Below are 258,257 nucleotides of genomic sequence, written 5' to 3'. Positions count from 1 at the left end.
CGGTCCCAAATCCGTACCTTTCCCTTCCAAATCTGCTAAGTCTCATAGACGCAGCAAGCCCAGTCATTTTAATTACCGATCTGGAGTCTGGGGGCTCTCAACCTGTCCAAAAACGCCCGAAAACGACTCCGATAATCTCGCGCCTGCCCCCAGACGCTATTAGCTCTTCTGGTTCCGCCGGGATTTCGCCACACAGGTTACTTTCCTGTGGTACGATGTCTAAGCAACTCTGGGTAAGGCAAAACGAAAGAAATAAACAAAGACGCCCGGTTACTACCCAGGGTCTTGTAATTGTAAATCTAATGATCGCTTCCTCCTTCCAGTTCTACCTGGTGGAGGAGACGCAGGCTCGGCTCCCTCAAAGCAAGAGGCCGGCGGTGGGGCGCCCGGCTTACCGCGCGCTCCGCAGACTTATCCCGTCTGGGCCCGCACGCAGCAAACGCTCGCCTTCCCTTCCGCGTGGATGCTGATCTGAGCGTTGCCTGCTCGGGGCGCCTGTTCTGGAGAACCCACAGAGAAGGGGTGGGCAAGGGCAGCCAGTAACTTTGACAGCGGAAGAGCTTTTTCAGAATGCCCTTCAAATCTGATCACCTCGGGAACCCGGCTCTCCCCACTCGCTGATCCTCCTTCCACCCTTAAAAAAAAAAAATCTTTTAGGACAGAGCGGTCGTCAGGGATTTCTCTGGAACTTACAATCCCGCACTCTGGCCATTCTCATTTCCCACACCCCCTCCTGGGTCACGCTACTGGTCACAGGCCGCAGGAGACCGCGACCGCAGCCCAACGCAGAGCCAGTTCAGAGGGGCCGAGAAGTTGATCCTGCGAAGCAGGAAAAAAAAAGGTCCCGGATTTCGCGGACGACGGCCTAACCACAACCTGATCTTCCCATCCCAAAGCCCTGGTCGACACTCTTCCATACCCGCGCGAAGAGGCAGGAAAGAGCCAGCTCCCCGGGTGCCAGGGACAGACAGAGAAGCTCGGCAGACACGTCTCGCCGACAGCCAGGCCCTGAACAGGGTCAGCAAGCCTAGGGCAGAGGGGCCCACGGCCAGTCACAGGCCCCCCAAGAACAAGCGCCCATCTGCCCTTCCACCCTGTCGGGCCTCTGAAAGGCCACATTCGCCTCCCAACCGCAGGGTAAATCTAGTCCTCGATATTATAGTTGGAAGTTCTCCGGTGCTGGAGGCAACCGCTGAGTGTCATGAATGCACCTAGGGCCTCTTCAGAAGAAAGCAAAAAAGAACACTTTTGGAGCCCCCTCACACTGGGCATCAGCCAGACAGGAGGAAGCTAGTGGCGCAGCAAATGCAGAAAGAGTGATGGAAGCCACCGGTTGAGTGCGAGTCAGCCAGGCCTCTCTCAGGCTTGGAGATCCGGGAGCAGCACTCCAAGCACCCTGGGACATAGAAGTCGGCAACAAAGCCCCTCTGCGTCTCCCGCCTGGCTGCAGGGCAAACTCCAGGAGCCTGGGTGGCAAGGCGCAGGGTCTCCCACCTCAGTCACCACTTGGCGTGGCTGCCGGGAGCCGCGGCAGAAAGTGACAGCGCAATCACCACAATGGGGCCTCAGCAAAAGAGTTGGAGACAAGGGCAGGCCAGAAGCGCCCAGTCACCTTCTGCTGCGGCTTAGATCTCTTTCGGCTCCTGATTCTGGTGTCACTGCCGGGAACTGGGGCCTGTTGGGACCAGACCAAGTGGGATAGCAGTGATGGGGTCAGCCTCTCTTCCTTACCAACATTTTCCTCCTCCCCATTGCCTGTATCTCCCATCTCCCTCTGGCAGCCTCTTGCCTTGGCCTTCCTTCACAGACCTAGTTGGGATTGCAAGTAGATGCATCATAGGACATACACCCTCCCTAGGGCTGTGAAAGTTTCTCAAAAAGAGAACTTTTGGTTTACCCACATACCAAGATGCAGGTCCAGAAAGCCCGCACAATGTAGGTGACCATACACACAGGTTGGAGAGACATGCATAGAAAAGATAGCCCTGCCTTCAACAGCATGCATCTGCACCTCACCCCAAACATACACACTGCATAGAGTTCTCAGAGGAGCTCCTACACCCTTCCTTCAGTTCACACATAAGTTGCCCCCACCTCCATCCCATATACACATATATCTTAGAATTGTGGATTAGGCCATTAAACAAATCAGAGGGTCATGAAGCCAGGTTGCTTTGGATCAGTCATGAAAATAGGAGTTTTCCTCTAGGTAAATGGGATGGCCAGGGATATTTTCTTTTTGTGACTGTAGGGGTCAATCTAAATTTCCCCCACCCCCCCCCCAGGGGCCTGCATTCCTTGGTTTGCGACCCTATACTGATGGGAAGGGAGGTCTGGAGAAAGATTAAGCAGGATGGTTTAATGGCTGTGACTTAAGTGTATAATTTTATGTGATTGGGAGAAGAAGAAAAATGGGACTGGGGGATTCAATGTAGAAATCTGGGAGTGTGCTATGCATTTTCCTCCACTCATAGCAAAGAGTTTTCAAAATCTCATGACCCAGTTTCTCTTTCCTTTAACCTTTAGGAATAAAAGTGGGATGCCCAATGCATGAAGCTAATTCCTGAGGCAATCCCCAGATTTCCCAGCCACCAACCTTAGGTCTTGGGTGGAGTCTAAGGCCTGACTCCACCTCAGGCCTGACGCTGATGGAAAAGGAACAAGCTGGAGCCAGACCCCCCCCCCCATCCCGCCATGCCCCCCTGCAGGGTCCCAGAAAGGAAGAGAAGGTTATTAAGCACCTGAGAAGTCAGAGGGGATCAGGGGAAAGTGGAAGAGAGGACCCCACTGACTACCTGTAGGGACCTATGGAAAATGGATGACCAGTCCTAACCTTGACAGGAGGAACGCCCAGAAGCAAAGAGCAGCATAATGACTACTCACCTAAAACTCCAAATTTGGACTCCATGTCCAAATATTTTGATTTTTCAAAGGAACAACAGAGTTCTGCAGCATAAGGACGAAAGTCCTGGAAACACAAGCCCCTACATCCCCCACATACCAGTCTTCCTTCTGTTTCTCCACACTAAATACCACCACCACTGCTAATGCCTCAATACAAGGTGATCTACCAGATGCTGGGACTTTGCAGTTTTGAGTAATTGAAAACAAAGTTAAAAATCGTTGCCAGCAGGACACGTTAGTCTGCCCTTAAACACGTGGGCAGGACACCGGGTGGGGGTGAGGCAATTACAAAGAATTCAGCCTGTCTAGGCATTAGATATAAAACATTATGAGGCGACTATGGGGTGGGAGGTAACCCTCTGGACTCCAAGGCAGGTGAAGCCTAGCGAACAGGTCCCCTTCAGCATTTAACTGTGTGACCTTAGGCAAGTCAGTGCATGGCCTGTGCCTCAGTCTCCCCTCCAGCAGAGCAAAAGAGCCCTAAATACTTTACAACTAAGCAAAGCAGGCAAGATAATGGGTCGGAGGCGGAACAGACCTTAGGCTTTATTGTTGCTGTGATCGAATCTTCTGGGAATATGAGGCCAGGGTACCCACTTTTCACTTCTTCTTCCACATTGGCGCCCAGTTATGGGGTGGCAAAACTGGCCTGGAGCCCTCGGGTGGGCGTGGGGGGGAGCCGATTTCTGGAAACGCCCGCCCGATGCCAGCCCCGCGGAGACTGCGCAGGCCCACTCTGGCAGCCCGCATCTCGAGTCTCCGGGTTGGTTCAGGTTGCCGGGCGCTTCGCGACGCCGTGCGTCGTTGACTGTTCAACCACCCCCTCACACTTTTTAAAATAAATGTCCGTGGGGGCAAAAGGGTCTTTAATGATGTTTTTTTGTTTTCGCGAAATAAAATCTTTTGTTTTTATTTTAAACCAGCAGCGTGCCCACCTCTTGGTCCTTCCAGATGTTTGCAATAAAATCGCAGGTTTTGCCTTTGGGACTGGAAATAAAATTTAACGGCCTTCACCCTGTAATTATTCTCTTAGCTCGCCCTTCATAAATTTATCTGCTTTCTATCGGCGTTGGGGTAGGGGGCGAGCGAAAGGGGAGAAAGCCCCGATTTTATATTTGTGACTATAAAAAAGCGCCACCCGGTTGCTTCGCCTTCGGCGGCCGGGGTGTAACCCGGAGAGCCTGGCCCGGCGGGCGGCAACATTGCGCTATTGTTCGCTGCCCCCGTTCTGCGCGGGAGCTGGGCCCCTCCACAAAGGGGGCCTTGTGCGGCCATGCCCGGAGCGGCCGCGCCCAGGAGGCGAGGAAATCCTGTCCCCCCAGGCCCAGCGCCTCTTTTCCCTGAGCGTATCGTGCAAGCCGGCAGCCGGACCTTGGCCTTCAGTTTGCGCCCGCCGTGCACGCCGCCAGTTCCTACCTCGCCAGCTTTCGCAGGAAGCGAAACCTCGAGCCTGCGCGGAGCCCACGGAGGGGGAGGGAGGAGCCTGCCTCTGCATACCCAGGAGCTAGGAAAGGCGGGCACGAGGGCGTCAGGCTAGGGGGCTTTCTGCAAGGCCCTCCAGCCCCTTTCCTTCGCCTTGCTTGGCCTGGGCTGGAAGGTAAAATTCCGGCACCTTCCTGAGCTCAGGGTTGCTGGGCAACCCTAGGCAACCCAACCCAAAGTCAGCAGATTTTGAGGACACCAGCGTGTACCCCCAAATAAACGTGGCTACATCAGTAACTACTATGTACTTGTATAGGCAGCTTGTAAGTAAAAGGTTCATGCACCTATTTTGCATGACTGTACAAAGCCATGGTTGTATCTGTCTGGCAGTATACACAGGCATGCACACACCAAGTGCAGCTACATGCGTGTATGCACATGCCTTTCTAGAATCAAACATGCGTGTAGAAACAACCCAGGGTTGGGTACAAAGCATCAGGCACAGCCATATGGGGGAAGCATTCCCGCGGCACACTCAGCTAGCCCCAAAGTCTGCAGAAATCTACCGGAATTCCGCACGTTGCATCTCTCCCCCAACTCCACAGTTCTCTTGGGCTCTCCCTGGCCTCCAGAAGCTTAATCCATGTGGCTGTCCCACGACCTCTTCCTTCATCTGCGTGGAGCTTCATCCGTGGGCAAGGTCTCTTAGGTGACAAAAGAAGGGGAAAATGAAGAGCACCAACCCTCGAGGCTTTGTCCCTTGGGAGAGCTACCCCGTGCCTGGGTGAGACCAGGGCATTCTCCAAAGCCCTGGAGACCCAGCAGGGACTGAAAGACTGGGCAGTAAGAAATGACACCAAGCGGGAGCAGCAGGGTCTTGTCCTGTTCAGTTTTTAATCGCATGCAGCCCCTTCCACCCTCCGGCCAGCCTGCCTTGGGCCAGAATGCCAAACTCCAGGAGCCAGACAGAGCAGAGCATTCTTTTGAGTTCTTTCTGCCCCGCGGACTCCCAGCTCTTCCAAGTTTGCCCCTAAATGTGACTCCATCTCTCTTTTCCTGCTGGTTTTTGCAGGTGCTTGGTTAAGCGAAGTTAAGAGTTCCCTTTGGTTTTTCCACTGAGAGGAAGGATTATCTAAAGCTAATGGGGGTGAAGAAGGGGAGAAGTCCCAGGCTCCACAGTCTAACACAATGGGCCAAAGTCCTGGAACCTAAAGAGGATACTCAGGGGTTCCTGGGGCTTGGATGGGAGACTGAGGCTGGCAGCAGTGAGGCAGGGGAGGAGGGTACCTAGGGCACCGAAATGGGGCCGCCCGCAAAGACCAGCAGCTAAAAGCAAATGATTTGGCGCATTAGGGCCTTGATGTGATGGCTTTTTTGCCAGAATATTTGGATTTCACTTGTCACTAATAAAAATCGGCCACCCAAGAGCAAAATGTCCTTGGTAGAACTAGGAGAGCTGGCTGGGGCCTGAGCCGGCCACTGGCAAAAGCCGACCAAGTAGATTTTTACAGCCTCCTTATGGATCAATCTCTCCCTCTTCAGGAGTGAAGAACGAATTGTCCATTATACAAAGAGAGTGGAAAAACAGCTCTCTGACTGCACAGCTCCAAGGAGGGGCTGGGGAATTAAATCCTCAGGTGTTCAGAGGGGACAGATAGCTAGAGAGGGCAGACCTGTGCTTGCTTCTGCCCTCCACCTGGGGAAGGAGGAGCTGGGAAGAGGCGTGCGAGCTAGGTCACAGAAGGCTTTTCGTCAACTTTGGTCCATAATTCATAAGCCATTTCTTCCACCCTTCTTGAGCGAAACCAAATCAGTAGGGGTGGAAAAATATCCAGAACTCTCCGGTGATAGGCATCACATCCCCGGTGACAAGGAAATTAGCGGGCATAGGGATATTACCACAGAGGGACCCTTGCCGTCCTGGCAAATGAGCCCTCGAAATGTTTATATATATAAAACATTATTATACACATAAAACATACACCTATAATATAAAACCAATTACATATATATGCATATCTGTAGTTGTTTTCCAACACGGTGGGTGTTGGTGGAGAGGCTGACGTTGCCAGAGTTACAGGGCCTGCCGCTGGGAATGGGGGTGGCAGTCCCACGCTGGTGGGGCTCAAACAGCAGTGGGGAGGGGGGCATCGCACGTGCCCCAAGTACCCCAGGAAGCTAGGGGCAAAGAAAGCTATCTATCCCTAAGCAAGAAAAGTATTCACTTAACTTTACATACTTTCCAGAGACTTCATAGGACAGTCAACAAATCCAGGCAAATGAAGGCATTCCCAGGGCAGAACAATCCATGCGTCCATAGTCTCCCAATCCTCAATGGTGTCTGAAGCCCCAGAGGCCCAGGATGCTTGAGAATTCTGTGGGCCAAGAGCAATGGCACCAGGGTGGGCCACTGCACCACCAACACCTGCCCCCAGTATTGCTCTCCTTGATTGCTTTCATGGGAAATGAGAATTTCTGACCCAGCTCGGAAAAAGAGCAGAGGCATTACCATCCAGAGGCCCCGCTTCTAGGAAAATCAGAGAGGAAAGTTAAGAAGCATGTATTTCCACAGCTTGTCTCTCATGCGGCCGAATCTCATTCCAGATCTCCTCTCTTTCTAGTCTGCACCACTAATGAAGAGCTCATATTCATTCAGCCTTTTACTTTGTGCCAGGCCCTGTACTAAGTGCTTTGTGTAAACTGACTCATCCACCCACTTCAAGGTCTGTGAACCAAGAACCAGTGCTACCAGCCCCATTTTACAGAGGAGATAACTGAAGTACCAAGGGGTTATGTAACTTGGCATGGGTCTCAAAGCTTTTAGTGCAGGCATTATAGCTCTACAACCAGAATTCTTATTCCCCATACCGGCAGCCTCTCTGCGTGCAAATGCACTAACATGTAATTTACACACCTAGGTTGTCTCTGCCTTTAAGTGATTCCAGCAAAGGGGGCGGGCTGGGGAGGAACTGATGGAATTGTCTCACACAGGCTGAAAAAAGCCCACCCCATCTGAAGTACACCCCGAAGGTCTTCCCTGAGTGAGGGAGGAGATAAAAGGGCAGGAGCTCCTTCCCGTCTTTCCGCAGGGTGGAGCCCCACAGGTGCTGAACAGAAAAGATAGAACACCACCAGCCACAGGGGAAGGGAACCGAGGGTGGAGGGGGGGCTGCCATCTCTGGCGGGGCTCAGTCAACTGAGATCAAGCTGCTAAGCTCTGGTTGGCTCCCATGGCTCTTCCCCGGTACCGGCCTCAAGCTGGCCTCTACCCGCAGACTTGCCAGCCCAGGATCTTCCCTCCTGGCCCAGCGGTCCAGGGGGCCAGGGCTGCTCTGCTTCAGAAGCATGGGCTTTACATGGCTCGGATCCTTTATTGATTCAACCCCAAAACCACCTATTCCCTGAGGCTTCTTGTCTGTACATCACCCATCCCCTCCCCCAGGCACAGATCTTCCCCAAAACACTTCCAGGCTGGTAACTGAGCAGTTAGGAGGCAACTGAGCCCCACCCCACCCCAGCTCAGTTCAAAGCACCTGTCCAGCCCCAGTGGCATTTGTCCACCCCGTGGTGGATGGTAGCCAGTGGGAGGCAGACCACCACCTCTGCCCTCAGATTGGGAGTTTCCTGAGAACAGAGCCTGTTGATCTAGCATTGGAGCCATAACTCCAAGGTCACTAGGGAGATGCTGCTCCCTATGGTGGACCCTCAAATGTTTTTAAAGTGAGTTCTCCTCCTGCCTCCTTTTTCCTCCCACCTCCTTCCCCCTCCAAACTGTACACATATTCACAGGGCTCAACTTTGAGGTCCATAGTATATTTTAGTCCTCATTCCTCCAGCTCAGATCTGTTTGAAATGCAAATAAGGAACAGGTCTTGTGGCCCCAGCACTGATTGGTATCAGCGGTTTATTCCTCAAAATAGCTGAGGCCCCAGACACCAGATTTGTCGCATAAAAAGGAACAGAGAGGGAAAACTCTTAGGGCTTTGGGGCCCAGCATAAGGGAAAACTTTGGAGTTTGGAAGAAATACCTTGGCTTGGGAGGAATAGCTTTTTGGTTTAATTTGGTGGGAAAGGAGAGAAAAGCAGAGGTCCCTGGTGCCCAAGGAGGTCTCACTGTGGAGCCACAGACCAGCCAGGCGTAGGCAAGAGACAGACTCATCATCGGAGTCCTCATCCCTCAAAGGTGCACCTCAGCAGGGATGCCCCGAAGTCCCAGGAAACCTTCAGGCTCTGTGGGACTCAGAGTCCAGTCCTGTTGCGTGCCCAGGGGACTGCAGCCTCCTCCCTCCACCCAAGTCACAGGCCTAGTTCTTTCCTCCTACACCCAGTGAAGGCAGGCAGGCGTGGGGAGTTGGGGCTGTGAGTGTGAAGGGAGCTTTTCAGATGGAGAACAGTCCCTGGGATGGCCCCGGGCACTGGCCCCAGCCAGCCACTTCCTGCAGGATCCAGAAAGAGGGAAGAGGGTGAAACTCAAGCAGACCATCCCTTCTCTTTTTTCCCTTTTCCCGACTTTGGTTTCTTGGTGGAATGTTGGCAGCCTCTCTTCTTGGGCTATTTTTTCTCTCCCCCTGATGGCAAATCCAGTCCCCTGGCTGACTTGCTCTGAGCAAACACTGCGTGAAAACTCCTGTCGAGGCAATGTAGTGATGTGCCAGAGTCCTTGGGGTGGCTGTTTCCCCAGGCGGGAGCTCCGTGCTGCTCTCCAGCCTCCCTTGTGCTCTCACTGGTAATATCTGCCCCTGTCTCTCTGGCCAGGGAGCTTCCCTCAGTGCCACAGATGCATTTTTCCACCCAACCAGCTGACCCAGTCCACTTTTCTACCTGCCCGGGACTCCCACTTGTCTCCTTTCCATCTATTTTTCCTGAATTTTTACATTGAAACTGGAAGCGGAGCTCACACGTGTCCTGTGGGGTGGAGAGCGAGGTGAGTGAGTGGGGGTGTTAGGGCAAAGGAGAGGAAAAGAATGTGCAGGGGGAGCCAGTCCCTGTCCTGGGCCTTCACCTCAGGCCCTGAGAGGCCCTTGACCACTCTAAGACGGTCAGCTTCTGTTTTGCTGCCAGTTCCCCAGGCTTCCCATAGGTTCTATCTCAGATCTAGTAGTGCCGATGGGCAGTGACAGTGGCCTCCTCAGAGCCTGAGAAACATGATTGGGACTTTTAGGGCTGAGGCTACAGAAAATAAAAGCCAGAGAAACCTAAGAGGGAAAGGAAGGATCCAAGGACAAGACAAAACTTAAGGAAGAAAGAAAGAAAGAAAAGAAAGAAAAGAAAAGGAAAGAAGAGGGAAAAAGAAAAAGAGAAAAATCAAAGGAAAGAAGACAGGACTGCTTCACCTCCTAAAACCTTAACCCTGGCTTGGGCATAAAATCAGGGTCCCCCACTCTGATCCATCTTCCCAAAGTAGGATTTAGGGTGAGTCAGGACAGAGGATTGGGGACCAGGCCTGGAATGGGTCTTCATCAGGCAGAGCAGAGAGAGCCCCTGTAGCCAACCACCTAGCCTAGGGTTCTTAGTACAAACCAGACTCCTACAGAGACCCCAGTGGCCTAGTAAGACCCGCCTGCAGACTGAAGATGGGCGAGGCTCCAGCACGGCTTCCTCAAGCTGTGACTTGCTGGATACACAGTCCCCAGGTCTCAGAGAGAGAAAAGATTTGAATTAGACAATAGAAAGTAATGGGGCGAAAGGGCTGGTGGGCTGAAGACCCCAGGGAATCCAAGACTCCAAGCGGGCTCTGGAACAGTGGGAGTTCGGCGGGGTCTGCCTCCTCAGAAAAGGGAGGGCCTCTCCGCTGGGTGTGCGGGTGGGAGAAGTCGGTGTTTGGAGCTGTACGGAGTTTAATATTCTCGAGAACCTAATCCAATTTGAGGCTATTAGGCAAAGTGCCAGAAAAGGTTGCACGTCGGTTTTATTTCAGTAAATCCCTGTGGCGGGAAAGACCGATAGAACAGGTTTATACTGGACCTCCACCCACCGAATCTGCAGCTGCCCCATTCCCGGCTAGGAATACGGTGGCGGGTACCGAGTTTGTCGCAGGAAGGCGGGAGGGTCTTTTACTCTCTGAGCTCCTCCACCCCTCTCTTCCAATTCAATTCACAAAACGTGAAGCCAGAGTCGGAGCTGTTCCTACCGCACCTTCCCCTCCGCCCCACCCCCCGGGCCCCGCCCTGGCCAACCTCTCCACACCTCTCCTAGCATCTCTAAGTCAAAGACAAATAAAGCACAGCTTCCTGCCTGGGGTGAATCACGCGGTCCGGTCCGCTGGGAAGGAAGAAGAAAAAACCCTGGCGAAGAGGAATGCGAAGCAAACCGGGGCCGAACAGATGTGCCTGGCATCCTGGGCCCAGCCCTGGTCCGGCCCAGAAAGCCGCTCCTCAGCCCCGCGCCCATGGAATTGCATTATGTTCTCCCCGGCCCAATCATCTTTTTACAGAAAAAAAAATTTTTTTAAGAAATAGAAATTACTGCTTTGCAAGATCAAAGTGCCGCTTTCTGGTGCATCTGGCTGAGCGGGGAGATGGGGGAGATGGGGGAGGGAGTAGGGCAGAGTGGCGCAGTCCTAGTTACCCAGCTTCAAAGTGTTCTCAAGAATGAATTTTGGCTAGTGTATTTTAAATTTTCTTTCTCCTCCAACTTCGCCGGGTGCGCAGCGGGGAAGCGCGTAACTGCGCTGGTTCTGGGCGCGTGGAGAAACTGCCTTCACCAACTCCACTCGCACTAGATTCAGAGCCCTGAGGCTCCAGCCAAAAACACTGACTCCGGGACTGCGCAGGGGCGTGGTGAGCTGGAGGGCGAGGGTGGCTAATCACGGACCATGGGGTCACCAAATACCCAAATAAACCGCGGAGACGCCACCAAATCGCCAAGCTCCTACCAGGTAACTGCCAGGGGATCCTTGTCAGCCTCCTCTGCGCTCTGGCAGGCAAGTCACTTTTGCTCTGCCGGAAGAACTGGGGAGAACTAGGTTAGGATTCGAATTATTCGGGGGGACTCGGGCCAGTCCCAGGCTTTCCAGGCAGAAGGTAGCGAAGATCTTGATTGTGGACTTGTTTCTACATGACAGGTCAACTATTCAGAGAGGGCGACTATTCAGGCCTGGTCAATTAGGCCAGAGCTCCCCTGAGCCCCCTCGCGCTTTCCAAGCGCAGGGCTTGGCATCTGCCACGCCAAAATCTCGCAAGGGTGGTCGGGGTGCCAGCGGCGGAAACCGCGAGAGGTGCGCGGCGAGTTTGCAGGGCTTGGGAATTTTTGCGGCCAAAGAGGCTGAATCCAGGTTGGGTTGAATCCCGGGGAGGGGCCGGCCGCCTCTTGGCGTTCGCCGCCAGGTTATCGCGGAGCCAGGCGGCAGAGATGAGGGCTTTTCCTCGCGCGTCTGCTGAACCCACCTCCCGAACAAGGCGCGTAGGAGGACCACCATGTCCCCACTGGGCTCCCCAAGCCCTTCGGGGCCGGCCCGGGGGCAAGCCGGAAGACTCGGCTGCTCCCAAACCGCGGCGGTCTTTCCTTTCCTGGAAAGACCAAGTGCGCAATAGCACCTCGATTGTACTTGATCTGCGTTATCCCTGCGTGGCCGTTTCTGATGTTTTAAATTTCAGATTTTCCTGCCAGAGCAGAATGGGTTAAAACCACGGAGAGCGCGGCTGCTTTTTTTCCTGCCCTGGGTTCCGCTTCTCCCCAGCCGCCTTGGGGACTGCATCTCGGACCAGAGAGCTGTCACTCCCCTGGGGCGTGGGGACAGCATGCTGTTATTCTCGATTCTAGATAAGAGAACTAGAATCTCTAGATAAGAGATTCTAGATAAGGTCCCTAAAACTTCGTTGACTGCTCCGAAGTTATTGTGAGGCAAAATTACGTAGGACCTTTCACCCAGGTCGCCTAAAAATTCTTATTCTTCCCACTCCCTGATGGGTGATTCCCCCCGCTTCGCACTCCCTTCTCCCGCCCATCACTCGAGGACGTCGCCGCGGCCGCTCCGGCAGCTGGGCGCGGGCCTGTGCGCACCGCCCTCAACGCGCGCGCCGGGCATCTCACCTCAGCCAGGCAGGTGCAGAGGTGGCGGGCGCGGCAGCCGTGGGTCGTCCGGCCGAAGGGCAGGAGAAGGCTGGCCGCCTCCTTCTGCTGCCCGGTGGCTGAGGGGGCAGGGCGGGAGGTGGGGTGGGGGGGGAAACGGGGCTGGGGAAACCGCCGTCAGCGGGTCCCGGCCCCGCCTCCCGAACACAACATCCAGGAAACCTCGTAACTTTCCATTGTCTTAGGAGCTTCACTGAACAAATTGTCTCTATAGCTCTGGAGGTACTTAGGAGAGCGGCTAACTGGGGGATCGAGTTGAAGAGCCGGCCCGGGCAGGCCCTGGAGGAGCCCCGTGCCCGCAGCCTGCCCGCCGGGGAGTGTGACCACCGGAAGCCCTCAACCGCCCGGGCACCGCGAGGAGGGAAGAGCGCAGCGCCTGTGCTTCCCGGCGCCTCAGTCTGGGAGCTGCGCTGCGGGCGTCTAGGCCCCAGGAGGAGGGGGTGTCCAGGCCTGGACTCCTGGGTTCCGGATGGGCAAGGGGCTGGCTCCTGGGAGAGTGCTTGTTCCTTGGAAGACCTGGTGCCGGAATACCGAGCCCAAGAGCCAGGTTTCCCGGATGTTGAATTTGTAGAGATCCCCACCCTAGATGGTGGCGGGTGGTGAAGCTCCCCCTTCCTTGTCTGCACAGAAGTTACACCCCTCCACCCCTAGACATTGTCTTCCTGTCTCTGCAAGGCACGCGCCTTCCTGCTACGTGCACTACCCTCAACCCCACCCCGCCCTCAGAGGTGGATTCCCAGGAGGCCCACGGACTCTCTGAACGCCAATCCCCAGTTCTTCTCACTGCATGGGGTAAAAAAATCGGCTGCCCTTTCTTGGGAAGTAGATGCGTGTGGGCGTGGACCCGACTCCCTGGGCCACCGAGTCGCGAACTAACCTTGCACAAGTCTCTTGATCACCAAGCTCACATTTATTTGTAAAATCAGGGCGATTAAAGCAGCCGAAACGGGCTTTACGGTTCCTGGGGACCGTCAACTGTGGCACGGATTCCAAGCACATCGGACACGTGTGCACAACTACATTGGAATCCCTCCACCTGAGACCCTCAAACACCAGTGCACAGACCTACACTGTCTTTCTGTCCCTCTAGCCACTTTTCCTGCTTGCTGGGCTGGTTTCTGCTGGGTGATTAACGACCCCAGATAGTGTAAGGAATTCGGCTTCTCAAGCTCAGCATTTTCAAATTCTTTAATTTGTCCCTTGGTGACCATTAGCGATCGCGGCTGTAGATCCCATCGGGGGCGGGTCAGGTAGAGCGAGCAGCTGATTCAACACTGTTGAGTTGGATTTGATTTCGTTTTTTAAAGGCGACTCAGAAAGCAGCCCCCGGAGAACTTCAAGAAGGCAGCAGGCGGCAAGCTGCCCAGGTCCCTGAGCTAGACTAGCCTTTTGGGTTGTCACCGCTCTCATTCTTTATAAACTGTAAAGCGCCAGCAAATCGCAAAGCCCCTCTGGGCCTTAGCCTCTGACGTGGGTGGGGCAGACAGGTGAGGAAACAGAGGATCACAAGTGTCCTGACCCAAATCCAAAGCCTCACTGGGAGAACTATGCTCTGGGTCAGGCCTGTTTCTGGAACCTGCTCACCACCGGGCAGCTCCAGAGGCAACCACAGCTTGACATTTTTCTAGCTGTTCCAGTTAGAAACAAGTTGCACTCCCCTCCACCTCCACAGTCTGTTTGCGGGCAGACCCCTTTTCCCCAACCCCTGAGTCCTGATCACTGTTCATCTCATTTAAAGAGGAGATATTATCCTTCCTGTGGGGCTGGCGGTGCCGTCTGAAACATTCTAGGTTGTCCTCCAAAGAGCTGCCGCTGGTTTTTTGTTTGTTTGTTTGTTTGTGTGTGTTTTGTTATTTTTTTCCGTTTGGCTTTAGTGGAGTTTTCAAATACTCCCTTCTTGCCCCTGCCCCCACTCTCCTCCCTGATGAAGGAGGCAGCAACCCTGGGGGCAGAGCCTTTGGAGACAGCTCCCCTCCTGGACCTCCTGGACTTCCAAATGCTAGGGGGCCTGTGAGGGAAGAGATGAGAGGTGAGGACGGGGAGAGCAGAGGGTTTCGAAAGGGAAGAGTCTTTGCCCTTGTTTTCCTGGGTCTCTCAAACTCAGGCAGACTCTGTTCAGAGAGAACAGAAATTAGCCGGGCTCCTGCCCTGTGGTGACTAGGACACTGGTTTGGCTGCTCCTTCCAGCTTGCTCCTCTTCGGAAAGGGTATGGAGGCAACAGGAGGAAGAAGGTACCTCATCCTCTAGGTGGCAGCAGGATAGCTGGGGCACAGAAGAGGATCTTCCCACTCCCTCAGAGGAATGATGACTTGGGGTCTACTGGATAGTAGTAGTGAAACCCACTGGGCTCAAAGGTCCTGGCACTGCACTCTCTTCTCTGAAGCACCAGATTTGTAATTTCTAAGTCACACAGAATTGTGATTAAATGCACATTTTTGTAATACAAACCTAGAGCATGAGACTAGTCTCAGCCAGATTGGGAACCGTGGCTTCTATCCTTCCCGGAACTGGCAATCCTTTCCCATATTAAGACCCAAAGCTTCCTGGGAACTTTGGCCACTCTATGAAAATGCTGACTGAGGCTGGGTCTGTTAACAGAGGCGACCTGCCTGTTCCCAGGCCTGTGAAACCCAAGCACTATACCACCTATAGAGAGTATAAAGGAATGTGGGGGTGTGCAGGATGAAATTAGCCGAAGAACCTTTATAGAAACATGAGTGTGATCTGTGAGGGAAGTAAGGACGTGACCAAAGCAATGCATTTGCTTTTACTGGCTGACTGACAACCTTTGGTGGGGGACGGATAAGTTTACCAACTAGTTGCAGAGACCTGTGCCTCAGGCAGGGATTTGGGGGAGGGGATTGCTGGGGGGTGGGGGCTGGAAAGCAAAAAGGGACAGATACAAAAATTCCCCTATATTCTGGGCACACAATTCTTTGTTACATAGATGTTACATATGCATATGCAAGCTTATTTAGTTTAAAAATTGCCTTGGAAAGAATAAATATACATGAGTTCATTCATTCACTTAACAAATAATCATTTATTGAATGTCTACCACGTGTAGGGCATTTTACTAAGCTGTCCTTTGTAAAAATGTGTGTGTGCGTGTCTGAGTACAAATTCATCCAGCAAGCTCTGATTTGGCTTCATGGCAGGTTTGTGAGACTTGCAGCTCTGAACCATCAGAGCGATGGGGCTCAGATACACACACACTTTGGGTCATTGCCAGAGGTGGTAACGAGTCTGCTGGAGCCCTAGGAGTTCACACTTTTCCTCCTGTGCCATTGTGGAAGTGGGGGAGGGAAAGCCTTGAGCTCCAACTTCCAGTCCTACTACCTTTGGGGGAAATGCTGAGAAGCAGAGTGTGCTAAATCCCTTTTAAATAATGCTTTCCATTCCTAAAGCCTGTTCCCCTTCCAGGAGCAGTCTAAGGAGGTTGGGAACCATAAAGCCTGCAACCAAAGAATTTCTTTTCAATGTATATGCCAGAGAGAAGGAGAGACAGGTTTAGGGCAATTTCCATAGGTGCGCACTTCAATATCACCCTCTCACACACAAACACATGTGCACACAAATACATACATTGTAACATTACTATACAGTGTCATTTGCACACAGTGTAATCACACCTACAAAAAAAGCAGAATGGGAGAAAAGTTTTTCCTACTTTCCAAATTCAGAAGCTCTGCAAGTAAGCTCAAAATACCACTTAGTTGTTTTTTGTTGTTGTTGTTTTGGGTTTTTTTGCAATCATGCAATCATTTTCTTGCATCTTTACTAACTTATCTGCTTTATCAGTGCGTGACCTATCCTGGACCTGAAGCAGCAAATGAACCAATGGCCTGTGGCTTCGGTTAAAATCCAATCTGCACTCCCTGGTGTTGAATGCTCAGACCCTCTGAGACGTATGAGAGCCTGAACAAGGCTCAGCAGGCTTAGGGTAGGCATTTGCATGTACAAGCATATTCCTGGGTAGTGACTTCGAATTCTACAATTTAGGCCAAGCAAAGAGGTACTAATATGGGCATTCGGTCTGGAAGTGCCCCCTCCTTTGTTTTTGGTCAACTAGGGTAGGGTGTGACAAAGGAGTAGGGAGGAAGGTAAAACGTCCCAAAAGACAGAAAAGCCGACTACAAAATGCCACGGAAAATAATGCCGCTGGAGCGAAGGGGGGCAAAGGCAGGGGTGGGGGTTGAACGTCAGCCGAACTCGTCCAGATGTGGCTGCGCTCAAGCACACTCTACGCCAACGGCCGAGGCGGGTACAATTCTCTCAACGCGAAGGCAGTGACGAGAGGGCACTGCGAACGGGGAGCCTTTCCTTGTACGGATTCAGAGGAAGTGTAAATAAACTTCACGCGACCTCCCTAATTGCCCATTCGCCTTAGCTATATCTAGTGAAGCAGACAACAGAGAAAATCATCCAGCTGTATCAAGCGGCAAACATTTTCACTTTCACCTTAAACAAGTGAAGCAAACGGCTTTTCCTTTTCTGAACATCGCTCTTATTTCTGCAACTAGTTTTTGGAAATGTAGCCTCGGACTTAAACGCGCGCAGTCATTTTCACTGCACCTGCACAGGTGAGAGACGCTCACACCCCTGCGGCGTTGGATCGCTAAATTACAAAGCCAGGCGGCTACCACCCAGGGGTGACCGCGAGCTTCCCTCCCCGGCCCGGGTTCTTCGGCAGGGCCCAAAGTGGTACGGGCCGGTGGGAGAGGCAGCGAGGCTGCTTGAGGACCCCAGCCGCCCACCAGCGCTGCAGCTTGGCTGGAAAAGGGAGTCCGGCCACCGGCCGCTCTAGCGCAGGAAGCGGACGGTGCCAAACGCACCCTTCGCACCTCTGCGCTTTCCACTCATCGAGGAGGAGAGCAGAGGCTTCTAGGTCAGGCTCGGTCCCCAACCTGCGCAGCGCAGGAGCTCCTTGTGCGATTCGGGCACGTCCGCGATATTCAGACGGAGACCTGGCCGCTACGCCTGCCTTTGTCCCAGGCGGGAAGCGCCGTGCGGAGCTCGGGTGGGGCTGCAACAGGCAAAAAAGGAAAAGGGTGGGGGAGCCGGGAGCGGCGCGGCCGAGCGCCTGGCCAGGGCCCTCTAGGAAGCCAGCTCTGCGTCCAAATACGCGGATTTCACACCCACAGGGACACCCAAGAGCCTTCGACCCCGGCCCCCCGGCGCCCCGTGCCGCCTCGCGAGGTTTCCGAGCAGAGGCTCTTTCCCACGCAACCCACAGCGCTAATGCCCCACGTGGGTGGGCCGCGCGGGGGGCTACGGCAGCGGCGAGGGGGCAAAAAGGCGCCCTCGCCTTATTTCTAAGGGCTCGAGATGAAGAAGGACTGAGGCGCCTTGTTCACCCTAACCCAGAGATACCTCTTCCATATCTTTTGGATGGGGGGGGGAGCCGTCTTGAGTTTTCACTTTTTTTTTTTTTTTTTTTAGATTTTGAAAAGCTACGGCCTCGCCCTCCTTGCCACTAAGGGCCTACCCCTCTGGGCACAACTTCCGGAGAAAGGGGTCCGCGCCGCGAGCTCCGTGGAGCCTGCGGGCTGTGCCCTGGGGCTCGGATCGCCCCCTCGCGCCGCGCAAACCGGCGTGTGGTCCTGGGCCCGAGGAGGCCTCCGGAGCTGGCTCCAGGTTAAAGCGGAGGCCAGTCCTCCAGGAAGCTTCCCCTCTTCCTCACTTTTGCGGGTGCCCCCTTCTTCTGCCTGCACGGTGGGCCCGTGGGGAGAGGTAAAGCCTTGAGGAAGTCCTCCCTCATAAACCCAGGCTCCCCGCCCCTGTTTTGTGGAGCGAGGATCTGGCTTTGTTTCGGGCTCGGGGCTCTTAGGTTTTGCTCTACACTCTCACGGCTCGCACGCCCGACTGCACGGGCGCTCAGCCGCCTCCCGGGCTGCACCAACACATGCACGCCGAGGGACAGAACCGTCTAGGCCCCGTGCTCCCGCCGGCCGGCTGGCTGAGGCTGCGGTCCGCTTCCCTTGCACCGACTTTAGCTTCTAGCACAGGAAGGTCTTAGGAGCTCTTAATTAATGCCAAGACATGATCCCCGTCGGCAACAGCATGCAGGGCTCGGACAGTCTCGCGCCCTGACTGCCAAGGGTGCGGCCAGTAAGCCCCAATCGCGCCTCGCTGCAACGCGTCTCCCCCGCCGGCCGTGGAGGGAGGCGGGCGGCCTGGGCCAGCTCTGCGCCCTGGGGGTGGGCTGTGGGTGCCCGGGTGCGGGCCGGGAAGCTCCTGCGGAGCGGACCGAGGAGCGCACTAGCTTGTGAGGGAGGGATTGTAACACTTGCGGCGGCCGCCAGATAGGGGCAGGCCTGGCTGCCGCCGCCAGAGTGTCCACGTTGGCCAGTGAGCACCCCGCGGGGTCCACGCCCCCCTCCTCCCTTTGCTAACTATTCCCTGCGCGGTCGTGGGCTGGAGCCAGGGCGTCTCCGAACCCGCGGGGCAGGCCCGGCGCGGTGGGGTAGGGAGGCGGGGACGTGTGTGTGTGTGTGTGTGTGTACGTGTGTGCGTGTGTGCGTGTGTGTGTGTGTGTGTCCGGGTCGGGGTTGGGGGTCTCCGTAAATTCCCGGAATCTCGGGAATCCCGGGCCTCTGGCTCTTGCCATCCGCGCCGAGGTCGTTAGTATCCCAGGACCCGCTGTCTGCGGGCCCCCACCCCGCCGCCTCCTCGGCTTCTGAGGCTTTCCATTTCAAAGACCCAAAGGAAAACCTTTGTGACTGTTTACAACCTCTGGCACAGTCCCGTGCTATCGCCTCCCGCCGGACTGAGAAGGGCGTGAGGCTTAGTTCCTGAGCGTCCTTCCCCTTTGCCCTTTTTTTTTCTCACTCCTCAACCTCAGATAAAGAAGCTGAGCCCATCGAGAAAAAAAGTAGTGAAATCCGTGCGAGAACAAGGCCGAGGAAACTTAACAGTCACAAGACTGCCCCCCGGTGATGGTTTACAGCAATAACTTTTCTGGGTAACTTCAGGTCGCTTTATCTCTCTTTTGAACTAATGTCATCTGTGGTAGAAAAGTTACTGAATCCAAACGTTTACGTTAATCCCCCAAGAAAAGAAGAAATGGCCTTGAGAAACCTCCTTTCCACAGACGCTGAGAAATTGTTCAATTTGTCTTTCTAGCCTCACTACATTGACATTTGATAATGGCACCTTCTAAATCAAACTCTCCCCTCCTGGAGGGGCAGACCTGCTCCCACCCAACCCCTTTTCTCCCTCCCCTTCCTCCTTGTTTTCTCTTTCTGAAACAATAGCACAGGCTGCTGGAGTCAGTCTGATGATATAATCCTTAAGGCATTCACGGGCAGACCAAGGGCCAAGCTATCAAAGGGTTCAGCTTCTTCTTTTTTTAAGCTGTTTACTATTCAGGAAATTTGGTAATTATTTTTTTTCTCCATGTAGTGGTATTACCCTCTTCCTTTTGATATTAGATCCTCTATGAGCCCCTAGCTTCATGCTGTAGAGAAAGGAGAAAGATGAAGGGGCTGAATTCTGCATCAGAATGTAATTTTCCTTTATGTCATCATTGCTGCTAAAGACCAGCTGAGGGCTTCCAAAAGAACAGGAACCCCCAGAGCAGGCAAAGTCCTCATGTTTCTAAGAGCAAATGGAGTGCCAATTTCATTTATTCTTTTACACTGCAAACTTGTTTTTTTTCGTACTTCACTGCACCAAAATATTTTCAGTACTTTTATAGTAGGATTGAAAGGGTACATCGGGAGGGGCAAGGGAAGATAATAACCAAATTGTATTTTTTTTTAAGATTTTTTATTTATTTATGAGAGAGAGAGGAAGAACACACGCTAGACAGAGCACAAGTAGGGGGAGCTGCAGAGGGAGAGGGAGAAGCAGGCTCCCCGTTGCACAGGGAGCCAGGAAGCGGGGGCTGGATCCCAGGACCCAGGGATCACAACCTGAGCCGAAGGCGCTTAACTGACTGAGCCACCAGGTGCCCTGATAAGAACCACATTTAAAAAAATCATTCGTTTAGAGTGCTTCACAGTGAATCATTTTTAGGGGGTTTTATTGATCAGTGTTAATATCCTTGATACGTTATCAAGGTTTTCTCTGTGCCCAGCATAGTGCCTTGCTCATAACAGGAGGCATTCAATAAGTATTTGTTGAATGAATGGACAAACTGAGAAGTATAAAACAAAAGGGATTAGATATTTAACTACATTCGGTTAAAAACTCCTCCAAGACACATTACTTGAGTGTGTCATACAAAGCAAAACCAATTTTGCTAGATTGTCAGGGACTGACCATGTTTAATGGGTTTACTTTTTTTTTGGTCTGCCAGACTGTAACATACTGAGATGAGAGACTCAAAGTTAATACTTTGATTAAATACAACATCTTATATCTTGCTGGGTATATTGGTTAATTATCTTAGAGTAAGGTGAAGGAGGAAGACTCAGTTATTTAAGATGGAAAATGTTAAGAGACATTTAATGTTCAGACATCCCTTTAGGCAGTGCCAGGTATCCTGAGGGACAATATACCAATATACAGTAGTCCAGGGGTATTGAAGTTTCTATTCAGATTTCTTCTTTAATTGGGTCAGATCTCTTCCTGCCCCAGTTCTCTCCAGAACCAACATCCTCTCCTCCCTTATCTTCCCACATTAGGCTATGAAACATAGAGAAGGGGATGAGTTAAGCTGAAGATGACTCTTCTGTGTTATTTCCTCCAATCGCCCAGCCATAACTTTTTTTTGGTTCCTCCATTGTAAGCTGTGATGACTGGTTAGTGGTTGTGTGGGTACTAATGAGGTCATCCCAAAGGTTCCATCCACTTGGGCATTAGTTGATTTGGTCCTATTCCAAGTATGTCCTTTTTTTTTTTTTTTTTAAGATTTCATTTATTCATTTGAGGCACAGAGATCGAGAGAGAGCATGAGCAGGGGGAGAGACAGAGGGAGAGGGAGAAGCAGGTTTCCCGCTGAGCCAAGAGCCCTATGTGGGGCTCGATCCAGGACCCTGGGATCACGACCTGAGCCAAAGGCAGACGCTTAACCATCTGAGCCACCCAGGTGCCCCCCAAGTATGTCCTTGATAGCCTTTTCTGTAAATGTGTGCTGTCTGGTTAAAGGGAACTGGGAAAGAGCCACGCTTAATATATCCTCAAGGGAGGTTATATTTTTGGAAAAGGTGTACCAATCAATTGGATTTACCAATGGAGCCAACTTATCACATAGGCTTATGTGCTGTGTCAGACTATGTAATAAAAAAATATGTAAAACCCACTTTCAAGGAGCTTTCTGTTTACCACCTCTTTTTGTATTTTTCATTTAAAATTTCCCTATGGCAAACATAGGCACTCAAGGTCAAATTGTTGGTCATTCCTTGCGGCTTTCCAAATAGAAAGACTTTCTGCTTTCTTAAGGAGTAATCTCATTAATACCCTGTACCTAGATGTAAAGCATAAGGCACAGATGGCCTTCCTAATAATGAATAGCTCCTTCTTTGATTCCTCACTATGTTTCTGCCTTAGCATGTTCAAAAGTCTCAAATATTTGAATTGGATGTTGGCTAAATTAGAAAGTGAACAGTGTTGAGTTTGATCCTAACTCCACCAAATCAGAAGTATTTTCTATCTCAGCCACATTCCTGCCTGTTATGATGGTGAAGAGCAACTGTCACTAAGGACTCTTTCCTTTGATCAGTTAAATTTTTTTAAAAGGATTAAAGGATGGAAAGCTGACTAGAAAGCAATGGGGCTGATAGATATTTTTAAACACCAGAATTTATTTATTCAAATTGGAGTTGTCCTTCAAAGAAGATACCCTGGGATTCTCTATCTTATTCAAATGCTTGTTCAAAACATTTTTGGAATGCCTCTTTTGGAAATGTCTTTAAGAATAGCTTACCAGCCACATGAAAGACTGCATCATCACTGACTCCAGCATTCTTTTCCTCTTAGCCAGCTAATATGGGTACACATCTAGAAATCAAAGCTGCTCATACTGAGGCAGTAACTCTAAAAACTAGGAGTGTCAGGTGCAAAGCAACATCTTTGCCCAGAGAAAGTATGTCACCTCAATGGTGTCCCTGTGACGGAACACTTAGCAACCAATGCAGTGCCCTAGAACAACCGTGTGTCAGTCCCACCTTCATCCAGGGGCTCCAGAGCTCCAGAACAAAGCAGCCCCAGGTAATCAGAGCAGATTCCTAGAGAGGGTGTGCCTGCCTGGAGAGTCCCGGGTATTCTGAGTCTCTTTATTCGAGAGAGGGCTTGTTCCAGGAAACCCTCCCACAACCCATGTGGAAGTGTCTGAGATATTGTAAAACAGTCTCAGAGGAGGGGTGCCTGGGTGGCTCAGTTGGTGAAGCAGCTCAAGTCATGATCTCACTATTGTGAGATCGAGCGCCGTGTAGGGCTCTGCGCTGGGCGTGGAGCCTGCTTAAGATTCTCTCTCTCCATCTCTGTCTCCCCCTACCCCACACTTGCCTTTCTCTCCCCATCTCTAAAAAAAAAAAAAAAAAAAAAGAGAAAGAAAAGAAAAGAAAGGTCTCAGAGGAATTGGATAATTTAGCTGCTAGGCCCCTCACCTTCCTAACCCCTCTAAACAAAATAAACAAAACAATAAAAACAAGTGCTTTAGACTAAGTGTCAGACTAGCAGGGCCAAACAGTGAAATTATAAAAGTTTGCCGATGGCTTAACTGATGATGGATCATCTATAGGTTAAGAAATAACAACCCAATGGCCAACCGCATGTTTCTCATGCCCTCCCCACCCTGTAATCTTCCAAAGTGCAGACCAAGGAAAAACTACCTTGCTCACTACCCATGGTCACTACCCAGCCCAAGCCTGCTACCAGGGGATGCTGGAAATGTGGGGGATCTCATGCTCCAGCCTATACATAATACTGGCAGCTGGAGGTGGAGGATGTGTCCCTTTTGCTCCTCATTGTTATTTCCAGATCATTATCCCTCATTCCTCCCTAAAACCCCTGGCTTGGGAACTTGGGCCATCAGCCTACAGCCTCCCAAGACCACTCCCCTTCATTTCTTGAAGATTTTCTTCCTGGCCCTCTCTCACTGCCTCCAGCGCCTCTCTGGGCAAAGTCTTTGTGGTTGCACATTGAAGTCAATGATCTTTACAATTACCCTAGCTTCTTCGACTTTCTCTTCTCCTGAGATCATCCTTTCCAACCCATATATACAATCATTCCTCAGGCCATCCCTCACACTTGATTATCAGTACCGAGCATTACCTGCCCATAAGCTTGAATTCTCAGATTGACATCTCCTTCAATTCTTGGACACCCCTGGGACCTTCAATCAACTGATCTTGCCATCCTTCACTGTTTCCCCACCCCTCAGAGCCTCACTTCCCCCCTCGCCTGGTTTGGATGCCATGGCCCATTGTTAAACCCACTTAGATCCTTTGCCCACTTTGACCTTTTGTTGCAATTACCCAGTAAAGCCCAGCTCTAGGTTAAATCCAACTCTTAACTACAGGAACAAACTGAGGGTTGCTGGAGGGGAGGGAGGTGAGGGGATAGAGGGATGGGCATGAAGGAGGGCACTTGATATAATGAGCACTGGGCGTTGTATGCAACTGATGAATCACTGAATTCTCCCTCTGAAACTAATAATACAGTATATTAATTAAATTGAATTTAAATAAAAAATTTTAAAAAGAAAATCCAACTTTTCCTGTACTTGTGCCTACACTCACACAGTGCAATGTGGCTGGGCAAAATAATCAACTACCTTGATTGCCCTCATAAATTCATGTTCCGTAGCCTCAAGAGAGCCCGTAAATGCTGCCTGCCAGTACCATTTCATTTCCCTGGTACATTCCCTTTCCTTTTCCCCACGACTGTCCCCTCCTCCTCAAACCTCCATGTCCTTCCTTGTCTTAATTCTCTGCCGTGGACCTTGATTCCTATTTCACTAGGAAAATTAAGGCAACGAAGAGACTTTCTACCACTTGCTTTTCTACCACACGTAAAAATCCATCTGCATCTGCGTCCATCGACTCTTCCTCCACTTCTGTGCTCTCCCATCTAACGCCACCCTGTTCGCAGGTGCTCTGGATCCTATCCCTTCTTACTCAAGAACGTTCCTTCAGCAATTGTCCTCTCTCTCTCTCCTGCATCACCACATTTTCATTCTCTACAGGATTATTCTCATCAGCATACAAACATGCAATTATCCGTCCCCCCTCTTGATTCCATATCACTATACTCCTGTCCCATTTCTCTGCTTCTCTTTACAGCATTACTCCTGCAAGGGTTGTCAAGGTCACTGTCTTTCATTTCCCTTTTCCCATTTCCTCTTAAACGTATTCAACTTTTGACCCTTCCATCCACCCAAACTGCTTTGATCAAGGTCACCAATGACCCCCACGTCGCTAAATCCAATGGTCCTTTTCAGCCTTCACTTTACTTGACACAGATTTGTCCTTTTCTGGGAAACAGCTTTTTCATGTCTTCCAGGGTAACACTCTCTTCTGGTTTTTCTTCTGTCATATTGGCCTTTCTTTCTCAGGCTCCTTGCTGCATATTTTCTCATTTCCTTCTACCTTGAAATAGGATCAGTCCTTGGACCTCCTCTTTTCTCTGTCCACACTCATACATGCAGAGATTTCTTCAAGACTCCTGGCTTTAAGTGCTGTCTCTATCTTGATGACTCCCAAATTAATATCTCTAGCCTGGACCTCTCCCTGACCTCTAATTTTAAATATCCAACTGCCTGCTAAACATCTCCACATGTCAAAACCAAACTCCCGAACTTTCCAGATTTCCTTCCCCTACAGTCTTTCCCATTTCAGTAAACAGCTACTCCATGCTTCTAATTTCTCAGGTCAAAAACCTTGAAGATAGAACCTTGACTTCTTTTTTTCTCTCAAATATCACAACCAATCTATCAGCAAACCCCATTAGCTCTCCTTTCACAAATGTATCCCAAATTTGACCACGTCTTACCACTTCCATCACTGTGATCCTACTCCAAGGCTTCCCTCTTCTATGGATGATTAAAATAATCCCCTAACTAGTCTTCCCACGTCCACGTCTGACCTCTATAATCTATTTCCCAACATAATAGCCAGCATGAACCTTGTCCAACTTAAGCCTACAATGGCCTTCCAGTTCCATTGCCCTAAAGTAAAAGCCAATATCCTACAATGACCTGTCAGGCCCTGGCTGCACTAGATTTCCATCCTCATCTTACACTTCCCTTCTCATTCACCCGACTCTACCCCCAAAGGTTTTCTTGCTGCTCTTTCAACAAGTCATGCACACTCCTGCTTTTGCGTTTGATGTCTTCTCTGGACTGGTCTCACCCCAGATGTTACCTTGCTGTCTTCCTCACCTCATTCAGTTTTCTGCTTAAATTTAACCTCAGCAAAACCATCCTTTATAAGCCTATTTAAAACAAGCACTCTGTATGAGTTGGGTAGGGCTTCCATAACAAGATGCTGCCGACTATTAAACAGGAAAACGTGTGGAGGTTGGAAGTCCTAGATCAAGATGTCAGCCTCTTTGGTTTCTTCTGAGGCCTCTCTCCTTGGCCTGCAGATGGCCACCTTCTTGTTATGTCTTCACATGGTCTTTTCTCTGGCAAGAGCACCTCTGATGTCTTTCTGGATGTCCTAATCTCTTCTTATAAAGATACCAGTCAGATTGCACTAGGGCCTACTCTAGCTGCTCATTTTAAGTTAATTACCCTTTTAAAGGCCCTGTCTCCCAATAAAGGCACATTCCCAGGGTGCTGGGGGTTGGGGGTTCAACATATGAATTTTCGAGGGTGGGAGGAACCACAATTCAGTTCACAGCACACTCTATCCCATTTTCTTTGTATTTCTACATCACTCATCACCTTATGCCTAACCATTTACTTTCCTAGTTCATTTATTGTCTGTCTCTCTCCACTACAATATCAATTCAAAGAGGGCAGGGATTTTTGTCTTTTTTTTTTTAAGATTTTATTTATTTATTTGACAGAGAGAGACACAGCGAGAGAGGGAACACAAGCAGAGGGAATGGGAGAGGGAGAAGCAGGCTTCCCGCTGAGCAGGGAGCCCGATGCGGGGCTCGATCCCAGGACCCTGGGATCATGACCTGAGCCGAAGGCAGACGCTCAACGACTGAGCCACCCAGGTGCCCTTGTCTGTTTTGTTCACCACAGTATCCCTGGTGTCTAGAGCAGTGCCTGGCACATAATAAGTGCTGAATAAATATCTGTGAAGTTATTTAATGAATTCACATAGTTACCTGTCTTGTGAAGCCATTTGTATTTGCAATGCCCTCAAAGGCACTTACAAACACGTACACACACAATAAATGAATAGTAATTTATGGTGCAAATTTCAAGGGCAGTAAATAGGTTAATGAGTGCCAAAGTACACATGGAATACTTAACTGTAAAATGGGGATAACAATTCCTATGCTCTATACGGGTTCGTGAAGATATAACATGGTTATTGTTTGCCAAATATTTCTCTGTGTGTTAAATTAGGAAAAGATTAGAAAGTCACAAGAAGAAAGACAGAGACTTCTGGGTGCCACATAAGCTCTCTCATGGAAGGTTCTTGAAGATTGACAGGAGTTAACCTGCCTGGAACACCCAGGGGCCTGTTAGGCCTGGTCAGCCAACATAAGCAGATCACAATGATGTAATCCTTGTAACATGAATCCTTGCTGGGGTGCAATGGTGGGGCATGCTGGAGCCTCACAGAGGGGTCCCTCTCTAGCCTGCCCACACAGTTCAATTTGCTCCCAATAAAAATGCAATAAAAAGCTCACTTGCCTCCAGACTGTTGAATGCTTTTGATTCCAAATTATTTGGAATAGAAATGCTGACTGAGAGTATTTTGGGGAAGACGATGGATGAAATATCCTTAAAGGGAAAATGAGGGAAAGAAGGAAAAAAATTGGTTGTATCTTACCAAACTGGACGATAGTTTCAAGACCCTGCAAGATTTTAAAAATATGTAAGCCAGGGCTGAAGTGATTTCTAGCAGCAAATGACTTTGTTCCTAACAGTGGGGTGGGGAAATTAAACCCTTTCTTCTAAAGATGCACAGAGCTTTGAGCAACACTAACTGCTACGTCTTCATCATCACAAAGAGTCTAGCATTCCTAAGTTTGGCAGTTTGGGGATGTACTAAAACTTATTTTAAATTTTTTAAAAAAGACTGTATTTATTTATTTGAGGTAGAGAGAGCAAGCAAGCAAGAGGCAGAGGGAGAGGGAGAAGCAGACTCCAAGATGATCAGGGAGCCTGATGTGGGGCTCAATGTGGGGCTCAATCCCAGGACCCTGGGATCATGACTCGAGCCGAAGGCAGACGCTTAACTGACTGAGCCAGCCAGGCGCCCCTAACACTTATTTTATATGTTAGCACTATCTAAAGTGTTTAGCTCTGATGCCAAAGGCATAAGAACAGTTTGCTATGTTTAGTAATAATATTTTATGTAGCTTTTAGATTTTCTACAGATTTCAATGATCTGACTCGTCTCTTCTCTTATTAAGAAGAAGAATGGCAAACTGATTTTAATCTGAAATAACAAATTCTTTTACAAATTGCATCCATTGTCTCCTTTATTTCCTCTACCTTTACTTAAGCCCATTAAATCTGAAGGGTGTACAGGTTTTATACAAAACACACTAAGTCCAAGAGTCTTTAGTCTTGGGCATTCTCCTTTCTAGCCCATCGCCGATACCACATTGGTCTAGCCCAGTCTAGCCTAGAATTCTGAACACTGAAGATTATGATGATAAGGGTGGTGACAGCAAGGACGATACTTACCTTTTATGATACTGATGTCAGATACTTTCAGAATAACTTGAACGTTCCTAACTTGTGTTTAATGTAATTTTATGACTTTCTCACCCATGACTTTAATCCATGCTCAACTGTTTTTATTTCTAGACCATATAATTCTTTATAGGGTAATAAGTACTGTACTTTTACTACCCATGGTATAAAATAACTCCCTCTGCTTATTTGTCTTTCTTGGCTTCAGGAGATGCTCATCAATTCTAATATTGATGATCAAATCTGTTTATCCTATTACAAATGTAGCTTTAGTTATTTCCCCCTTTAGGATTTGCATAGACCCACATGACCTAAATTTTTAGGCTGTCTATAAACAATCACATTTGTAAACAAAAACAATCTAAGCTATATTCTTTTGAGTTAATCTGACAAAAAAAGAGAAGCAGACAGGAAAATAGACAGTCAAGGCAATAATTATGTTTGTATGACTGATTACCTATTTGCACCCTTTTCCCTCAAATGTAAATTCCTTGACAGAGGCCTGTTTTTATTCCTTTTTTTATCCCCCAGTACAGTGGCTCTAAAGCATTAACATTCATCCAGATCACCTGAAGGGCTTGTTAAACCCAACCGCTGAGCTCTACCCCAGAGTTTCTCATTCAGTAAGTCTGGGGTAGACTTTGTGGATTTCTATACCTAACAAGTCCCCAGGTGAAGATGATGCCCCTGGTCTGGGACCCATAATTTGAAAAACAATGCCTCACCACATAGAAGGTTCTCACAAAATGTTGGTTGGATTGAACTGAAATAACCCAACTGGAAGGAAGACATCAGACAAAGAGTCTAGTAAGATTTGTGTATTGGTTGGGATAATAGCTAAGGTACTGTAACAAAGAGATCTCAAGATAAAGTGGCTTAAATATAATAAAAGTTTATTTTTCACAGAACAGTCCGGAGTTAAGTAGGGCAATCCAGGGCAAAAAGACAGCATTGCTTACTGAGCCCAGGGGACCCAGGCTGAGGGGTTAAGTCCCCCCATCTTTCTCTTGTGGCTTCCATCAATGGGCCCAACAGGCTGTTCCAGTAAGGGTGTGTGTGTGTGTGTGTGTGTGTGTGTGTAAGCAATTTCCTTTACAAGGATGTGTCTTGGAAATCACATATCGCTTTTGCCCATATCCCATTGGCTAGAACAAATTCACAGAACCATCCGTTGCTGAAGGGTAGGCTTGCAAATGTGGTCCCTACCTGGCACTATGTTCTCTGCTAAAACTAAGGAAGAGGATTCCATCACTAAAAAGGAAGGAGAGACGACATACTGGGGCATGGTGAGGAGTCTCTGCCACAGCAGCTTGATGGCAAGTGATGTAAAATCTGAACCACAAGTACAGTAAGGGTTCTTTGTGTATCTGTACGTATTGTTTTCTGGGGGTGGGGGATGGGAGGTGGGGAAGCATTTATGCTTAATACAGAGGTTGTTACTTTGGGATTTAAATGGATCAAGAGGCAAAAACTCTTCTGTATACCTTGACATGTTCACATGCCAGGACATCAAAGGGGCATCAGAATGTGCTCTCCTCAAAAGAACATGAAGCCATAGAGGGCGTGAGAATGGCATGGAAGTGATGTGGCTGATGCAGGAAGGACAATGCAAGAACCAGCAACTTCGGGAAGTCCACTCTTTGTTAATTCCCAGGAGGAGAATCCATCATAAAACAATTCTGTGGCTCTGAATTCCCATGAGGTCTCATCTCTCCTTCTGGTATAAGAACTTTCTTCTGGAATCCTGCTAAGGAATAACACCCTTCTTGCTCACTGGCTCTCTGGCTCTAGGTGGGAACACCTCTCCCCAGGTCTGGTTCCTGTGGTCGTGTCTGAACTAGCCACACAATGTTTGGTTTTTTAAAAAATTATTATAGGAGGGGCACCTGGGTGGCTCAGTCGGTTAAGTGTCTGCCTTTGGCTCTGGTCATGATCCTGGGGTCCTGGGATCCAGCCCCACATCTGGCTTCCCGCTCAGTGGGGAGTCTGCTTCTCCCTCTGCCCCCCCACCTCTGGCTTGTGCTCTCTCTCTCGCTCACTCTCTCTCTCAAATGAATAAATAAAATCTTTAAAAAAATTATTATAGGAGTTCTTTTTTGGGGGGGGGAGGTGGGAAGGCTGCTACAAACTGAGGGAACTCTCCGGATAATCTATTTATTTGAACTGACAGTTGCTCCCAGTGGGATTCTCTGTGGACAGGCTAGCATGGGGTGATCTGGTGGTAAATGCCAGGCACACATACTTCTTCATCCTGCATTCACAGATAAAAGAGGGGATGTGGCTTCCTTCCCAGGAAGCCTGTATTGTAAAATCTTATTTGAAAAAGGGATTAAGTGGATGGAACTGGAGGGTGTTATGCTGAGCGAAATAAGTCAATCAGAGAAAGACAGGTATCATATGACCTCATTGATATGAGGAATTCTTAATCTCAGGAAACTGAGGGTTGTTGGAGTGGTGTGGGGTGGGAGGGATGGGGTGGCTGGTGAGCGCTGTGAAATGTGCAAGACTGTTGAATCACAGACCTGTACCTCTGAAACAAATAATACATTATATGTTAAAAAAAAAAAAAAAAGAAGAACATAGCAGGAGGGGAAGAATGAAGGGGGGAAATCGGAGGGGGAGACGAACCATGAGAGACGATGGACTCTGAAAAACAAACTCAGGGTTCTAGAGGGGAGGCGGGTGGGGGGATGGGTTAGCCTGGTGATGGGTATTAAAGAGGGCACACTCTGCATGGAGCACTGGGTGTTATACGCAAACAATGAATCATGGAACACTACATCAAAAACTAATGATGTAATGTATGGTGATTAACATAACATAATAAAAAAATGAAAAAGGGATTAAGGTGGCTATGATAAGACAGTGACTATGTAAAATCACATCAGTTTATTCTAAATAGAGTCATTTAAAGTCACATCATGTGCTTTTCAGAAACTTTAGGAAATGATGACTGTCAGCCTGGTTTACCATGTGTCTGTGTGGGTAGGGATGGGGAGGGGGCATAAAAAAAAAAAGAATTTGCATTCCATAGAGCCAACATGGCTATATCAAATACTAATTATTCTGTTCCTTTCAGAGCCACCAAGCAAGTGTGACATTCAGAAGCCATATTTCAAATAAACAAGAGCTAATGCCATAGTCAATGGCATGTATCCGAGAGAGGTACAAGACCCAGAAGACTTTGCTTCTAGTTCCTATTCTACCTCTCACTGGCTTTCCATGTGCATCTCCAACAGACATCTCTTGAGACTGTGTCTCATTTCTAATTCTTGGTGTTTTGATGGTACCTGTAAGACAAGAGCTTGACAAAATGCTTGTTCGCTGGATAGATCAGGTTGATCCACACTGAACTACCAGGAAGTTATTTTTTTGGAAAAAAAATAACAATCAAATATTGACAATTTCAACCTAGTATTTCCATTCTCGTTTTACCACATACTGTGTGGATTGGCTCTTCCCTAAATGCTTTCATGCCCCTGTGTCCTAGTTTCTTACTGGAAAGTCCTTTCTCCCGTCATGTATCTATTTTATTCCTTCCCTAAACATCTTGGATGATCTTTTGTTGCCATGCTCACTCAGCATTTGCCACCTAGTACCTCTGTGTGTCCTCCTCTAACCTACTGGCATATCGTCTTTCCCCTGTACCTTCCACAAAGGAGGCCCTACATAGACATTTGTCACAATGCTGAATTACGTATCTGAGGATAAGTCACCAGCCCACTGAACCGGTTTCCTTCCTGGAGAAAGAACAGAATCCCTGCCTAGCCAATGGAACAGAATTACTGGAAATGAACGTCTGAGAACTTAAAATGATTAACAGTAAAGCCTCCGGGTCATTCGGCCAATGGAGGTACTTGGAAAAATGACATGAGAGTCAGGGGCATTCTGTTTTCAGCTCAATTTCAGGGAGGAATGGTCTCTTCCCAGCCAAAGAAATTTCAAAAGACCCCCTCTGGTTGACAGTGAAAAGGGAATGTTGATCACACAGGGAGAACACAGAGTCAATGAGAACAGAGTTGTCATTTTTTTAAAAAGATTTTATTTATGTGTCAGAGAGAGAGAGAGAGCATAAGTAGGGGGGAGCTGCAGGCAGAGGGAGAAGCAGGCTCCCCGCTGAGCAGGGAGCCCGATGCGGGGCTCAATCCCAGGACCCTGGGATCATGACCTGAGCCCAAGGCAGACGCTTAACCAACTGAGCCACCCAGGCACCCCAGAGTTGTCATGTTAAAGAGAAAGAGACCAAGAGCCACCACATGGCACAGTCACCCCCTTTCACTAGTGACATAGGCACACAGCCCTTGACCGCATGAACTGGAGGAAAATAAAGGTTGCAGGAGAAAGCCAACTAGACTGTGCCATGGGCGCAAACAAAGAACTTTTGGGGATAACTGCAGGAGCATTGAAACAAGAAGCACAGGTAGGAGGAAGGGAGGCAGGGAGGGAGAAGCGAGGGCTAAGGTCACGGGACACACAGGAGAGGCTCACAAGTGCTGAGAGAAGAATCTAGACTGGTCAAGAAGGGGCAGACCATTCCCTTGGGCACACCAGTTAAGGGGTATCAGTGGGTTCCTAACTCGGAGATACTAGAGAGTAATAATCAATGTGTGACTTTATGCAAGTGGCCGAATCTTGTTTATTTACTTGAAAGAGCAGCACTAATCGTTCCTATGTTATAGCCTGACAGAAATATGAAATGAGATAGCACATATAAACACACAAAGTGCCCCACAGAGAGCAAGTGCTGATAGGATCTGACCTGTATGTGTTTGAGCTACCACAAGCAAAATCAGCAAGCTGAATGTTTTCACCCGGCAGTGTCCAATGGACATTTCTGTGATGATGGAAATATTCTCTAGCCACGCTGTCCAACATGCTAGCCATTAGTCCCTGAGGCTAGTGAGCATGTACTGAGCACTCCCGTGCCTCGGTCTCATTCTTAGTAATACAAGACTGATACTAGGATTGGGTTTTGAGAATTAAATGAGAGAATACATATAAAGCAGTAGTTCTCGAAGTTAATTATGATCAGAATCACCTGGAAGGTTGTTAAAACACAGATCGCTGGGTTCATCTCCCACATTTCTGATTCAGTAGGTCTGGGGTAGAGCCAGGGAAGTTGCCCAGTCGTGTTCATGCCGCAGGGCAGGGAACCACATGTGGGAAACATGGTTCTAAGACATTCGGTAGGGTGCCTGATACATGTGACAACTCAGTAGTGTTATTTAGTGTTTGAGGATCAGCATCTCTAAGGTTTCTGAAAAAAGCAAGCAACCCACACTTTAATAGAAACCTCTAGCCCATTTTCGGACACTATTTTGAGAAACATTTATGAGGTACCTACATAGGACAAGATACCCCCATGTGTTCCAAGTGACAGTCTGTCAAACTGGGTTTGAAATGGGGTTTGTCAGAACACCAAGTTACCTGCCCATTGTTACTGCCATGTGAAATATCTTTCATCATTTTAACTCTCTACAAAACATATGGGAAATGACAATTAAAATCACCTTTTGAGGTGGGCCACAAGTTAGATGTCTCTCCGATTCTTCATCTCGATGAAAAGATTGTGCTGAGGCCTGTAAATGGTAGGTGGAAAGGAGGGAAAAGACGTCTAGGTTCTCAACTTGGCTCATTTATCAACTTCCTGAGATCATTGGCACGTCTCTCAGCCATGGCTGCAGATTTTGGACTTGATGAGTCCTCAGGTCACTTGCAAAGGTAACCAGAGCAGGATGGTCACAAGCCCACCCTCACCTGTGAGGTGAGGTGGTCACCACCCACCCACTTGCTCCTTGGAAGTTATCACAAGTCCCCTAGTTTTTCTCCTCAGAGATTCTTTCCATGGCACCTTTAGTTCTGTGGATGAAAGGTGTGGCAAGCGGATTAAAAAAAAAAAACACAGATACAAACAATTGGTTTGATAGATCCACCTTTAATTTTGTTATTTTCCAGTATTTATACTTTGGTTTCTTTTAAAGAAAAAAAAAAAAAGAGCCTTGGAGGAAAATGCCCGAAGAGGCTCTAGGACTATAGCTACCACATTCCAAGATCCCAAAAAGGATTTGGACCTGGGGTGGATTCCGGGATGCAGTGTTTTGTGTACTTATATCTGTTCTGATAAAAGGACTACTCTACTTCCTCCCCTTAAGAAACATGAACAAAAACTCTTTGCAGGGCACCTGGGTGGCTCAGTCAGTTAAGCATCGGACTCTTGATTTCAGCTCAGGTCATGATCTCAGGGTCATGGGATCGAGCCCTGTGTCAGGCTCTGCACTCAGAGGGGAGCCTGCTTGAGATTCTCTCCTTCTCCCTCTCCCTCTGACCTTCCCCCTGCTCTCTCTCTCTCTCTTCAAAATAAATAAATAAATGAATCTTTAAAAAAATTCTTTGTCCAACATACTAGTCCCTTATGTATAAAAGGTGATCACGGTACCCACTGACAAAAAAACTTATAAGCAATTTCTCTTACAAAATCAAGCTTGCTAACAGGTCCTGGTGTGGTAAGCCAGGACTGTCATTTCCATATTCAGAAAGTGCAGAGAAGCTAGGTTTTAGAATGACTCGTTATTACTCAGAAAGGCTGAGGTAGAGGAGAGGGGAGAAGCTTCCACTCATCAGGGAAATCTGATCTCTCAGGACTCACTACTATGGTAGTCTGGCAGAATATACTTTGAAGTGTCTCTGCCTTAAGCATAGGAGACAGAACTTTGGACCTGCCTTGGGGATTCTGAGAAGCAAACATGATCAAGGTTGGCGGAATCCAGATTTAAAGCAGGTGGCTATTGGCTGAGTTACTGATTTAAACAGTGTCCACAGTTCAGGTCTTATATTTCGAGTATTCACCTTCAAAATAAGAATGCTTGGAGTTCATAGATCCTGCCTTTCATGGTTCTGTGCTGATGGAAAAAACACTACTCTTTAAGGAGTGAAGGTTTTAATCTTGGACTTGCTTCTTACTGAGTGATCCTGCACAAGCTAATGCACTCTCTGAGCCTCGCTTTCCTTGGGGGTAAAATGGCAATCCCCCTGGTGTATTTCCCAGGGGGCTGGTGATGTTGAACTAGAAGTGAAGGCAAAGAAGTACTTAACTACAAACAGAATCCAGAAACCTGGGTTCTTGTGAATCAATCAAGTTGAAATAATGCAACCTTCTCAGAAGATTGTATCATGTATTTCTGAATTAAACAAAACACAACAATATTTACTGGGACAGTCAGTGTGGTTTCATTGGGAACAAGTTAAGCAACTTAAATACATTTAGGCAGGTACTATCTTAGTGACAAATGAACTCTAATAATCAACTTATTAATATAAGATCTCAATACAAATTGGTCCAAATGGCATCCCAAGGATTATAAGTCTAAGAATCTACATACTACTTTTTAAAAGGGTTGGGACAGAGGGACACCTGGCTGGCTCAGTCAGCGGGGCATGTGACTCTTGAATTCTGGGGGGTGAGTTTGAGCCCCACGTTGGGCGTAGAGATTACTTCAAAACAAAACAAAACAAAAACATTTAAAAGGGCTGGGACACATAAAATGAGCACCCGTAATAGGATGTACTCCAGTGAGAGAGACAAATGATACCCTCATTTGCCAAATCACTGCTCACCTCAGTCACATTCAGGTACCTAAATTCAGAGTAAGGCGTGTGCCTCAAATAATTGAGGATTCAGAGAGTTATGCCTTCTTTCTTTCTTGGCCACAGCATTTTGCCGAAGGGTTTTAGAACACTGCTCGATTTGAAAGTTACAAATTCTTTTTTTTTTTTTTAAGATTTTATTTATTTATTTGAGAGTGAGAGGGAACATGAGCAGGGGGAAGAGGCAGATGGAGAGGGAGAAGCAGACTCCCGACTGAGCAGAGAGCTGGATGGGGGACTTGATCCCAGGACTCTGGGATCATGACCTGAGCAGAAGGCAGATGCTCAACCCACTGAGCCACCCGGGTGCCCCTGAAAGTTACAAATTCTTATTGACGAATGAAGCCGATAATCATGTGTACCAAAATTAGGTGTCCCCAAGCCATTATTTTTCATTTGTGAGGAAAGCTGCCTTTATTAATAGGAGTGCACAGGCCACAAGACATAAAAGGTTTTCTGCCACGCAGGGAAGCTTCCTATAGAAACCCCACCAATTTCTTCACCTCCTGGCACACGGGATGGGCTAATTCTTTGGCTTTGGCTGAGCCCACCTGGAGAACCTTCTCTAAGTGGCCCCTGTCGGTCTTCAGTTTTTCAATCTCCCTCTGAATTGGAGCAAACCTCTGAATCACGGCGTCGGCCACCAGGAGCTTGTAGCGAGCGGTGTCCACGCCCGCGCTGTGCTGCAGCGCTTCCTCCACGGGGAGGCCGGCCACCGCCGCGTGAATGGCCACCAGGTTGGAGACCCCGGGGCGGCGCGCTGGCTCGTAGGTCACCTCCGACGTGAAGTCCGTCACAGCCTTGCGGAATTTCTGCACGATCTCCTCCGGGCTGTCTGTTATCCTGACTGTGGCCAGTTTATCAGGGTCCGATTTGGACATTTTGGCAGAAGGATCACGGAGGGATTTCACCTTCTTCAGCGATGCTAGGGAACAATGCCAACATGCGCACACCGAAACCAAAACCGGAAGACAGTTAACAGGATAAGAAAACATCACACCAGGAATGTCAGTGTCTAGATCTTAAAAAGTGCCAAGGGTACCAAATGACTTTACTATTATTATAAATGAGTAGGGCTGACACACCATGTTACCCCAATGTCAGTGTACAACACAGTGATTTGACAAATTGATATATTACGCTATGTTCGCCACACGTGTCCCTACCATCTGTCACCTACACGCTATTACCATAACTGACTCTATTCCTTATGCTGTGCCTTTTATTCCTGTGACTTATTCATTCGTAACTGGAAGCTTGTACTTTCCTCTCCCCTTCACCCATCTTGTCTATCCCCCTTCTTCCCCTCTGGCAACCATCAGTTTGTTCTCTGTGGTTATAGGTCTGATTCTGCTTTTTGTTTGTTTATTCTTTTTTTTTTTTTTAAGATTCCGCTTATGAAGGAGATACGGTATTTGTCTTTCTCAGTCTGACTCACCTCACTTAGCATTATACCATCTAGGTCCACCCATGTTGTCTCAAATGGCACAATCTCGTCCTTTTTTATGGTTCAGCATGTGTATAAATACCACATCTCCCTTATCCATCACCTAATGATGGACACTTAGGTTGCTTCCATATCTTGGCTATTGTAAATAATGCTGCAATAAACATAGGGGTGCATATATATTTTTGAGTCAGTGTTTTCATTTTCTTTTTTTTTTTTTTTTTTTTAAAGATTTTATTTATTTATTTGACAGAGAGACACAGCGAGAGAAGGAACACAAGCAGGGGGAGTGGGGGAGGGAGAAGCAGGCTTCCCGCAGAGCAGGGAGCCAGACGTGGGGCTCGATCCCAGGACCCTGGGATCATGACCTGAGCCGAAGGCAGACGCTTAACGACTGAGCCACCCAGGCGCCCGTGTTTTCATTTTCTTTGGGTAAGTACCCAATAGTGGAATTACTGGATCATAGGGTAGTTCTATTTTTAACTTTTTGAGGACCCTCCATCCTGTTTTCCTCAGTGGCTGCATCAGTTTACGTTCCCACCAACAGTGCACGAGGGTTCCTTTTTCTCATCCTCGCCTACACCTGTTGTTTCTTACCATATGACCTTATTATTTTTATCTGATTATAAAAATAGCGAATACCCATTGTGAAAAATTCAAGCCATTTATATAAGCATGAAAATAAAGATCACCTGAAACGTAATAAAACTGTTAACATTTGGTTGATATTTTCATGCATCTTTTAATGCATATATACACATAAAATGTATAATCTTAGACAAATGAAATTGTATCAATCATACTGCTTTGCCGTGCATACCCTTTTAAAAAGTCTGGTCTATTTCTTTCCTCTCCTTCTCTCTTTTCCTCTCTGCTCATCCCTATTAGTTAATCCCCCTCTGCCCATAACCACTGCCCTTCCTGCCCCCAACAAATTTTAACAATCTGTGGCAATCCTTTCATTTCTTTACCACAGTTATATCAATATCAGTATATACCAACACACACACACACACACACACACACACACACGAATGACTTGGTTATTGCTCTGATAGAATCAAGATGTTAAGCTGTGCTTTATAAACCAGTGTTATTAATAATTGCCTATGTTATGGCTATTGCAGAAACACATCAATTTGAAATAGGTAAATTTAATAACAGGCAAAAACATTAAAATATTACTTATTGCTAAAGGAAGCTTGATTTCAATGCATGGTAGGCCCGTTTTTTGTTTGTGTGAACCACTGGAATAGCTTAGAAATTTATACCTGCCTTATGCTTCTGAACTGATACTGGGTCCATGTTATACTCTATAAAATGCTGTCAGCTTAATAAAGATGGACAGAGCTTGGGCTCAGTGATCTCTGCCCCTGCCACAAATCTACATCACTACCAAAATGTTATAGAGAGGCACAGCTTCTTTCCTCAAGATTCCAAACTAGCATAGCCTCACAGCTGCTGGTGGGGTTTCAGATCCAGTGGGGGGATTATACATTCCATCAATGTGCATTTAAGAAAGGAGAGTGTGAGAATGATCAATTCCCTCTAGTTTTATCTAGCTGATGATTCAGCAGTTCTCCTTCTTATGGCTTTGTTTTCTTGTGAATAGGGAAGGCAGGGCCCAATGGCTTTGGAATCAGAAGAGCTTTGTCACTAGCTCGAAATATGACTTGGATGCAAAACTCCTTGCCAAGCCTTAGTTTCCCCATCCATAAAATAGGGAAGGATATATGTACGTATTATATATAATTCCTTATAAAGTATTAAATATGTTACTATATTAATATATAATAATGTTAATACATTAATTTATTAATATCTATTCAATATAATGTATGATATAATTTATTAAATATATATAATTGGTAAATTATATAGTGCTTTATAATGAAAATGATTATTTTTCATTTTTAGTCTTTCCCACATATACTTTTCAATATAAAGTATTATATAATTTACCAAATATGTGTATATATATATGTATTACATAATTTAATGAATTTGATTATTTTTCATTTTTAGTGTTTCCCATGTTTTTCAAACTTTTTTGGCTATTTTATTCAATAATCTAATGAGGTCTGCCCATCCCACAGGACAGAAAAAGATGGGGATTCTAGTTCCAAATCCTGAAGCCTGTCCCAAGGAAATTCCAAGCCTCAGTCCATTATCCAATCCTGTCTTGGAAACCAGGCCTGATCTAACAGTCATGTGTCTGTTACTTACTTAGAATGGACCTGGGCACCGGGAAGAACTCCCCATACTTCTTGTTAAACTCTCGTGCTAGATCCTGAACGAGCTCCATGTGCTGGACTTGATCCTCCCCGACAGGAACGTGTGTGGACCTTTAATAAAAGACAGAAAAACTCAGCAAGGCTCCTGCTTATCCTGAAATGATATTGCAAGCAGCTGCATTTCCTGTGCCTATTTCACTGTTGGTGTTCAACAAATGTTCACCAACTCCAGAGGGGAATGTTGAGACCCAAGTCTTTATGTATCGGACAAATGCCAAAGAGACATTTGTCTACTCTAGTTCTGTTTCTTCCATAGTAGAAGAATACAGCCATCAACACCAGTGTGACAGGATCTTGCTGGGAGGGAGGAATGGCATCCTAAAGAGCATATGCTCTAAGCATAACTGTATTTTAAAACCACTCCTCGTCCCCTCACCCAGTCAGCACACATTATCCTAGCCTTGAGCAGATGCTTTTTACTTCAGAGCTGTGCTCACACTTGAAAGCCACTCCACCCCACCCTTCAAATCAAAGATGGCAGAAAGCTCTTCAGGCAAGAGGTTTTCCTCCCTGTCATACGGGGAGTAACAAGATCTTTCTAGAATATGCTCCTTCGTTTTCCAGTAAACTGCAATCACAGCACAATTAATATGCCACCGGGAACTTAAAATAAATGAACAAATCTATCAGTACAATGTAGACAGATCGCAAAAACAATGTTGAATGAAAAAAGTCAAGTTGTAGGAGACATGGAGAGTACACTGACACGTAAATCTTAGACCTGAATTTTATCCTGTAATATTTTATTAAAAAATAAAGATGCGAGACAAAAATACTAGAATAGAGCAGCTTTATTTATAGTTATTTTAATCCCACATATAAAATTTGCGGTGTTGGATCACGATGAGGTATATCAAACAAGGGAAGAATTAACCATTACAGAGAAGTCTTAACAGGGAAAACTTTCTCCTGAAGTATTCCTGGGGAAAGAAGAGATTTTAAGTCTTTAATGCTTGGCTGGGGAGTTTACATTTGATAATACAGGTAATAAATTGCTGTCATTTTTTGATCAAAAGAGTTTGATGTTCCTCCTGTGAAAGCGAACTTGAATATTTACATGATAATTGCACATTCTGAATGGAAAAATAACAGCTTTCCAAAATGGCCTCAGGAAAGGAAAATTATTCTCCTTTGTTATGGAGAGGAAAACCTCTTATCCCCGTGGTTAAGGAGTGGTTCCCAAAAAACTGGCAGAGATCTTCTTATTTCCTTTGTGAGTTACTGTCCACAGGCTACTGGTCCACTTAATAAAGCTGTCTAGCACACAGACTAGCTACTTTAATATGGTAAAACACTGGAGAACATTTTGAAAAAATCTGAAAGATCCCACATTATTTTGCAATTATTTTTCTTTTTGCAAATTACTTTCCAGTCTTTGTTCTTGTCTATGTGGATGCATATTTTTACATAACTGCAGTATAATATGCACACCATCTTTTATGTTAACATAGTTGATATTTCCCATGTTTCTATGTGGTCTTCATTAATAGAATTTTTTAATAGCTGCATAAGAACATTCCTGTACTATAGTTACAGAACCATAAGTAATTTATATGATTTTGTAGCAGATTCTTTTGAATATTCACATAGGGGGAAATTTTGATTCAAGTGAAAAAAATTATCTTTTACAATAACCCAAAAGTCCTGTGGAGACATTCAGTACTTTCTGACCAAAAGCAAGTTATGATTGTTAGTTAATGAGACTAATATTTGTTTGTGTCATAAAATAATTCTGTATATATGTCCTAAGAAATGCTGATAAATGTTTTGAAATTTAGAATAAGCAATAGGTTTGAAAGCAACTCTGACATTTCTTTTGCATGGAAGTAACACATTTTATTTATTAAAAAATATCTCTGAACATTAGTTATGTTTTCATATAGCCCCTCAAATACTCATGTAGTTGGGCTATATGTGTGTGTGTGTGGAGGGGGGGTTCAGTATAGCACTCATTTAAGAGTGCAGGCTTTGGGGATAGGCCAGCTTTAAATCCTGACTGACACTCTCATTTTGTGTGACTTTGGGTAAATCATAGGATTTCTATCATAGGCAACTTTCTTTCTTTCTTTTTTTTTTTTAAACTTTATTTATTTATTTGACAGAGATAGCAAGAGTGGGAACACAAGCAGGGGGAGTGGGAGAGGGAGAAGCAGGCCTCCTGCTGAGCAGGGAGCCCAACGCGGGGCTCAATCCCAGGACCCTGGGATCACGACCTGAGCCGAAGGCTGACCCTCAACGACTGAGCCACCCAGGCGCCCCATAGGCAACTTACTTGGAATTATTAACAAAAGACTCCAATATTTCTGCTAAGTGAGAGAGAAACAGACAATGGCCCATAAGATATGACCACAAAACCTGATCAAACCTCTGGAGCCGCCAGTCCAGGAAGCCAACTCCAACCTATGTAGCAGCTGGCCCAGAATGGTCTAGACCGTTAATGATGGCCAACGCCCTGACTGTGTCAGCTTCCTCCAAGTTTGCACCAGCCAGGGAAAGTCAAATATACTCCCCAAACTAATCACGTAAGAGGCCCCCTTCTAGCTGGCCAGCCTCCAGCCTCCCTGTGGTAACAACCTCAAATCAGAGCACACCCGAATCTTCCTTTTTGCCACTACAAAGCCTCTCTGCTCCCCTGCCTGCCTTGGGTCTCTGTGAAACACAAAAGCCAAGGCATGGTGGAGGTTTCCCTTGCTGTAGCAAGCTCTGAATAAATAGCCTCTATTTGTTCTCAGTGGGTGGTCTTTGTTTAAAGAGGATCATTACTGGAATTAAACATAGAAAGCACACCTTCCGAATCACTGGAATAGGTAAAAGGAAAGAACGCTCAATCTATATAGCAAGAGACAGAAAACAAGGAATCAAGAAAAACAGTCAATATTTAATGATGCGGAAAAACAGAAGACAAAATCAGCAGGCTATAAATTTTGGGGGAAATACATATAACCTGCACTCACGCCGAGGAGAAGCCAGAGTGGTTAGAGTGGAGACTCGTGTCAGGCAGTTCTGGGGTCAGGTTCCTGCTCTGCCACTGATCAGCTCATGTGCCTGGGAAAGTTACTTAACCTCCTTATGCTTGTTTTTTTTTTTTTTTTCATTTTAAAACAACTGCGTACTCCTGGAGTTGTGTGAAGAGAGAATATAATAATGCACGCAAAACTTGTAGCCTAGAGCCTGTACATGGAATGCAAATAAGAGATACTAGCTTAAAAAACTGATTTGAAGGAAATGCACTAAGATGTTAATAAGATCAGAAATAGTATCAGCAATTTTTAATTTTTTCCTGCTGAACGTAAGAAAGAACATCTAAACTACACTAGAACATTGAAATGAACTGGTGAGAAACTGTTGACTCTCCCACTGCTAGACTATAAAGATAGTGAAATCATGTATCCTGGAGAGCTTACAGGTCAGACAAGGCTGGTAGTTGCGTCTGTTGAAGACACCGTTCCTCTAGTCTACTAGAATGTTCCTCCCATAGCTCCTGCACCCTGGCTCCTTTATTTTGGGTCTAAGCTTAAATACCACCTCCTCAGAGAAGCCTTCCCCAAGCATACTCTCCAAAGTTGGTTTCTCCCTCTTATTCTTTCCTTTTTTTTTTTTTTTAAAGATTTTATTTATTTATTTGACACAGAGAGGGAGAGAAAGAGAGAGCACAAGCAGGGGGAGCAGCAGAGAGAGAAGAAGCAGGGTCCCCGCTAAGCAGGGAGCCCGATGTGGGGCTCAATCCCAAGACCCTAGGATCATGACCTGAGTCGAAGGCAGACGCTTAACCCACTGAGCCACCCAGGTGCCCCCACCGTTTATTTTTGAACTTTTTTTTTCCTAAGAAATCTCTACCCCCAACGTGGGGCTTGAACTCACAACCCCAAGATCAAGAATCGCATACTCTTCTGACTGAGCCAGCCAGGCGCCCCTCCCTTTTATTCTTTCCCATATATCCTATTTATTTTCTTTCTAGTATTATTCCTAATCTAATTATTTTATTTCATTTGTTATTTAATTGTATGTTGTTTTCTCTCCTGCTTAAAAAAAAGTTTTTTGAGAGCTTGTCTGTTTTGTTTTTCAATCTATTTCTAATCCCTACTAGACTTGCCTGGCATGCGTAAGGATCATGACTTGAGCCAAAGGCAGACACTTAATGACTGACTCATCCAGGCACCCCTAAGTAATTGTTTCTTGACCTTTTGGCTAAGATTAAGTGTAAATATTTACTGAATAAGGGAATGATCTGAAGAAGAGGGCACTATGACCTAGATAGTTTTATTTTTATTTATTTTTATTTATTTATTTGACAGAGAGACACAGCAAGAGAGGGAACACAAGCAGGGGGAGTGGGAGAGGGAGAAGCAGGCTTCCCGTTGAGCAGGGAGCCCAATGCGGGGCTCGATCCCAGGACCCCGGGATCATGACCCGAGCCGAAGGCAGACGCTTAACTGAGCCACCCAGGCACCCTGACCTAGTTTTATAGCGCCCTGACCTAGATAGTTTTATAGCAAGAGAAAAATCATAATGAAATCAGTTTGTCATCAGTATAGAGGATCACAGCATGGACTCAGGAGTCAAGACTACCTGAGTTTTTGTCACAGCTCCACCACCTACGAGGGGAGTCACCATAGCCCAGCTTCATACTTTTCCGAGCCTCTGTCTGGAATTGGGGGTCATAATGGTGCTTACCTCATAGGATTGTTTGGAGGATTAAATGAGATAACCAAGCATAGTACTTGGCAGCAGAGCTCAATAAACACTAGCTATTGATATAATATATATTCATTAACATCTGAACTGATGAAGGACAAAATGGTGAAAGACTGATCCTATCAGGGACCTCGGTGTGAGGTCCATTGTGACTTTTTCTTCAAACCAGGATCATTTTCCTTTTTTGATAGGTGATTTATACCACAAACATAAATACTAACATATAATCTCAGGGACAGTCACAGATCTGGGCAGCGATCCTGATACAGATAGGAAACATATTTGATAGTTCACCGATCTGATTAGGCAGTCCCCAAATATTAATAGCGTGTTATAGGGATTCTGAGAACCCCTTTAATTTAAGGAAAACAGAGATAGAATAATGAATGGAAAGGCAAAGCATAGGGGCGCCTGAGTGGCTCAGTCAGTTAAGTGTCTGACTCTGGCTCAGGTCATAATCTCAGGGTCCTGGGATGGAGCCCCGCATCGGGCTCCCTGCTCAGTGGGGAGTCCGCTTGTCCCTCGCCCTCTGCCCCTCCCCCTGCTTGCATTCGTTCTCTCTCTCTCTCAAATAAATAAAATCTTAAAAAAAAAAAAAAAAAAAGAAAGCCAAAGCATAGGGACCATGACAATAGATCAGGAAGTGGTTTCTCTTCTAAGGTCATACATGAATTTAGGAAATACAACATAATGATCGTTAGGGCTTTGTCCATTGCTCTCTTCCACACAGCCTGGATCAGAAGAAAGTCACTGGCTTCATAAGTGGTAAAACCAAAACCAAAATGTTCCTTTTTATGCTTCCCTTAGTGCCCAGCAGCCCGCATGCGCTCCTCTCGAGGTACAGGCACACAGCCCCACCTTTCTAAGTCTCCCCTCTTTGACTGGACTCTGTTACTCCTGCCTTGTGACTCCAGTGAGGCTGAGGTGCAGCGGTCACTCCGACTCCCCCACACCAAATTAACTAACAGGGCAGGTTAAAAAGCAATTACAGTAGCCCGTAGGAAATCACAATGGACTGCAGCTAACACAGAGAAAACAATTACCATAATCAATACACTTTAGGCACATCAAAATGAATATTTCCACATGTCAAAATGGTTCCAGATCCACAAAGCAACCAAACTAAACAGAAAACACATTTAGTTTTCATAATGACTCTGCATGTGTCTTTGCTTTCTGTGAGATCCTTGCCTCTTTTCTTACAATTCTGTGAGCTTTTGCTTTTTTTTTAAAAAAAAGGGGGGATTAAAAAATTTTAATTTTTTTCACCTGGTCCTATTGCTCCACTTGGCTTTTTCATCTGATTTTAGTTTGTTTGTTTCTAGTCTTTCCTCCCTCTGCTCCTACTGCTGTTTTCACCTCCTATAATTTATCTTGGCTCCTACTTCTCATCCATTGAGTTTACACTTTACGTGAATTCAGCCTGTCTTTGATTCTGCTCACTTATGGGGCTTATTCCCTTCACATTTTCAACCTTTCTCCTCATTGTCTTCCTTGCACTTCAAATAATTTAGAGCTGCTCTTTTAAAATTTATACCCTACGTAATGATATCCATATTAATGCCTTCTCTTTTTCCCCATTTCTTTTCTTTTCTCTCCTTTTCCCTTTCTTTCTTTTTCTTTCTTTTTTCCCTCTTCTTATCTTTTTTCTTTTCTTTTCTTTCTTTCTTTTTTTTTTTTCTTATCCTGACTGTGCTTCTTCTTTGGACACAACATAAAACAAAAGCTTTTCATAATTTTGATTGTTATAACTTCTGTCACTTAATGCGTCTGATCTTCTTTGGTGACTAACTCCTTTTTTTCTTCCACTCTGTTCCTTGTCATATTCACGTTTACTTGGGATCCACCCCACCCTCCGGCAGAATTAGAGTCCAGATGAATAATCACTGCCTACATATATCTGCTCACAGAGATTAGGTCTCTTATTATTATTTTTTTTCCTACTTTGGCTGTGTTTGTGAGTTTTCAGTGCTGCTGCCTTTAAGCAGCCTGGGTGGGGTGGAGTTTGGCGCTGTTTCTCGTTTCGTGAAGGATGAACTCCCGATCACCAAGAGCTTGTTGGATATGCCGTAATGACTCTCTAATTTAGGAATTATTTCCTGAACACCTATGATGTGCATGGCTTGGTGCTGGGCCCTGTGAGAGATACAGTGAAGGTTTTTACCCTCTAGGGAGTTACAGCCTCCAGGAGGAGAGAAAACACCACACGAAGCTATAAATTCTGCCTAGTCCTCTTTCAGTGTTCCCGATCTCCATGAATGGCAACACCATCAATCCAACCGCCTAAGTCAGAAATGTGGGGTCAGCTGAGACCTCCTTCTCATACCCATCCAATCCATTATGAAACTCTATCCATTTTATCTCCTAAAGTCTCCTACATTTGCCTACTGCCTTTATCTTCACTGACACTGTCATGGTCCAAACAGACTAGTGAAAGAGCCTCTGAATAGACTGCCCCAGGTGCTCTTGTCCCCCTGCAGGTCATTCTCTATATTTTAATCAGTTCATTTCTAAACGTATACATCAGATCATCTCACTCTGTCCTGAAAATCACAAAGAGCTTCCCAATGCTTTCAGGAGGGTGTCTTGGATAATCTGCAGTCATCTCAGCACCACCCTCTCCCTTCTATGCTATTTGTCGATTTCCAGGGGCTTGCGGCCTGGAAACTACATGTCCATAGGCTTCCGGTTTACCATACGCACTTGCCCCAGAGCTGGAAAGTGAAAGAGAAAGAGAAGACACACTACTGCTTGGCAGTTGTGGGTGAGTATATGGATGGCTGGAATGAAGTTTGGCTGGCAGGCTTCAGGATCTCATAAAAATTCGGGGCAGTCTGGCCTCACAGAGAAAGGATGTAATTCAAGAACCGGAGGTCTCCAAAGCAGTTTTAGGAATGAATTATCTCGATTGTCCTCAAGGGCAGTGATCTGATCCTCAGACGTTACGGTCGACTCACCTCTTCTCTGGAATTACCAAGTGTGAAGCTTCTGACCAGTCATCATACTCTCTATGCTTTGTTTTTGGTTGGCTTTGGTTCTGCTTACTCACAGCTCATTTTCTTATGTCATGTCAGCTTTTGCTTTCACTATCATCTTATCCCCTTCCCATAGTTCTCCGTTTGTGTTCTCGAAAAGAGACACTGGTTAGCCCAGGTAATCGCTCTCATCTCTGTTTGAGCAGACTTAGTAGTAACTCTCTAAAACTTCCTTTCTTTATCTGTAAACTGGGGATACTATCCTTTCCTATCTTGCAGAGCTGCTCTGAGAATCTGAATAGATAACGTGTGTGTAACACCTGACAATGAATGCTCACCTCATGTTAATTCCTTCCTTCCCTTCACTCAAGTCCATGCAGAATGCCTTTCTCTGGATTAGCAGCATTGCAGGTACTTAACATGTATTTGCTGCATGTTAATAAAAACTGTGTGTGTGTGTGTGTGTGTGGAGAGAGAGAGAGAAAGAAAGGGAGAAACATTTACTTAATATATAGCCAGTTATTTGAAATTGGATATTCAGAAAAAGAATACAGACACAAAATAAAAACTTGGAGCAAATGCTTTGTTGAGTATTTTGTCTTCTCTTCAAATATCTGCTATTTTATGATACTCTCAAACTTAAGATGGTCTCAGCTTTCCATTCCTGGGTTTCATACCAAGTTCTACCAAAACAATGAAATAAATCTTTCATACACTTATCTGGAAGGCCCCCCTTTCATTCCCTCCCCTCATGTCTATTCTCTGGCCCACCATGTCCCACTTATTCCAATGCTGATTTTGACAAAAGCAAACACGAAAGCTACACACGCTCCGCATCAACATTTCGTGAAGAGGCCACATAGAATTTGCTCGAGGGAGAAGATACAAATGTTTTTTGAATCCATCTAACTTGCTTGTTTGTAACTATCTATCTATATTTATGACATAAATATTCATAGACATTCTGGCTATGACCGGTTTCAAAATCCAGGCTTATCTGAAATAAAACCAAACAAAGAATACCCCAAGTGCTTGAGCTATGTTACAGGGAAAACAACAGTACAGGCTAAAAATCAGACCTGGGCTTGAGTCCTGCCGCTGCTCCATATTAGGAAGCAGTTAGGCATTTCTAAGCTTGGAGGAAGCATAATGAAACAGATGAGAAATGTACGTTAAAATGCTGCAGTAAACCAGAACTGATTTTACTGTACTTGTTTGCATGCTTTGGAGGGGTCCAAATGACACACATGCCCAGGAAATGTGGGATACGTGTGTGTGGCAACGGCACCCACAGGGCCAGTCTGAAGGAGGAGGGCAGAAGAAAAGAGCCCAAAGGCCCAGAGCCGACGAGCTGGAGCATGTGTGGCCAGAGGCAGGAGGTCTGGCCTGAGACCAAATGTAGGGCTTTCTCTTAAGCAAAGGAGCATGCAGTTTTCCGTCCCATGCCCAGGATCTAATTATGGCATTGCAGGTAGACTAGTTGCTAGGCTAAGGTGGGAGGCAGTCGTCTTGAACGTAGGTAATTACCTGGTTTTAATACTTTAAATACTTTTCTCTGTTTAATCAATTATATGTAAAATATCAGAAACCTGATGGAAATACATAACGATCTGCTACCATAGTCCTCCTTTCAGAAAATAGGAAAAAGAAAGGTATTTCATGGCATTCATGGTATTTCATGGTATTTCATTTCATGGCATAGTATATATGCTAACCACCAAATGGATCAGTAAGAGTTAAAGAAGGAATATTTATAGTATGGGAATTTCTTTGCTTCCCAGGAGTTGGCTGGAGGGTAACTGAGGCTGGAAGTTACCTGGGGGGTAACTTATCCTTGGAAGCATTAACCAACTGTGAGAACCTGCTGATGTCAGGGCAGAGAGAGACAGGAAGCTGCCGAAAGCTTGAGTTTACCAGCCACATCTGAAATAATTACTGCTTTCTGTAAGAGAAGAAGACATTCACAACCTCAGGCCTGGCTTGAAAACAGGTAGAGTATGTGTCAGATTTGGGGATCTGGAGCTACTTTTTGCCAATGTCAACCTTTTAAAATGTTGCTTGTTGTTTGTACTGAGCATATGCTAGGTGGTAACAATTCATACATAAGTTATTTAATAACCCCTTGAGCTATGTCTCATTTGCCCCTACTTTATAGATGAAAGAAACTGTAGGATTTTATCATTCTGCTAATTGTATTTTGGGCAATGGGTTAAAAATTAATTCATCATCACTTTAGTATGTATGGTCTTGTATTGCCCTGGTTGTTTACGTGATGATCTCGCCCCTGAACATAACTACTGGCTCCTTAAGGAAGGTCAGCACCAGGCCTCAGGAGACCATAACCAGGCTCAGATGTGCCACTGTCCACTGAATGGCTGTGCAGCTTTGGGTAAATTGCTTACCCTCACTGGGCTGTGTTTATAAAGCTAGGGAACTGAAGCAGAGCCTCAGCAAAGTTCCTCCCCACTCTGTGCTCCATGGTATCACAAAGGGGACAATCACTCTTGCTCAAGTTTACTCTTTTTCACAGCTCTGAGCTTAGAGGACTCTCCTACGACAGCTCTTGAACTGTTAAGGAAATCTACCGTGCTCGTATGCTTCCATATCCTGGTGCTTACAAACCTCAGCCTTTGCTTCTATAAAGAAGTCCCCCAGGGTGCCTGGGTGGCTCAGTCAGTTAAGCGTCCGACTCTTATTTCGGCTCAGGTCATGACCTCAGGGTCATGAAGTCGAGCCCCGTGTCAGGTTTCACACTGGGTGTGGAGCCTGCTTAAGATTCCCTCTCTTCCTCTCCCTCTGCCCCTGCCCCCACCCCTCTCTCTTTCTTAAAAAAAAAAAAAAAATTTAAAAGTTTTAAAAAATTAAAAAAAAAAGTCCCCGTTGAAAGTGAAATTTGACAGAAGACTATGATCATTAGAGACAATCATCACGACAGCTCCCAGTCACAGCACTGCCTGGCCCATATTTCATTTTAATCTTTGACTAATCCTGTGCAGGATAATTAGTATTCCCATTTTACAGGTGAGAAAACACACTACTTTGTTGGGAAATGTATTAGACCTTTATTAGACTTTCATTTGCTACTCCTGGAGGAAAGTGTTGTAGATTTCCCAGGATAAGCCAAAAGTTACTTACTATAAGTAATAAATGCTGTTAGGAATCCAGCATTCAAATTAATACAACAAACAACACACAATCCTTACATATATGTTTTAATCAGAGTTAAAGATAGCCTGCATGTATTAAAGGACATTCCTGATTTGTGAAGCTAAGCAGCTATTCTTCTAGCTGTTTCCATCATAATGGCACAAGGGCTCTGGGGTCATGCTACAAGGTGCATATACTGTCATCTCCATGCTATTATCGTATTTACATGCAAAGAATTCTAGTTTTCCTAGGGAAGAATCACTTTTGCAGGGTCAAGACTTTAGGGGAAAAACCGATTGACAGAGTTTCTCCTTTTCCTCAGAAGCAAGGCTTGGCTATGCGTGCACGCTGATTGGGAAGCTTTATCTCTAGAAGGCCAAATGGGGGGCCAGGGAGGTGATGTGGGGATGGCAGGCAAGGACTGGGAGAGGGATGGGGTCAGAAGTACAGAGAGGGCAGGCCTCAGCATCCTCTGGTTATAGGGTTTGGGGCCTGTAAAGGACAGCATTGACTGACTAGAGGGATTATGGGTCCAGGAAAAGTAGGGTACCCTACAACGTGTTGAAAAACTGGCTCTCAACTGCTGATCTAATACAGTAGCCACCAGACATAGGTGGCTATTTCCATTTAAATTACTAAAATTAAATAAAATTTAAAATTCAGTTCTTCTGTCAACATGTCCTGTGGCTAGCAGCTAAGGTCTTGGAAAGCACAGATTCATTTCCATAATTGCAGGCAAGTTCTATTACACAGCATTGCTTTAGCATCTAGATTGTATGAGAAATCAACACTGAAAACTCTTGAAGCTTAATTATTACCAGGGAAGTATATATTACATAGTGGTTAAGAGCACAACAACCCTTTACCCAAACTTTCTACGCTCAAATCCTGGGTCCAAGCTTTGCTAGCTACATGACTTTGGGCAAGGGACTAAGCACTCCGTGCCTTAATTTCCTCACCTATAAAATGGGGATGATAGTCGTGCAACTTTCACAAGGTGGTTGTGAAGATTAACTGGGTGAATGTCTGCCAGGCACTTATAACAGTTTCCAACACATAGTAAGTGCTGTGTAAGTGTTAGCCCTGTTACTAGTTTCACAGTAAAACATAACTTCTATCATGTTGTACCTATTACTGGGAATAGAGGCACACTGATTCGCACAATCCTTTCCATATCCCCCTTCCCCGTGAGCCAAATCTTCCTGGGATAGGCTCAAACACTCTCTTGTCAGTATGCCTAAGACCAGGGGTGCACTCTGTTCCTTACTTGTACAACAGGATGTCGGCTGCCTGGAGCACCGGGTACGTGAGCAGGCCCACAGTCCCGCCATGCTTCTGCGTGGCAATCTTCACCTGTCCAGTGAAAAGAAAGGAGGCAAAGAAATCGGATGTGAACCTAATGATACCGCTAAATTAAGCAATCTTTAAAGCAAGCCAAGGGTAGTCTGAAGCTACTGTACTACCATTATATCTCAGTTCCTTTTAGCAACACTAAAAGCCAGGGGGCTGCCTTGGCTCCCTGCTTTAGGCTCAGGCAGGAATAAGGGAAAGCCGCTTCACCACTGCCCCCATATTGGGTCCCACACTGCCACTATTTTGGGTGCATTTAATTAAAGCCAGGGGAGAAGAGTCTCTAGGTTCCAAATCAGATAAACTCCATTATTAATTAATTTGACAAGTTAACATCAAAAGCCATATTGTTATATCCGCGGAAACTTCCCAGAAAGTCCCCCACTGCGCTACTGACAAAAAATAATGTAATGGCATCCCCAAATCACACTTAAAAAACCAAAACACCAAAAGTCACGGCATTTAAAAAATGAAACGAAGAGAAATTTTAATCGAACCAGTTATGAACCTGTCTTGACCTGTAGGTACTGACAACAAAGGGATAAAGCGATTCCAGTGAACAGGACAAGCCGTAGAGGCTAAAATACTTCCTTAATGGGGAAGCTGATAGTAACACCAGAGGTGACACTAGAAGGATTTAATTAATGGATGCCAACTATAAGCTACGAGTATGTACCCACTCAACAGAAGCCCCTCGTGATGCCAATTCCCTGCTACAGCTGAGCATTGCTAACAGGTACTTTGGCTCTCTGGGTAGAACTACCAATTGGGGAAGACCGTGTGATGTTTACTGGTCATTGCTTCCAAGGCCTAAGCCTATCATCTCTTGTAAAATGATAAATGGTGATTTTGGTGTGTAGATATTATTCATTTAGTTAATATGAATCACCTCCCTGAGGCCTGATTATTTCTAAATGAACTCAACTGAATATATAAACTTGCATGATTCTGAGGACCAAGTTCATGGGCTCCCAGCTCGGGCTGCCCCAGCCAACACACCCTTTGAGTCTGGCTCTGAAAAGCATCAGCTTCTCTCTTTACCCATCTTAATGTCAATGTTCCACCATTTAGGTATAAATTTAACTCTTCTGGTTACTTCAAGTAGTTTCTGGCTTCTAGCAACAAATGCTAAAGGAAATTTAGAAGTTTGAATATATAATTCCTTCAGTACATCTCTTTATTGCAGTGTCCATGATAAAGCCCAGTTTGCAACGATCGCAGGATAAAGATAATAAAAGTTTAATTTGGCAATGAGCAAATGGGAAAAGAACTCAATTTTTAAAAATTGCTACTGCATTAGATTTATAGTCTTTTTTTTCTCCCCCACCCCCCTCTTCTCTAGAACCTTCAGTTTGTTTTTCAGAGTCCATCATCTTTCGTGGTTCGTCTCCCCCTCCAATTTCCCCCCCTCATTCTTCCCCTCCTGATATCTTCTTCTTCTTCTTTTTAAACATATAATGTATTATTTGTTTCAGAGGTACAGATCTGTGATTCAACAGTCTTACACAATTCACAGCGCTCACCATAGCACATACCCTCCCCAGTGTCTATCACCCAGCCACCCCATCCCTCCCACCCCCCACCACTCCAGCAACCCTCAGTTTGTTTCCTGAGATTAAGAATTCCTCATATCAGTGAGGTCATATGATACATGTCTTTCTCTGATTGACTTATTTCGCTCAGCATAATACCCTCCAGTTCCATCCACGTCGTTGCAAATGGCAAGATTTCATTCCTTTTGATGGCTGCATAATATTCCATTGTATATATATATATATACCACTTCTTCTTTATCCATTCATCTGTTGATGGACATCTTGGCTCTTTCCACAGTTTGGCTATTGTGGACATTGCTGCCATAAACATCAGGGTGCATGTACCCCTTTGGATCCCTACATTTGTATCTTTGGGGTAAATACCCAGTAGTGCAATTGTGGGATCGTATGGTAGTTCTATTTTCAACTTTTTGAGGAACCTCCATACTGTATTCCAGAGTGGCTACACCAGCTTGCATTCCCACCAACAGTGTAGGAGGGTTCCCAGAGATTTATAGTCTTTTTATATTAGAATACTGGGTCTTGAGGGCGCCTGGGTGGCTCAGTTGGTTAAGTGACTGCCTTCGGCTCAGGTCATGATCCTGGAGTCCCTGGATCGAGTCCCGCATCGGGCTCCCTGCTCGGCAGGGAGTCTGCTTCTCCCTCTGACCCTCCTCCCTCTCATGCTCTCTGTCTCTCATTCTCTGTCTCTCAAATAAATAAATAAAATCTTAAAAAAAAAAAAAAGAATACTGGGTCTTGAAATTACAAAGGAAGAGGGGAGATGTGGAGAGCATTAATATTTACTGAGTGCCTATTATGTGCCCCAGATGCCTCCCATCTGTGTTACCCCCTGTGGAATCCTCCAAATAACCGTGACCTCAGCAGCCCTGACCCCACCTTTCTACCCTACTATTCCCCCCTAATCAAAACCAAGCTAGGTGCTCTTAGATCCTCCTCCAGTACTGGGACCCCTCCCTCTGATCACTTTTCACACTTCTTGACTGCTTGTGCAACTGTCTCTGCCCAAAGAGACTACAAGCCTCATGAAAGTGGGTGTGTCCGTCTGTCCTGCTGACTGCTGTACCTCCAGCCCCTCGTGTGGTCTGAGAGTTGCAGAAGGCACCGCCAGTATTTGCTAAGGAAGGAATGACCTGAGAAGGCAGTAACATGCTCTAGGATAAGGCTGGCATTTGAAATCCACGTTTTTTCCCACAAATAAAATATCACAGTGGGTGCCTGGTGGCTCAGTCAGTTGAGCGACCCACTCCTGGTTTCGGCTCAGGTCATGACCTCAGGAGTGAGATGGAGCCCTGCTTTGCCTCTGTGCTCAGTGGGGAGTCTGCTTCTCTGTCTCTCCACCCCTCTGCCCCTCCCCCTGCTCACGCTCTTTCTCTCTCTCTAAAAAAAAATAAATAGTCCTTTAAAAAAAAAAAAAATCACAGCCTGGTGGGAAGGCTTCTCCAGAATATAGGTTTCCCCTGCTCCCTGAAACTTCTCATTATGCCACTTTGCTTTTCCGAAAGACATGTATTAGTGCCTGCTTTCGGTAACTGAAAGAAACCAGAAGAGGATTTTCGCCTTTATGAAATGGTACTTGTTTCTTGGCTCTGCTCCATTTTGGTTTATGAACGGTTTCATTGGGATGCTCTAATTTTGAATAGTGGGGGAAACCTGAGTTAGTGCATTCTCTAGTCATGTGTTATCAGTAGGTCCTCAGACACGATTTTAAAGTGGGAACATTTCCCATTAAATTAGTATTCAGTTCTGAAAAGGATCTCAGTATTCAACTTAGAGTATTTTGATAAAATGAGAAAGTCTTGGCTGAAACCAAAATATGGTAGAGAACATTACAAAATTTTGTTTCTAATCCCTGGCAGGTAATGATTCTGCAGCATTACCACTTAACCTCTTATTTCGGCACGGTCACTTAAGAAGCTCTGTTTCTCTCTGCGACAGATCTGGAGGCTTCTGAACCAGCTTTTGAAGAAACCAGCGGCCCTAAAAATATGCTGGAAAGAAGCCTGAAACTGAAATTTAGTGTTGACGCACTTCGGGGCTACCTACCCTCAGGTTATCCAATTGCAAAAATAAATGGAAATGAAGTACTATGAATTATCCAATTTATCTTTCTCAGTTGAACTTCCTAGAAGAAGTACAACCTCAATTTTGCTGTGGGTTTGAACTGTTGCCTGGACTCAACTTGTTTAAATGTTAAATAAAATATGTTGTTCCTTCTCCGCACACTGAAAACATTCCAGACTTACTGCTGGCTAATTACATGGCGATGGCAGGCAACTTTGGGGTCCAGTAATCCAGAAATTGCAATTGTTTGTTAATTATAATGTGGTAGGTCCAAAGTCATTACCAAATCTATCCAAAGATCACTCTGATTCGACCTACAGGTAAAATCAAACAGTTAATAATGTGGATATTTTTACCCTGTTTTTAAGTTGGAATCCTGGAGAACCCTCTTACTTTCCATTTAATACCCCGAGGCGGAGAAGTTAAGATGCTGTTCGGGCCACTAGTGAGTAACAGACCAGGGAGGCCACTAAACTCAGGATTCCCAGAGCAGAACACAAAAATAAACAGGGGAAGAAAAAAATAGTCATAACGGGGACTTTGAACTCCTTTTTGTTTATTAATCAGATCACTGGCATTTACCTTCCACTGGTGTAAATGCTGTAACCGGGGTAATCTGACCATGCAGGTGAGGATCCAACTTAATTGTGTGTGTTCAGACACCTAAAGAAATAAAACAGGACATTAGTGAAGGCAGTCAATGGTTTCTTGCAAATAAGGCAAAACTAAACAGACAACAGGTATTACCTCAAGTGGCTGGAAATACCCCAAATCAAGGTAATTTAAAAAATGACAGGCAAAGGGGACTGATTCATAATGCATGGGATTTTAGATGAAGAAGAAAAATTTAAAACTACAATTATTCTAGTGCTTAAATCTTCTTCACAACATCCCTAGCAAGTGGCTGAGCAGACTCTGCTTCAACATCTTCAGGGAGAGGGTCTCATTGTGCCCTGAGGCATCTATTCCAGCTTTAAAAAGCCAAGGTAATTAACACACACACACACACACACACATACACACACACATACACACACACACATACACACACACACATTCAAATCCTCTCTAAATAACGTCTAAATATACGAAAGCCACTCTAATACCTTACATGTAAATAGTACAGAAAGGTACTGGCCTTAAAATTAATGATTGAATCTTTTAGACCTGCAGTAATTTCAAATTTAAGAATCACTTTATCATCCCAAAGGGTAGTTTTTTTTTTACAGTTTCAATTCTTCTCTTTCTTTTTTTCTTTCTTCCTCATCTCCCCCTCTTCTTCCTCCTCAATTTCCTCCTCCTCCTTCTTCCTCTTCTTCTTTTTAAAAAAGAGGTTTAGTGAACAAGAAAATATAACCTTTTCTCAATTTGCTTTAACCAAATTTAATCAAGTAACCAAACCTGGCAACAGATGGGATATTCTTGGGTCCAGGCCAGGTTCGAACTGATGACCTAGAATTTAAGGCCTATGTATCCGTTTCTGGACTCTGGGGATCCCGAGCCCTTCATCCATTGTGGCTTTTTTGTGTGTGTGTCCATATGATTTCCTTAAAACGCAGAGACTGTTGCCAACTCTGAAAAGTGGCCCCAAATGTGTTCTTTGTGGGTTTTGCAAAGGGAACATAAAGGGATGGAGCCGAGTCAGCCCAGGCCTATTTTACTAGCAAGGAATCACCATCTGGTGTAAGATAGTTTCTCATTTTTTTCCTTAAGTTGTGGAGAGAGAAGAGTTGTTTTTCACATGTTTGACAAGGAATTGTTTTTAAAATTTTGCAAGTTGCTGGGCTGAATCCGTCTTCTTTCTTCCAAGAGGCATTTGGGTTTCATTCAGAGCAGCGCTGTCCATACAAATTGCTAACTTGTGCTGTAAACAAACAGCTATCAGACAAAAACAGTTACCCTGGATGGAAGCAAGAGGATTATGGTTGCTTCCAATCATCAAGCAAAACACATTCCCATTAGAACTAATGAAACAAGAGTTGTTTTTTTGGCATGAAGAAGTAGGAGAAATTTTTTTCTTCTTTACTGAATTAGGGAAAGGAATGAAAATACAGAAAACAACCATGCATATGTGGAAGGAGACAAGATGACTCCTTCCCTTCGACTCAGGCTTAAGTAGTCAGTTTTGGTGATATGCAAGAAGCTACCATGATGTCTTCATGAAATCAAGTATTTTCCTCAGAGTAGCTTTTTATTTGAACATATAGAATGAAACTTATTTAATATTCTGTAGAGATCTTCCTGGTATTTCCAAATAAGGGGGCATAAAATTAAACTAAATTATTCTTATACAGAAAAAGGCAGGAAAAAGGCAAAGGCGATTTTCATAATCTATCATTAATAATTATATAAGAAGGGGTAGTATAGTTCAGGATTTGGCTCTCTTAATTTATCCATATTCATGACAACTGCTCAGAAAGGTTCAGATTTCTATCCGGGGAAAAGTGAAAATGGTATCTAAATATAGTAATTCTGACTACATGTTGCAAAACAAATAAAAATAACCATATGATCTGTTTTAGCCATGGGCGGGGGGAAAAAAAACATGGAACACAGAAGGTGGCTTGTTGACCACCCACAAACAAGTCAGCAGTGACCGAAGATTCTGACTCCCTAACTGTACCAAGTAAAGACATACACATCCTTCAGCTGCAGGCAGCTTTGCCTGGTTGGTTCACTGCCGTCAAACAGTCTGGCACACTGTGCTCCATAAATATTTACTGAATGTATGAACAATATCAAAGGCTGCAGGAAGAAAGGTAAGGACCAAAAAAGAACCCATTTGATTTAGCAACAGACATTTTTTTTAAAGATTTTATTTATTTATTTGAGAGAGAGAGCTCAAATGGGGGGGGGTGGAGGTGGGGAGGGGCAGAGGGAGAGGGAGAAGCAGACTCCCCGCTGAGCAGGGAGCCCGATGCAGGGCTCGATCCCAGGACCCCAGGATCACAACCTGAATTGAAGGCAGACACTTAACTGACTGAGCCACCTAGGCGCCCCTAGCAACAGACTTATTGGTGATCCAGGCAAAGCAGAGTCAGGGGAGTGACTGGGAGAGAAGCTAAATTATAGAGGGGTGGGCTGAAGTGTGACAGGATACGAAGACAGTTACACAAGAAGTAGAGCAGAGCATCTCAGAGCTCCGCCTTTGGAATGAGGCTGCCTGGATCTGACTGCTAACTCTGCCAGCTATGAGCTGGGTGACCCTGTAAAGCGGCTTCACGCTGTGCCCCAGCTTTCTCATTTATAACATGAGGTTAACAATAGTAACCACCTGTCAGTGCTTAGAACAGTACCTAGCCCACAGCAAGAACTCAATAAATGGTGGTTATTATTACAGATAACTTTTAGAAAGACTTCTGTTTTAACTTCCTATTTTGAGATAATTGTAGATTCATGTATAGCTGTAAGAAATAATACAGTGCAACCCAATATACCTTCACCTAGTTTCCCCCAATGGCAACATCTTGCATAACTATACTATACTATACTATATATCACATATATACTATACTATATATAGATATATATACTATACTATACTATAATATCACAACCAGGAAATTGAATTGGATACAATCCATCTGCCCTAGTTAGATTTCACCAGTATTACATGCATTCATTGTGTGGGTATATTTAGTTCCATGCAATTTTATCAAATATGTAAGATATTTCTTTTTTCAGGAAGGAGAGAGATGGGAATAGCTAGCACGGGTTAGAGAATAAAAAAAAATTATTTATTTTTTTAAGGTGGGATAGACCTACTTTCTATAAAATGTCTTCCACTGAAGCAGGGGGAGGGGAATTAAATACAGACGAGGATCTATCTTATGAGATAGGAGTGGAGAGCAGAAAGTTAGAGAACTTCACATCTAATTAGTTAGGCTCTGTTATCTCTGAAAATAGAGCAGATGGGTGAGTAGGAACAAATGGGATGAGAAATATACTCAATGGAATTGCTGGGTTTGATAGGACAGAACAAAAAATCTTCTGGAATGGAGTTATATAAGGCTTGATGTTTGGTGGATGCTTTTGTAAATGAAAGAGGAGAGTTGTTCAAAAAATATACTCTTGGGAAAGCACTGCTGTTCTTCAAGGGAGTCTAAAATGTTCTGCATAAATCATAGGATTTTTCAAAAAAAATTTACAGGAAAAAAATTAAATCGGTTGATTGCATTTGATTTCCTTGAGTCAGTACAAAATCTTAACGGGAAAGAAAAAGTACTAAACATAAAGCAAAAAATATTGATAAATAAAATTACATTGAATTTAATAACTTCTCTTTATCAAACACCACCATTTAAAGAGGAAAAAGGCAAGTCACAGAGTGGAAGGAAATATTTGTAAACCCATACAGAATATATTGGTATACAGGATATGTAAAGAATTCCTACAAATTGGGGTGCCTGGGTGGCTCAGTCGGTTAAGGGTCTGACTTTAGCTCAGGTCATGATCTTGGGGTCCTGGGATCGAGCCCGGCATTGAGTCCACGTGGAGCCCCTTGTCAGGCTCCGTGCTCAGTGAGGAGTCTGCTTGTCCCTCTCCCTCTCCCTCTACACAGCTCATGCTCTCTTTCTCTCTCTCTCTCATAAATAAAATTTTTAAGGAAAAAAAAGAATTCCTACAAATTGATTAGAAAAAAGCAGATAACACTATGAAAATGGGCCAAATGCATTATGTTCAAATTAAAGTCATAATGTGATACCACACATACTCAGCAGAATGATTAAAATGAAAAAGTCAAATAATACCAAGTATGGCAAGGATATTGAGTAAATATAATACTTACACACTACTGTGAGAATGTAAATTGGTATACCAACATTGAAAACTGACTGTATCCACAAACATTTAACATTCATATAACAAATGACCCAGGTGTTCCATTTCTAGGTATATATCTAACAAAAATGTACACATATATACAAAGATACATGTGCAAGAATGCATTGTAACAACTCTAAATTGTAAGCGATCCAAATGTCCACCCAAGAAGAATAGATAAATTGTGGCATATTCATACAATGGAATATTAGAGCAATGAGGATGAATGGACAATTGCATCTGACAACATGAATGAATTTCATAAACATAATGTTGAGTGAAAGAAGCCAGACACAAAAAAATATATACTAAATCAAATTATACCAAGTTTAAAAACAGGTTATCCTGGAGGAGGGATACTTAGTGACTGGAAAGGGGCATGAAGAACATTCTGGGTACAAGTTCACAGGTGTGTTCAGTTTGTGAAAACAGATAAAAGGCTAGTAAAATCTAACTATATTTGGTCTCGAATAAGATAAAAATTAAAATGTTTGGGGTGTTTAAAACAAGGTGGAGGGCCTTCTGGAATGGCAGAGTAACAAGCTCTGAAAATTGGCTCCTCCATAAAAGCAACGAGAACAGTAGCAAAAATTGTCAAAGTCAATTTTTACAGAACTCTGGAAAATTAACCAAAGGCCTACAATAATGTGAAGAGTACTTATTTAAGAAAAACATCTGAATCTCAGTAGCACCAGCGTTTTGTGGCATTTTAACTCACCCTATTCCCATCATCCTTGCCCCATGTCTGTGGTAGCTATGAAAACCAGTAGCCTAGCAGCCACTGGAAAGAGAAGACTGGGTTTGGAGCTTCTCAAAAAGACCATTCTCATCCGCAGAGAACTGTCACTACTTGAGCTGACAGCTCCATGGAAAAACCCCACTTGCAGGGCGTGTTGTTATCTGACCTCACTTAGAGCTCACTCAGTGGGAAAAACCCTATCCATAGGACATTTTCCAGAAATAATCAGCAGCAATGATTTAATATTGCAGCTGCCTGAGGTGCTGATACCAGGAGGGGAAGATCAGGGACTAGCCAAAAACTTAAAGAAATGATATGCCCATCGGGTGTTTTGGAAAAACCTGACATATTCGTGGGCCATCTAAGAGGACACATACATGTCCAGGGCTATGCACATGTCCAGGACAGACCTGAGAAGACCCTAATCTTTCACCTCTGGCTCACCTTGAGGCCCTATGTAAACCCCTCAGCAAAGGGTCAAAAATATAGGATCGAGGGGTGCCTGGGTGGCTCAGTCGGTTAAGCATCTGCCTTTGGCTTAGGTCATGATCCCAGGGTCCTGGGATCGAGCCCCACATTGGGCTCCCTGTTCAGCAGGGGGGTCTGCTTCTCCCTCTCCCTCTGCCCCTTCTCCCTGCTTGTGATCTCTCTCTCTCTCTCAAATAAATAAAATCTAAAAAAAAATTTAAAAATACGGGATCCAGGCATTTGGAAATGTCTGTTCAATTGTTACCTGAATACTAAGCTAACCCAACAGACCGCAGTGGCCAGACATGACAATGGAGACAGACTTTACATAATTGCTGCAGAAAAGTCACTAAACAATCAGCAATGAGAAAAAGGAACGCTAAGTGTGTGGAGGGTTAGTGAATTCTAACAAACATTTAAAAAATAAATACCAATTCTTCCTAATCTCTTCCAGAAAATTAAAAAAAAAAAAAAAGGAGGGCATGTTTCCCTACTCATTTTAAGAGGCCAGTATTACCTTGATACCAAAGCCAGGCAAAGGCATCACAACAAAAGACAACTACAGACCAATACCCTTTATGAACAGAGATGCAAAAATCCTTAACAAAATACTAATAAACCAAATGCAGTAACATATACAAAGAATTACACAACATGATCAAATGGGATTTATTCCAGAAATGCAAGCTTGGTTTAACAGCCAACTATCAGTCAGTGTAATACTATAGTAATCTAATGATGCACTATTGGTATAAGGATAGAATATGTAGATCAATAGAATAGAACTGAGAGTCCAGAAATAAATCCATACCTCTACAGTCAATCCATTTTCACCAAAGGTGCTAACACAGTTCAATGGAGGAAGGGTCAATCTTTCAACAAATGGTGGTGAAATAAGTGAATATCTACACGCACATATTTACATGCAGAAGAATGATGTTGGACCGGACCCCAACCTCTCACCATTTATAACAAGTTACTCAAAATGCATCACAGACATAAATAGCCAAAACTATAAAATGCTTACAAAAAAACAGAGGAGTAAATTTCCATGACCTTGGGTTAAGCAATGGTTTGTTAAATATGACACCAAAAGCACAAGCAATAAAAGAAAAAAAAAATTGGACTTCATCAAAATGAAAAACTTTTGTGTTTCAAAGAACACCATCAAGAAAGTGAAAGTCAATACAAAATGGGAGAAGATATTTGCAAATCCTACATCTCATAAGGGAATTGTATCCTGAATATAAAAAAAAAACTTTTATAACTCAACAATTAAAGAGAAATAAAGCCAATTAAAAATGAGCAAAGGATTAGAAAAGACGTTTCTCCAAAGAAGGTATCAAATAGCCAATAAGCCTATGAAAAGACTCAACATCATTAGTCATTAGGAAAATATAAATCAAAACCACATTGAGATCCCATTTCACTCTCACCAGAATAGCTAAAATAAAAAAAGACAGACAATAACAAGTTTTGGGAAGGGAAGGGAGAACTTGGAATCCCTATACATTGGTGGTGAAACCCTCATACAAAGTGACATGGCCACTTTCAAAACAGTTTAGCAGTCCCTCAAAATGGTAAATACAGAGTTACCATATGACCCAGCAATTTTACTCCTGGTGTATACCAAGATAACTGAAAACATACAAAAAACATTATGCAAATGTTCACGGTGGCATCATTCATAATAGCTAAAATCAGAAACAACCCAAATGTCTGTTGACTGGAATGAACAAAATGTGGTATATCCATACAACAGAATATTATTTAACAATAAAAACGAATGAAGTACTGATAATACTAAAACATGGATAAACACTGAACACATTATGCTAAATGAAAGAAGCCAATCACAAAAGAAAGATGCTATTTGATTCCATTTGTATGAAATGTTCAGAAAAGGCAAATCCACAGGGGACAAAGTAGATTAGTGCTTGCCAGGGAGTGGGTAGAGGGGGCAATGGACACAGGGTTTCTTTTTGGAGCGATGGAAGTGTTCTAAAATTGGTTGTGATGATTGATGGATGCACCACTCTGTGAAAATACTAAAAACCAGTAAATTTACACTTTAAATGAGTGAATTGTATGATGTATCTCAGTAAACAGTTTCAATAACTATCCCGGTGCAGTTCATCACAACTATCCCTTGAGGCATCCGCAATTAATTATCCTGTGGCTATAAAGGTAACATCGTTACAGGAATCCAGATTTTCTGATCTTTAGCATGATCTCTCTTTTCCTCCATACGGGAATACGTGGTCCTCAAGGCAAAGTCAACTCCAGATCTTTCAACATGGTGAGTGGGGAGAATGGGTTCTCATCAATGAAGAAAGATAAAGATACGAGAGCTGCCACTTCCTTCTCACTTCAGCCCATCCCAGTCAGGGTTTCACCTCTACCACCCCACTACAACCACACACCACTGTTAGTAAGGGTAGTGGCTAGGATAAACCATTAACATTATATTGATATTAATTAATACATTAAAAATATTGTCTTAATACTACAGACATCCAGGTTTTTGTCCTTGATTTCTTACTTCTATTCTTTTCTCCACTCACTCTTTCTGCAATTTCATCTCCTATCATGGCTTTAGATACAATCATGGTTTTAACTATAATCCGAATAACTGATGACTTTTAAATTTATAACTCCAGCCAGACCTCTTTGCTCAACTCCAGACTCATATATCTAACTATCTATTGAGCATCTTTACGTGGAGACCTAGTGGACACCTCAAACTCAATACCTCCAAAACTGAACTCCCACTCCTCCATCCTGAACCTGCTCTGTCCACGGTTGTCCTCTCTGTTGGTGGCAACTCCATCCTTGCAGTTACTTAGACAAAAACCTTGGAGACATTCACACACCTCTTTCTCTCTCACACTCCATGTCTAATCCATTTGCAAATCTTGTTAATTTTACCTTCAAAACATATTCAGAATCTTACCGCTTTTTACCACTTCCCCCAGTGTGCTGGCCCAGCTACCAACAACCCTCAGCTGGGCTACTGTAATAACTTGCTAACTAGGCTCCCTGCTTCCACTGACTTCTCATACAATCTATTCTCAACATAGTAGCAGAAGCAACCCTTTAAAGATGTAGATCATGTGACTTCTCTGGTCAAAACCCTGCACTTCTCAGGGCACCTGGTGGCTCAGTCGTTAAGCGTCTGCCTTTGGCTCAGGTCATGGTCCCAGGGTCCTGGGATCAAGCCCCACATCGGGCTCCCTGCTCCTCCAGAAGCCTGCTTCTCCCTCTCCCACTCCCCCTGCTTGTGTTCCCTCTCTCGCTGTTTCTCTCTCTCTGTCAAATAAATAAATAAAATCTTTAAAAAAAAAAAAAACCCAAGAAACAAAAAAAAAAAAACAACCCTGCACTTCTCATTTCCTCTGAGTAAAAGCCGAAGTCCTCCCAATGGCCTATCAGACCAGGCACGATCATCTCCTCCCATTCAACCCTGTAATGTCTGTGGTTCCAATCCTCCACCCCTCCCCCTTTGCTCCCTCTCCTCCAGCCATGCAGGCCTCCTTGTGTTCTCTGAACACACTAGCATGTTCCCACCTTAGGGGCTTTGCACTGGCTCTTTTCTGTGATTGGGATTCTCCTCCCCCAGATATCCACGTGGCTAACTCCTTCTCCTTGTCTTTGCTCAAATACCATCTTATTAAGGGGGCTTACCCAGACCGCACTGTTTAAAATAACAATCTGTTTCCCTCAACGGCACTCCTAATATCCCTTAATTTTTTTTCTGTATAACCTATCACCTTCTAATATACCTTATGTTTGGCTAATTTATTATACTTATTATTTATATTGTACACCCCAACAGAATGTAAGTACCATGGTGGCAAAGATTTTTGTCTATTTCTTCACTGATACAACATGAGTACCTAGAAGAGTATCCAAGACAGAGAAAATGCTCAATAAATATTTGTTAAATGAATGCATGAATGAAATTAAAGATTTATTAATAGGGAAATGTCTAAATAAAGTGTGGCATATTTATATAATAGCATATTATACAATACATAAAAGAAACAAACTAGATTTATATGCATAAACATGAGATCACAAAAACACACTGTTGTATGAAAAAAGAAAATTGCTAAAAGGTACTCCAATATGGCATCACTTATACAATTTTTTAAAACCACACAAATAAAAATATTATATATTGTTCATGAAATTATACGTGAAAACAGGTATCACAAATTGCCTAGATTGATACATGCCGAATCCACGATTTTGGTTGCCTGGGGAGAGAGAAAAGGGACGCACAGAGGAGGGGTACAGGGAGTAGGCAAGGGGAAGGATTAAAGGGGCCTTCACCTTCATAATTATTTTTTATTATATTTATTTTAATATAAGAAAGTCAAGCAAATATGACAAAATGTTAACAATATTCACCCTTGCTGTTGGAAACATGAATGTTTATTACATTGTTCTCTGTATTTTGCCGCATTTAAAATTTTTTTTCAAAAATATATAATTAACAAAAAGAGTATGGAATACCACGATTCCCAAAGCTATAGCTGCTAGATATCAATCAAACCCACTCAAGCAATGAGCTGGTTCAGTAAATACTGGATCAAATGTCTAAGATACCGTCAGTGTCCCTTACAATTTTACTATTTCCCATATAAACATTATCTTCCCAGGAATCAGGTCCTATAAATTTTGGTTAGAACACGTGGAAGACTATTCAGACTCACAAGTTCCCATTTATCATATCCTCTCGAAATGAGCAATTTCATGCTGAGTTATTTTTATTGGATGCTTATCATCCCCATGACAAATCCCCTTTAAAGAACCTTGTTTGGGGATCTGATTTTAATTAAAAGAATTATGTTATCAATAATAAACTCTCACCCACTCTCTTCTACTGTCAGTATTTATGTTTGCAATGAACATCTCTATGTACACATTTGGATTGTTCTATACTTTTTCTTAGTCCAATACTTCCAAAGCTAAATAAATAGCTTCTATAAGCCTGCTGTTGAGTTAAAAAAGCCATCTAAATTCTATTGCTGATTGTGTATATGTGTATTTGTGTATATATGTTTTTAAAAAATCTATTGCATTATATTAGTCAGCTATTTCTAAACTATGCTGAGTAACAAATAATCCCAAATATAAATGGCTTACAGTAATGGTTTCTTTCTCATACACATTACATATTGGTAGCTGTAGGCTGGCTATAACTTTGCTTTATACACCTTTTCATTCCAAGACCCAAACTGAAGGAGTACTCCCTACCTGGAACATGCCATTCTTAGGATAGAGGAAAAGAGCAGCAGAGTTAGAACAAACATGGAATTGCTTTTAAACATTCTGCTTAGACATCATGTACAAAATGCCCACTCACTTTCAAGTGGCTAAATCAAGTCATATGGATGAGCCCAACATCAGTGGGGTATGGAGAGACACTTCTCTTATAGGATGCACTCATAGTCACATGGTAATGGATGAGGACATATAATCCTCATACATGGGGCTTAGCAAACTACTGTGGCCTGTGGATTATTTTCATTCAGTCCAGGTTTTTTACATTTTTAAAGGGTAGTCAAATAAAAGAGAGAGAGAGAGAAGGAGAAGGCAAAAGAGGAAGAGTTAAAGGAGAAGAGGTGGTGGTGATGGAGACTGCATGTGGCCTGCAAAGCCTAAAATATTTACTATCTATGCCTTTCCACAAAAAGTTGGTTGATCTCTGTTCTTTCAGGAAATGAACATGAATAATTAAAACAATCACAATCTACCACAAGCAACTCCCAAAATTACCTACATTGAGGCAGGATAAGACAGCTACCTTGTACAGAATTTGATGGCAGACAGTTTATTTATTTTTGGTAAAATCTATTTTTTTAGTAAGCTTCTATTTTAAATTTCTATGTGGGTATATCTGAAAGCCCTGGGAATTTAGATCCAATAAAACAATGGAGAGTTTTTGGACTACATGAAAATTAAAACCTTTTTTTCATCAAGAACACAATCAAAGTGCAAAGGCAACCTACAAAACAGGAGAAAATAACTCCTACACCTCAACAAACAAACAAACAATCTGATTTTAAAAATGGGTAAAGGACTTGAATAGACATTTCTCCAATGAAGATACTCAAATGGCCAACAAATATATTAAAAGATGCTCAACAACACTAATGATTACAGAAATGCAAATTAAAACCACAATGAGATATCATCTCACATCCATTAGGATGGCTGCTATCAAAAACAAATAAAAAAAATACAGAAAATAACAAGTGTTGGAGAGACAGAGAAATTGGAACCCTTGTACACTGTTGGTAGGAATGCACAATGGTCCACCTGCTATGGAAAACAGTAAGGTGGTCCTCAAAAAATTACAAATAGAATTACCATATGATCCAGCAAAAAAGAATTCAAATCAGGGTCTCAAAAGATATTTGTACACCCATATTCACTGCAGCATTGTTCACAATAGCCAAAAGGTAGAAGCAACTGAAATGTCCTTTGACAGATAGATGGATAAACAAAATGTGGTATATACATATGATGGAATATTATTCAGCCTTAAAAACAAAAGCAATTCTGACACATGCTACAACATAGATGAACCTTGAGGACATTATACTAAGTGAAATAAGCCAGTCACAAAAGACAAATACTATATGATTTTATTCGTATGAATTACCTGGAGTAAACTCATAGAAACAGAGAGTAGAAAGGTGGTGGCCAGGGGCTTGGTGGGGGGGGGGGGGGGCGAGCGGGTATGGGAATAGGAAGTTGTTTAATGGGTATACAGCTTTAGTTTTATTTTTTTAATTTTTATTTTTTAATTAACATATAATGTATTATTTGTTTCAGAGGTACAGGTCTGTGATTCATCAGTCTTACATGACACCCAGCGCTAACCACAACACATACCTTCCCCAGTGTCCATCACCCAGCCACCCTATCTCCCCACCCTCTCCCCTCCAGCAACCCTCAGTTGTTTCCTAAGATTAAGAGCCTCTTATGGTTTGTCTCCCTCTCTGGTTTCATCTTGTTTCATTTTTTCCTCTCTAGAGGGTATTATGTTAAGCGAAGTAAGTCAATCAGAGAAAGACAATTACCACATGATCTCACTGATATGTGAAGTTTAAGAAACAAGACAGAGGATCACAAGGGAAGAGAGCTTTAGTTTTCTAAGATGAAAAGTTCTGGAGATTGGTTGCACAACAATGGGAATATATTTAGCACTTTTGAATGGTACACTTAAAAATGGTTAGGATGGTAAATTTTACATGATGTGTATTTTACCAGAATTTTTTTAAAGGCTATGTAAAGAAAAAAATATAGATCAAAACTATTTCTCAAGGTAGGAAAAAATGGCTAATTTTATGTTATGTGAATCTCACCTCAAATTATTTTAAAAAATTAGGTGGAGGTGCTGGTCAGAGGTAAAAAGGAAAGTTCTGGCTTCAGATATGTTAAAGTTGAGAGTTGGAAAAGATATCCAGATAGAGATGTCTCGAAGGTAGCTAGAAGTGCAAGTCTAGAATTAAGGAAAAAGGTCGGGGCTAGCAACAAAGGTCGGAAGAGAAAATGGCTGGACGTTATGGAAGGAGGTAAGACTTCAGGAAGGTGGAATACATATATAGAGATTTTTATCTCAGGACAGAACTTCTGGGGAATTAAAGAAGAAGAGTCAATAAAGGAAACAAATGAACTCTCAGAGAAGTAGAAGAAAAATATGTCACTGCCGTATCATTGGAGTCAAGAGAAAACCCTAAAAGGAAGAAGTGGTCAATATATTAATGCATCAGAGAAGTAAAGATGTTTAAGAATTAAGAAAAGAACTAAGCCCAGATAAGAGGTCACATGGCGCTTCATTAAAAACACAAACACTGAGCTGTGTTCTTAATCCTGTGATATAATACAAAGAAGTAGAAAATATGTTTGTAGAGGTGCCTGGCTTGCTCAGTCCATGGAGCCCGTGCCTCTTGATCTCGGGGTTGTAAGTTCAAGTCCCACACTGGGTGTACAGGTTACTTAAAAATAAAATCTTAAAAGAAAAAAAGAAAATGCGTTTGTAACAGATGGGCTCTCGCTAGGTATTTTTTGTTTTGATTTGGATAAATAATGTTTAGACAAGGAAAGACATCAATTTCAAAACAAACAAAAATAATGAAAATCTTACATTATAAGATGGTTTTCAAATTCTTATTTTAAGCTCTTTTTAGTTCTTGACTAAAATTTCCTGATATTCTTGGCAGTTAAAATCCCTTCAATCTAATTCGCACTGTCCTAAACAAACTGCTCTCTTTCATACTTTCCTTGGAGTGAGGTCAACGGTTACACTTGGTTTCACAGTGTTTCTGGCTGGTTTAAAATCTATAACGTTTGGGGCGCCTGGGTGGCTCAGTCGTTAAGCATCTGCCTTCGGCTCAGGTCATGATCCCAGGGTCCTGGGATCGAGCCCCACATCAGGCTCCCTGCTCTGCGGGAAGCCTGCTTCTCCCTCTCCCACTCCCCCTGCTTGTGTTCTGTCTTTTGCTGTGTCTCTCTCTGTCAAATAAAATCTTAAAAAAATAAAAAATAAATAAAATAAAATCTGTAACGTTTGAAGAAGCATAGGGAACATGCTATATCAACAAATCAAATAATTAGTTTACTTACTAAATTTGTGAGCAGTTTGCTTCTTGGTTTCACTGTGAATGGATGGCTCAAAGATCATATGAAATTTTCATGCCATATCTATTTTGCCTGTGTCATTGTAAGTGTCTGAATGACAGCTACATTGAAATGTCTGTAGTGTTCCTACACAATTCCATGGGCTTCTCTCTTTTTTTCTACTTGATATAACAACTTATTTAAAAATTTTTAAAAATATTAGATCAACTTCGGTGAGGCATAATTTACATACAGTAAGATGGACCTATTTAGCTGTTCAGTCCAATGAATTTTGACAAATCTACACACATGTGTAACCACACATGGTTACACATGTAACCACACCAATCAAGACACAGAACATTTCAATGTCCCCCAAAAGTTCCCTCATGCCCCTTTGCAGTCAATCCCACACCCCTGCTCCTGGAGACCACTGATCTGTTTTCTGTTATTATGGATTAATTCTGCCCGTTGTAGAATATCATATAAATGGAATTATATAATATGAACTCTTCTGTCCTTGGCTTCTATCAACATAATACTTCTGAGACTCCTCTGTGTTGTTACAAACTTCTTTTTCATTATTGAATAGTATTCCAGTGACTGAATATTCTATAATTGTTTATCTACTCACCAGTTGATGGATGTTTGGGTTTTTTTTTTTTTTTTTTGGCTATTATAACTAAAATACTATGAACATTTGTGTACAAGTCATTTTGTAGACAATGTCTTAATTTCTCATGGATAAATACCTAGGCCTGTTATTACTGGGTCATGTGGTAAGTATATGTTTAATTTTGTAAGAAATTGCCATTTTATACTCTTGCCAGCAATGAGAGTTCGAGCTGCTTCATATCCTTACCAAAACTTAGTATTGACAGTATTTTTAATTTTAGTCATTCATGTGGGTGAAGTGGTTTAACCCTATGGTTTTATTTTGCATTTCTCTGATGACCATGATGTTGAACTTTTCATGTGCTTACTTCTTCATTTGTGAAATGTCTGTTCAAATATAGTGACCAATTACAAAATCAGGCGTCTTATTACATTATCGGGATAAGAGTTCTATATACATTTGGACACAAAGCTTTGTCAGATGTTATGTGTTACACATATTTTCTCTTTATGGCTCACCTTTTCATTTTCTTAATGGTGTCTTTTAAAAAATAGAAGCTTTATCTTTTCATGAAGTCAAATGTATCAACATTTTCTTTTAAGTTAAATGCTTTTTGGGTACTTTCTGAGAAATCTTTGCCTACCCTCAAGGTCTGGAAGATCTTCCCCCATGAATTCCTCTAGAAGTTTTATAGTTTTCACTTTTACATTTAGATCTATGGTAGTTTTCAGTTGATTTGTTATGAATGGTGTGAGGGAAGAGCCAAGGTTCATTCCCTCCCCCCATATAGATATCCAGTTGGATACCTAACACCATTCGCTGAAAAGACTATCCTTCCCCCACTGTAATGGTTTGACACTTTTGTTGAAAACATTTGGCTTCTGGATGTGGGTATACTTCTGGATTCCTTATTCCTTTCCATTGATCTATTAGTCTGTTCTTATATCAAGACCACACCCTCTTGATTACTGTAGCTTGACAGTAAGTCTTGAAGAAAGGTGGTCTAAGTCCTCCAACTGTGTTTTCTTTTTCAAAATTGTTTTGGGTATTTTAAGTACTCTCTGTATTGCCATATGCATTTGAGATTCAATTTGTCAGTGTCTACAACATTTTAATTGGGATTGTAACGAATCTGTGGATCAAACTGGAGGAAACCGACATATTAACAATATTGAATTTCCTATCCAAGAACAAGCCTTCCACCTATGGTAATGGCTGAGTAGCTCTGTATTAATCTGCTAGGGCTGCCATAACGAGTGGGTGGCTTAAGCAACAGAAATTTATTGTCTCGCAATTTTGGAGGCTAGAAGTCTGAACTCAGGGTGCCAGGGGGGTCAGGTTCTGGTGAGAACTCTTTTCCTGGTGTGCAGACAACTGCCTTTCCACTGTGTGCTCACATGGTAGACAAGGAGTAATGTCTCTCTTCCTCTTCTATTGGTGGGAATGTAAATTAGATACCAATTTGGAGAGCAATCTGGCAATATCCAGTAAGGCTGATGATGTATATGTCACATATCCTTATGACTCCACTTCAGGTATGTATAGCTAGAAAAGTCTTTCACGTGTCCACAAAAAGCATATACAAGTATGCTCACTACAGTATTGTTTACAATAACAAAAAATCGGAGAAAAGAATCTAAATATTCTTTGCTGGGAAAATGGATAAATTGTGATAGAGCCAGACAATGGAATACTGTAGAGCAGTCAAAATGAACAAATCTCAGCCAAGTAATGCTGAACACAAAAATACAGATGTAGGAAGCTATGTGCATGATACCACTTATATAAAGTTTTAAAACATGCAAAATTAATAATATGGACTGTTACAGCCAAATCCTATGCAAAAAAATATAAACATATACATTGGAGGGGTGCCTGGGTGGCTCAGTCAGTTAAGTGTCAGATTTCAGCTCAGGTCATGATCTCAGGGTCCCGGGATCGAGCCCTGTGTCCAGCTCCACACTCAGCGAGAAGTCTGCTAGTCTCTCTGCCCCTCCACCCCCACCCCCCGCTCTTGCACTCTCTCTCTCTCTCTAATAAATAAATAAAACCTTTTAAAAGAATAAACACATACATTGGGATGATGAGTATCAAATTCAATACAGTGGTTACCTCTGGGGAGGCAGCAAGTGGAAATTCGGAAAGAAATACATGAGGAGCTTGGTTGTATAATGATTTTCCTAACTTCTCTTTATTATTTCTACCATGGGCCATTCAGATCCTTTGTCTCTCCTGAGAAACTGTGGAGGAAATGCCAATTTTACAAATTGATTCCTCAAGTCCATTAATCCATGCAGACATTTGTTTGCGTCCTTTCTTCACAATTTTTTTAATTTATTTTTTAAGTAATCTCTACACCCAATGTGGGGCTCAAACTCACAAACCTGAGATCAAGAGGCCCGTGCTCTACCGACTAAGCCAGCCAGGGGCCCCTTCTTCCTTTCTATTATGAGTTGTATGTTGCACCTGTTGTTGGTAGCCTAGCAACTTTGAGAGTCCAACAAATATAAATCTGTACTCAAAGAGGCTTCCAAAATTACTAGGATAAGTGAAAACATGATACTGTCCATCTAAGTTTAGGTACTGCTGGTCTCACATCTCTTAAGATATGGGACATGGGTCAGGTACAACTTTTGTTTGTATACAGTGAGCCAGGATTCATGTGAGAGCTTGCTTATTATTTATTATTAGCCATTATTATCATTATTACCATTGATTTGAGTTTCCTGGAAAACAAAACATAACTCTAACTAGAGAATGAAGCCACCTTCCAAGGCTGCGGATTCCATTCTCCTCCCTCAACTCTTCTGTGGACAGTTCTGGATGCTCTGTAACATGATGTCTGCTGGTCAAAACTGTCCTTTTCTCTTAGCCTTGGCACAAAGCCAGCGCCCAAAGCTACGAACTCCAGCTTTTATCTTCCATCTGCACGGTGATTAGTTCACAAGGAAAGTAACAACTAAAGAAGTGGAGACGTGCACCTCAGAGACAGCTGTGGGAATCAGACTGGATATGCACTCAGGCCTGCTGGAAATAAAAGACCATTGACTTTGGCATTGGGATGGAAACCTCTGCCAAACACACACACAGGCAGGCGCGCGCTCTAGCTCTCTCTTTCTCAATCACCCTCTCTCTCTCTCTCCCTCTCAAACACACACACACACACACACACACACACACACACGCGCGCACATACACACACCTTTCAGAGGAGAGGCTCTGTAAAATTCCCCACATATGGCAAACATATTTTAGGGGAAGCACCATGACTAGAGGCCAGTGGGAGAGAAAGAAAAAGAAAATAATGAGAAAAATCTTCAATAAGTCTAAATTGTTTCAGTCAGACTGCTGAGAAAGAATGCAAAGGATTGGAGATGAAAATCATTGGTAAAATAAGCATTATAACACAGCTGAATTCTTTCCCTACTTCAAATGATTGCTAGAACTTACTCCCCAGTACAACAATAGCACCTGGGGGAACTAGTTTTTATATTTAGCTCCAAGTACTTTGCTTAACACAATGGATACACATGAAAAGAGCACATTATATAATATAAAAAAATAGTTTTCTCTAACTCGCAATTTCAAAAATTCTGAATTTCACTTGTAAATAAGTATGTGGGGGGGCATGGAATGCAGGTGTATCTAATTTTAGCTGGCACTGGCTCACAACACTTTAAGGATAGGAATATCCTCTCGGTTACATATTTAATGATCAATTAAATGCTAACGTGCATCACAAAACTCCCAGAAGAAAGGAACTAACAAAAAACCATGTTAAAATGTAGACAACTGATCTCTAAGCTATCCACTTTATAAGAACTGATTTATCATATTTTCTCAAAATAAAACCAGAACCACCCCCCAACTCTTGCTTTAAAGAGTTATCAGTAAAAGTTAATCAGATCATCTGAACAAAAATAACCTGATGACTAAAAAGTGATGGAGTGGAAACAACACTGGCCTGATGTTCTCATTTCTCAGGGGCGTCATTCTTTTTTTAATTTTTAAATTTTAATTCTAGTATAGTTATATTAGTTTCAGGTGTACAATATAGCAATTAAACACATACAACACCCAGTGCTCATCACAACAAGGGTCCTCCTTAATCCCCATCACCTGTTTCACCCATCCCCCCCACGGTCCTCCCCTCTGGTAACCATCAGTGTGTTCTCTAGAGTTAAGAGTCTGTTTCTTGGAGACACCTGCGTGGCTCAGCCAGTTATGCGTCTGCCTTCGGCTCAGGTCATGATCCCAGGATCCTGGGATCGGGCTCCCTGCTCAGCAGGGAAACCTGCTTCTCCCTCTGCCTGCCACTCCCCCTGTTTGCGCGCTCTCTCTCTCTCTCTGACAAATAAATAAATAAAAATTTTTTAAAAAGTCTATTTCTTGGTTTGTCTTTTTTTACTTTGCTTGTTTGTTTTGTTTCTTAAATTCCACACAAGTGAAATCATATGCCATTTGTCTTTCAATGACTTCTTTCACTTGGCATTATACTTTCTAGTTCCATCCATGTTGTTGCAAGTTGCAAGATTTCATTCTTTTTTATGGCTGAGTAATATTCCATCGTATCTATCTGTCTATCTATATCAGGGGCCTCATTCTTGAAGGGATTTCTAGAAACTGAGCTTAGATTTTTACCCTGAGGGTAAGGAGAGAGGTGCTGAGGTATCTGAGGTCAAAAGATGAGCATGGCTACAGTGTGGGGGATGGGCTGCTGCCACGAGAGCCTGAGGCAGGAGTGAAGGGGGTAAGAGGAGTGTCCAGGCAAGAAATAATGAGGACCTTGGGGTCAGCTCGGCTCTCCACTGCCTCTCTGCCATCAGCTACTGAAGCAAAGACATGGGGGCGGGGTGCGCAGCATAAGGTTCTCTCCCATGAGAACACCTTCTAAAAGCGGTGTTTTAGGAAGAAAATAAAAAAAAGAGTCCTGGATTTGTCACCTGGATGACCTCTGGTTAAATTAAGAAGATATATTTGTTAAGCATTTACTAAGTACCAGGCACCATTCAGAGATGGTTTTAAGGATATTTTATAATTTACTCAATCTTTTCATACCTTAATTTATTCATCTGTGAAAGAATAGTAATGCCTAACTCATGTGCTCTTTCGAGGATTAAAAGTGAGTTCATATACATGAAAGGCTTCTTAGATCTTACACACTGAAAAATATTAGTTTTCTAATAAACATGACTTCTCATTTTTTTTTTCTAAATCTGACAATGCTATGAGTATTTTCTTTTCAGTCTCCATCTATTAGAGACTCCACAGACTGACAAAGGCAGTTGTTAACTACTGTATGATAAGACACAAAACACAGACACCACGAGGCTTCTTCCACCTACTAGAACACTGCAAATATGGGGCCAGCTGTCTAGAATAATCACTGTTTCAGGGACACTAGCTTATCCGATTATACTCCTACTTGAGAGTGGTTCTAAGAAGCAAATCCAGTACATGCCTTCATACTTTCAAGATATAGCATGAGGAAGACCTTCCCACCATCCTCCTTGAACAAACAGAAGCCTCACGGCTGCTTTGAAGGGACTGATGTCCAGGCATTCTATGGGCACTAGGCAAGCAGAGTTTCTATTCAAACTATCAAAAATGGTGATGAGCAACTATGTGAATGGTAGTTTATAGCCACTAACCATCAGCCAATATACATCAGCACAAAGAGAAAGCAACAAAAAATTATAAGGTTTATTTTTGTGTTCAAAAGAGCTAATTTTATACTAAATAAAAGGAAACCCGATTAACATATCAAAGGCATGAAAAAAGTGGGAGTATAAAAATCTAAGTTTTTTTTTTAAGATTTTATTTCTTTATTTGAGAGAGAGAGTGGGAGAGAACAGCAGAGGGAGAGGGAGAAGCTCCCTGTTCAGCAGGGAGCCCCGATGTGGGGCTTGATCCCAGGACCCTGGGATCATGACCTGAGCTGAAGGCAGACGCTTAACCCACTGAGCCACCCAGGCGCCCCCTAAAAATCTAAGTTTTTAATTCTTTTAAATGCAGGATCAACTTTATGGGAAATAAAAATAAAACTTCAGCAACAAATAAAAAGATATGAAAAAAATGTAGTGTGTGGACCTTCATTGGATCATTATTTAAACAAGCCAGATGTAAAAGACATTTTGGGAGAATCAGTGTAACTTGAATATGGACTGGATATTAGATGATCATATGGAATTTTCATAGCTTTGTTAGGTGTGATGACAGTATGGTGGTTATGTAAGAAAATTTCCTCAGTTTATGGAGAGGCACACTGAAATATTTAGGGACAGAAATGCCATGATGTGTGTTATCTGTTTTAAAATACTTAAACCACAACCAGGGCACCTGGGTAGTACAGGCAGTTAAGCATCCAACTCTTGGTTTTGACTCAGAGTCGTGATCTCAGGGTTGTGGGATTGAGCCCCATGACAAGTACCCCCTTTAAGCCCTGCACTGGGCTCCACGCTCAGCGCAGAGTCTGCTTAAGACTTTCTCTCCCTCTCCCTCTGCCCCTCCCTCTCACGTGCACACTCTCTCTCTTTCTCTTTCAAATAAATAAATAAATCTTAAAAAAAAAAAAGACTTCAACAACAACAAACAACAACACAGATGAGACAAATCACAAAACGCTAGTAAGTGATGGGGTGTATAGTACACTATTCTCCCTACTCTTCTATACGTATTTAAATTTTTCTTTATTAAATATTTAAAAAAGGAAAGAAAACCTGATAAAATATCCAGTCTATCCACTGAGTTGTATTAAGGTTGGTTGCCTTAGTTAAAAAAGGGAATGGCCCAGACCAAATATGTCTTGAGGTCAGAAAGACACCTGAGGAAGTCTTGCATACTGTCTTTGTGGGACAAAGTGTAGACTGTGGGCAGATGAGTACTTCCCTCACATTTTCCTGGCAGGCTACCCAAACTCCCTGGAGGGGACCTGTGAGACAGGGTGGAGCTGCATGAGGCCACTGAGGAAACAGGCAACACCAGCGACCTGCCCTCTCTGACCTAGACCCACAACCACTACGGGAACCAAGGAGCTCATTGCATAACATAAAAAAAAACAAAAGGAAGGTGACTTTCATGATCCCTCATCTATGAGGGAATTCTTACAAAGTCTCCCACACTGTGGGCGACCCTTTCAATTGCTGTTTTGAACAACAAAGTACCATGTTGAAGAAGAGACCTCAATTATTGCAAATTTTAGATGCCTGCAGAAGTCACTGCCAAAAATTATAACGTGGTGATCATTCCTGGGGGTACGAGCTCAAAGCGCAAGCATTGGATGTGGCTGAAACGAGCCTTTAATTTTAAACATCACTTAACAAAGCAGTCTGGCAACTGGTTACTTTGTGGAGATGTAGATATTTTCGCCTTCCAGAAGTATGGAAATAGGCACTGGGAATACACGATTTTTAGAAATGGTATCACATAAGGATCAAAAGGGAGCTTGTATCAAAAACAGCTTAGATGAAGTGAAAATGTATCAGGTAACCTACAAAGTGGTTCTAATGATGATCAGTATTATGATGTCGGAGACAGACTTAAAGAGTGTGAATAAACACTGTTTCATGAAATAGGGACAGGCACATTTCTTTCAAACAGATGGCGAGAGAGCTCCTGAGGTGGGACAACTAGCTTGAGGAAGGTAAGACCTATGGGGTAAGGACCTGTCGGGTAAAGCTAGTATGTAACAAATGTCTCTGAGTATTTAAAGAGTAGTCATGTGGAAGACACAGTTGATTTACTATGCATTCTTAGAGAGCATAAGTAAAATGAGTGGATGGAAATTATAGGGAGACATGTATCTGCTCAACATAAACAAGTATATCTATATATTTAAAACAATTAGATCAGTCCAAGATTGAATTTGAAAAGTTATGTGTACGTAAAGGCTCTCTGACTGAATGTGAGGAAGGAAATGGAGGTAAATTGCCTTTATGGACATTTTAATGGTCAGATTCTATTATCACATTATTTCCAAGCTGGAAACAAGTTTTAAGTTGATAAATATATTTATTTTTAAAGATATTCATCTCTTACATATTTTTTTTAAAGGGTCACTCTCTGTGAATCATTATACTAAGTTCTGTGGGTGATAACACATACATAAAAACGGCGATTGTCAGAAGTTTATGATCAAGGGGCGCCTGGGTGGCTCAGTCCTTAAGCGTCTGCCTTCGGCTCAGGTCATGATCCCAGGGTCCTGGGATCGAGCCCCGCATCGGGCTCCCTGCTCAGCAGGGAGTCTGCTTCTCCCTCTCTCACTCCCCCTGCTTGGGTTCCCTCTCTCGCTGTGTCTCTCTCTGTCAAATAAATAAATAAAATCTTTAAAAAAAAAAATAAAAAAAAAAAAAAAAAAGAAGTTTATGATCAAGGCAGGAGATACACACATGGATAACCCATACCACACATGCATACATGTTAACATGTAGCAAACATGTATAACATACTGTTCCTGGGCTGTGGCTTTGTCACAAGGTTCAAGCGGATATGCAATGAGGGCATGATCCAGTTAAATTTTTCATCTTCCTTGCTATAGAGTCTCTTAAGTGCCCTGTCTGGTCCAGGCTGTCTGTGCGTCCAAGAGTAAACTGATTCATCCATAGTGATGATATCAGTCAAATATTTTGGCTTTGTTCTGAAGCCTTTCTTGGCTTGGACTCAAGAGACTGGACATTGTCTTCCAATTTCCCAACTAGTTCTCTCAAGTCTTCTCAAAAGCTATTATACAAAGAAGGAACAATGGGAATTATCCAATAGGCCTTCCAAATGCAATACCCAGTAAAGCAACATTGAAGTTATGCAAAACCACTGGTTGCTAAATTCTATCCTTGATCACCAGGAGATTAGTCAACAGTATGAATTCAGCAGTTTGGATGCAACCAAGTAGAGAAAAACAATTTCAGACTTACAAGTACTAATGAGATGCAACATTTTGGTATATGGAGCAAGAATAGTGGAGGAAAAGGTGAAAAATACTATTTGCATTATGATGACATTTAAAGATATGAATATAGGGTAAACATGAAGATGAAATCATAGCAGCTGATGAAGTCACTCTTGAACAATTTTAAAAAGGATCACAAACAGGAGCTATATAAACTTTCCTTCAAAGTTTTCCTCAAATACTTTGAAAATACAAGTTTTCTTGGTTCTAATGTGAGAAGCTGACCTGAGATTGTTGGAAAAGGATGGTCTTCTCTGGGTTTATGCCACAGGCGAGAAGAATAGCAGTCATGTCCAAGATGCTCTGCCGAAGGACGGCCGGGTCCTGGGGGACAGTGATGGAGTGTAGGTCAACGATGCTGTACAGCACCGAGCCATGCTCTTCCTGCAACCTCACCCAGGTCTCAATGGCTCCCAGGTAATTGCCGAGGTGGGGGATTCCTGTAGGCTGAATGCCAGAGAATACTCGCTTCACAGCATCTTTCTGGAACAGACGAAAAACAAGCATTTGCTTTCAAGGCAGAATCCATGAATCCTACGCCCATGTTACTGTAGCAATGGTGACTAGTTCTATTTCTTACAACTGCAATCTGACAGTCATTATCCTTATGCATTTATTTTGTGCCTGTGCAAAGCACTATATTAGGGGCTATTAGGGACAGAAAATGAAATTTAAAATGTGGTTGGATTTTTTCTTTTTGTTACGTTCAGTTAGCCTGCATATAGTACATCATTAGTTTTTGTTGTAGTGTTCAATGTTTCATTAGTTGCATATAACACCCAGTGCTCATCACCACATGTGTCCTCCTTAATACCCATCACCCGGTTACCCCATCTCCCCACCCCCCTCCCTTCTGTAGCCCTCAGTTTGGTTCCCGGAGTCCAGAGTCTCTCATGGTTTGTTTCCCTCCCTGAGTTCTGGATTTTTTTTTTTTTTTCACTCAAAAACGTATAAATACAAAGGCACATAAGAAAGTCTGCAACCCCAAGCAGTGCAATCTAATTGGAGATAGAGGATAGGTTTACGAAGAGATATGTAACAGTACAGCGTGACAACATGATCATAAGCAGTTTGCAAACATAAACAGTGGGGTACAGGCAGAGTTCCCAAGAGGAAAAGATGACTGTGGATCTGGGGGTCAGTGAGAAAGACTTCAGACACAGAATCAAATTTCACTGGAGATTAAAGGGGCCTGGAGGGTTTTACATGTGATTTCATTCATTTTGTAGTTAAGGCAAGGAAGTCACAGCATTAGGGCTGAAGGCTACTGCTATTTACTTAATTCAGTTTTCTTTAGAAATAATTGCTGATATTACAACTTAGTGTGTAGGATCTTGGGCTAGAAATTAGAAACCTTATACTCTATTTCTAATACTGCTTCTTGATCAAGTTATTTAACTTTTTTGTGCTTCAGTTTCCTTTTACTTTTGTTAAATCATACTTTTATTTCTTCAAAGGGAGTTTTTTAATTCTGTATAATTTTTTTAAATTATAAAAACATTTTTGTTAAGGGCATGTTTTCCTACTGGTTTGTACTTTCTAATATTGAAGTTGTAATAGGAAAATGAGAAGGAAAAAAGTAATACAGGATGAAAAAAATGCTATTTTTCTCTTGAATCATTTTGCATTCTGTAGTGAAACATGAAAAATGAGTATGTATCAGTAAATGTGCTGTCATTAAGAGGTTCTGAGGAAATAAAATGAGCCATCATTTTTAACAGCAACAAAATATTAATAATGGCAGCCATAATTTGCTGGACAACTTGTTGCAGGCATTTATGCTCACGGCCTGGTATACATTAATGTGTTTAATCCTTACAATACCCAATATGGTAGGCATTTTATTACCTCTGATTTACAGATGAGATAACTGAGGCTCGCTGATCTTTAGAGACCGCCCATGGTCACACAGCTAGTAAGTGGTGAAGTTGGGATATCAAGCCAATTTCACTTACTTCAAAGCCCATGTATGTTCTTTCCACTAGCTACCATCCAGTAAGGCTTTATGAAATTCATTGTATTAATTTTGCAACTTTTCTGTAGGCTTGCCAATTTCTAAAAATAACTTACGGAGAGAAAAAAAAGAACATTTTTATACATGTATCTTTGTGTTCTGTGCACCAACTTTCTCTAGTGTATATACCTAATTGCTGGGTCCTAAGGTATGCATTATGTATCTTCAAGTGTACTACCGTGTGCTAAACCCTTCCAAAATATGGAACATATTGCAATTTCTACCATCAATTTCTGTTGCTCCTCATCCTCATCAACACTGCCAGTATTTTTATTTTGAGCTAATATGGTGGATACGAGGTGGAATCTCATGATGGTTTAATTGCATTTCTTTGATTATTAAAGAAGTTGAGAACTCTTATGGTTATTGGCCATTTTTATTTCCTCTTTTGTGGAGAGCCTACTTAAGTTATTTTGCCTATTTTTCTCAGATTGGATTGTCTTTTTATTGATTTAGGTATTTTTATATACCCTGGATACTGATAGTTTATCAATTACATGTATGGCCAACATATTCTCTCATTGTGTAGCTATTTGTCTTCTTTATGTTATCTTTTAATGAAGAGATATCCTTAATTTTACCAAATATATAATTTTTGACTAGAGACTTTTATGGCATACAAGAACTCTTTCAATACCTTGAGGTCATGAACATAAAAGTGTTTATACATATATACATATACAAAGCATATATAAAGCATATGTATATGCATGTGTGAGTATGCTTTAAAGTTTTATCTTTGACATTTAAGTCTGTATCCATTTGGAGTTTTTTGCATATGATGTAAGGTAGGCATCCAATTCCTTTTCTTTCTTTCCCCCCATATGGAGATATCAGGTTGTTCCAGTGCCATTTATGGAAAAGGCTGGCTTTGACCATTACTCTTAAACATCACTTCTGTCATAAATCAAGCATCTCTTTATGCTTGTGTCCGTATCTGGTCTTTCTATTCTGTCCCATCGGTCTGTGTGTCTATCTCTGATCAGTACCACAGTGCCTTTTTAGTAAGTCTTGGGAGCAAATTTTTTTACTTTCATCTTTAAGAATTAGCTTACCCATCCTTGGCTTTTTATATTTCCCTATACATTTTATTTCTTAAAAGATTTTATTTATTTATTTATTTATTATCAGAGAGAGAGAGAGCACAAGCAGGGGGAGTGGCAGAGGGAGAAGCGGGGTCCCAGCTGAGCAGGGAGCCAGACGCGGGGCTCGATCCCAAGACCCTGGGATCATGACCTGAGGCGAAGGCAGACGCTTAACCAACTGGGCCACCCAGGCATCCCTTCCCTATGCATTTTAGAATCACCTTGTCAAGTTCCAAGAGGAAAAAAAACAAAACAAAAAACTGTTAGGATTTTTGATTGAGATTGCATTGAGTCTATAGATTGCTTTGGGTGTTTTTATAATATTAGGTCCCCCAATCCAGGAAGCCATATAGCATATGAGGATCTGAGGTAAAACATGGTGATTATAGTTAATAACACTGTATTGTATAAGTAGAATTTGCTAAGAGAGTAGAACTTAAATATTCTCACCCAAAACAAACAAGTAAGTGAAGATAAACACGTAAGGTGATGGTGTGTTAATTAACCAGGCGGAGGGAGCCCTTTCACATATGTATATCAAATCACTGTGATGTACACTTTAAATATCTTACAATTTCTTTTTTCTTTATTTTTTTATTTTTTAATTTAAATTCAGTTGATTAACATATAATGTATTACTGGTTTCAGAGGTAGAGGTCAGTGATTCATCAGTCTTATATAATACCCAGTATTCATTACATCACGTGCCCTCCTTAATGTCTATTACCCTATTACCCCATCCCCCTGCCCCTTCTATCCTCCAGCAACACTCAGTTTGTTTCCTATGATTAAGAGTCTTTTGGGACCTGGGTGGCTCAGTCGTTAAGCATCTGCCTTCGGCTCAGGTCATGATCCCAGGGTCCTGGGATCGAGGCCCTCATTGGGCTCCCTGCTCGGCGGGAAGCCTGCTTCTCCCTCTGCCACTCCCCCTACTTGTGTTCCCTCTCTCACTGTCTCTTTCTCTGTCAAATAAATAAATAAAATCTTAAAAAAAAAGTCTCTTATGATTTGTCTCCCTCTCTGATTTCGTCTTGTTTTATTTTCTTCTCCCTTCCCTTATGATCCTCTGTTTTGTTTCTTAAATTCCACATATCAGTGAGATCATATGATAAAAGCCACCAAAAAAATGAGATCTTGCCATTTGCAACGATGTAGATGGAACCAGAGGGTATTATCCTAAGCAAAATAAGTCTTAACAATTCCATTTGTCAATTATAACTCAATATAATTGAGATATAAAAAAAAAGAAAGTGACATAATAAAAAGTCTATATACCTAACACTAGCTTCTAAGAGCTAATCTTCTTTAGGTACGTGCGGGCCAAGGCTATTTAAATTTTGCCTTTCCCTTTCCCCAAGAATCCTAAATCCTACAAATACAGTCTGTTTTCCCCATATCTGCTTATTTTCCTCTTTACTTCTGAGATGACAGCTCTAAAACAGAATGCTACATTCTACTGATGCATCATAGCTCCATGGTCCAAATTATACTCAATCCAAGCACTCAGGAGACCTGAAAGATTTGTGGCTCCAAGGATATGAAAAATATCTTTTAAGTAACTGAGAACAAATATAATCTTACCACTTAAAACCACATGCGTGCACACACACACACACACACACACACACAGCCTTGCGATGACTAATATGACTAATTCCCCAAATCATAATTTAGAAATATTTTTGTAGAAAACAGTTTGTGGTTGTGAACTGAGGCTGGGGGTGGGGGATGAGAGAGATAGAGAGGACAGAATAAGCACATATCAGTGAGGCTTCTTTGGGACCTCAACCAGCCCTGGGTTCCTGATATGGGAATAAGCAAAGAAGCTTTCAGCGAGGTAAAAAAAATGATTAATGGGCTTTAGGGACTGATTGATGAAGAGAGAAAGCAAAGCAGAAAAACAAGCTCTGAACTTAATAAATGGAAGAGAAAAAAAAAATACCATCCAGAAATACTTGACTTAGGATGAAGAGGGGCTGTTCATGCTAATGTAAAGGGTTATGAAGAGTAGGACTATCAGGCTGGAAAAAAAAAGACTATGGATATTTGCACATACATTCCTCCATGGTCAAACTAAGGAATTATTCCCCAGGAGAAATGGAAAAACTAATTCTTGAGAAAGCACTACAGAGTACAGAGTGTGGGAAAAAAAAGAACTGTAACCACTGGGAACAGCCTAGACATGATCTAATATATCTTTTCCATTCTCTAGTTTCTGTGATTCTATACATCCATGCAGAGGGAATGATGTTATCAAGAAATAAGAGCAACAAGAAATGTTTTGTTCAATTTTCAAGGAGCTATTAAAAAAAAATACAGCCTCTAAATGAGAACTGGATTCCTGGTCTTAAAAATATACAGAGAGCATCCTGCTCTTCTGCAGCGAGTTTATGTTCCCATCTGGTCCCCCTGTACGAGTCAGCAGGCAGCCTGCCGGCATGGCAGGGGAGCTCTGCCTGGTACCGTGAAATCACGGGGCTGGAATGTGGAGTTTGGGTGGTGGGAGGATGGGGGTTCTGTGTTCAAAAGCACTAGAGCTAGAAAAGAATGAAAATGAGAGGAGCATGGGCTTCCCAGTGGACAGGAGGCGAGCCACAAAGAAAAGAGCCTCAGGACTAGCCCACAGGCACTCACTCGTAGGGGCATCTGGAGCATCAACCTCCAATCCCATCCCAGTGCAGAGGATAAAAAAGGAGTATTTTACAAAATAGGGCTCCGTTTTGACTTCAGGCGCTATTTCCTGGACAAATGCCACTTCAGTCAACATATTCATTGGCTCATTTTGTAACTGAAACAGCATTACCAAGGGGCAACACCAGCCCCCGGGGATTTGATCTCTTCCAGAAGAGAGGGTGGGTGTGCAAATCAAAGGGACAACAGACTTAGCAATCTGACAGACTAACACCAGTCCTGTCTTAAGGTACGAAGCAGATCCAAAATTCATGATTACCTTCATTTTAATTACTGCACCCAAAAGCAACTGAAAAATAGGAAGCTGCTAATTCTAGCAAAAGATAGTTTTTGTGATTAGCTAGAAAGAGCTTCTGTCTGGGACGCCTGGGTGGCTCAGTCGGTTAAGCGTCTGCCTTTGGCTCAGGTCATGATCCCAGGGTCCTGGGATCGAGTCCCACATCGGGCTTCCTGCTCCTTGGGAAGCCTGCTTCTCCCTCTCCCTCTCCTTCTGCTTGTGTTCCCTCTCTCGCTGTGTCTCTCTCTGTCAAATAAATAAATAAAATCTTTAAAAAAAAAAAGAAAGAGCTTCTGTCTTTAATTCCAAGTGAATAAAATACATCAAAAGGAGGCTGCCTACTAGCTTTGAGACACTTTCAGCTTGGGTACGGTGTTGGGAACCAAAGGTTTCAAGTACAAATTTCAAGACTCTTCTTACCAAGGCCGCCTGTAGCCCGCTGTAACATCAACTGGGCATTCAGCTCACCTGTTTTAACTACAGTCAACGGTGCACCAAAGCCTTGGCTGAACAACCACTGTGTCTAACTGGTTCCATAAAGGGCATGTTCTCACAGAGTATGATTAAAAAAAAAAAAGCAACCACCATTATTAACTAATGGGGCCGAAAATCTCTTTCTGTAAGTCTATTTATTCTTCTAATTGTATATAAGTAAAAATACATCTTCAGATTCTCACTCCTTAGCTGTGTTTCCCAATTCTATCATATATGTCACCCTACTATTTCAATCCTAGGCTCTTTGAACATTTCAATGTTTTTGTTTTTGTTGTTGTTGTTGTTGTTTTAAATGCCTCTCCTACCAATTAGTGATTTATGAGCTGAAACAGAGGAGACTCAGCATAAAAAAACAGCACCTCAGCCCTGGCTGGGAGGAGCCAGGTGCTGCTCCTCTGAAGCTTTCTTTGGCAACGGCTCAGCATTGTTCCACCACAGTCAGCTCTTTCTTCCAGAAAGTTCCAGAGCCCTGGGTCTGGGGAGAAAATGCTGACTCAGCACCAAGAAAAATGGGTTCATTTCTGCTTAGAAATGAAACCAGATGCTCAGACCTGGGAATCAGTATAGTAAATATTAATTCAATATAAGAAAAAGTCAGTCTTATATCACCCCCAAACAAGAGGCAATATGTAAGCTGATAATTAAAACTGAAGGGAAAAAATTATTTTAAAAAGAAAAAATTAGAAAGTGACGAACCCAGTCATCTGTGAGTCCCTTAAGGGCACAGATGATAAACACTTAATATTGTTAGGCTGTGCAAGAGTTGAAAAGGAATAAACTTGACTTTTAAAAAGTTTCCTGGGGGTGCCTGGGTGGCTCAGTCGTTAAGTGTCGGCCTTCGGCTCAGGTCATGGTCCCAGGGTCCTGGGATCGAGCCCCACATCAGGCTCCCTGCTCAGCGGGAAGCGTGCTTCTCCCCCTCCCACTCCCCCTGCTTGTGTTGCCTCTCTCGCTGTGTCTCTCTCTGTCAAATAAATAAATAAATAAAAATTTTTTTAAAAATTAAAAAAAAAAGTTTCCTACAGACTTATTTAAGCCTCTTCCACATTTCAAGAGCTGTGCGTCTATTTGTCCTGTGTGCTCTGTGTGGTCCTCCCACCCTGTGATGCAAGGAAGGCTCATGCACATTTATTTTCCTTCCTGGCATGGACTGCGGCAATCGGAAACACTCCTGGGCACTTGCACGTACCTTACCTTGCTTGACGGACTTGGAGTTCCTGGCCTTACCTTCTAAGGAAGGATACTGCCCGGGGAAATCACAGGCAGGGGGTCAGACCCAGAGCTGAGCTCTTGCTGCTGACTCCCGCTCGCTCCCTTCCTCCACACTGGGCTGCAGCCCAAGTAGAACGTCTTCACCTCGAGGTTGGCCTGGCCTTTAAGCACCCTCAGCCCACCAACACCTCCCCTCCCCACACAGGCTTCTCAGAAGGACAAAGTGTGTCCCAGAGATTGTTTACCAAAAGGCCAAGGGCACACAGCTGCTGGTACAGCTGGGACCAGAATCCAGAACCCAAAGCTCTGCCACAGACCACAGAACGCTCTTCCCGAGGTTGGGACGTTGACCATGGTCTTTTCTTCTGTAGCTATTTCGTTTGTACCTCAACATATCTCTGGGCTTATATTCTTCGGGTCTTCTTTGTTTCTTTTCCCTACATGTTGAATGGCAACTCAGTAGATGTCTCCCCATCAGACAGAAATGATACACAATACAAAGTCTGGGGACTTTGGCTCCCAGGAAAGATTGCATTGTCACTGTCACCTCAGGGTGGCTAAGCTATATTTAAATGCAAAGGTTATACGTATGTACAGAATAAACTGGCCAGTCTCTTAAGTTTTCATTGGAAAGGTGATTAAAACTAAATTAGCATATTATCTGAAGATGACAAATACTTATACATAATGTGATATGTGGTAAGAAATATTTTTAATTCCTAATGATAACTCCACTTGCTAAACCAAATCAGCAAGGGGAAAAAAAATAAAAATAAACAAACCAAAGCAGCAAGGGTCAAATTTTTGACATAAACATCCTAACCACCACAGCACATTGTATTTTTATTTTGAATGGAGCAGGAAACACTGGCAAGAGATCAAGAAGTACTAAACTTTTAAAAGTGTAAAGAATAACCTGAAATGCTTAAGAAAAGATCAGTTTTTCCTCATAAGAAAATGCAAACGTCGATCTTAAAGTATGAGATCATCCTGGGGAGAAATGAGTTTCTCATTACCTCTTGCGGCCAACTGAAGGCTTACCTCCTAACCACTGTCACTGGTCACCCAGCCACATCAGTGCCTGCCTGATGTCCCATCTGCAGCTGATTGTCCAAGAACATTATCTTTTCGCTCTCAATGGAGAGATTTGGCTATGCACATCAGAGTCCTCAGACTATTAGGAAATGTGTGAGGAGTAGATTACGGTGATTTTAAAGCCTTTCTTTTTAAGTTATGTACCCTTTTTCAAATGTACTATTCTTTTTTTTTTTTAAAGATTTTATTTATTTATATGTGTGTGTGTGAGAGAGAGAGAGAGAGCACAAGGTGGTGAGGGGCAGAGGGCGAAGGAGACTCCCCACTGAGCAGGGAGCCGGATGTGGGGCTCGATCCCAGGACCCCGGGATCATGACCTGAGCCGAAGGCAGATGCTTAACCAACTGAGCCACCCAGGCGCCCCTCAAATGTAATATTCTCCCTAGATGTGCCCAACATGTAAAGCAGCCCAAAGAAAAGCTGCGTAAAGCAGGTGGCTAACGGGAAGGAGGGAGGGTGGCCCTGTCGGCTCTTCTGCCCTCACCCAGCCAGCCTCTGAGGGGGCTTCCCAGAGCACAGGTTTGAACACCACTGGATTCAAGACATTTTCTAAGTATTAATATTTTGTTGAAAATAAGAAGTTGTCTGTTTCTCAGGATAGTGGGAAAGATAGAGGAGAAGAAAGTTCTTTTAAAAAGAAAGTCTGAGATAACAATGCAGTCTTCTCCCTTCTTCTGCGTTAAGGTTCAAACTTGGTGTGGCCAGAAATGCCCTTCCCAGTCATCCTCCATCATCCTACGTGAGGAGCTGACCTGGTTACTTGCCAGTCCTTTAGAGCTCATCACCAATGTGCATTCAGACAGTTCCATCACCCTGGATGCCCTTCACCCCCTTCTCTGCTGGGCAAATCCCCTGGGTCTTCAAGGTCTAACAATCTATCCCCGATTCTAAACCTCTTAAACACGTCTTCTCTTCACACACACACACACACACACACACACACACAGAGTCAGCCCCCCCCCCCCCTCCCCCCTTCTCTTCCTCTCTCTCCCTCTCTCTCCTTCCCTCCCCCTCTCCTCCTACCTCTCTCTCCCTCTCTCCTTCTGCCCCTCCCATTGTCTGTCTCCCCCTATCCCCAGGGCAGAACAGACCCCTCCTTCATTCATTCATTCTTCATTATGGCACATATCACACTGGCAACTTGGTAAATATTTTCTTATTTGCTTAGAAAATATTTTCCCACCTAGAATACGAGCTCCTCTAGGGCAGGGGCTGTCTTTTTCATCTCTATATCCCCGTATACAGCAGTGCCAAGTACATTGTGAGCACCTAATAAATGTTAGTAGAATGAATGATAAGTCTTCCCCCGCCCCACTTTGGCTCCAAAATGGAAAGGGCAAAATAACTATAAACAAAATGAACCAAATGTTCCAGTTACAGTTAGTTCCTAAACAAGTTACGTTCTAAGGGTTCATTTGAAAATTGGTTTTCTGAAACTCAGAAAACTCAATTCTTTAAGTGCTGGTTAAGTTCCTGGAAGGCAGTCCATTGAAGCCTTACTGAACCCACAGTATTCCTGACAAATGGTTTTAACATCACCACTTCAACTCTACCTAAACACCATTCATAAAATTGTTTCTGTGGGAAAGCAAAATCAAAGACCCACTTTGCGACACCAAAACCCCATCCAGTGGTGCGTCTGATTTTGATGTACAAGGGGCTTAAGGTGAGTGATCTGGAATAAGGAGGAGGTTGCATTTGCATGAGGAGTGGACTTTTAAAAAATTAGATTGCAAGAGGACTTGGAGGTGGGGCAGTATGCTAAAGCTTGCTCAAGCATCCATTTCCTAAGGTGAATATTGACAGTGTGGGCTGCCCTGGAGGTAGGTGCCCTGGCCGCCACTGCTGGGAAAGAGAAGAGCAGAGGGAAGGTGGAAGGAAGATACTAGAGCGGATGTTGTCACCGTGTGTTCTCTGGTACCAGCAACATCACTGTAACAGGGAACCTGTCATAAATGCAAACTCCTGGGTCCCCACCCAGACCTCCTAACTCAGAAATGCTAAGAGTGGACTTATCCCAGAAGAAATAATAAGCGATCTGGGCTTCGATAAGCCTTCCAAGTGATTCTGGTGATTGTTCCAGTTTGAGAGGCTTTTGGGGGCACCAATATCAGGTCTAAATGAAGTACAGATGAAAACGCTATGGACAAAAAAAAAAAAAGAAAGAAAGAAGATAACTTCTAAGCCAACAGTTCCCAATCTTGGCCTCACAGTCATCACCTGGGAGCTTTAGAAAATACTGATGCCTGGTCCCATCCTCAGAGATTCGGATTTAATCAGCTTGGGATTTGGCGTGAGCGCTGGGAGGTTTAAAAGCTCCCCAGGTGAGTCTACGGTGTGGCCAAGATTGAAAAAACACTGTTCGGAGCCAACTACTACATAATTATTCTCCAAAGCTGCCAACCTGCTAGGAAACACACACACACACACACACACACACACACACACACACACTGTAAAAATGTGAAAAATAAGTTCATTTGCTTATAATTTACATTTTGAGGTAATAAAACCCTTTAGATGGTTATGTATTAATTCCTGGTCAAAGGCCATTTGGGCATCAGGCAGTCCTGATCTCACATCTGGTAGCCAGGAAGCCTAGCAGAGCATGAAGGTGTGGTTAGAGCCTCTATGTTGGTGAGAAAAGACACCTGTAACAAGTAAGCACACCATCTTTGATGCCTAGGTAGACTTACTTGGCAATGTCGGGGTCCATAAATCCGTACGGCTCAGGGATTCAGGAAGCATATGCAGCCTGGCCTTTACCAAGAAAATAATCCCACTTAAGAAGGTGTTGACATCAGAATTGTAATGGATAGAAGAAAAAGTGATCTCTGCCTCGAATGCTCTTTTCTACCCATTTTCCTGCCTGGAAAACTCTAACTCCTTCTGATCCCTATGAGAGAGTCTGAATTCAACACTCAAGCATTGTTGGTAAGTCTTATGGGGACTCAGCTGACCAAAACCTGGACAAGCAACAGGTGGTGTTGGCTACATGACGTGGAAATGCCAGAAATTCTTAGACCCAGTGTAGGAAATAACTCCATGACTAACTCAAGTGTTCTGAACTGTTGGGAGAGACAGAGTGTGAATTTCTTACAAGGGGTCACACTACCAATGGAGAATAAAAAATTTCTAAGTTTATTTCCCTGGCATAAAGATAGTCCTTTCCAAAAAAGAGTCTCTTTGGCTGTCCTGACCACTACCAAGAGAAAGATGTCTCCCTTTCCAGCCACCCATGGCTCCCTTTTCTCTTCATCCAACCTGTCGACTGACACAATCCCGGGGTTGTTTCAAACACACTGGCTTCAGTTCAGACCCTTCTGTCAGCCCAGAGAGTTATATCGACTTTAGAATAAATTAGAAAAATGACAATGTCAAGCAGTAAAATGGGACTATGATGACTTGGTTGGTTATTAACCATGGTAACAAGCAGGCTTGCACCAGGTTGCCTGGGGTTAAAGTCCTAGCCCTACTACTTATATGGCCTTGAGTGTCTATAAAATGGGTGACTGGGGGGAGGGGAGTGTGGTATGTTTATTAGTGTAAAGTGCTCAGTGCCTGGCATGTAGTAAGCTCTCCATAAGTTATCTGGCCATTTATGGAGGTCAAAATTTAAGTGTTTATATATTTTGACGTAACCATTCAATGAATAGAAACCTGTCCTAAAGAAATACTTATACAAGACCGTAAGGATACCTGCCATTCCCTCCATTATTTAATAACGAGAGAGCCACAAGCAACTAAATGTCCATCAGTAGGAGGAATATTAAATAGGTCACAGTTGTATTTTTATGAGATGGAATCCTGTGGAAGAGATACGAATATAAGTACTGAGAGTCCAGAGTAGGTGAAGGGCCTGACCTGAGCCAGATGCTGAGTTCAAGGCCAGCTCTGCAGCTCAGTAGGTGTGTCTCCTCGTGCAAGTCACAGAACCTCCCCATCGGTAACAAGGGAATAGTAATAGCAGCCCCCTGGAGGTAGGAGAACAAGGTTGGCCCAGCAGGGTTCTATATAAACGTTTGTTAAGTAAATGAATTCTGACAAGGAAGAAGAATACACACTTAAACAATAGTGATTGTGACCCCAGGCCATGGGCGTAATGACCTCCTTTTTGCTACTTTTGCATTGTCTAACTTTTTAAGGGCAAGAACATTTTCTGTAGCCAAATTTTTAAGAGTTTTTGTGCATACAACCTGATGATATTAATCAACAGGTAATTATAAGAGGCTTGTCCTAACAGGAATGTCTGTTAATACCATTCTCATTTTACCTGATGGGAAATAAAGACATAAAGTCAAGTGATTTATTAAGCTTGCACATGAGTTATTTTTTAAGATGGAACTGGATGGAAACAATGTAGTCAAACAGAAAGGGCACAAATTTGGGGGGTGGAGCAATGCCAGGTTCAAATCCCTTCTGTGCCTCCTATGACTTGCACTAATTATTTAATCTCTCTGAACCTCAGTTTTATTATTTGAATGATGAAGTAAACAATGATAATTAACGGCTAACATGTATTGATTGAGTGCTCATAATGTGCAAAGTACTATAGCAAGAGCTATGAATGTATTATCTCATTTAATCCTCACAAAAAGCCCTATGAGGTAGGTAGTATTATCATCTCTGTTTTACAGATGAAGAAACTGAGGTACAGAGGGGTTCAGTGAATAGGGCATACTTAGTGAAGAGTGGACTTGAACCTAGCTAGATCAACCTCAGCTGTATACACTTAGAGGGAGACTCTGAAAATACAGCAAGGCACCAAAAACTGTTTGCTTTTACCCCTCGGATCCCATAAATGATGCTACCTTTAGAATGTATGACCCCAAATCTGCTTGAATTTTAGGCTTTAAAGAACTTCTAAGGGGATGTGTGATTCTCTCTCCTGCACTGTTCACAATATAAAGAGAATTGCCCTATGTACTCCTTGTTTTCATTCAGAAGTGGTGGCCCGTACCAGGGCAGGTGACAGGGACAGTGGTTCTTATTCATCTGGGCAACAGCTTCAATGCTAATTCTAAACACAGGTGGTGAGAGAGACAGCCAACAGGAAGGGGGAAGGAGTCACTGCTGACATGTGCAACTGGGAAGATTGATGGTTTCCCTCCCTCTTTTTCCCCAATGCGTCGGCCTGGGGGCAGAAACTCAGGCGCTGCTGAGCTAGGGACAGTAAAATACACAGCACAACGTCTACCTTGCTGCAGTGCTGATTAATGAGACTGAAATGACATAGAAAACAGGCGGTGCTTCGCAAAGAGAATTCACAGGCCTTTCTTTCTTTCACGATCTCAACAAAAGCAGTTCCCGTAAACCTCTGGGTTTGAACTGGAATACCCCGCGGTTAGAGCAAGGCAAGGGGCATATTTGGCGGAATGCTGGAGCAAAGGGTGGGAGCGGGAGGGGAGTTGGTAAGGAAGGAAATCTCATGATAGATCGGGTGGGTACAAATAATTCACGAATGCCTCTCCTCTTTCCACTTGGCTGAAAAATGTCACAAAGTTGTAGGCAGGATAGTCATTTACCTTCCTAACTTAATGTAAAGAGGACTACGTGAGGAGACGCTATCACAAAGAATTTCACCCTGTTAAAAGTACTACTCTTCCTTTTGTAGGAGCTGGGAGACTGGATCACTGATTTTTCCCTATCTTTTACTACAGCTGCGTACCGTATACATTAAAACAGTATTTTCAAAAAGAAAATCGCTTGAACACATTTAAAAGATTGATTTTAACAAATATTGGTCGAGTACTTACTACAACTATCTATTGGACATATCCATTTGGATTTCCCACCCGCAGCGATTCCAACTTAATATTACATCCAAAACCAAATGTACTGACTCACAACCTTCCAGTCAAAATTCCCTACCCCACCCGGCCCCAGACCTGCTACGTTTCTGTATCTCAGTCCTGGCTAATGACACAACCTTCTACTCAGTCTCCCAATCTCAAGAGTCACCCCTGATTCCTTCTTTTGGCTCACCAGATTCTGTGGATTAAAATCCTGGCTCCTCCCACTACTAGGTAGGTGATCTTTGACAAGAAGTTGTGCCTCAGTTCCGTCATGTGAAATCAAAATTTTAATAGCACTACTTCATAGGATTATTGCAATAATTAAATAAACTGGTACACAAAAAGTGCTTACAATGGTACTTGACACATAGAAAATGCTCACTAAATATTACCTGTGATTGATCTTAAATATTCTCAGCACACACAAAAAGTTATAATGATGTGAGGTGACGGATGTCTTAACTAACCTTCTTGTGGTTATCTTTTCTCAGTGTTTACACATATCAAATCATCATGTTGTACACCTTCAACTTACACAATGTTATATGTCAATTATATCTTAATAAAGCTGGAAAAAATTAGCTATTATTATTAACATCATCTAATCAATTACTAAGTCATCAGGATGTTACCCAATACATTTTACTTCCCCACCCCCATCAATGTGGTCTAAACCCCACTCATCTCATCTGTTCAGTAGCTTTGATCTGACCACCTGAAATATCTTTTTGAAATAGTGCATCTCCACTGGTTTTTCCTTTCCTACAGGGTCAAATCCAAACACCTGAATTTAGTGTATAAAATCCTTCATAATTGGACTTCACACACATGTAAATTACTTAGACAGGGTAGGGGCACATATCTCCATGAATGAGCCTTAATTAAGTATGTGAGAAATCCTATGAGAAATTTTGGGTTAATGTTTAAATTTAACATTTTATGACATGTTATTTTTCACTAATTATTCTAGCACTAGAGCCAATATCACATTCAACTGAAACCACAAGAGAAATCTTTAGTATGTATAATTTAAAGCCCAAAATGCAAAAAAAAAAAAAAGTATGTGACAATTGACATTATTCGAGATACAATTAAATGTACAGTATTTCCATTGCTTGGTGTCATAGGTTGAATATATCTCCCTAAAACTCATGTCCACTTGAACCTCAGAATGTGACCTTATTTGGAAATGGACCTCTGCAGATATAGTCAATTAAGAAGAAGTCATACTGGATTAGAGTAGGCCCTAAATCCAATGACTGGTGTCCTTATAAGAAGAGGAGAGAAACAGAGGGGAAAAGGCTATGTGACATGGGAGGCAGAGACTGGAGGGATGTAGCTACAAGTCAAGGAATGCCAAGGATTGCAGGGAGCCACCAGAAGCTGGAAGAGTCAAGGAAGGATCCTTCCCTAGAGACTTCAGAGGGAGCGTGGCCCTGCTGACACCTTGATTTCACACTCCTAGCTACCAGAGCTGTGAGAGAATGAATTTCTGTTGTTTTAAACTATCCGGCGTGTGGCACTTTGTTATGGCGGCAGTGCAGTGAACTGATCCCCGGTGAGTCTTTCAGCATCTGTAATCTGCTGGGGTAAGGCAGAGAAGAATACAAGCATTCCCCATTGGCTATTGAGACTGATCAGACCCCAGCGACACGTGCATAGGTAGTGGTGCTGAGCTGCAGGCAGCATTTTTGCATAGATCATGACCAATGAGTAGATGAAGTCGCTGTTACTCTGTTCTGGGAAAACTGAAGTTCTAGGATCATACTTGCATTGATTTTTTCTTTTAAAGATTTTATTTATTTATTTGAGAGAGAGAGAATGAGAGAGAGCGAGCACATGAGAGGGGGGAGGGTCAGAGGGAGAAGCAGACTCCCTGACGAGCAGGGAGCCCAATGCGGGACTCGATCCAGGGACTCCAGGATCATGACCTGAGCCGAAGGCAGTCGCTTAACCAACTGAGCCACCCAGGCGCCCCTTGCATTGATTTTGTACAATTATTGCACATGGTTAGCTCTGCTCCATTTATTTCTTACAGTTGAACAGTAGCTCTGAAATTTTCACTATGCTGTAATCACTCCAAAAAATGCAAATTTAAGCTTAGCACATACTATTTTCTTTGGTAAAAATATTGTGTACCATTTATCTGATTAAGTAGTATGACATGTGCTATTGAGCTGCTATGATCTGCTGTTCTCCTCTGAAAGACTTTTTTTTCCCCCCTTTGAAATCTTATCAGATTGTTTTTGGGCATAATTACCCAAATGGTTTTGAGATATAGATTTTCTTACATCATAAGCAATGAACTATTTCTTTTACTTTTAAGGACAAAGTGAACAGGTCCATAATTTCTCTTTGAAGCTCTTTAGCTTCTTTTAGAAAAAAAATCTTAAAATGCTTTGAATGTAATAAATAAACATGGGGGAAAAGAGGGAAAAATTCACATTTGGAAGTCAGTGTCAGCCAATCATTAATTCACTATCCCTCTTTACGTTTGAAAGATTGTATGGATAATCTCTGGAAGCCCTTGATGACAGCCCGTAATGTGAGAGAACAAATAGTCCAACATATTTTTGACATCCCACATAGCTTCCTGAATGTCACAGCTTTCAGCCTCTTAAAGAAGTTTTATTTTTGAAAGATTTCATTAAGTAATCTCTGTACCCGAAGTGGGGCTCAAACTCACAACCCCAAGATCAAGAATCGCATGCTCCACCGACTGAGCCAGCCCGGTGCCCCTTCTCTTAAACAAGTTTTGAAAAAATTGGTAATCTCTATGGAGATGCAAAGGACTGTGGGGTCAAAGAGGTGTCAGTACTGGGGGCATTTCAGAGTTTTCAATTCCTCACACTCACCATTAAACCTTAGAATTTTACACAATCAAGTACTTAGCTCTTCCTCTAAAACTTTGCCACCACATTTAATTTTCTACTCATGTTTAGTGGCCCAATCATTGTTCTGATTTGCATTTACTCTGTGCTTGTGTATGTATAAAATAACTCCATTCCTTAGTCAGTTGTCTCCTTATGCCTATTAAATTCAAGAATATTTCTTTAATCAAGATAGCCTTTCTTTTCCTGATTGTTTATACAAATTGATGACATTGTTTTCATTCTGTTATTAAATTGTCTCATCATGTGTTATTGCATAAGCTGAAGAAACATGTATCTCATTTATACAACAATGCAGCTAACTGCAACAAAATGCAGTTTTATTTCCAAGTCCAATGATTTCATTTGGAATTTGTGCATTCTTAAAGTAATCAAGTTGTAAATGTATAAACCAAAATAATTATTCTCTTTTATATTTTAACTTCATTTCCAACAACTCCAAAAACCTGCCTTTATTCATCAATGAGTATTGATCATGTCTCTTCTGCAGTGAACACTGTTTTCCAATAAACTTTTAACTCTTCTTTTTATATATTTTTCTGTATTTTTACATGTTTTATATTTTTATATGAGTATATTTTACTTTTGTAAATATGCTTTGAGTCAAAATGATAGTTTTCAACAGCTTCACCACAAAATCAGTACTCATCCTCAATCTCTAATGATTTTAAATGCAATTTACTTCTGAATTTTTGAGACTCCTCTCCTCTCTCCTGTGGGGAATTTTTTCTGTTGTACATAGTTCTCCTCTATGACTAAATTCTCCTAGGTAAAATAATGTGTAAATAATAGAATATTACTCTAATTTTCAATAATTTCAGTCACATGGTTTGAAAGTGTACTTTGAAGTGTACTTTTTCCCATCTATTTACATAACCAATTACTGTATACTGAGCAATTATTAATGATAAAATACTTGGTATCACAAGTGACATGACTACTTGCCAAAATTGGTAAACTCTTTGACATTTTTGTGAAAAATAACACTGACTTTTGTTTTGATATTACCATCAAAAAATCATAGTTACTGAGAAAGTAACTGCAAATATTCATGTGTGAACCATCAATTAGGGAAGAAGAGTGAGAAATGTATGTATCAAGAGGAAGGGGGAGCTGTTTTGTGTAGACAGGAAGAACCCCCCACTGCTTAAGATGATGCTGTTGAAATGTCATCAGTGAGTTACACGAAAGGGATTTTGTTTATTTTCCATCTGGATGAGAATTAAAAAAGAGAAAAACAGTGTTGCAGAAAAAATTGCCCAGGTACCTATCAGACGATTTATGTAACAAACTCAAGGTATTTTTGCAAGTTTTCTCATGTTTCCAGCAATTTTACCTTTTTTGCTGGCCCCTACCCCACCAGCACTCTGAGTTGGTAAGACCCAGGTCTATGTTGTGAGCTTTTTCCTTCCACTGTTCCATTCCATGAGTTGCAGACGCCTCTCACTGCCCTGAAGAAGCCATACTCTTTCTAAACGCCAAGTCTTTGTACATTCAGTTCTCTCTGCCTGCTGTGCCTTCCTCCACCTGACACATTTCAATTTCTCTTTTAAGACCCAGTTCAGATATCACATTTGTGAAGTGTTCTCCACTTTCCCAAGGCAAGGCGAGTTACTTGCCCCCTATAAGTGCTTATAATTCTTGTTCCCCCTCTGTTATAGCTCATGGTTGTATGTAATTTACTTTTCCTACAAGTCTATTCCCCTCGCCAGCCAGTGAAATCCTCAAGGGCGAGAACCATGTTTTTATTCCCAGCAGCAAGGGTGGCAGTTCAATACATGCATTTGAATGAAGTAGAAGTGAACCCTAACTATATGAACCTTATAGAATGCAGGAGCTGAATCTGTACCTCTGAAACAAATAATGCAATATATGTTAAGAAAAAAAAAAAGAAGAAGAAGAAGAAGATAGTAGGAGGGGAAGAATGAAGGGGGGGAAATCGGAGGGGGAGAAGAACCATGAGAGACGATGGACTCTGAAAAACAAACTGAGGGTTCTAGAGGGGAGGGGGGTGGGAGGATGGGTTAGCCTGGTGATGGGTATTGAGGAGGGCACGTTCTGCATGGAGCACTGGGTGTTATGCACAAACAATGAATCATGGAACACTACATCAAAAACTAATGATGTAATGCATGGTGATTAACATAACAATAAAAAATTAAAAAAAAAAAAAAGAATGCAGGAGCTGAAAGTCTGGTGTTAAGTTCCACGGCACTCAGTAGCACCTGGGGAGAGGATGATGTGGGAAGGGCATTTACCAAGACCAGTAGGATGTTATCAAATTATCCCTTCCCAGGTTACCTAAGCAAGTGCTGGCCATCTTTTAGTCAACAGTACCCACAACCATCACAACAGTTTTCCAAATTCTTAATGTACTGCAATTTTAGTTGAATCTATAATTAAATACTCTTTGGATAAGATGTGCTGAAAAAAATTATTTTTGTGAACTCCTTATAAAGTGGGTTCAACTCTCCTTAGAATGCAAGTGATCTTAAGGTTTAGAGTGGATTTTATGTAATAATGTGCTGATATTTTATTTTAACAATGCGCCACTAAAGAGGCACTCCCAAGTTGACAGGGAGCTCAGAGTATAATCCAGTTGGGTTTCTAACTAGGTATGTCTTAGGTCCTTAGGTTGAGTGTGTCTACCCTACAACACAGTGCGATTTCCCCTTTTCTGGAAGACAAGCAGTGTGTGCCCCCCACCGGGCACCCAGGAGCACATCTACCTGGCAGGGGCAGAAACACAGCAGAAAACCGCAGGATCGGGATGTTTTGAGTTGAGTTAAGGGATGAGATTTATGAGAAAACCAAGTGGAAATGTGTTTACTTTTTTTTTATCTGAATCTTTAAAAAGGATAAATTAAGAATCTCAAAATCAACATCAGATGTTGTGTGACGACTTCACCATGACAAACAACCTCTTAAAACAAAATATTTTGAAACTGAGTTCCTCGGCCACTCAGCGGCTGCTGCAGCCGCTCAAGGGGCGAGGACTTCCACTGTGACAGTTCCTAACCAGCAAAAGCAACGGGGGGGAAAAATGCTTTGGTACAACTAGTGTCCCCGGTAATAATGAAAAAAAAACAAAAACAAAACAGCCAATGCCTGAGGTGAACTGGTAAGGTGAAGAGAAATATATGTTCTAGAGTCAGGATCATTTCAACATCCCTTTGTTAGACAATAATCAATTTGGAGTATTAGTTCACGGATTTAAAATCGAAACAAGACCATGCTATTTTTTTTTTTTAATAAAGGATAACCAAAAACTTTTCCCAGTGAATGAGTTGCAATTTACTAGCCTCATCTTAAGAAGAGATGTCCTCTGCATACCACAGGGGCTCGATATAGAATTATTGGGTAAGTGAGAGTTTCATCACCAGTTTCTTTTCTATCTCATAGAAAAATAAAAGAGTGGAAGTCTTTTTCTTCTTCAAACAGGCCCGGTCCTCCTTTCTCTTAGAAGTCTTTTACCAAAGAAAAGGCGTATGCCTTTAAATCTGAAATCTTGATGTTCACTTAACAATCTGATACGGGATTCCTAACACAGGTTCCCAAGCCTCTCCAACACACACGCTAGTTATTCAGTTTTAAATAGGGATATCTGAACTATCTCAAAGTTACTGGAACATTCAGATGAGAATGCAAAAGCAGGAAGGTACAAGTTCCTCAGGAGGCTGCAAATAGGAGCCCAAATATGGCATTTCTGAACTTGAGCCAGATTCCAGAGCCAAAAGCAGCAGAATAATGTGTGCTAGGTGTAACAACTCTCCCTTTCATCCATATTGCCAAAGCAAAATACCACTGCTAACCCTCATCCTTCAGAAAGCCAACACACAAAATTTGGGGTGTATAAAAGGGGTACCATCTACTTAATTAAGTCCTGTTTCCAAACTGTAGACTTATATATAGGCTTTGTTTAATGATTATATTTAATTTCACCTAGGGATTAGGGATCAAGTGTAGTTTAATTCAATAAAATAAACTTTCAATAAGCACATACTACATACCAGACCATCCATGCATCCATCCATTCAAATATTTATTGAGTGCTAATCATGCACTAAACATTATGCTGGGCAGTGGGGAGACAAGAGTAATAAAACACAGTCTCTGCCCTTGAAAACTCTACAGTCCAAGGAGGACTGTGCCAAACCCAGCTAATTCACTGCTCCTTTTTCCTTAGTGCGAATTTTAAAATCTCTAGTCCACGTAAACCCCCAGGAGTTTCCCTCCTTTTATTGGATGACCTCTGTTCTTGCTTTACTGAGTTTGGTATGTAATATATCTTCTCTACTCTGTATCTCCAAATATTTCCATGTAGATAGCCATCTTCTCTCCTCTTTTGTTTTGAAGAGAAAAATCCCTCTGAGACTAACCCTTTCCCACAATGCTGATTCTGTCCTTTCTTGTGTTCTTCAGACTATTTCTCCATCAAGTTTTCTTTTTCTATTTTCCACCTTTAATCTTTCCTACTGTGTAGAAATATGAAGAGGTCCACCCCTATGTGGAGTTATTTCTCCCTTTATTCTACTCTTCCCAAATATTGCTATGAGAACCCGATACTCCACCACCACCTTAACTCCCCATAATCTACCCCCTCTTTAACTTCCCCCATAATCTGTGTTCTCATCCACCAAGTCACTAAAACTTCTCTAAAACCAATAATGGTCCCCTAATCCTTTAATCCAATGGCTTTTTCTGTCTTGTTGCTCTTCAATAATCTCTTTGAATCTATCAACCGACACTGTTTATCATCACCCTTTCAAACACTCTCCTTTGATTTTCATGAAGCTGCATTGCCTTGTTTGTTATTTTAGCCTCTGGTTTCTCCAATTTTGTCTCTGTTTTTCCTGATTTTCTATTCTCACTCACCCCATAGCAGCAGTTTTCAACGTTTTTGCTGCATGACAAGTAATGCTCACTGAAAGGGGAGCCTCCTTTCTTCCCCTGTTCTCATTCTCCACCTGGATCAAAGAACTGCTCATTGAATTGATTGACTTCAAGGACCATGAAGGGGCCATGTTTGTTTCCAAATGAGTCTTGCCCTTTCTATCTTCCCTACAAGCCTATCTCAGAGCCAGTCCTGGCTCCCTAGACTCTCTTGCCTTCATTCAGGAGATGATGTCCATGTCTGGCACCCTACTTCAGGCAGCTGGTAATTCACATTCCCATTTTCGGGTCTGGGTTTAGGGCAAGAGTCTTGGTCTAACCAAGTTTACCAGAACTATACATTGGGGTATTGGGACTATGCTGAGTTGATAATAAAATACTATTTTAATTCTCATATGCCACTGTCTTTTGATATCTATCTATCTATCTATCTATCTATCTATCTATCTATCTCCTTTGGAATCTCCTAGAGAAGGAAACCCGAGGTTTGAAGAATTAAAATGCACTCCTGGACCTCAGGCCATAATGTCATCTTTTATTCCTCCTTGTCACTTTATTAGATTTTTAAAAAGTCAAATCATATAGAGATACATAAAGAAGGCAGTTAAAAAAATTCTTTCCTTCTTCATGTTACACCCAACTAAAGGAATCAACATTAAGACTCTGGAGTGTATACACACATACCTTTATCAAAAAAATATGAAAAATTTTATATATGTAGGGTACATTTTTAAGCAAAATTGGGATCATATAACACATTACTCTGACCTTGCTTTTATTCCCACTTCACAATATGCCATAGTCAATGTAAGTATATGTAAGAAATTCCTTTTAATATCTTAATACCCACAATATTAGGATCCTTTCCCCCTCACACCTATATTTTTATAACTTCTCTGCTGGTGTCCTTGTCTCCATTCTCTTCCTCTTGAAAATCATAGGACTTAGGAATATTAAAAACGATTAAGTCCAACAGCAACATTTTCTTTTTCTTTTTCTTTTAAGATTTTATTTATTCATTTGCCAGAGAGAGAGAGAGAGCACAGGCAGGGGGAGCAGCAGAGGGAGAGGGAGAAGCAGGCTCCCCATTGAGCAAGGAGCCTGATGCAGGACTCGATCCCAGGACCCTGGGATCATGACCTGAGCCAAAGGCAGACGTTTAAGTGACTGAGCCACCCAAGTGCCCCAAACAGCAACACTTCTGATGAAAAAAGTGATGCCTTAAGACATTAACTGATTTTCCCAAGAACACTAAATTAGCGGGAGAAATGGCCATTCATTCATTCAACAAATATTTATGAGCATCTACTAAACGGTCCTGCTATTGTGGAGCTTAATTTCAGGAAAGACATGCAAAAAAACAGGTAAACAAATAACCATGATAAATACAGACTGCGATTAGTGTCAGGAAGGAAAAACAGGGTGAAATAACAGAGTATTTTTTTTTAACTTTTTAACCATAGGATGGACACCGAAAGTATCTGGAAATAGATGGCATTTGAGCTTTTATCTGAAGAATAAGAGAGAGAACAGATTGTAAGAAGAGGCAAGGCAAAAATATCCCAGACCAAAAAACAAACCAGCAGGAACAGAGAGACCAGTACAGTGTTAGTGGTGTGCGCTGAGTAAGGGGAGAAGAGTAGCCAGAAGTGAGGATGGAAAAGCATAAGGCCTAGTAGGCTATGGCCAGGTGCTTGGGTTGAGAACTGAGTCAAGGAATTTAAGAAAGGAGTGACATGTATCCTGCAACTTTACTAAATTCACTTATCAGCTCTAGTAGTTTTTTGGTGGTCTTTTGGGGTTTTCTGTATATAGTATGTCATCTGCATAGTGACAGTTTGACTTCTTCTTTACCGATTTGGAAGATTTGGATGCCTTTTATTTCTTGTTGTCTGATTGCTGTGGCTAAGACTTCCAGTACTATGTTGAGTAAAAGTGGTGAGAAAGGACATCCTTGTCTTATTCCTGACCTTAGGGGGAAAGTTTTCTGATTTTTACCACTGAGTATGATGTTAGCTGTGGATTTTTCATATAGGGCCTTTATTATGTTGAGGTAAGTTCTCTCTAAACCTACTTTGTTCAGAGTTTTTATCATGAATGGATGACTTTGTCAAATGCTTTTTTTTGCATCCATTGAAATGATCTTGTGGTTTTTATCCTCTCTCCTGTGGTGTGAGGTATCACGTTGATTGATCTGCAAATATTGAACCATCCTTGCAATCCAGAAATAAATCCCACTTGATCGTGGTGAATCATTTTCTTTTCTTTTCTTTTTTTTTTAAGATTTTATTTATTTGAGAGAGAGAGGGGGTGAGCAAGAGAGAACAAGCAGGGGGAGAGGCAGAGGGAGAAGCAGGCTCCCCATGGAGCAGGGAACCTCATGTGGGGCTTGATCCCAAGACCCCGGGATCATGACCTGAGCTGAAGGCAGATGCTAGTGGACTGAGCCACCCAGGGGCACTAGTGAATCATTTTTTTAATGTATTGTCAGATTCTGTTTGCTAGTATTTTGTTGAGGATTTTTGCATCTATGTTCATCAGGGATATTGACCTGTAGTTCTCTTTTCTGTAGTGTCTTTATCTGGTTTTGGTATCAGGATAATGCTGGCCTCATCAAATGAATTTGGAAGCTTTCCTTCCTCTTCTATTTTTTGGAATAGTTTGAGAAGAATAGGTATTAACTCTTTAAATGTTCCATAGAATTCACTGTGAAGCCACCTGGTTCTCGACTTTTGTTTGTTGGGAGTTTTTTGATTACTGATTCAATTTCATTACTGGTCATAGGTCTGTTCAAATTTTTTATTTCTTCCTGATTCAATTTTGGGAGGTTATTAGTTTCTAGGAATTTTATCCATTTCTTCTAGGTTGTCCAATTTGTTGGCATATAGATTTGTATTTCTGTGGTGTTAGTTGTTACTCCTCTTTCATTTCTGATTTTGTTTATTTGAGTCCTCTCTCTTTCTCCTTTTTTTTTTTTTTTTTGATAAGTCTGTCTAAAGGTTTATCAGTTTTGTTGATCTTTTCAAAGAATCAGCTCCTGGTTTCATTGTTATGTTCTACTGTTATTTTAGTTTCTATTTCATTCATTTCTGCTCTAAGCTTTATTATTTCCTTCCTTCTACTGGTTTTGGGTTTTGTTTGTTCTTGTTTTTCTAGCTCCTTTAGTTATAAGGTTAGGTAGTTTATTTGAGATTTTTCTTGCTTCTTGAGGTAGGCCTGTATTGCTATAAAAATCAATATACAGAAATCTGTTGCATTTCTGTACACTAATAATGAAACAGCAGAAAGAGAAGTTAAAAAAAAAAGAAGAAGAAGAAGAAGATAGCAGGAGGGGAAGAATGAAGGGGAGGAAATCGGAGGGGTAGACGAACTATGAGAGATGATGGACTCTGAAAAACAAACTGAGGGTTCTAGAGGGGAGGGGGGTGGGAGGATGGGTTAGCCTGGTGATGGGTATTGAGGAGGGCACGTTCTACATGGAGCACTGGGTGTTATGCACAAACAATGAATCATGGAACACTACATCTAAAACTAATGATGTAATGTATGGGGATTAACATAACAATAAAAAAAGAAAAAGAAAAAGAAAAAAAAATCCATTTACAACTGCACCAAAAATAATAAAATACCTAAGAATAAACTGAACCAAGGTGAAAGACCTGTACTCTGAAAACTATAAAACATTGATGAAATAAATTGAAGATGACACAAACAAATGGAAAGATATTACACGTTAATGGACTGGGAGAACAAATATTGTTAAAAAGTGTGTACTACTCAAAGCAATCTATACATTTAATGCAATTCCTATCAAAATACCAACAGCATTTTTCACAGAACTAGAACAAACAATATTAAGATTTGTATGGAATCACAAAAGACATTGAATAGCCAAAGCAATCTTCAGAAAGAAAAAACAAAACTGGAGGTATCACAATCCCAGACTTCAAGATACACTGCAAATGTATAGTAATCAGAACAGTATGGTACTGGCAGAAAAATAGACACAAAGATCAATGGAACAGAATAGAGAGCCCAGAAATAAACCTACAATTATATGGTTAATTAATCTTCGGCAAAGGCAAGAATGTACAATGGAAAAAATAAAGTCTTTTCAGCAGATGGTATTGGGAAAACTGGACAGCAACATGCAAAAGAATGAAACTGGACCACTTTCTTATACCATACACAAAAATAAACTCAAAATGGATTAAAGACCTAAATGTAAGAATCTGAAACCATAAAAATCCTAGAAGAGAGCATAGACGGTAATTTCTCTGACATTGGCCATAGCAACATTTTTCTAGATATGTCTCCTGAGGCAAGGGAAACAAAAGGAAAAATAAACTGTTGAGACTACATGAAAATTAAAAGCTTCTGCACAATAAAGGAAACAATCAACAAAACAAAAAGACAACCTACTAAATAGGAGAAGATATTTGCAAATCACATATCTGATAAAGGGTTAGTACCCAAAATATATGTGGAACTTATACAGGTCAAAACCAAACCCCCCAAAAAAATCCAATTAAAAATGAGCAGAAGACATGAACAGACATTTCTCCAAAGAAGAAATACAGATTGCCAGTGGATACATGAAAAGATGCTCAATATCATTAATCATCAGGGAAATGCAAATCAAAACCATAATGAGATATCCTCTCACACTTGTCAGAATGGCTAAAACCAAAAACACAAGAAACAACAAGTGTTGGTGAGGATGTGGAGAAAAAGGAACCCTCTTGCACTGCTGGTGGGAATGCAAACTGGTATGGCCACTCGAAAACATGGAGGTTCCTCAAGAAGTTAAAAATAGAATTACAGGGGCACCTGGGTGGCTCAGTTGTTAAGCATCTGCTTTCGGCTCAGGTCATGATCCCAGAGTCCTGGGATCGAGTCCTGCATCAGGCTCCCTGCTCAGCGGGAAGCCTGCTTCTCCCTCGTCCACTCCCCCTGCTTGTGTTCCCTCTTTAGCTGTGTGTCTCTTTGTCAAATAAATAAATAAAATCTTAAAAAAAAAAAAAGAGTTACCATACGATCCAGTAATCCCACTACTGGGTATTTACCCAAAGAATATAAAAACACAAATTCAAAAAGATGTGCATTGCTATGTTTATTGGAGCATTATTTACAATAGCCAAACTATGGAAGCAAGCCCAAGTATCCATCAATAGATGAATGGATAAAAAAGACATGGTGTATATAAACATATACAATGGAATATTATTCAGCCATCAAAAAGAATGAAATCTTGCCATTTACAACAACATGGATAGAGCTAGAGAGTATAATGCTAAGCAAAATAAGTCAGTCAGAGAAAGACAAATACCATATAATTTCAGTCATCTGCGGAATTTAAGAAATAAAACAAATGAACAAAGGAAAAAGGAGACAAACAAACAAACAAACAAAAAAACCAGACTCTTAACTATAGAGAACAAACGGATGGTTACCAGAGGGGAGGTGTGTGGGGGGATGGGTGAAATAGGTGATGGAAATTAAGAGTACACTTATCAGGATAAGCACTGAGTAATGTATAGAATTGCTGAATCACTATATTGTACACCTGAAGCTAATATAACTATGTTATCTATACTGGAATGTAAAAAATTAATTTAAAAAAAGAAAGGAGGGGCACCTGGGTGGCTCAGTCGGTTAAGCATCTGCCTTCAGCTCAGGTCATGATCCCAGGGTCTAGGGATTGAGCCCCCTGTTGGGCTCCCTGCTCAGCGGGAGTCTGCTTGTCCCTCTCCCTCTGCCCCTCATCCCCACTTGTGCTCTCTCTCTCTCAAATAAATAAATAAAATCTTAAAAAAAAAAAGGAAGGAGTGATATGATCAGATTTACACTTTATAAAGGATTACTCTGGCCTCTAGATCAAGAAAGGATAGATGGCAGTCAAGAGGGGAAGCAGGGAAATCTCAGCAGGAGCAGAGGTAAGCAATGACAGTAAGCAATTAGGGTATTGGCAGGCAAATGGGAGAGATGTGGGCAGATTTGACAAATATCTGGAAAGGAATTTCAGTAAGACTTGCTGATGGAATGGGTGTATGGCTGAAGAAAAGGGTGATACCAAGTTGGAATCCTAAGTATTAGTTGGTGAAACTGGTAGCTGGGGCCATTTTTTTGTTCTGTTTTGGACAAGTCAAGTTTAAGATCCTTACTAGTCTTCTACACAGAAATGCTAATTGGGTGGATGGATACAAATGTGATGCATAGGGGAGAGCTGGAACTGTAACTTTGGAAATCATGAGCATCTTCATGGTATTTGAAGGCACGACACTGGACAAGCTCACTCACAGAAAGAGTGTGGTGAACTCAGTAGACATAGCTCAGGGGCCTCAAACACATAGATTTCAGGGACAGGAGTAAAAGGAGCCAGGAAATGTGACTAACAAGGTACAGTCAGGGAGGTAGTAGTAAAATCAGGAGTGTGTGTCCTGGAAGCCAACACATAAAGTGTTTCATAAAAAAGGGTGGAATTCAACTGTGTCAGATGCTACTGACTGATCAAGCAATATGATTACTAAATATTGACCACTGGATTTGGCAATGTGAAGGTTACTGAAGACTTTGATCAAAACGATGAGAGCAGGGAGCTAGACTAGAACCCACCTTGTAATAGGCTGTTTGGGGGAGGTCGAGAGAGCAAGTACTGACAATATTTTTGGGAAGTCTACCGTGAAAGGGAGCAGAGAGGTGGGGCAGCAGTTAAAGGGAGTTATTGGGTCAAGACATGTGTTTTTAAGATGGGAAATATCAGAGCATTTTGTATGGTACCAGGATTTATCCAGAGAGGGAAACATTTATGACGCAGGAGACGAGAGAGAGACAATATAGAAACGGGTGAGTAGAGGGAACCCAGAACACAGATGGATTGAGTGACTCACATGACGAGCAGGAACACGATTTCCACTGTGACTTAAGACAACAGAGAACATGGGCATAGATGGTAAAACAAAAATAGGGAGCATATGTCTCATTCTGTTTTCTTCATGAAGTAGGAAGTGAGAACCTTACCTGTTTGCCAGGAGGCAGGGCAAGGCTCAGGAGTAGAAATAACACAGACTCTCAGACAGTCTGCCCTTCAGAAAGGCCAACCAGTTTACTAGAGAAACACAGTTACCAGGCAATAGTAAGTGCCTGTTTGAGACTTTGGCCAGGAATCTAAAGTTGAAGCAATGAGCCTGTGATGTCATATTCGGCAGCCACGTTTGGCTGCCTGGGGACAAGTGAGAAGAAAGTGAAGAGTAGGCTGGGTTTCACTGAGTGCATGCAGCAGAGGGAGAGACTGCAAAGGGACTGAGAATATTTGCAAAGGAGTGATTTATGATGACAGTGGAGTGGAGTGGCGGACCGTGAGAAAGGAGTCAGGTCAATAGGTTGGGGGACATGTTAGGGCTGGAACACAGTTGGCATGTGAGTGCTTGGTGGAGCAGGCCGGAGGTCAGCAGGTGGGCTTCAGAGAGTGGGGTGCTGAAAGGTGAGGTTTGTGAAGCTGTGCAACTGTCCAGAGTTGAAGCCATGTGCGACTACTCAGAATTTCTGACTGTGAGCATCACCCCGACGTGGGCTAACTAAAGTAGAAGAGACCAGCGAGCAGGAACAAGCCAGCAAGGATGCTGCCACTGCCCCTGGATGCTGTGGGGCCTCTCCCACTGCCACCATGAAGCCCATCCTCTACCCTTTCCTCTTTTAGCCTCCCTTCTGTAGGATTCAAAGGCCCAGGCAGGTGAGTCCTCATGCTGGAGCTCGGGTCCTGTGCCTTTCCTTACTCATTCTAGAAACGGAGGAACCCCTCCTCGGGCTTCCTTAGTGATGGAAGTGGTCCTGCCTCCCACCGAGCTCACAGAGAGGATTCTTTAAGACTAAGAAGAGGTCTGGACAGATAATGGCAGTCAAAGAAAACAAATTTTTTTTTTTAAAGAACAGTAGGTAAAAGATACATCTGTTGTTGTTTTTTAATTGCATGAGTTTGTGAAGGACTGAGCTGCAGAGGAGATGGTCAGGCACTGTTCTAGATATTGGTAAGACAAAGATGAAGGAACAAGTCAAACCCCTGCTCTCTGGGAGCTCAACGTCTAGTAGGGGTTCTGGTCTCTTCGCTCCTTCCAACACACGAGGCCCAACAGGCAACAGTGCGATCTTGCGGATTCCCCTCGCTGCAGTCTTTCCTGCTGACTAACCCCTAAATTCTTCCCGCAGAACTCACAATCTTTTCATCTACGATAAATAATAAAGAGCTTAAAGTGCTAAATAATTGGTTGAAGTAAAAGGAACCAAACCTATTTATACTAAAATAAATCAAATAATACCAACAACTGTGGTAAATATAAATTAAGCACCCTGCCATGCCAGGCTCTTCCTGACCCTTACTTGACTGTCACAACACATCTAGAACATGGACACTGTTACTAGGCCCGCTTTACAGATAAGGTGACCAAGGCACTGAGGTGTTAAGTAACTTGGGTAGGAGGGGCCGGGCCCGGAAGTCTGGCTCCAATGACTTGACATCACAGCGTTTCCTCTGTCGTCGTTTTTGTGTTTAGGTCGGGGAGGGGATCTGAAAGCTGGTAAACCCTACAGGAAAAACGACCTGCTGAGTACAGAAAAGGAGAGGCTAGCCTGAAAGGGTCCAGACACATAGAAGCCATGAGTATGTGCCCAAAGCTCAGAGGGATAATGCTGCTAAGAATCGGCAACCTTGCTTTGCCTGATTCACAGTTTGGAGGGGATTTTGTTTTTCTTTTTTTTAAGAGAGTGAGAGCGGGGGTTGGGGGGAAGCAGAGGGAGAGGGAGAGAGAGAGAGAATCTTAAGCAGGCTCCACACCCAGCTGCGTGAGCTCAACACAGAGCTCGATCTCACAACCCCAAGATCACAACCTGAGCCGAAATCAAGAGTTGGATGCCACCCAGGCACCCCTTGTTTTTCTTAATCTAGGAGAACTACTTGTTCTCAATACGGAGATCTGAAGGGAGAACGGAAGAACAGGGTAGAGTCCCTGAATGATAAGATGGGAGTGTGGACAGTTTGTACAGTTTGGAGCAGAATAAATAATAACTTTGAATCTACTGGATAACCTGAACAAGGTACAAAACCGGAGCACTGCTGCCCACGATGCCCCTTTAGTAAGCTGGCTGGACCCCAGCAAGGGCTTCTCCAGCTGTCTGCGTGGGAGATTTGGAAGCTGCGCTAGTATTTAGGGTGCAGCTTGGGGACCATTCCTGTCCACAAGGAAAAGTCATGTCTGTGGTTAGGGTTTGGCAACTCTTCCTGCCATCCCTTCCCTGGGTAAGAGACAAAATGGCAGTTGTCCCACAATTTTTACCTATTGCACAGGCTATAAATTCATCCCTAAGTACATCCTGCAAAGATTCAAACCAAAGCTTGCTTTATCAGCGCTTACAGTTAGATGGCCTCCAGCAACCTTAAAACACAGCCATATGCTCCCTGATATTACAGGTCCTATTATGCAAGGTTCCTCCCCAATCCCAGAGGAGACCAAACGACATGCCATTGCTTGCTGTTGCTTCCTATTCACATTTTTAAATAATAGAAGAAAAAGAAAAAAAAATCCAGCCACAATTGGCTCCAGTTGGTGTGAATAATGAGATGTGGTTGTCAGATTCCTGGAAAGCCGCCAGTATGGTCATTAGCTGGCTGATACTGGGCCCACTTATAAAGAGGATAAAGAATATAACTTTAAATGAGGTCAGTTTAAAGGAGACGTTAAGTTTGGCGTTTGGGTGTGTGAGGAAACAATCTATGAATTAAAACCCTCCTTGCATGAAGCGCCCTCCCTAAGAAAAGGGGGATAGACTGGCATGAGATGGAGCTTCCTCAATTTTGGAAATCGAGCTTTGCCCAATTAAAATCTGGTCCTTTTTTGAAGTCTATGATGGAAGAATCCTAGCTTTGACAAGTTGGCAGTAATCCCTGTGATCTATTTTACTGGGATATATATTGTCACTGCAAAAATAAAACATTCTACCAAACTGGAGAGCAGACCCTGCCTGTGATCATGAGACAGACTGGACCAAGTGCCTCAAGCCTTTGATGCCCCTGACATATTATTTTCTGGATGGTGTCCAGTAACCCAATGCAGAATAGCTTTTTCTCTACTGTATCCAGATGGCAAATGGAAGAGATCAAATTCAACAGTTTCAGAGCTAACCTTAATGGATGTGAAAGGCTGGAGTCTCTACTAGCTGTTCAGAGATCTATGATACCAAAAAAAAAAAAAAAGAAGAAGAAAAAAAAGCCTTTGAACAAAGAGACAAATAATTGGCTTTTTTTCTCTCTCTTTTCAAAACTAAACCATGGATGTAGTAATCTGGTTCAAATCCATCTTCTGGTTGAAAAGGACAGCCAAATATCTGATCAGTTCTAATCATTGACACTCTCATGACACTTTCTGTGAAGTTCAGATGAGTGTTGTTCTTAATCTTCTGGACATCTTTTTTTTTTTTTTTCCTGCCATTCAAGCAAATATTTTCAATCTTGCTCTAGTTTCTCCAAAACTTTAATAAAATATATATATTCCTAAATGTGTAATTAGCAGCAGCTTAGAGTAAGATTCTCACACCCCTACTAAAGACTGAATTGCAGAATTGGCTAGCGTGAGCCTTACATATTTGTTACTGCATACACCAGAAGTTCACTTATAAAGCCATTCATACTGAAAGGAATAAGGTATAAAGGTCTACCTCACTCTCCAGACAAGAGGTTTTATGTATTGAAGTACCACAAACACTTCATTATAAACCAATTGCACATAAAAATCCAATGGTGTCGATCATAAGACCAGCTTTGTAACTAGTTAGCAGCAGAGAAGGCAATGAGGAAGAAGGCTCAATATTTGAAAGAAGGGAAGTTTACCTTTTGTGAGTTAAAGTAGGAGTTCTTAACCACAGTTTATGGACTTCTGAAATTGCACAGTTTTGAGAGTTTATGTACATATTTTTCTTGGTAGAAGGTCCACATTTTAATCAAAGGAAGTAGTGACCACCCCCCCAACCCAAAAAGTATAAGAACTCTGAGGACAAGACTTAATAGAAACAAGATGAGGTACATTAACATATCTAAAGAAAGAATACGTCCCCTGGAAAGTAGAAGCTTAGAAAAGCAGCTCTGTTGGGAAAACCTTGGCATGTGTTTTAAAGAGCTGTCCAAGGGAAATGGTGCTGTGAAACATACCAAGAATATGTTGCTCCAGGAGCAGGTATGTCCCATAATGGAGATGAAGCTTTGGGTTATTATAACTTGATTACACTAGCCAATAAGGTGATCTAATGAACTCTCCTTGTTTTGATTCCCCACCCATCAAGCTACCTATTTAATAATCTGGTTTTCCAATTAAATTTGCCTGCAAGTAGAGACAATGGTAATCAGTAAAGAAAAGTAGCTGGTACTCGTCATTCTAAATTCATAGATGATATGATGAGGTGTGTGTGTGGGTGCGTCCATGCACTTGAGGGTGTGTGCACGCACACATGCACGTGCATTGGCCTATGAAACATTTTCCTCATTTGGCTTCTGGGATGTCACCTTTTTCTACTTTTCCCTACCCATCTGGCTACTACTGTCTTGGCTGGTTCTTCTCATCATCCTAATCTCTTAATGTTGAAATGCCCACAGCCTTAGTACTTGGACCTCTTCTCTTCTCTTTCTACAAAAACTACCTAAGTGATCACACCCAGTCTCATAGCTTTAAGCACCCAGTCTCTATACCACAAACTCACAGATTTATAGCTCCATCTAGACCTGACCCTTGAGCTTTGGTCTCATGAATCTAACTGCTTACCTGACATCTCCACTTAGATGTTCCCTAGGCATCTAAATTCCACATGTCTAAAACTCAACTCCTCATCTGCCCCCCAAAGACTTGTTCTTCTCGCAGTGTTTACCATCTCAGTAAGTGGCAAATTCATTCTTCCACTTGCTCTAGCCAAAAGCCTTGGAATCTGTTTTGCCTCTTTTCTTTCTTTCATCCTACATTTAATCAGAAATCTTACTGGCTTTACCTCCTTCAAAATAAATATCCAGAATCTGACCACTTCTCATGAAACCATTTGTACCACTCACCCAAGTCTGAGCCACCACTGTCTCTTGCTTGGATCTTGTACTAGCCTCCTAACTGGTCTCCTTGCTTCTATCCTTGCTCCTCTGCATTCTGTTTTTAACACAGCAGTGAGAGTAAGCTTTAAAACCTTCATAAACAAAGTCCTCCAATGGCTTTCCAACAACCCGTGTAAAAGACAGTCTTCTGTCTTTTGCTTCTGAGGTTCTATACAATTGAATCCCCACTTCTACCTTCCTATTAGCCATCTGACTTCATGTCCTACTACTATTTTGGGCAGAATAATTTACCCAAGGTTAGAACCCTCGCTCCCTCCCCTTTTTTGCTATGTGCATTTTGTTGCTCTTGTGACAAGTTACTTAACATCTATTTTATAGATCCTCATCTGTTAGCACTAGCACTGGGTTTATATAGGGTTGTTATGAGAATTACATGACTTAATATTTGCAAAGTATTTAGAGAAGTATCCAACACATACTAAGTACTATATAATATTTGCTAAACAAAGGAAATGCTCACTTTTCTTCAGCCACATTAGATTCTTTGCTGGTCTTCCAACATGCCAGATTAGCCCGTTTGCATTCTTGTTTGCTCCACCTGGCATGCTCTTCCCCCGGATATCCACTTTGTACATGTTCTTATCACCTTCAGGTCTTTCCTCAAATGCCACCCTTTTGGAAGTCTTCACCTAATCTCAAACTGGACTTACCATCTCCTGTCTCTGCTTTATTTTTTCTTCCATATCGCTTATTATCATTTAACATATTATATATTTTAATTACTTATTTATTATTTGTTTCTGCCTCTGAAATGTAAGATTTTTGTCTATATTCTTCAATGGTCTATCTCCAACACCTTGCACATTTTAAGTATTCAATATTTATTGAATACATCAATACAAATAAAATATTCATGACCTTATTACTCCCATGAATTAGAGATGAGGGCACAGTTCACCAGGTGACAAATCCAAATAATATTCCACTGAACAGTCTTTTAATAGTTCAGGAGACACTTGGCATAAATGGGCCAAAATGTCTTACATGGCTACAAAAATTGGAAATTAACTGTTTACACATATTCAGCCCTTTGTTGTTATGTCCCACCTCTTGAATACTCTGGCTGGCTCTCTTTCTTCCCTAACTTCCATTAGCCAAGAGAGTTCAAGGATCAGGTACACTACCGATTCAATACACTCGTTTGATCTCTCCAACTTCAACCACCTATTCCCATGGTCAGCTACTGGACCTTGTCATCACCCATGATTCCTCCATTTTTGAAATCATAAATGTCAATATTCCACTCAGTCTGAAATCTTCCACCCTTCAACTCTTCATGCTTTTATTTCCACTATACCTGCTCCCAAAGCTCATTTAGGAATCAGAGCCTCTGATTTTTCCCATTTTTTTCCTGGTGCAGCGGTCCCTATTTGTCCCCTCCTCTTCCCTACGCAGCCTGGCTCCAAGGTCAATCATCTGGACTCTGCTCTCATTTGCAATGCTAACTGCTCTTGCCATTAAGTCTCAACAGCCACATAAAAGGCCAACCCTGGATCAAGGCTACAGAGCTTGTTCTTCACTTATACACCTTCGTGACTGGCTTAAGCATTTTTGGTGAAAAATTTCAAAACAATGCCGAATTTACCTATAAATCTAATTTATGGTTTCTCATCTCATTTAGGCTCTCAACTCTCAACACTGCTTATTGAATCCTTTTTTTAAACTTACATAGCCCTCATAATATGCCTAGTACTGTTCTAGACACAACTCATTTAATCCTCACAGTGGTCCTTTGAGGTAGATACCATTACTGTCTCTGTTTTACAGATGCAGAGGTTAAGGCACAGAAAGGTTAAGTGACTTGCCAAACACATAATGCTAGTTAGGGACTAAAGTGGTGGAGCTTACTAGCTCTGAACTCTGGCAGCTTGACCACAGAATTCAAGCGTTTACTTTTAATTCATCTTACAAGATGATGAAAATGAGATAGAGAGGTTCAGTAACTTGCCCATGGACATCTAGTTATTAAGTGGAAGAACCTGAATTTGAACCCAGTCAGACTTTACAGCCCATACACAAAACCAGTAACCTATCTCATCTCCTCAGGTAAGCCACTGAGAGAATTATACCCAACAGGTTTTGGAGTCCCTGATTTCCCATCCCATTCCCAGCAAACTGATCTAGACACACAGTCATCTTTCCTCCAATCTCAGGGTTGATCGGTCTCTCCTAGTGTTTAATCATTTGCTCTGGATTGCATTTCTTCTCTTTCTTTCCATCTCTTTCCTGTATTTTCAACCTCTCCCTCTTTACTGGCTCCTATAATCATGCTCAAGTTGCTTCCACCTTTTTTTTTTTAATTTAAAGATTTTATTTATTTATTTGACAGAGAGAGAGACAGCTAGAGAGGGAACACAAGCAGGGGGCATGGGAAAGGAAGAAGCAGGCTTCCCGCTGAGCAGGGAGCCCAATGTGGGACTCGATCCCAGGACCCTGGGATCATGGCCTGAGCCAAAGGCAGACACTTAATGACTGAGCCACCCAGGCACCCAAGTCACTTCCATCTTAAAAGACCCTACCACCAAAAGCTTTGCTTGGTCAGACCATTCTTTATAGCTCTCTTCTCCCCTCTCTGACAGTTCCTTCTCACTCAGGCTCCTCAAAACAACAATCCTCACTTCCTCACCTCTTGTCTCACTGTAATTAATCTTCAGCACCAGTAACTCTTCTAAAGCTGTAGTTGCTTATATCTTTAGTGACATACCAATTGTACATTCCAGCGGATAATTTTTAGTCGTTATTGTACCATACCACTATCTTGCTCCTCATTGCGTCTTTGAAATCCTCTACCCCCTTGAAATCCCTAGATTCACACTCACACTCCAATAACTCTTCTCCCATCTCTGTCTCTTTTTCAGATTCATCAACTCTGGGCTCTCTCCTCGAGTTTGAACCTATAGAGGGTTAAAAACCCTTGATTTTTAAAAATTATTTTTCCCACTTTACATGCTTTTCTTGATGATCTTGCTAAAGAAGACACAAATTTAAGTGCTCTTCAGCTGGCAGTAATCCTATCAGTAGTCATGGCCTTGTTATTCCTTTTTGAAGATCCACTCCTTTCTCTCCCCATCCCTCCTAACATGTGGTCCAAATGGAAGCTGGATGACCCTATCTCCAAATATAAAGGTGGGCATTGGCCTTCAAGAAGACAGGTATCGAAGTCTGACTCCAAAGTCTGCTATTTAGACAGAAAAATAAGACTAGAGCATAAGCTGTGTCTCTAGTTGAGTCATAGATATGTTAATATATTTCCAATCAAAATTAAGGACACATGGTCTGCTAAAGAATTTCTCTTCCGCTTTAGAATGTGAAAAACAATGTGGGAGATGTCATATGGATGCCGAAACATTGGAATTTGCAAGATATTTTAAAGATTTATGGGTATTACTGGTCCCTGATTTAACAAGATGTCTGGCAACTGTAGTCACGGACTTATCTGGAAGATGCTTCAATCCAACCCCTTTTAACAGACGTGACATTCTGTGACAGTTCTATGATTATGCTGGGTTGATTTAAGGTTTATTAAAAATGTAAAGGATAAATTGGTAACAAATATAACAATAAAACTTTCCTGATCAACTACTAAAATACCACTGGTCACTTTAAAAAGAAGAAAATACAAGCTCTTTGTAATATAGATTTAAATTCTGCTTGAATCACACTGCTCTACTCTTACTATGGTGCAAAGAAAAATGAAACAGCATTAAATTGTAAGCTAACGAATGGCTTCACTGTCTAAATAGTTTAATAGTGCAGTGGGACCTAGGGCTATTTATCTATGTAGGGCATACCAAGATCAATATAGCAAAGGTACTAGGCATAGTTTGACAGATTGCTTTAAAAGGACTTAAGATGGACAATTAAGAAAAAAGGCAATGTTGATACAATAAATGAGCTTTTTATTTCCTTCACGAGTTGCATGAACTCTTGATTTATAGTATTAGAAAACACAACATCAGTTCTTGTGAACCAGACAGTATTGAGGCAAAACTATGCTCAAAATAAAATCTTCTCATCTTAATCCTGAGTATGTCTATACTTTTCTATATACAGAGGTAACAAACTTTAATGTGATATACAGAAGTAGCAAACTGCAGTATCATGCAGTATATATGCCTGTGAAAAATAAATTTAAAGCTAGAGTAGCAATAAAAGTCGGTTATAGCAACAAGTTGGAAATTACAGCAGCCTTCTTGGAAAAATCACTGAAATAAAATTGGTATTATCTTCCAATCACTTATAAATATCTGGATAGTTAGGGCAATAATAAGATCATTTATGAACTGCAGCAAACACTGAACATCTTCTAAAATTAGATACATAAAAATGTACAGTTTAAATTCAACAATAGGCTAAATGCCGATGGTATGCACTTTCTCTTGTCTTACCTCCTTGGCTTTACTTTTCACTGAATTCATTCACTCCAGTAATTATTGAGCTCTTTCTGTTACAGGAATTATTATGCCAAAGATTTAAGTAATAACTCACTTTCTCACACATATAGTTATCATAGCCAAGGCTCAACAGGAAAAATCCTTCCCTCCCCAGCTTTTATGACTGGTGGAGGTCTCCATGAACATACTTCTGGTAAGATCTGCCTGCTGAGTGGCAGCCTAAGGCTGCACCTATGGAACCCTGGTATTAATTATAAGCCATTTCCTGCTGGAGTGTTCATAAAAGGTCTAAATAAAAAAAGAGCACGCTCTCCATCTGTCCTAAAGCAAATGCCTATAAACAGAGAGAGAATATAAGGAAGGATGTGTTAATTTCTATAAGGAAGGTACAAAGTCCTATAAAATTTCAAAATGGGAGTAATCATTTCCAACTTCAGAACAAAGTTTTCTGGAACCAATAGAGAAGTTCTGTTGTTATTGTTGTTGTTGCTGTAAATTCCAGTTAGCTAATATACAGGATAATATTAGTTTCATATGTACGATATAGTGATTCAACACTTCCATACATCACCTGGTGCTCATCATGACAAGTGTATTCCTTAATTCCCATCATCTATTTCACCCATCCCCCCACGCCCGCACCGGTAACCATCAGTTTTTCTCTATAGTTAAGAGTCTATTTTTTGGTTTGCCTTTCTCTCTTTTTTTCACCCTTTTCTCGTTTGTTTTGTTTCTTAAGTTCCACATATGAGTGAAATCATATCTTTGTCTTTCTCTGACTGACTTATTTTGCTTAGCATAATACACTCTAGCTCCATCCATGTCATTGCATTCTTTTTGAAGGTTGAGTAATATTCCACTCCATATATATCACTTTTTCTTTATCCATTCATCAGTTGATGGACACTTGGGCTGTTTCCATAATTTGGCTGTTGTAGATAATGCTGCTATAAACATCGGGGTGCATGAATCCCTTTGAATTACTATTTTTGTATTCTTTGGGTAAATCCCTAGTAGTGCAATTGCTGGTCGTAATGTAGTTCTATTTTTAACTTTTTGAGGCACCACCATACTGTTTTCCACAGTGGCTGCACCAGTTTTGATTCCCACCAACAGTCAAGGGTTCCCCTTTCTCCGCATCCTCACCAACACCTGTTGTTTTTTGTGTTGTTGATTTCAGCCATTCTGACAGGTGTGAGGTGGTATCTCATTGTTGTTCTGATTTGTATTTCCCTGATGATCAGTGATGTTGAGCATTTTTTCATGTGTTTGTTGGCCATCTATATGTATTCTTTGGAAAAATGTCTATTCATGTCTTCTGCCCATTTTTTAATTGGATTATTTTTTGGGTGTTGAATTTCGTAAGTTCTTTATACATTTTGGATACTAACTCTTTATCAGAAATGTCATTTGGAAATATCTTCTCCCATTCCAAAGGTTGCTTTTTAGTTTTGTTGATTGTTTCCTTTTCTGTGCAGAATCTTTTTATTTTGATGAAGTCCCAATAGTTTATTTTTGCTTTTGTTTACCTTGCCTCAGGAGACACATCTAGAAAAAAGTTGCTACAGCCAATGTCAAAGAGGTTACTGCCTGTGTTCTCCTCTAGGATTTTTGTGGGGTTTCAAGTCTTACATCTAGCTCTTTAATCCATTTTGAATTTATTTTTGTGTATGGTGTAAGAAAGTGGTCCAGTTTCTTTTCTTTTTTTTCCATGTTGTGGTCCAGTTTTCCCAGCACCATTTGTTGAAGAGATGGTCTTTTTTCCATTGGATGTTCTTTCCTGCTTGTCAAAGATTAAGTGACCATAGAGTTGTGGATTCATTTCTGGGTTTTCTATTCTGTTCCATTGATCTATGTGTCTATTTTTGTGCCAGTACCATACTTTCTTGATCACTATAGCTTTGTAATATAACTTGAAGTCCGGAAATGTGTGTTTTTGTTTCATTTTTTAAAAATGGTGGAATACAGATAAATAAGAATGGGAAGAAAGGCCTTTCCAAGAAGAGATAGTGGCATTAACAAAGAGGTAAAAGGGAAGAGCTCTGAGCAAACTTGGAAATGCTATGAACACCAAGGCAAAGGATCCATGTAAGATAGCAATCGCCTAGAGAAATGTTTTGGATCCAGACTGTGGAAAGTCTTGAATGTAGAGCTCTAAGGGGACTACATTTCCTCAGAGGCCCCCGAAGGTTGCTGAGCAAGGGTAAAACCATAATTAGAGTGCTGCTTTAAGGGGATTAATCTGATGAGACTGATTTTGGGGAGGGGGGGATAGAAGGGTAGGAAAGTGTGGTGATGGGGGAATCAAAGATTATGAAGATTGATAAGAGTAGAGGAGAGAAAGTTCACTGAGTAGAATTATATGTTATTGAAGAAATAATCATCATCCAGCATGAAGGACCCACTAGGTGCTATGCACTGGCAAAAGGACTTTTGGGAAGAACCATATATATATATGGCAGGATCTTGAATCCACATATTCCTACAAGGCATTATTATGAATACCTTACAGATGAGAAAACTAAAGTTTTCTCTTTATAACTTGCCTGGCATCACACAGCTGGTACAACCAGGCCTAACTGATCCCAAGAGTCATGTACCTTCTGCTTTATCACACTTCCTCTTAGGAAGGGGCCAGTAAACTTTAAAATGACAAGTATAATGTTCATGTGATTGCTTATTCTCTAGACACTTGCTTCTCTAGGTTACTGCGTTTCACAGCTTGGTGGCATGGGGGTGGCTGGAAAGTTGCCAGCCATTGGAGAAGCCAAAGTTGCCTGCTGCAGAGAAGGATCTTCCTTCACAACCAAGATGGGCAGGTAACTAGTATCCACAGAGGGCCAACCTGGCTCTCTCCCCAGAACTGGCAAGGGCTCCACATAGTCTGGTCCTTAACATCTCCCTTGGGACTCCACTCTCATCCTGCACACTTAACCCCCTCTCAAGAGACCTCTTCTCTCTTCCAGCAAATTTATGAACTGGCTGCTTAGCCCATTCTCCCCATGGGAGGACAGGAATCCAAATCAGGGATTTGAGTAAACAGCTCCATATACCTTTTCCATTACATTCTCCCACTTCCTAAAAGGGGCCCAAGGTAACATAGTGAGTAAAGTGTGGGCCTGAATGACTATAAAGTAGAATGGCCCATGCAGTCTTTGTTCATGGGGAGTATTAGGAAAAGGTCATGAGGAGCCCTTTATTTGGTATATAAAATAAATTCTGTTCAACGTTGCTCATTTTAAAGCCTTAACAGCATCCTAACTGATGTACTAAGGGGAAACAATTCACTTTAATTCAATTACTGAATTAGAGACCCCTTTAAAAACTCCTTGGAATGAGGATCTTTTAGCATACATTCTCACTTATCACTTGCAGAAATGGCCCACAACACTAATTACTTTCATCTCTCCCATTTTCCCATTTTGCACCTCTGCTACTTTTGAAGAAAGTACTCTTGCCATAAACCTCAACTAGACCCTAGATAGTGGTCCCTTGGTCATCCATCAGCTTCAGCACTCACCACCTCCCCTCTGACTGCAGGGCTGTGCACAGGTTGACCTTTTAACTATAGACTGTGTGTAAACAGAACTTCCTACATGCACCTTGGGACTCATGCATTTAAAGCCCTTATTTTACACACAGTAATCCTAGTGGCAGTAACCAAATAGAGACATGGAGATAAATTTACAAGACAGCTTTGCTCCTTCTTCATAATTCATCGAGCCAAACAAGAGGGTAGGAACAGTGACAACAAAGGATGATTTATAATTTCTACTCTGCATGTCACCATGGCAAGATACATAAGTGGCTTTCATGGAACGGATTTTAAAAGTTGCAAGGCAGTTATCAGCATATTATCATGGGTAATTTGTTTCAGAATTTAATGGCATTTTACTACAGTTAGGGTATAGACTTTGGAATCAGGCTACCAGGGTTTATATCTTGGCTCTAACATTTGCTAGCTATGTGACCTTGGGTGAGTCATTTAACCTCTTACTATTCTAATCAACAAAATGGGATTCATATTGGCACAAACCTCATTGGGTTGTGACGATTAAATAAGCTAATGCATGTCAAGGCTTAAAACCATGCTTGGTACATGGTAAGCATAAATGTGTGCTAGTATCACCTCTTCCATCATTATTGTGTTTATAATAACAATTGTGTTTATAATAACACTAAATGATTTCAATACAAATATGAAAATAACATCCGTTGAACTAAAACTTTAAAGAATACTGATACTTAGATTCATCATCATTACAACTGGTTAAAAAAACTGGAAGACACAATGAGAATGTAATCAGTGAGCCAAAATTTTAGATGACTGAATAGTGAAACTTGGTATGCTGCACTCAAGATTAAAAGAATATGTGAAGCATTTTGAGATTACAAAGTGTTATATTAGAACACTAGAATATTATAGAAAATAACAGATTCTACTTGAAAATGTTTTGCAAGGTGAGATTTGTTATTTTATGTTATGCTTTCAAATACCCTTAATGAAAAATCTACAACTATCATCCTAAAAACCTGGGATAAGAAGCAATGGAACCAAAGACATTCATTCAAGACTCTGTCCACAGTGGACTTGCCTGGCCCTATAGTGAGTCCCAGCCAGAACATCAGGGCAGGAATGCAAAGGAGAAACTGACAGACCTGCATGCTAGCTGGTGTGCTAGCCTAGAGGGCAAGGGATTGAGAAGCAGAAGCTGTGAGTATCTCCATCGGTTAGAAATCAGGGTGGCTTAACTTTGCCTTTAAGGAGACCAAGGGGGCAGTCAAAAGGCAGTTCCTTAGCCAACCAGAAGTAGGTTCAATAGATGCCAGCATGACTGTATGCCATGAAAAAAGAAAGCTGTAGATGAATTTTGATAAATGGCTAGACGCCCAATAGAACTTAGATGTCAGGGTAGTGTGAAGATCTTGATATGACCTTGACTCATTCAGTAAGCAGGGACATTAAGAAAGTGTTATGCCTCCTACTGGGAATAAAAGATATGGTATTGCTAAGAAATGATATATAGAGAAAACCGTAAATGCTGGAGCAGAGTTAAATTAAGTCAAGCTGGAGTCCCTCTAGCACCTCTGTGCCTATAAATTATCTCTCTGCATCTAGTGTCTCACCCTGCAGAGCAGCTTCCAACCTCCATGAGTAAATGGCTCCTGTGGAAATTCAAGAAGAAGCCTTAGGCCTCATGTTGCAGTCTCGAAAAGAGAAATTCCTGAACCCTGAGGGGTGCAGTAGAATGGAATCAAGAGCAGAACTGGGTAAGTGTTCTTTATGAGGAGGCTAGAGGCTGGGTTAGTTGTAATAATGACTGAGGGAATCCACAGAACCAGTCAAAAGGCAGTTCCTTAGCCAACTTTGTGCACAAAGATGAGCATATTATGCAGAAGTAAGCTGTGTTTAGAAAGAGAGAAGGAAAGAAGGAAAATTGACTACTATTATCTTCAGTGCTTGTGCAGCTTAAGAGAAATAGAACATACGTTGCATTTTATTGAAAAAATACACACATATCAAAGTGAATACTCTCCAACTACTTATTTTCAGGGCAGCTCCTCGAACATAATTCATCCATCATATGTGGTCCTCAGCCAACAAACTTACTTGGATATGTTAGGAAGCTGAAGTATTTTTCAAATGTTATCATAAGAAATTTAAGATTGTGTGGCACCATCTCTTGGCCCACTGTTTGTGTGTGGAGGGAGGGTGGTATGGGGGGCTGGGGGCGGCGAGGTCAAGCAGGCAGGGCTCTAGCTACTCCTCTATTCCTGAAATCAGAAAAGCTCTGCTTTTATGTTTTATCTAACAGGGATTGATACAAGATTTTATTTGGTAAGAGAAGACCACTGGTCAGGTGGAAAAAGCACAGATGAAGCTGAATTTGAATCCTGGTACCGCCATTTACTAGCTCTGACTTAGGAAAGTTACTTAATCTTTCTGAGCCTTAGTTTCCTCTTTTATAAAATGGGTAGAATAATATTTACAGGATTGTTGTGAGAAGAAAATAAGATAAAGTGTGTATAGCACATAGCACAGGGCCTTAGCACATAGAAGGTGCTAGCTAAATGTCCGTTCCTTTTCTGAAAGACAGGGTTATGTATGGATATAGGCTTAAATCTATATACTTGTGTAAGGCTCTGCAGATAGTTCTGTAACCTGCAGCCATGCAACAGGTAGACTGAGAAAGGATCTCAGGGAGCAGCCTTACTCTCTAGCATTTCCTGGCTACGGATGCCAGAATAGTTACTAGCAAAAATCCTCAGCATCTACTTACTGTTCCTCCTCTATATTTTCATCAGTTACCATCAGTAGTTTCCATTATCTACTCAAATATAGTTTTAAAAATTATTATTTCTAATAAGCTAAGTCAGTTCGCAAGGAAAACCAATCTAAAGAGGATTTTAAGTGAATGGGCTCCTAGGCTGATTGCGCTTAAAAGGGATGTTCGAGTGGGTCCATGCAACACCATTTAAGAAAAGCACAGAGATGAGATAGCCCCCTCAAACCAGCCCAGTTATTGTCTTGCAAAATGATGGCTATAGAAGCTCCTGATAGCTCTCCATGCTGATTAGCTCTTGGTGCAAGTTGGATGGACAATACATAGCAGAGACAAGCTAAGGGAAAAGTCACTGGGAACACTTCCCCATTTTAATGTCATTAAGATCACAGAAACCTACAACCACAAATATTAATTGCAAAATAGGGAAGGAAATCCCAATAGTAAATTTTACCATCCCAATTCCACAATTAATTAGTGTTGTGATTTTAGGCTAGTTACTTAACTAAAGTCAGTTTCCTCATGATTTAAAATCAGGTGCTGATACCTGCCTTAAGGCCTTGTTATGAACAGTCTAGTCTCTCTTTGGTGGTATTCTTGCCAAAATCCATAACCTAATAACGAGAAAACATCAGACAAACCCAAATTGAGAGACATTCTAGTAAATAATTAACCAATCCTCTTCAAAAGCACCAAGGTCATGAAAGACTGAAAGTGCCATAAATTGGAGGAGACATGACAGTTAAATGCAACATGGGATCCTGGATTTGATCCCAGACCAGTAAGAGACTAGTGGACAAACTGGTGAAACTTGAAATGGGTCTTTAGCTAGTATTGTACCAAATTTATTTCTTAGCTTAGATCATTGTATTATGATTATGTAAAAGGAAGCTTGGTGAAGGATGTACAGGAAAACTGTGTACTAATTTTGCAAACTTGGTAAATCTGAAATTATTTTAAAAGAAAAAAAGTTAAAAAAAGGAGCAATTGTTTGAAAAGCCTAGTCATGAGAACTGAATACAAGAACAATAATTTAATACACTGCCTAGTTTTGTTTTGTTTTTGTTTTGTTTTTGCAGGGATGATTCCTTCATCTATGGCTAAACTTGGTAGCCATTAACATTGGGAACAGTATGTAAATATTGGCCACACCCAGCTTGGGACAGCTAACTGTGAAGTGTGTTGTTCAACTGCAATATAATGTGGACATTTTACACTGAATGATTACAAATATTCTTGCAAAAGTCTAACCATCAATATTTCACTCTTGGTACAACACCATCATAAGTTAGGGCTTCAAGAAGGGTGGATTCTATGTTTGGCCAACGATGACAGGCTTAAATTTACCTAATGCCATCAGTATTTAAATGTAGCATGTCAAATCTTCATTCCTCTGACTCTGTGACTACTCTCATCTTGTCAAATGTCAACAGTTTTTTGCGACGTAACACCTGGCAAAATAAACCGCTTTCACATAAATTGTAGACAGCTCACAATGAGTACGGCTTGAAACACTGTCATTCCTGATTTCTCTCTATTTTTTATTTTAAACCTGAGCCCATCTCTAGCCTTGAGGGGCAAAAGCCTGCCTTTGAGATAACTAAAGGTCCTCAATGCCAACCTTATTACTCAAGATTTTTTTTTTTAAAGAAAACATTAAAACAACCTAGGAATCACAATACTTTTATCAGTCATAGTTTCCAACACAGCACTGCTTTGGCCCACCCACTTTTGCCTCTCACCTCAGGGAGTAACTGTGTAACCAAACCAGTAACAAGCAACTTGTCTATTTCTTAGTTTTTGATAGAATCATCCATATGATAAAATTGTATTTTCTGTTAGACTATACTCTTGCAAAATAATTTTTGTTTTCTACAAAGGTTATGAGATATCATAAAAACGTCTAACGCATCTGGTTTAAGAATCCAATTCTTCCTTCACATATTTCTGCATCTGTTCACAAAAATCGCTTTGACTTCAAAGGAAGCTTTTCAAGAGAAAAAGAAAATACATACAGGAAAAGTGCCCGTAAATTTCTAGTCCTTTTCTAAGGCCATTTTAATAATAACACTGTGGGACAAGTATCTTTTTAGGTCTTTAGCAATCTAAAATATCACAGATGCTGTTAATGACTATGCATTTATATGGAGATTTATGCTTTAACACTTTATTCTGGGTCTAAAAGTGATATATCTTCAATTTTGAACATGTGCAAAATACAGAAAGCTTAAAGAAGAAAACTTAAGTGACTTAATCCACTATTCAGGAAGACCAAAGCAAAACAAAAAAAGTTAAGGCTGGTTGTTTCCTTCCAGTCTTTTTTTGTGTGCATATATTTATATAAATATTTATTTATAAACAATATTATAATTACACTATGAAAACAATTCTGTATCTTTTCTCAGTTGCTCTTTCAAAAGACTGTATTTGTCTTTCAAACCATCATATTTAATGACTGAAAATTACATGTAGATTTATACTTTATTTTATTTTATTTTTTTTTAAAGATTTTATTTATTTATTCATGAGAGACAGAGAGAGAGAGAGGCAGAGGGAGAAGCAGGCTCCCAAGGAGCAGGGAACCCGATGTGGGACTCGATCCCAGGACCCTGGGATCATGACCTGAGCCGAAGGCAGATGCTTAACCATCTGAGCCACCCAGGCGCCCTACATGTAGATTTATACTTTAAAAGAAATGCTCTCGCTTATATTTAATTCCTATTCTACTCAAAGATAAATTAAAGTTTTGGAAACACTAATCTGTTCTGGAAATTCTACATTTTGAAACTGTCTAGATTAGCAGTTGATTAACCTTAAGATACCCATATTCATTAATTCCACTGAAACAATACCAGAGGTTTAAGACATTTTTTCTTAGCATTTATAATAATTTAGTGCCCTAAAATTCCCTGGGTAATCATTAGTGGGCTTTAGCTTATTTTCCTTTTCTCTTTGCTTTTCTATTTCTCATGACATCCTCACCTCTTAGGTTTGGAAAGAGAGGAAGTTTGGATCTAAGGTTTAGTTACTTTGGTACCACAGGTTTTAATATGCTATTATCTAGCTATAAAATAGTAAACAACCAATTCTGGTTCTACAGAGTCAAACCTTCAAACTTCAAAAAGAGGAGTATTGAATGGATTTATCTAATTTCGAATCAATTCTTACCTAACATTGATGCCTAAAATTTAAAATAACATTTAAGTAGCTGTTTTGTTGACAGAGTTCTCTGGTATTTCCTTTACCCTTAAATGAATCTTGTGAGGCCCATATCAATGAGGAAAACTTAAGTACAGAACATTAAGTAATTTATGAGATGACAGGAAAAACAAGATAAACTCAAATCTTGGTTTTCATAATTAATCTCATTGCTTTACTTTGGCTTCATAATCATGGAGCCATAGATTTTCGAAAGCTTGAAGGAACATTAATGGGTCAAGCAATCCCACCCTTCCTCCATCCATTTTGCTAAAGAAAATAAATCCGGTGAGATTGACTTGCCATGTCACACAGCTAGGAAGTGTCAGACAATCTCTTGACCTTTGATTTCCTAATTTCAAGTCTAGTGCTCTTTCCAATATACCAGTTACCACACAAAATCCTCACACCTATGCATTTTGACCACGAATATGCAAGGATGCCAAGAAATCACCTAGTAATCACAGAATCTTAAGTTTCTTCGTAATTCCCTGAAGATACGTCCCAAGAGATGTACAACAAAGTGCCTACCACCAAGATCGCACTTGGAAGACATTTAAAAGTAAATGTCTGAATGAGTGAAGTAAATATCTAAATGACTGAAAGGTGGAATTTTTACCATGGGGGTAAAATTCTAAATATTGAAGCCAGTGTCCACGCTCTCAGCACGACACGGTAACGGTGACAGCAATGCTGCCAGGCGCAGGACAGGACGACGCATTTTGGCAACTTGCTGCAATTCCCTCACAGAGGGAGGTCTATGCAGGTCTCCCTTGGGGAATGAGGAACCAGAGGGTAAGACTCACTGACACTTGACACTGAAGTGCCGCCCTGCCAGAATGAGGATGTCAAGTGGCTGCTCGTACTTAAATCGTCCAATTCCTCACAAGACCTCCTCTCTAATTTCTCCGCGGGCCCCTCAGAAAGGAGGGTGAAATAGTAATGGGACCACGAGAAAGCGGGCAGCCCGGGAAAGACCGGCCCTTTCTGATGGGATAACTTCACACCTGACTTGGCTTCCCGCGTTGCCTGGCAACAGCAGCGGTGCCCCGCTCTCAGGGAAAGGGGCAGAGGCCAAGTGGGCAAGCGGAGATGCGCTCCTCCCGCCACGGCGCGTGACATCATCGCGCATCCGTACAACGTCGCTACGTTCCGAGTAGGAAGGCAGTCTTAGGAGACTTTAGGAGAGAAACGACTCGGTATTCTCCAGAGAAAACGGGAGGAGAGAAACCAATTGAGGGAGGGGCAGACGAGAAGGACCTAGCGGGATGGGAAGCTGGCGGGAGAAAGGCCAGCTATGGTTACCTGGGGAGTCTGACCAGCTGCGGGTCCTTTATGAAGTGCCCGGATGAAGCTCCAGCACCCACGCGCCTTCCGCATTGAGCGCATCGCCATCTTGAGAGAGGCGGAGCCGAATTGACTTGAGTGACGTCTGCCCAGAGAGCCAGTCCCTGAGTCGTAGCTGTTTTGCTTGCTGCGTAAGCGCCCTTGTCTTCCGGGCCTGCCTCTGTGCAGCTGCGTGCGGGAGTGCGGTCTTTGCAGAGCAGGTGGGGGCAGGAACGGGGTGGGGCTTGGCTTTAGTGTTTCCCCTGGACACCTAGTCTTTGCGGAGACTTCCGGGTGGGAGAATCTCTTTCGGGGATATTGGTAGCAGCGTTTTAGACCGGAAGAAAGTCAAGTAAATTGTCTTTCGGATTCTAGCCATCCAGAGGCAGCTTTTAAGAAGTGTCTAGGAATGGGGCCTACCCAATCCTGTTAGAGCGCAGTAAGTGGTCCTTTGAGATTTATGTGGCCTCATTAATTGATTCGATCTACAATCGATCTGGGTTTTTTTAAACCCTACCATCTGCTAGGTGCTGAAGGTACAAAGACACCTATCTTATACGGCCTAGTGCATAGCAGGCAAATAAATGATGCACTGTTTTAGGTGTTAGAGAAGCAAACCCCAAGATTGGGGAAGAGTGGTGGTTAAGATTGTGGCGCTTAAGCCTGGTCCAAGGCAGGCTTCAGAAGGTGATACTTGATAGAAGAAATTGTTCGCGTTTTGGGTTAAATTATGAGAAGAATTAACACTGCACTTCTGCTTCTGCTAATGCGCTCAGAAAGCTCCCAGACAGAAAAGAACCTATCAGTAAACATATAACAGGAAGAGATTAGTCAGAATTCCTTTATGTGTTTTTTTGTGTTTATCCATTGAACAAATACTGAAAATTAACCACATTTCCACAGGGAGAGGTAGAGATAAATGGAATAAGGGTCCCCATACTCTTAAAGCAACTGAAATCCTAACAGGTTAAGACAAAGTTTGTGAATTAAAACCATACATTAAAATCTCTTAAGAGTGGTTTTTTTTACTGGTGAAATTAAAGCGCAATTGGTGTAATGTAGAAATAAACGGAAGGAATTAGAAGGATGAAGGCCAAAAAAAAAAAAAACCTAAGAAAATCAACTGTTACTCTTCAACAAATCAGTTGAGTTTGGTTTTGTCTCGTAAATTTGAGGTGTGTGCTGTAGTTCCAAATGTGATGACCATTAAGTAGGTCTGGAGCCCAGGAGAGCGATCCACATTACAAAACGCATGGTAATTGAAAGTTAGGAACTCTTTGAGACCACTAGGTAGAATCTGTGGAATAGAAGTGGTCAGATGATGGAAATTAAAAGAAGTAGTCCAAAGATACTTAAAACCCCAAAAATTTGGTCTTTACTAAAACCCAGCTAAGAGGCCTTGCCAGTGGAAGTGATAATTGATCATTATAAAGATGCACAGTATCCCTTGTAAACATGCCTAAATGTTTTGTACTCATATATACAGCAAAGCATTAAAATACAATTTTTTACAGATATGTTATTAATTAAATTAAATGACCCTAGGAATTAGTAAGGTTACACTTCTGACATGCTTAGCCATCTGGATTATAAGATAAAACCTAGCAATAAAAGGAGGGTTACAGCAGAAAGCTGTCACAGGCCTGCCTACTTTATTTCCTCAAGCAGTAATTTTAGTCTTTTATCTACAATGACTCACGTGACTGATAATATTTCCATGGGAGATATTTCCAAGGCATACTCCCATTGAAGAAGGTATATCCAAGCACAAGTGGAACAACTTCAATATCTGTACTTTTTAAAGTACATTATTTTCAAACTTAGAAGTAAGAAATTGTTTCCCATCATGGTGGTGACTTGATGACTCGAGCATCACTCAGCCAGCCAGGTTGCTCCTTGGACAACGACTATTTTGTATTTCTTATATTTCTCCCAGCACCTAGTATAGTACTTTGCACAGAGCAGGCACATCTTTTAAATCTAAATTTTATTTTGACAAAGTATGTAACTAATTGTCAGAGTTGGTATGTTTTTAACATCCAGGAGAAAGCTGACTGAAAAGTCACTAGACTTATTTAAAGCAAGCTAGTTTCGTCTGCCTTTGTACTTTTTTACAATGGCATTCTGAAACCTTTTGGCATTGGGAAAGTATGAAAAAGCTCACCATTGTGTAAGCTCACCGTCTTCTGCTCTTCTAAGAAGTGCACTACAATCAGCATATTTTAACGAGTATTTTAAATGTTAATCCTGAATCTTCAGGAAAAATGTGTTATTTAGGGTATCTTTTAATGAAAAATTGTATAATACACTTTTGAAATGTTTGCATACAAAGTGATTAACATTTTAAAAGTTTGCATAATGCAGGAATAGTTTGGTTACATGAGAAGTTCTCTTGTGGAATATTTCATTTCCAAGTGTTTTTAAGTGAAACATCACTGTATTTATTGGCAATCTTTCACCACTGCTATTATTTGGTAAGCCAGTGAACTTTAGTAAAATGAGATATAAATGTTGTACTTAAAGCAGACTTTAGATACAATTTAAAAACCTGTATAGTACTATACTTACGGCATGCACTGTATGTCTACAGATGTTCGTGCTTACGATTTTGAAAACTTGTTTAAAATTTGATTTCTCATCAACACTTTTATTTTATATTAAGTTCTGGTAATTTTGCTCTTTCCTTAACATTCCCTGCAAATCCCATCTTGCTTGAAACAATAGATTAAAACCAGACTGGCAGTTGGGGAACGCTTTCTATTGCAACCATGTGTGTCAGAAGAAAGGATTAGGTTTCCTTGTCCAAGAACATCAAGGGGAACCTCCACCTCTGCAGACACACCTTTATTCCTTGGTAATGGAGAGTTTATATCTAGTTAGATTTAAATGGGATAAGGAAAGAGTTTAAATCCACTCTTAGCTCTAGTAGTATAATCAGCCCTCAAGTCTCAAAGTATCTAATTTTGTTTCTCTAATTTAATTCTAAGTGTCAGGTTGGTATTAGATGCTGATCAAGGTAATGGAGAGTTGCCCTACACATTTATTCACTTAAGGAAGAATTTTGCAGACTGCAAAGACTAGATGGCATCTATGTTCAAAACTACTTAAAGCACAACCCATTCACCTCTGACCTTTCCTCTATATTGAATATGTTTTTCAAATATAGAGGAAGAGATTCCATAGTGGAGGTAAACCTTTCTCTTCATAATTTGGGATAGAGCCATGCTATCTTATGCTGGACTCAATTCTAAGGACCTAAATCAAAGACAGAGTCCACCTTTGAGTGAGATCACTTCCGAGTGTCATTAAAGTATGCAGGAAACCATAATAATAACTGGGAGATTGTTTCTTTCTCCTCCCCCACCTTTGGCTTAATTCTAGTTCTGCCCCTCATTTTATAAAGCAATGAAAGTCATCCAAAGATACTAAGTACCTTGACAAAAATCACACAATGAATAAGAGCAGGATAGAAAGAATTATAATCTCCAGACAAGGACTCTACGTTAAGTGACACCACTATAAAGTGAAGTAGGTAAGGCTAGGGCTGATCCAAGGGCAAGGTTTCACCTAAAGGCACATATTTGTGTCATGCTTCCAAGTCAAGGGAACTAAATGACTGATTTTTAAAGGGTTGATGTACTCATCTCTCCACCCCTAACATTAAAAGATGCTGTCTTTCCCTAGCAGTTTTTGGGGAAGTGCATATTATACCATCTTCTTTGTGTGAGAATAATAACCAGGAGGCCTATCTGGTCTTTGGGAGAGGGGCTTAGGGGGTTTAAGGGAGGCATTACTATCACTTTTCCTGGAAGATGCCATCTAGCAAAATTAAAGGCGAGGCTGCGTGATGTGGTTAGCAAAATAGAATTTTTCTCAGAGCATCTTTTCCTTAAAATTAAGGGCCAAGGCCATAGTTTCTTCCAGATTCAACTTTTTACCTTAAGTACTGTCTTTCCCACTTCACATTTGGGGGTGGGAGAAGGTGAGAAGGGTGGAGAGAGGGCAGACATAAGTATAATTTGCATGCGTTGCTCTTCAGAGAAATGACTCCATTACTTGTAGAGTCCTTAGCGTGGGGTACCGGGAAGAGGATTGATTATATGGGAATGCTGAAGGCCCAGGAACTCCTGTTCATATTTAATCTTTTCTCTATATACTTTTTTTTTTTTTTTTACTGCTGTTTCAACATCAGAGTACAGGTCTTCAAAGACCGAGAATTGCTCCCATAAGTATGATCCAGAATGGGGAAAATAATTTTCTAGAAATGTAGGAGACTACTTTCAGTATTCTCTATCCCCATTGTTCACTCTCAGTCTTAGGACACATGTTCCATGGAAGAAATGGAGCTTAGAAATTAGCAAATTAAAGTTTTGGAAGAACATTTTACTTGTTGTCTCTCTTTGTGTGCCATATCTGTTCCAGAAGGTGTGGCCCTGGAGACAAAATCTACATGTTACCTGCACACTCATTCTGTTTTTAAATCACCACCCTTTGCTCCCAGCTACTTCATAATGGGTGAACAGGCTTTCCACTTCTGAGTTTATGTTTTACAAAAAGAACTAGGTCTCCACTAAGTTTCTTGGAGTGTCTTCTAGATAGGCTTCTTTCTATTTTGTCTGTGTAATCAAATTCCATTAGATCCCCTCCCACACTCTATCTCTGTGCTGTGATGCTAGGAACAACTGGAAATGAGACACAATGCTTAGATTTTGATCTTTCTTAAAAAACAACATGAAAATATTGATCTCTCTGAAACAAGAGTGTTAGCCTCATTGTCTCAGTCAAATCCCATCCTAACCAGTTAGATTCTGTTGGACTTTCCAACACCAACTGACAGTTGCAGTCATCTGTGATTTTCTTCACTTTTTGTCCTTAATAAGTAGAAGTGAGCATGAACTCAGAGAAAATTTGTATGCTGGCCACATTACTGATCTCAGTGAACCATTTAACCTTCATGTGCCTCTTTTTTCATATCTGAGAGTAAAAATAGGAGGGCTACAAAGAAAATGAAAACACTAATTTGAAAAGATCATCTGCACCCCTATGTTTATTGTAGTATTATTTATAATAGCCAAGATATGGAAGCAACCTAAGTGTCACCCAACAGACAAGTGGATAAGGAAGATGTCACACACGCATACACCCAGACACACAGGAATATTATGCAGCCATAAAAAAGGATGAGATTGTGCCATTTGAGACAGCATGGATGGACCTAAGAAGGTATTATGTTAAGTGAAATGAGTCAGACTGAGAAAGACAAATACCATATGATTTCACTCATGTAGAATCTAAATAAGCAAATGAATAAGCAAAAAGCAGAATCAGACCTATAAATACAGATAACAAACTGACAGTTGCCAGAGGGGAAAAGGGTTGGGGGATGGGCAAAATGGGTAAATGGGAGTGGGAGATCTAGGCTTCCAGTTATAGCATGAATGAGTCAAGGAAATAAAAGCACAGCATAGGGAATATAATCAATGATATTGTAGTAATGTTGTGTGCTTACAGATGGTAGCTAAACTTGTGATGAGCATAACATAGTATATAGAGAAGTTCAATCACTTTGTTGTACACCTGAAACCCATATAGCATTGTGTGTCAACCATACTCAAAAAAATTAAAATAGGAGGGCCAGAGGAGATACACTGTAACTCTTGTGGTTCTAGGAACTAGTTTCTGTTTTCTCTCAAATTAGATTCATTTAGAGATGGAGACATAGGTATTAAAGTCAGGATCCACATTTCAGAGCACATCCCCTGACCCCATGTCCATGGCAGAAAGTGACATGCAGATATTGAGAATGGGCCTCAAAATTTTCCCAAGACTGCTCCAGGCATCTACTCTCCATCAAATAAAATCGGTCCTACTTGTCATCCTGTCACAGCCGGGTTAGGTTTATGAAAAACGGAATATGAAACTTTTCTCACTTAACTGTGACCATGAAATGGCTCTCCACATATCTTTTTTTTTTTTTTTTTTAGAGAGAGAGAGCATGCACGAGTGTGGGGAGGGACAGAGGGACAGGGAGAGAGAATCATAAGCAGGCTTCACGCTCAGTGTGGAGCCCGACATGGGGCTTGATCTCACAATTCTTGAGATGATGACCTGAGCCAAAATCAAGAGTTGGACGCTTGAGTGACTGAGTCACCCAGGCCCCCCTCCACATAGCTTTTCAAAGGGTAAGCAAGAAGAATATCCTGACCCATTTTCATTCTTTCTAGCTGCTTTAGGTGGCAGTTCACTTAGTTCCCAATCATATTATTTTTGTTATTTCTCAGAAATACACTCATTATTTTGTAATTGGCAATCACAGTGATTTATATGACAGCTGCTAACCCAAGAGTTTGAGGAGAGGGTTATCTAGCAGGTGCTGTGATCTTAGGAGAGGAAGGTAGCCAATATCCACCCACAGCCTGGCAGGTGTGGGGAATGCGGTGAGGGGGGTGATGGCATAGGGGCAATAGCCCTGCCTCCCTCCTCTCCCATCCCCTGATCTGGTCTTTTGGTTCCTCCCAAAGTAACATGATTTATCTGGTCCATAAAGGTCAGTCCTTCTCCCTCCCTCACCCCCCATCTCCCACAAGCCCAGAACAGGCTGCAAAATGGTAACGGGATCTGGAAGGCCAAATGGAAATATTCAGTACAGAGGTACTATCCATCTACAGAACTAGAAATCCAACTCTGAAAAAAAGATAAAAATCTAAATCTTATTAGGATAGCTTTCTAACCAGGCATTGCATTTGAAGGCAAGACTGTGTTTTCATCCCTGACCTAGCAGAATACTTGGGACATCAGACGAGGCCTCAATAAATATTGGCAGATTGATTAAATGGACAAATAAACACATGTGAGGAGGAAGAGGGAGGTGTGCAGTGGGATATTTTAAAGATAGCACAGGGAATTGGGGGGAAAAAATTAAAGCCTAAAATAAGCCCTGGAAGCATTTTTTAAAATCTCTGATATATGCCTGCTTTCTTGTGGTTTGCTCTTTCCACTAAAAAGCAGAATGCATAAAATATTCTGATTAGTTGAGGGTTATTACTTAGGTTCCAACTAATGTTTTATATATAAATCTAAATTACTGCTTTTCCTCCATTCTGCTTCTCTTTCTGTTTGGTCGAATCCCTGTGGGAGGGAGAAACATTCCTGTGGTGGGTAAAATAATTTCTATGGAAATTATTCAAAACGCAATTTCTGTAAACACTATGTGAAGATATGATTTATTTCTGGATTCAGCCCTCGTGCTTGCATCATCTCCCTATTTATCATCAAGCTCTCTGTTTGCCAGCATCTCTTCTCAAGGATCTGTCTGTATCGGTTTTGCATCTAAGAAGATGAACTTCCATCAGGAGGGATAAAGCACTGGGAAACAAGCAAGAAGAAATTGTGTTCCAGTAGGCAATGAATGGGTGTACTGAAAAGAATACTGGATTTTATGCCCAGTTCTGACTCTGCTATAACTAGCAAAGTGACACTGGAAAGTGCTTAACCTCTCAGCCTGCTTTTTATGTGAAAAAAGATGGGAGTGGTTGAACCAGCTGATTCTCAAGTCTCCTTCCAGCCCTTAACTCAGTAAGCTTATGCTCATGCAGGGGCCTCATTTTTAACTAAGGATCTCCCGGTACTTTGGCTGATAGGATGAAACATGCTTCCGTTTTGATAGATGATCCAGCCGGGACCTCAGTGATTCCTTAACTATTAATTATTATTAATAATTAATAATTATTATGCTACTACTAATAATTATTATAACTATTAATTATTATTCCGCACTGTTCATGTGTGGAAAACCCAGAAACTGTCTTGGATAACCTGGTGTTGGAGGCATTGAGCTGAAACGTGACTAACTTGAAGAGTGGATTGTTAGTGAGGAAATCATTAGATAGTAAATTCAAAGGAAAGGTGGAATAACGCATCTTCTAATAGCACCTGCATCTCTGGGATGGGGGGCAGTTTGGCAGCTAGTGCTTGGGAGAGAGCCTGGAGGTAGAGCAAGAACTGGAGGAGAAGGGTTCAGTTACTCTAAAGTTTGCCGGTCGAAGGTGCCATTGCTCTGTTCACACTATTTACTCATTCAAAAATCGTTTACCGCCTGCTTACTGCATGCCCATAAAACTGAGTCACTAAAAAGGTGACCTGTGTCACCACAGCCACCACATATGATACATCCTACAGTTACCATGGGTACCACCTTCTTTTCTTGACTATAGTTTCTTAGTTCCCACTCTGAAAATTTAGAGAGAAGGACCTAGAAAGGCAGCATTCTCTCCTTACTCCTTCCCCACCCCCCCACCTCCCATCCTTCCTTCCTTCCTTCTTCTTTCCCATGCTTATTGACCACCTACTATTAACCTGGGACTGTCTAAAATACTGGGATCCACGGAGGATAAAGATGTGGATCCCACCTTGGGGAAGCTGAGTACTGCAGGGAAGATTTCTTGTCAACTTGTTAAAACACAACAGGGGAGGTGCCGTTCTAGAGCATGCACACGGTAGTGTGAACTCAAGTCCCCCATTAAAAAAAAAATATTAGCAACTGGATGACTCAGTGTGAGTCCACAGGGTCGCTGACAGAACAAGGATGCAGTTCTTAGGGTCTGTCTCCCAGTCAACACGCACAGCTCCTATACCAGCCCTGGCTACACTTAGCAATTACCTCGTCACTGTCAGTTACCCCCTCAGTAAGAGCAAGACCTCCATGCCGAGGGCACAGAAGTTCACATGAAATAGGACTGCTTTCTCCTTGAAGAATACCATCCCTTCAGAGCTTAGGTTATTCTTCTTATCCTAGAATTGCTTGGAGATCAAAGAGCGAAGGAAAAAGAAGGGGTCTCTAGCACCAACCTTTTACTGTGTTAGGAAGATCCCACCCCTATCCTGGTGTCACGCCTTTTGTTAAAATAGTAAGGCCTCATTTCCTAGAACACTGGGTTTAGCTCTCATAGATTCTTAGACCTTTCCAGTTGTCTGACATTTAATGCCGTGGGGCAGTGGGCTGCAGTGGGGTGGGGAGAGATGCTGCTCATAACGTATAAACACAGACTCTCGAGGGTTTGACATTCTGGTATGTACACATAAGCAAATACTTATTGGGGTCTATCACGTACCAGGCACCATGCTAGGTGCCAAGTATACAAAGCTGAATAAGATACTCTCTGCACTCTTCAAGATCACAATTTAATGAGGAAAACTGCAAGCAGCAAAAGCATTTTGGGGAAAACGTTTTTGTATCAAGAAGACCTTTTCATTTCCTTTGAATTAGACTTTAGGGGCACTCCTGGCTCTACTCCTTGCTCTTTGTATGACCTCAGACAGCCGTCCTACGGGTCTGGGCCCCAGTTCCCTCATCTGGAGATGAGGCCAAAGGAAAACAAATTCCCCGAGTGCCCTTACAGCTCTGAGGTGAAGACTGAGCAGCGCTGGAAGGAGGAACTGAATGGAATTTTGAATTGGAAAGAGGACCAGGGTGCCCTCAGGAGGGATAACTGCAAAGGAAGCATGGCTGCACATGAATAAGGCATACCAAAAGAAGGTATGAACACCTCTGCCTGCTTCCTTCCTTAAACCCTTCAGTCTATTCTTAATTAGCAGCCACAGCAACCCATTAAAAGGTATGTCAGATTATGATCACCCCTCTGCTCAAAACCCTCCAGTGGCTTTACATGTCATGTGGAAAAAATCCCAAGTCCTTACCAACACCTCTAAGGCCCATATGGTCTGCGTTCTCCAACCCGGCCTCCCTTTCTGGCCTCTTCCCACACTGCCTCCCCTTTACCTTGCTCTGCCTGGGACATACTGGTCTCCTCACCAGTCCTCAACCCTATCACCATCTAACATATTCTACTTAATTTATTTGCTCCTCCTCTAGAATGTAAGCACACAAGAGCAGAGAATTTTGTCTGTTTTAATTCTGTATCTCTAAATTTTAGAATGTGGATGGTTAGTAACATATTTGTTGTATGAGTTTCCCCAGTTTACAGATAAGGAAGGTAAGATCCAAAGAAGGAAAGTGAGTGAGGTCAAACTGTTCTTAGAAGGAGAGTCTAGGGGCGCCTGGGTGGCTCAGTCGTTAAGCGTCTGCCTTCGGCTCAGGTCATGATCCCAGGGTCCTGGGATCGAGCCCCGCATCAGGCTCCTGCTCAGCAGGAAGCCTGCTTCTCCCTCTCCCACTCCCCCTGCTTGTGTTCCCTCTCTCGCTGTCTCTCTCTCTGTCAAATAAATAAAATCTTAAAAAAAAAAAAAAGGGGGCGCCTGGGTGGCTCAGTTGGTTGGGCGACTGCCTTCGGCTCAGGTCATGATCCTAGAGACCCGGGATCGAGTCCCGCATCAGGCTCCCTGCTCAGCGGGGAGTCTGCTTCTCTCTCTGACCCTCCCCCCCTCATGTGCTCTCTCTCTCTCTCTCAAATAAATAAATAAAATCTTTAAAAAAAAAAAGAAGGAGAGTCTGGACTAGTAAGTACTTAGCTCTTCTATCTCTCTGCCCTGTGGGCTCCATGGTAGACAGAATGATGGGCTCCAGAGATGTCTGCGTCCCACTGCCCAGAACCATGGCAGAAGGTACTGTGCAGATGTGATGAATTTAAGAATCTTGAGATGGGGGAGATGATCCTTCTGATTGTTGACTTGATTTCTGACATCCCTTCCCTTGGCTCCTTCATTTGTTTACTGATGTATTAATTCACTGAGCCAGCATTTACTGTATATATTGTTATATCCCTTTTAGCAAAGGAAAAAGGAAGGATGTGAAAGGGGAACATTTACATCTTTATGTAATTTTTTTAAAAAGCAGTGGGACTAAGTGTGTGCATATGTTTTACTTTAATTTGAGGATTTCCAGTTTTTTTTAATTTTAAAAATAGAAACAAATATTTTCTGAAAGTTACTTTGAACCAGGCATTATGGCAGACACTGGACATAAAAGAAAATTCCTGAACTACACACACTTAGAGCTCAGTAGGGGTGATAAGTGAACAGAGTATTGCCCCACAGAAAGCAGGTGCCACCAGGGGGGAGTCAGGGCTTTGGTGGAGGCCCAGAGGGGGCAGCTAACCCTGCCTGGAGGACAGCATCAGTGGGGATGGAACGGCAAATAGAGAATCCCAAAACTAACATCTCAGTTGAGTGGTCGATTGTTACCAAGGTTTGGGCCCTGTGGGCTTGCCTGTCCCTGGCCGTGGCTATTTTGCTAAACAGAGCCAGCTGTTCTGTGGATGCCCTTTACCCCAGTTCTGGTGTCCGCCCCTGGTCCCTGCACTCACTGTGTCCCACGCCCTGGCATGACACAGCATTTTCAGACCTTTCTCAGAAATCTATTTAGAGCCAATATCCTGTGCGGCTCACGAGGAGTCAAGGCCAAGATGAGATAAGGGAGGGGCTTACGGCGAACACAGACAAAGCCAAGGGGTAAATATGCATGCTTTCATCTGCCTTCCCCAGACAGGATGCTTTCACACCACTTTCTATAATTCAAACAGTATGTTTCTCCTTAACATACTGTGAAGATGTGATGGCTCTCTATATTCAAGCCACATGAGACATGTTCTTCTCCCAAGATGGGGTTAGCACCCCTCCTGGTGCTCCCTTGGTTGGCACGCTCTGCTCCCATATTTTACAGGGTCTTTCACACCCTATCCCATCTCCGGACGGTCTGCGTGCTCCATGGACCCCTCAGATTCTGCTAGAGCAGCAACCGGTCTTGCTTGAGACACTGGACATAAAAGAAAATTCCCGAACTACACACACTTAGAGCTCAGTAGGGATGATAACTGACAAGTGGGACATCCTCCCTCTCCCCCCCCGGCCCCCTGCACACAGAGAGTGCTTAATAAATAATTGCTTCATTGAATTGAACAGTATACGATGTAGGTGCTAGTTTGGGCAAATTTTGAAACATCTGAAGCCACACTCATTTGGGAAGGCTGAAAAATGGTTCTCCATTTTAATTGATGACTGCGAAGCAAAAAAAAATGTTCTGGCGATTCTCAAATAAATATTCACCAAAGACATCTCAGCCTGATTTGACTGACATCCCTGGCTGAGCAGGGATGCAGGCTGAGTACGTAACAGAAACCATATTTAAGTTGCCCTCTTCTTTGCGGTTGTGTAGGAGAAAGAGCACAGGACAGACGAGGGAAAAATGCTTTGAAAACTCTGAAGTGGGTTGCAGATGTTAGTTTTGCTTTCCCACAACTGCAGCAGAAACTGCCCCCGCGCTCAGTCACTTGGAGACCGAAGCGGACATCAGTGTCGGGATGGGACTCAGGAATGGTATGGAGGAGTGGTGACTTGTTGCACAGAGCATTCAGCTGTCCTGGGCTTAGCCAGGGGGAGATGGCTTTCCATGGCTGGAATTGCTAAGGTGAGGGGAGGACTTGGGCCTTGCTTTCACTGAATCGGTGATGCAGAGTTTCCAGAAATCTTGGAACGGTAACACCGCTCAGGTACCTACTTAAGGAAGTCAACTGTTGATTGATATTTTTTAAATTAAAATCAGACAAGTGACAGTGACACATCCTGGTGCCATTACATACCATTCCAGACTTCTCAGAAGCAGTTGATGCCAGTTTTGCCTTCTCCAGCAGGGATTGCTAGCCCTGGCTTTGCAACAATCCAAGGAGCCTGCAGTGCTCCAGGGGAATTGCAAAATACTCCTAAATATTCTAAAAATGAAATTAAATATTCATTTTATTTTAATTTACATATGCCATACTTCTAGAAGATGTCAGGACTATGGAATGACATGGCCAACCATCATATGCGACAACTCTGAGATATGGCTGTGAATTCTCAGACTACGGTACTGATGGCCTGCTGTCCAATGCGTCCAATGTCTGATTTTCATCTTGGCCAGCTATGAGGGTTAACCAATACTTTTTCTCTCTGTGTGCCTGGGAAAATTTTATAGGTCCAGGATGGTCAGATATTATTTCATAAAGCCTTCCTTAGTCTAGTAGGTTCTAGTAATTCTTTTTTTTTTTTAAGATTTTTTTTAAATTTATTTATTTGACAGAGAGATAGCACAAGTAGGCAAAGCGGCAGGCAGAGGCAGAGGGAGAAGCAGGCTCTCTGCTGAGCAGGGAGCCCGATGCGGGGCTCAATCCCAGGACCCTGGGATCATGACCTGAGCCGAAGGCAGCCGCTTAACCGACTGAGCCACCCAGGCGCCCCTCTAAGTAATTCTTGATCTTTCTCAAATAAGTACTGGTCAAGTATTCCTCAATAACAAAGTAACTAAGCATCCACATTTTCCGATTGTAATGCAATCTTGGTATGAGGAAGCTATTTCCTGGTCTCCGGGATTTAGAAAGTAAACATGTAACAATTAGGAATGCTAGCATCGGGCGCCTGGGTGGCTCAGTTGGTTAAGCGACTGCCTTCGGCTCAGGTCATGATCCTGGAGTCCCGGAATCGAGTCCCACATCGGGCTCCCTGCTCGGCAGGGAGTCTGCTTCTCCCTCTGACCCTCTAATGCTCTCTCTATCTCATTCTGTCTCTCAAATAAATAAATAATAAAATCTTAAAAAAAAAAAAAAAAAAAAAAGGAATGCTAGCATCAGGGTCCGGGAGGCAGAAGTTCTGCACTTCTCCATCCCAAGAGCCTCACTTCAAATTTCTTGCTCTTTTCCTTTTTGCTTAAGTGTTCTTGCTGTGCTGCCTGGAAAGTTAGATGTGTTGTTATAACACAATGAAGAATTACGTCAGACAAAGCCCAACTCGCTTTTCTTTTCCCTTCTGGTTCCACTATACCTGAGACAAAACTCAACCATGCTCTTCCATGCTGTAGAATGGCTATTGAGAAGGAAGGATGTAGAAAAAAGAAAACTTTCAGGGGATAGTGGGAAACAAATGCATTATGATTTACTTAACAGGGAATTGTAAGTAGGAGTTATGTCCAAGAACATGGAAATTGCTTATTTAAAATACTTTTTAAATTTTTTCTTTTCTTTGTTTTTCTTCTTTTCTCACCCAGAAGAGCTATAGAGGTGAGTTATCTATTTTTTTCTTCTGCTCCTTTTTTTATTGAAATATAATGACATACAGTGTTACATTAGTTTCAGGTGTACGATATAATGATTCAGCAATTCTATACATTTCTCAGTGCTCAAGATAAGTGTACTCTTTATCCCTTTTACCTGCTTCACCCATCCCCCCCACCTACCTCCCCTATGGCAACCATCAGTTTGTTCTCTGTATTTAAGCGTCTATTTTTAAAAAAGATTTTTATTTATTTGAGAGAGAGAGAGAGCACAAGCAGGGGGAGGGGCAGAGGAAGAGGGAGAAGCAGAATCCCCGCTGAGCAGGGAGCCCACCTCAGGGCTTGATCCCAGGACCCCGATATCATGACCTGAGCTTAAGGCAGACGCTTAACTGTCTGAGCCACCCAGGTGCCCCTAAGAGTCTATTTTTTATTTGTCTCTTTTTTCTTTGTTCATTTGTTTTGTTTATGAAATCCCACCTATGTGTGAAATCATATGTATTTTTCTTTCTCTGACTGACTTATTTCACTTAGCATTATACTCTCTAGGCCTATCCATGTTGTAGCAAATGGCAAGATTTCATTCTTTTTTTATAGCTGAGTAATATTGTAATATTCAATTATATATATATATATATAAATCTCACATCTTCCTTATCCATTCATCTATGGATGGACATTTGGGTGCTTCCATATCTTGGCTATTGTAAATAATGCTGCAATAAACATAGGGGTGCACATATCTTTTTGAGTTAGTGTTTTCATTTTCTTTGGGTAAATACCCAGTAGTGGAATTATTGGATCATATGGTATTTATATTTTTAATTTTTTGAGGACCCTCCATACTGTTTTCCACAGCAGCTGCACCAGTTTGCATTTCCACTAACAGTGCACGAGGGTTCCTTTTTCTCCACATCCTCACCAACACTTATTTCTTGTGTTTTTGATTTTTAGCCATTCTAACAGGTGTGAGGTGATAGCCTATTGTGGTTTTAGTTTGCATTTCCCTGATGATGATGTTGAGCATTTTTCATGTGTCTGTTGGCCATCTGGATGTCTTCTTTGGGAAAATGTCTATTCAGGTCCTCTGTCCATTTTATTTTATTTTATTTTATTTTATTTTATTTTTTTTTTTTAAGATTTTATTTATTTGACAGAGAGAGACACAGCGAGAGAGGGAACACAAGCAGAGGGAGGGGAGAGGGAGAAGCAGGCTTCCCGCAGAGCAGGGAGCCCGATGCGGGGCTCGATCCCAGGACCCTGAGATCATGACCTGAGCCGAAGGCAGACGCTTTAACGACTGAGCCACCCAGGTGCCCCCCTCTGTCCATTTTAATCAGATTATTTGGGGTTTTTTTTTTAGTGTTGAGTGGTATGAATTCTCTATATATTTTGGATATTAACCCCATATTTGATATATCATTTGCAAATATCTTTTCTCATTCAGTAGGTTCCCTTTTTGTTTTGTGGATCATTTCCTTTGCTTTGCAAAAGCTTTGTGTTTTGGTGTAGTCCCAATAGCTTAATTTTGCTTTTGTTTCCCTTGCCTTAGCTTTTCTATGGCTGTTTCTATGCCTGATGTCAAAGAAATTACTGCCTATGTTTTCTTCTATGAGTTTTGTGGTTTCAGGTCTCACATTTAGATCTTTAATTCATTTTGAGTTTATTTTTGTGTATATTGTGAGAAAGTGGTCCAATTTCATTCTTTTGCATGTAGCTGTCCAGTTTCCCCAGCACCATTTGTTGAAGAGACTGTCTTTTCAACATTGTATATTCCTGCTTCCTTTGTTGTGGATTAATTGACCATGTAAGTGTGTGTTTATTTCTGAGCTCTCTGTTCTGTTCCATTGATCTCTATATCTACTTTTGTTCCAGTACCATTTTAAACAGAATACATGCACATGCTAATGGAAAAAAATCAAAAGGTAAAGAAAAATACAAAACAAAAGTAAATGTTCTGTTTTCCAATATCCCACCCCAAGTCTCCACGGCCAAAAGAAACACCCTCAGCCATTGGTTTTGCATCCCCCCTGAAGAAGTCTATGCATATTACAAAAATGTCACAAACAACCACATGCTGTCTTTCAGTACAGGTCCTACAACTTGATGTTTTTCCCTTATTGTGTCTTAAACATCTTTACATATCAGTAAACATCTATACCTCAGTTTAAAAGAAAATTAGAAGCTTCATAGTATTCCATTGAGTGAAAATATCGTTATTTGTTTATACAATCTCTTTTTGGATTGTTTTTTCATCATTACTATTGCAAACAATACTTCAGTGAACACCTTTGTAAATATATACTTGTGCACATAAGAAAATAAATCTAATGTCTGCAGGGTAAACTTCTAAAAGTGGAATGGTTAATTCTGAGATTACATATATTTACATCTTGATAATTATCTCCTAATTTAGCCTCCAACTTGTTTTTTTTGAATTTTATTTTCTTATGTCATGTTAGTCACCATACAATACATCATTAGTTTTTGAGGTAGTGATCCACGATTCATTGTTTTCGTATAACATCCAGTGCTCCATCCAGCCCTCCTTAATACCCATCACCGGGCTAACCCATCCCCCCACGCCCCTCCCCTCTAAAACCCTCAGTTTGTTTCTCAGAGTCCATAGTCTCTCATGGTTCATCTCTCCCTCCGATTTCCACCCCTTCATTTTTCCCTTCCTTCTCCTAATGTCCTCCATGCTATTCCTTATGTTCCACAAATAAGTGAAACCATATGATAATTGACTTTCTCTGCTTGACTTATTTCACTTAGCATCCAGTCCCTCCTCCTGTCCCATCCATGTTGATGTAAAAGTTGGGTATTCATCCTTTCTGATGGCTGAGTAATATTCCATTGTATATATGGACCACATCTTCTTTATCCATTCATTTGTTGAAGGGCATCTCAGCCCTTTCCACAGTTTGGCTATTGCGGACATTGCTGTTATGAACATTGGGGTGCATATGGCCCTTCTTTTCACTACATCTGTGTCTTTGGGGTAAATACCCAGAAGTACAATTGCTGGGTCATAGGGTAGCTCTATTTTTAATTTTTTGAGGCACCTCCACACTGTTTTCCAAAGTGGCTGTACCAACTTACATTCCCACCAACAGTGTAAGAGGGTTCCCCTTTCTCCACAACCTCTCCAACATTTGTTGTTTCTTGCCTTGCCAATTTTTGCCATTCCAACCACTGTAAGGTGGTATCTGAATGTGGTTTTGATTTGAATTTCCCTGATGGCTAATGATGATGAACATTTTTTCATGTGTCTGTTAGCCATTTGTATGTCTTCTTTGGAGAAGTGTCTGTTCATGTCTTCTACTTATTTTTTGCCTTGATTATTTGTTTTTTGGGTGTTGAGTTTGAGAAGTCCTTTATAGATCTTGGATACCAGCCCTTTATCTGTAGTGTCATTTGCAATGCAACTGTAGAAAGAGAAATTAGAGAAACGGTTCCATTTACAATAGCACCAAAAACCATAAGATACCTGGGAATAAACCTAACCAAAGAGGTAAAGGATCTATACTCTAGGAACTATAGAACACTCATGAAAGAAATCGAAGAAGACACAAAAAGATGGAAAAACATTCCATGCTAATGGATCAGAAGAATAAACATTGTTAAAATGTCTATGCTGTCCAGAGCAATCTATACCTTCAATGCCATCCCGATCAAAATTCCAATGACATTTTTCAAAGTGCTGGAACAATCCTAAAATTTTTATGGAATCAGAAAAGACCCCAAATTGCCAAGGAAATGTTGAAAAAGAAATACAAAGCTGGGGGCATCACGTTGCCCAATTTCAAGCTATATTACAAAGCAGTGATCACCAAGACAGCATGGTACTGGCACAAAAACAGACATATAGACCAATGGAACAGAATAGAGAACCCAGATATGGACCCTCAACTCTATGGTCAAATAATCTTTGACAAAGCAGGAAAAAACATGCAATGGAAAAAAGACAGTCTCTCCAATAAATAATGCTGGGAAAATTGGACAGCCACATGCAGAAGAATGAAACTCAACCATTCTCTAACACCATACGCAAAGATAAACTCCAAATGGATGAAAGACCTCAATGTGAGACAGGAACCCATCAAAATCCTAGAGGAGAATATAGGCAGTAACCTCTTTGACATTGGCCGCAGCAACTTCTTTCAAGATACATCTCCAAAGGCTAGTGAAACAAAAGCAAAAATGAACTTTTGGGACTTCATCAAGATAAAAAAACTTCTGCACAGCAAAGGAAACAGTCAACAAAACAAAGAGGCAACCCATAGAATGGGAGAAGATATTTGCAAATAGCCTCCAACTTGTTAACCAATGTATACACTCAGCAACAACGCATTGAGAGTGTGTTTCTCAACTGTTCCCATCCCTGGGAATTTGTTATCTCTGGGTTCAGGGAAATACTTTTACTTTTTACTTTCATAAACATCTGTACTATATAAACAGGATATAATATGTTTCCTTTTGTAATTAAAAAAGATTAAAGAGATTTCGAACACTTGTTTGTAACTGTTTGAGGGAATAAGATTCTACTTGCAGATTACAGCCCAGAATATAAGACCATTCATCAAAAGAAGACCACAGGAGGGGACAGTTAGAAATAGAGCTCTGATAAGGGTAGGCTCACAGAGGGGAAGGGAATATGTCTTACTGGCTACCTACGGCTGAGCACTGGGGGAGGTAACCCTGTGGTAACAAGATGCAGAAGGCTAGAGATGGCTATAAATCTCTAACACTGTTACTATCTCCCCCATGAGATCATAGCCCTAGAATGAGAATTGATTTTTACAGGATACACCTACAATGCAAGGGACATTGGTCAAGTACTGCACTCAGTTCTCCTCTCTTGTACCCTAAGGACAATACAATCTGCACTTCTCATTTTAAATTCTTCTAGAATACAGTGTGCTCAATTCCTCTTTTTCTCACACAGACTGGAAAACTTGGATCTATGCCCACATGTAGACATTTTCTTTAGTATCCCACCCTCAGAATCATTACTGTAGAGAAGTTTTTCTGGGCAGGAATTCTTTGCAAAACAATATCCAGATTCAAGGGGGGGAAAAAAACTGAGTCACAAGAATGTAACGTCCTGTCTGGTCTGCTACAAAAGATATTTCTGTAACATCCAGAACCTCATATGCAATCAGTAAATAGGAAAATAATGTCAGTATAAAATGGAATTTGTGGAACTCAAACATGATTATCCTGGGCAAGGGCAGTGGGAATAGCAGGAGTACAACTATAACCCTCAGTATGAAAGGAGAAACTTTTAGTGTGCCCACTGCTAAGCAGTAGTTCTTTCCGCTATATTTTAAGAAATTTAAAAATAAGTGCTTAATCGCTAATGGTAGTACAGAATTGTATAAACTCTGTGACGTGGAATTTGACAATTCTAGCATTTACTCTTGGTTATGGGCTGAATTGTATCCCTTCCCAAATTCATATGTTGAAATCTTTTATGCTCAGTACTTCAGAATGTGATTGTATTTGCAGATAGGACCTTTAAAGAGGTAATTAAGGCAAAAGGAGGTTGTATGTGCTCACCCTATTCCGACATGACTGGTGTACTTATAAGAAGAGAGATCTGGACATAGACAATACACAATAAAAGGAAAGACCATGTGAGCACCCAACAAGCAAGTGGCCATCTGCAAGCCAAGCCTCAGAAGAAACTAAACTTGCTGGCACCTTGATTTTGGATAGTCTCTAGAACTGTGAAAAACTAAATTTCTGTTGTTTAAGCTACTCAGTCTATAGTATTTTGTTGTGGTAGCCCTAGCAAACTAATACACTCTTGGACACATAAAAGGGAAACAACGTAATTAGCATTATTCGTTGTGATAATATTTATGAGAGCAGTAAAAATGGAAACAACCTAATTTCCTTCCACTGGAGACTAGTCAACTATGGTATATCCACACAGTGGGGTATGATGCAGCCATAAAAGATAGAAGACTTCTGTAACCTGATATGAAGTGATTTCCAGGATATGCTCTTAAGTGAGAAAAAAGCAAGATGCAACAGAGTTTATGTAATATGTTAACTTTTGTGTTAGAAAGAAGGAGAAATAAAAATATTTTGCAAAAAGTAAGCACAGGAAAGACAAAGCCAAAATGATAGGCTACCCACCAGTAACCTTATGTGGGGTCAGGGGCAGGTAATGAGCTAGATAAGATGGGGCTGGGAACATGGTATCCCTAGGTATATCTTTTTATGTAGTTTGAATTTCTTAATATGTAAACATTTACAAATTCAAAAATAAATTAGATTGAAAAGACTGAAAGAAGCAAACCCTGAAAGTGAATACAACCAGAAAAAAATAAACCTAACCTTTATCAAATTGATAATATAACCATGTAGGTTAACAGAATGAAAGTAACTTTTGGACACAGTAATCCGAACGGGATGTAGTCTAAAGATCAAAAGATCTGTAACGAACTCTGGAATTTAGGTTTGTTGTTAGGATTGGTAATGGAGTGCTGAAATTACTTTATTTGTATTGTAGGATAGAGCAAAAGAAAAAATATGTTGAGATAGTTAGGAACTTGGGTTCTTCCTGTTCAGGATAAATATACAATAGGGAAGGGTGAGGAAGGGTGCTGAAATTGGAGACACCATTATGAACTCTGTGTCAGTAGCAGTGGGTACACCTGGAAATTAGGTCTTGGTTCCTAAATACTGTTCTTTACTAACAACAACAAGGCTCCCTGGGAAAATGGCCAGTTCTAAGTCTGGAGCAGAGTAAGCACAAGATGAACCCAAAATGTATAGTACCAGAAATCAAATCAAGGGTGCTCAAAGACTAAAAAAGATATGTCTAAAGGACACAGGAGCAGTCTTGAAGGAGCTGCTAATGGCCACATTTGAGACAATTTGAGCATCCCAAAGAATAACATACATTAACATATACATCATATAATAACATATAACACATTAATAATATATTACATTATATATTATAATAATATAATAACATATAACAAATTGAATTTTTAGAAGTCCCCATGTCCATAGTGATACCAAAAAAAAAAAAAAAAAGGCAAGGCAGGAGAAGGGAGGAAAGCTCTTCTTTACAGAAGAATGCCAACTAATATACATAGAAGTGATGATAAAATTACAAATTTACTGTTTTTCAACTACCAATGCAAGAATTGATTCAGGTAGAGATCATCAATAGTGGCTGTTAACTAGACTTATTGTGGGGATCATCTCACAGTATATACGTGTGTTGAATCATTCATTATGTTGTACACCTGAAATTCATATAATGTTATGTCAATTATATCTCAATTTAAAAATAGAAAACTAAAAAAAGATTATCAATGGTGAACTGTTATTGGAGAGCACAGTATTCATCTATCTCAAAATATCACATCATAGATTGCTTATTAATTACAAAGAGAAAAGATATCTTTACAATGAATAAATTCAGCAGATGCCACTCAACCAAGGTATTAAACTTAGCATCACCAAAGCAGCAAATGGTGTAGCTACTGTGATACAACAGGAAGTGTGCAACATCACTTACGTAGTATACTTGTTAAAAACATTTAAACTGCAGGGCGCCTGGGTGGCTCAGATGGTTGAGCGTCTGCCTTCGGCTCAGGTCATGATCTCAGGGTCCTGGGATCGAGTCCCACATCGGGCTCCTTGCTCAGCAGGGAGCCTGCTTCTCCCTCTGCCTGCCACTCCCCCTGCTTGTGCTCTCCCTCTCTCTCTCTCTCTCTCTGGCAAATAAATAAATAAAATCTTTAAAAAAAAAAAAATTTAACCTGCATCAAAACTTGAGGAACCACTATGAGAATCCAGATTGTTAAACATCCTTCAAGACTACTGGCATGGGCTTTTGAAAAATGTCTATGTCATAAAAGTGTTTAAAGACTTGGGAGAGGAGGACTCTTTGAGAATATAGGAGATAAAGAGACATGGAAGCTAAATGCAATCATAATCCTTGGTTTGATCCTAGATTGAAAAAGATAGCAAGAAAAGGATATTATTGGATCAATGGAGAAGATCTGAATATGGATTCTATATGAGATAATATTTTATCAGTGTTAACTTTACTGGTGTGATAACAGTAACATGGAAAGATAGTAATTTTTCAGATACATGCTGAAGTACTCAGGGTTGAAATGTCATGATGTCTGTAACTTACATCAGATGGTTCAGCAAATAAACAATTTCTTGTAGTTTTATAATTTTAGGTTTCACATTTTGATGTATAGTCTATATTGAGTTAATTTTCAGTATCTGTGTGAGTTATGGATCAAAGTTAACTTTTTTGCATACGAATATAAAATTGTGCCAACACTATTTATGGGAAGACTATCTTTTCTGCTCTTAATTGCCCTTGCACCTTGGCCAAAAATGAAGGGACCATACATGGGGCACCTGGGTGACTCAGTTGGTTAAGTAGCTGACTTGATTTCAGCTCAGGTCATGAGCTCAGAGTCCTGGGATCTAGCCCTGCGTTGGGCTCCGTGCTCATCAGGGAGTCTGCTTGAGGATTTTCTCTCCCTCTCCCTCTGCCCCTCCCCCCCTTTCCCTCCTTCCCTCCCTCTCTCTCTCAAATAAATAAATAAATCTTTAAAATAAAATCAATGGACCATATGTGTGTGGGTCTATCTCTGGCCTCTCTATTCTGTTCCATAGATCTATTTGTCTTCCTTGACTCTGATACCACAATGTCTTGATCACTATGGCTTTACAATATGTCTTGAAGTCAGATAATGGAAGTTCTCCAACTTTGTCCTGCCTTTTCAAAGTGTTGCAAGTATTCTAGAGCCTTGTCATTTTCATATAAATTTTCAAATCATCATGTCAAATTATACAAAAATCCTATGGGTATTCTGATTGGGAAAGCACTGAATCTATCAATTTGGAGAGAACTGACATGTTGACAATATTGAAACTTCTGATCCAGGAATGCAATGTATTGCTCCATTTACTTAGGTCTTTTAAAGTTTCTCTCAGCGATATTTCATAATTTGCAGTATACAAATATTAAACATCTTTTGTCAGGTTTATCCCTAATTATTTCATATTTTTTATGCTATTATAAAGAGTATTTTAAAATTTCTAATTGTTGCTGGTATATAGAAATGCGATTGTATTTTGTGTATTGATCTTGTATCTTCCAAGCTTGCTAAACTCACTGATTAGTTCTAGTAGCTTTTTTGTAGCTTCCCTAGGATTTTCTACATAGACAATGTCATCCATGAATAAAGACAGTTTTACTTCTTCCTTCCCAATTGGACACAATTTATTTCTTTTTTTTTCCTTCTGTACTGGCTAGAACCTCCAGTATAATGTTCAGTAGAAGTGGTAGAGCAGATTTCTTTGACTTATTCCTGATTTTGAAGGCAAAGCATTTAGTCTTTCACCATTAAGCATGATATCAGCTATAGGTTTCTTTGTAGATGCTATGTATCAAGTTGAGAAAGTTTTCTTCTATATCAAGTTGAGAAAGTTTTCCTCTATTCTTAGTTTGCTGAGACTTTTTACAAAAATCAAGACTGGGTATGGGAATTTGTCAAATGCTTTTTCCTCCGTCCATTGAGACGATCACAAGTAGATCTTCTTTTAGTTTAAGTTTGTTTTCTGTGAGTACTTTAAAGATGTTCTACACTAGCTTCTCACTTGCATAACATCTGACAAAACTCTGTGTCATCCTTACTTCTATAACTATGTGTAAAACGTCACGTCTCAGACTTCTAAGATTGTCCCTTTATCACTAGTTTTAAGTAATTTGATTATGATGTGCCTTACGGTCGTTTTCTTCATATTTCTTATGCTTGAAATCCATTGAGTTTCTCAGAACTATGGGTTTATATTTTTTACCAAGTCTGAAAATACTCCAGGCATTCATTTTTCAAATATTTGGTATCGCCCCCACCCCACCTTTCCTTTCACAGCTCCAATTTCACACATATTTGGCTGCTTGAACTTGTCCCATGGTTCAATAACACTTTCTTCTCTCTTGTTCCTCTTCTTCTTTTTAATCTTCTGTGCTTCAATTTGGATAGTTTCTGTTTCTGTATCTCTACATTTGCTTGTCTTTGCTGCCATGATGTCTCATCTGCTGTTAATCCCATCCAATGTATTTTTCATTTCGAACATGTTTGTTGTCACCTGTAGAAGTTCAATTTAAAAAATTAAACTTCAATTAAAAAATCTTTCATATCTTTTTTAATATGTTCGATATTTCTTCTAGTTTTTTGAACACACGGAATACACATATCATAACAGTTTTACTGTCCTTATTTAGTAATGTTAGATCATTTGGGGTTATGTTTTAATTTTTTTTTTCTCCTTATTGTGGGTTTTATTTTTCTGATTCTTGGCACGCTTGGTCATTTTTTATTAGATGCCCAACATTATGAATTTTATCTTATGAGATGGTGGATATTTTTATGTTCTTAAAAATATTATAAAACTCTGTTCTGGAATATGGCTAAATTATCTGAAAGCAGTTTGATACCTTTGGGCCTTGCTTTCAGGTTGCATTTGGTGGGACCAGAACATATTTCGCCTAGGTTTAGTTTTTCCCCACTGCTGAAGAAGGAACCTTCTTTTTACTAACCTCAGCCTCATGAGTCATGAGGTTTTCCACTCTGGAGGATGGGAATGGCCACTGTCCTGGCTCTGTATGAACCCTGGGACAACTTGTTCTTATCCTGTGATAAGTGATTCGTTCTATAGTTTCAGGTAGTTTCCCTACTCACATGCTTGCTCAGTTATGGACTGAAACCATGAAGGGGGCCCACTGGTAGATCTCAGGTCTCTCTTTGCAATTTTCTCATCTCTGGTTCTCTATGATGAACACCCTAGCCACACTGGCTTACCTGGATGCCCAGCTTCATCTCCTCAAGTCAGGGAGACCACTGAGTCCTTCTCTCTGTGTCACGGGCTGGAAACTCTCTTCAGACAGTAAGCTAGGCAATCCTAGGCCTCACCTTAATTGTTTTCCACCACTCAAAGACCATTGGCCTTCACTGCTTATTTCCAATCATCTTGAGAGCTATTATGTCATGTATTTGTCCAGGTTTTTATTTTTGGCAAATCTAGTCCCTGATACTCCATCTCAGCCAGAAGCAGAAGTCACACATTATTGTTTTTATGCATCTTTAAATTTCCCCCGAGGCAGCCTCCAGCTGATCTGCTTTCCTGGGCTTATCTCCCACTTCATAATTACTGGTTTTGTTAGTGCTCTGGTTACAAAGTTGAATATGTTTTTCTCCATTTCCCTTTCATTTGAACATGTAATTTTATGGTATGCAGTGTTTCTGAGGAGTAAGTATATTGTGGTAGAGCAGTTGTAACCTGCACAATTTAAGAACCTATTCTATGATTGGCATATATTTTAAGAAAAAGTAGAGAATACATAAAGACGTATTTTTACTAGCATTTTCAAAAATGAAACTAAATGGTCAGATCTTTGAGGGTAAGTTTCATTTTGTGTAAATCATTGTATTTTTGCCTTTCCCACAGTGCCCAGCAATTGATCCTCAAGACCATTTGTTGATATATGGGTAGTCCAGGAATATATTACTTTCATTCTTATGATTATGACTAGCTTTTATATATTAACTGTCTACTGCAAATTAGGTATTCTACCAGGCACTTTACACAATATCAAATTCAGTCTTCACTGCTGCTCTATGATACAGAGATTTTGTCCCTCTTTATAGACAGGGAAATGGATTCAAGGAAGATGTATCTTGCTCAAGATCCCACTGCTAGAAACTGATACTATTGAGATTCTAAACTCAGGTCTGTCTGATTCCAAAGCCCAAGCTCCTTGTACTGCTTTGTCCTCTGTTTCATGAAACATGACAAAGCTTAGTGGTTCTTTTCTCTAATAGGAACTGTCTTACTTCCTTTCATTCTCTTAAAGAAGGGAATTTTTAAAAAGCCGCTTTAGGACAAGACAGTCCAATGTGCAGCAGAATTGGTCGAGGAAGCATGCACCTTGAGTTTTCTGAATTTACTCATGGATCAGATTTGAGTCCAGGGTGATTTCACATGACTTTATTATACCTGAAAACCAGGAAGAGATTATGTTCAATAAACACAAAAAAACTAAAAATATGCCAGAATCCCTGTTTCCTTTTAAAACAACGTTATGGTTTCTGCCAATAGAGATATACTTACCCCTCAAGCACCACCCCAGTTCTTTCAGTCATGACAGGAAACATTGTTCACTCAGAGACTCTTTCCAGAGCTATGCAAGGGCTTCTCTTAGAAAGGGCTTAAACTCAATGAAAAATAGAGTTTTGATCTCAAATAATTTTCTTAATAATGTTGTGGTATGGGCTGAGCAGGCATATTCCCTGAAAGGGAGAGAATAAAATTATATTGACCTCACAATGGGGCATTTTACGGTCTCCCATATGTTGTTCCTCTGCAACAAGGAAGATAGACTTCATGTAACTTGGGGGTTGGGCTTGAGCCTGCAGGGGCTATAAGCAGGGGCTGGTCAGTGGAGGAAGTCAAGGAACATGAGCTCAGATTGTCCTCATCAGGGGAAAAGAAGCCCGAATTCATGGACAGGGCCCAAAGTTTATCTGAATTGCCTTCCATTTCTGTCAAGGTTTAGCATCAGGTCACTGGTGCCTATCACTGTGGCAACGAGGGATTATTTTTATTAAGCATTTTGTGTTTGCCTAAGAGCTTTAAGTCATTAATCATTTAACTCTTGCTCCCCATGAGACTTTTGTGAAATAAATGGGAAAGAAATAACACAATTCTTATTTCATAGATAGAGAAACTGAAGCATTTTTGTTTGCCACTATTACCCACTGAAAGAGTTAAAGCCATGCATTAGAATTTGGGAGAACAAGGCCAGGCATCTGATGAGCTTCTGTTTCACCACAGAAGTGAGGTTTTCTGTTTTTATACAAAATGAACTTTCATATTTTTCATTTTGGAAGCAACATGATCGATACTGAGGTGTACTGAAGAAAAAAACAGACTTCACTTCCTTTCATATAGTATGAAAGTTTTACTGAGTTCCCACAAACATTTTGGAATCCAAAAATGCATTTAAGTTTAAGTAGTAAAGATTGTAAGGCATTGCTAATCTTGAGTTTTCTAATAAGAAAGAGAATATAAGCAAACACATCCAGTGTCGTTGTGAATAGACAACAGCAAGTTATAAAGGGACTTGGAGAAGATAGCATGGGGCTTTTGCTGCCTGGAATGAATGTGGTGGGCTTCTTGGAGGAGGTGTGTTTTGAATTTTAATTAAAAAAGAAAGATTTCAGAGATGGTATGTCCTTCCAACCAGATGAATGGAAATATCTTTCCTGTTCCTTTAATGGAGTGTAAACACCATCGAAAAATTGTCGAATACCACAAGAAGGAGTTGACCAAGAGGTCCACAGGGCACATTTCATGGTAATGGAGAGGAAATGAAAAGAAGTTTTCTGGCAGTGGGATCTTTCAGATCTATTAACAATGAGGTAGTTCAGAGGGCAGATGGGTTAGGGTGGGAAAGAGAAGGGTGTCAGTGGAAGCCTTTTAAACCAGACTAGATAAAGCACAGAAAGATCACTTTAGGATTCAGCATGCCCTCTGGTGGGGGTAGGGAATACAGTTAGGGCCAGGACTAATCTACTTCCTTTGGCATAAGACAGACCTTGGATTCAAATCCATGTAGAAACCATGACTAAACGTCTCTGGTTCCTCTTTTCTAAGCTGAAGGCAAACGCTTAACGACTGAGCCACCCAGGCGCCCCTGGTTCCTCTTTTCTAAAATGGTATCAACAAGGCCTACCTTATACGTTGATGAGTGAAATTAAAAAAAAAAAAATGTTTTAGTGTTTACATGGAGCATAGCAGCAGAAGCAAATTTGGGTTATATTGGGTCTAAAGCTTATACAATAGCGGAGGCCTTCTTTAAGAAAAAGAATACACAAGTCTGATTACAAAATTAGATAGTAAAGTGAATATTTACTTAGAATAAGAAAAGAAGTCACAACAAATCACTTAAAAAAACCACAACAAACTGACAAATATCACAAACGTCACAAAAATCCAGAAAAACAACATGTTTTAATTTATTAGCTACTTGAAATACTCGTTGTGTGTGTGCACATACACATTACAGATATATATGTGTGCTGTATATTCTGATGGCCTCTTCATTTGACAAAAATTCTATAATATATAAAGAGAATGAGAACATATTTTAACTTTCCTTCCATATAATTGATCAAAATTTGTTTTTTATTGGGGAGCCTGGGTGGCTCAGTCGTTAAGCATCTGCCTTTGGCTCGGGTCATGATCCCAAGGTCCTGGGATCAAGCCCCGCATCGGGCTCCCTGCTTGGCGGGAAGCCTGCTTCTCCCTCTCCCGCTCCCCCTGCTTGTGTTCCCTCTCTCGCTGTCTCTCTCTCTCTCTGTCAAATAAATAAATAAAATCTTTTTTAAAAAATTGTTTTTTATTTTTGATAGTTTAGAATTTTTTTTTCAGTATCATAACTTGCTTGTAATGTCATGCAAAATTTTATGATTGTTGTCAAATTTGGGAAAAGTTCTATCAAGGTTTTTCATGAAAGAGTTGTAAGGTTTAGGTAAGTCTTTCATGGGTTAGCTTCTGACTCTGTACATTTCAATTTTTGTTTCTCCTCCTGTCTTCCTAATCTCAGGGCTGGGCATTGTAGAATACCCTCATATCCCAGCATGATACACTCTGGGTCTCCAGCTCACTAAGTGAACAGATGATGATAAGAGTGTTGAAATCCATTCCTACAACGCAGTGGCTAACATCAACTCTACATGAAAGTGATGTGATGTATCTTCAACTCAACTGCAAAGCCACACAAAGGGAGATGTGGCAGAGAGGAAGTCAGTCACCAGTTAACAAATTAGTGTTAAATAGTTTAATTTTGTAAACTTTACAAAAACATATAACCATGCCCACACATTGATAGAGCTCCTCCCAGGGCCTTGGAAGGGTCTCATGCCATTAGCTTCATGGCCAATCACCTCTACATGCCCTGTGAGTGTGCTGAACAGTTCTGTCCCCCATACTGGCAAGTATTACTCAAAGTAAGCAAGGTGGTGGTAGGGATTTGGGGTTACAAATTCAGGAGACTCTGGAAGGCAACAACTTGTCCAAACACAGAGATGAGATATGTCTCATTCAGCAGTGGTGAATCTAAATTAAACTGAGTCTTGAGGATATGATGGTGGCATATCAGAAGGAAAAACTTTGTTCTTCCTGTATTTTGCTGGGTTCCCCCAACCCCCGCCAACATCAGCTGGTTACATTTGAGTTCACAACTCCTCTTTGAAATCGCTGTGATTTACCTGACTCTGAACTCTTTCATCTTTCAGAAAATCCCTTCTTGAAGCACCATGATTCTCTTAGAGCACTATGATACCTGGAGGTGTTAGAGGTAAGCTGGTAAGTTTGTCAAACCTGCCTCAAGTGGTCCTGGGCTGAGATACTTTTGAGGCTGGTGAAAGCAGCAGTGGAGAAACAGGGGCCTAGCGGTATGGTGGTCATTCCAGAAATGTAACCCCTCAGAAACGTGCTACCCAGCCTCTCATAAGAAGGGTAAAACAAATAAAGCTGCTGCCTATTTGGAACATACGCTGGCTCCTTCCACATCTGCAGGACATTTAGCTCCTTGCATCTGGTAATGTTTGTGCAAATATAATTCCATATTCACTAATAATTCCTGGGGCTAAAGGCCCCCCCTCGGGTAACCTTGTTAATATTCTCTCAAGGCCTGGTGTGAACGCCTCATAGCATTTTGATTAGAATTCAATCTTGTGTTTTTTTCCCTCTCTGTCTCTTTCTCCCTCTCTCCTCTCACGCTTTTCTGGCCCCCGGTTTCCTGGCCACCCACATCAGGAGACATTCTCCCTCCCTTCCACTCTCCATTCTCAGTTTCAAGGAATTTCCTTGTGTCAAAGGCAAAGTGTGATTGACATATTTTTCCCCTCTTAAGAGCAGTCATCTCGGTGTTTGATTTAACCATCTCCTTATGGGGCTCGTACAATCATTACCTGGGTGAAAAAGAGACCTCCTGCTCACCCTCACGCTCAGACCCACGTAGCTCAGTATTTTTGTAGACTTTTAAATTGCTCCTCTCCTTCCTCTTTTTCCACCCTTTTCTTTCTTTTTGGTTGGCACTAGCAAATGATTCCCTGGTGTGTTGTACCCTGAGCCTTAAAGGATTTTAGTTATCCACAAACAGGTAGACCAGCTGCCTCCTGCCAGTGCCCTCTGCCTGCCAAGAAAAGCATTTGCTGTTCTTTACATCTGGGGGAAAGAATGGATACAGAACGAGCTGTCTAGTTTTGAATTCACCAACTTTAGGCAGGTTGTGTTCCTTTGGTTCCTTAGTCTTCCAGCTTATTTTTCTCTCAGGAGAAGAAAATAGAAAACAAAAACAAAAGCAAATTAGCCATAGCATGAAGAATTGTATTTAAACCCAAGAGGAATTTCTTGGCAGTGAAGTTCTTAATGTTGGAGTGATTCTGGAATGCATGTACTGTCTCTCAGGCTGCCTTATCATCAAATTACTGTGGGTTCTAAGGGTTTCTGCCTGAAGGGGATGAACTAGATGACCTTGGAAGGTCACTTGCAGCTTTTCAATTCAACAGCAATCCCCTTCTTTTCTGTGAAGGGCCACACTTCCCATAGTATTGGAGCAGACTCTATCTTAAGGGAATTGCTCATGCCTCTCTAGAGTAGCCTGAATCACATCTCCTACCGATGATTATGATAAGCTGCCTACTCACAGCTCCCAATTGCAGGCAGCTCTGTTGTCTTAAGTAACCTTAATAATTGCATTCTTAAGTAACCTTCTTGCCCCAATCCCATTGTTTCAGAAGGAAACGAAGTGCTAGAAGATAGAGCCTTGGATTGGCAGTAACAAAGTCGATTTTTTTTTCCTGCAGGAATTTCGGTGGTAAAGATAGTTTTAATAAAAAACTATCTGTATATAGCTACACTATCTTAACTCATTGTGCAAAGTATTCAGTATGACATTTCACTTTTAATCAGGAGTAATGGTCTGTGTGTAGCGATTACTAAAAGCACTCTTATTAACATAGCATGACATAAGTACTTGCTTGTTGTAATTATCATCTGTGTTATGATAAACAAAGCATAATGCCAACCAAGCAAAGCAGGCATATGATCTTACGTTGAGAGTAGCAGCAATATGTGTACTATACATTGTGCTTTGATTGACATTATATCTCATTGCTTTAGGAAAACGAGGCTGTAGAGGAAATGCCAGTGCTCCCCATTATATAAATACTCCTAAGAATCCATGTCAGTCCATGGTCCTCCCAGACCAGTATCTGAGTCTGAAAGTAGAATGATGGGATTATATGTGGAAAGTCATGATTACCCTAAAAAACACTGACTCAAAAAGGTTAGGATGGACTCTAAGGCATTCGTAGGTTATAATTTCTTATTAGAGTCCCAAGAGCCACTCATTGAAGTCAGGACCCACAAGAACTCATGTGGTCCATAATGCCTCTCCATCTTTTCTGTACCCAATTTATATTTTTGTCCTGTATGAAAGGAGTGGTACTTCCTTTTATGTGTGGTATATCTGCTTCTTTCAAACTCAAGTTTCACCAAGTCTTGTATTCCAGAATTTGGTTAAAGAGTCTATGGTTCTCCGTTTCTTTATCCTCCATGACTTGGAAAACTTTAATCAGATTTTTGCTGCACTCTCCACCCATCCACCCATTCCCTCCACCACTACTTTCATCTTTCCAGTTGAATAAATAGACGTTTTCAAAGCTTGTCCTCATGTAGAATCCCTTCCTCTCTTCCTAAATGTTGTAGTTGATGATGTCCGGAAAATTCTTTCATACCTAAATGACGGTGACTGGCATTGTGTGTCTCAATGTATGTTGTTTAGGCCGGGATTATTTTTTTTTTTAAGATTTATTTATTTTAGAGAGAGAGAGTGAGCAGGAGGAGGGGCAGAGGGAGAGGAGAGAGAGAATCCTCAAGCAGGCTCCCTGCTGAGCACAGAGCCTGACTTGATTCCAGGACCCTGAGATCATGCTGTGAGCCGAAATCAAGAGTCAAACACTTAGCTGACTGAGCCACCCAGGCACTGCAGGATTTTTTTTTTTTCAGAAGAGTAGGTATAATACATCCACATCTTCTTATTCAGTTTTTCTGCAATTTTTCTGTGTTGAAGGTAATGAGACCAACTTTATTAGATAATCACCATTAATAAGTTTAATACTAATGTCAGAAATTTCTAATTTTTTGAGAAGTGGGAATAATTTTTCAAATGAAAAGTTATCTGGAATGCAAAAAATATGAATATGTTGTAAGCTATGTGATATTTGGGGACCAAAGCCTAGCCCCTTTGGCCTCCCTCTGGTCTCTGAGGTACTCCACAAAACTAGAGAGTTCCTCAAAACATACTTTGAAAATCACCAAGCTGGGCGCCTGGGTGGCTCAGTCGTTAAGCGTCTGCCTTTGTCTCAGGTCCTGATCCCAGGGTCCTGGGATTGAGCCTCGAATCGGGCTCCCTGCTCAGCTGGGAGTCTGCTTCTCCCTCTCCCACTCCCCCTGCTTGTTCCGTCTCTCTCTGTTTCAAATAAATAAATAAAATATTATTTAAAAAAAAATTACCAAGCTTACCAAAGTGAGCACCAACCACTGTTTATTTATTTTTTTAAAGATTTTATTTATTTATCAGAGAAAGAGAGAGTACAAGCAGGGGGAGCGGCAGGCAGAGGGAGAAGCAGGCTCCCGGCTGAGCAAGGAGCCCCATGAGGGACTTCATCCTAGGACCCTGGGATTATGATCTGAGCTGAAGGCAGACGCCTAACCGACTGAGCCACCCAGGCGTCACCCACTGTTTACCTTAAAAAGCTGGGATTTACAGGGCACCTGGGTGGCTCAGTCAGTTTAGCGTCTGCCTTTGGCTCCGGTCATGATCCCAGGGTCCTGGGCTTGAGCCCCGCATCGGGCTTCCTGCTCTGCGGGAAGCCTGCTTCTCCCTCTCCCTCTGCCTGCCACTCCCCCTGTTTGTGCTCACTCTCTCTCTGTCAATTAAATTTTTAAAAAAATCTTTAAAAAGCTGGAATTTAGTTTAAAATACAGGCATCCACATTTTCTTAACCAACTCTTTCTTTACAGAACATATGGTTTTGAAATGCATCCTTTATTTCGGGTCATTCAAATGCGCTTCAGGCTCTCCTGTCCATGGTTATAAATGAGGTCACATGCAGAGTTCAGCACGAAGTTCACCCTTACCTGCACAGCAGCAGTCCCAGCCCGCTTCTGAGGTGTTCCTACCCTCTCATGTTTCTCAAGGAGTCTCTCAAAGGGGTCTTGCTTGTGTCCCCCTCGTCAGTAAGGACCACTTCGGTCCAGGGTCTCTGAGTGTAAAGGGGCTCCGCTGCTCCAGAAAGCTCCATGCGGTTCTTCACAGCCAGTGCTGTCTCAGGTCACTGCTGCGATCAACCAACACAGCCTGTGGGTGCTGCTCTCCCCTCTGCCCAGGAGCGGACACAGACCCTTTCTTGAAGGCCTCACAGCACAGCCAAGAACAGATTGTAACACGTAATGTCACTTTTTTGTTACAGCCCCAGCTATCACGAAAAGGGAACATACACCAAAATCATCCTTCAGCAGGCAGCTAGCCATCCTTACGCAGTCTGCTACAGGCCACACTTCTGCCCTGACACTGCAGGAAAAACTTTCCACCCAATATCCATTCTCTCCTTGTTTTGATACAGAAAAACAATTTTATTTGAGATGGTGATGAGCCATGTTAAACAGATACCTTTCCCAGCCTTTCTTGCAGCTAGGTATGGTCACAAGACTGAGTTCTGGCTAAACCAATAGAAGTGGACTCCTGGGAAGGCTCCTTGCAGGGGCTGGTAAAACTGGGAGATGCTTCCCTTTTCCCTTCCTGCTGCCTGAAATGAGTGTGTGATGACATGCGCTATGGCAACCATATTGGAACATGAGGTGGTCTTGAGGCTGGAAGCCGAATGCTGAGGATGGTAGAGCAGAAGGAAGGCGGAGTCACTGATTACTTGGGGAAGTCACCGCAGTATCCTTGGAAGAATCACTTCTGGACTTGTTTGTGTGTGTTTGGGTGTTCTGTAATCTGTTGGTAAACCAAAATATGGCACAGCAGCGATGAGCCTGCTTTCCTCCCTTGCTATTGGGCGTGCTCGGCTCCTGACCTGGTTGCATACGACAGAGTCTGGCTCCTATCCATTATGCGGGAAAGCCCTTTAGCATGGCTAGTCTCTCCAGAGCCTCTTCCCAAGAGAACCAGAGCCCAGAAAGAAGTCATTCTCTCCTTACCCACAGTCTAGGACCCAACTGCCATCTCCTCACCCGGAAGTCTTTTCAGAATAATTGAGAATTATACTTATTATTCCTTCAGACCCTCTTATTCTGCCCACAGGGGTGTGGCCTCACCTGCCGCTGCCAATAGTAAGCACATCGGGCCCAGTTCCAGCCATGGCTCAGTTCCTTTATCTGATAAATGGGAAAAAGTTTAAATAAACATAAACCACAAATGGTTTTAAAATATACTCTTAGGTATTAGTTTTGGAATCCCTACCAGAGTGCTTCTTAAATTTTTTTTTGGCTCATCTTGTTTTTGGCTCATTTTGCCCATATGTGCATCTTCTTAGATATAGAGCAACACATGGATATTAACCCAGAAACGCACACACAGACTGTTGCATTTACACATACGTGCACACAGAGATTTTTATATAGACTACCACATTGCTATGTATATCCATTAGCATATATCCTGGCACACTGATACCCAAGTTCAAAGGAATTTGGATTGAAGTTTAGTTAATAGCAAATATATGGGATGGGATAGATATAGCAGTTAAAAAGCCCAGGCAGGTAGATTCGAAATGAGCAAAGTAACCTCCATGGTACTCATTTTTAATGGCATTGCAGTAATGTAAATTTTCTATGTGTTCCAGGGGTAAGTCTAATGAGAGACTGATTAGAGAGATGGGCCTGATGGACAGCCCAGCACTGTTGCTGAGCTGGTCTGTGTCGACTTGGCCATCTCAACGGTCACTTCTTGGTAGTAGAACCATCATGAGCTCTCCTTGATAGTAACAGGGAAAGGCAGTCTTGTCTTCCAGCCTTACCATAGGCACCCAGCAAGATTTTGAAATATGAATGAATGATTCATATACTCTGCATGGACCCCTCCCCTTGCAAGACTGTCTGACCTTCATTGGGTATGCTTATGGAAGGGAGAGAAAGCAAGTGCAGTGGCCACTTGGATCCAGGACATGGCAGAGGGAAAGGGAGCTAAAGTCAAGTCTCTGTGCTGATATCTAACCCCCGGCCTGGGAGCTGATGTGGACTTTACACCCTGCAATGGTAAAGATTTTCTAGGATGTTGTGCAAGGAACAAGACATCCAACGCTTTCCTGGAGAGGCTCCTCTGGAGATAGAGACAGATAGAAAGACCGAGGCACTTTGTTTTTCTTTTCATATTTTCATTTTTTTCCCCTATTTATGTCCATGAATGTTCTTCTCCTGTCCTGGTGTTTGAATACTTATATGTGCTAACCACAGCCTGGCCCTGCTGTCACTTAGCCAAATTACACACATTTCGGTCTTTTCATCTTTCTTTATGAACCAGCCTCTCCAGTCTATTTAATCATGTTGGCAGTTCTTTTCTGAATTCCACCCAATTTAAAAATAAGCTAAATTCTCCACCCCTGTGGATTGAAAAGCAGGCGGTTGCGAACCCATGCAGAGCGCCAGCCTTGGTTTGAGGCGTGTAGAGGAAAGATATGCCCCTGTCTGAAACTCTCTATTCCACAGCTTGGAAAGGGCCAGGGGAAGTGGGGAGAGAGGCAGGAAACTTGGCTGGTCAGAGCTGGAGACCAGGGTACTGTGCTGGGGTTTTTCAAATTAGGTGATGATCCAATCTGGTTCAGAATCCAAAAGGTACAAAAGTATATGTACAAGGAACAGAAAGTATTGTTTCTGTATTTGCCACCTAGTCACCCAACTCTTTTTTTTTTTTAAGGTTTTATTTATTCATTTGACACAGAGAGAGAGAGAGCTCAAGCAGAGGTAGCGGCAGGCAGAGGGAGAAGCAGACTCCCCGCTGAGCAAGGAGCCCGATGTGGGGCTCGATCCCAGGACCCCGGGATCATGACCTGAGCCGAAGGCAGATACTTAACTGACTGAGCCACCCAGGTGCCCCTAGTCACCCAACTCTGAAGAAGCACCCAAAGTTACTTGTCTCTGTATCATTCCAGAGAGATTTTACGCACATGCGACTGAATAGGTATTTGTGTGTGCATGGACATCTCCCCACCTCCATTTTTTTTTTTTTAAAGATTTTATTTATTTATTTGAGAGAGAGAGTGAGAGAGAGAAAGAGCACAAGAGGGGGGAGCGGGAGAGGGAGAAGCAGACTCCCTACCGAGCAGGTAGCCCGATGCGGGACTCGATCCCGGGACTCCAGGATCATGACCTGAGCCGAAGGCAGTCGCTTAACCAACTGAGCCACCCAGGCGCCCTCCCCACCTCCATTTTTATACCAATAGTGATATACTATATGCATTGCTCTCCTCTTCGCTCTCTCTCTTAGCAATATATCTTGCAGATCTGGAGGTTGGCCCATATTCACACATTAAAAAGCTTCTTCAGTACTTTTTATGGCTATATAGTATCTATATCATAAATATGCAGTAATTCGTGGCCCACAATTAATGAGCATTTATATTCTTTCTGACTTCTTATAGTCACTATCAACAAACATCTAGGGATCTTAGCAATTTTTTTTTATTCCCGGCAATGCCTCTCTGATTAACTTATACATTTTGTACATGTGTAAGTAGATACATAGGATAAAATTCCTGGATTGAAAGGTATGTGCATCAGGTTGTCTAGTTCAAATCTGACTGATCTGCCAACTTATACACCCATTGCCAACATGTGAGAATATGTGTTTCCCCATAGCCACACACATACACAATTTTTTAGAACTTCGACAATCTGATAGGGGTGAAAAGTAAGTCATCTTTGTGTATTTCTGTTATTATGAGTGAGATTGGTTTCTTTTCACAAACTTAAGAGCCATTTGAATTCCCTTTTCAGTGAACACTCCATTTCCTTGCTTTACATCTCTGTTGAGTGGTTGGTCTTCCATTGATTTGGGGGGTCTTTCTATATTAGGGAGATTCGCTTCTTGTGATTTAAGTTGGAAATATATTTTCCCGTTTGTCATTCTTTTCTATTTACCGAGATGAATATATTCACCTTTTACTTCATAATTCCTGGGTTTTGGTTTTGTGATGTACTTAGAAAAGTTTTTTCCACTTTGAGGTTGCTTTTTTTTTTTTTTCTCTCCTTAATACCCATCACTGGGCTAACCCATCCCCCCACCACCCTCCCCTCTAAAACCCTCAGTTTGTTTCTCAGAGTCCATAGTTTGAGGTTGCTTTTTAAAAATTCCATGGTTTCTTCTAGTATTCATATAAATAACAGGTAAATCAAACTTTATGTTTTTCCAGATAGCTACCCAGTTGTCTCAATATCATTTATTGAATAATCTATCTTTTATCCATAGATTTGAAATGTTACCTTTAACATATATAAAATCTCCATTGCATTTGTGCCTCTTTTTGATTCCTAGTTTGTTCCAGTTATCTTTCATGCCAATATCACATTATTTTAATTATCTGTAGCTTCAAAAATTGTTTTATTGTTTTAAAAAAAAAGACTGGAAGTCCACTCAACAAACATTTAGTTATTGCTTCTGAGTGGCGGAATTAGAAAAAAACATGCCTTCCTTCTTCTTTACTATGTTACAGATTGTGTAATAAACTGGCTTTAGTTTATAAAATAATGCGCCAAAAAATAAAATAAAATAAAAATTGATTGTTTAATAAAAATAATTCCCCTTTATTACTCTTGTCTTTCAGAATTTTCCTGTTCTCTTTGTTGTTGTTTTCTTCCGTATGAATTTTAGAATCAGGTTGTCTAGTTAAAAAAAATTATTTGGGCATTTAAAAAATCAGGGCGTGTTAAATTTATAGATTTAGGGTAAGTAGCCATCTTTATGATATTGCTTGCTTCTCCCCAAGAATATGATATGCTTTTTTATTTGTCATGTGTGTTTGTGTGTGTGCTCATTTTAAAGTTTTATTTAAACGCTTATTTAAAAATTATATTTAAACTTTCATAAGTTATGCCCATTTCTTGGTAATTTTTTTTCATTGCTATGATAAACTAAGATCTTCCATTATCTCTTCTAATTATGTGTGTGTGTGCTTTTGCTTTCTGCTGATTGCAAAATTTTGTAATCATCAGGCATATTCCCAAATCCTCTTCTGTTCTGTTCTTCTGTTCCGTTTCTCTTAAAGGTTCTTTTAGGCCAGAGTTTCTCAACCCTGTTCTATTGGCATTTTGGTCCAGATAATTCTTTATTGTTGGGGTGCTGGGGGTGGGGAGGGAGGTATTATCCTGTGCATTGAAGGATGTTTAGCTGCATTCCTCATCTCTACTGGTGGTGGTTGGTGGATTGCCTTTGATTAAGCACCATTGTTCTAGTCCTTAATCTAGGAAAGGTCTTCATTATTCTCACCCACTCCCAGCCCACTGCTCTATTAGGCACTATTGGGTCTAATCACGAGAGTGGAAATAGCTAGAGCCCAATGTTCTCTTATGAGACCAAACTGTCTAGAAATAGCCATGGAAGTGATAGTTGTTCATAGTTTATGGCCAAACTACATGTGGAAGTCAGACAAATCTCACGAATTTAAGTTAAAAGTAACACAAAGAGGGAGGCAGAATCGACACTTCTGTATCACACAGCTTTGATCTCAAGTGCATGGTGTTTGGCACATTCTCTAGCTGTTTTGTTTGTTTGTTTGTTTTTTAAGATTTTATTTATCCATTCATGAGAGACAGAGAGAGAGAGAGAGGCAGAGGGAGAAGCAGGCTCCCCACAGAGCAGGGAGCCTGATGCGGGGCTTGATTCCAGGACCCCAGGACCATGACCCCAGCCAAAGGCAGACACTCAACCGACTGAGCCACCCAGGCGCCCTCTCTAGCTGTTAAATGTGTGGTCACTGTCTTCTCAGTTGACTTGAACCATAGCATCTCAGGCTTGAAGGGATATCATCATATTCTTTAAGGCATGACTTTATGTCACCCTTCTACACTCTCAACTATGCCTTCCCCCTTTTGTATTTTCTACGGTGCTGGGTACATGGCAGGTGTTCAGTGAAGTTGATATTTTGCTAATCTAATACTTTCAGCCTGACATACTTTGGGTTTTTCAGGGAAAACAATGTGGTATAGCAGGAAACATTAAATGTTGGAAATCAAAAAGATCTGCTTTCAAATCCTAGCTAAGAGTCATTAGATTATAAGCCATATATACAAATTACCTAACCTGTGTGAATGGCACCTGCAAAACAATTATAAATATACTAGCACTGTAGGGTTGCAGTGGACATTGGATCAGATCAAATATACAATGCACAAGAGCATAGCAAGATCACAATACATTTTTAATCCTCAGTTAAAACTCAGGCAATCTATATGTGATCACTGTTATCATCTTCATTATTATTATGTGAATACAAGTTTTTAATCTGGAGAATTAAAACTAAAACAATCTAAATTTTCTATTAAAAATGTCATTGAAATATTGGGAAACTGGTTCAATACTAATGAAGGTCAGATATTTCTGTAAGCAACATTCCTATCATGTCTTATTTATTGGAGATAAAATTTTTTTTTTAAACTATAGCACCTAGCATTCCCAGGTAGTCTCACATCCAAATACTAACCAGGTCTGACCCTGCATAGCTTCTAAGATTGGGTGTATTCATGGGGTATGGCCATAGACCTGGAGGTAGATTTTTTGAGAACCTAAATATTCTGGGCCTTATGGTTAAATCAGTCAGCATTATGGGTGTTCTATGGAGTTCACTGTTGACTTTAGAATAGCATATGATACAAAGGGGAAAACTTTGTTCTTAATCATGTTTTCTATGAAGCGAAGCGGAGTTTAACAATAGCATTGTTTAGCTGAGCTTGCATCATCTTTTGTTAAAGACTTTTTCAAGTTTTGGCATGTCATACACATGTAGAAACATACATAGAACTTAAATGTACTGTATACAAAGAAGAAAATAATGGGTAACCTCTGTGCAGATTAAGAAATAGCACATTTCCAGCCCTCAGAACAGTCCTTGTTTCTCTTTACGGTTTTACCACCTATGAATATGTCCCTTACAAATATAGTTTAGGATTTATTCTGTCCTATTTTAAAGTTTACATAAATGTAATTATTTTTTGTGTCTGACTTCTTTAGGTTTGTCTATATAATTTTTTTCCTGTATAATATTCCGTTTTATGAAGGTAACATAATTTGTTCACCTATTCTATTGTTGATGGACAGGTGAGTTATTTTAACCTGGGGGCAAATATGAGCCATGTTGCTGTGAGCATTCTTGTACATGTATTGTAGTTGACAAGTGCAGGAGTTGCTCGAGCTTAGGTACCCAGAAGTAGAATTCTGGGCCATGGGGTATGTATAACTACAAATTTAACAACAATTTTCAAAAGAGGTTGTGCTAATCTATACTCTGACTAACTGAGAATTCTAGTGGCTCCACACTCTTGCCACACCGGACATTACCGGACTTAATCAATTCTATGAACCTGGTAAGTCTGGGGTGGAATTTTGTTGTAGTTTTAATTTGCATTTCCTTGAGGTTGAGAGCCTGAGAATATGCTAATTGGCCAATTAAAAATGTCCTCTTTTGTGACTTGTGTCTTTAAGTCTTTTGGCTCTATCCCTGCTAGACTGATTTTGTTTTTTACTTATCTATTTGTATGAATTCTTTTATATTCTGGATACTCTTCATTTGCCAGTTAGATGTGCTGCAAATATATCCTCAAATTCTGCGATTTGGTCTTGCCCTTTCTTTGTGTTTTTTTTATTAAAGATTTTTTCAGAGTCCATCGTCTCTCATGGTTTTTCTCCCCCTCCGATTCCCCCCCCTTCATTCTTCCCCTCCTGCTACATTCTTCTTCTTCTTTTTTTCTTTCTTAACATATATTGCATTATTTGTTTCAGAGGTACAGATCTGAGATTCAACAGTCTTGCACAATTCACAGCGCTTACCAGAGCACGAAACTGAGGGTTCTAGAGGGGAGGGGGGTGGGAGGATGGGTTAGCCTGGTGATGGGTATTGAGGAGGGCACGTTCTGCATGGAGCACTGGATGTTATGCACAAACAATGAATCATGGAACACTATATCTAAAACTAATGATGTAATGTATGGGGATCAACATAACAATAAAAAAAATTTTTTTAATTCAAAAAAAAGATTTTTATTTATTTATTTGACAGAGAGAGACCCAGCAAGAGAGGAAACACAAGCAGGGGGAGTGGGAGAGGGAGAAGCAGGCTTCCCGCTGAGCAGGGAGCCTGATGCGGGGCTCGATCCCAGGACCCTGGGGTCATGACCTGAGCCGAAGGCAGATGCTTAAGGACTGAGCCACCCAGGCACCCCTTCTTTGTGGTTTTTATTGATGAACAAAGTGCTTAAGTTAAATGTAGTCAATTTATTAATCTTTTCCTTTTATGATTAGTGTTTTTATGTCATGTTTAATAAATAATTCTCATTATGAAGATAAGGAAGATATTCTCCTATACTCTTTTCTAAAAGCTTAAATATTTTGCCTTTTATATTCAGCTTTATAAATTGACTTTTGGTATTGTTTGAGGGAGTGATCCAGTTTCATTTTCCTCTCCCTTCCCCACTAGATGCATATTGAATTGCCCCAGCACCATTTATGAAAAGATTATACTTTCCCCACTGACCTGCAATCCTGCTTCTGTCACATGTCAAATTCCTATATATAAATGATATTTTGGGGGCTCTCTAAAAGAATTTTTGTGTATTGATTTTGTATTCAGCAACTTTTTAAAATTCTTATTAAATATCATTACCTGCAGATAATTTTGGTTTTTCTACATATATAATATCATCTTCCAATAATGAATTTTGGCTTTTTGTTTTTTTTACCAATCCTTTTACCTATTATTTCTGTTTCCTGCCTTATTGTACTAGTTAAGACCTCTAACACAATGCTAAAAGAAAGTAGAAGATAGAAATTTTGGACATCTTGCTTGTTACTTACCTCAAAGGAGAAGCTTTTAATTTATACATAATTAAAATAATTTCACCATTATGTGTGATGTTGATGTATATTTCTTTGTCACATTAAAGATTTCCTTTTTACCATGAGTGGATATTGAATGTTGCCAAATACCTTTTCTTCATCTATTAAGATGATAACTCACAGAACAAAATGTATGTGCTTGGTACTAAGAACATAAGACAAAATAAGATATGGGACCTAGCATCAGTGAGCCCAGAGTTTAGTGGGGAGATGGGCATGTTAACAAGTAATTTAAATGAACTGTGACAAACATTACAATAGATAGATATATACAATGTCAGGTTGATACAAAAGTAGGAAATGATTAAAAATGAATCAGAAACCTTCATAGAGAAGATGCCATTTGATCTGATTTTAAAATATCAGGAATTTTCCAGCCATAAAAAAAATGGAAGCAATTCATGGCAGAAGAAATAATATGTGCAAAGGTCTAGTGGTATGAAACATGAGGATATGCGCTTGGTGGCAGGGATGTAGTTCTAAGAACCTGCAACTTAGTTTACAGGGACTGATAGGAGGTGAGGCTGGACAGTTATGTAGAAGCATATCATTAAATTCCTTAAATGATAAGCTACAGAGGTTGGAGTTTTGGTGTCATTATTGGCCATAAAGAGCAATCAAGAGGCTTTAAATATGGAAGTAAAAGGACAGATTTTTGCTTTAGAATAATTAAGTATCAGTGTGAAGTGTATCTTGGAAGTGAGACAGACTGAAAGCAGGAAGATAATTATGATGTTACTGTCATGTTATACTGTAGACAGAAAATTTGAAATGAGGCAAGTGGGTAAGAAGGAGAGGGATGATATTAAAAAAATGACTGTGGTTTCTATTTGAGTGACCTAGTAGATAATAAATACAAGGATAAGGAAGACTAAACATTCACACTGGGGGGAACCAGCTTCCATGTCATGAGGACACCCAGTTAGTCTACAGAGAAGAAACTGAGGTCTCCTGTCAGTAGACAGCAAGGAACAAGACCTGGCAACAACTTTCTGAGTGAACTTGAAGGAGATCCCCCTCTAGAGAGGCCCACAGAGACTGTGGCCCCTGCCAACAGCTTGCCTGCCACCTCATGAGATCTGGAACCTCTCCTATAAGCCACTATGCATCTTTGACCCAGAGAAGCCCTGAGATAGTAGGTGTTTGTCGTTCATTTTAAACTGCTAAATTTTGGGGGTAATCTGCAGTATAGCAATATAACTATACAACATATTTTTCTCACTTTTCCAAATGAAAAAATTTGTTCATTTTTTCCTACTGATTTTAAGAATCTTTGTAATTTTAGGGGCACCTGGGTGGCTCAGTCAGTAAGCATCTGCCTTCAGCTCAAGTCATGCTCTCAGGGTCCTGGGATTGAGCCCCTCATCAGGCTCCCTGCTCGCCGGGAGCCTACTTCTCCCTCTCCTCCCTGCTTGTGCTCTCTCTCTCTCAAATAAATAAAATCTTAAAAAAAAAGAATCTTTGTAATTTAAGAAGGTTAGCTTTAACTCTCAAATGCACTGTTCATATTTTCAACCCACTTTGTTATGTGTCTTTTAAAACTTCTGTTCAGGTTTTATTCCAAGCAACTTTTAATTTTCATGTCACATGGGGCAGTCTTTTTTCCTCTTTGGCTTTTCTGTTTTATTTCATGTATTAAAATACATGCATAATTTCAAAATTATTTTTTAAGAAATTAATCATGCTTACTTCTATTGCTATGTCTTTCAGTTCACTAAGACTTTCTTCTGCAGTGTCTAATCTGCTGTCATTTCCATCCAATGTATTTTTCACTTCAGACATTATAGTTTTCACCCCTAGAAATTTGAGCTGGGTCTTTTTTATAGTTTTCAAGTCTATACTTGGAATGCTTAATCTTTTCTTCAGCTTCTTATCTTATTCATTTCTGGATCTGTTTCTATGGACCGACTTTTCTTCTCATTATGGGTCATGTTTTCCTACTTCATTGCATGCCTGGTAAATTTTTTTTATTGGATGCCACACATTGTGAATTTCACCTTGTTGGATGCTGATTATTTTGACATATTCCAGTAACTATTCTTGAGTTTTGTTCTAGGACACAGTTAAGTTACTTGGAAAATACTGATCCATTTAGAGCTTATTGTTAAGCTTTGTTAGGTAGGACCAAAACAGCATTCAGCCTAGAGCTAATTTTTTTCCATAATAAGGCAAACTCTTCTGAGTACTTTACCTGATGCCCTGTGAGTTTTGAGGTTTTTCACTGTGGTTGTTGGCAACAGGAATGGTTTCCAGCCTTTGTGATCCATTGTTCTCTCTAGACCTTTCACATGGTTGTTTTCCCAGTCTCTGAGGCTTCTACTAGTTCACTCACACACATTTACTTAGCAGTACTGACCTGAATACTGCCAAGGGATCCTCTGAAGACCTCCGAGCTCTTTCCCTGTGTGCAGCTCTTTTCTCTCTAGTGGCTTCAGTGACCTTGGTCTTCCTGGACTCCCAGCTCCATCTCTTCAGTTTAGAAAGATCACTGGACTATCCCTGGTTTCCCCTTCTCTATAGTGTGCCTTGAAACTCTCTCCAGGCATGGAGGTCGGCAATCCTGAGACTCATGTCATCTGTGTCCATCTTTCAGGGACTACTGTCCTTTGTTGCCTGATGTCCAATGTTTTAAAATCATGTTGCTTGTGTCTTATTTTTCAGTTATTTCAGGATTTAAGGTAACATTGCTGTTATTCCTCATGTTCTTCTAAATCTTTTGTTTTATACGTTTACATCTTTAATCCATCTGGAATTTATTTTTGATGAGAGAAATATACTTTTAATATTTTTCCAATGGTTAGCCAGTTGCCCAACATCATATTTTGAATTCTTCCCTTCTCTTCTCACCCAGTTTGAAATGTCACCTTTATCAGAAGCCAAAATTTCATAGATATTTGAGTCTGTTTCTGAACTCTTTATTCCATACCTTTGGTTTTTCCTTTTTTATTAAGTAACAAACCTTTTTATTTACTGAAGTTTCAAGATATATTGCATTATCTCGTAAAGTTAATTATCTCTCATTTCTTTTTATTTTCAAGATCTCTTTGAATATCCACACATTTTTTCCTGCATTTTAACATTTCTAAAACATTATTTTAATATCATTTTCAATTTCCTTCTCATATATCATGGATATTATTTATTGAGATTGTATTAAATTTAGAGGACTTAGACAAATTTGAAGGTGGCAAAGAGAAGCGTTCGGAGAGTTCTAGCTCAATGACTTCCATTTTCATGGTGAAGAAAGAGGCAGAGACACGCTGATTGTGAGTAGGTTAGGGTGAGACACAGACTAATGGAAAATGACAAAAGTTTAAGTGAATCATATGTGCTATAATGAGTGGGGTCATCGGATCCCAGATAAGGAAAGCACTAGTGGGTATGCAAAACATTGATTGAATATCACAGCATTAAAAATAAAGAGTCATCAATGGGTATCTGTACTTCCATATTTCCTTTCTCTGAAAATACAAAACATGCCACTAAGGAGTCCTGGAATCAGTATTTGTTATTACCAAACCATGGCACTCCTAAACAAATCTCTAGTCATCTGATTTTTTTTTTTTTTGAAAGTGCATGTCTCTCTAGTTCACTGTCATATCACCAGTGCCTAATATACTGTCTTTCCAGAGTTGGCACTGAATAAATACTAGGGGGTGAGTTAGTTAACTTCTGAATGGCTCCTCTGACTTTTGCTTAAGGTGCTATGTTGCTATCTTTGCCTGTGTGCCTTCAGATTCAAGATAGTCTTTATCCAGCCAAAAATTGGAATGGACGGTTCTCCAATTTCCTGGAAATGGGGAACTTATGATGGATTTCTTCTGTTTACAAACTGGCACAGAGTCTTAAACTGTTGTTTGAGAAAGGTCTTCTTCACTCTTAAATTTCTTAAATCTTCTTTCCAAATTACCCAAGTTGTTCATGTAAGTAGGTTCATGGGAAAATTAAGATAAAGCAGCATTCAAAGCAAAAATACCTTATTTCTTTCAACTATCCAGAGGCATTCATTTCAAAAATAGTGATAAAGAAGAGAAGGAGTCCACTTTGTATTAATGTGTGATTCTACTTAATTTCACCCTTAGTGAACTGCACACTCCAGTATTTGAACCACTCAATGGTTTTGAAAAAGTAGACTCTCTTAGTTTAGTTTTCTAATAATTGTCTCTTGGATTACATGTAAACAAGCATATGGTTTAGATTGGTGTAATACCTTCACTCTAAAACACCTCGAGGTAATTTCTGGTGGAGAAAAACTGGGTGCTTGGGTTTCAGGGCTTTATTTTTCTGATAAAAGATAGATTTTGAGCACTCAAGCAGTCTTCGTGGAGACTCTTCACAGGAAAAGGAAAATTTTGAAAATTCAGAACCCAGTTAGATGTTTCAAGTGTTAGACTGATGTGAACTTTTGTAGACCAAGTAGATTCACTTGGAACCTACTTCCTCCATGTTAACTTTTGTTTTATTATTTTATTTTAAGGGACGCAAGGCTTGAAGTGCTTTAATAGCCCCTTAGGGACTGTTTGGCTATTACATAACCCATAAAAAACAATATTTGGATGATTTAAAGGGAAATGAATCAGAAATTTAAAGGTTCAATTTTCTCCATATGACACAAGATTTTTCTCCCCAGAGTCAATAAAAATGGTCCTGAGGGTAAAACAGATCTTGGATTTTATTGACACAGAATTATTATATATGAATGTGCAGATAGTTATGTCTACTCTAAAATACTTTTATTTAAAAATATTTAGACAATCAATCTTGTATTTTTCTATGGATTAACAAGGGATCTAACAACTTTCCCAATTTCTGCAGAAAAGATAATTTTCTTGCATCAAACCTGGTCGATTAAATTCTGTAGGTTCTGAAAAGTCAGAGCCAGATGGAAATGTGATCTCAGTTCTCCAGGGGATGTTTTCATGGAGTTTCCCTCAAAAGTTATTTTAGGCTTCTCAGTTACACTCAAAGTGGGTGATGGTGGCATGGTCCAGAGTGTCCATGTTAACTGGTTGGCAATATTTTAAATTTGGTTATTTCTCATACATTTAATGTTTACATTTAAGCAAGATTTTCATTTAGTCACTGGACTTGGGAGACATAAGCATTTCTATGTGGGTTAAGAAATGGCTTCCTCCTCCACTGATGTAAAGGAAATGGGAGTCAGCAAACCTAATTTTTTCTCCCTGTTCTGCCATTACCTCCATGAGGGACACTGGGCAAAGTCCATCCTGTTTTAAGCCCCAGTCTCCTCATCTGTAAATGAGGGTGGTTAGATGATCTCTAGCACGGATGATACACAATTTTGATACATAATAATTATTCATTAAATGGTAACATTTGCTTTTATTGATGAACTTGTTTCATGGTGAATATTGAAATATCTTAATTTTAGATTCCTAAAGAGCTTAGAAGTTGACTCAAAAGTCTTGGACTTGCATGTTGTCTCACTGTTTACTAGCTGTGTAATCTTAGGGAAATTTCTGCATTTTTTAAAGACTCAATTTCTTCATCTGTAAAATGGGAATAAAGGTAATACTATTAGGCACAGGGTTTTTTTTTGTTGTTGTTGTTGCAAATAATAGAATCCGCTCTGGTCAGTTTAGGCAGAAAAATCATTTGTACAAATATTAAGCAACTCCCAGAATCCTCTGGAGGGCAAGAAAACCAGACTTAGAAATGATGAGGCCAGAAACAACACCAAATCAGACTACAGAATTTGCTCCAGTGAAAACACCATTGCTGCCAACACTTGGCAACCACTCTGTTTCTTGGAGAGACACTGTAGCTTGCATTGATAATGCTTGGTCCTGGATGCCAGGAGCTCAGCCATTGAACCCCTGTGGTCATGTTCAGCTGGGATGGATGCCATTCATGTCTACCACCATGTAGCTTTAGCTTCCAAGCTGAGGTCTCATGTGGGTGTTTCTGACTGGCAACACCTAATTCACATGTCTGATGTCAGCAACAAGGGAGCCTGGGACAGTAACTTCTGGCTCTGCCTTGGGGTTTACAATGTAGGAAACTCCTCAAAACCCAGAAAAGATGTTCAGAAGAAATTCAACTACTCTATCAAGGAGAAAAACAATGCCCCAGGTAAGAAACTCTGCACTAAATGAATAGTGACTACTATCTTTTAAAGCTTATGCTGTTCAAAGAAAGATAATGTAGATGAAGCATGTAAATGAAAACTGCCAGGAAATCTAGCTACATGTGCTTTCTTTTAAAATTCTGTGTGTAGGGTGCCTGGGTGGCTCAGTTGGTTAAGCAACTGCCTTCAGCTCAGGTCATGATCCTGGAGTCCCGGGATCGAGTCCCACATCAAGCTCCCTGCTCAGCAGGGAGTCTGCTTCTCCCTCTGACCCTCCCCCCTCTCATGTGCTCTCTCTCTCCTCTCATCCTCTCTCTCAAATAAATAAATAAAATCTTTAAAAAAAAATAAAAAAATAAAAAAAAAAATAAAATTCTGTGTGTACACACACACACATACACAATTGTGAAATATATTATTATAAAAAATTCATGAAGTAGAGAAAAATTATAGGGAAGAAATAATTATCATCCAATAGTCCTACCTGCAGATAACAATTTTTATCATTTTGGTTCAAAACCCATCCATCCAGCTAATGTAGTTATAATTATATAATATATATTATACATATTTATCTATATCATGCATATATACACACAAATTTGTATGAATACCCACATGATAACATATGATTTTATACCCAGTTAGAAGAATTAAATATATTATAGGTATCTTTCCATACTAATAAATATCGATCAGCATCATTATTTTTTTAACGCTGCATGTCATGCTGCCTTAAATTAAATTATACAATAATTTTTCCAGTAATCACCCATGCAGGGGTAATTTCCAAATTTTTGCTTTTATCAAGAGAGTTATGGTGAACATGGGTATAGCCAAATACATTTGTGGAGTAATTCCTTAAGATGAATTTAAAGAAATAGAATTGCTATTTAAATATACAGTTGAGTGGTGCACCTGGGTGGCTCAGTCAGTTAAGCATCCGACTCTTGATTTTGGCTCAAGTCATGATGTCAGGGTCATGAGATCAAGCCCCAAGTCCGGGCTCCACGCTGGGTATGGAGCCTGCTTAAGATTCTTTCTCTCCCTCTGCCTCTCCCCGCCATACCCCTGTTCACTTGCCCTTTCTCTCTCTAAAAAAAAGTATATACAGTTGAAAAGACTTCTGATACATTCAATAAAATTGGCTTCAGAAAATTGGTAACAATTTATGTGTGCAACATTTGAGTGTGAATTTCCCCACATTATCATAACACTTGTATATCAACTGTTTCTTTTTTTAGTCAATTTGTTAGGAGAAAAATATCTCATTAATGTTTAACTTGCATTTCTTAGTTTACAACTTAAATATATTTCAAATATATTTATTTTTCACTTACATTTCTTTTTTTGTGAAATGTGTGTTTATGTCCTTCATTCACTAATAGATTGATTTTTAAATTCTTTTATTGTTTTTTACTGGTTTTCGGGGCTCTCTCTATACAAAGATATTAAATTTTTGTGTCTTCCCAATGCCTTTCCCAAGATGTCATTGCCTTTCATTAGAATTGAGGTGAAACATACATAGTAAAGTGCACAAATCTGAAGTTTACAACTTGGTATGTATATATCACGTAGCAATCACCTAGATCTAGAAAAATAACATTTCAAGCACCTAAGAAGCCTGCTTCACTTTCCGTCCCAGTCACTATTCCCCCTCCCAGGAGTAACCCCTATTTTGACACCATAGATGTCATAGATTGCCTATTCTTGAACTTCATATAAATGGAATCCTATGTGGGAAGAAGTTTCTGGCTTCTTCTATTTATTATTATGTCCATGAGAGTCATCCACATTGATTCAGGTCAAGTAGTTCATTTTTCTGAACCACAATTTATTCAACGGTAAAATGAGGATAATAATAGTATTTATGTGGTAGTCATGGAGATAAATGAGTTAATGTAAGTAATTAAGTTATGCTTCAGTTAAGAAGTTAATGCAAATACCAGAACAGTGTTTGTCCTGTGGTAACTGTTGATACTTAATACATGGTAGCTGCTAGTATTACACTGCTGGATTAGATCTGTTAATTTTTTATTTAAAGTTTTTATATCAATATTCATAAATGAGTTCAGTCATGCTTTAGCATTTGTGCATGCATGTGCTAGTCTTGTACTGTTTGAATATTGGGTTATGCTAATCAATGGTATCTTCAGCTACCTGCATGTTCTTCAAGAAGTTGTGGAATGAACCTTTACTGCTCACATCCATGCACCATTCCTACCAAATCTGCTTCTCAGAGACATCTCAGAGCTGCTGTCTTTTCTCCATCACCACCTTCTCTGCTCTAGCCCATGCCTCCATTGTCACCTAATGGGTCTTCCCCTTTCTAAGCATGTGCTCCTTCCCATGGCACGTAGGATCCTCAACAGGGTCTACCTGGTTCTTCACATTATGGTCCTGCCTACCCCTCCGTCCCTGGCTTGTCCCCATCACCCTCATTCTCTGGACACACTCCCTGCCCAGTTTCGTGCTCTCTGCGCCTGGCCTGGCCAATCCCTACTTACACTTTCTGACGGAAATCCTTCCTGATGTGGCAATATCACATAGACCTCCCTATGTAATCACTTGTCTTGCCTTTTTCTTTTCTTTCTTATCACTCACAACATGTGTACTTATACATATATTTGTATGTTTGTCTAATATCTGTCTCTTGGCTCTATGAGGTACTTTTATTTGCCACTTTATCTGGCATAATGCTTTGCACATAAGAATTGCTCAATAAATAAATTGAATGAATGGCTCCCAGTCTAGTGGTGGAGACAAATATGTATGCCTAGCAATGAGAAGAAAAGCCAAACTGATGTATGGAACTAGATGCCAGGGGCACAGAGGAGGAAGCAAGAAACCGTGTCCGGGGAACCCTCCCACTGGCAGGCTGCCTGTAGACAGAGTTGCTCATTGACTTACTAACTTCCCCTGGAATGCTCTTCTCTCATAGTTGACATGTTGATGGCACTATATTACCACAGGGAAGGAATTGGTTCCAAGCCAGATATTAGAAGCATAAGTCCCAAGGGACTCAAGGAAGCAAAAATTTGTCTGAGCTCTTGGCTCACACACAGAGCACAATGGTAGCTCTGAAAAGGGCAGAAGTCCTCTGCACCCACAAGCCCTGTTTATTTTCTCCTCTAGCAGCAGGGGTAGCATAGGTCAGCCGAAATGGTGCATCTTGATGAATATTTATTGACCCAAAATGTCACGCTGACAGACATGTGGACAGGCAGACACAGAGGCCTCACTTCTCTGCTCCCAAGGTTGTGACACAGCTGACATTTCCCTGCACGGGTCCTGACTTCTCCAGCTGCTCCTGGGGATGCTGGGGTCTGGCTGTTGGGGGTCAACACAGATACTGTGCCCTGTGCTTGCCGTGCTGCTGCCCAGGCCTCTACTAAATGGTGGTCTCAAGACACTTCCCATTCTCCCGACCCACACACACTCTCACCTAGCCAGTCTCTTTTCCAATCCTTTCTCTACGGGCTCTTCCATCTCCTTAATTGCATTGCAAGAGTTGCAGGTGGTCAAATTAATTGTGCAATTTACAGAGGGAAGTCCTGGGTGACACCAAGGACTTTATGGTAGAGAAATGGGTTCTGCTTTCCCTATAAAAAGTAATTGTGTTGTCATAAATGTGACTTTTGCTCCCTTATTCTTAATCTTTTCCTCTTCATTTTCTGGGTTTTCTTTCCATCTCTCCCATCATAGCTGACTTCATTTAATCAATTTAATGTTTATTTTAGAAACATTTTATTGTTAGAATCCAAGTAACAGAAAACCATAAAAAGCAAATGGACAGGTTAAAATAATTCTTTTAAGGCTAGCACTCTTGCAAAGCACCTGTCCATGAGAAGAGAATTTTTCTAGTTATCCTCAGAAGCCCCCAGTATGCTCCCGTCTCTTCCCGCCAGAATAACCACTATCCTAACTTATGAAAACTACTTCCCACTTTTCTTTATAGTCTTTACACCCAAGTGTATTAGCAATCAGTCTGCATTATCCCTTCTCCCTGGTAACCACTAATCTACTTTCTCTCTGTGTTTTCCTACTGTGGACATTTTATACAATACATGAACTTTTGTATCTGGCTTCTTTCACTTATGTTTTCAAGGTTCATCCATGATGTGGCAGGTATTAATACTTCATTCCTTTTATGGCTGAATAATATTTCATTGTATGGATATAGAACATTTTATCTACTCAACAGTTGATGAACATTTGGTTTCATTCCACCTTTTGGTTATTATGAATAGCGCTTCTATGAATGTTTGTGTACAAGTTTTTGTGTACACATACGTTTTCAATTCTCTTGGTGTGTACTCAGTGGAATTTCTGGGTCATATAAGTCTATGTTTCATTTTTAAGGAACGGCTGAATTGTTTTTCAAAGAAGCTGCACCATTTTATGTTCCAACTAGCAGTATACAAGGGTTCCAGTTTCTCCAGATTCTTATCAACACTTGTGATGTTCTGTCTTTTTTGTTTTAGCCATCCTAGTGAGTGTGAAGTGGTATCTCACGTGGTTTTGATTTGCATGTCCCCAATGACATGTTGAGCGTGTTTTCATGTATTTATTGACCACTTACATAACTTCTTTGGAAAAATTTTTTTAAATATATGTTCCTAGAGAGGTTTGTTTTTGGTTCTCTCTAGTTTTCTTCCTTTGCCTCTCCTCTGTCCCTTAGAATATCAGGAGAAAGTCCTAGAGTATTCTGCATACCTGCCCCTTGGTCACATCTTTGCTTAGAGAGGACTGCACAGCAGGAGACTTGGAGTGGGAGTGGGGTGGGGAAAAAGGGTAATGTTTCTGTGTGCGTGATTTGAAAAAACTTCCTAAAGGAGAGTGAAAAATATCCAATCTGTCAGTATCTATCTTTCTCTTTGGGTCCTATTTTTGAACAGTTCCTCCTTTGATATCTCTGAGAGGGTGAGGGAAGGAGAGGTCCTAGAAATCGTGTTTGTCTTATAAGAAGGAGAAAACTCAAAAGAATAATCTATGAAAATGTTGATGAGACATTCATGGCCAGGACTAGCTCCAGGTAACTCTTCCTTTTCTGCTGTACTCCTTCCTCAACTCTTCTTCCTGCTCTGGCACTGACAGGCTTAGAGCAGCTCTCAAGTATCCACTCAGCAAAGAACACAATGGACTCCTTAGTCTTGAGCCATAGGGACTCCATCTTGTTCTCAAGGCAACGTATGTTGTGAACGAGGCTCAGATATTTATGTGCTTCACACTGTGCTGGGTGCCGGGGCAAGGTTACAGAAATAAGTTAGTTTCTTTTTCCCTCATTTACTCAACAAACCTCTTTGAGTACCTACGATGTGCCTGACTCTGTGCTTCCCTGAAGGAGACCAGCTTGGGAAAAAATCATTCAGAACCCATCAACATTGGATGCATTCCAGTGCATGGTACCTATATGAAGTAGAGCTCCAGAAGAGAAGAGGCAGGTGTCGAGTGATGTCCCCATGAGGTACAGAGTCATGGCGGAGTGGCCAGGGGTACAGCTCCCACCACTGGCCAAAGAAGCTTGAATGAGGAGTCCATGCTCAAGGTGGGAAGGATATCAATACCATGACAGGCAGGTGGAAACAATGTTTTTGAGCTTTTGCATATTTTCCTGAACTTCCCATCTCATACCTTATAGGAGGCTATCTTATTCCATGTGCTGTATTATTTATGGAGGCAAGAAGTAAATGTGATCCATCATCAACTGCTAGGAGGGTATTACCTCTTTAAATCTAATCTCATTGAGCTCCCTGCACCTTTTATATTGCCATTTCCCTTTTAGTCATTGTCAATTAGCTCTCCATTGCTGGTTTTAGTTTTCTACGTGATAAGCAGAGGTTTTGAATCCATCTTGATTAAAGCAGCGAGGCCCCAACCCCATCCTGCCAGCTTCCTTTGAAGTTCATCAAACTCCATATTCAGATCAGCTGCCCAGGGCACAGAGAAAGATGAGCTATGAGCTGTGCAACATGAGGACGCCAGGCCAGATGCTTCAAGGCAGGCAGCTTCCTTCTGGGAATAGAATCACCAGAGAGTTCCATCTCTCTGGAACGGTTTAGGTGTGGCGGAGTGGGGAGAAAGCACAAAAATCAAAAAATGAAAAGATGATTTCTCGGGTCTCTTCCAGGCACTGTCCAAATTAGACTAGGATCTATTTGTTAAAGCTGGTGGCAGGCTTTCCAGTGCTCGGGACTGCCCAGAAATCTGGATTCTTCCAAGATGTCCCATTTGGTAAGCTGGAGGATTGGCTCATTATGTAGAGGAAATCAAGAAAGGGAAGCATGGGATATTGTTAAGTATATATCATGGTATTTTTCTCATATTTGTGTAACAATTACTCTGTCTCCAGCCCTCTTACAGACCGCCTCTTCACGTCCTCACATCTCGTGTTTTTCTTTATTCTCCCTCTCTCTGTCTCTTTCTCTCCATCTCTGTCTCTCTCTGTGAAACCACCATCTCCCCCTTATTTGCCTCTTCCTCTTCCGCTTATTTTTTCTCTTTATACATATTTTCAAGTGGATGTTTGTGGCTCTGATAGTAATACATTTTAAAGAAGCCACTTTACTTTGGGGAAGAGTTCTTCATTTGTAGAATATAATGACCCTTAAATTCCCCTCTAATGCTAAAATTCTATGGTTCTCTGAAATACTTACTCTGTTCAAATAATGCATTTCCTTCTGACCCACCTAAAATCTGTGGAAATTGGCTGTATCGTAGCTGACAATCCAAGTGATAAATAAATCCCCTTTTCTTTCTCTTTGGGGATCCCTTTATTCCGCATCAGTATGAGAAAGTCAAAACATAATCTCTGACACTCCCATGCCCCCACGTACAATCCCCAAAGCCTGAGAATCATAGTGGCGTGCCTCGGCAGCAGCCGCCTCCCACATTCCATCAGGAGCTCAGGATCTGGGGAAAAGGGATAAAGACGAGGAAAACGTCAGAAAATCCAATTTTTAAAAGGGAGAATTTTTTGTGGTGTTGACCTCCCAAAGATCATTATATGTGGCTCAGATTGCATGCACTATTTTCTGTGCCATGTATTTTCAAAGTCCTTTCCCAGATAGAATATCTAAGAGAGTCCCCCCCCAAGAATGATTTTTATTTTCCATATGGTACATGCTAGTAATTCTGGCATTTGACCACATTTATGTAAACATGCAGAGATACCTATAAATTATTGGACTTATCCCAGTTTGAGTTTCCAACTATGTACTACAATCATTACAGCTGTTCTTACTTTAGCCTCAGAAGATATTTTGGTCCATTTATATGGCTGATTAGTCATTTAGACTGTAGACTACATTTATGACATGGTTTGGGGGTGGGGAACATACCAGATATTCACTGGAGACACCAAGAATCCATATTTAAGCCAAGAGTTCTTCAGACTGGTGGGGGTCCCCTAACCTGAGCTCTCACACCCTGAGTAACGATTGACTGTCAGTCACCCAGGGCCACCCCACACCTTGAGATGACTTCGGGAGAACCCGGGCTCCCCCCGCCCAACCCCTCTCCGCAGAGTATTGAGATAGAAGAGAGCGATTGGCCAGGAGAACTGAGAGCCTCACTTGTAAAAATCTGGGCCCTACCCAACAGATCTGGGACTTGTCGGGGCGGGGATGGGGGAGGGGGCTTAATTATAGCGTTGTAGGCAGCTCGGCAGTGAAGACTAAACTGAGCTTTCTCACTCAACTCCGCCCTGCTCATCCCTACCACAGGTCTCGCCACCTCGCCTAGCCCAGGCAGAGCTCAGATCCGGGGAAGGTCCTATGGATTTCCCATGGAAACCTGGTGCCAACACCAGGGCCAGCCTGCTGGGGGCGCCCTTTATAAAGTAGCCGCTGCTCCCACTGCTATTTTGCTCGAGGACTTGGAGGAGTCAGTCCACCGTATTGTTTTTAAATAGCCATGCAGTTTATTCACAAAGCATCTTAAGTTTCAGGCACTTCTCACCACCCCTCCCCCAAAGCCCTTTTCTATGTTTTATTTAATGTTTTCTCTGAGCCTCACAATCACGAAGAAAGGTAGTCTGTATAGAGAGGTGAAAAACGATTTCCCTAAGTTTGGGTGGGACTCTGTGGTGGAGACTAGAGTAGGAGCCTAGCATCCTGATTCCTAGACCTGTGCTCTTCCTACAAAAGCTCTTTACAGTGAGGATAATAATAAACAGAAAACACTTCTGCTATCCCTTTTATTTTCTTTTCCTCTTTAAAACTCTGACATGTTTTATTTATGTCAGTTCTCCTGAGATCAGTTTTCATGAAACCCTAGTACTTTACTGGCTGTCCTCCATGCTCAAACAATGTTGGGTAGGATCTCCAGTCTTGTTCTGATTTATTCAGCAGATGGAGAGTTATTATCGATATTTCTTCAGAGTTCGAGGGGTATTTTTGGATGATAAAGTTCGTTTCCATTTATCATCATTTTATCCCCGGTGCTGGCTTTAGGGGCTCTGATTTTTCCGTGCGAATGTGAACCATGAGGTTGCATTCAACCTGGTCTGTTTTCAAAGACCGAAGAATAGAGAGCAGGATGCAGAAAATATATGGTGGCCTTCGGCAACTTGGTGGAAATTTTGACTTAAGGGAAAGCCAGTGTTGACTCGAATCTTTGTTCTTATCTCTTTAAAGCTGGAAGAGGTCATAGAAAACATTTAGTAATTCTGGTGCAAGGCTTTTGTTCTCCCCAGGGCAGAAAATGAGACTCAGAGAAGTCGGGAGGCTTGTCTGAGATCACACAGCTCCCGGAAGGCGGTGCTGAGCTAACGTCAGGCCTGAGGTGTTGTCTGTGAAACCACAGGGCCTCTCAAAGACAAGGGCTGGCTACACCCGGAGAATGCTGAGGGACATTCTATGTGATTAATTCTATTCAGCCTTATAAGCACTCACTGAGGCCACCGCAGGGAAGACCAGCAGGTATTGTGTGGAACCCTACAGCCTCAGAAGGGCTGACCGGGCAAGTCGGCTTCATCCTCTCTTCTGTTCTCCTCCGAGGGGCCTGAGATCAGGCCTCTTGGGCTGTTGTTATGTCTGCATTGAAAAATCCACCCTGAGGACTAAAATCTTTAATTTGGATGGATGGGGCCCACACTTTTTCTTTCCTGCGGTAACGAAAAAGAGGGCCATGGAGAGGCTTTCCTACCCAAACCACAGGGAGATTAAAGGGCTAGGGAGGAGGGACGCATTTTGAGTGTGGAAGTCGCAGGATTCTTGGGCCCACAAAGGAGTCTTCTCATTATTAATGGTGGTTCTGCAACAGCTGTGGCTTGGAAATGGGAAAGACAGGAGGCAGGAGAGACCCATGTGTGGGTTTGTGTGGCTCTGACCGCAAGCGGGTGCTTTGGACACGGTGTCCCACTGACACTCGATGCCCACGTGGGACAAGACTCCCTCCTGGCCACCTTCTTCCTCCCACAGAGGCAGGAAGCCCGGTGGGGGAGGAGCTGAAATTGCTAAGAATAGCCATGGTCTTTGGGACTTGCTCTTTTCATGGAATCAATGGAATTAGAAATGAGATATTAGCTCTAATCAGTCACACATGTTGGGTTCTCAGCCCCTAGGAAAAGAATTTCGGACTGCAGCTCCTCACCCAGTGGGGAAAATGCATCTACACCTGTGGATGTGGCGGGGCCCCTCTTCTGTCCTCTGGAGGGTCCAGGACAAAAGTACATGCTGTACTAAGTATACGCTGTCAGTCTGTCATCTGGTCTGATATGAAGTGGCCAGACTTCTGACTAAGCATCCCTTATGTGGCTTTTCAACAAGTGTAGAAGAATTTCAAGGCACACATAGATCCAGACAGAGCCAAGAAAGAGAATTCCACCCTCTCCTTTGTCTTTTTCGGTTATGTTTCTGAGATGTGGGGCGTTTGGTAAATTAGGCACACCGTGAAAGGATGGGTTTTTGGTTTGGTTTGGTCTGACTTTTCGTTTTACAAAAATTTAAAATTACGAGAAGAGTCAAATGAGTCCCTGTGTGCCCATGATATAGATGCGGGTCATGGAGATGGTCAGCAGGTTTTCACTGAGCCTGTGAGTTCCTCAGTAAGGCCCCTGACTACCTGCATCAGAATCACCCCCAGACCCCTCCATTCGGGACCTCCAGGCAGGCTGGGACACTGCCCTGTGTGCCGTCCCCAGTACTGCTGATTGTCAATCTCCATGAACCTTCCTGTGCACCTCACAGTAGCTCAGGGATCTGTTCATTTGTCCCCGAGTTCTTTGCATCACCGAGTTCCAGGGAGTGGTCAGAATATTCTGCTCACTATACCATCTCTTTGCATTTCACCTTTGAAAAACAAACACAAACAGGGAGAACCAGCCCCTTTTCTTGTTCTGACATAACACTCTTGCACGTGGCTGCTAAGCGTGACGCTTGTTCAAACTTAACAGACCTACAAGTGAAAATAAAACCTCATGTTAAGGGTCTTGCCAAGTTTTTAATACTTACATTTAATTTATGATTCACATTCAAATTGGTCGTATAGCCCTGGGCCTGTGCTTAACTTAGAAATGCCCTCTGTGGATTATCTGTGTATGGGTGATGGGTGTGAATACACACACACACACACACAAAACACTAGTAGAACTTTTAAATGTCGACATTTAAGTATTCCAAAGAGAGCAAAAAGCAGAGTTAATTTTCTGGAGAGATTCTGAGTCCAAGGTCACATCTATAGTTGTCTATAGTTGGGAGTCTGCATTATGTGATTTAAAACAAAAGGAGTTGAGGAAGCCGGGGTGGGTGAAGTGGAAAAGGACAGGGTTGGGTGGTCAGGGAACAAAAGACAGATTAGGTGATAGCGCGTTCAAATCCCAGTGAGATAGCAGAGTCGTGGCCGAGTAAGAGATTGCAGCCCTCCCCACAGGCTCCCCCATATCAGTACACGCTTTTCATACGTATCTGCATTCCTCACCGCACCGTGCTCAGGACCACGTAGAGCAGGTGCCTGGGGTTTAAATGAATGCCGCTCCTCAGCTTCGTCTGAAGGGGCCACTGGCACAGTTTCAAGGCTTAGAGAGGCCCAGAAGACCTGCAGTCCTGCCCCGGGGGGCCCACATTTGGCTCTCTCTCTGGGCTTCCATTGCTACGGCCAACATGTTTCACAACTTCAGGAACCACATTCGCTTACATAAAATAGGGCGTGAATGGGGCCCCCAGAGCTGGGTACCAGGTAGCCCCGGACACCTTCTGGAAGGACCACAGTGGCCACTATGAGCACAACCTCCGGGTTAACAGATTAGATTCGCGTATTTCACATTTGCCCTCCTATTGTTCACTCACTCACAAATGCTCCTCTTCTGCAGGATTATGCTACTTTCCCAGGGATGCCTGGGGGCCGTGTCCCACTCAGGAACTGACCCTCCTCTTCTGCCCCAGTACCTTTTATCCTCAGCCTTCCTATCCCTGTTCTTTAAATATCATAAATGCTGAGAGTATCTGGGATGCTTACAGTTGAAGACATTCACTTTATTGAGGTTCTAACAGAGGCCTTAGAGTTATGGCTCTTGGAGAAAGGAAGGATAAATATGATATTTTGGGCACACACTTTTTCAATTATGGGCAGCTCAAACCCAGTATTGCTCCTCATCCATCTCAATCTGAAGGCTGGTGGGGAGGCTGCTCCTAAACATCTTTGCACACTTAATCTCAAACCCCACTCATGCAGCTTCTAAATTTTTTAAGATTAATCAAATCTAAGCCTTGCAAAGTGCACACTCTGATTTATATGAGTTTTGGCAAACAAGCACACCGAATAAAAAGCTTCTTAGTTGGAAATGACAGCGTTAGGGGAACAAGGGCTAGAAAACCATATAAAGGCACCCTGTTTTAATGAGCTGGTGGCAGCTCCCGAAGCTCAGTTAGAGGACTCTAAACGTGCTGTTGTATTAAGGTGGGGGCCTCTAGGTAACATGGCAGGAATTGGTGTGTTCTCCTATCCTTAGATTTATTTTTGAGGTCTAGTTCCCATGAAGGAAAACCCTAGGAAGTCCGGTCTCAGAGGAAAGGACACAAAGCCATGCAAGGATCTTGTTGTAGGAGCTGGAGGTGAAGGGTGGGAAGCTGGAATCAACTCTGGCTCAAGAACTCATCTTCTAGAAAGATGCCCAACTGCCCAGTGTCCAGGGAGCAAAGGGCTCAGTGAATTTGAATTTGACTGAAGCCATTGCTATCCAAGAAGGTCTGACATAATGAATCAATATGGCAGCAGTCATATAGGATAGTAACATGTAGTTAGGACTGGCATTAGTTCATGGTTCTGAGTTACTGTTTTGTTAGAAGCATTTCCCAGCAGTTGAGTTAACTTTAATCTCAGCCTTAATCTTTAGCAAACTTAAGCTTGTCCCATAAGAGCACTGAAAGTTGTGAAGCCTTTTGGCTGACTGTGCCCTGTTCCCCTTCCAGGAGAGGGGCACTGACAGAGTCAGGCTGGCTGGCTGAGTGGGCTGGGCTCAGGGTAGAGTGCCAGCCCACGAGGGAAGTATTCAGTAGGAAACAGGCAGAAGCCCAGCCACACAAATTGGACTGTCCGATGGGAGATGGGGGTTACTTATGGCTTGTCAGGCTCAGCACCAAGTACACCAGATACGGGGCAGATGTGTAGGAACAAGATAGGTTCCAGACCTAGCAAACAAAGGTCTGAGCCCTCCAAAAAGCATTGGTCTTTGTCAGGCTAGCCTGAAAATTGGGTGGGGCTGGGCCCTGCAGCTACCTAAGGAGGAAGAATTCTTCCTAAGACATATATCAAAGGAGGGGCGTCTGGGTGGCTCAGTCGTTAAGCGTCTGCCTTCGGCTCAGGTCATGATCCCAGGGTCCTGGGATCGAGCCCCGCATCGGGCTCCCTGCTCCTCGGGAAGCCTGCTTCTCCCTCTTCCACTCTCCCTGCTTGTGTTTCCTCTCTCGTTGTGTCTCTCTCTGTCAAATAAATAAAATCTTTAAAAAAAAAAAAGACATATATCAAAGGAGCAGTACCCTCTATGAAAACAGAAGACAGTTTAAAACTAGCACCTAGAAAATAATGATTTAAAATAAACATTTGACGGGTGCCTGGGTGGCTTAGTCGGTTAAGCATCTGCCTTCAGCTTAGGTCATGATATTAGTTTCCTGGAATGGAGCTCCGTGTCGGGCTCCCTGCTCAGAGGGGAGTCTGCTTCTCCCCTCCTGCTCCCCCAGCTTGTGCTCTCTCTCTCTCTCAAATAAATAAAATCTTTTTAAAAAATAAATTAAATTAAATAAACATTTGAATAATACCGGTTATGTTTTATTCTACATTTTCTTTTAGGGTATTTTGTAATAACATGCCTATATTCTTTCAACCCGTCACATGTACTGAAACTTTTCCTGGAGAAACAGCGAAATATCAGAGTAACATGTGCACCTCCTTACACAGTGAGCAGCAAGAATTCAGAGCACAGTTTAACCTTGCTTGCCAGGTGTCTGGCTTGCCTTTGTGGAGCTCATGCTCTCTGAGAAATAAGGTTAACATGCAGGAAATGATAAGGACCCATATAAGCCAGATGGTGAATGCCATAGGGATTCAAAGAAATGACTGATACATGAGGTTCACAGTCATGGGGAAAAGACATACAGGACCCAAGAACAGATAGGATACAATTTCAGGGAAAGAGTGAGGGGAGCAACCATTAAGCACAGAGCGCTTATGGGCTGGTGCATGGCTGCAGCACCCTAATGAAGTACACAAGTATTCTCCCCCTTTATAGGCGAGGAAACTGGGCACAGCCAGTTCCTGCTTTAACCCTACCATCCCTGCCTCTTGTAAGCTACCAGTAGGGTGACAACAGTGCGATACAATGGCAAGATCCAGCTCATATGTGCTTCGTTTAGTTTTGCTTTTAATTAGTAGCATCACTTGTTCTTAGGTACCTTGAGCCATCCTGGAGGAAATATTTGAACCTGGTACCCGCTAGGAGCATCGCTTCTTCCCTGGCATGTCTGGGGATTTGGGCTGGTGGGCTATAGTGCTGCCCGCCGTCCTGCACTGGACTTCGCATTCCAGAATTGGAATTGGCTCCGCATCCAGGGGCTGTTTCCCTGAGCACCTTCCATGAGGAAAGGCTTCAAAGTACCTCTGCTCTTTGACCAGAAGACACGAAACTTCAATTACCATACTTTACAATTCTCTTCACGTAAGTAGATCAGATCTTTAAAGAAGTTCAGTTTCTTGAATTTTATTGTGTGTTTACTATGAGCAAGGTACGGTAGGTGCTGTAAGGGAGACAGTGATGAGTAAGAAAAGGACTTAGGGGTAAGCAGAGTACATGGAAATAACTGTAACACGAAGCCAAACAAACAGCAGAGTGTCAGACCTGGAAGAACTGGGTTTGATTCTGGTCTTCACTACTACAGGACTTCCAGGCTGTGTGATTTTAGGTTAAGTCACTTAACTTCATGGAACTCAATTTACTAATTTGTTCAATAGGAAGAATAAGACTTTGTCTTACAGGATCGTCATGATGATTAAATTCAGTATTTTGATAGGCACATTAAAGATACAATATTATTATACAAATTTTAATACATATATTAATTATTAATATTAATTATTAATTACCATACAAATATTAATTATTATATTCCAAATATATCAATGTTGCAATAGAAATGGTACATGTTAAAAGGAGAATGGGAGCTATCTAGTGGGAGTATCTGTTTTGGTTGTGAATGATGCACCTTCGTGTTTAGTCCTCTTCTAATAATTTCTCACTTTCTCTTTTAGGATATGGAGACTCCATGGTTGAGCATCACCTTCATACAGAGAATTAAAAATAAGCCCTCGGAAGGAAAGGCAGGGAACAGAGGTGAAGAGAGTGGAACGTTGCCATTGGTCAAATGATGGGCTGTGTTTATTTTCAATCACAAAACTATACATCCATGCTCACCCAGTGTCTGTCACATCCAGGTACTAGTCTGGGAATGTTCTAAATAAGGCAAAGCTTGGAAGTATACCTGCTCTTTGGGGAAAACGAACCCTCAAGTATTATTCCTAATTATTTTCGTCCTTTAGTCATGTCTGGTCTTCCAAATATGAGATCAGACATTTACCCACGTCTCGCTCTCCTCTTATAAACATTCATTCATTATTTTTCTTTCAGTAAATATTAATTGAGAGCTTACTATGTGCTAAGCACCATACTGGGCACTAAGCCTTCCGACATGGGTAAGACCCAGGCCCTGACCTTACACCATTGATAGTGCCAGGGAAGATGCAAATGGGCCATTTCAAAATGATGTGTTAGGTATTCCCCGAAATGAAATAAGGTGCTCTGGAGCCTCGCTTCCTCTGAGAAAGCTTTCCTTCCTTGCCCTTAGGCTGCATTACGCACTCTTTCTAAAGCAAGTCTCCAGAGCACCTTATTTTCTCAATTAAGATTTATTGAAAGAAAAAATGAATGAATAAATGTTTCTAAGAGACAAGGTGGTTATAAGTGAGCCTGCTCATATAGAAACCTGATTGTGAATGGTCTTACAGGTTTTGTACCATTTGGGGTTATTCAAAAACCAACTGATGTGTGAGCCCATTTTGTAAGAGCAGTTTTATTTTTTTATTTTTTTAAAAGATTTTATTTATTTATTTGACAGAGAGAGACACAACGAGAGAGGGAACACAAGCAGGGGGAGTGGGAGAGGGAGAAGTAGGCTCCCCACTGAGGAGGGAGCCCAATGCGGGACTCGATCCCAGGACCCTGGGATCATGACCTGAGCCGAAGGCAGACACTTAATGACTGAGCTACCCAGGCACCCCAGTAAGAGCAGTTTTAAAAATGAAACACCATAATCTTGGATTTGTCAGTGAATGGGACAACACAGACCTAGCGGAAATTTCTTTTCAGGCATTCAGGACAAGCAGAAGATTTGTCATTATAATGCCTACTGTTGATCAGATCCCTTCGATGTTTATTTTATTTATTCTTTACAATAACCCCATAGACCGGTCTTATCATCATCTCTACCTTATAGGTGGTAGGGCCCAGCCGTAGAGTGGCATTTACATGCTCCTTTAGGGTAACAACTTGTTAAATCAGATAATGAAAGGAAATAAGGAAGCAGTACTTGGCAACCGAAAGTTGAGTTTTTGTCGCATTAAGTTCTAAAAGGTCCCAATTTTTGCTTCATTCAGACATCCAGGCTTCTATTGGATTCTACTTCATACTTACATACATACAAAATAAAGAGGATTCTAATCCTAGTATCCAGGTGGATGTGGATAGTGTAATACGAAAAGTTAGTACAAACATCATAAAACATTAAGTGGAATGTTTATAGTGGGTTTAGAGGTTGATCATTCAGTTTAAGGAGACTGGCTGGAATTTGGAACTGATTTGGAACTGTTAAAATGACCAGAAGATATTCTCCCAGAACCAATTATTCTGTGGCTATCCATTTTTGGAACTTTCAACAAATTCAACTCGATAAACATTTATCACACACCTACTATGTGGCAGGTGCTGTGACAGATACTGAAGATGCAAAGATGAAAAAGCATCTGTTTCTGCCGTGTCGGAAGTTGCTCTGATCCGAAGCCGGGGGGGCGGGCTCTAAGGAAGCCCAGAGGACGGAAGGAATAATGCGGCTTGGTGCGGGGCTCACAGGAAAGCTTTCTCCTTGAGGCAACCATTGAACCGGACTTTGAAAGTTTCATAGGCCTTCGCTGGACTACAAGAAAGGACACTCTTTTTTATTTTCTTTTTTTAAGATTTTATTTATTTATTTGAGAGAGAGAAAGGGCACGAGCCGGGCGGGGAGGGACAGAGGCAGAGGGAAAAGCAGGCTCCCCACAGGAGCCCGATGTGGGACTCGATCCCAGGACTCTGGGATCATGACCTGAACTGAAGGCAGATGCTTAACCAACTGAGCCACCCAGGAGCCCCTCAACTCTATTTTTAACTTGATTTTTTAAAAAAATCTTGCTCTATATGTTATTAGCCTTTTAAATGTGAACCTATGCTTATGTAAGTAAATGTTTAGCTTTGTTGCTTAATAAAAGTTCTACTTTTGTGGGGGAAAAAAAGGCCTATTTTAGACAAGTGTGCTGCATTCTCTCTGACTGAGTTGCTCAGGCTGAAGGGGATTCAGAGGGGTCTGGACACTGAGGCTGCAACCAGGTGGCACCTTTGTTAGTACCTTGGCGGAAAGGGAGCATCACTTTTGGAATACCGACTCATATTCATAGAACAATGGCAGACATTATCGTACCAAAATGGAAAATCCAACGCACCAACTTTATTTCCAGGGTGAATTTTGAGTATATGGAACCCTTGCCAGCTGTGGAGAAATGGAAAGTGCATTGAACTTGGAGGCAGAGGATTGGGTTGCCTGTGGCTGCCACTTACTTGCTGTGTGATCTTGTGCAAACCATTTAACTTCTCTGAGCTCAGTGTTCTCATTGATAAAATCATGAGGACCAGAGAAAGGTCCGTGGAAAGTCTTCATTTTCTAGGAGCGTGGTGTCAGATCTTCCAGAGAGGTTGTGGATGGGATTAATAAAATCCCGTATTGACTGTGACTAGCCCAGGGCCTGGAGCAAAGTGGCCACTCCAAAGCTGCTTGCTCCTTTCTTCATTGCTACTCTGAGCAGAGCACTGACAAGCCTGCAGCATGGGGTCCTGCCAATCAGGAACAACATGACCAATGGCCTCTACCCTAGTGCAGCCACCATTTTCCTGCTGCTTGGTAGGTAGGAGAAGGTATGAAGCTTTAATGCTAGCTGAGCAATGCTGAGCAGGTGGAATCCATGTCTCTCAGGACTTTAAGTGCTTGGGGAGCAACTGAGTCTTTTCCTTATTTGGGTATCAAAATAAAATCTCCAGGGGTGCCCAGGTGGCTCAGTCGGTTTAGCTTCTGCCTTCAGCTCAGGTCATGATCCCAGGCTCCTGGGATGGAGTCCCTCGTGGGGCTCCCTGCTCGGCGGGGAGTCTGCTTTTCCCTCTGCCTGGTGCTCCGCCTGCCCGTGCTCTCTCTCTCTCTCTCTGCTCTCTCTTTCTCTCGTTATCAAATAGATAAAATCTTTAAAAAAAATAAATAAAATCTCCAAAGTAGATAGAGATCTAGTGTAAAACTGGAATGCTCAAATGGTTCACACGATCCGTGTCTGAGAATCAGAAAAGTCAGTTTCATCGGACATCCTTAGAAAAGGAGGCACGAGCAAGGGTGGGCCTGGTTTGGAGGGTGTCAACATGCAGATGGGGTGTGGAGGAGGGGGACAGGATGTAGAGGAGGATGCCCCGACATTCCTTCAATGGCTGCAAATTGCTTTGTAAGGGAGGATTCCCCACTCGGGATCAATAAGCAATTCTCAGCTGATATTCTTTAAAGCACATAAAAGTGTGGAAGCAATCATACGGCGGGGGAGTTTCCATGGGGCCCCAGGCAGGCTGAGGTAGAAGAATGAAAGCTGCCTTAGAGGGCTCAGGAGAGGGAGGAAGGGAAACAGCTGTGAGCATCTCTGGAAGGAGGAAACCTGTAATATTCACACACAGGGTGAGAAAGAAAGAAAAGGAACAGGGACATAGGGCAGCCAGAAACAGCACATTTCCACTGATTTCATTTTGAAAGCATAATGGTCTTGTCAAAAAAAAAAAAATTGGGGAACTGGTGCACTGGAGGGTTTGTTTTTAACCAATGAGTCAACAAGTTGGGCTTTAACTTTAAAACTGTAATTCCACCCTTACTGTTTGTTGGAGGTCTCATCAACATGGGTTTGAGAGGGCGCACTCAAAGTTTAACACTGTATCCACTGAATTTAACTTGTCTGAAGATGGAAATATGGTCTACACCGCTGCTCGTTTTGTGTGGGCTGGAGGACTGCTGGTCTATAACCTGGTCTATAAACATCTATAACCAAGATGATAGGAACACATACTGGGAAATTAAAAGAAATGTGGACAAGAGGGAGGCAGATAACACCTGTTGTGCTGAGCATCCACTAAATCTTTCTGAGTCTTTGCCTCATCTGATAAATGAGGACCCATCTTGCCGGCTGTTGTGAAAATAAGACTCGGTAACTGTAGGAGTAGATACTGAGCAGATAAATGGTACACTTTCTCTGGCAGACCTGCAGGTTCTGAAGAAACATTTGTTACCTGCCATGTAGAAATGTGCTTCATGTCATCTAAGGCAAATGGGGCGCTGGTGATTGAATCTAAGTTTTCTCTTCTTCCAACCTCAAGGGACAGGAGTTAAGTTAGGAGAATGGATATTTCGTGTTTCTTGCTGTGTCACAGAGTTGTTGGTTGGGGGGAGTTTGCGGGGGGCGGGGAGAATGATGGCTATTTTGATGTCTCTATTAATCATACACTAGACCCTTGCCAGGCAGCCGAAACAACTACATTTTCTGGCGTCATTTATATACTGCTGGCCTATGGAGAGGGAGCTTTGAGAGGGTCCCAAAGGAAAGCCAACAGCAAGTGTCCACTTCTCTCAGATACCATGCTGGGCACTTTCAAATGCAATATTCCTTCAGCTCCTCGACCTACCCTAGGAAGGAATATGTCCACTTTAGGAAAGGAAAGACTGCAACTGAGAGAGATTGACGTGCCCGCACACTTATTACAATCAGTGTTTGGACTCTGACTACAGAGAAGCATTGAGCCTGAGATCCTTGTGAGCTGGGGGCAGGGGAGGGACAGAAGAGTAAGCACCGAGTCTGTCAATATTGATTCAAAATCCTCATTGCTTCTGCTACGGACATCAGTCTAGTGTGGTCAGAAAACCTCTGGAAGTTTCTGGCACACACGGAACCTTTCCAGCCACCCCTAGCACATCTCTGGGGCTCTGGCTCGTGAGAGAAGCCACGGGCCCTCTGCGTGCCAGGGCAGACAGCTCTGGGTCAAAGGGACGATTTCAGAATTAACTTCATCTCATGGATGAGTTTCATTTCATTGACAAATAGTCCTGCCCGGGTTGGCCATGAGTGCGTCCCTAGGGAGGGACCTTGTCGTGGGACGATTTAGAGGGATCTTATTACTCTGTGTAATATTGCTCTTTTTACTGTGATAAAAGAAACTGCCACTTCTTAAATACCCACTGGCTATGGACCGCATTTTACACATATCATCTCATTTAATTCACACAATGACTCTATGTAGTAAATATCATCACTCTTATTTTATAGACAAAAAGGCTCAAGGAGGCTAAGAGGTTTGCCAAAGGTCACAGTAAGTGGCAGAGCGGCAATGCACAATGCCATCTTTTTAATGCTCAAGAGTGTGGTCTTTCCACCTCACTGTAATGTGACTCCCTATAATAATGAATAATAAATAAAGAAATAATAATAAATAAATAAAATAATAAATAATGACTCCCTACGTTGAAATGGGGCCTTGTGCCTGGGCTCTGGGAGTTCAAGTCTGCTGTTCTCCTAAACAAAGTTCTTCCTCTGTGAAGTTAACTTGCATTCTCTAAACCTCTATGTCGAGATAAATTGGAGGATCAGTGATACCAAAGATGATCTCTGTTCCTTCCAAGGCATCTTCCAAGTTTCCAGTCCTGAAACCCAGGGCACTCCTGGGAATTTAGCTTTGAATCGTCACTCACCCTCCATCCTGGATGCTACCAAGGTGTTGATTCTTTCTTCCTAATGTTTCCTGTAGTCACTGCTGGTCATCGCACCCCATGTCACCACTCTCTTGTGTTATTTCAGTAGTTTCCAAACTGCTCCTTGCATGTAGGCTCTTCCCGTGCTCAGTCCTACTGCTAGATTGACCTTCCCCAAAACATCATTTTGTAAATGTCAATCCTCATTCAGAAGTATTCCATTTATGTGACGCAGCCTTTTAGGCCGATGTTGGAGAAGAACAGTTAATGACATGATATGGAAAAAATGTCCACAGTACGTTGTTAAATGAAAAAAATGCTTACAAAATATAGCAAATGTTAATACAGGTGATCTGTGTGTGGTAGAATTATGGATAAGTTTATCATCTTTTTGCTTATCTAGAGTTCTTAACTTTTTTGCAATAAATGGTAGTCTCGTAACAAGACAAAAAAGTAGAAACTACTGTAAAAAATCAGAAAAAAAGCACCCAGGGTAGTATAAAATAGAACAATGATAAAATTGCATTTTTTACCATTCAGTGGGCAAAAAGAGTTGAAGTTATACTAGCCAGTGTCGGCCAGGGTGAAGACAGGGGCATCCTTGCACACTGTGGGTGAGAATGGAAACTGGTACAAACTTAGTTGGAGACGATGTGTGCAGGATTCATCACCGTGAAAAGTTTGCATCAGCTTGAACCCAAGAATTCAATTTTAGGAATCCATGGTGTAAAAAGATGGTTCTCAAAGTCTGATCTAATCCGACTGCATCAGCTTCACATTAGAACTTGTTAAAAATGTCAATTCTCAGGCCCTACACCTGAACTACTAAATCAAACTCTGGGAGCAGGGTCCGGAAATCTGTGTTTTAACCAGGGGACTGTGAAGCACATTTAGTGTTTGAGAGTCACTGCTCTAGAAATACCATCAGGTAGTACCTCTGTGTGAACAAGAGCTGCAATGATACACGTTACGACCTTATGTGTAATGTCATAAAGTTATAAACAATCTATGTACTCAAGAGAGAAATTGCCAAATAGGTCAAACCAACCTATCCTGTGAAATACTATGTACAGTTAAAGAGAAAAAGCATTAGCAGGGAAAAATTGTTAGGACACGAGGTTTAGTAAAAATAAAAAGAACAATTTGCAAAAATATCTGTAATATTATTAACCATGGTCAAAGCATACTTGAAATACTCATATTTTAACTTTTCAAACAATAAATTCATTTATTACCTATGTAAAAAAAAAAAAAAACCCTCCCATCAGCTCCTATAAGATAGAACTCAGACTTCTTAGCCTGGCAACAGGGATCCTTCAGGCTCTGCTTCAAACCTGATTCTCCAACTCAGTGCCCCCCACCTCGTATTTCTGTAAGGAAACTGTTTCTATCAAACGATTCTGAGAATGGCTTAATACTTAAGTCTTAATTCTACTTTGTTGTTGAGGAAACTGAGAAATTTCTTTTTGGCAAAAATAATTCCCAAAAGTTGAGTGACTGTTTGCCAGCCCCCAGTCACACGGGCAGCGCTGGAACCCGGGTCAGTTTGCTGTGTTCCGAGTGCTCGGTCTGCTCCCTAGGCTGGAAACCACAAATATGTTACATTACATGGCAAATGAAACTTTGCAGATGGAATTAAAATCACTTGAATTTAGGGGGATTATCCCAGATTCCCTGAGTGGGCCCAATGAAATGACATGGGCCCTTAAAAGTGAAAGAGGAAGAAGGGGAGTATAAAAAAAAAAAAAATGAGGCCAGGAAAAGAGATACTGCAGAGATTTAAATCACGAGGAGGACTCAGCCTGCCATGACTGGTTTTGAAGAGGGAATAAGGAAGCCATGAGCCACGGTAGGCAAGTGGCCTCTCAGCTGACAGCGAAGGAAGAAGGACCTTAATCCTGCAACCATGAGGAACTGAATTCTGCCAACAACTGGAAGGAACAAGGAAGCAGATTCCCCCCTAGAGACTCCAGAAAGCAATGCAGCCCTGCAGACACCTTGACTTGAGCTGGGGGAGGTCCATACCAGACTTCTACAGAAATGCGAGGTAATGAGTGTGTGTCGTTTTGTTTTAAGCCGCTACATTTGTGGTAATTTGTTATGGTGGCATATTAGCTTGCTAGCACCGCTGTGACAAAGTACCACAAACTGGGTGGCCGGAACATCAGCAATGTCTTCTGTCACAGCCTTGTCCAAGAGCAAGATGCCAGCAGGCTTGGTCCCTTCTGAACGCTGGGAGAGAAGGATCTGGTCCAGGTCCCTCTCCTTGGCCTGCAGACAACTGTCTTCTCCCTACATCTTCACATTTTTTTCCCCTCCACATATGTCTCTGGGTCCAGATTTCCCCTTTCTGTAAGGACACCAGTCATATTGGATTAGAACCCACCTTAATGACTTCGTTTTAACTTGATTACCTTGGTAAACACCCTGTCTCCAAATAAGATCACACTCTGAGATACTTGGGGTTAGGGAACTCATTAAATATATGTATATATATTTATATTTATTATACATAATATATAATATATATAAATTATATATATAATATATATAATATATATTATTATATATAATAAATATATAATATATAATATATATCGTATATAATAAATATATAATAAATAAATATATGTTATATATAAATTATATTATATATACAATTTATGTATGTATAAAATATATATAATTTATGTATATACAGAAAAGATATATATATATACACATAAAACCACATCAACTGAAAGGACCTAAAAGCAATAACATCACTGTAGCAATGAGCACACCTAGCATCCAGATCTTGATTTCTAAATATCATTTCCGCCTAAACAAAGTCAGGGCTCTTTGAAAAAATAACTGCTTCTGACTTTGGCTCTGGTGTGGGGCAAACACAAGTGAGCCTGGGGAATTGTGCTGTGCCAGAAAGAAAGGAAATACTTAAAGATTAATGAGGTCATGTCAAAAGGACACAGGATCCTGCTTGAAGTGGTTCCCCCTGGCCAAGTGAGGGATAATTTGAACATCAAAAAGAAAATGACAGTAATGGATTAAAATCCATTGAAGTTTTTTTTTTTTTTTTAAAAAGTCCATGAGTCCATAATCATACTAAAAAAAAAGGACTTTAAAAAAAAAAGAGTTCTGTCTAATAAATGTAGAAGGAGTGAGAGAAAATGACTATATTTCAAGCCCTAATATGACAATTGATTCAGGCAAGGATCGTACAGATGCTAACTACTGAGGAAAAGGTTTTCGGGACAGCAAGAGGTTCACACAACATCAGCATGATATCTCATAAATTATTTATTAATTATATAGGGGGGAGTTACCTTGTTAACAAATTGAATGATTTGGTGGTTACTACTTTAAGTAAGTGATAAGACTTAGCATCCCCAACAGTGGAACAATCTGACATTATTTGAGACTTTTGGTTATGAGTCCGACCTGGTATGAGGTACGAGTATGGATTATTTTTGTCAAAAAGGATTTCATTTGCATGTAACCATGAGGGACAACTATATAAATTCAGAATGTGGCACATTCTATAGACGTTCGTCTGGGCTCTTCAAAAAAGGTCCATGTCATAAAAAAAAAAGAACAACTGAAAAAGAAGTGAGGGGACCATTCTAGATTAAAAGAAACTAATGAAAATACCACATGCAATATGCAACCTTCCCTGGATTCTCCTTTTTTTAAAAAATGCTATAAAAGACATTTGGGGAACAGTTGGGGATACTTTAGTGGGAAATCTATTAGATAATATTATGAAATGCGTTGCTAATTTTTTCTTAAGTGTGATAATGATGTTGTGATTACGTTTGAGAATGTCTTTATTCCTAGAAGGCACATGCTGAAGTTATTTGGTTCAGTGCCACGGTATCTGCAAGTTATTTAACGTAGTTCAGGAAAATGTGGTATAGTGGAGTCTGCTCTTACCAGTTCCTGAGAGCAGATAAATATTCAGGAATTTTGCAAGCCATTTGTTAAACCATTGGTTTAAAATTAGCCTACAATGAGCCATGGTGGGAGTTTTTAGATTATAGAAACTGGTGAATACTACCAATAAGGGCTTTCCCCCACCAGAGACCCAGTTTATCAGCACACCCCTGTCCACAGAATCGTGGGTTAATAATGGTGAAATGCCTCAAAGTGTACCTTGTATTCAGAATGGTATGCTTTCCACCTTTGGAAAGGTTTAAAATATTCAAAATAAAAAGTTGAGAAAAACAGAAAAGAAAAAGTCCTTCCTTCCTGGGAATCCTGAAAACCATAGAGGGAAGAATATGGGAGAGAGAGAGAGTGAGACAGAGACAGAGAGAGACAGAGAGACAGAGAAAGAGATAGAAACAGAGAGACAGAGACAGAGAGATGAGAGAAACAGAGACAGAGACACAGAAACAGAGAGACAGAGACACAGAAAGACAGAGAGAGACACAGAGAGAACGATAGAGGAGAGAGACATGGAGACGGAGAGAGAACGTGGAAATCCACCAGCTGAAGCTCTGAGGAGTCGGTGGCTCCAGGGTGCCGACCGGGAACCTCTGCACTTTCTGCTTCTCCCCAGCGTGTGAGTTCTCTTTCCTGCCTTCCCTCTGGGCCTGGAACCGGGCTGCTGTGTTGATGGCTTGCCTGGGTTTACAGGACCCTATAGGAAGCTCCTAATTCTAATTCCTTGGGACGAAAAGGTCTAAGGCAGCCCATAGTTTGTGTGGTAACTAAGACAACTGTGGGTGGCTCTTGGGGCCTCTCTTCATTTTCCTTTCTTTTCCATGTGTCTTTCCATCACTGATTCCCTGCTCCTCCCCGTACTCTCTGTGCTAACACTTTCCTTCAGGAATGCCCTCCCCACCCCTCCCCCTAGCTCAGCCGACCCACCCTTCTAGAAGATGCTCAAGACCCACCTCCTCTACATGAGAACATCTGCCCTTCCTTATCACACCCCATGGCGCTGATGTCCATATTATTCCCTGTCATATTCCGTTGCAGGACTGTTGTGTGGCTAATTTTTAAACTGACCTGTAAACTCTCAGAGAGCAGGGACTAGATTCGATATATACTTGCTATGTAAAAACACTCCTGTCTAGGGGCGCCCGGGAGGCTCAGTCAGTTAAGCATCTGCCTTCAGCTCAGGTCATGATCTCAGGGTCCTGGGATTGAGCCCCATGTCAGGCTCCTTGCTCAGCGGGGAACCTGCTCCTCCCTCTCCCTCTGCCCCCCCTCAATGCTCATGCTCTCTCTCTCTGTCTCTCTCTCTGTCTCAAATAAATAAATAAAATCTTTTAAAAAATCAAAACTAAAAACACTCCTTTCAAGTAGAACTTAGCATAAAACATCTATTGGATTAAATTGAGTTTCTTTCCTCTCATCTCTTCTCAATTCCCTTTTTTCCTTTTTCCATTGTTCTCTCTCCTTCTCTTCCTCCCATTTCATTGGCTGGATTTGTCCCAGGCCTGCCCTTGCTCTCTCTAGCTTATTTCTTTCCCCTTGTCTCCCTCCACTTGGCCCACCAAGGCTGAAGGTGTGGCTGGCCGCTGGCTCTGGGCCTCTTTTCAGCTGGGGGACGTCCCCCTGCTCAAGGAACTTTCACACACCTCATTCCCTAGCAAGAAGAAAAGCTGCCTCCAAGAACCGTGCATGCGTTATACACTGTCTTCATTCAGGCTATCCATCCCCGAAGATTCCCGCGGCACAAAGGAAGCGGTGTCGGGGCCGCACAAAACCCAGACATCTGCATCCCACATTTTTTTCTCTCCCATCCCCTCTCCACCCACCACCACCCCCCTTGAATTCTCTGGACTGAGACTTGCGGTAAAATCTCACACGTTTTCTCAATCTATATGCAAACCAGGTAGGATTGACAGCTGAAGAAAGCTGCACATTGCCTGGGCTCAACGTTATCTGTTCTCCCTCTGAGGGAAAATCTTTGAGCTCCGTGGTAGTGCCTCGAAGCCATGGCCCTTGTCCTAGACCCTGCCCCCGCCCAGGCGAGCGCCTGACCCCTGCTAATGTGTGGGGCCTTCAGCAGCAGAGAGTCGGGGGGAGGTAACCAGAGCCCCCCGCATGCCAGTGATTCATGTTCTCTGAAGGGATCAGAGTGTTATTAGAAACCTCGCCTGCCAAATGCAGGGCAAATGTAACCAATTTATTAATGCTGAAAAACCAATGTGTGAAATTGGACCAAGAGGAGAGGGGCGCCAGTCCCTCTCCCCACTTCCTGCTCTCTGGCAGTGGTGGAGGGAGGCTGGTGGACAAAGGATTCTGTCTTCTGCAGGAGGACGTTGCTGCGCTAATCACACATGATGGTGACAACAAATATTCCTGGCCAAAGCTTCAAAGGGCTGGGAGATAATATTATCCACCATCCCGGGCTTGGCTGTGATGCTCAGCCTGCTGTTCACAGGTTGTGAGCGCATTGGGCAGGAAGGTGGGGAGCTTGGTCCTGCTCTGTCCCAGCTCTGCTTCTCACTGCGCGGACCAGGGCAGAATGAAGGAGGAAGAACGCTCTGCCATTGCGTTCACAACGTCTGTCAACGTGAATGGTCTTAGTGTTTCGTGGGTGGTTGCCATTTCTCCCCATCGAGAAGGTTCCTTCAGAGCAGGATGTATTTTTATATGCTTCATTGTAATTGACTGCCCTCTAAACAGGTGATTGACTTAAAGAAGACATTAGCAGCCACCATTTGTTAAAGGATTATCGTCTGGCATGTCATGATTATACATTATCTCATTCAATCTCCATGTGAATAGGCTCATGATGTAAGTATTGTTATTTTCAATTTTCAGTTGAGGAAACTGAGCTCAGAGAGTAAATGAACTTGCCCAAGCTTACAGATTTAAGTGACTAGGATTCGAGCCTATGTCTGTTTAACCATACTCTTTCCCACCCAAGTCTAAGGAGTAGAAATCCCATGAAATCCCTGGGTAATCTGGTGGGATTGTCAGGAAGCAAACACAGGGAATTTTCTTGCTAAGCCTACCCTGGGAAGTCTTGCATTTCAGATTACCAATTTTCAGAGAATTGGTTTACCATAAAAACAATGGACACACATTTCACAAGAGCATAAATAAATCTTTATGGTGATTCACAGACACTTTAGAAACTTCTAAGATGTCAGGCTTTTTCGGGTTGGCATCATTATCACTATAAAAGACTATAGGGGTAGAAGAGGAGATCTGGTTATTTTAGCTTCCTAACTATTTAGATTCTGGAGGAATGTCATTTACTTGTTACCATATGTCACAAAACACAAAACACAAAAATGTGTTACCATATGTCATGTCTCAACACTAAAGGCAAGGTGGTATCTATTAAGGAAGTCTGATCAGTAAATCTTGAATGAGTATCTTCTTTTTTTTTAAAGATTTTATTTATTTATTTGAGAGCAGAAGTGGGGGGGGAGGGGCAAAAGGAGACAGGGAGGCAGACTCCCTGCTGAGCAGGGAGCCTGATGTGGGACTGGATCCCCGGACCCTGAGATCATGGCCTGAGCCGAAGGCAGACGCTTAACCAACTGAGCCACCCAGGCGCCCAAATGAGTTATCTTCTTAATAGCTCTTTTATGAAGGTCTAACACTTGTTAACTGAAGATAGCCTCTTTAGTTGATTATGGACATGATTATTTGAAGACTCTGATGGAGTCCTCATGCCAGAATGCTACTGAATTCACAAGTTCATTTCTTCTGAAAACAAGCTTCCTGCATTACAGTGTCATGTTCTGACTGGCATGATAAAGTACCTGAAGGGCAAAGCTGCCTTCCATTTCTGGGGGCTTTCTCTCCTCCTCCCTTTTCCATGATGGTTTAACAGGGGCTGAGGCTGCTGTGAGCCATGAGGCAGGAGTAGCTGTCTCTCCATTTGGAGGGGAGGAGTGTCAATTCCAGCATCACTAAGGTTTAGGAGGAAAGTTCAATCTTCACTTAGAATTAAAATCCAGCTTGTTTCCTCTTGTGCATTTTGGTATATGTAGAAGAACATCCCTATTTCTTCCTTCCATTCCTATAAGCTGTAACTCCCCCAAAACTTCTTATGGGAATAAATCACCCTCACTAAAAAAAACAATCTGTAAGCCAACAAAGTTATATTTATGTACTTTAAAATGTTTTAACATCTGAAAAAAGTAAAAATGGCTTTTTTTTTTTTATTCCTACGACACAGAAGCAATGAAGGACCCCCAAGGACTTGAAAATTGGGTTGCCCTCTGAAAGTTGAGTCGGTAAAATTTACACTCAATGGCAGCAATTAGCCATCTAGTTTAAGAATAACGACAACTCCAAAAATAATAATGGAAGTAATAACTAAATACAAAGGGTTGAGTATGTAAGTGTCAATCCAACCAAAATTTGAGCTAGGAATTCTCCCAAGGAGATGTGGCTGAAATGTAGGTGTAATTTAGTAAGAGGAAATGCAATGAAGTATATTCTTTAAATATTTTTTTTTTTTAGATTTTATTTATTTATTAGAGAGACAGAGGCAGGCAGAGGGAGAAGCAGGCCCCTTGCTGAGCAAGGAGCCCCATGTGGGACTCAATCCCAGGACTCTGGGATCATGACCTGAGCCAAAAGCAGACGCTTAACTGACTGAGCCACCCAGGCGTCCCACAATGAAGTATATTCTATTCTATCTGGAGAAAGACTGTAAACAGAGGTTGGTCTTAAAGGATAAAAAGGAAAATCTAAAAGGGCGTGGATCTTAATCTTTGAGAGGTCAAGAAGCCATCTCTAAATGGCTTGGAGCATGTGGTTTTCTTGGGAGAAGTTTTTCTATTGTGCAACGTCAGACAGGCACTTGATCGGCCAAGCCTGGCCCACGGGCAAGTTTGCTTGACCCACCTTATATTGACTCATAGTATTTTTTTAAGTTGTCAACTAATTTCACATAGAAGAATGCAGGTTTCTAGTTTTGATTGAAAAACTGGGAAGACCTCGATTAACAGTGCTGGCAACAATGGGCTGGAGGTATAAGGGAGCAGCTATTCCTTTAGAAAGGTGTGTACTCTCCACTTGGCCACAGTCCCCACTCATCTCTATTACACCTGCTTCCTGACCTACTTTACTCTTCGTCTCTGTTACACTCTTTTGAGCCTCTATTGGGTTTTGAGCATATGACCCCCTAGTGGGTAAGCTTGCCTTCAGCTACTTGAGTTGAAATTAACTTCTTAAGACCCTGAACTCTCCCTGTTCTGATTCCATGCTCAGCATGCAACCTTCTGAGAATTTGGCTTCCCATGTGATTTGCCTATAAGGAAAGAATGCATTGCTGTTCTGCCTTGAGCATCTTGCTCTATACAAGGAGGTGCACAGAGTAAATGTAAAAAGGATTTGGCTTTGGAGTCAGATGGGTCTGGTTCCAATTCCAGCACTGACACTTACTAGATGAGGTCACCATGAGGCCTCCTGGCACCCTGCCAGTTATCTTCTCCTGGAGATGTTGTCCTGGGTCACCTTGGGCCACATACCAGAATATTCAAACTGCCAAAAACATTCTTATGGGCAAAATTGATGCCCCTGAGTCACAAATTATAGCAGCCCCAAATCCAACCAACTGGCAAACAAATTTAAGTTTCTCTAGAGGTAGTAGACAATCTAAAAGGATAGAAAGCTACTGATCAGAAACACAAATTCTGCAATACTACCTGTGCTAGAGAGGCAGAGATGGCTAGAATGTGGATTTTGAACTTAGGAAACTTATATTCAAGTCCTAGTTTTTTTCCCTTATTAACCACGTGAACTTAAGAAAGTCATTCACTGCTCTGAGTCCCCACAGGAAAAGTTTTTTCCCTGCCTAACAGAAACTTGGTGAGGGTTAAATGAAATAAGGTGGGGGAGACACTAGGTAAACTGTACAATATACAGAACAGTGAAGGTCAAAATTTTTATAATCCCCAGTGAACCCCAGAGTGGAAATAGTAGAAGAACTCAAGAAGCCCATCCCAGGAGTTTCTAGCCAGCCAGAGTAGCATTCACCACCAAAAGATGAGTGCCAGGCTCAGAACACCCATAACTATCAAAGTGTGGAATGTACATCAAATCAGACTCTGGTTCGTGAAGGAGAACAGTAATACCCAGCGATGATAAGAGTGAGAGCATAAACTGGAACAAAGAAGGCATTTGGCAGGACCTATTGCAATTTTAAATGTGCATAGCTGGTGACACAGCAATTCCCTTCTAGGAATTTATCCTGCAGAAACACTTGTACAGTGAGCAGGAATATCTACCTGCGCAAGAATGTTCAAGGAAACATTACTTGTAATATAAAAGTAATATACGGATGATACTACATTGCATATTCTTGCTATGACTACTATGTAACCATTAATAAGAATGAAGCTGACGGGCTGTGGGGGGAGGAGGGGGCCTGGGGGGCTCAGTCAGTTAAGCGTCCGCCTTCAGCTTAGGTCATGATCCCAGGGTACTGGGATCAAGTCTTATATTGGGCTGCCTGCTCAGCGGGGAGTCTGCTTCTCTGTCTCCTTCAGCTGCTCTGTGTGCTCTCTCTTGCTCTTAAATAAATAAATAAATAAATAAAATCTTAAAAAAAAAGAATGAAGTTGATACAAATATGCTGAAATGGAATAGGTGTCTATAATGTGTGCTGGGGTGAAAAAAAGCAAGCTTCATTACAATATAAGCAGTGTGACCATATGTTTAAAAAATAACCTAGGCGCATGTAAGTACCTAGGAAAAATTCTAAACATATACAGATCTAATTTTTAATGTTGCTTTCCACTGGGGAGTGGGAATAAAGTGTAATAAAAGGATTCGTTTTTTACTTTGTGTGCTTTCATATTACTTGAATATTTTCCAACGATCATGCATTACTTGAGTAATTTAAAAACTGCAATTAAAAATCAAAATGGAAAAGTGAAGCCAATATTTCAGCTAGGAAAAATAAAATATAATTAAAGGGCTAAAGCTGAGGGGAGGAGCAGGGCCAAGGAACAGAAGCAGGCGGCCCTGAGCCCAGAGAACCACAAGCCTGCCGTCTCCCCTGTCGTTGCTCCTGCACGGCTGACCATGGGCACTTCAGGACCCCAGGGTCCTGGACTGGTGGCGCTCTGGTGGCAGAGTCCCTGTCAGATGCGTGTCAGTCCTGCTGCAGCACTGAGGGCGGTTGTTTTATTTCTGGAATGGAGGGTCACGACCCGTGCCTTCAAAATGAAGAGTCGTGCAGGTGGGGCAGGGCACCGAGGATTCTGAGAGAGGCCATCCTGCTGTCAGCGACTGTCCCTGCACTTGGACTTCTGTGCTTATTACCCTATTAACTCCTCATGGCTTTGACTTTGGATGTGACCACAGATTCTGCTCCTGCCTCTGCTCCAGTCTTGGGTCTTCTCTCGTGGGTTACCTACTGCCTAATTCTGGCCGGTTCCATGACCCGGGTTTTCTTTAGAGGCTGGGTTTGGGAATTTTCTTCACACTTGTTTACAGCACCTAATCCTCTCCTCGCCCTACATTTAACTCTGTCATCCTGATTCAGCATTGACCCAGCCAGCGAAGAGGCCAAACAACTGCAAACACCAAAAACTATGAGACAGGAAAACTACATGTATGGCGCCCTGGGACACTTGCTATCTGGGAAGAAGTTGTCCTCCACTTCACATGTGGTTCTTAATGAGATGACCAGAAAGTCAACAGGAAGGGCTGTTGAGTCACAGTGCTGTTGTTTCTAGAGACCCCAACGCTTTAGGGGCAACTTGCCTAAGGTGGGATGCATTCTGTAAGGGATGATCACATGGAGGGGGACCGAAGGCCACCCGCTTGAGCCAGTCTATCCCTCTTAGCTTACACTGACCTGACCAAAGGATGTTCTTTATTTCTTTTTTATTTCATGATACAGAAAGAACATGTGGGAAGATTCCAGAGGTGAACGTAACTTTCTTTCAAACCATAGAGCGTGAATCAAAACTGTGGCTCCAACACAGTTAGGGACCTTTCTTCTCAGACTTCTTGGCAAGCCGACTGGGTGAGATTTGCACATTGACAAGGGGGATGGTTGGTGAGATACGGCTTTTCCCAAGGCTGGAATTGAAACCCAACCTCAATTAAGTTAAGAAATCCTCAATTAAGACTGTCTGGCCTTCTTTGCCCTGCCAGCTTTTAGGGGCTGAGACAGGGTCTCCTTAGGACCCCGAACAGAAGCATTTTGTAATAAAATTCCTTATACATTTTCACTTCTCCATGACTCTTAAAATAATCCTTTAGCATGAAGAGTAATTTTCCCTTTTGAATCCCAGGTCTGGATTTCCTGCCAAGAAAACAGACGTTCAACACACAGTGCACTAAGAAACCATAAAGGAAATTAGTATGTTACATTTGAGAACTTTAAAACATTTATATGGCCAAAAAAAATTTTTTTTCCACAGCTAAAGTCCAAATACAAATAATAAATTGGTAAAAAAATAAATTAAAACAAACATCACAGATAAAGGGTTAATTTTCTTAATTCGAAGAGCTTTTCCAAATTAGAGAGAGAGGGAGAGAGAGAGAAGGAAGAAAAGACAGAAGGAAGGAAAGAAGGAAGGAAAGAAGGGAGGAAAGAAGATAGGTAATATTTGATATTGGAAAGAAAATAGCAAAGTAAGAAAATTTGTATACGGTTGGTAGGAATTTAAATTAGTGCAAACTTTTTGGACTGCAATTTGGCAATAGTTTTCAAAATTTTTAAATGTTGTTTGAACCACTCCTAAGAATTTATCCTAGAGCTTTACTTATAAAAGTAGCTTCAGATTGAGAAATAATATTTAAAAACCTTCATTAAATAAAGTTATCTTTTATTACCACAATGGAATACTATTTGGCCAACACATTTATCCAGTAAATGTCTATGTGTTGGGCTGGAAATATTTTCTCATATAAGTGAAGTAAGTAAGACACAGGACACCATGTTTAATATTAGTTTACTTATAAATACAATGTATATAGTGATGTATGCAAAAGCAATTCAAGTTCAACAAGAAAGGGTTAAGAGTTTGGCAGAGAGATCCTTTGGGAGGTCGTCTGAGATGTCTCAAATTTTCTTTTTGTACCTTTCGCCATCACCTTTCTCTGTGTGGCTACATTCCTCATATTTAAAGAAAATAAGTTAAAAAGTTCACAGCACAGGGTTCTATGTGGTTTGATGAGTGGAGATGGTGAGTGCCATGGGACGTAGGTGATGCATGCGGTAAGCAGGTAAGGCAAGGGGAATGTCAAGGAAGACTTGCTGGATGGAAGGATGAGAAGCTGATCGATAAAGGTCAGGGTCAGAATGCTCTGGGTAAAGGAAATTGTATTTGCAAGGGAATGGAGGTAAGATATGTTTAGGGAATTACAAAACTAAACAAAACAAGGATCGTTGGAGTGCAGGGTGATTAAAAGACATAAAAAAGCTGGCTAAGTAGAGGCTGAATCACTTACTGTCTTAGGACTTCAGTTTTTTCTAGAAGCACCAAAGCATTTTAAGTGAGTGACCTGTTAAAACCTATGAACCCATACGTTGGTCCACCATGAGTTGGAGTAATAGCAGGGATAGTCATGGGACTTCAGAAGAGATGACAGGAGCTGGGACTGCAAAAGGTAGAAGTTGAAAACAAGATTATTAGCCGGGAATCCAGCAGGACCAAGGGTCGCTCGACAGTGACACTAGTCAGATACCGGGCATGTGGCAGGAGCCACTGCAATGGGCACAGGGCACAGCAGTACAATCTCGAGCCCTACAACAACCCGGGGTACATTGGCTGTGAGTGCGTGGTGGTCAGTTTGATGTGTCAATTTGGCTACACTACAGTCTTCGAGTATGCCACCGAACACTAATGGAGGTGTGGCTATGAATAGATTTTGTAAATGTGAGTTAAGTCTACAGTCTTACCCAATAAATCACTAAGTGCAATTTTTTGTTTGGTTGCATGAATCCTCCTCAAATGTTCCTTACTCGTACACTTAGGAGTTCAACTGTTATGCTTTCATATTCCATCCTAAGTAAGCTCCATTAATCACTTTCCTGGGATCTCCCAGCTCAATTTGTTACAATACAACTTTGATATCAGTCAGGACTCTTTATAGTTGCCAGTTAGTTAAACTAACAGAAGCCCAAAAAGGGATAATTACTGAAAGGCATGAACTACAGAAGCTCGAAGAACCTCAGGGATCAGAACTTTCAGGAGCCCCATCTTACTTTGCTCTTTTCTATGTGTTCTTTACCCGCTTTCTTTGACATGGCAGGTTTCATGGCTACTAGCAGTCCTTAGCCCAAATATTCCCAACATTTGTTTATTCATTTAACAAATATTCTTTGAGAAACTTCCATACCTTGCACTGTTCTCAATGCTGGGGCTACATCTTTAAATAAACACAGAAATTCTACCTTATGGCAGAGGAATCAGGTAATGACCAACATATAATATGATGATGGTATGATAATGCTTTTTGGAAGGGGAAAAGAACTCTTCCAGCTTCAATTTTTAAACATTGCAGAGAAGGCTTCTGATTGGATGACTGTGGGTCTTGTCCCCACATCTCCACTGTAACAAGCAGCCTTCACTCAAATTCCATGGTTGTAGTTGATGTGGGGGCAAGGGTAGCAATTCCTGGAAGAGGGTACATTTCCAGAAACGAGGGAGTTGACTTGGTAGACAAAAACATTTTACATCTTTCTACAATCATATGTTGGAATTCCTGGCTTACTATTTCATTATCCCCCAGATTCTCAAAAATATATTTTCTGTGAATTTAAGGGTAATATTCTTTGGGGAACCAGAGTAAGAAGAGAATAAATGCAAAGTTGCTCAGTGATCCTGTTATGTTAGAAGACCCACTGTTTGTGAGACATCATAGATGGGCCACTCTGGGGTCATGTAACCTGGGATAGGAGAGGTGAGATTGAATTCCTTGGCAACAACTTTAAAGATAGTGGTTGTTTACATATCATTTGCTCATTCATTAATTCATTCATACCCATTAAAACAAGTATTGAGTGTATGTTATATGCAAAGCAAATATTCCAAGCCCTGAGAACAAAGGCAAAAATGCACTCTCTCTATCATCAAAGAACTCAAGATGGACAGGGAGGCAGGCGTATTAAACCAATTACCAAAATGCACTCTGGTAAGTTCTGTAGTGTACCTAGTATGATGGAAACACTGGAGCCAGCACTTAACTCTTGGAGGAATCAGAAAAGGCTTGGTAAAAATGGTGACATTTGAAACAAGCCTTAAAAGATAAAAGGAGCTCACCAGGTACATGAGAGAGGGGGCTGGCATATCAGAGCTAGAAAACAGCGAGTAAGCTCTGAAGGCACAGAAGTGAGTGAACGCATGGCAAGAAGAGCCCGGCAGAGGGTGCAGTAGCGGAAGGAATGGAGACAAAATTGTGAAGAATGCACGCATGCCATTCAAACGACTTCAGACTTTTCAGTCCACAGGAGCTATGGGAGGATTGACAGCATGAGAGAATCTGTGTTTTAGAAGGCTAATCCCAGAGGCTGTCAAGGAGGAGTGAAGTCTGCAATCGGCCCTGTAGGAGCCATGGAAACAGTCTTGGCAAGAGATATTATGCAACTAAACACAGTCCAAGGACACAGGCTCAGAGAAGATGGGAGAGATTGAGAAATAATTACAAAGAGGGGAAAAGAGGACATGATTGATTGAATTTCTGCCTTGCTCCCAGACCCTGAGACAGGTGCTTTATACACCTAATTTTGTTTACTTCTTACTGCAACCCTGGGAGGGTGTAACGTCCCCCTTAAGAAAGTGAACATAGTGAGGTGGACTCGCTCAAGGTCACAGAGGCATTAAGTGGCCCAGCAAAAACCCATGCTCTTTCTCCCTCCTCACATGGAATCAAAGGGCTTGGTGATAAGGTTCCATCATCCTTCCCTTCCTAAACTCTATAGAAAGTGATGTGTGTACACCAGCCCCTAGCAGCCACAGGAGGAAGGTATTCTGTTAGGTTCCATCATACTCAGGAAAGGAATATTTCTTGTATCAAGCAGAGTTTGGAGGCCAAGCCAGTGTTCGCCCTATTTAGGTCTGATTAGTTTTCTGTTACTGCTGCTGCAACAAATTGTCATCAACTTCGTGGCTTAAAACAATACGAATTTATTATCTTACACAAGGTAAAGTTCTGTAGGGTAGGAGTTTGACAAGGGTCTCACTGGGCTAAGATCGAGGTGTCACTGGGGCTGTGTTCCTTTCTGGAGGCTTTAGGGGCGAATTCTTTCCTTGCCTTTTCTGGTTTCTAGAAGATGCCAGTTTGGTTTGTGGACCCCTTCCTCCAGCAATGACAGATCCAGTGTTTCTCCCACTGCATCCTTTGACCTTCTCTTCTGCCTCTCTCTTCCGCTTTTTTTTTTTAAGATTTTATTTATTTGACAGGGAGAGACACAGCAAGAGAGGGAACACAAGCAGAGGGAGTGGGAGAGGGAGAAGCAGGCTTCCCGCCAAGCAGGGAGCCCGATGTGGGGTTCGATCCCAGGACCCTGGGACCGTGACCTGAGCCGAAGGCAGACGCTTAACGACTGAGCCACTCAGGCGCCCCCTCTCTCTTCCACCTTTAAGGAAACTTCTGATCACATCTTGCTCACCCGGATAATCCAAGATAGTCTCCCCATTTTAAGGTCAAGTGATTGGCAACCTTAATTCCATTGGTAACCTTAATTCCATTAGTAACCTTAATTCTGCTTTGCCATGAAGCAGAACATACTCACAGGTTCTGAGGATTAAGACATGGAAAGTTTTGAAGGACCATTATTCTGAGTAGTTTCTTTGCATGGTTTTAGATTGGAATTTTATTGTGTTAGAAATTTACAAGGAGAGGTTCAGGGAGGCAGTGGTAAGTGAAGAGTTAACTAGCCATCCAAAAAACACAATGACCTCTTGACAATGTTGACTGTGGTGTAGACCTGTGGGCCAAGAGCGAGTTTGTTGGGGGTAGGCAGCTCACATCTTCGAAGAAAAGCTCATCAAGCCATGACCAGTGGAAACCAGGATACCAGTCACCTGGGAAACCAAGTAAACATAAACATACAGCCATCCATCACTGCCATCTGGAAAAAATTGGGTAGTGAGGTTCTTCCTGTTAGGCCCTGTTCCAGTATTTATTTGTGTAGCTGGAGATCTCAGACCAGCCCTTCTGTCAGCGATGCTTCAGTGAGGTGTATGAGGCTGAATCTCAGCCTGGAATTAAAACATACCACCGTCCTGTATGAATGTGGACGTAAATATTACCAGCAGACAGGTCACTCAAGAGATAGGTGTCCATATTTCCAAGTCTAAACAGTCTCTGTCGGTCAGACATGGAGGCCCCATGTGCTTGTTGGCAACATCATCTTTAGAAAAAAGATCTGAATTCCCAGTGAATGCTGCATGTGTCCTGCTGTGTCCGGGAGCTCTGGTGCCCAGAAGTCTCGTCCTACCAGCTCCTCCCTGGTCAATGACTTCAGGCAGACATATGCCGGGAAAAGGTGGTTTTAGTAGGGTCCACTGTACAAAGTGTCCTCCTGAGTCCTCACTGTTGGTCAAGAAAGTTTTCAGTGGTTGTTCCAACCATGGTGAGAGATTTGCCCTGCTCCCTTCACATGCTCTCACCTTGTCCCGCCAAGTGGTTCAGGTATATTTACAAGGTAACTGGCTGGGGTTTGCAGGGGCAAGTCCGAGGCATGGATCAGAGCAAAGCCAAGTGACCCGCGCAGGGAACAAACCTATGACCTTGGCCTCCTAAGCACTATATCCTGACAGACTCCGCTAACAGAGCCCACAAAAGCCCACCCTTCGATTCAGGCCCATATGCACCACTGAGACACTCAAATGCTGCCTGGCTGCAGCAGGAAGGGGAGCATTCAGACCATGCTAGATTTCCTGGTATTATGTTGTTTTCTCTTACCTTGAAGATACATTTGGGGACCCCTCATTGGATGATACGGAGTCAAAACCAAACGTATTCTTGATGCCCAGGGAGTGCTGTGGGCTGCAGAGAAACTCTCCCATCCTTATTCACGGTTACAGTGTGAGCTCCTAAAGGGCATTGACTATGCTGTACCCAGTCCTTGGCACAGAGTAAATGCTCAAAGCATGTCAGTGAAATGAAATTTAAAAATGGATGAATTAATGAGCTAAGTAAATTTTTCACATGTACCCCAACTTTACTTTGAAAGGTGGTTCTCAAAACCCCCCCATAGTCCTTATCACTTGTTTCATGGATAAGAAGTATCCTAGACCAGTCCTGCCTATTAGGAATATAATCCAAGCCCCAAGTGTAAGCCACACACAGACTTTTAAATTTTCTATTAGTACGTTAAAATAAGTAAAAAGAAACATAGAATTAACAGAGGTTAATTCTAATACTATTATCTTTTATTTAACCCTCGAATATTGTCATTTTACATGTAAGTTATGTAAAAATTATTAAGATATTTTTTGTTCTGTTTTGGTTACAACTCTAGCAACTCATCTCAGTTCATACCAGCCACACTTCAGCAGCTGGGCTCTGGATACTATCCACTCTCATTGGTCAATATCATTATTAACAACTGAATAACCCTCCACGAAGAATCCTTACTTTGATTAGCTCATTAGTAATGGCCACGTTGATAAGTGGCTTTATTTTCCACTTTACAGTGGAAGAAACAGACTTCATTTCCAGCTAGTAAGTGGTGGGGCCAGGATCACACACTAACCATTTCTGTAGGGAACCTCAACAGAATGTAGAACAGATGGGGTTGCTTCTGAAAAGACTCCATTGCGGGGACTCTTAGTTCTAATTATCTATCGTATTATAGTTGATTTAAGTCAAATGGTTTCGGCAGACACTGCCACATTATAAATGTCATGTAGTAAGGATACTTAAGACTGGCCCAGGGTTCAGGGATCCATAGGCTTCAGTGTGGGAACCAGCGCCTGACCCTTTCCCAAATTCATTGTTTCAATAGCTGTCCCAATTCTGGCTGGTACCTCCTGACTCTGAGAAGAAAAGCAAAGCTTGTGGAAAGATACATTTCTTCTGGGCCATTACACACAACTCCCTAATTTCCAATATTTTGTCCATTTCAGAGCTCCAAGAAACTTGCCTGAACCTCTTAGTCCTGCTTTCAGACAGAAAATAGAACTCATTTTCGTTCTTCTCCTTCTGATTTCCAAACAGTAACAGTATTTGGTAAGGCTTCCCAATTTTATTTCCAGAGACCTAGGGCCTCAACTCCCTTTCCAGTTATGCTCTCAGATAGACTTAAGTGTGGTTATTTTGCAGCATTAATTTTTGCATAGTCTGGCTGGTCTATAATGCTGCTTTGCTTGGAACTCTGATGTTGTGATTTTCTTCTTTAAATCCAAATCCTCTTTGGAAAAGACAACCGGTTTCTCACCCAAGCCATGTCCAAACAGGTCTGGTCCCCAGACCATATCTGGCATAAAAGAGGCTCAGTGAGATACACAATAAATGACTATAGTCTGATTTTAGGCCAGATGGTTCTGAAGACCATGTTTCTTCTCTCTTGACCCCAATTCTTAGCCCCTGAGGGATCCTGACAGGCACCAAAAACATCCAAGTATGAACCCAGGATTTTCCTAAAACACTATATGATCCTGCTATCCTCTGATAAAGATGCCTTAATGGCTTAGTACACTCTACAAGATAAAATCCAAACTCTTTAATCATGCAATGAATCCCTCCATGTTAGGACTCTTTCCTGCTCCTCAACCTTCTCTCCTATCACACCTCATGTCCCATGCTCCAATGGTACCAACATCCCTGAACTTTTCCTGAAAATACCGGGCAGGTTCAGGCTTGTGATCTCTATACCCGAATGGCCAGTTCTCCCTCGTTCATTTCTGTGCACCTTGCCAACATTTACTTGTGGAGTCTCACCAGAACCCCGCCCCCCACCAAATTGGAATTGACCTCTCTTTCCTTTGTGCCTCCCAACACTTTCCACTCCTCCAGCACAAAGCTTGCAACATGCTACTGTACTTTTTGCTTAAATGGCTAAACAAGGGGCAAGGACTATGTCTTAGTTATCATTGACCCTTCTTTGCTTATCTAAATGTCTGGTGCATGAATAAGCATTTTATTTAGTTACTTATGAAGAAAGAATAGACAGATATTACGGAGGTAGGGTGATGGCTTACTTTAGGTAAATGGTTGTAGCAGTCAATTTGCCTGTTGCTTAGCCCCTCTTTCATTTAGGACATGCTTAGAAATCTAAGCATGAGTGAGGTTCTGGGACCTTTTGGTGGCCTGGAAAGTAGAAGAAGCCAGACGAGACCAGGAGAAGAAAAACAGGTTGCTAATTGTGTAGCACTTCCTCTCAGTTTCAGGAAAAGTGAACAAAGGGATCCTCAGGTATTCTGTTAGGTTTCCCAGCTTAGCTCAGAAGGGAAGAGCAGGAAAAAAGGCAGGATTCAGGGCAAAAGTCTTTCTCTGATATTAAGTTTCCACTCGAGTGGAGCATTTCCTATGCTGCATTTTCTGAAAGCATGTGTAAATTGCAGTAAAGACTCAAACTTATTCCCCTTCAAATCTAAGAAGTGCCTGCACACACACACACTCATGCACACACATATGCACACACACTGAACAAAATATGTTTCAGAAAGCACTATGTTAAGACACTGGAGAGTGATTAAAAGCAGGAAGATCCCGAAGAGAGTCTATACATGGAAGAAGGAAATGGGGCTGTTGAGTTCTATAGTGGTTAGACCGATGTAAGCTCTACTCTGCACCAGGCAGAATGACTAGAACTCCAACATAAAACCCACAGTCTCACTGGCTAGAAGAGCCAGAGTATGAGGCAACAACAAGTAGAAAATTAAGGGGAAATCCTTGAAAGGATAGAGACAAAGAGGGGGGAGCCCCACTGCCACATCTCTGACTGACGCTGAGCTACACTTACTATAGGGCAGACATCAAGCCACCTAGTAAAGTGAAAAGTGCTAAACTGAGATTCAAGCTGTTACCCCCAAAAGGGAAACATTAAAGGAATGTGGGTGGCTCAGTCAGTTAAGCATCCAACTCTTGAGTTTAGCTCAGGACATGATTTCAGGGTCATGAGACCGAGCCCTGCGTTGGGCTCGGTGCTGGGTGTGGAGCCTGCTTAAGATTCTCTCTCTCCCTCTCTCTCTGCCCTTCCCCCCCCCCATGCTCTCTCTCTCTCTAAAAAAAAAAAAGAAGAAGAAGAAAGAAATATGAACACCTTTACACCAATAAATTTGCCAATTTATATAAAATGGACAAATTCTTGAAAGATGCAAATCAGTAAAACTTACTCAAGCTAAACTGCACAGTCCTATATTTACTTAAAAATTTGAATTCATAGTTTAAAACTTTCCCCAAAAACAACCTGGCCAGAAGCTTCACTGGTGAATTCTGCATTTAAGGAAGATTCATACCAATTATATAAAAGAAAAAGAAAAAAAACAGAATGGAAGGAGAAACTTCCCAACTTATTTTATGAGGCCAGCATTAGCTTGGTACCAAAGCCACACAAAGACATTATAAGAATAGAAAACTCAAACAATATTCGTCATGAATACAGATGTAAATACTTACATAAAATATTAGCAAATCAAATCCAGCTACATATTAAAATTATGATACATCACATTCAAGTAGGGTTTGTCTTTGGAATGCAATATTGCTCAATATTTGAAAATCACTTGATATAATTTACCATATCAGCAGATAAAGGAAAAAAATGATCATCTCACTAGGTACAAAAAGATCATTTGACCAAATTCAATAACCATTCATGAAGAAAACTCGAAGCAAACCAGGAATTATAAGTAACTTCTTCAAGTTGATACAGGGCATCTATGAAAATCCTATGACTAATATCATACTTAAAAGTGAAATACTGAATAGTAATATTAATATCAGGAACAAGGTAAATATGCCCACTCTCACCACTCAAATTCAACATCATACCAAGAGTCCTTGTTGGTGTGATAAGGCAAGAAAAAGACATAAAGTGTATAAATTAAAAAAATAAGCAAAACTGTCTCTAATCACAGATAACATGATTGCTTACATAGAATCAGCACAGAAACTTGAAATACTTAAGGAAAAAAATCTAATAAAACGTGTGCAAAATTTGTATGCTGAAACCATAAAAGTATTGTGAGAGAAACAGAATATTTACAATAAATGGAAAGATATGTAATGTTCAATAACTGAAATTCAATATTGTTGTCAGTTTTCTCCAAATTGATTTATAGAATCAATACAATTCCAACCAAAACCCCAGCACATTTTTTGTCGCACTCCTTAAGCTGATCTTGAAATTTATAAGAAAAATCAAAGGAATTAAAATAGTCGAAGCAATTTTGAAAAAAAAGACCAAAGTTAGAGGACTCATATTACGTGTTTTCAAAACTTACTAAGATACCACATTAATCAAGCCAGTGGGGTATTAGTGAAATGAAAAACAAAGATCAGTGAAGAATGTAGAAATAGGCCAAAGCAATTCAATGGTGAAAGGATAATTTTCACAGCAAATGATGCGGAAACAGTTGGACATATGCATATGCAACAAAATGTATCTTTACCCCTACATTAAACCGTATACAAAAATTAACTGGAAAGTGGATCACAGACCTGTAAAACTTAACAGTTGAAAAATTCTAGAAGAAAACATAAGAGAAAAATTTTTTGTGATCTTGGGGTAAGATTTATTAGATAGGATACAAAAAGCACAACCCATACATGAAAAAATTGATGAACTGGACATCATCAAAATTAAAAACTTCTCATATTTGAATGACGCTTTGAAGAAAATGTAAATACAAGACATAGACTAGGAGAAAATATTTTCAGAACACATGTCCAAAATATATGGGGGACCCTCACAATTCAGTAATAAGGAAACAACACTTTATCAAAGACAATACATGGATGGCAAAAAAGCACATGAAAAGGTACTCAACAATGTTAGTAATTAGGGAAATGAAAATTTAAACAATCAGGTACCACCTATTAGAAAAGCCACTGGCAAGAATGCAAGACATGGAACCCTCATACATTGCTGATGTGAATACAAACTGTACAGCTACTTTGGAAAACAGTTTGGCAGTTTCTTATAAAACAAAATATGCAATTACTGTATGACTCATCAATTCCACTCCTAGATATTTACCCAAAGAAATGAGAACATATGTCCACACACAAACATGATGGATAGATGTTTATATCGGCTTTATTTATAATTGCCAAAAACCGACAATTATTCAAATGTCCATGAACTAGTGAATGAATAAATAAAATGTGGTGGTACGTCCATACAATGGAATATTACTTAGCAATAAAATAGAATGAACTATTGATACATGCAACAACATGAATAAATCTCAAATGCATTATGGTAAGTGAAAAAACCTAGGCTCAAAACACTGCATGACAAAATGCATGATGACATTCTAGAAAAAGCAAACTTATAGGGACAAACAACTTAGTGGTTGGTTGTGGGCTGGATATGTTGGGAGGGATTTGACAACAAAGGGGTATGAGGAAATTTCAGATTGAGGAAAATGTTCTATACATTGATTGTGGTGATGGCTACCAGACTGTATGAGTTTGTCAAAATTCATTACACCTAAAAAGGTGGATTTTACTGTACACAAATTACTCCTCAGTAAACCCGACTTTAAAAAAAGAAAATAGAGCAATGTCTTTAGTGACAAAGTAAAGCAGTTTTTTCATTAGACCCAAGAAGACATAGATCTAACCTCATACTTCCCATTTGACCTCACCCCTTGATAGAAAACAGAAATGGTGAAATTGATATTTGCTGAATGGAAAAGAAAACATGAGGTTATTTTAAGTGTAGAAAATTAAGTATAAGTTTCAAATAATGAATTAAGGATGCATTGTGATAACTGAATTATGGGTTATGACAGGGGAATGAACAAAGGATACTTGAGAAGAGTAAGAAAACTTTCTCTTATTCAGTGTAAGTAAAGTTTACTTCCCAGATGAGGTTACCATGGATCGTAACTTGAGAATTTAAATTCGCAGAACTAGCCTTTTAAAACTTTGATTTTAAATCAACATCTTTTTGCTATTTTTCCTTTTGGCTAGAAAACTGGAATGTAGATTTCATAAGAAAGCTACCTTTTAAGCAACACACTCTAATTCATGTATGACTGAACTACAGTGCCACTTTCAGGTTCAAAGTAAAAAAAGAAAAAGATATTTGTTCAAACATTAAGCCTAAGAAAGCTAGACTGGCTATATTAATATCAATATAATATAAAATATACCTCAAGGAGTGTCATCAGAGATAAAGAGGAACATTTCATAATGATAAAAGTGTCAATTATTGAGGAAGACATAACAATCATAAATGTGGGGGCATCTGGGTGGCTCAGTTAGTTACACGACTGCCTTTGGCTCAGGTCATAATCCCGGAGTTCTGGGATGGAGCCCCATGTTGGGCTCCCTGCTCAATGGGGAGTCTGCTTTTCCCTCTCCCTCTGCCCTTCCCCCTGTTCATGCTCTCACTCTCTCTCTCAAATAAATAAATAAATAAAATCTTTAAAAAAAAAACATAAATGTGAATGCACCTAACTGGAGAGTGCTTCAAAATTCTTGAAGCAAAACTGTGCAAAACAAAAGAAAGAACTAAGAAAGTCCACAATCATAGTTCAAGATTTTAACACTCCTTTCTGAGTAATTGACAGAACAACCAGACAAAAGATTAGCAGAGGTAGAGATTTGAGAAACATTATCAATCACCTTGACTTAGTTGATATTTATAAACATTGCATCCAACCATACAATACATATTCAAGTACAAAGTATTTTGTTCAAAAAAATAGACCATTAAACAAGCCTGAGCAGATCTCTGAAAAACTAAAATCTCACAGATTATGTTCTCTAATAAAAGAGTGTTAAATTAAAAATGTCTAGAAAAGCCCAAATATTCTGAAATTAAAGAGCATACTTCTAAATAGCCCAAAGTCAAAGAAGTGATCACAAGTGGGACTAAAATTATTTTTATTTGAACAATGATGAAAATACAACATATCAAAATTGGAGATATGTAGCTGAACTTAGCAGAATAGAAGGAAACTTATAGCATTAAATGCTTATGTTAGAAAAGAAGAAGAGTTTAAATTCAATGATCTATTTTTACCGTAAAAAGCTAGAAAAATATGAGTAAGTTAAACTTGAAGTAAGTTCTGTGAGGAAGAAAATAAGACGTGAAATCATAAAATACAAAACAAATAATAGAGAAATTTAACAAAGATCAAATGTGGTTCTTGGGAAAGAATAACAAAATGTATAAATCCCTGATCCCACTGGTGGAAAAAAAAGTAAACACAAATTAACAAATATCAGAAATGAAAGAAAGGATATCACTACAGATCCTACAGTCATTCAAATATAATAAGGGGGTATTATGAACAACTGGATAAAATGAACAGATTCCTTAAAAGGCATAATTTATCAATCCTGGCACTAAATAAAAATAGTAAATCCAAGAAGCTCTATATCTATGAAAGAAATTGAACTTGTTAGTTAAAAAATCTTCCCACAAGACTCCAGGCCCAGATGGTTTCAATGGTGATTTCTACGAAACACTAAAGGAAGAAATTATACCCATAGATTTGGTAGGATCACTTCCCAACTTATTTTTATGAGAGCAACATAACCCTTATACTAAAACCTGACAAAGATATGCAATTCCAGTCTGTATTGATATAAACAAAAAATGAATGAAATTGAATTTACTTTGTTAACATAATAAAGGACAGGGATGAAATCCTATGTATTCAGTGGATGTATACAAAACATTTGGTAAAATTTAAACCCATTCATGATTAAAAATAAATAAAACAAAGCAAAAAGAAAATAAACATATCTCCTTGAAAACCAGGAATAGAAAGGAACAGGAATGTCCTTAACTTGATAAAGGACATCTATCAAAAATCTATAACAATATCATATTAAATAGTGAAATATTTTATTTCCCCAAGGCTGGAAATAAGACAAAGAACCCTACTCTCATCATTTCTGATTATCATATTATTAGAGTTCTAATGTTGCAATGGTGCAATAAGGAAAGGAAAAGAAATAAAACGTAAGTATTGGGAAGAAAGAAGTAAATTTATTATTTTCAGAGAACATAATTATGTATCTAGAAAATTCAAAGAAATTTATAGGTAAACTTTTAGAGTTAAGAAGTTAATTTAGGAAACTTACTGGATTCAAAGTCAATAAACAAAAATTGTGTGTATAGCAGCAATGAATAAATAGAAAATGAAATTTAAAGAAAACACTCACAATAGAATAAAAGAACATCAACTACCTAGGAATAAATATAATTAAAAATGTGTATTACATTACATTGAAAACTACGAAACAGTAATTGAGAGAAATTAAAGAAGAGCTAAAACAAACAGATTCACATTTGAGAAGACTCAGTATTGTGAAGATGTCAGTTCTCCCCCAGATTCATCTAAGATTCAATGCAATCTCAACTGAAATTCCAACAGATTTTCTTGCTAGGAGTAGACAAAATTTACAGAGAATTTTATATAGAAATGTAGAGGGACAGGAATAGCTAAGAGAATCTTTAAGAAGAGTTGGAACACTTATTCCAGCATATGTAAGAATTATTATAAAAATATGGTAATTAATTCATTGTGTTGGTGGCATAGGCATAGACAAATAGAGCAATAGAACAGAATAGGGAGTTTGGAGTCAGACCCATGCATACATGGACACCCACTGGCAGAGGTGACGGAAAACAATGCTCATTTTAATCAATGTTACAGTCAATTGGATATCTGTATGAAGAAAACCCCGAATCTTGACCCTTATCTCACACATTATTTAAAAAAACCAATTCCGGGTGATTTTTTTTTTTTTAGATTTCATTTATTTATTTATTTGACAGAGAGAAAGAGAGAGAGCACAAGCAGGGGGAGCAGGAGAAGGAGAAGCAGACTCCCCACTGAGCAAGGATCCTGACTTGGGGCTCTATCCCAGCACCCTGGGATCATGACTCAAATGCTTAACCGACTGAGCCACCCAAGCTCCTCCAATTCCAGGTGATTTTAAATCTAGATGTGTAATATGAAACAATAAAGCTTCTAAAAAATAACGTAGAAGAATATTTTCATGATCCTACAATAGGCAAGGATTTCTTAGGCAAAACACAAAAACTTTATCCATAAAGGAAAATGTTAAAATTTTGCTAACTTTTGTTTATCAAAAGACACCATGAAGAGAATGAAAAGGAAATCCATAGAGTGGGAGAAGACATTTACAATACATGTATCATAAACATTCCCTATAGTCTAATAAGGAAAAGTCAGAAAACCCAGTAGAAACTGGGTATTACTTTCTTCACAAAAGAGGATGTCTGCATGGTCAATGAACATAGGAGAAATGAAAACCACAATGGAGTAGATCATACACCAACAACATGGCCACATATAAAGGACTGGTAATACCAAGTGTTGGTGAGCTCGCAGAGTACGGGAGCCCACGCATGTTGCTACTGGGAGTGTAAACTGAGCAACCGAGACATATCCTCAAGTTGAACAAACGCGTGTCCTACAGCCCAGCAGTCCCGCTGCTAGACATACACTGCAAACAAATGCATGCAAGTGTTCACAAAAAGCCACATAATCAAATGTACCCAGCAGCACTCATGAAAATAGCCAAACCAGGAAACAACTTCAATGTCCCCAGATAACAGTGGGACAGAGAAATGAATTGGAGTATATCCATGCAACAGAAAAAATACAGCAAGGACCACAAAGAACCTACTGGCACATACAAGAGCATGAATGATTTTTTTTTAAGATTTTTAAAAATTTATTTAAGAGAAAGAGACAGAGAGAGAGAGAGAGCACAAGCGGGGTGGGGGAAGGGTAGAGGGAGAGGGAGAAGCAGGCTCCCCCTGAGCAGGGAGCCCAACCCAGGACCCCAGGATCATGACCTGAGCCAAAGGCAGACGCTTAACCAACCAAGCCACTCAGGCGCCCCAGCATGGATGATTATTAGGACACAAGGTGGAACAAAAGAAGCCAGACACCAGAGAATATATACTTTATAGCAAATGCAAAAAATGTTAAAACTGATCTATGGCATTAGAAGTCAGATGAGGTGCCTGTTATTCATCAGGGTGATGGGTCCATGTGTGATTTGGGTGGCAGTTGAGTGGGTTACTCTTTGCTGCACAGGCACTTTTCTGTATGTCTGTTTTACATCTGAAGGTGTATTTTTAACAACTGCATTATGGAGACAGGGTGGAAAGACATGAAAGAAGAGGGAGCAAGGCACGTTGCCTGGGTTGATACATTCTTTGGCATCCAGTTGCCAAAGTACTAGAGAAATTTAGAAAAGAGAGAGATCACTGACAACCAGGTTGGTCAGAAAGTGTTTTCTTGAGCTAGGCAGAAATTGATTGGGGTGGTGAGTAATGATGGAATTTGGGCAGGAAGGGAGGAAGGGCAAGGCATTCAGGCAGTGGGGCAGCCTGAGTGGGGGTGGGGCGAGCATACTCTGTTGACCATGAGGGATCCCGCCTGGTCACTCTTCAGAGAATGAGAACACTTCTCAGGGTACCTTCTCAACTCTCTGCAGCACATTACAGTTTACAAAGCTCTCTCTCCTACTCTTATTTTATTATCTCAACAATTGCATTTCTTGCAGAAAAAGACCCAGGTTCAGGAAGATTAAGACACTTGCCCAGAGCCACTTAACAGCTGGGGGGTTATTTTCCTGGTTTGAGCAAATGTTGAGCTGGATCCAATCCTAGGTCCATCCAACCTAAGATGCTAATGACCACAAAAGCCTGAAGGAATGTGTCAGGAGATGGCCAATCAATAAATGCAGGGTGTAACCTACTGGCACAGAAATGTTTAGTAGATAGATATGTCGATGCAGTAATTTCTTCCACTGAGGGCAGCTCTGTGTCTCCCAAGTTGAACTGCATACTAAAATATCTCTCACCCTTAAATTTTAAACTCTCATGAAAAAAAGCCCTTACTGGAATTCCCAGGAAGCTTCTAAGAGAAGGACAACTTGGGTTCAGCCTCCCATCCTATTTTGGGCTTGCAGGCTTCCATGGCCTAGAGCCATGGTCTTTGTTGAGACTATGGAAAGATGCCTTGTCGCTCCAGGCTGCAAAAGCCAGCCTGGGTCCCCCCGTCTCTAAAAGGAAAGTGGAGGCCACCTATAGTGAAGTGAGGAGAAGAAAATGTTGGACAGAAGAGGCCATAATCACGCTTCTTAGGCCTAACTTTTAGAGCCATGCAATCTGAAGCTAGTAAGTGACGATACCCCGCTGCCCTTTTCCCTGCGGGGACTAGTATGTTCTTCTCAGTCTCCCCACCAAGTTTTAGCTCTCATTTGTTCTTCTAGGGAGCAGCTTTCATCCCTGGTGCAGTCATGGAGAGGACTGGTCTGAGCATATAGCATTCTTTTAGCAGGATAAATAATCAATCACTAAAGACAACACACTTGTGCAGGGCGCAGAGATAAAGCAAGGTATGGAAAGTAGAAATGAGTATGTTCAGCGTAGACAATATGCTTCTTTTGCCTTTTTCTCCCTGAGCGATTCCATCCCTTTTCTTCACTTTGCCTATATATTGTGGTAACAGAATGATGACTTTACATATTTTTTGAGCTCAGAATTGTTATTTGATTTAGAGGTAATACATGATCCTTTTAGAAAATAAATAATACAGACAAATGCAAAAAATCAGAAATTAATCATAATTCAACTATTTTAAGACAAACATTCTAAGTCCTGGGGTGAACTTCCTTGTCTTTTTAATATATCTCTATGTAAATTTAGTATTGCCTAGCTAAATTTATAGTATGTCTACAATTTTGTTTGTACCCAACATTCTTCTAAAACCTAGAGGCTTGCTTGTGCCTAAGTATGCTCAATAGGATACATGGGTTAGAGATGTTCTATTTTTAAAATAATGAGTCCATGGTCAAGTCAGGTAAGAATACTCTTAGTTTAATACAGTTAGTGTTGTTGGTGCTTTTTTTTTAAACTACAGATTTCATGGAGTCTTTAATATACTAACATGTATCATGATGTCCTAAGAGAGGTGTTAGGTAGGATGATATTTACGCCTTACCTGATTATGGAACAAATCCTTGTGTGTGGCTTTATAACTTGAAAATGTTCACACCAGTGTTTATAGCAGCATGGGTTACAATAGCCCAAATTTAGAAACAACCCAAATATCCATCAACACATGAATGGATAAACAATGGAATATTATTTGGCCATAAAAGGAATGAAGTTCTGATCTGTGCTACAACATGGATTAAACTTTGAAAACATTACACTAAGTGAAATGAGCCAGCCACAAAAGGACAAATATGGTATGGTTCTACTTTAATGAGGTAACTAGAATTGGCAAATTCAGAGAGACAAAGTATAAAAGAGGTCCCCAGGGTCTGGGGGTTGGGGATTCAGAATGGGGAATACTGTTTAATGGCTACAAAGCTTCTGTCTGGGATGATGAAAACATTTTGGAAATCGAGATGTACAACATTGTGAATTTGCTTAAAATTGTACACTTCGAAATGGTGAAAATGATAAATTTTGTGTTGTGTAGACTTGGCCACAATAAAAATAATTACCAACAGAATCTTGAAGAATTTGATACATGATTTGGGGGAAATTGGCAAACATGTCCCCCCGGGTACTATGGACTGATTGGTTGCATATGCCAATATACAACCAACTGCTTGTATTCCTGACACCAATTTTTCATATTCCTTTTTCCAGTTTCTCTGTTTCTGTTTGAGGATCTTTGTGGTTTCAGGGTGCTGACTTCGCTTTTCACGTCTGGGGTAGAATTCACACATGTTAGATCAGGGTTCAGCAAACTATAATCCACGATCCAAATCTGGCACTCAGCCTGGGACATATACGTCCCTGCCCTTCATCTACACATTGTCTGTACCTGCTTCTTCTGGGCTACAAGGGCAGAGTTGACAACTCTAGTTGTGACAGAGATCATGGCCCCCAAACCTACCATATTTACTATATAGCCCTTGGCAGCAAAAAAAAAGAATTACCAACCTTGAGCTAGACTGAAACAATTAATATATTATATCCCTTGGCTCAAGGATCGGTTTGAGTGTGGGCATGTGGTTTTAACTGGCCTAATCAGAGTGAATCTCGGGAATTTTGCTTGGCATACTGGTAAGAGAAAGTCTCTTTCCCTCTGAATGGCGGTGGTTTGCAGATTTGAGTCTTTGAAATCCTGCAGCCAGTTTGGCTACCACGGAAGCCAGCCTGAGGAATTAACTGCACATGAAGATGGGTGTGAGAGAAATGAAAAGTAATGAGGACAGAGACCAGATGATATTGCGGACCTCTGGATCCAACCATGCCTGAAGTCCTGCATTACTTCTGAACTTTCCTATTTCATGAGCCCATATATTCATTATTGTTTAAGGCAACTTGAGTTTGGTGTTCTGAATTGCAACTAAAATCATTTCAACTAATATATGTTGTTATAATCTCCATAAACCTTATTTCTAATGGCTGCATAGTATTTTATCTTAATAATAGATTTTACTTAACCATTGTCCTAATATTTGGTACTTAGACTTTTTAATTTTTTTTATTATGTTATGTTAATCACCATACATTACATCATTAGTTTTTGATGTAGTGTTCCATAATTCATTGTTTGCATATAACACCCAGTGCTCCATGCAGAACGTGCCCTCTTTAATACCCATCACCAGGCTAACCCATCCTCCCACCGCCCTCCCCTCTAGAACCCTCAGTTTGTTTTTCAGAGTCTATAGTCTCTCATGGTTCATTAGACTGTTTAATTTTGAGTGATCATTAAGTCTGAAATAAGCCTGGTAATTAAAAACTTTTTTTCTGAATTTCCAATTATTTTCTTCCAGTTGATTCCCAGAAGTGGAATTATTGGGTAAATAATATTCTTAAGGTTTTTGATATGTATTTCCAATTTGCTTTTTAAAAATGTCACCAGAAATGTACCTACTTGCCACATCTTTGTTATCATTTTAATCTTTGCTATTTTTAGGGTGAGTCGTATTTCACTGTTAAGTTTGATTTTCTTAAATTACAAATGAGAGTGAACATATGTATATCTTTATTAGCAACTTGTATTATCTGTTTGCTGAATATTTGTTCATGTCCCGTCCTATGTAGGGAGGACTTCACATCATGTTGAGTTTTGAAAGAGTAACTACAATTCTTCAGGTGGGCAGGAGAGGGAGCACAATTAAATGAGAGGCAATAGTATGTGGGGAATACAAAGGTGTGAAAAGTGAAGTGTATTGTGGGGACCTATCCGTTGTTTGGCATATCAAGTTGAAGGTACCGGGGAGGGCACAGAAGAAAGGAAGGGGAGTTGTGGGGTATGATGAAGCTGAAGCAGCCGCAACCAGATCCTGGAAAACCATGTGGGATTTTGTTGATTATATGTCGGACGTTAATAGACGTGTATGGGGAACAGTTTGCCTACTGTTTTCAGCACTATGGCAGCTCTTGTATTCACACAAGTCATGTGTTAATTTCCAGTGTTTTTTTTTTAAGATTTTATTTTATTATTTATTTGACAGAGAGAGAGAGATCACAAGTAGGCAGAGAGGCAGGCAGAGGCAGAGGGAGAAGCAGGCTCCCTGCTGAGCAGAGAGCCCAATGTGGGGCTCGATGCGGGGCTCCATCCCAGGACCCTGGGATCTTGACCCGAGCCAAAAGCAGATGCTTAAACTAAACCACCCAGGCACCCCTGATTTCCAGTGTTCTTATCTCTCTTTTAATGTAGAGCCCTGTGTTAAATGCCTTCGGGTTTGGTAGCAATCAAGCCCGTATTTAAGTATTCTAACATCAGACTATTGATTAGCTTAAATGGTCTCACTCCTCCTGAGTTGAATTTGTAAGGTTTCCTTTTTAGCTACTGGAAGGGTGTAAGTGTGGGGGTGGCTCAGCACCCCAAAACTCAGGCTGCAGTATTTCGGGAGGTCAAACCACCTGCTGGCTTCCGCAGGCGCTCTTGGAGGGTCTGGGGCATCAGAGTCCAGCTCAGCCCTTTATAAGCCCGTCTTAGCGTGTTGGAGCTACTACAACCAAATGCCACCGACCGGGTCGCCTTTGTACTGTCAGTGCCTTCCATGAAGCTCCTGATGGCCGAGGTGTCCGTTTCAACGACATGCACCTGGAACAGACATATTGCCACCTAAGTGAAATAAGTCAAGCAGAGAAAGTCAATTATCATATAGTTTCACTTATTTGTGGAACATAAGGAATAGCATGGAGGACATTAGGAAAAGGAATGGAAAAATGAAGGGGGGGAAATCAGAGGGAGAGATGAACCATGAGAGACTATGGACTCTGAGAAACAAACAGGGTTTTAGAGGGGAGGGGGGAGGGAGGATTGGTTAGCCTGGTGATGGGTATTAAGGAGGGCATGTAGTGCATGGAGCACTGGGTGTTATACGAAAACAATGGATCATGGATCACCACATCAAAAACTAATGATGTATGGTGACTAACATAACATAATAAAATTAAAAAAAAAAAAAGTGAACCTAGGCACCCCGCGCTCGACCCCAACAAAGGCAGAGTGCCAGGTCCTCTCCCCCTGCCCCTTCCCCCCCACCGGACACCCCACACGCTCGCTGTGTGGCCCCAGGCCCAGGGCTTGTGAGTAATGAACCTTGCTTTTTCAAGATTCCCTAATGGTTGTGGCTGAGATGCACCTTGCCGTCATAATGAAAACCACAAGGGCTGGTCCAGCCACACACAGCATTGGCTCCAGTCAGGGAAATGTCTGTGGGGGCTCCCCACTAGTAGTAGGAGCCCAGGTGAGTGCCCCCAGGCATCGCTAGCCCATGGCATCACTATGATAGGTCAAGACCCACAGGAAACACTTACAAACAACAGAAATGTATTTCTTACAGTTCTGGAGGCTGGAGGTACAAGATCAGGGCGCGAGCATGGCCAGGATCCGGTGTGAGTTTCATAGCCTGTGCCTGTTTCTGTGCCCTCACACGGTGGAAGGGGCTAAGGATCTCCGTGGGGTCTCTTTTATAAAAGCACCATTCGCATTCCTGAGGACTCCACCCTCATCACTTAAGCATCTTCCAAAGGCACAGTCTCCTAACACTATCATCTTTGAGGGTTGGAATTTGGGGGGCGGGTGTGGCAAACAGACATTCAGACCATAACAGAACTCTAGGGTTGAGCTTTCCACAGAGGGGCAGGATTGTCTTTTTCTCACCTCTCACCTGGAGGACTAGCTGCCTTCTGATCTGGCCAGGGTCATGGCCAAAGGGTCCTGGGCAGGGACAGGGCAGCAATCCGTCAGTGACTTACATTAAAATCTCCAAAAGCATAGGAGGCACGGGGACCCGATGCCTTCCAACTTGTGCCTCTTATGGCTGAGGACCCAAGCGCCAAGGTCTAGACCTGAGCCTGCCACGAATGTGCTGATTAATCTTGGGCAAATCAGGAAACGTCTTTGTCTCTAATGTCTCCTGGGAATAGATTCGCTAAATGTCCCTGTGGCTGAAGAGATGGATGCTGGGCGGGGAAGGTGGAGACCTTGACTCTTCCATGTCTTTCTCTTATTACTTTAGGTAAGTGGTTTCCAGCCCTGGGCTGTACCCCCAAATCGACAGGGGGATCTTTAAAAAAAATATCAAGCCTGGGCCTCACCCCACAAGTTCTTCTGCTGTGCAGCCAGAGAAGAGAACCTCTGGTCCAGGTCATGGTCCTGGCCCTCGCAGCCATGAGGTCACTTGAAAACAGCCTCAGCACTGGTAGGAGGGCAGTTGGGGTCCACACAGATCACCCTTATGTGGGCTTCCCTGTCCCCCCAGAAGGCCCAGATCTCATCACTTGGTGACCAAAGTGGCCCTTACCATTAAAGGCTTTAACATGCACAGAAATCAGGTACTTTTAGGAGAGGTGGAGTCATAACAGAGGTTCCCCCTACTAGGATCTGTCACTAGAGAGATGCTTTATGGAGAACAGAGCTGAACAGAAGCCAACTCTACCCACGACCAACAGATGGTGCCATTGGCCAGTGCCCTGCCATTTAGGTCTCTGCCACCCATTTCTTTTATAACAGTATAGCTGCTGCATTTGTGCATGATTTTGAGATGTTTCACAAACACTTTTGACTTCATATACCTTAGAAGTGCAAAAGCAGCAAGAATATTAAAATACTGCTGAAAAAAGGAGCATAGTTATGACAAAATGAAAGTAGAGATAATTTTTAAAAACAGAAGGTGGTAAAGAAACAAATGGAAGGTTGCACATCCATATGGTATTAATTTTTAGAGTAGAAGCAATCCCAAAGGCCAGGGTGAATCACGAAGCCTAAGAAAAGTGTTGTGCCTACGCAGCTGACAATAATAAGCAAGAGATGCAGAGACGGATGAAGTGGAAAACTTTATAGCGTGCAGCTAGAGAATTGTAGTACTTGGTACGCACCTCATTGTTACCACCAACCACCCGAGTGCTTTTTTTTTCTTCCATTATCAGCTGGACAGCCAAAGCCAGTTTCCATTAGGCTGTTTTCAATTCTAGAGACGGCTGGGGGTGTTTTTCTAAACATGGTAAAAATGATGCCACTTCAACTTCCGGAGTGAGTCACAAGCAGCTCTGTAATCTTCAGGCCAGTTCAAATCTGTGCTACGTCAGGGCGGCAAGGCAGCCCGATCTCACCTAACCTTAACTGCCAAGAAGTTCTGTTTGCCACCACACCTGCCGAAATGATTGAGAAAGTGGGTTAGATCAATGGATTCACATAGATCAAACAGGTACGCGTTAGGGAAAGATACTTGATTCAATGTATCAGCAAGAAGGAGAAACAGAACGCTGATACATTCTGGTATCAGCAAGAATGATTTAAAGCTATGAGAGTCTTGACATCTCTTTATTTACTGGAAATGCATTGGGGAACTGCGAGCGCAAACCCTTTCAGACATTTTGAATTTATAGTGTATCCGTCAGGATTCGATCAAAGAAGCAAAACAAGTAGGACATATATATTAAGAGATTTATTGCAAGGAATTGGCTGATGTGATTGCAGGGGCTGGCTAGGCAAGCCCTAAGGCCATAGGGCAGGCTGTCAGGGGGCAGGGTGGGGGGCTGCGTGGCAGGCAGGCTGCTGATCTGAAGCTGCTATCCACAGGTGGAATTTCTTCTTCGGAGAAGCCTCAGCTCTGCTTTTAACACCTTTCAACGGACTGAATCAGGCTGACCAGATTGTGTAAAATAATCTCCTTTACTGAAAGTCTATTGACTATAGACTTGAACTACAATTACAAAATACTTTCACTGCAACCCTGAGATTAGTGTTTGATCGAATCACTGGGTACTATAGTCCAGCCAAGTTAACACATCAAAAAGACTATCACAAATAATGTTTTGGAACCTAGTCAGTTTCTAAAGAATTTTTAGATTAAAAAAAAAAAAAAGTATCCCCCAGGCTCTAGGAACTAGATGCTTTATGTAGAAAGCAGAGATGTCATTGTCTGGAGGATCAATAACCAGTGGTGAGTGTGCACGGGTAGTTCAGGAAGGGCTTCTAACCTAGCTTGTGAAGTCCAGGAAGGCTTGCTGGAGGACGAGGCACTTAAGCAGGGTCTAGACTTAAACTTTGTGGAATGTGGCACTTAGGGATGGAGAGAAGGGATGGCAGAAAAATCATCGTAGTGATGGTCCCGGCCCCTAGACTGTGCTGACCCCGCTCCAAGGTGGTGCTGACATTCTCAAACACATCATAAAAGGCAAGTGAGTCATGGAAGACTCACAGATCATTTCTACTTTATAGCGTTTCCACCCCTGTGACTCTCAATGTGGCTGTTAATGGTGTGTCCCTGGCCCCTCCCTCACGTCTCCAAGCCCCCCGGGAGGTATTGCCTCCGTCAGAAGAGAGAGTTTGCTGCTGAGGCTGGTGGCCCGCGCATGTGGTACAGGTGCTCAGAACAATGGCTTTCTCTTCCCATCCCAGCTTGGCTGGTTCATCCCTCTCCTGGCCTATTTATCTGTTCCTTTACCCCCTCTTTCCTCCCCTTTCCTCTTCCTTCAAGTCATCAGTCCTGTGCCCTTGTCCTCTGCAAATTCATTAGCATGTGAGTCTCTTCATTTTCCAAAATGGATTAAGTAATGTCTTTCCTACCTCCCTCTCAAGAAAGTGAGGATAAAACGAGGCACTGTCTGAAGCCCCTTAATACTGGCACTGCCTTGGGGCTCCTGGGTGGCTCAGTCAGTTGGGTGCTGCCTTTGGCTCAGGTCATAATCCCAGGGTCCTGGGATCATGCCCCGAGTTGGGCTCCCTGCTCAGTGGGGAGGGAGTCTGCTTCTCCCTCTCCCTCTGCTTTCTCCCCACTCTTGTGCAGCCTCTCTCTCAAATAAGTTGATAAAATCTTTAAAAAAAATACTGGCACTGTCCAACAAAAGTACAGACGAGGTATTACCATTATCTCTATCTATCTATCTATCTATCTATCTATCTATCTATCTATCTATCTATCCGTTCACTCATCACACCTAAATTGTGTGTCACTTAAGTAGAGAGATCATCACTGAATCTATGGTACCTTAACAGAGTTTCCTGGGCATAGTAATTACACATTCACTGTCTGGGAAAGACAATGATAATGAAATCACCTTTAGGAGACAAATAGTTGCAAACAGCCACCCTGTGGTGTTAGAATGTTCCCATTTCCTGCCTCTGGCTAATTGGTCAAGACCAAGCTCATGGAACATCTTTGCTAAGAAAGCTTTGCCTCCCTACCCTAGTGCCTGAGTTTAGTGCCTTGTCCTTTTCCTGTAGAATCATCTCTATACTTCGGTCATTTCTCTTGCTGTGGTGGGCTCTGTCTCTCAGCGGGCAAGGGAGTTCTCTGAGGTGAAGGATTGCGTTCTAATGATCTTCACCAGCATGGCTCAGTTCCTGGCATGATGCAAGTATGCCATCAACAATAAATTAATGGCATGACAGTCACCCTCTTGATTTTTGTTTCCATAATAGCCTCATGCCAGAGAGACTGTTCAGAGAGGGAATAATGCTCAGATGTGTGCTTAGAAATTTCTTCTGTGTCCTTGTCAAGTGGGTTGAAAATAAAATGGAGTCAAGAGGATGGGCCAAGCTCCTCACCCAGTATTCTCTCAGAGAAGACGTGGTTCCCAGAGTTGTACCTCTTTGAAGTTTCTCTTCCGCAGATTCTGTGACTTTCCCCAGCCTGGGTCCCTCACAGGTCTTGGCATGGAGGTGGTCAAGTGGCATCAAACAGTGCCAGCAACATGCACTGGACACACGAGGAATTTCTAGAGGGTGCTGGTGGAGGAAAGTTCATTCTCCTGGCTTTGTTGTTTTTGTTGTTTTAAAACCCCAAAATGTTTATGCGTGTCTGCAACATGTGGTCTCTTTAAGGGGAGTCAGAATGTCTGAATTCATTTTTGTATGTCTCAGATCTAACCCAGAGTAGACAGTCAATAAATATTTATTGATTTAAGTATCTGTCGAGCATGTACTCTCAAGGTTGGGTCAGGGTTGTGGTTTTATTGTCCCTACTTATTAATCCACCTCTTAACTCGACCATTTCCTGTCGCTCCGTGGTGCCTGGCAACCTGATTCCACAGCACATCCATGGAGGAACCCCGTTCACCTTTTTGAGAATGGTGGGTCAGAAATAGGAAGACAAAAGAATTCTGAGTTGCACATTCCAGGGAGCACTTCCACAGCAAGGTAACTCGTTTGTTTTTGTTTGTTTTGTTTTGTTTTGTACCGGGCACAGAATTATGCATTCAAGCATTAACTAACACTCTGCTGTCTTCTGGAATGAGGCTGCCAAAAAGCCATTGCCATGGGGGTAGATCTGCATTGGTTCAGCAACTTTCAAATGCCCGCTGGATTACAGGAAGAGTTCGTTGCACGAAGTAATTTATGGGCTGTTAAGAAGTTCCTTAAGCCATTATTAAAAACATGCAAACTCCTCCCTGGTCAGACCTCTAGTAAGTCAGACTTCTAACTAAGCAGAACTGATAGGCCGTCTTTTGATGTTTAATGAGTTCTGCAGCAGATGGGAGAGGTGATGGACAGGGCCGTGATGGTGATTTACTGGTCATGAAACAGAATGATGAGAGCCTCTCCTGAAAAAAGAAAATGTAGCCAAAAGGACAGGTTCCCCCCTCACCTTCCTCTCCCACCAATCCCTTCCCCTTTCCTCCCTGGTGCATGTGTTTTTGATTTCCTCACCCCCGTGCCTCTCAGTACTGGGCTCATTTCCATTCAGGCGCACACAGAACACTGCAAACTAATTAGCCTTGGATACTGCCACAGGAAGTCAGGCTGCCAAGTCCTCTTTCCCCGCAATTCCTCAACTCCTTCAGCCAGTCTCGGGCGCACGGCCTTGCACTGGGCCTCTCTGTAGAAGTTGCCAGTTCTAATTTTGCAATTTCCCTTCACCTTATCAAATATGCCCCAAGCCTGCCAGGGGACGGAGTGGGGACAGCTCTGGAGTCGGTCTTGTCCTCTGGACTCTTTCCTCTGGCCCCTTCTCTGCTCTCTCCCCAGTTAGGGAGTCTTGTTTGGATACAGTTTCAGTGTTGACTTGTTAATCTGACCTTGGTTAATGCTTCTTAAAAGGAGAGTATTGCCCATGATGCAAGACTCGAGAGAGTTCCCCATTCATATCGCCACCTCCCAGGGGCCCTGGACCTCTGACTTTTCTCAAAGGTTAACCCATTTTCTCATGAGCTATAGGTGTCAACTCTTCTCCAAGCAGTCTCGACTGAGAGCCCTTGACATTTCCTGGAATAGGGTGTGAAAGGGGGGTGGAAGGAAGAGAGGGGCTGAGGGATGGAAAGATTATGGACTCTGGGACTCCAGCAGGGGAGTCTTGGCACCCAGGCTCCTGCTAAGGGGCACCCCCTTCCATAGAAGCCCCGAATCAGAGATGGAAAACTGGTAGCTCGCAGGCCAGACCTGAGCCACCGAAACAGAAAATTAGTTGTCAACATTTGGAAATCAGATTTCACATACAAATCAAAATTGCTTGCTTCCTAGGAAGAAATTAGATGTAGCAACACTGGGCCAGCATTCAGGCCTGCATGACCCCAGTTGACTGGAGCTGGGCAGCACCTGCTCCCTAGAGCTAGAGTGTGGACTCTCCTCCAGGGACTCCCCCACTTGTCTCTGTTGTCTTATTAATCTCACCTACCTGGTTCCTGCAATCATTTGCATTGGCCATTCTTGCTCTAACTGGAGAAAGGGAAATTTAATATTGACTCCTAAGAGACTTGACAGGGCTTTCTGCATGACTTTTCTTCTTTTCCACACTCATTTTATCACCTCAAAGTATCTGTCACATCACAGCAATTGCCTGCTGGGTTCTTAGGCTTCCTTCTCCATTATGATCATGAGCTCCCTGTGGGCAGGGCTCACAGCCTTGCTCACTGTTATACTCCCAATGCCTTACACAGGACTGGATGCTCGACACATTTTTCTTGGTTGATGACGATGATATTCTTTCTCATTCAGCAGATGTTTATTGAATGCTCCCATGCATCAGGCTAGGTCAGTGTGAAGTGTGATTCAAAGGTCATGAGACATGTCTCTTAATGAGCTCCAAGAGGAGGAAATATAGAAGTGGCAAATAGGATATGCACAGAAAATAGAGAATTCAAGAGGGCAGAAAAATTGTGGTTCGATGGACCAAGTTCTAAGAGTGAGCTTCTCAGAGGAGAACACTCCTGTAGGGCTTTCTTAGTTGGGTAGGATTGGGGCACGGGACTCACTTTTTTTTTTACCACACCTTTGGTCTCACCTTTGTATTCCAGGACTCATCCTCTGAACTCCCAATTTTTATCTATCCAAATCTGCCAGTGACTGAAATGTATTCATTTCTAGTAGTTGCTTCATGGCCTTGTTGCTGTGTGGTGGGAGGCCAGCTGGTAGGGAAAACCCTGAGCTCCAGCCCACTCTGTGGTATGCCTAGATGAACAAAAACGGGTGCATAATAAATATTCACAGTGGTCAGTGGGAGGAGGCTTAGCAAAAGTCTTGATGACGATGATAATGGAACAGCATGGGCAGAAGGCTGAAACATTAAACGTGCAAAATGTAAAATGCAAAGAAGGAAAACGACCCTGTCTTCATGAGCTGCAATGACAGAAATGTTCCATGCCACCTAACAGTGACTGCTTTCCTGGACCTATTATCACTGACACGGCCCACCCAGTCTTTGTGAGTCAAGGAAATTCCTCTCTTGTGCTGTGTTCAGTGCTCGGAATTCCCTTTCCAAGAAGCCTTTTTGATGTAACCATTTGCTGTACTGATCGGAATAACCTCAGGGACCTTTGCCTACATGACCTTGCTCCAGAGAGGCAGAGAAATGATGACTGTGCGGGTTGCAGGGAGGGGAAGGGGAGCTGACCAGGAATATTTCATAAACTACAATACAGTGAAAAAAGAAAATCTACACCTAGCGTGTTTTCTTTCATCAATATTGGCTAGCACTTGGCTTATTTTAACACTGAGATAGATTCATCAAATAGATGCTTAAACTATGTTTAGATCAGGGTGGGTATCAGAAAAACAACACTGAAGGGAAGGGATTAACAACTTACTGTATAGACTTCATATAGAAATACTCATTCCAGGAGCCCTATATTTGCAATAGTCATGATCTTTAAGATCTTGAAACTGTTGCATCTACCATCTACAAAAAAAAAGATCTTGAACCTGTGTGAAAAGAATTCTGAAATTATATAAATTTAATTATATAAAATTTATAGATACATATATACAGGTATAGATATACCTAAGTTATATATTTATATATCATATATTATCATATATTATAAATCATATATATATAGTGTGTGTGTGTGTATATATATATACATATATATATAATAATATTAAAGACATGCTTACTATAAAATGGAAATTTCAGTTCCAGGAGGGTATGAATCTTCACCTTAGACATTTTGTCATCTATAAGAAATACACATGCTGCCGCTCACCCCTCCCATGTGCATTACAGACATCACTAATCAATCACAAAGCTTGCTCCTGTTGTACTAAGATTTGTCACCAAAAAGACTTAGCACTATGCGCAGCTACCACTTCCAACCTACTGAAGTTAATATTCACACTGAAACTTATTTGCCGTCATCATCTAGATCTTCACAAAAACAGAATATTTTTTGAAGACATGTTTTAGATCACATAATACTCATAGAGTACTTCACAATTCACATGAATTACACAGTTTAATCCACTTAACATCCATGCAAAGATGTTATGATTCCTATTTTATAGATAAGGGCACTGAGATTTGACTCCTATGAATGATGATATTAAAGAAACATGGATAACTCACTTCTTAGCTTCTGGTCTTAGAGCTGGTAGAGACTTGATTATATAAGGAGAACTTTGGACAGCTATACTATACTAGGATTTACACAGCAGAATTTCTTAGATTAATCTAACCTTTTAATCTCTCTTCCCAATCTCTCACTTCCATTTTTTGAAACACATTCTCTCTTTTGTCTTTTCATTTAACCATTATGTTTTTCCTTTTGCTTTTCTCCATAGAGCTGTATATCTCTATAGATTATAGCATGAGACAAGACTATCCATAAACAGTGTAGAAATAGGCCCTTGCCCAGACCAGTTCAACCCTCTTCCTGGTTAAAACTCCTCAAACTGACAATCTATATCCATTAGAGGTCTGTGCCGTTGAAATTTCTGGTCAGAAGGATACAGACACAACTGTGTTGCATGTGGGCAACTGGGCTGATTTGTCGTCTGGTTTTTAAAAAAGAATCTGGTTTTTAAAGGTAGAATGATCTGCTTGAAATCAGCCAGAAGACTCATCTCCAACTGTAGGAGCAACTTGGCAGTTAGACATTTCCCAGTCACTCATGGCCCTTCTTTTATGTGTACCACAGAATAAGATAAGATTTGAGTTAAGTTGCTGACAAGTCAAGTTGCTGAGAAGGGGACAAATTTGGCCCACATGTTACCTTGAAACACATCACTCTAAGAATTGACATGAGCCTTAGAGGCTATCCTTCTCCATCCCCCCTCTCTCTTCCTTTCTCTTTCTCTCTCACTCCAGTATAAGCAATTTTGAAAAGACATCAACCTTCAAAGGGACCAGTTTTTTCCCTGGTATTTGAGATGGGGTACCTCCACAGCTTATCAGTACAGGTTTTCCAAGGCTTCAATAGTATTCAACCACCAGACTAATTAAAAATCCAGGTGAATACAGTTGTCAAGGCATCATACTCTTAATACAAATACACGTCAAAAGAATATACCTGGACTTTTTAATCAGGAGCTTAAATTGTGAAGTAGGCTAGATCTATGTGGATCAAGCTGAGCCATGACCCAGTGATATTTGACCTGTATATAATTTATATAATTAAATCTATCATCTATTATATGAAATATGATCTATATTATATCTGTATAATTAAAGTTTTCTCAGCTTTTTGGTAGATAACTTGGGGGCTACATTTTTCCAGTAATGGTGAAAATTGAACTTGAGAATCTACTTGTCTGAAACTCTCCTTCAAGTCCTAGGAATAGCTTTCTGAGGTGTACCCAATTCCTAACCTCATATGGTCATGGTGTAGAAATAACAATATCTCCTTTTAGGGAGTTATGTGGATTACTAGACTATGTTTTTGTGGGGTTTCCTTATTCCTAATGTAATCACTAGGTAGGAATTGTGCTTTCCATACCTTCTTTCAGTCATTCACTATACACTTTAAATAAATGAACAATTTGAAAACACATTTCCACTATATTATTAATTTAAAAACCATTATCGCTTTCTATAGACTTGTTTTTCTGTGACAAATGGTAAGTTGAGCCTCAGATTTGGACACTATTTCAGAAAATCTGGGTTACATTTGACTAAATGCACTTAGACTAGGACCCTCCTGGGCAACAGGACTTAAACACAAAGAGAATTGTTAATTTATTATTTAATAGAAAACAGAACTTAATACTTTATTATTTAATCGAAAAACATTCCATTATTGGAGTTAGTAATCATCAATAAATAAAGCAACTGTAGAGTACTGGTCTAGAACAACTACTTCCTTTTCCCTGTTATGTGTTTATATCACATATGGTCGTGTTCTAACTATAACAATAACACCCTCCTCTATTGCTGAGAAGCGAAACCCCACACAATATATTGGGTATGCCTGCCTCCAAATGTCCTAAACTGTTTATTCTAATGCAAGTTCTTAAAAATTAGGTGTATAATATTTTAGTTCAATTTATTCTGTGGTAGGGCAAAAAACCATCTATGTATGGATGTTATCCTTCTTGTCACCATCACCGTCATTATCCTCAAAAGTTCATCTTTAAGCTTTTGGAACCTAGGCTATGTATTCGGTGTAGCTGGCTGCTGAGGATAACACTGATTATAAGTAATTGATTGAGATAATTCAGCACTTTTAAGGTTCAAGGGTGCCGGTAAGAGAAATATATTTTTATTCATGAAATAATGATTTCTTGAGTGTGTACTTGGTGCGAGCAAAGAGCTAGATGTTGGAATACAGTAATAAACAAGACAGACATAGTCATTGCCTTCATGGAATTTATGTTCTTGTAGAAAGAGAAGCAATCAAATAAATAACAAAATTATTTAATTATTTAAATTAATTATTTAATTATTATTATTTAATTAAAACATCAATAGCTGTCTGTGCTGTCTTTGGATGTTATGCTGCAGATATCAATAACATAATCAATGTTATGCTGATGTTTACTTCTCTTCAAGTGTTCACTCTTTATGTACCACATTATATTAGTGTCTTAGGCACAGACTCCTAAACTCAGCAGGGAGGGAGAGAGGGAAGCGAGTGACTGGTGTTTCTTTCTGTTGGTCATTGCTGGATGGAGCATGTGTTTTTAACAAATCACTTGTTTTCTCCAGGGTTCAGTTGTGCTGCTTATAAAACTTACTCCTTTACAAGAGTAAAGCAACTAGACACAGTACAATTTCTGGAACCGCTGCTGTCATATTCCTCCACACGTAAAGAGGGAATAGGGCTGGAAACTGGTCTGACCCTAAGATGCCCAAAAGACTACACTCCTTTGGGATGACAGAGCCCCAGTGCACTATCAAGAAGAGTGGACTATGATTCTAACAAAGCCAGCTTTTGTAAATGAACCATTGGTCTTAATTTCCCCTAAAATGAGGGGAAATGGAAGTGATTAGAGTCTTTCATATTCCTTTTAGCAACATAAACTATTCTTTTGTGAACTTTACATAAAATCTATCTATTATCTATCTATCTATCTATCATCTATCATCTATCTATTATCTATCTATCATCTATCATCTGTCTATTATCTATTTATCTATCAGTCACCTATCATCTATAAATTAAGTAGACAGTGTTGAAGAGTTTACAGGAAAGTGGGGATAAGAGAGTGGGTTTAAGGAGATGGATCCCTGACACCTCAGCCTATCTTACACTTCCTGTAATGACTCCCAAAATACCTCTTTCAAACCTCTTGTCTCCATAATGCACAGTTTGAGAAGCAGTAAGTCTTTTCCTTGCTGATACCATGGGGGTTAGTATAGGCACCAGGAGTCAGACATCCCCAAAATGCCAAATGGAATGGTATCCCGACCAACGCAAGTCAACCAGCCCCTAGTCAACAGAGCAAGACTGGGGAGAGGCATCAAGTCAAGGAGCATGGAAACCTGTTCCGGTGACAGGAACCCCCCCTCCAAGCCCCAACCCTGCACCCATTGTGTGCAAAACATCATGTCACACCACCAGGTGGAGCCCAGGTCTTAGCAGAAGGAAGAGTGCTGTGGTCTCTGGAAGGCTGTGCACACAGTGCCTGAGAACTGGGTTCCTTGGGAGGTTTAAAAGAAAAAAGGGTGGAGGGTTGTGGCGGGGGCATTGTGGGAGGTGAGGTGTCTATATTGGTCTCTGCCTATAGAGAGAGTACTTGAATTGAATTGAGGCATCACTTTAAGTATTTAGCCACTGATTCGTCTCCATCACCACCAATAGAGTTCTTAGAGGTCCCATCAGATGCCAGTTTAATAGAACATTATTCCACAGGAAGAATGTGTGAGGATGCAAACAGCCTTGGAGGTCATCAAATCCAACCACCCCAAAGTGGTCTTCTAATCTTGGCTTATATACCTCAAGTGATAGGGAGCTCATGAACACTTGAGGCAGTGTATTTCCTATATTTATCGTAAAATTCTTCTTCTGTATTAAGCCAAAATTTGCTTCCCTGTTTGTTTAGCTTCCACTGTTTGTTTCTGATTCTGGCCTCTAAATGTGCAGGGAATGAGCTTAATCACCTTATGATGGTCCTTCAACTATTTGAAAAGAGCTACCATGACTCCTGGGCGTCTTCCAATTTTCCGAAGCAAAACCTCTTTCTTATCGCCTGTTTCTTGAAGCAGACTGTAGTCTTTTCATCGTGACATTAAAATCATCTTTCTAGGAAATGATTGCTATAACACAGCAAAGGATTTTGATCTTAGAGCAACAGCAAGAGGAGTAGCAAACACAGCATCATCTTATAATAACAAGCAGTTCGAGGTGAACAGAATGTAAGAGACATACATATTTGCATCATTAAAGGTCCAGGCAGAGAGGGTGGGCAATGGAGCTGGGAAAGGTGGACTTGGCCAGGTTGGCAAAGGTCACACCTCATCATCCATCTGTCACCCATTCATCTTTGATTTATTCAACCAACAAATATCTAGTGAGCAATTGGCACTGTACTAAGTCCTGGGAAGAAAACAGTGAGCAAAACAAATAGTCCTTGCCTTTAAGCAGCATGCATTCTCGTGGTCATAAAACAGACATTAATCAATAAAATTGTATGAATATAAGTGGCAACAAATGCAGGAAGATAAGGTAACAGGGAGCCTGATCAGGTTGAGGAAGGGATGGTCAGGGAAGGCTTCCCTGGAGGAAAGACCAATTCAGTTGATATCTAAAGGAAAAAAAGTTAATGACTAGGCAAAGAGAAAGTGGGTGAGGTCAAGTGGAGGAGAGCATTGCAGACAGAAGGAACAGCATGTACAAAGGTCCTGAGGTAGAAAAACTGAAAGAATGCTGAGGCTCTTGGAAGACAGAGGTGAAGGTAAAGTGATGAGAAATGGAGCTGGGCAGGGGCAAGATTAGGGGGGCCTTGACCAAATGAAGCTGCTTAATCTTTATCCTAACATCAACTAGAAGCCACTGAAGGAGTATTACCATAAGGTTTTTGCAGTAAGAGAACAGACTAGATCTATGATCAGATAGATACTGTGGTAGCAGGTGTAGAAGGCTGGGCCAGGGACACACTTGGTGCAAGGAGAGTCTGGGGGTGGGAGAGTAACCAAGTGGGAAATGATGAGGGCTGAATCTAAGGCCACGACAGTGATGAATCATGGCTTATTCCAGAGAGGAAGCTAGAACAGCTACTATACCTCTCTCATTGTATGACTGAACCCCTGAAGGGGAATGAACTTAAACGACTTGCTCAAAATCGTATAGTTAGCTGGTAGCAGAGAGAATATGAGAAGCAGGAACCAAACTAAACAACAGTCTGCTAGTCCACTTTTTTTTCTTGAAAAGATTAACTGGGACATGTCAGGAATGGATAATGTCTAATGATGTGCTTCTCAGAAAGGAAATGTAGGTGCTGAAACCCAACTGTTCATTGAAACATGGGTTTCTTAAATAGGAACTGGGTTCCCCTGAGATTGAACCTTGAATAGGAGACCTCTGGATTTTAGGGGTGCTCTTCATCCACTTGGCTTGCCATTCTCTCTGTCTGCTGTCATGATTATAAAAATAGATATTAGATCCAGAAGGGATTTGGGCTAACATTGAGTCTGGTAGTTTTCAATCCTGTGTCACAGCTCAATGGGGGAGTGCACCCCGTTCAGAGACAGGCTGCCAAATGTTCGCTAATGTGTGGAATCTACTTCTACTTTACATGAATTGCTTTTATGGCAATGCTGTCCCGCAGAATACTGAATTGAGCAGGTCGTGTGATCTGGTAGGAAGAGATCAGTGGGACGGAGAGCTAAGAGTGTGACCTTTACCGGAACACACGAGAATGTTGAGAGTAGTTAGAAGTCAAGACCAGGGCAATAATTGGTTCCATCAACAGCCCACCCAGAACTAAAGGGGGCTTGTGTGTGTAGAGCCTTAATAAGACACTGTTACAGGCACTGTGAGACACGCCTTCATTAATTAAACAGTAATTAACTGTTTACAGTGATCCAAGAGGTAAACATTATTGTTTTCATTTTCCAGAGGAGACACCCACACTCAGATTGCGTAGGTAATACCCACAGTCACAAAGCGTATGAAAGCAGCAAAGCCAAGTTCAGCTGAGCACAAAGTGCTTGCCCTCTGCCTACTACATAAGTGTCATTCAGGACGGCAGGTGACTGCCACTCTCAGCTCATGGGTAGGAAACACAGTGGCCCCAGGGTGAGAAGAGAGTGAGAATGGCCCATGCTACAGGAAAGGAAGAAGCCGAGGGCATTCCCACCCCATCCCTCCCCACTGCCTGCCCTAGTCTCAGTTTTCCCACTGCCATCAGCCTCCCTGCTGTACTCCCCTGTGTTTTGGGAAACCTTTGTCACTAACACATTCTCCCTCACAAACGGGTGAGAAGGAGGAGCACTGGGGTGTGTGTGTGTGGCGGGGGTGGGGGTGGGGGCATTTCCTTCATTCAGGGGATCCTGGGAACCCCAGGGGAGGGAAGGGGGCACCAGAGGACGTGGACACCAGTATTCTCCCCATACCCCGGAGCTGGCCTCATCCCTGCCACCCACATTCAACCAGAACTTTACCTTCTGCCTCATGTTGCATCAGGCCTGTGGCCATTTACTTCCTCACATTTTATTTGGTCTCTTTTTCCCCACTGAGGGTAAACCTACTCAGCACTGGGGACTCTAAATGCTCACAGGCAACTGCTTTCTGCCTCTGGTCCTACTGCGGTTGGGCAGCAACCCCCCCTTCCCTTCTGCCCCCACCTCCACCCAGGCTTCCTGAGCTCTGCTCGACCTCCTCAGCTTTCACCTGGCTCCCGGCTCCTCCCGCCTCTTTCTCTCCTCTCCACCCAACCAAGTACTCCAGGCCTGTCCCTGCACCCTCAGGACATCAGAACCTTGGCTCTGAGTCGTGCCCCTGTGGCCTCAGCACCACCCTGAATGAGGCCAACAGTCAAGGTGCAAAACAATACAATGACTGGCCTCTTCTAGCAGCCCTGTCCCCACTGGGGCGCCCCAGCCCCTCTCTTCTTTCTTCTCTTCACTGAAAACCTGCAGAGCAGAAAGAAAGCGATACACAATGAGGATGTTTTCATTCACTCATTTACACGAGAAGCCATTTCAAGGCCTACTCTTTGTCAGGCCCAGGGTAACAGGTGAGTGTGATTTTAATCTTGACCTTGGGCCAGCATTCCATCCCAGGAGAATATTGTGTCCTAGGGTAGGAAGGCACCATTGCTCAGATGTGGGTGAAAAGTCACAACTGCTGGAGATGAATGTTTGGTCAGGGAGGGGCAGACCTGCAGGCCATGTCGCCAGGTCAGGGAGGGCAGTGTGCCCTGCAGTAGGCACTCAGCCTTCACCCTTCGGTCACCAGGAGCCCAAAGGGTTTTGGTACAGGGGCAAGGTCTGAAATGCATTCTAAAAATGGCACGTCTTGGTAGGATAATATGGCTTACGTTATTGCCTCTTCCAGGAGAGGTTTATATTCTAGTAAGAGTTAAGACTCAAGCTAAGTAAATGAAACTCTAGTATTAGAAGTCAGGAATCACCGGAGAGGCAGGGGAGGGATCTGGGGAAAGACAGACAGAGGCCTGGGGCCATGGAAATCACAGCAGGAGAATCAGTGGAAATCACACCAGGAGAATCACTCAAAGCATCCACGTTGCCTGTGTCTTGCCTGTGGCTTCTTGGTCATTAACTAGAAGAACGGTCACAGCAGAAAGAAAAAGCCAAGCCCCAAGCCCGGCTCCCACCCGCAGCTCCCTCCCTCTTTTGTTAAAAGTCTTTGTAGAAAGCCATGACTGAGAGGATCAAAGCATCCACTTCCTCCCCTTTGATGTGTGGTCAGAGTGGGCTCTGATGTCAGAAGCGTGTTGCGTTTCATTAGACCTGATAGGAAGCCTTCTCGAGGTCACTGTGACCACACTGCTTTAACCAAGTTCACGTCACTGGAAATGTCAGAGCTCCCCAGACCCCTTCGGGCCTATTAGGAAATTATACAGGTAAAGAAATTCGGGTGTAAATATCTCTTCTTGCTCTGTACTGCTTTGCCTTAAGGCCTCTCTCTTCGAGAGCCCTCTTCCCTGCCAAAACAGCCCCAATTCTGCATTCATATGCCTTCCTCATGTCGAATTTTGGAGCCTCAAGCAGGTGTGAGAAGGGGCAAGTTTGGGTTTGAAATACATTGTTTTCAGCTGAGAGAGCCCTTCCTTTCCCTAAAACAACCGTAACCCCAGCTGAAGGCAAGACCCCGGGGTGTCCTCTGGCCCTGTTAGGTGAGCTCTGGTTAATACTGGAAGAAGCCCAGTGCCAACTCCAGTTAGCCTCTCTCCAGAGAAAATATGTAACCATAAATCTTCTCCTGCTTACAGGACAAACGGTTTAAGCTGCAAAGCTGCACTTACGCCCCTAAGGAACATGTTTCTTAGCACATCTTGATTTCAGGCTGCATTCAAAATTTGCTACGGGAAAGTGCTTTTAATGGAAAAACAGTTTCCTAAGTTAGGTCTACTCACTTCCCAGGCCAGATTAAGGCTCAGGCAAATGCCTGGATTCTTCTCAGCTGAGACTGAATTCATCCTGTCTGCAAAATGGGGAAAGAGTCCTTAAGAGCACTCCGTGGGTGTCAGATTCCCCACATACATCCTTGGGACATTGGAAAATATAAATAAGAGTTGTCATCCAGGAGGAAAGAAAGAACAAGAACTCTGCCGGACTTGCTTATACTTACTTTATGCTCTCATAATTCTTTTCATTTTCCGTTACTGGAGGAAGAGATTACCCTCTTTCCAGTGCTTAGGGCTTCTAAAAGTCTTCACCTCGCCCCGAGGCCCCTGGGCCTCCTGGCCTCATCCCGAGGCCCGTTTTCTTGTCTCTGCTAGTCCCAGGGCTGGGCCTTCCACCTTCCTCTCCAAACTGCCCGTGGTCCTCTCAAGTCTCATTCCCATAGGTGGAGAGCAGAGCGGATGTCCCCGCCTGGTCATTGCCCCTAAGAACAATTACAAGAGCCCTCTCCTCAGTGCTTTGCTCCCTGCTGGTTTTTTTGTTTTTGTTTTTGTTTTTTCTTTTAGAGATAGGAGCCAAGGAAAAAACCTAGTGCGGGGAATTTACCCCAGGCCTTGTTCCTGGTGTCTCAGCTGACACCTGAAGACAAGTCCTGGGGGCACATGAGCTGGGCTCACACCTGGCTCTGCCTCTCCCCTCCTTTGGCAACTCTCTTAACCAACCTGGGCCCAGTCTCCTCACCTGTAAAACCTGCTCAAAGTACTGTGTGGGGATTAAGTGAACCAAGGCAGCCTTCACTTCCCTTCTGAAAATAACCACTCACTCCTCTTTCTCCTCCACCCCACTCTCCCTCTAGTCTCCACAGAAGCCATAACAAACTGAAAATGGCGCCCTCTCCCCCTTTTGGGTCTTGGCTTAAGCTTCCTTCTTGGGCTGTTTGCCCTTTCCCCACTTCCTTCCTATCCTATCCTCAAAACTCAGCTCTATTTTCTCTGGGAAGTTAGTAACTCCCCCTTCCGTAATGTTGTAATATTTCCAACATACATTATGATGTGATAAGCACCACAAGTTTCTTTACCTGTTTAAACTAGAGTAAGAGCTCCTCAAGGCGGGGAGCAAGTCATTTGCGTCTTTCTTTCCTTACGTGGCACTTCTGTTAATAATAATAGCTACCTTGAATTTACTATGTGCTAGGCAATGTGCTACTCATTCATTCATTCTATGCTCACTCACAAATGTTTATTGAGTACCTGTAGTAGTCCGTAAAGCCTATTTTAAATGCTTACCATATGTACGTGTCCACACATTCCAAAAAGTTGAGCCTTTGCCATTTTGAATACACAGGATATTCATGGCCATCTGCCCTCTGTACTAGTTAGTGGGCCTTCATAAGTCAGTAAATGCCTTGATTCTCAGCCTTGAATACTCAACAGGATTGATAAGAAAAAAATTTTCTCTCTAGACCATGTTATAATGAAAATTAAGAGTATCAAAAACAGCTTCAAGGGAGAAAGGAAGACTGACCGCAAAAGAACAAGAATCTAATTGGTATCAGACTTCCCAGTATGGAAAACAAGAAGCCAAAGGGGTAATTAACATCTTCAAAAGTGGAAGGAAGGAAAGAACTTTGAACCTGAAATTGTATCGTCTGCCGTGACCTGAGGAGGATGTCTTGAGAATATGACCACCTCCTCTGTCTCTTGAGTTTGGGTGAGAGAGAGCAGGAAAAGCAAAGCCCGAGTAGGTATTGCAGCAGAAAATATGAGGAAGAGTAAAGTCTTGTTCCTCCAGACACTATTCCCAGGCTATATATGTGACTCAGTTTCCTGTTCCTGCTCTGCTAGCTATATGGCATCAGCTAGGGTTGTGATGGTAGCAGCCATCCTGTACTTAATGTGCTGCCTACAGTTCCACCAGTAGTGGACTTGACCAATCCTTCCCAAGGATTGGAGGAACAGTGGAACCCCTGCCCTTCTAGCCAATGAGAGAGGGGCCAGGAACCGTTTCTAATCACACCCACCAAGTTCTGTAGAAACCATAAAGTTGGCTCAAAGAAACCTGGAGTGGCCAGGCTCCAGGTGTATGTCACCTGGTTCCACAACTTCAATTTCCACTTTCTTGTTCTTGGCTACACTCTGGTGATCAGATACAACAGCACCAGAAATGAGGGTGGGGTGGAGGGAAAGCTGTTCCTGGAGGCTCTAATGATCTTCGGAACAGCAACCAGGACCTTACTGTCAATTAATACATATTGTATTCCTGCTGCATCAAATACCCTTTTGGTTATGAGTAATAAATCTCTAATTTAAGTAATAGATCATTGAGGTTGTTACTTTTACTTCTGGCAAACCATAAAGGGAAAAGTCAACCCATGTGGTCTGGACAGTAGGGCATACATCAAACACAAAGACCAAACGTAAGCATTAGCAAAGCATTAGGGGAGAGGCTTTGACCAAATGGACAAACTGCCGACTCTTAGTGGTATGGCACTGGGCCAGGTGCTGGGGAACAAGACGGACCTAGTTACTGCTCTTAGAGTGTGTTCAATAATTTCCAAAGATGGCTGCCACCAATTCTGGTTTCCCCTTCCTATATGCTCATACCACTCCTTTATTGATAGAGAGTTTATTTCTCCTCACCTTGACTTTATGACTACTTAGACCAACAGAATGCAGCAAAAGTGATATCCTGGGGCTTTTGAGCTGAGGCTCTGAGAAGACTTGCCCTTTCTACTTTCTTCCCCTTAGAATCCAGCAATCATGCTGTGAGAAGTCCAAGTCACATGGAGAGGCCGTATGTGGGCACTCCGGTCAACAGCCCGAGCTGAGTGGCCAGTTGACTGCCCACATCAACTATAGCTATGGGGAGAAGCGATCTTGGACATTCCAGCCTTGTCCAGCCCCCAGATGACTTAAACCCCAATTGACACCACTTAGAGCAGAAGAATCACCCAGCTGAGGCCAGGCATCCTGCAGAATTGTGATAGTGAATAAAACTGCTATTGTTTCAAGCTACCGAGATTTGGGTGGTTTGTTACACTGGAGTAGGTTACGAAAACACAAAGCTTCTTGTTTAGTGGAGACAAAAGGCATTAAATGGGAGATAATGGTAGGATGTGATGAGTGTGAGGGGTGCTCTGGGAGTCCAGAGCATGTTCCCAAGTTGGGAGCTTAGGATGAGCAAGAGCTAACTAATTGAAAAGGAGATAGATATATGAGTGTTCCAGATAGAGGCAAAGGTATGTGTGAAGGCAAGAAAGACTAAGAAATCAGCGTAATTTTAGTGCAACGTCATCTTGGAGCATCAGGGGTACGATGAGGAGAGGGCCAGTAGTATTTAGAATTTGGAAATTACCAGAAGGGAGGCCTTTGAAGGATGGTAAGCTGGAAAGTAATGTAAACTGATTTGTGCTCAGTTTCATCTTGACTGTAGTGTAATGTGTGTGAGTACTAACAAATCCAGCCAATTTTTATTATACCCTTTTTTGTTTTGTTTTGTTTTGTTTTGTTTTTTGTAACTGGATGGGAGAACAGAGACTCTTTTGGGGAGTGAAACTCCCATCAAGCACTCTTGGCTGGTTTGGGGCAATGTGGTACTTTTGTTCTTGGCCATGGCGGCTCTGGTCCCCAGGCTTGGCGGCCTTCAAGTTAGCTAATGGATGGGACTGGACTGATGGTTTCCATATGAGCTGCCTCTGAAATTCTCTTGGCATGGACTGGTACAACTCCATCTCCAGAGTTGGAAATTGTTGATCAGTCTATCCCAACAACCCACCAGAGACGCCTGCTTTCTTTCAGGAAATTCCATGCTCCTGGGCCAAGCCCATTGTTGAAATGCCCCTGAACATCTCCGAGGAGCTGCTCTCAACCCCATCCAGAAAGAAGAAATGGATATGGACCCAAAGAGACTGGAAAATTTGGGCAGGAAGATATAAAATGAGATGCAGCTTGGAAAAATACAGATTGCTACCTCTTGGAGAGAAAATAATAGATCACTAGCAATCCCTGTACCCTCACCCCCAGCAAATATATAAATGTATTCAAGCATAGGAGCAGAGGCAGATTATGGTCAAGCTAATGAGGCTTACGCTCTAGTCCTTCAATTGTAAAGACCCCTTCCAAGGCCTTGGGAGAGCCTAGCAATGTGTTCTTTGTATATTTTTGCAGAATTTCCGCAGGTAAGCTATTTTTGCATTCTTTTTCTTAAACAGGACCCCCAAAATTGTATCAGCTTCATGCTACCCAAAACCTGGATCTGCCCCTGGGCAGGCTGAAATGTTCAGTAACAAATCAGCGACAATGTTGGTGGTCTTTCTGCTAAACAACCACCTCTCTTTCCTAGCTCGTGGGACTCTGTTGGAATAGTCCCTTCAGGCCACCTGTAATGAAGTGGCACACCTCCAGGTGAGGCTGTGGGCAGATACCGGGTCCGGTGTGTGCAAGCAGAGCTACAGCATCCCGTGACTGTAAGACTGGTCTTTAATAAAGTCATGAAATTAAGGAAATATATTTTAACACCACCAGCCTTTCTGGTGCTGAGCCTCTCGTGCAGTATTCCTCTCCCTCCCCTTCACCAAATCTTGCCTTCGGTTTAAGAGCCTGATGGCTTATGTTCACACTGAGGTAGATGTGGCTGATAACTGACCAAAGGTGTCTTGGGATGAAGGTTGCTATCATCAGGATACTGGGATTCAAGCCTCAAAGCTAACTAATTCTATTGGTAGAACCAATTTCAGAAATGGCTAGTATGGACCCTGAGGATTTCCAAGAAACCCCTCAAAGTCATGGCGTGCTTGAGGGTTAGGCTGTCCCTCTGTGAGGGGGGAGGGGGGAGGGGTGACTCCTGGGAGTCTGAGAGGCGCCACCTGAAGCAGCAGGAAGAAAGCTTGAAATGGCTTTTTTGAAATCTCATATACAATTCTGGCCGTGTTCCACACAGAAAAAAAAAAATTTTTTTCAACTATTTCCTATTGAGTGAAATTGCCCATAGCTATAGGAGGAAACAGATGATCATCCTGGGGTCCCCTGTACCACCTCGCCATCTGTCGCCTGCCCCCACAGGCATGCGTACCCCAGTGAGGGAAGCATGCTTTCACTTATTTGGCATGGAGCTGGCAGGGGCAGATTTGGCTCAAAAGAAGGCCTCCTTCACAGCCTGGGACCGAAAGGAATCTCCAGTATCTGGAAGGGCTTCAAGCTTTTTGTATTTCCAATTGCAATCCTTCAGGGCTGTGCTTCTCAGCCAGTCTCCTAACAGTGCACAGACGTTTGGCAGAAGCAGCCTCCCCCTGCAAGGACGGGCTGGCTTTGCTCGAGGTGCCGTGGAAACACAGGGAGTGGTGTTTGTTGACAGGGGAGGTGCTCTGGGGTTGGCTGAGGATGGGTAGGCCCTTTCGGAGCCCTGTCAGTGGTGCCTTAGCCAGGGAAGCAGTGCTGACTGCCAAAGCCTGCGATCTGCCCCTTTAACAGTGATCACACAATGTGTCTCCCATCTGGCTGTGAGGATCCTTCTCTGTGCTGCTTTATCTGAACTTTAATGATACCGCATTTACCAAACAAGAATAGCTTCCAATCAACGAAGGCAGACACTAGACCACCGACCCTGAGCCAAAAGGTAACGTAAGTGGGATTGGTCTTTGACCCTTGCCTGCCGGCTTCCCTGTCCCCTCTGCTTTCTAGGTCCTTCATCCCCCATAGGAGTTCCCTCTCCTTCAGGATGGGGGCTCTGGTGACTCAGACTTACAGTCAGCCCCTCCAACCGTAGTGAATGTACCCTGAGGCATCTGGGGTTGGGTGGCTCACTCTTCTCAGAAATATCCCAGAAGAAGTTTTCAGAAGGACAGCAAATATAACACTAATAAATAAATCCTTAATGATGAACTCCAAAGCACCTATGGAGGAGTTTTGGGTTTTGCTTTGCTCCTTCTCCCTCTCCCTCAAACCATCACTCTCCTGATGGAAAAGACAAGTCCTACCAGGAACCCCTTCACTGGGCTTTAGGACTACCTGAGAGCGAAATCTGCTTGGGGCAAGGCTCTGGCATGCCGAGCTCTCTGTGTTGCTCAGTTGAGCCAGGATTAATATTTGGAAAGACAGAGAGATGTACTTCCCATCAGAGGGGATCCCCGGGGCCAAGTTCTGTTTCTTCAAGATGCAGTAATTGCTACAATGATATCTCTTCCTAGAGTTTGTAAAGATACCCATGAATTTCCTCAAGCTGCCTACCCACTGCTCCCAGCCTAAGGGCTGGGTAAGGAGATCCCCAGCCAGAGAGGCCTGGGCCGCAGAGCTCCTAGGGGCCCTGGTGACTGATACACTCAGTCCCTTAGGAAATGAGCCCCAGCAAGTGAGGTGCATGGGGACCCCTGAACAGGGGTCCAGCCTTATCTGAGACATTTGTTGGTGAGAAGGCTCTTACGTCTGTTTCTGGACTTATTACTGGCCATCCAGCTTTTGAGGCCACTTTGTTCTCTGACTTCTTCCCACTAGTCTCTAATTCAGCTCTTATTCCCGCTACACACACATGCTTCCAGCACACCATCCTTCCTCCCATCCGAATTGTGTCTCCAACTTCCCGCTATATTTCCCAGATGCTCCCTTCAGGCACAGCTCACCCAAGGAATGCTTTCCCACTTTCAGGGGCGTCCTATGCAGCCAGGTCCAGGAGTCCAACACCCCTCCCGAGGTCAGAGGTGGGAAGCAAATGAATTGCCAATGAATCCAAATCACGGGGGGAAAGCACCGGCTGTGATTTAAGATCAGTGAAATAACAGTGCTGAGCAGGAGAACGGAAGTAGGGTGACACCGAGAATATTTACCTAATTCTATTTTTGTCGTCTTTAACTTTAACTAAAAAGAGAGTGATCTGTGGCCCCACCATGCTGGCTGCCTAGTGTGATAGGCCAAGAGTAAAGTAGTTAATTTCCAAGTAAGCTTGGCTCTGAATCCCAAGAGCCTCTCAGCACATCAGGGCCAGTCATGTTGAGGGGTCACTGCTCTCTGTAACAGCCCCTGGCAGGAAACCCACAGGGCCTGCGTTCTGGCTGGGTTCCCTTGCCCTGGACTCCACCCTCTTTGGCTGGGTCTCACTTGCTTGGCATATGTGTGAAGGCATCTGTCTGTTTCCCGCATTCTGGTTTGGGCTGAAACTGATTTATTCCAAAATCTGTTATGTATTTAGGATGTGTCATGCCCTGAATACTGGGTTTCAGTGCTATTTGAGTAACTTGTACAATTAATTACACTTTATATACGGGCTATTAGGGCTTGAGCTGGCATGACGCATGTATACTGGGCAAGAATAGTATGCAGATGGCATGTAACAACCAAACCAACAGCGAACATTTGTGCAGGGTGCTGTCGCTTGCAAAGCACTTTTACGTGCATTATCGCTTTTGGTTCTCACAGTAACCCCCTTGAGGTAGGTAGCAGAGTTCACAAAGCTCTTCCGCCCATTTGACAAATGATAAACATGGGACTCCGAGAAGTTAAAAGTGGCACAACCAGAATTTGAGATTCCATTCCACTTAAGAACTCACACGAGCTGAAAGAGATGTGACGTTGGCTCCTGGGAGTCTTTAGTTATTTTGTTTGAAATTCTCTGTCATTAGCCTGCACTTTTTATTTAACGTTGTTACTGAGGTATAATTGGCATATAATACACTGCACATATTTAAAGTGTACAGATAGATAAGTTTTGACATATGTATATACCCATGAAATTGGCACCATAATTAAGATAATGAGCATATTCACTGCCCCCCAAAAGTTTCCTTGGACTTCTTTGTAACCCCTCCTTCTCACTGTTCCCTGCATCCCCAGACAAACACCAATCTGCTCTCTGTCACAATATTTCAGTTTGCATTTCTTAGAATTTTATGTAACTGGACTTATATAGGATGTACTCTTTTTTTCATTTTGCTTCTTTCATTCAGCGTAAGATTCACTTATGTTGTAGCATCTATCAACAATTCATCCTTTTTCTTCTTTCTTTCTTTCTTTTTTTTTTTTTTTTTGCTAAATAGCATTCCATTCTATGGATATACCACAGTTTGTTTATCCATTCAGCTGTTGAACATTTGGGTTGTTTTCAGCTTGGGGCTATTACACATGAAGCGCCAATGAACATACATGTACAGCCTTTATGTAGCGAATGTCTTCATTTCTTCTGGGTCAGTACATAGGCGTGGAATGTTTATATCACATGGTAGGCATATGCTTCTTATTTTATGAAACTCCCAAATTGTCTTCCTAACAGGTTGGACCATATTACATCCCACCAGCAGTAGGAGAGCTCCAGTTCTCCCCCATCCTTGCCAACAGTAGGTATGATCCGTCTTTTTATTTCAGCCAATCTAATAGGTATATGGTAATATCTCATTGTGGTTTTAACTTGAATTTCCCTAACGACTAACAATGTTGAGTGTCTTTTCATATGCTTATCTGCCATCTAAATATCTTCTTTGGCAATGCATCTGTTAACATCTTTGGCCCATTTTTTAATTGTGTTTTTTGTTTTCTTATTGTTGAATTTTGTGAGTTCTTTCTAAATACTGGATGCAAGTCATTAATCAGATGTGTGCTTTGCAAATATTTACTTACAGTCTGTGGCTTATCTTTTCATTCTCTTAACAGCATCTTTTAAAATTTTGATTAAGTCCAATTTACCAATGTGTTCTTTTATGGATAGTTCATTTGGGATTTTATCTCAGAAATCTTTACTTAACCCAATGTAACAAAGGTTTTCTCCTATGATTTCTTCTAGAAATTTTATGGCTTTAGGATTTACATTTAGGCTTATGATCCATTTTAAGTTAAATTTTTTATATGGTGAGAGGTAGGGATCAAAGTCTACTTTTTACATATGGATATCCAATTGATCTACTGCATAAAAGACCATTTTTCACCACTGTCTGCTATAACATTTTTGCTGAAATCAGTTGTCCATATGTGTATATTTCTGTTTCCAGACTCTATTCTATTCCATCAATCTATTTGTTTGTCTTTATGCCAATATCACTTTGTCTTGATTATGTGATGGCTAGTTTTATGTGCCAATTTGACTAGGCTTTGGTACTACCCGGTTATATACTCAAACCCTAATCTAGGTGTTGCTGCAAAAGTTTTGTTTGTTTTTTTTAAGATTTTTTTTGTGAAGGTATTTTGTAGAAGTGGTTAACAGCTACAGTCAGTGGGCTTTGTGTAAAGGAGATCACCCACAATAACGTGAGTAGGTCTCATCCAATCACTTAAAGGCCTGAAGATACAAAACTGACATTTCCTGGAGTAGAAATTCTGCCTCAAGAC

General features: G+C 41.9%; 1 protein-coding gene and 2 long non-coding RNA genes across 4 annotated transcripts; 1 reads left to right on the top strand and 2 right to left on the bottom strand.

Moving 5' to 3' along the window:
* Positions 1 to 36,079: 36,079 nt before the first annotated feature.
* On the bottom strand, positions 36,080 to 129,434 carry WARS2 (tryptophanyl tRNA synthetase 2, mitochondrial). Its single transcript, XM_032420554.1, has 6 exons — positions 129,338 to 129,434; positions 79,795 to 80,052; positions 55,927 to 56,007; positions 51,642 to 51,727; positions 39,490 to 39,608; positions 36,080 to 36,741 (listed from the first exon to the last, which is right to left on the bottom strand). Exons 1-6 carry the CDS (start codon positions 129,425 to 129,427, stop codon positions 36,293 to 36,295), a joined length of 1,083 nt encoding a protein of 360 aa, XP_032276445.1. The 5' UTR covers positions 129,428 to 129,434; the 3' UTR covers positions 36,080 to 36,292.
* A 61-nt stretch (positions 129,435 to 129,495) lies between these two features.
* On the top strand, positions 129,496 to 193,282 carry LOC116642283. 2 transcript variants are annotated; one of them, XR_004301328.1, is made up of 4 exons: positions 129,496 to 129,579; positions 158,696 to 158,757; positions 191,550 to 191,816; positions 192,407 to 193,282. It is a non-coding gene; the product is annotated as an uncharacterized LOC116642283 (long non-coding RNA). The 2 variants fall into 2 exon arrangements; XR_004301329.1 differs by having other exon boundaries at positions 158,696 to 158,765.
* A 37,703-nt stretch (positions 193,283 to 230,985) lies between these two features.
* Positions 230,986 to 239,119, bottom strand: LOC116642267. The gene is made up of 3 exons (XR_004301327.1): positions 238,993 to 239,119; positions 233,648 to 233,920; positions 230,986 to 231,365 (listed from the first exon to the last, which is right to left on the bottom strand). It is a non-coding gene; the product is annotated as an uncharacterized LOC116642267 (long non-coding RNA).
* Between the last annotated feature and the right edge of the window lie 19,138 nt (positions 239,120 to 258,257).

The sequence above is a fragment of the Phoca vitulina genome, unplaced genomic scaffold (assembly GCF_004348235.1).
Source record: "Phoca vitulina isolate PV1807 unplaced genomic scaffold, GSC_HSeal_1.0 scaffold2, whole genome shotgun sequence".
Classification (NCBI taxonomy): domain Eukaryota; kingdom Metazoa; phylum Chordata; class Mammalia; order Carnivora; family Phocidae; genus Phoca; species Phoca vitulina.
Note: the sequence above shows the minus strand (reverse complement) of the source record. Positions and strands in the feature narration are given on the sequence as shown.

Excerpts from the sequence above, each read along its gene's own strand:
- WARS2 (XM_032420554.1), bottom strand. The coding sequence starts at position 129,427 with ATGGCGATGCGCTCAATGCGGAAGGCGCGTGGGTGCTGGAGCTTCATC. Across the intron at positions 56,008-79,794 it reads TCCTTTTCCAACAATCTCAG|GTGTCTGAACACACACAATT; the intron begins GTCAGCTTCTCA and ends TTATTTCTTTAG. Across the intron at positions 36,742-39,489 it reads GGTGCCCAGGTCCATTCTAA|CATCGCTGAAGAAGGTGAAA; the intron begins GTAAGTAACAGA and ends ATTGTTCCCTAG.